Source organism: Trifolium pratense, linkage group LG3 (assembly GCF_020283565.1).
Source record: "Trifolium pratense cultivar HEN17-A07 linkage group LG3, ARS_RC_1.1, whole genome shotgun sequence".
NCBI classification, from domain to species: domain Eukaryota; kingdom Viridiplantae; phylum Streptophyta; class Magnoliopsida; order Fabales; family Fabaceae; genus Trifolium; species Trifolium pratense.
Window position 1 is genome coordinate 24,722,701 of NC_060061.1, and position 286,631 is coordinate 25,009,331.

The following is a 286,631-nucleotide window of genomic DNA, read 5'->3' on the forward strand; positions in this document are numbered from 1 at the left end:
ATCCTACCGCTTTGTGATTTACTTTGTTTAGTCATCTTTATGCTATTTGGTTTGTTAAATATGATAACCATTATGCATCAGATATTGGGATGATTGTTTAGCCAATTTACAATATATGAAGATTTCACACTTTTCCTAATCTTTAGCTCCAAAGAGAACTTAACACAGAGGGTTGCCAAAGAGAACTTAACACAGAGGGTTGCCAAAGAGAACTTAACACAGAGGGTTGCCAAAGAGAACTGAATGAAAAATGTGCATAGAAAATGAGGACTTCTCTTTATTATAACAACAATTGTGATAACAATTGTGCATCAGATATGAGGAATTCACTTTATTATATGAAAAATCTACTGTACTCTAAGAATATACATTGCTTCTTAATATTTTCAATATATCACTTCCCAGTAAGAAATGACATAGGAGAACAGTACAGTTAACAATTCTTAATTCTAAGATAGCTTCTTTTGTACGACCTGACATTGCCCATAAATAAACACGGAGATTGGAGAGATTAAAAACATATGATACAAGTTTCACAGAAGAATACCTGGGTAAAATTAACTTGATTCAAGGAGAAGGGGTGGAGGAGCAGAATGGATTAGGGATAGGTTTAAATCTGATAAAGATGTTAGAGTAAGACAAACACATGAAATAAGCCACCAATTAGGAACTTATCATTATTCTAAGGGTTGAGAAAATACATCAATCAAGCAAGAAATACCATCCTGATTCATTTCGGAGCCAAGCTTGCGTGCACACCAAAGCCTCTCGTTGTGTCTGGGTTTAGCGAACTGCGAGAAGATTTTGGAGTCAAACATTGGGGTCCCAAGAACATCCCGTGCAATCATAGACAAAATTGGGTATCTTGGCATGTGGACTTTCCATCAGTTCAATATGTTAAAATCAGAATTACGAGGAAAGATCGGTTCCTCTAAATACTTGTCCAAGTCTGATGTCATCGACTGACTCTGTGATGTCTCGTGAAGGAATCTGTCGAAGCCTTTTAGTCTATCCCTGCCACCACAACTAGTGCTTGGTAAGCTACTTCCAAGCAAGGCTGGCCCTTGATCAACCATTGTTGAACAGATAGAATATGCATTAAAAAGTTCTTTGATACCGTCAGAAACTTCCTTGATACGTTCCAGAGCAGTGCTTCCATATATCAGGGAGTAGTAGTACTCGATCAACTTCATTTTAAACCAAGGGTCTAGGACTGCAGCTAAAGCTAATGCTAAACTGCATTTGTTCCAGTATCAAATTTGGCTTTCATCTTCAAAGTCACGAGACAAATAAAATTGTCGGAACTTCTGCTCCAGTCAATTAATTGAATATGAGAAGTCACAGATCTCAGGGAAGAATATTGATTGTGGGAAATCTGTTGGCTGAGATTCATAATTTCAACTAGGAGTTTTAAATATCCAGTGACAGAATTAGCCCATTCCCTCATCGGATAGAGTTGATGAGTAGGAGGGATTATGTTCTTGGAAAAATGAAAAAAACACTCCTGTATTCTAGTGCAGTTTCAAGCATGATATATGTAGAATTCCAGTGAAGTGGATTATCAAGAAATAAGGCTTTCTGAGAGTTGATCCCAACACGTTGAGATCCATCGCAGCTTGCAATGCAACCATGGCATCTTGATTCTTGAACAATGGAAATTATGAGATGTGCTGCGGGGCGTACATCAAGTATTTGTCGAGTACTTAAGAGAGGCCTTTTCTCGGAAACTCGCTCTTTGATTCGTAGAGTGATGTCATCATCAACGGAACAATCATCAAGAGTCAATGCAAATAGCTTGCAGTCAATATCCCATTCATCAAGACATTTGATATTCACTTCTGGAAGCAAGTCTTCAGTGTAAGAAGAGTCAAGTGTAAGAAAGTTCAAAATTTTCTTTTGCAATGTCCATATTTCATCAATATAATGTGCAGATAGACACAAATACGAGGCATTTTCTGTCGAAGACCACATTTCGATAGAGATTAATCCTGCCACATAATTTGTTTATATATTCTTATTTCCTCTGACCTTCATCAAAACAAATGTTTGATAGGCTGACAGTATTATCTTTTTTCATTCCATTTACTGTAAGTAGTTGAGAAACATCAAAGTTCGATCTTTTCAGACATCGCATCAATTGATTTCTTAGAAGAGTAGTTCCACTATTACTTGATCCACTAAGTCTCTTGTTACAATGCACGCAAACAGCATAACATATGTCAGCCTTTCTAATCCTTTCAAAGTGATTCCAGACAACAGATGTCAACCTTTTTGGTTTCTTAGTGCCAGAGTCATTTGATATTTCCATCGCATAGGCTTGAGTAATCTACATGACATACAAAACAAAGTAACACATCAAAACCCAAAAGAATACACAAGAAATAACTCAAGTTAAAAAAAAAAATCAATATATAAGGATTGAACAAAAGGGTAGGTGGAATTTAGTCACAAAGCCAAGTAATTATATCAACCTCCTGTGAATAATGAAGAAGGAAGAAAAACAAAGACGTAAATGGATAAAATATACTTCAAGTTCATCCCATAAAAAATAAACTACTGTATTTAGACTGGTATTTAGAACCAAGGAAGATTGTATCGTCAGGGAAATCAAGTTAACTAAACACGTCCAAAATAAAAAGACAAATAATCCACACACCATGAAGGGGGATATAGACATCAAGCAAACATAAGAAAACCAGATATCAAGAACAAATGATACAACAGTAATATCCCTGTTGTCATGGCCGCGCAACTCTACATAGCCAAAATTATCGAGCAAATCGCGACTATAACCTCAATTTAAAACCATACTAATATTTCAACAGATAAAAAAACCTACAAGTAATAATTGAACAAAAGAAACACATAATATTCCTCAATTATGGCACACAAACATTAGAAATTGAACATCAAGCTAATTTAAGGAACAAATAAATAAATTTAAAAAAAAAAAAAAACTAGGGTATGCCTGCAATTTAAAACCAGGAATTTAATAGGTTCATTACAAATTTTCAATCTACAAAAAAAAAAGTTTCCCTAAATAAGATAACAGAATAACCAACTATTGCAATTTAAAAAAGTGTTTCAGTAGTTGTTGCAAATTTAACAATGAAATGATGCAATTGCAAAAGAGAAAGTTGAATTGAAGAGAGAGTCTTACTTAGAGAGAAGGAAAACGAGGGAGGGTGGTTGGCCGGAAGAAAACTTGGGTTTGGAGAGGTAGAGATAATGTGGATTTCATCATGCTACAACTATTGTAACCTCAATTGGAATTTGGAAGTTAAAGCAACGTGCTACACTCCATATGTTAGCTTGAAATGGCAGTCCTAAAAAACTATTGTATCATTGCACGAGTCAGCAACCATCCAATTACTACATAAATTCTCCAAAGTTGTCACAGGGCATGAGAATTACTAAAGCAACCAACTGGTTCAAAAGACAGATTGCAAGTTAACAACTTAGCATGAATTCTTCAAGCTAAGAACACAGTCATTTATGGTTAATTTAAAAGTTAATCATAATCTATGAATTCTTCAAGCTAAAAACACAATCATTTCGTTCAAATTCAATATGGGCAAAATCACATGGGAACTAGTAAGAAAGACATACCGATATATTCATGTCAACATATCCCAACATTTTCACGACTCCTGCGTCTGAGACACGGTACATAATCAATCAAGCTACAGCATACGAGGTTTATTTTAGAATGACAATAATTGTACAACATTAGGAATGATCACATCATTCAGACAAGTACAGTATGGCTTTCTTATTTATCTGTATTTTGGTGAGACCAGCCCCAATGGTTTGACCGACTCCAAGCAACTATAAGTTATTATTACTTCCATTCTTGTTGAGTTTATAAATAATTCCACATTTGGGGTAAATACTACATCTTGAAGTTAACTATTTACCAGTTTTCAAGTGCCACATATATCTACCTAAAATATTATAATGAATTCAACTGTCTACGAGGGTTTGAAACTTCACTCTTTTTTTAACACTCCGCATTCGTTCATACCCGATACCAATCTTGCTATGCATCAACTTGATAGCCAAATCAGCATTCCCAGCTTTCCTCAATGAATGAATCATCACAGTCCTAATCTTCCCAGGTATTTCTCTACCTCTATCCACAATTCCATCGGCCAACTTACAAGCCTCCTTCACGCGACCGGCTTTACACAGCGCTCCAATCATATCTTCATAAGCCGTTTCAAGAACAACCCCCATCGGTGCAAGCTCATCCAACACTTTACAAGCCCTTGCAACCTTCCCCGAAAGACACAGTCCAATCGAAAGAGCCCTGAAACAAGCAACATTCGGTGTTATCCCTTTATCAATCATCAAATCCCACATCTTCAACGCCTCTTCATTCTTATGCACCCTAAAAAGCTCACTGATAAGTATGGTAAACGTGTACACAGTCTGCTCACAACCATCGTGCTCCATCCTCTTAAACAACCCAAGAGCATCATCTATCCTCCCACACTTACACAGTCCATCGATAAGTGCATTGTAGCAATACGAATCCGGGGGACATCCCTGCTCAGCCATTTCATCAAACACCTTCTGAGCTTCATCAACCCTCCCTGCCTTTCCAAGTCCATCAATCAAACTCGAATAAAACACAGCATTGACAACAACAGCATTCTCAATACAAAAGTGAAAATAACCCAAAGCTTCCTCCACTCTCCCACTCTTACACAACCCATTAACAATAGCGCCATAAGTAACCTCATCAGGTTCAATCCCATCCATTTTCATCCTCTCAAACAACCTCAAAGCCCCATCAGAATTCCCAGTCTTCCCATAACAATCAATCAAAGCAGTGTAAACAGCCTTATTACCCTTACAACCATTTCTAATCATATTCTCAAACAAAGCATAACCTTCTAACACCTTCCCCATCTTACAAAGCCCGCATATCACCAAACTATAACAATGAGAAGGAACTTCCAATCCTTTATCCTCCATCTCATGGTAAAGACTCAAACAAAAATCAACATCACCTTCAGCATAACAAGCCTGCATTACTGTCATATAACTAACAACATCAGGTTCCAAGTTAATTACCTCCATTTCACGAACCATATCAATCGCCTTGCGCGTTTTCCCCACTTTGCAATAACCTTTGATCAAAGTATTATAAGTAACAACATCAGGCTTTGTTCTTCCTTCCTTCATTGCGTCGAAAACACGCTCTGCAGATTCAATGAGAGAAGAACCAACGAGTCCATTAAGAAGCGAATTGTAAGTGAAAAGACTTGGTTGAATGCTTTGCTCATTCATTCCACGCCACACCAACAGAAGCTCGTTGACCAAACCGGCATTACCGAAACTTTTAATTAGAGAATTGGCAGCTGGTGGTGTAAGAGGGAGGCGGTTACGTTGAAGTTCGGCGAAAACATTTAATGCAGCGGTTGTAGTGGTTGTGGTGGGGGAGAGTAAGAGGAGGTTGATTAGCGAAACGTAGCAATCAAGGGAATGAGAATAGTTATGTTGGTTGGAAGCCCAAGTGAAAAAACGAAGGGCGGTGTGGTGGTTGTTGATGGAACGGAGAGTGTGGGCGACGAAGGAAGGGGAGAGTGTGACGAGGAATTGACGGCAGAAGGAATCGAGATTTGATTCCATTGTAGGGGAATTGTCGAGAAGGTTGAGGATTTGTGTGAACCATGGGGAAGGCTGGAGGTTTTGTTTAGAGGAAACGACGTCGGAGAGGTCGCAGAAAGGTTGGACGAGTTCTGGGGGAGGGAGGGATTGGGATTTGAAGGAGCGAAAGAATGAATGATGAGTTTGGAGGGGAAGGAGAAAGGAGAGTTGGATGTGTGTGATGGTTGAAAAAGGTTGTTTCAGTAGCAGCAGGGAGGGGATTCTTCTTCTCATCACTATGAATGAAGTCCACTCCACAATAGCGATTTATTTTCCAACTACTTAATAATAAAATATGCAATCATCAACATATAGAACATATCAAATAATTTTTCCACATTTTATACACAGAAAATCATTGGTACACTAATATTCAGAGGAGGAGTTAGGATCAGAAGAAGGATAACGGCTAGCAGTGGCAGTGATTAGGGTTCGAGAATTCTTTTGGAGATGAGAGAAATAGGGTTTAATGGAGATTTGGGGTTTCTCGATAAAAAGATAGAAAATGCAATTGAAAATGAACAAAACCTGAGTGAATACAGAGGCGGCCGAGAAGAATAAAACCTGCGACATGAAGGAGAAGGGCGGAGGTGGCGGTTCTCTCAAAATTTTCTGTATAATATTATTTAAAATTAAATATATAAATGAGCAGTATATAAAATAACTAAAATCGATAATGATAAATAATTAACATTTAAATTACTCAAAATAAACAAACAAGTGACAATACATATTAAGTTAAGTATTATCTAGAAAGGGTGAGATGGGTAGCTCAATTGGTTAAGCTAGTTGAGCTAAGAGTTAAGAAGTTTGAGGTCCAGGGTTTATATCGGAGAAGTATCCGACTTATATTTATTTATAAAAAAGTAATATTAATTGCCGATACTTCTCCGATACGTGTATCGGAAAGTATCGGACGGATATCAATATCGAGTACGTATCGGACACGAGACTTCACCATTTTTGGAGTATTGGTGCTCCACGGCATTTAATTATACTAACTATCTTTTAGGATTAAATATTTTACTGTCTAACACTTTTGTGTGGACTTACTGGGTTAGGTCTATGTCCTCAGTTTTATATATATTTCTTTTCTTTCTTTTTTAATATAATAAAGAAATATAGACAAATGATGGGGCTGAAGCCCAGTGCAGCTTTGCTCCATTTCGCATAGCTCCATTTATTCCCAATTAATTGTGTATATCTATGACATGTGGCAAACATAAAACCAAAAGCCAAGATTAAAAGGTTGAAATTAAATTTTAGTTTAATGAAAAGAGAAAAAAAATACATACACTGTTTTTCGTTCTTTTGATACAACACAAGTTTCATCATCTTCTTCCTCTCGCCATCGGTGCCACCGCCACCATTCTTTGTTCCAGCGGCGTCCCTCTCCCCTCATTGCTGGTACAACATAAGTTTTGTCTCTCCTTTTTCCTTCTCGCCATCGTCGCCCTCTCTATTTTTTCAATCACCATCGCCGCCTGTACGCTTCATCAACGGTGCTTTATATTTTAAATCTCTTTTGTCACCCTATTAAACTCAATTTTTCTATTTACACCGCACTATTGTTTTCTGCTTTTGATCAACTTTAGTCATCTACTCTTCTTTATTGGGGAAGTGGGTTGTTCTCAAATTTGTTAAAGTTGTTCTTAACTGGGTTGAAAGACAAATTGGAGAGAAAGAGTGGTGGCGTCGGCGACAAGAGGGAGATGCGTTATGTTGTTGTACGATGAGAGGAAGATCGTTTCTCTGCTTTCTTTTATTTTTTATTAAAATTAATTAATTCTCAATTTTTTAATCTCAACCCTTGAAAACAAACTTTGTCACATGTCATAGATCTACGCAATGAATTGGGAATGAATGGAGCTATGCGAAATGGAGCAAAGCTGCACTCGCTGAAGCCTGTTTTGTCCCCTAATGTCTAGATGTTCTTCGCCTTGTTAAAAAAAAAAAACATAACCATTTCCAAAGGTTACCAAATATATATATATAAATCCAAATTAACCAAACTACAGCCATGTCCAAAAACAAACAAACAAAAATTATCCAAAATAAATAAAGAGTAAAGCGCCAAAATTATCCAAAATCTGTAACATCAAAAACTTTAGTTACAACGTCCTTAATTGTCATAAGGACGTCATGTTTATCAGGATATTCTGCCCAAGGCAATTTCCCATCATAAACTGATACATAAAGAACTTTAGCTCTTTCCACAATATCTATGGGAAGTTCTTCCCTCGTGGTAGTTTCCAAAGATAGATTTTAGCTGCATTTTTTGTCGATCAACTTCAAAGTCGAGACTGCTTTGCCATTTTTGCAGTTTGTGCCATTGATTTCGCCACAACAGTCTTCAACTTCAGTTGCAAGGTAAATACTTAGGGACGGATCCCGGGGGGGGGGGGGGGCAGACATTGGTCAAGGCCACCATCCCCTCATATATATAAACAATATATATTATTAAGTCTCAATTATTTGTCAACAATACATTAGTTTTGTAAATTAATATTATAATATGGTAAAAAAACATGCATAAAAAATAGTAGATATATACGGGAAGAGTAAACAATTATTTGTTTCTTAAACATATGAGATGTTATCAATACAATGTATTGAAATTACAAAAAAAAAAAAAATGTTTCTATTATTAGTAATTTTTTGGACAAATTGACTAACAAAAAACATATTTGAGGATCAAAAATTTATATATAAGAATGAAAATTTCCAGCATAATTATCTTCCGTTTAATTTTTTTGTTTGAAATAGCAAATTTTTAATTAAAGAGTGAATTAGGCACAACGAGTGCTAATTCACTACAAAAACAATTTTGATACAAGTACAACACGATACAATGTTATAGTCCACCCTTTTCGCAAAGATCTAACTCTATATTAATATTGAGCCGCCAAAACTATACTAGCAAGTTACATAAGTTCATTATGTGACAGAAACAAAGCAGTACATTTAAGTCATGCTAATACAAGATAACAATTCAAGATAAACACTGCTGCAGATTTAATACACAATGCAGCAGAAAATCAAGATATTGGTCCTCACGTAATGCCACTAGGTATCTCTCGAGCTTCAGAAGCAAAAACCGCTCCCAACCCAAGAAAATCGGGCAATGACAGTAAGAGATAAAACCAAAACATACTATTTTGACAATATGTTTGCTCACATCAGCTCCTTTGCTGCTTCTCTCGATACTTGTACTGTTAGAATTTCATGCGCCAACAATTTCATAGCTTCTGTTTTGCATGATTTTTTGTGGGTTTCGACCATAATACAATTTCTAATTATTTTAAACATAAAATAATCAAGTATAAAAATTCATGAAACCATTAAACAATGTTTTTTCTTTGATTTTTCCCTCTACAAAATTGTTGAAAAAACACGAAATTTATGGCATTAGATTCGTAAAATGAAGCTTTACTAAAGTCATTTAAGTGTTCACTTCAATTTGTTGAAAATTAAGATTCAAAAAACTGACAAATAAAACAACGAAAATGAAGAATATTTTAGTTTAGTTAAACAAAATGAAGAAGATCATTTGAAAACTTGAAGAAGAAGAAGAAGAAGAAGAAGAAGAAGAAGAAGAAGAAGAAGAAGAAGAAGAAGAAGAAGAAGAAGAAGAAGAAGAAGAAGAAGAAGAAGAAGAAGAAGAAGAAGAAGAAGAAGAAGAAGAAGAAGAAGAAGAAGAAGAAGAAGAAGAAGAAGAAGAAGAAGAAGAAGAAGAAGAAGAAGAAGAAGAAGAAGAAGAAGAAGAAGAAGAAGAAGAAGAAGAAGAAGAAGAAGAAGAAGAAGAAGAAGAAGAAGAAGAAGAAGAAGAAGAAGAAGAAGAAGAAGAAGAAGAAGAAGAAGAAGAAGAAGAAGAAGAAGTTGTCACATTTCATGCAATGGGTAGACAAGTTGTCACATTTTGGCTAATGGTGATGTTTATCGTTAATCTTGATTGATTTTAATAACATATCAAACAATTTTAGATGTTTGTAAATTTTAACATACACAATTTATATGATTTAAACTTTCAATCCAACAGTATATTTTGTAATAAAAAAATTGTTAAAGCGTTATTAAGCGGTGTAACATTACTCAAATGTTACCCCGATGTAATTTGATCTCCCCTCATGCTTTGGTGGACATGCACTGATGACAACGTAAAATTGATTTACACAACTATCCAATAAGAAACCATCAATTCTCCATGTAATACAAGTAAGTTTAAAATATTCATGTGATATAGCGGAATACAATATGCTGGTTAGATACCGTTGGTAAACACGTTCTTTTGCTCCCTAGCAACTTTGTTGCATTTATGGGAAATTGTTTGAATGGTCGAATAACCCACCAGAGTAACAACACTCAAGAAGTAAAACTAAACTTACTTCAGGAGAAATAAAACTTCACGACCGTAAAAAATCTTTGGGAGTGATCTATGGGATCGATCTATGGATCCTTGCCCTGAAAAATAAAACATCAACTCATCGCCACTTTTAGAATTGGTGATCATTCCTCAGAGACGTTGTAACACGGTGAAATGGTTGACGGTGGGTTCATAAAAATCTGATACCAAATCAATGTTTTTAATGTTGTACCCTAAATGATCTACCATAATCTGTCTAAAAGATAAAGCATCTTTAAACCCATTATTCAAGTGAAGTTTTGGTTTCAAGTGAAGGTAGGAAAGACCTACAATGAGGGCTTGGCGACGACCTACAAGGAGGGCTTAGTGGCACATTGAGAGATAAACAAGGTCAGTGGATAAGCGATAGATCGATAATAGCAAGGTTGTCAGAACTGGACCGGTCATCGAACCGGTGAGCTTACCGATTTAAGGTTCAAATGGTCGGATCGGGGTTCAACCGGGTCAGACCATTTTTAATTAATATATAAATAATTGCTCAATATTTCCTAATTTCACACACTAAAAAAATAAAATTTCACAAGTGAATATAAAATAAAAACTCTAGTACATTAAACATAAAATTTCTAATTCAAACAAAATCAAAAAATACATAAAAAACTAAGTTCAATTACGCAAAATAGTACCATAACATTACAACTTAAGAACATAACAACTTAAAAACTAAAAACATATTCTACTTAGGTTGTTTTTATATTTATAAAAGTTATAAAAGCATAAAAAAAAAACATTTTTTTTATATTTTTATTGAAAATAAAATAATTACTTTTATAGAGACCAGCATGCCTGTTTGTGTGATCCGCATTTTTTATTCCGCTAACTTATGTATGTTGCAGATTATTTTAAGTTTTTCATACATCTAATTTATTTTTTTGTAGGAATAGTTGACTTTTAAAAAACAACAAATTAATTCTCATAGAGAATACAGATAGACGGCTAACACATGTAAATTTGATTTTATTTAAATTAATTTTTGTGTACTTTTAGTTTCCATATATTTTTTTGTTTATAGTCCTCCTCATACTTCAACATATTATTAAGTTGTATTAAACAACATGAATTAATAGAACCAACATATAGAAGGACATCAACTAATTAATAGCATTAAAAAAGAGACCAATGATTTACACAAAAATGCAAGATAGAAAGTATGGATAAAAAAAAGAAAATACACCGAGGAACATCAGACAACAATTAGTGTTGGGTTCGTTTAATTTCCGTTTGATCGCAAGAGCAATATTAAATGTTTGATGATAAAAGTGTGGGAGAAGAAGCTAGAAGCAAATAGTGTCTTACAAATTCAAAAGCGAGATAGTGAATCGGTATTGTACAGATTCCAATTCCACCCTCATCATATAGACATCGAGGTCTCTTGGTTGCACCACATCGTCTTTATATGTGTCTCTAATTGGTTAGCCACCACGATCTCCTTCTCTATTTATTGTCGTCTCTTTTTCTCGTTATCGCCACTTCAACATTGTCGTTGTCGATGGCTCTCGTTTTTTCCTTTATACCATCTTGAAGGCAATCAAGACCAATTTTTCAACATTAGTTCAACACAATGTAACAACACATAATCCATCATCGTTAGATTAATTTTTGCATGTAACACAATAGGGAAAAATGTAAAACAACATATTCCTCTTTTACCATGAAGAAGAAAGGCACGATGAAAAGAAAAAAATTAAAAGAAAGAAAGACGCGGTAATGAATAAAAACAATTGTAATCCTCAAACATTGTTCAATCATTGTGGCGAGTCATACCCGTCATTTGAAACCACCCCATAGATCATGTAAAACCTGAAAGAAACACAACCATAAAAAATTAATAAAAATAGAAGTTAGCCGCCTTCCGCGCAACGACGTGCATGACGATAGCATCCTTCCCCCAATCGCTCCACCTGTGTAGTTTGCTTGTGCCAGGTTTTCAATTAGAGACATTGGGGGTTAACATAGTTTTAGAAACCATGTATGTGCAGTTACAACGAATGATGTATTTTGAGGGTTGTGTAACTTGTAATAACCACTATTTAGTAAGGGTAAAATAGGAATAATGAAAAAGTCAGCCCAAACTCATATATCCTTTTCATATATTGTTATAGATTATATGCAACAGACCGAGTCATTCTATCTGAAGTTGTTGTAAAAGCAACAACAGAGCTTGGCAAATGCGTTCTTTTGCTCCCTAGCAACTTTGTTGCATTTATGGGAAATGGGAAATTGTTTGAATGGTCGAATAAGCCACCAAAGTAACAACACTCAAGAAATAAAGCTAAACTTACTACAGGAGGAACAAGCTTCACAATTCGCAAGAGGAACAAGCTTCTCTCTAACATGCGAGTGAGTTTCGTATGCAAGTAAACAATGTTATCTTCAACCTCTCTAACACAAGTTTTAAAGAGAAATTCATGAAAACCATAAATAATGATTTTTCTTTGATTTCTCCCTCTACAATTGTTGAAGAAACACAAATTTTATGACACTAGATTCATAAAATGAAGATCTACTAAAGCCTTTTAAGTGCACACTTCAGTTTATTGAAAATTAAGATTCGAAAAAAAAAAAAAAAGATTGACAAATAAAAAAAAATCGAAAAATTGACAAATAAAAAAACAAAAATGAGGAATATTTCAGTTTAGTTAAAAAAATGAAGAAGTTCATTTGAAAACTTGAAGAAAAAGAAGAAGAAGGTCCTCTAATAGCTCATCAAACTGATCTTGTAGAGTGAAAATTGTTCTCAATATTGGTTTATTTTATTGTTCTTTCTCTTGGTATGCTTCACCACAAGCGTGAAATCTCTTTCAATTGAATGAAAAGAATTAGTGTAAAATTTGGTGGGTATTTTTGCAATTATACTATTTTAATATAGCTTTAATGCACTTTTGATCCCCCTGTTTTGAAAAACCTGAACTTTTGATCCCCTATTTTAAAAGCCAACTTTTTGATCCCCCTATTTTGAAAAATCTGAACTTTTGATCCCACTATTTTAAAAGCCAACATTTTTATCCTTTATTTTGAAAAACCTGAAGTTTTAATCCACTATTTTAGATTTTTCTGAATTTTAGTCTCCCAACTCAATTTGGTAAGACTTATGCTGATATGTCAAGCTCATTAATGACGTGACAGTTTTCATGTTGACAAAACATTTCCATGTCATTAATATTTTTTTTAAATCAAATATTTTAAAAGTATTAAAATAATAAAATAATTAATGATAATTATAAAACAATAAAATAAGCCTCTTTACATTATATAATAATAACTAAATTTATTGATAAAAAAAAAGTAAATTAAAACTCTTGACATTATTATATAACTAAAATTCAGGAAATTAATCAAAGAAGTCAGAAAAGCAAACGTTGGTTCCCAATTTTGACACCCAAAGAAATCAAAAACACAAATTATCACGCTCGTGTTAACATCCTTCGTCCTTGTTCGCTCCCTCTCAATCGTTCATTGACTTTGTTCTCAATCGTTAACTTTTTAATGGGTAATTTACTGATTTTTTTATTATATATATGTATAGAGGTTAATTTTACCGATTTTTTAAATTATTATTAATTAATTCATTGTTTAATACTTTTAAAATATTTGATGTAAAAAAATTAAAGACATGAAAACATTTTGTCATCATGACACTATCACGTCAATAATAAGTTTGACACATCAGCAAAAATTTGACCAAATTGAGTTTGAGGACTAAAATTCAAAAAATCTAAAATATGAGGATCAAAACTTTGAGTTTTTCAAATAGGGGGATAAAAAAGTTGGCTTTTAAAATAGGAGGATCAAAAGTTCAGATATTTCAAAATAGAGGATCAAAAAGTTGGCTTTTAAAATAGGGGATCAAAAGTTTAGATTTTTCAAAATAGGGGGATCAAAAGTGCATTAAAGCTTTTAACATACTAGTATCGTAAACTATGTAGTATTTATATAACATAAATGATGGATAAAAATAGATGGTTATGATTAATGTCAACTCAAATGAGTCACTCTACCCAATTTCATGCAATGGGTAGACAAGTTGTCGCATTTTGGCTAATGGTGATCTTTACCGTTAATCTTGATTAATTTCAATAAGATATCAAACGATTTTAGATTTTTGTAAATTTTAACATAAAAAATCATGATATAAATTTTCAATCCAACAGTAGATTTTGAAAGGAAAAAAAATTCGTCAACATGTTATTAAGCGGTGTAACATTACTAAAATGTTACACCAATGTAATTTGACAATGTAAAATTGATTTACACAACCATCCAATAAGAAACCATCAATTCTCTATGTCATACAAGTAAGTTTAAAATATTCATGTGATATAGCGGAATACAATATGCTCATTGGATGTTAATGTAAAACTATTTTATACTGTCGGTGCATTTTCTATTTTTTCAAGTTAAATAGATTCTATATAAAAAAAAAAAAATCAAATTAAAAGTTTAAATAGAAGGGTAAAGTTGGAATTTCAGATAACAAATACAATAAGATCCGGTGTGGTTACAGCGAAACCAGCAGCAGCATTGCATTTGAGTTTGAGAGTGAAATCGAGCTTCGATCGATCGAGAGAGATGGGTGGTGGACATGGACATGGGCATGGCGGAACAACCTACAAAGGTGTAACAATTCATCAACCTAAGCGATGGCACACCGTCACAGGAAAAGGCTTGTGCGCTGTCATGTGGTATGTTCATTTCTATGTTCCTCTTCTCTTACCCTAATTTTTTCAATTTCTTTCATCCAATTTTCGTTATTCAGATTTTAATTCAAATTAATTGTTTTTGTTAGGTTTTGGGTTATGTATAGGGCAAAACAAGATGCTCCTGTAGTATTGGTAACACTCTCAACAATTTTCATCAACATTTTATGATTATAAATAATTGCTTGTGAAATTATTTCATTTTTATGATTGCTTGATGTATTTATTTATTCTAATTTTATCTTAGGGTTGGAGGCATCCTTGGGATGGTCATGGTGATCACGGAAGCGAGCATTAATTTTCTTTAGGTACAATCTCGTTATAATCTTTGGTTATTGTTACATTGTTTACAATGCAATTGGTTTAATATTTTAGTGTAGCTCATGTCATGTGGAATAGGTTAATGTTGGTGACATGAACTCGGTAGAATGTGGTTTCTTTCTCATTTTTTGTTGGGTGATTGAAAGTATGTTTTTATGTAATACCATGGTTATCAAATAGAGATTAAATTTGTGAATTGGAATACCTTTTTCCGAATCGTGGATCAAATCTTATTGGGAATTTTCTGATGCATTGCTAATAAAAATGGCATTTTTAAGTGACCAAATAAAATTATAAGCTAAAATGTCGTATATGAACCTCAAATTAATTCAAGATTCAAGTCATATATCAAATGACATATGTTAGTTATACAAAGTTGACAAAGAAAGTTTCTGGCTACACTAAGTTTACGTAGTGATTCGTTCTATTCATGTCCTAATAGATACACACTAGAGATTTGTATTGATTGGATTCAATTTAGTATTGACTTGAGTTACAATACGACTCTCGTGTCTCGTTAAGATACTGATAACCATGACTTATACATCCAATGCATCTAGGACTAGGAAGGTTTGAAGATGGAGCCAGTGACATTTCAAAATTTGGGCCATTTTATATGACAGTTCTACATGAAAATACCACCGGGCCTTCTTCTGTTGGACCTGATTTGATTCTTTCTAAGCCTAGTCAGTACTTTGAAAATTAGGATTTGTTGACTTTGCCTTCTAAGAATGTCATGTAATTGTGTTGCAATTTATTACCAACAGGTTACACTAAACGTAAAAAGAAAGGTGTTTTTAATATCTGATAAGAGTTAAGATCGTTCACTTTCTTCAATTTTCACATGATGTACCTTTTAATGAAGCAAGTGCAATTTATGCCTCTTCATTTTCACATTTGCAAAAGAGCCGTTGTTAATTCATTCCTATTTCGTGAAGTACATATGCTATATGATATACAACTTAATCTTTGAACACATTTGTGGAAGAGGGATTGGGGCTGTAGACAGAAATGATAAGATTTGCATGAAGCAGAATTTGCATAATTATAATTATGATTAACATATGTATTGATTTCTTGGCAGGCTTCAGCTACAAAAACGGGAACATCAGAACTTGAAGGATCTGTGTTCGTGAATGTGTGTTAATCAAATGTTTACTTTATGTCATTCAATAAATTGGCTATACAAGTTTTTTTTACCCATGAAACAAAGCTATATTTGAGCACCTTGTTAACTTGGATGAATGTTTATGATCGTTGTTGCTTGAACTATTTATCCATGTTTTTTGTAAGAGAAATTTATTGTAATATACTTAACGTGTGAAATATGTGCCAAAGGTTTGTCTGTGAGTTAACAACACAAAATTAAAGTACATTTGTGTAGAACTGCCAAAGTAAGCCAATCCTACTCACTGAGTTTGGTCAGAAATTGAGCTAATCTATAACCTGACTCAATTTTTCTAGCGAGAACAGTAACAAAAAAAAAATGAAACAAGGAGTAGGAACTGTTTGCAGAGAGAAGGCAAGGAAGGGGACTTGAAAATGGCGGTGCACTTGTATGGCTGGTTGCAATTGGTGGAGGAAGATGATGTTTGATTTAGGGTTTTCATTTGGGGGTGATTTTGATGCAAATTTCAATCTTATTCCCTTTTTCGTCATTTTAGTTTCTCAATGTTCATCTTCCTTTTCTTTTCTTTTTTTAATACTTTACTTTCACTTTGGTCCCTTGCTACGTGACATAGATTTTTGAAAGAAAAATGACATGTCATAGTCAACTTACTCAACCAATAGTTCATGTCAGCAACAACAAACAATTTTGAGATGAAAGTTTACGTCAGGGACTACTATGACTAACATATGTTAAATTGATAGTTTAAAATGTTTTTTGATGATTCAGAAATTACTATAACGAGTGACACTTTCAAAGACTAAAATTGATGTCTACTCGATATTATCTAGCTAGGACAAAACGTGTATGAAATAGGCCTCCTCTGATTTTGTTTCATTGAAGTCATTATCATTCACAATTTCACATGGTGGGTGCTTGTGATTATATGTTATTTTGCAAAAAATGGAGAAACATAGTGAAAGTGCTATAGCTATATTTTTGGAATGAGTCATAGTCACAAATGCATTATTTTCCTTTCCACTTTTTTTCCTTCTATTATTTATTTTATTTGTAAATAAAAATGATGCAAATAGATAAAATGATGCCAAACCAATGAACTTGGTGAATGATCTTCATTTTTTATGATGGACAAACCAATGCTAATTCTCAGTATTGTTTTATCATTAAACTTTTAAAAAGATATATATAGTTGTAAATGTGTAATATATAGTTTTTTCCCTTTTCATTAAAGTGTTTTTTTATGACGGGCACACATATTGTCATTTTATTTGAGCACACTCACACATTTTTAATCTATCTTTTGTGTTTATGTCTTTCATAAACCGTTCCTAGTAGTAACGATTTTTGGATAATATGTTAGAGATCGTAGATTCCCTCACGGGTTATCTTGTAAAAAAAAAAAGGTTCCATTTCAGCCACATTTGCGCTATAAATATGTCAGAAGCTTTGTTTTTCTTCTCACACTCAACTAACTCATCACTTACATAACTTACTCTCTCACTTTCACTGTTTCCGTTTCAGTTCCTCTTTTTTGAGCGTTTGAGCGTTTCAGTCTTAGCAGAAACAAAACTACTAAGTACTAACCATGAATACTCTCCTCATCCGATCCATGCTCAGAACTAAGGCATGTTTTCCACTTCCATTATTCAATCTTATATAGCCTTTTTCGACATGGAAAATTCATTGCAACCAAAACTAATGAATGAGGGAACAAGAATTACAGCTTTATTAATATTCAACCTTATGGAAATGAAAATTCACAAATTGATGCTTTGAATTTTTAGAATTTCTTACTAAGCTGAATGAATTTTTTTTTTGAAGAAATAAGCTGAATGAATGTTAATCACTTTTTGCCAATTTTTTGGACTTAACTTACCTTTAAGAAACAGAAATGGAGAGATATGATCATTGAATGTTAACAGTGAATTTTTTGTTTAATTTCTGATTACAGACAGCTTCAGCTTTAGTATGTGCAGCGGTTCCCAAAAGTTTTCTGGAAAATATACTTCAGGCTCCCTTAAGGTCTAGGTCAAATAGTGCAGATAATTCAACTTCTGATGTCAAAACTGGCCAAGGGTATGTATATGGTTCTTCTTTACTAGTATGTATGCAGTTTTGAGAACTGAATATAACACCTATGAAACACAGACTCCGACACGGAACACCTGACACGATACAGACACGGACACGTCGACACCGCTCATGTAAAAAACATAGGATACGGATACCGCAACATATTTATAAAAGATCTAAACTGAGAGTCAAAATATATACACGTGCATCTAAGTTGAACAAGTTATTTCATTAAAAAAAAGTCTTAAAACAATATACGATTGTATACAATTGTATTTGGTCAAAATGTAATATCTTTAATCCTTCATTGCAGTGTTGTTTCGTCACATCTTTAACCCTTGTAGATTTGTTGATATGTGTCTAAGGAGAGTAGAAACAAAGAAAAATACAATTTTTTTCGACATTTGTCCAACACATGTCGTACAACTGTCTTACAGGTTCGGACACCGAACCAAGGAGGGTCGGAGTAAAGGAAAAAATGGTTTTTTTTAGACACCTATCTGAGTTGTCCAACACGTGTTGGACACTGCGACACACCTAATCATAGAGGTGTCCGTGCTTCATAGAACTTATATAATTTGGCACCTTTGAACTTGATAACAGAACATGTGTCTTCTATGATATGATTACCATGTGTAAATCTGCTGAAAGATTTTGATTATTTCAGGTTCAAGGGCCATGATATGCTTGCCCCTTTCACACCTGGGTGCCAGACTACTGATGTGAACCCTTTGATTATTGAGAAATCCGAGGTATACTTCCATGCTATGTTTCTTCGGTTTTTCTAGTATTACTGTAATGTAATATATGTTTGTAAATGAAGTTTCACTTTGTTTTTATTCAAAAGATAATTAGTGTTTTTGTGTGTAATTTCCCTGATTAATGAATCCAGGGAAGCTATGTTTATGACATTAATGGGAAGAAATATCTTTGATGCACTTGCTGGTCTATGGTGCACTGCTTTAGGTATATATATGATTTTAGGGTAAATGATCATTTACCCCCTGCAAAATAAGAAAATTTTCGTTTACCCCCCTATGCAGATTTTTTTTCTGTTTACCCCCTTGCAAAAAATAGATTCACTTATTTTGCCCCCTGTGTGTACAGCAGGACATGTGATTGTGCAAATCTGCTGACATGGCTTGTACTCGTGGAAAAAATAATTAATTTTTATTTTTTAAATTCCATGTCAGATAATATTTTTTTAAAAAAATAAATATATTTTTTTTCCTACAAAATAAAAAAACGGATTTTCTTTTTTTTTTCCACAAAAAATTCCTACAAATAAAATTTTTTTCCTACAAAATTTTTTAAAAAATTTCCTGCAAAAAAATTAATTTTTTTTTCCTACAAATAATTTAAAAAAGTTTCCAACAAAAAAAAATAAAAAAAATGAATTTTCTTATTTTGCTCCCAAATAAATATTTACTCCAAAATAAAGTTTATTTTCAAAATAAAAATTTTAAAGATTTATTTTCAAATCTTTTTGAATTAAAAAAAACATTATCTTTATTTTTTAAAAACAAAACATTATTTTTTTTAATCTATTTGAATTAAAAAAAAATAGAAAAAGAAGTTTTATTCGTGTTTTCCTCTTCTACCAAAACCATTTGCCCTAGAACTAAAAAAATAGAAGGAAGCAGAAGACAATAACGAAGTAGAAGACGATTCCGGTGATTGAAGAAGATGACGACGATTATGATCACGACGGTGGAAGCAAATCGGTGAAGATTCTGTTTTGTTTAAATAAAAAAAATTTGAAAATAAATCTTTAAAATCTTTATTTTGAAAATAAACTTTATTTGGGAGCAAAATATGAAAATTCGTTTTTTTATTTTAGGAAAAAATAATAATTTTGTACGAAAAAAAATTATTTGTAGGAATTTGTTTTAATTTTGTAGGGAAAAAAATTTTATTTGTAGGATTTTCTTTTAATTTTGGAAAAAAAATCGTTTTTTTTATTTTGTAGGAAAAAAAATAATTTCTTTTTTTTGAAAAAAATATTATCTGATGTGGAATTTAAAAATAAATATAAATGTTTTTTTCCATGTGAACAAGCCACGTCAGCAAATTTGCACAATCCAATATCCTGCTGTACACAAAAGGGGCAAAATGAGTGAATCTATTTTTTGCAAGGGGGTAAACAGAAAAAAAATATGCCTAGGGGGTAAATGAAAATTCGCTTATTTTGCAGGGGGTAAATGATCATTTACCCATGATTTTATTTCTGCTTTTTTTTATCTCTTCTTGAGCTTTGATATCTCAGATTTCCCTTTTTTATCATTTCTTAATGTCATATTTCTTTGGTTCATGTTCTCAATCCATCTTCCTGAGCTTTGGGGTCCATCTTCCTCCCCTCTAGGCTCTATTTATTATTAAAGTGTGGTTCTGATATTGTTTATATAAAAAAAGGTGTGGTTCTGATATAATAAAAGAAAGAAGCCACTAGGTTTGGTCTAGTGGTGAGGGGTTTGGGTTCTGGGTTCGATCCCCAGCTCATTGTAAACAAAAAAAAAAAAAAGGAATTGAATGAATTAAACTCAGGTGTTCTAGAGAGCGGAGACCTGAACTCTCCGGTCTCTACACTTGGGCATCCTTATGTAGACCTCCCAAGTTACAAAAGGATAACTACCAACTAACAGCCTAACTAAACCTAACTGCTACAAGGGCTACAAAAGACTAGTTCCTAAACTAACTCAAACAACTAAAACAGCAACTAACTAAACGAGGGAAACACATCGTTAATTGCCACTGTTGTTCCTTCTTCTGCTATAGAATTTAAAAGCTGGAACTGTGGGAGTGCTATTCCTAACACTAACACAGAGGTTTAATCCTTTATTTCTCCTTAAAAACACAATATTGCCGCCATCTTGTTAAAATTATAAATAAAAACAAAAAAACCATTGCTTTAATTCTTTACTTTGACAGCAAATGCATTTTATTTTGCAGGGGGAAGCGAGCAGACCCTTGTTGATGCTGCCACTGCACAGTTGAAGAAGTTGCCATTTTACCATTCCTTTTGGAATCGAACCACAAAACCTTCATTGGTATTCATATCAAACTCTTATAGCTTACGCAACATTGTTTTTTGCTTGCATATTTTTCTTATTTATAATTTGCTTCTACATTATTTCTTTCTTTCATTTGCTCTTCCCTTTTATACAAGAGATCCACCACACTGGGAGATCCTCAATGTTGCTTTTGTCTCTCCCATTTTATTCCACTCAGATGCTAAACAACATTGAGGATCTTTGAAATTTTGGTGGTGATTGGATTTTTGGATTGTTGAAGTGAAACTGTGAGAGAGATATTGATAGTGATGGCATGGTTTAGAGCCGGTGCTAGTATAGAAAAACATGCTATTAAGAGGAGACTTACTCAACGTGGTGGATCCTCATATCTTGTGTCTAGGTCTAGAATGCTTCCTTCAACACAAGGTAGAAAGTTTCATACCACTGTTTTAAGGAGCAAGCTGCACCTGTGCCTCGTGCTGTGCTGCTTTCCAGGTTGACTGATAGTTTCTTAGATGGGATAAGTAGTGTGGACATGAGCAAATGCTTCTTAGGAAAATCTCATTATGCAGAAAATAAATGAGTTAGCGATAAAGTAGATTTCATATCAAGATTTATCCTGGTTCATATAGTGCTTTTCAATTTTGATATTTTCTTAATATATATTTCGTCATTCAGGATCTAGCCACGGAGCTCCTACAATTTTTTACAGCCAGAAAAATGGCTAAAGCTTTTTTTGTTAATGGTGGGTCAGATGCCAACGACACTCAGGTGTGTTAAATTAATCATCCTCTTATTTGTTAGTGTATCGTGGCTAAAACTTTAGGATTGATGTTTCAAATCAAATGTGTTAGCTTTCTCTGCAAAATAGAAGTTTAGCATCAAAACTATAAACTCGAAAACATATACTGCATACAACAGGTACCATTTCAGGGCAAATCTAGGAGTACGAGCTATCAAGTTCAAGCACATAATATATTGAAAGACAAAATGAAATATATTCTCAACCAAATGTGGTTATTTAAAAATAAACATAACTTATGTATGTTGTACGGATTTGAGTAGATGTCGTGTCAACATAGTACACTGTTTATGCAGAATAAATTTTAGCTAAATTCATATATTTCCTCGCAGGTAAAAATTGTATGGTATTATTACAATGCCCTTGGAAGACCAAATAAGAAGAAATTCATAGCTCGTTCTAAATCGTACGCATGAAATCTCAATCAATTCTGTTGTCTCTAATATACCTGAAAAGTATGCATAATAGCTTATGTGTTTCCGCATTTTGTCAGTTATCATGGTTCAACACTGATAGCAGCCAGTCTTTCTGGGTACCTTGAACAACCCTTTTTTCCAGTAAACTTGTGCTTATGTAGAACATTTTAATGTTATTTATAAAAAAAATCTTTAATCGATTATCTGGACAATGTACATTTCAGTCTTCCGGCTTTGCATCAAATGTTTGATCTGCCAGCTCCTTTTGTTTTGCATACTGATTGTCCACACTACTGGCGGTTTCATCTTCCAGGTTATTATTTAGATGGACATGTTTTTCAATAATATGTTAGATATCTATCTTAAGGTATAAATATTATGCATGCTTATATGACATCTCAGGTGAGACGGAGGAAGAATTTTCAACCAGATTGGCCAACAACTTGGAGGAGCTAATTCTGAAAGAGGGACCAGAGACGGTAATAATATATTAATATGCAAAGTGTTTCCTTCAACTGGAATGTCAACGTTATCACTGATCTATATTTTTTTTTGGTTACAGATTGCTGCATTTATTGCAGAACCAGTGATGGGGGATGGAGGTGTCATACTTCCACCAGCAACTTATTTTGATAAGGTATTTTCTCATCATCAATGCTTCATACTTGATTTCCACATTTTCAAGCTTGATGCAAGTATTGTTTAGCATGAGAAAACGTTCTTTATTTCCATTTTATGCAGGTAATTCTAGTATATAAATAGGTGTGTTTTTGTGTAACATCTCAGATCTCACTACTACCTATCTAATATAATTCATTGTGGGCCGTAGTTTTCTTTTTATGATTTTTGTTGTCTAAACTCTGAAAAAACATATAACCGGTGGAATAAAGTAGGACAAATATATGGAATGGGATGGAACTGATGCCATTTTGAACTTATAAAAATTTCCTTGTAACATTTAATTCTTATGTAGATTCAAGCTGTTGCCAAGAAGTATGATATCCTTTTTATTGCGGATGAGGTACTTCATTAACTCTTCAAATACTATTATGTAAGATATCCTGTTCAGAGTCTTACATTCTGATTGCTGTCTTATATGTCTCTTTATGTCTTCTTTTGAAGGTGATCTGTGGCTTTGGGAGGCTCGGGGCAATGTTTGGTTCGGACAAATACAACATTAAGCCAGATCTTGTTTCCTTGGCAAAGGTACAATTAACAGCTCTAATTACAGATTTACCTTTTCATAATTTTAGAAGTTTGCACTATGTTCCTCATTTTCTGTTGGACTTCTAGGCACTGTCGTCTGCATACATGCCGATTGGAGCTGTCCTTGTGAGCCCTGAGATTTCAGAAGTAATACATTCACAATGCAGCAAACTTGGTATAATGGTTCATTTTTATTCATTCAACACGTCATCTTTAGGTTTAGTATTTTTGACACACGTTTCCTTATTTTAGGCTCATTTTCTCGCGGCTTCACTTATTCTGGATCACCTGTACCTTGTGCTGTTGCACTTGAAGCACTCAAAATCTACAGGTATGTTCCTTTATTTCTACCATTTTAAAACTAATATGAAGTTAATTCCTTCGATGTTTGGCTATGGAATGTGATAATTCCTTATCTTCACAGGGAGAGAAATATTGTTGACGTAGTAAATAAGATAGCTCCAAGGTTCCAAAATGGCATTAAAGCATTTTCTGACAGTCCCATCATTGGAGAGGTATATACTATTTGCAGGTTAATTTTATGTTTGTGGTTGATATAAATGCACGAAAAATGTGACACTTCTCTATTTGCAGATTCGGGGAACGGGCTTGATCTTAGGGACTGAATTCACGGACAACAAATCGCCCAATGATCCATTTCCTCCTGAATGGGGCAAGTTCAAGACTTATCTCTCATTCCTTTGCCCGATTAATTTATATAACATGGCATTTATTCTGTCTGGTGATATTATGAGTAGTTTAAGCAGCATACTATCTAATATATGATATGACTATCCTTTGATTAACAATTACAGTCTGAGTGAGACATAAACATTAAGTGGGGTGCCTCCTTTCAGGTTTAGAGTCTGATAGGGTTCAATTGATATAGAAAAGGAAAATTGAAACACAGAGTTCAACAAAAGGGAAATTATACTTATTTTATTGAATAAGGTTAGAGATCAAACGGGATCTAACCATGAATACAGTATAGTAAGAAAAGTAGAAATAAAAACAGGAAATTAGGGTAAAATAAGCATTTCGAGCTGCTTATGCACTCCTCTGCAAAGACTGTGACTGAATATTTTTCTGCGTACTCCTCCAATCAGCAAATCCTAATAAATAGGAAACAAAATCCCTATTCTCTCTCCAATCAGAATAATCAGGAACTAAATCCCTATTCTCTCTCCAATCAGAATAATTAGGAAACTAGAGCCATATTCTCTCTCCACCACGTGGCTATTCGCACCTCTCTCTTTATTTTTACTCTTCCTTGTATAAACAATATCATACCTATCAATACCCCCTCCTTCAAGACTCTCTTTGACCTCAAAGAGAAAATCAGGAAACTCTTGTCTCATCTTTTGAACCAATTCCCATGAGTTTTCAAATTCTGGTAATCCTTGCCATTTTACTAACACCTCCAACTCTCCTTTTTCATTGACCCTAGTGTCTCTTGCCTCCTCCGGGCCTGGTTCCAATTGCCAACTCTCATTCATGCAAGTAGGTAAAGGTTGAGTTTCTACATTAGTTGAAACTGCCTTCTTTAGCAAGGATGCATGAAAAACAGGATGCACTCTACTGTCTTCAGGTAGCTTAAGTTTGTAAGCCACAACTCCTACTCTTTCCAATATCTCATAGGGTCCATAATATCTAGGACTCAATTTTTGATTGAACCTTTTCGCCAACTTTTGCAACTTATAAGGTTGGATTTTCAAATAAACCATGTCTCCTACTTGATAATCCACCTCTCTTCTATGCTTATTGGCCTGTACCCTCATTTGATCTTGGGCTTTCAACAGTTGATCTTTCATTTCCCTAATCATTTCATTTCTTTCAGCAGTCAATTTATTGACTTCTTCTACTGCAGAAAGTTGCACATCTCCTCTAACTAAGATTGGCGGGCTTCTTCCATACAAAGCTTCAAAAGGAGTGGACTTAATAGAGGCATGGTAATTGGTGTTGTACCAGTATTCTGCCCATGCTAACCACTTAGGCCACATCTTAGGCTGTCTCCCTGTCAAGCATCTTAAGTACGTTTCCAAACATCTATTCACCACCTCAGTCTATCCATCAGATTGGGGATGATATGCACTACTGTACTTTAGCTTTGTACCAGCCTGTTTGAATAATTCTGTCCAAAAAGAACTCAGAAAAACTCTGTCCCTGTCAGAAACTATTGAGCTAGGAAAACCGTGTAATCTTACTATTTCTTTGATAAACAGTTCTGCTATATCTTTGGCTGTGTAGGGATGCTTTACTGGCAAGAAATGAGCATATTTTGTCAATCTATCAACTACTACCATAATAGTATCAACTCCTTGAACTTTAGGCAATCCACCTATAAAGTCCATAGAGATATCACTCCATAATTGAGTGGGAATGGGTAATGGTTGTAAAAGACCTCCAGGACTCAGAGTTTGGTATTTGTTCCTTTGACAAACTTCACAAGATTCAACATAGGCTTTGATGTTTTTTCTCATTCCCTCCCAAAACACCAAACCGGCAATCTTCTTGTAAGTTCGTAAATAACCAGAATGTCCTCCAGTGGCTGTGTCATGAAACTCATGTAGGATCCAAGCAATCCTGGGTGATTGTTTTGGAATCACTATCCTTCCTTCATGAAACAGTTTTCCTCCTTTTAATTGATAACCAGGGTGACTCAAGGAATTACTCATTAAATCTTGGATAATATTTTTCAACTTTTCATCGCACTGTATCTCTTCTTCTAACCCTTCCCAGGCTTCACATTGTACCATAGCAATAGCGGCATATTGCATCTGTCTGGAAAGGGCATCAGCAGCACTATTTTCTTTCCCTGGTTTGTACTTCACCTCAAAATCAAAACCAATCAGTTTTGCAATCCATTTTTGTTGCTCTTCGCCCATCAATTTCTGTTCAGTAATGTGTTTCAAACTTCTTTGATCAGTGTGAACTATAAATTTTTTTCCTAGCAGATATGGTCTCCATTTTTGTACAGCTATTACTATAGCCATAAGTTCCCTCTCATACACAGATTTACCTTGAGCTCTAGCAGATAAAGTTTGGCTCATGTATGCTATGGGCTTGCCTTCTTGCATTAACACTGCACCTATACCATGGCCAGAAGCATCAGTTTCTAACACGAAATCTTTCTTAAAATCTGGCATGGCTAGGACTGGTATAGTGGTCATAGCTTTCTTTAGGACTTCAAAAGCATGTTGTGGCTCTTCTCCCCATTTAAAATTATCTTTCTTCAATAACTGCGTTAAAGGCCAGGCTATTTTGCTATAGTTTTTAACAAATTTTCTATAATAACCTGTCAAGCCCAGAAATCCCCTAAGCCCTTTTAAATCCTTGGGAATCGGCCATTTTAACATATCTTCTATTTTCTTAGGGTCTGCAGATACTCCTCCACCAGAAATAATATGGCCCAAATATTCAATTTCTGCTTGGCCAAATGAACATTTTTTCTTATTTGCAAACAGTTTGTGACTTTGTAGAGTTTGCAAAATTTCTGTCAAATGTAAAATATGTTCATCTTTGTTGGTGCTGTAGATTAGAATGTCATCAAAAAATACCAACACAAATTTTCTCAGATAGGGTCTTAATACATCATTCATTAATGCTTGAAATGTAGATGGAGCATTGGTCAAACCAAATGGCATGACCATGTACTCATAGTGACCCTCATGGGTCCTAAAAGCAGTCTTAGCTATATCTGTTTCCTTCATTCTAATCTGGTGATAACCAGATTTTAAATCTAATTTAGAAAATATGATAGCCCCTCCCAATTCATCAAGTAACTCTTCAATAACAGGTATAGGAAATTTGTTAACTACAGTTACCTTATTCAAAGCCCTGTAATCAGTGCAGAACCTCCAGCCTCCATCTTTTTTCTTTACTAATAATATTGGACTAGAGAAAGGGCTTGTGCTGTGTCTGATAATCCCTGCTTGCATCATTTCTTTTACCATTTTCTCTATTTCATTCTTTTGGTAGAAAGGATATCTGTAAGGCCTTCGGTTAGGGATAGAAGCACCTGGTTGTAAAACTATAGCATGGTCATGTTCTCTGGGTGGTGGTAACCCAGTAGGCATATTGAACACTTCTTCAAATCTTGCAATTACTTCTTCCCAGTCAGAATTAATTCCATGATTACTTTGGTTCTCTGCCTGCACTTCATGCACATAAAACCCCATTCCTTCTTTAGAGATAGCTTTCAACAATGTTCTCCAATTAACTTGACTATTGCACATGGATGGATCACCTTGAATCATGTACTTGTTGCCCTGCACCTCCCATTTCAGACACAAGTTACCAAAGTTTGCTTCTATATTGCCCAAACTAGCTAACCAGTCCATTCCCAAAACCATCTCTGAACCACCAAGTTCCATGATAAAAAAATGCTGTTGAAATTTAACATCTTGGATGCTAAATCCCAACTCTTCACAAACCCTATGATTTTTCACCTTCTCTCCGATACCTACTTCAATGATATAAGCAGGTGTCTCAGTCACTGCTAAACTAAGCTCATTCACCAATTTAGAAGCTATGAAATTGCTTGTAGCTCCTGAATCTATTAATGTCAACACTCTCCTACCTCCTATATCAGCCCACACTTTAAAAGACTTGTTGGAGGTGAATCCCTCTTTACTCTGCAAGGACAATTGTAATGTCTTTAGTTCCTCCACTAATTCCACCTCCTCCTTCTGTTCTTCCACCCAATCCTCTCCTTCCTCCTCTTCACTACTTGCTTCACATAATTTCAATTGCATGTGCTTGAATTTGCACACATGTTCCCTATTCCACTTATCCCCACACTTGAAACATAGTCCCTTCTTACTTCTTTCTTCTAATTCTGCAGGGTTAAGACTTCTTCCCTTTCGGTTATCAGTATTCACTGAGCCACTCTTCCCATTCTCCTTCTTAAACCCACCATACTCCCCAGGGTCCTTGAACCTTGAGGTACCTCCTCTATCCCTCCAACCACTTCCTCTCTTCCACACAACTTCATTTTTCTCTTCAATGAGTAAAGCCTTGTCCATTAAATCAGCCAAGTCATGGCTTTCATACAATTTCAGTTCTGCTTGAATTTCTTCCTTCAACCCATTTAAAAAAATTGACTCCAACATCACCCTTTCCTCCCTACGTAATGGTGCTACCAGTTCTTCAAATTTGTCTCTGTACTCCAAAACAGTCCCTTTTTGCTTTAGACTGAGTAGTGGTCCCAATGGGTTCTGCAATAACCCAGGTTGGAATCTTTTAAGTACTGCTATTTTGAACTCTCCCCAAGTTCGCAATGGTGTTTGTGTTTCCCACCATTGAAACCAGTTCAAAGCCTTCTCCTCCAACGCCAACACCACAGTATCCACTTTGTCCTGCACACGTATTTCAGCCAACCTGAAATATCGTTCTACTCGTACTAACCACCCATACACATCCTCCCCTTTGAAGATCGGTATATCTAATCGCCTCCCACTTCTTCCCAATTGAAAACGGCAACCACCATTATTACGTGCTGGACGACGTCGTGATTCTGATGACACGTCGCTGTGATCGCTCCCATCGTCTTCCTCGTGGTTCCGATTTCGTCCATGACGCTAGCGGTTTTGTGTTTCAGCCATAATTTGACAAACCTGATCCGCCGAGATCTGAGGACGCGATTGCAATTCTACCAACATCTGACGCATTTGTTCCATCGTCGCCTCCATCGTGCTTGTTTTCTGTTCTACGAGATCGATTCTATTTTCCATCTTGTTACACTGTCAGAGATCTAACCAAGGCTCTAGATACCAATTGATGGCGGATGCTAGCGTGAGTTAGTAGAACATGTCTCCCACCAATGAGTCATGTGTTATGTGGATCGGATTGAATGTGTACGTGATATTATGGTGTACTGTTAGTATTATATTATTTTCTATTTTTGAAAAAAAGTTCCAGATTTTTTTGGAAAAAAGTTTTCGATCTTTTTTGTGGAAAAAATTTTCGATTTTTTTTCGGAAAAAAGTTTTCGATTTTCGGGAGAAAATTTTTGATTTTAGATAAAAACAATTTCGGAGGTTTTGTCTGAACAAAAAAGATTCCGTTCTTTTTTTCGGGAAAAAAGTTCCGATATTTTATTCGGAAAAAAGTTTCGGATATTTTCTGGAAAAAAAGTTTCCGATATTTTTCTGGAAAATTTCTAATATTTTATTTGAAAAAAAAGTTTTAAATATTTTCTGTTTTTTCACTCTTTTTTGTATCAGCAATACTTTTTAAGATGAACATTTCGAAACTATTTTCCCCAAAAAATCGGGAACTTTTTTCCGGAAAACATCGGAACTTTTTCCAGAAAAAATCGAAATCTTTTTTTCGGAAAAAATCCGAAACTTTTTTCCCGAAAAAAGAACGGAAACTTTTTTTTCCAGAAAAACTCCGGAATTGTTTTTATCTGAAATCGAAACTTTTCCCCTAAAAAATCGGGAACTTTTTTCGGGAAAAAAAATTGATAATTTTTTCCCGAAAAATATCAAAAACTTTTTTTTCAAAAAAAAAAAATTTAATACTGACAGTACATCATAATATCATGTACACATTCAATCCAGACCACATAACACATGACTCATCGGTGAGAGACCTATCATGGTCTCCCACCCTAGAATCCGCCCCAATTGATAGGGTTCAATTGATATAGAAAAGGAAAATTGAAACACAGAGTTCAACAAAAGGGAAATTATACTTATTTTATTGAATAAGGTTAGAGATCAAACGGGATCTAACCATGAATACAGTATAGTAAGAAAAGTAGAAATAAAAACAGGAATTAGGGTAAAATAAGCATTTCGAGCTGCTTATGCACTCCTCTGCAAAGATTGTGACTGAATATTTTTCTGCGTACTCCTCCAATCAGCAAATCCTAATAAATAGGAAACAAAATCCCTATTCTCTCTCCAATCAGAATAATCAGGAACTAAAGCACTATTCTCTCAAATCAGAATAATTAGGAAACTAGAGCCCTATTCTCTCTCCACCACGTGGCTATTCGCACCTCTCTCTTTATTTTTACTCTTCCTTGTATAAACAATATCATACCTATCAGAGTCTAAAAAAAACGATAGATAAATTTGTTTTTAGGTCTATAATGGCTCATCTTTTCTGCTTTACTCTTCTTTATTGTAGTAAATCAGTTCACAGATTTAAACTTTGAACAAGCACGCTATTTTTATGCGGATGTTGGCATATTTACCAGTTTGATCTGATACTTGATGTACATTACAGGAGTAGGTGCTTATTTTGGAGCACAATGCGAGAAGCACGGGATGCTCGTCCGAATAGCTGCTGGAGATAATATTATGATGTCTCCACCATTTATTATATCACCTGAAGAAGTTGACGAGGTAACTTCATGAACAAACTTCTGTTCTTGCCGCTTCATAAAGTTGAAGAAAGACGTATTTCCTCTTTAAATGAACAGAACGTATATTTTTATTGTGATTTAGTAGAGAAATATTGGAATTATGAATTATGCATCTCAGAGATTGCATTGAACTTATTAGTCAAAAGTTACAAATACAAGTGGTTGCAGACTCTTTAAATAGAGCTGCTAAAATATCTGAGCTGGCAGTGCCATCTCATTATTCCTAACAAACTTATTGCCACATCAGCTCTTAGGTGTAACTGACTGTAACAAACTTTGTGCCACATCATCATTGTTTACATTTTACTTATTGCCTAATACATTTGCTAACTATCAATTCTATTTTGATATTGTATTCTATTATTCCCCCCTCAAACACAAGGGGTTTCATGAGTAGGGAACACCTTGAGTTTGGATCGAATTGTTGCATAGTTAGCAGGAGACAGTGGCTTTGTAAGTGGGTCAGCCAGCTGGTCATTGGCTGGTAAGTGAAGAACTTGTAGTTGTTTTGAGAGTACCTTTTCCCTTACAAAGTGGATGTCAAGCTCAATGTGCTTTGTTCTTGCATGAAGAATTGGGTTATGAGCTAGTGATACAGCACTTAAATTGTCACATAGGAGAGTAGGAGTATGATATGGAACCTGAAGTTCATGTAAAAGAGACTGAATCCACAGCAGTTCAGCAGTTGTATTGGCCATACTTCTATATTCAGCTTCAGTACTTGACCTTGCTACTAGAGCTTGTTTCTTAGATCCCCAGGAGACTAGATTAGATCCAAAATATATGCATGACCCAGAGGTGGATCTTCTGTCATCTTGGTCAGTGGCCCAGTCAGCATCACTGTATGCTCTTAAAGAGAAGGTTGGACTAGATAAAGCAGGACTTAATAGAAGACCATGATTAGCAGTACCTTTGAGATAACGAAGTATCCTTTTGACAGCTTTCCAATGTGTTTCAAGAGGATGTGCCATGAATTGGCAGACTTTATTGACACTGAATGAGATGTCTGGCCTTGTTAAAGTTGCATATTGAAGGGCTCCTACTGTAGATCTGTATAAGGAAGGATCTGTTAGGGCATCTGTTCCAAATTTGCTGAGTCTGCAGCTGCTGACCATGGGTGAACCGATGGGTTTGCAGTTATCCATATTAGTTTTGCATAGCAAGTCTCTAATGTACTTACTTTGATTGAGTAACAGACCACCTGAGGCAGTTTTGTGCACTTCAATGCCTAAGAAATAGTCAACTTCTCCCAACTGTTTTAGAGCAAATTTGACATTTAGTTTCTGAATGATATCTTGAATGAGATGAGGGGCAGAGCCAGTGATGAGGATGTCATCTACATATATTAACACATAGGTAGTAGTTCCTTGTTGATGAAGAATCATTAGTGAAGGGTCACACTTACTTGCAATGAATCCCATTTGAAGTAAGGTTTGAGTGAGCCTTTCATACCATGCACGAGGGGCTTGTTTTAAGCCATATAAAGACTTGTGTAATTTGCAGACCAATGATTTATCAGAGGACTCAAAGCCTGAAGGTTGTTTCATGTAAACTTCTTCATGTAAGATGCCATTTAAGAAGGCATTGTTGATGTCAATTTGTTGCACAACCCATTTGTGTGTCACTGCTAGAGTTAGAATGATTCTGATGGTTACAGGTTTGATCACAGGTGAGAAGGTTTCTGTAAAATCAAAGCCAGGAGTCTGTAAGAAACCTTTGGCCACTAGGCGTGCTTTGTATTTATTGATGGTTCCATCAGGATTTTCTTTACATTTTACTTATTGCCTAATACATTTGCTAACTATCAATTCTATTTTGATATTGTATTCTATTAAGAAATAAATGAGATTTGTATTCCTTTTTTCCCCAGCTGATCAGCATCTATGGGAAAGCTTTAAGAGATACAGAAAAGAGAGTCCAAGAGCTCAAGTCTCCACCCAAATAGCTGAGGCCGATGATGACGATGATCAAAAACAATACAGAAGACTCATCAGCAGACCTCATCTACCTGACCCGATCGACCTCTCCTTCGCTGTCGACAAATTGGGTCAGTTTGTGTGTCCAATCCCAGAACAGAAAAGAACAGAGTGAAGAGTGAGAATTGTTTTGCTTTGGATCAAACCACACGCTATACCCACTTGCTCGCTTCCCTTTTACAGGTTTCGATTATGTCCACCAATTTTAGTTTCTTCTTAAGTGTATATCGGTTACTTTGTGTTGAAAATTGAAATGGTTAGTTCCACTATGATTTACAATTTTAATCACCCTTTTTTGATTGCAGGGAGCTGATTTGCAGATACCAAATTGGCTTTAGTGAGAGAGGAAAAGAAGGACTTTTGAAAATGCAGTTCATAAGTTCATTTGTGATCTCATTATTTATATCATTTGAATCAATGGTTCTTTTGCACTATGTAAAATGCAGAATTAAACCTGTGTATCCTAAAACATTTGTTTTTTTGGTGTTATTTTAGTAATAATAAAGTAATGAGTTGGTAAAATAAAAAAGGGGCTCAAACATAACAAAAGCTAGTTAGTTTATTATGAGAGTGAGGGAGAGAATTTTGGTCCTTAGGTCTTTCCTTCAGTTTGTTTTAGAGAATTTCATTTGTCCCCCATATAAGTACTCGCGCCATGTGAATTTCTCAAGATATCCCGAGATTAGTTACTGCTAAATGGCGGTGGAAATACTTCAATTTAGGAAAACAACAAAGTAGTCCCTAAACTATCATTAAAAACAACAAAATAATCCCTGCATATTTTAAAAAACAAACACATCCATACGTGATTACCTATCGCATACAACTATAGAAATTGCCAAGGAATTGCCAAGGAATCACTTGAAGATATAAATTGACTATTTGAAAAATCAGTTTTCGTTAAATCACTTGTAGTTTCTTTTTTTTCTTTCCTTTTTAGTAAAAAAAAAAAGTAAACATGAATTCTCACCGTAGTTTTTAACAAAAAAAAGGTAATAGTTTTTGCCAAAATTGTAGTGGCGAATTGTGACCATGTCATTCTCAGTCTCACCATCAATTTAAACATACACTTAATTGACCGTAGGGATGACAACGGGCGCCCATGGGTGCGGATTTGACACTTACCAAACCCAAACTCGAAATCATCACTCAAACTCAAAAACTGTTCGGGTGGCATAACAAAACTCACGCTCACACCCATTGGGTTTGGGTTTTTCCCACTCAAACCCGTAGCGTATTTGAAAATAATTTGCAAATTTAAGAAATTAAATTACAACATAGACTTTGAATTAAATTACAATTAAAATTAATGTCTTCCAAGAAAATTCAAACATAGACTTTCAAGAAATTAAATTACAACTAAAATTACAATATTTACTTTAACACTTATATATAAGAAAAAAAAATTACCCCTCTTCCGTTAGACTAAATCTTTTTGAATATTTTAAATGGACTTTTTACAAAAAATAATTATGATAGGTCTAAGATTTTGGTTTCAATTGTTTTACTTTTTACATCGACTTGATTTAGTTCTTTCCGATAGATCAAATTCATTTTGATATTTTAATTGAAACTTTTTTTACATAATAATTAAATTATCTTGATTGAGTTCTTCACCCATAAGAGATTACTCTATTCACTAGAACAAACCTCTGTTGATAGATTAATTGAATTTTTTTTACAAAAAAAAAAGGGGAAAGATATACATATATGTACATTAAAGTTTAAAATTATTATTTCTAACAAAAAAATTCCAAAATTATTATATTTTTGTTAATGAAAGTTAACTCATATATGACACAGATTTGAACCATTATTTTTTCATTTCTAAAATATTAATTAATTTCAAAATAGAATTTATATATATATATATATGACAACCATTTTTTTTACCTTCACTTTTACATTTTTTAATATTAAAAATATAAACAGAACGGTCTCTTCCTTCTTTCTTCTTTCTTCAAGTATGCGCCACCCCCTTATCTGTCTCACCTGCTTCTTCATTCCTCATCTTAAAATCAAATTGGACATAAGAAAAATTCAACAATTTTTAGTTTGATTTCTATGTTTCAGAACGGTAACATTATTGACCAAGTTTCTCTAAAATGGCAAAATATTTCAAACGGTAACATTATTGCTTAAAATGATAATAACTTTTTCTTTAAAACCAAGCAACCACAACACCTTACTATTCAAAAACTCATTCTTCAATTTCAGTGAACATACAAAATGGAGACTCTCCGATCACCACCGCCGCCGCAGCCATTGTGAACCCAAACCCAATCTCCTGGAGACTCTCCACATTCCTAAAGTTTTGGCTTGCATTGGTAGTTTTCCTCACTTTAACTCTGAGCCCATACCCAAACCTATTTGACACCCTATGTTCTGATCTGGCATGTGCCCACACCGATAAGATCGCGGCGGACGTGGTTTACTATCAGCTTTTGGCATTCACCTCCTTCAACCCACTTGGGTTGGTGCATTGGTATTGGCTTGGGACCTGGGAGTGTGCTCATCTTGAGGTCTGAGGTTCGATTCTCTCTGGCGCCAATTTGGGTGGGCTAATTTAGCTTCTTCAAAAAAAACCTCCTTCATTTTGTCCGCCATCTCAGCCTTAGCATTCAGAATTGCCTCTACTCTCCACTTTCACCGCCTTATTATGCTCGTATCAGATATTGGGTTTATTATCGGCTGTGGTTTCCTTGTGTTCGCTATGGCTAACCTTACTCAGTTAAGGAATGGAACACATTCTGGTGGCAGCTCTTTTGTCACTTTGGCTGCCCTTCACATCTTTGCTCCTTTGTCCATTTTGTTTGTCATCTGTTACAGATTTTACACTTATTATTACAAACTTATATAGCGGCATGAGTCAATATGTGGTGGTTTGGTCGTAAAAGGGGAATTATGTCGTTTTATCTTATTATTATTATTAGTAGTATTATAGGTGTCGATGTGTTTATGTCGTGTCTAGTATTTATATTTGTGTCCGTCCTTTTTCTATTGCCGCGTGCTTGTAATATCATTTCAAATTGAATTAAATGGATAGTTTTATTTAAACAAATGTGGTTTGGTTGATTAACATATTGGTTGTAGAATCTTAAATTTGACATCAATGGAACATATAGATTTAACACAAACTCATACACACATATGTATACGTAGCAGCAGGGGAGAGACAGGGGAGAACTAAAATATAAACTCTTTACAAGCGCCGATCCCAAATTGACAACTCATGCTTCAAGAATCAATAATCCATGCTTAAAGAAGTTCATCCCAAATATAACTTTTATTAATTGTTTCTTGATATCGATTAATACAATGTGTATTAAAATTACTAATGTTGCCTCTTACAACTCTTACGAATTACAACATAAAGCATAACAAGAAGCTATTGAAGAAAGATTTCGATAAAAATTGAAAACCAACTATAAAGCATAACAAGAAGCTATTGAAGAAAGATTTCGATAAAAATTGAAAACCAACTCTAGTATAGCATGTGACAGCTTGATCATTTTAATTTGATTAAGCTTTTACTGAAAAGGAACTGGAACACCTTGGTTCTTGTTCACTATTGCCATTGCTTTATAGCGAGTACCCATACCAATCGGAGCACTATCATCATCTCCTTCCCAAAACGGAGCTTCACCGTCACCTACTAGACGCCAGTATCCGGTCCTCAAAGAGTCAGCTTGCTCTTCTGTGCAGTTTTGAAGAAGGGATTCAACACGAAAGTTTATTCCAAGGGCGCCAAGAAATTGAGATTGAGTAATTGGCCCATGTACAGACACTTCTTCTGCAATAGAAACAAATCTTTAGTTTGAGCATGTGTGTATAATGTCTAATTCTAATCATAAAACTGTGTCACAACTATCAAGCATGTGGAAAAGCACCTGAAGCTTCCTCTGCAGAATGTCTAATAGAAGCGAAATCAACGTATGCACTGAGATCAGCAGATCCGGGGTCATCTAGAAGATTGACAAACTTGTGTTTCCGTATTGCCTGCTTAATTGAAAGACCATTAAAGAATAAGGAAGAAGGATAGTTTTAATATAATGTATCAACCACCACATCACATTAGAAGATATACTCAGAAATTGGAATTTACTTCGTACTGTAACAAGATAATTCCATAACCATATCAAATGAAAATAAATTGCAATTTTATATTTGGAATGACAATTATTTAAAGCAATTCATCTGATCTATTGGTTCCCCATGGCACGTACAATACATTTCTAGTTGAAGGATTCGGTACGTACCAACCCTCACAAATTCCAAAGTATATGCATTTATCTCAATGATAGGATGAACCGAAGATTACAAGTTAATAATATTATCATCTATTTTAATCAGAAACTTAATCAACATGTTATGTTTATGTTCATTTTTCTGTGGTAGTACAGTTTAAGACAATAGATACTAGATACCCAACTTGGGAGACAGAACAAAGTAAAAACTAGAAAACTATATGATTAAGAATAAAAATGGAAAGATGCTAGACCTGGAGACTATCTGAGACTACTCCATCCAAGCCATAGTCAATGATTAAAGCTCCACCCCCATCAGAACTTATCCTTTCAACGATCGTCTGAGTCAAATCCATAGCTTTGGGGCAGATTTCAATTTGATTGAGCTTTGCAATCTCCTCGGTTGCAGCCCACTTGGCTCTTTTCAACAGATACAATGTTGCAGGTGTAGGATGTGGAGATAGAACAAAATTTAACCTATCAGATATAAGTATCAGTACACTCAGTCCAGGTAAAATACAATCTCAAGTAGAATACATTACAATACTTACGATGAATCTTCTGCCACGTCAACCATTTTCTCACACCATCCACGAGATGCTTTCTGTAGACCCAACAAAACGAATTTATTACATTACCTATGATGCCAATAACAATACAAAAAAAGGTATGAATACACAGAGAAGTGAGGTTTTACAAAAATTCAACTGTTAGTTAGGCAAGGTATGAGTATGGCGCAATTTACTTTGATGGATCTCAAGGAACACAAAGATTGTTTGCCAGGTCCAAGCTCTTTAAAGCATGTAATTGGTGGAATCGTTTAAATATTAGAAACAACAATTTGGGCAAGAAGCATTGAACATATCTTACATTTTATTCATCGCCTTAAGGATCAAACAGTAAAATAACAAAGACATAGTTAAGATAGACCAGCATTGTGATGAGTTGGTCTAGCAGAACTTCCTAGATAGACTGACCCAAATGACGACAGAAATAAATATCGATTACCAGAAAAAATGGAAAAGAACAGGAGAGGATGAAAGCATGCAAAAAGAAAAACAGCTGATGCACCATGAAGACAGCGAAAGCAAATGATAATTTCAGATTTTATATCTTAATTTTGCTGCATTGTACATACCCATAGTTTTAATTGAGGTTAATTGCACAAACATTTAATCACCTGAAATTGATGGACTGGTAGGGCATCAAAGAACTCGTGTGCAATGATAATTGTTGGCGCTGGAGCACAAGAAAACGAATACCTTGGTCAGGGAATTAGTCAAATATAGTACAATAAGACATTTTATGTTGATGCATGACAGAAAACAAACTTATATTTTCATATAACAAGTCAAACTTTGTATTTTATGTTGAAAAGGCTATTTTCAATGGAAAAACAATACATACATCCTGAAGGAACCTGCTCCAATGTAGCATGCCATGACACAGGTGTGCCAACCAAAGTGCTTACAGTTCTTTTATCAGTATCTTCATCTGCGTTCTCTTCATCAACACATTTCAAATTCTTGTGCTGAAGGTTTTTCAGTGCAGGACTACACTCCACCAGGTGTACATGTAAGGCCTCAGTGAAGTTCTTAAATTTAGAAGCACCCTATAAGAAATTTAACAACTTTGTTTAACATAAAAACAAAATGTCAACATTGAAATTGAAGTACAGAATCATATTAATATTGTGGTTTCAATTTCATACACGAAGAAGATCAGCCATAAGCGTTCCTCGTCCAGGACCCAGCTCAACTAGATTTACTCGTTCCGGTCGGCCCAATTGCTCCCACAGACACATCACCCATACACCAACCATCTAAGTTCACACAAAACAACATATTAGAATCATCCGGTCATTGTCACGTAAGGTAGCTCAGTTGGTAGCTACTAGGAACATTATTGGAGGGGCGGGATTCAAACCTCAGATTTCCCACACTTATAGTATGTGAGTCAAGCCATTAGGCTACCGGACAAAAAAAAAATCCTTCGGTCATTGAAAAATTTGATGAAAGATTGCAAACACAGTCCAAAAACATCTAATTAATGTAGAATCTAGCTAACCTCACCAAACATCTGGCTAACTTCAGGAGATGTGATAAAATCACCTTGAGCTCCAAAAACATCTCGATTGATATAATATCCAGCTTTAGGATTTGTCAAAACTTCTGACATATACTCACCTAATGAAATAGGACCTCCACGAAACTGGAAAGAAAAAAAATTGTGACCCAATTGGGATAAAGGGGAAAAGACCCAATTTTGTTTATGATTATGATGGAAAGAAGTGATGGGTACCTTGATAATTCCTTTGAGGTGTTTGACGAGTTCAGAATCAGAAGTGGGGTTGTGAGAATGTTCAGGGGGGTTGTGAAGGGAAGAGCGGTCGATGGAGATTGTAGAAGAAGAGAAATGGCATGGTGCTGAGTAGGTGTTGGCGATGGAACGATGAAATGTGCGAGATTGTTGAATAACTCTTCTCAGCATTTTGCTGTTTTTTTCTCTTTTTCTTTCTTTCTATGTTGTAATTGTAAGAGCCTGCGGTTATGTTCTTGCTTTCATTCTGGAGTAAACAGTCAATTTAGTCCCTAAACTATCTTGAAAAACAACAAAATAGTCCCTAAACTATCATTAAAAACAACAAAATAATCCCTGCATATTTTTGAAAAACAAACACATCCATACGTGATTACCTATCGCATACAACTATAGAAATTGCCAAGGAATTGCAAAGAAGAACAACCTCTGCTACAGCAGATAACAGAAAATCCTTGGCCAAACAATTCAAAAGCAAAGCAAACAGGACAGAGCAAAAGCAAGCCCCTCACAACACTTAAAAAAAGAACAAAAGCAAAGCATTGGTCAAACAATTCAACATTGATGCACTTAAGCAACAGACAAATAGCATTGACCAAACTAGGCATAAAACCAGGAAATCAATAAACCAATAGAAAAGGCATAAAACCAGGAAAAAAAAATTCACTTAAACTAGTAAATTCAACTTAACCACAATTTAATGCATAATCCATTCATTCATTGTGTAAGTCAACTAAACCATAATCCATCAAAAGAACCAACCAAAACACAATTCATAGTTAATCACCTAAGCCAAAATTCATCCCAAAAAACTATATTCATCATAAACTTAAATCATCATCAATTTTAGCATGAGGAGAAGGTTCAATGTCACCCAACTCATCAGTTTCAACCATCTAATATAACATAATGTATAGTATTATCAAACAAACCCAATTTGAAAGATAACACATTGAACAAACAATTGGAATGCAGAACATAAAAAAGTCTCATAAAAAACACAATCCATCAAACTCAAAGTCTCTGGAATATAAAATATGAACAGAAAGAGTGAAAGCAACAAAATACGAATCAAAATGAAATGCATTGAAAATGGTGTAGTCGTGAAAGAGTAAAATTGTGATTTGAAACCTGTTTTTTAGCGGCGGCGAGCGGTTAGTTGCGAGCAAAACGGCCGTTGCCGGAGAACAGAGCGGTTGGCAGCGAGTAAGGTGTTTGGCGGCGAGGATTTGTGGTTGGCGATGAGCAAATGTGGAAGGAGAAAGGAATAGTTATTTACATATACCCACACCCAAAAAAATCTAGTTACACCCAAATTTCATCAAAATTTAATCATAATACCAATACTGTCCTTTATATAAACTTTTAAAAATAATTTCTAATCTTTTATTCTATATAGAATGTTAACTTGTGCCCTTAAGGTACATGTTAAGAAGATAAATGTGGAAAATATTTATTGAACTTGTGTTGTATTCAATTCTCTAAGCATTAAATTCTTTGTATCATTAAATGCTATATATTTCTATTTTTAGCTAGCTTAACATGTGCCCTTAAGGCACAAGTTAACATGACCCTTATTCTATTTATAATGCTTCTGATTCACTATTCTCTCTCATATAAACCTTTCTCTCTCACAAATCCCATTGATGTGTCATTAATTTCAAATAAAGATCGAATTTGAATGTATTTCATTAAGAGGTTAGTGAGTTTATACTCATTCAATTCTATGACATTCTCTATTTATTTTTTATGGAAAATTTCATCATGTTTTCCTTGCACGATTGTGTAGGTTGTGTAGGTTAGTGAATATAAATTGAGTTTACATAACCTACGTCTAAATTTCATGTTTTCTTGCACGATGAACTCTTAACATGGTAAATTTCATGTTTTATTGCTTAGGTTAGTGAATGTAAACTGAGTTTTCTTACACAATGATCTTGAACGATGAACCCTAAACCCGTGAGGGGTGAGTGCACTAAAAAGTGTGAATGTTCATTAGGATTCTTTCTCACATTACTAAAAATAAATGCAGTTTACGTCTGTACCTAAAATGAATTCACGTTAACCACTTCAAACCCAGAAAATCAAAACACAAATCAAAATTGAGAGATGAAACTCAAGATCAACCTAATTTCATAAGGAACTTGCAGCAGATTCACAATCGAACTCAAAGAAATCGCAGAATCATGAATGAATTGGTAACTCAAAAACTTACCTTTCAAATTGAGTTTCAAAAGCATAGTTGGAGATGAACGCGACGGAGTACGGCGACGGAGAACGGCGACGACAGCTTGAGGTTTTTGGTGTGAATTAAGGAGGAAGGAGATGGAGGCAAGAAGGCGTAAGTTTTTTTGGATTGTATTGAAAATTTAATTTATTATAAGGGTATTTTAGTCCATCCGGGATGTAACCAGATTTTTTTAGGGTGTATGTAGAAAAAATCTTACATTTATTACAAAAATGGATAATTTTTTAAATTGAAACCCAAATTTTTAACATGTTTTCTTATAATTTTTTTATGGCTTAATTAGTAAAATGGTCCCTTAAAGACATTTTAGATTTCACATTGGTCCCTTAAAGAAAAAAAGGTTCACTTTAGTCCCTTAAAAGCATATCCGTCAGTCAAAATGATCATTTCCGTCAATTTTTTCAAAAACCTGTTAAGTCCACTATTATTAACAGTGTACCACCAACATCCTTTTTTTTTTCTTCATTTGTTCTTCATATTCATCAACCCAGAAAATTAAAATCAAACACATAAATTCAGATTCGGAAAATTCAGATAAATCATCAAGTATGTTCCTGCAAAGCTTCAAGTGTGCTGAGACAGTGGACGTTCAAATTATGTGTATTTGTATGCAAGAACACAAGGGTACACCGTACATACATCCAACAGAAGCACCAAAACAACAAGCAAGTATAATTCTTGTAGAACTCACATTATCTTAAGTGATCCACAAAAACCCCAAGAGAATGGGAGCCAATGAAGGTTGCATTAACATTGAATGGGCAAGATGAAGGTTTAAAAAATTCAGAATTTCAGATCTGGAACCATAATTTTTTTGAGTGAAACCAGAAATTCATATCTGAAATGAGAAAGAGTTGTATTTTTTAATTTTGGATTTGTTTTACTTTTTTTTCTTTCTGGGTTTGTTATTTGAAAAAATGGGGGTTGTTTGATGAAATTGACGAAGAAGGAGGGTGAAGAAGTACTAAGTTTTGGTAGTTCACATGCAGATACAATGCACCTTAGATATTCAATGGTATTTTTTCATAAAAAAATCAAATGTTTTAAATTAAAAAAATTAATGAGGTCTATGGTGGACCATCGATAATATTGGTCCACCTAAGACATTTAAAGTTAAAAAGTAACGGAAAAGACCGTTATGACTAACAGATGTATCTTTAAGGGACTTAGACGAGATTTTTTTTCATTAAGGGGCCATTTTGAAACTTGAAATGTCTTTAAGAGACCATTATACTAATTAAGCCTTTTTTTATTTACTGCTACCCTCGTCAATGCCAAAATCTAAATTAGAATTGCTATATATTTGAAAAAACAAATGTTTTTTTTTTACATCACATATTAAATTATTATTTTGTAGTTAATAATATATTAAATTTATTGGAAAGAGAAAGTGCATGTAAAAATATAGAAATTTATTAGTGGATTAAAATTATGGATGACAATGGATTGGGTACTATAGTATTCATCTCCATATCCGCAATTTAAAAAATTACACGTACCCATCCCTATATCCGTGTAGGTAACAACATTTGTATCCGTGCCCATATCATATGGGTACTTAAGTACCTGTACTCATTACCCATACTTTTGCTATAAATAAAACGATCAATTATAAAATATTATATCACTTTAATAAAATTTAAAAAATTTCAAAGATTTCAACGTGGACTCGTGAAAACTATAAACAAATTTATTAATAACCCTAATATAAAAAAAGTATTAATAACCTTTTGTGTTAAATTTCATATATGTTGACATATTCATATTGCGTTTGCATTTTTTTTTTATTGTGTTTGCATTATGTTATAAATAAACATTTTTATTAAAAATATGTAATAGTTTAATAGTGTTTTATTTTTTAAAATTGATATACATATATTATTATATAATAATATAAATAAAATAAATAAATATATAGTATGTGGGTATGGGGCGGGGTGGGTACTAAGGTTTCTATAAACCGCAGTACCCCCAAGGGCAAAAACGGAAATTCAGGGGGTAGAAAAGAAATGAGGGGATCGGGAGAGAAAACTTCCACATTCAATAGGGCACAATTAGTGTTTTGGCAGTAACATTAAACAAAGTGATGATGATTGTTTTCTTTATGGGTCATACAACATCATGCAGAGGATGTTTGTTCAATTATTGACTCTTATTTTTTTTTGTAAATTTTCTCTCTATTTGTTTATTTTCTTGTAGCTTATTGATGAACTAAATCAATACAATAGTTTCCAACATTTATTGTTATGGATATAAATAAATCTATAGTTTTGAATCATTATTTGTCTTTTTGTTAGGAAAAAATGTCTAATTATTTATGAATTCTACTTTTTCCTCCATCTATTATTTTCAAATTATTTAAGTTTATTTAATCGAGCACGTACACTTCTTGAATTAAATGTTTCCCGGTGTCGGGTATGCGTCGATGTCCGACACCGATACCTAATATTACATTGAATTGAATTAATTTCTCAGATATGTTGATGGAACAAACTTGTTAGTTAACATGTATTAGCCAATAGCCTCACTACAAAAGCAGAGAACCTTTTGGTGGAAGTGGCAAAGGCACAATAGTTAGTATCATAGTTTTAAAAACTGGACCGGACCGGCCGGTCGGACCGGTCCGGCCGGGAACCGGAGGAGTTGACGGGCCAATCAACACGCAGAACCGGTTCTGCAAATAAACCGGAAAACCCGGAGTGACCCGGCCGGGTCTACGGTCAAACCGGTGAACCGTGTAACCCGAACAGAACCGGACCGGTTTAAATTTAAATTAAAATTTCATAAAAATGACCAAATGTTGGCCACAGGAATTGAACACGGAACCTATGCATAAAGTTGGCTTAATTTACCACCAGGCCAACTGAACTTGTATGATTAGGATGTGCAAGATAATATATATATATATTTAACGATTTTTTCTTTTTGAAAGAACACACACATATATATTTCTTCTTCCTTCAAAAAACACATACATTTATTCTTCCTTCAAAAACCACATATATCTATTATGTATTGGTAAAATACATTATTTTTTGTTTGTTATTAATTGTGTTTTTCTCTTCTCACAAAAAAAAATTGTGTTTTTCTTAAAATTTATGAATTGTGGTTAATATTTTTATGGAATAATTTTATAATTAATAAAATTTAAGACATAAATATATTTTATAGACCGGGTTAGTAGTTATGCGGTCCGACCAGTGACCCACTGGTCCGACCAGTAAACCAGTGAACCAGTACTTTGACCGGGTCGATCACCGGGCCGGGTTTTAAAACATTGGTTAGTATTACCTTAATTTCTCCATCTTTAGATTGAAAACTACTGTATTTGGTTTCACAAGATTTCCTCAATTTAATAACCTCTTTTTGCAGCCTATCATATAGAAAACATGAATCACTCATTTGGTTTCTTGCTTAGCAAGTCTTCATCCACATCAACAATGGTTTAAATTCATGTATGTGTTCACCTGCATCTCATTTTCCTTTTCACCACTATCAGTAACTTCCATATCCATTTCTTCATGTTTTATGCACAAGTGTATATATATAGTTTGTTGAAAAAAGATATATGCTAAATAAATAGAAAGCAAAAAAAAAAAAAATTCTACTTTTATTGACGATCAAGTAAAAAGTAACGACATTATTCTTCTTATGTCATCTTCTTATGTAAACTTTGAAGTTAAGTTTGTTAGGAGACAAACGAATTTGGTTGCTCATACTCTTGCTAGGGCGACCAATGTTTGGACTAGTTTCCATAGATTTGAAATTATTCCATTATGTATTGAACATTTATTAGTTAATGATATGAATTAAGTTTGTTTGGTTAAAAAAAGTAAATAAAGAAGTAAAGATAACTTTATCTAATTGGAAAGAAATGAGAAAACAACATAAAATAGATGAAAGACAGAAGAATCGCTTGATTCCAACATCCTTGTTACGTGCATAAATAAAATTGTGAATAATTATTTGTTTTTGTTAGGAAAAAGTGTAATTATTTATCATTTCTACATTTTTCATCTACCATTTTCAAATTATTTAATTTTATTTGATATCATCAATCAACTCCGTGACAAGCATTCCATAATTTTAAAGGTTTTGTCACAAGTAATAACTAATAAGTAAAAATATAATATTGCATCATACACAACAATAAATCTCATATCTCATTTAATTCAACCAAAAGATATATATTGATAATTGATCTGATGGTGAGTCATTGATCCAGTAATAAAAAATAACTTTTTTTTTAACGTAAAGTATCTACTCCATTTCATTCATAATAATATCACGAATACAAAGGGGAACATCAATAAAAATGTGGAAACTAGCTAAGGATGTGGCCTCTCTTGCTAATACATGAGCGACCTCATTGGCTTGTCTCCTAATAAACTCAACCCGAGAGTTTCTAAAATGTGTGCTAAACATGGTCCTACAATCCTTAATAATATCACCAAGCTCAGACTCATCTCTATTCTTACTATGAAATTTAGTTACAACAATTTGTGAGTCAAGCTCGAAATCCACATGCTCCAGTTGTAAATCTTGAATCCATTTCATGGCATGCAACAATCCCAACGCCTCACCAGTGTCCACATTCATAATTGGAGAGAACCATTCCGTCTTAGCAAGTACAAAACTTCCTTGATCATCTCTAATGCATACTCCTATACCCACTTTGTTGAGAATAGTGGAGAAGGATGCATCTATATTGCATTTGTACCTTCCAATAGATGGTTTGGACCACCTAGTACCCGCTATAGTTGGTTGAATTCTACTTTGCTTTTGTTTCATTTCTTGTGCTTGGTTCCAACTTGTTAAGAGATTAATGCCACGATCACACACAACATTGACCGATTCTACTTCATTTCTCCACAATTTATTGTTCATATGTTGCCAAATACTCCAAAGCAAAACTGAGAAGAGTGAAAAGTGGTCTGCTGCCATATGTTGTGCTAGTTCAAGCACACATCCTGATACACTTGTAGTAGTGTTTAAGGAATGTTGAACTTGATGCCACAACCCACACCTCTGCCAAATTTGAATGCTATTCCTGCAATAGAAAAAAAGATGTGTACTATCCTCAACTAATTCGTTACATATCACACACATATCAGAGCAATTAACACCCTTTTGTTTAAGGCGAGCTCTAGTTGGAACACAATTTCTACACAGACGCCAAATGAAATTTTTAATTTTAGGAGGGATTCTAGCTTTCCAAAGAAAACTCCAGTTGCCAGAAACTTGAAGATGAGTTGTATCAAGGATATTCTCAACGCATTGTCGATAAGCGCTCTTGACGGAATATGTTCCATCCTTTTCATGTCTCCAAATTATCTTATCATGATTAACTGAATTAAAAAGAGGGGTTCTCAACACCATATCTGCAACTGAGGCATCAAACAAAGAATTCACTAAATTAACATCCCAATGCTTACCATCATCACCAAACAGGTCTGAAACATTCAGCTGGTGAAGTTCCTCTGCCAAGTTCGGTGGCTTAGAAATCACAACACCATTAACAAGCCATTGTTGGTCCCATATAGAAATATTGTGACCTGACCCAATGCTCCACTTGTAACCATCACGAACAATGAACTTTGCACTCCAAATACTTCGCCAAACATAACTTGGGTTGTGACCAATGCTAGACTGAAGAAAATCACTTCTAGGAAAGTATCTAGCTTTGAAAAGACGAGTGATTAAACTACCTGAATTAGTCATGAATTTCCAGGCTTGTTTTCCGAGCATTGCATAATTAAAAGCACTAATACTTTTAAACCCCAAGCCACCCACATTCTTGGGCATTGACAAACGATCCCAAGATAGCCAATGAATACCTTTAGACTGCTCCTTGTTATGTCCCCACCAAAACGAGTTCATCATCTTCTCAATCTCATCACAAAGGGAGGATGGAATTAGAAATATGCTCATAACATAGGACGGGATTGATTGTAGGACCGATTTGATTAAAATCTCTCTGCCTGCTTGAGATAAACATTTACTGCTCCAAGAAGATATTTTTTTCCAAATCCTGTCTTTGATAAACTTGAAAGTGGATTTTCTACTCCTACCCACCATCGACGGGAGCCCAAGATATTTACCAGTTCCTAATACTTGTTGCACTCCTAAGATGGATGCAACAGAGTCTTTAACAGAAGCAGCAACATTACGGCTACAATAGAATTCAGATTTTTGCAAATTGATGGATTGACCAGAGGCCTCTTCATATATAGCAAGAATGTTCTTCATAGCCAACGCCTCCTGGTCAGATGCTTTAAAAAACATAAAACAGTCATCTGCGAAGAGAAGATGAGAGATAATAGGAGCATTTCTACAAATTTTAACTCCATGTATGTCCCCTCTAGTTTCTGCTTTTCTGATCAATGCTGATAAACCTTCAGCACAAATGATAAATAAGTAAGGTGAGAGAGGGTCTCCCTGGCGCAAACCTCGGCCTGGAACGATTGGCCCTACTACATTGCCGTTAATAATCACCGAATAATCAACAGTTTCCACACATAGCATAATCCAAGATATCCATTTATGAGAAAAACCCATAGCTGAGAGGACGTCCCTGAGGTAGTCCCAATCTATTCTGTCATATGCTTTGCTAATATCTAGCTTGAGAGCCACTTCACCAACTCGGCCACGCGTTTTAGATTTCATGTAGTGGACTAGCTCGATGGCAGCCATTGCATTGTCAAGAATAGAACGCCCTGGAACAAAAGCGGATTGATTCTCAGATATGCATTTATCCAGAATAAATTTCAATCTATTGGCGAGCACCTTAGCAACCACTTTGTATAACACATTACATAAAGCAATAGGTCTCCAATCCTTCATAGAAGTTTGAACATCACCTTTAGGAATAAGAGTAATATTTGTGGAGTTTAAATTTTCTGGAAACATGCCTGACTCTAGCCAGTGGCAGCCTGCATTGTATATTTCAGTCCCACACATATCCCAAAAGTGTTGATAAAAACCCGGATTAAAACCATCTGGACCAGGACATTTATCCACCTGCATAGAAAACATCGCCTCTCTGAATTCTTCAAGCATAAATGGAGCTGTTAGAGCAGCATTATCGTCACTTGTTACCGATCTAGAAATAACATTTAGGACTGCATCACGTGAGCTTGTCTGCTTCTGGAACAACTCGACAAAATATTCTTTAGCAATAACATTCAGTTCATCTGAATTACTACAAACAGCCCCATTGGTATTTTCTAGAGAAACAATTTTATTAACCTTTTTTCGAGCAGTTGCAAATGCATGAAAGTATTTAGTGTTCAAATCACCATCTTTGTACCAAAAAATTTTAGCTCTTTGTCTCCAAAAAAGATCATCTTTTACTAGAAGGGAAGATAATCTCTTCTTTAAAGCATTAAAGTAATTAACATTGGAAGAATCAACCTGACCTCGGGCTCTTTCTAATCTCTTATGACATTTATCAATTTCTCTGCGAAGGTTTTGGAAATTGTCTTTACTCCACTGAGACATGGTTGCAGCACACATATCAAGTTTTTGCACAACACCATCAACACCAGTATTTTGCCAGCAACTCCTCACGATACTGTCAAACTCCGAATCCACTAGCCACGCATTCTCAAACATAAATTTGCGATCCGATCTAGGATAAATTCGGACTGGATCACGAACAAGCCATAAGGGGTAATGGTCTGATGATGTAACAGTCAAGCATTCTAGTCTAGCATCACGAAATGATTGACACCATTCTTCGCTAGACATAGCTCTATCAAGTTTCTCTTCCACAGCGCGATCAGTACCAAGACTTTTGAACCATGTAAATTGATATCCCTCCATGTGTATATCGATCAGGCCGGAGTCAAGAACTGCATCACGAAAGCCGTTTATCAACCAATTTGGCCTATCAACTCTACCTTTTTTTTCATCCGAGGAGAGAATATCATTGAAATCACCAATAATGCACCACGGTATATTAGACACATGAGACAAATGTCTAAGGAAGTTCCATGAATCTCTTCTTCTACTACCACCTGGATAACCATAAAAACCTGTAAGACGCCAAGTTCCTCGTCTAGCATCAACAACCTCCATATCAATATGATTTTGAGAAAAATTAGAAATAGAACAATTGGACTGTTTGTGCCAAAATACTGCCAGTCCTCCTCCCCTCCCTTCACGATCCACGGTAAAACAGGAATCAAAACCCAATACATAACGCAACTCTTCTGTTTTATTTGAATGAACTAAGGTCTCATACAATATCAATATATCCGGTTTATATTTTCGGATAAGGAATTTCAAATTAAGAACTGCATTCGGGTTACCGAGGCCCCGACAGTTCCAGCTAATAATACTCATTTACCAAACTAGTGATTCTCTTTTTTGTTACAGACCTCCTGAACTTGAAAATAGGCATGGTAGAGATCCCAATAAACCATATCTGACCCTTGTATGCAAATTGATCAATTAAAATATCACCATGACAAAAAGGGGGACTCAATAGATCAAAATTCAAGACAAAAATCCAATATAACCAAATCACCGACTCAATAAATAGGAAGCATACCAGATTGAAGAAGTAGAATCTTTGCATAATTGATTCAGATCACCTACAGGGCAAGAGGAGCAAAACCCCAATTGGAAAGAAAACCAAAACACCCACAAGGAGGCTTGACGGAGCTTCCTAGGAGAGACAAACAAACACTCACAAGGAACCTTGATGGAGCTTCCTAGGAGAGAATACAAGCGGCGAGTGAAATCGCGGCTGAAATTAGATTAAGAGTGGTATATTTGGTGAAACGGTGACGGCAAGGCTCGTGATTGTAATATTTATTCTATTTATGTACCATAGAACTAACCTTGTATATATACAACAAAAATCCCACAAGTGTATCCAAGTTCCTTTCGAAACAATACAAACAAGAAACGTGCCATTCACTTATCACTTATTAGCAGCATCTAAAACCAATATTCCAAATTAGTGGGACGCATTAGCAATGGCCTACGCAAAAAGGAAATTTCATAGGACAGACAGCAAAGACAACAGTTTAGTTTTCTATTTTGATTTTTGTTTTGTTAGACCAGTTTAGTTAGGCACTAAATATGAACTATTTTATTTTAGGTGCAAACAAACACATTTGGCAAATAATCAAAATGATGAACATATTTTTCTCCGTCCATCCTATTTCATCATAGGTACACTGTACACATAACACTGCTTGGCTGTGCCTACCAGTATAATTTAAGAGCGACCGAGTTAACTCACAAAGTCTAAACAAGCAGCAAACAAACTACCACTTCCTCTGAATCATAACATCAATCTACACCAACAAACAATCCTTTTTCAATTTTCCATGTCATTTTATCAAATAGCAGAAAAAGAAAAGATAAAATTTTCAACAAAGAAAAGTACTAAGAAATGGATTGTGCTTAAGCTAGCCTCTTTTATAATCCTAGGAAGATCTAATTCACACACGTATTTTGGCCCTGCAGATGAAAAGCGCATCTATTTGTGCCATGCTGAACATCTCTATAATCCAGCAAACAAATGTAACCAAACTAACAATTCTACATTGAAGTTATATACCTATTTAACTCTAAAAATAACAACCAAATCCCCTCTTCTTGAACATGTCTTAACTTGATAAGCATGTATACCATGAACACTGAAGCAGCAAATCTGCATTCCAGTAGCCCAATGGCCAAATGCACGAAAAACCCACCACCACATTCATCTATATATCTTTTTTTTTTATACAGAAAAAAGATGGTTATGAAATTGAACAACCTGTTCAGTGAACATGTTTTGTATGAGAAAACAATTCTTAGTATTTCTTTTACCATACACATTTCACAATTCCTTGTGAACTTAAAATAAATAATTTCTAGACCACACACAGACAGTGAAGCGTACAGAAGGGTGCATTTGGATTGATCATTCTACCAAAATGCTGAATGTAAAACTCATACAACATAAAAAGCTCATGCAATATGAAAAAATCAAATTCAAATATCTGTGACCAAACTTGTTCAATTTTATGCAATCCAAACAAATACAAGAGCAGCAAAGTCCTAAGCTACCATTGGTAATCTAGTACTGTTGGTAAAAGACCAACTGAGCATCCTAATTTAACCAACAGCATTACTGTTCCTTCTCAAAGAGGCCCCAAAAATGTTTAAGTCTGTTCAATTATCAAAAGCCAGAAGCCAGTGAAAATAGATACTTTGTCAAACACAATACACAAAAACTAAGGCATACAATTCTTTGAAAATACTTTTAAAAGTAAATGCAGGGAAGTTTCTACCATGAAAATTGAAAACAAACAAAGTCTTGCCGTCTTGATAATTAGTTAGAATGAGTAATTTCCGACAGTCAAGGCATCAATCAAAGCAAACAGAATATATATATACCCATCATAATATATGTAACGACCCAACTCTAGTTAATAATAACATTATTATTTAGAGAACCCAATTATGAAGTTTTAGTGGAAAATTAAGTATTTACAACTAGTAAAGGGCACAAATTATAATATTGAAGCATGAGGGGCAATGTAGACTTTTGACCATTTAAAAATATGAGTAATAAAAGAGATAAGTTATAGTGAAGAAATCACAATCTCCTCCATTCTTTCTCTGTCAAACCGAACCACTCCCTCCACCACCATAAAACTCCATTATTCAATTCCTCTAAATCCTTCAACAATCAAGCCTTGCATATACCTTTTTCTCTCCACCCATTATCATTGCAACTTGGTAGATAGAGGTTTCAGCTCTGATTCTTTCTCCCCTCCCATATGTCACAGTCGAAACCACCATTTGGATAGACCAAGCTCAATTTATCTTTCATTTGGAGCATGCATGTACGAATTAAGGTTTCAATCCATCAATTTATACCAAAGGAAAGTTAAGGTATGAATGAAAATTGATTCTTTTGTTTCTCTTGTTCTTTCACCATTGAACCCTAAGATTCCCTTTTAATTAATGTCCTTATTTTGCCAAAATTCAGAATTCTTATTCAATCTTGAGGCTTGTATTCATTAATCTTGCTTTGGGTTGGAGTATTCCAAGTATTGGAGGTAAATTATGAAAAATTCGTATGGACCTACTGCTAGTATTTGAGTGATAACTGTCACCATGTAACCCAGATTTGAATGGTTGTTGAATTCTCAGAATCGGGACGAATTTCCCTACAGTTTGAGTACCCCTTTCATAGGTTTTACCTTGGTAACGAAGTCCAGAGATGTGTTTAAAGATGGGGTTCTGATGCTGTAAAGTTGCAGGATTTTTGGCTGCGGGTTTCTACATGTTCGAGTCACACGAACTGATGCATAAACGTAGAAAATATGTTGGAATCTCGGATTCACTCAAGGATTTTCATCAACGGAATGAGGTGAGTTCCATAGATAGATTCCCTACCAATTAGTTCCCCGTCTATTCTCATGGAGAATTGGGTTTTGGGTAGTTTAGAAATAGAATGAACTCATAATAATTGTTACTTGATGAGAATAGTACCCTAGTTTAATTCTCTCAAAATTTGTGTAAATGTTGATGCATGATTGTTATTAATGTATGTGACTCCTTTCCCCTTGTTGTGCTACTACCTGTTGGCCTAAATTGTCACTAAAATGCATCTAGAGTAAGGCTAGGACTGTGTGAGGATAATGGTACAAACTGAATATTTTGCAGGAAACTTGGCACCTAGGCATTCTGCCCTCTGCATCTGTGGCGCAGACCACTGTGCTGGGAACACGAATGACAGCGTTTCCCACACTGTTCCTGCGCCTGAAGCATATCCAGCAGCCCCGTTTGCACTGTTTTGCGTTTCCGGACGCTTTTGGAACACCGTAACGTCCCTAATGGAACAAGATCTTTTAGGAATGAAAAATATAGTTGTTAGCTTAAGAAATTGCATAGGTTGGGTAGGGAAAACAAACAAAATACTATGGACTAGATGTATTATAAGTTAATTCAGGACAGGTAAGAATATTGACAGTTGATCTTGAAATGTAGTGGACTTTGGGCCACAAGTGTTGGATTTCTAATGCTAAATGTTTATAATGAATAAAATGTTAAGTTGTGGTCTATAAGGCACCAGAAAGACTTCCTTATGTAGGGGTTGGAGCTGGATTGAGATTCTACATAGAATTTCACACAACGATAAGATGAGGTATGACCGTACGCTTTAGCCCTGATATGATAGGGAATTTAGCCGGGTATGTAAAGGAATGGTTCGAGACTACTCACCTCGAATTATTCCGTAAAATCAACTCAGACAATTAATTGTGTCACACTTTATTTGCATTATACTGAAAATAATTGTGGAATGGATATGTATATAAATATGTTTGATCAATTGTCAAGACAATAAGATATTAGTACCACCCTAAGATAGGTGGGACTCACTGAGGCTTTAAGTCTCATCCCACTCCTTTTATTTTTTTTTTTACAGACAAACAGATTATGCAAGACATGAGTAAGAAGAAGCTGAGGATTGAAGATGATAGATGATAGATGATATATGCTATTAGCTTCTGCCTTGTTAGTTAGATTAATCTGTTATGTGTATTTCACCGGATTATCTCCGTTGTGTAATGGAAATTCATTTCTTGTACCTAATGATGGATTTATGTATTTATGAATTTTCCGAACAATTTACTCTGTAATTTTATTGTATTCGGATTCCATTATGTTATCCCTGTCAATATTCTAGACAATTGACATGGAGTGTTACAATATATACCCAATGTTTGTTTTTAAACTACGAGGGACAAACCTATGATCCATAGCATGTATACCTTTAAAATTTTAAACAAAATTTTAACCAAAATCATATCATTAAATTTGTATAAGAACAACAGTGCAGCCTCGTGCCCGTAAAAATCTCTAAGTTATTCAAGGCACAAGGAGCTGCGAATTTATGCTATTGGACAGAAGCAGAAACAAATATCAATCTATACCAAACAGAACTAACAATGAACGGTTCCATAACTTCAGATACAAACCTAGCCATTGTATCCTCAGCTACCATAATGATGATTCCTTGCAGCCATATTAGCAACCTGAGCCTGCAACTGAGCAGCTCTAACTTTAGCAGCCATAGCTCGGTGAAAGAACTGCTCCCTCGACAACACCCTGACACTCCTCATGTACTGATCAAACGGTACAGCTCCAACCTGAACACCTTTATCCAACGCATAAAGTGTATCTTCAATAGCCAAATCAGCAGCAGTAGACTCAAGCATCTGTTTAGAAAGCACATCCACACACTCAAAAGCATCCTCAACATTCTCCAAACTCATCTTCTTCCCTTGATTATCCCTCAACCAACCCTCCAAAACATCAGTATTCATCAAAACCATCTGAAGCTGCTGTTCCAAACCCTCCATCTCCTCTTGCATTTCCTTCACACCCTTATTCAAAACCTCCTCACGCTGCTTCAAAACCCCTTGCAAACTAAACAAACCCTCCATTTCAGCTTCCCTCGTCTTCCTCAAATTCGTAACATCATTATGCACCATCTCCACAAGCTTATTAATAGCATTCCTTTTGAAAACCTCAGTTGGATCCTCAGTATGAGCAGGCCGCACAGGCGAAGGCGAATAAGGCGAAGGAGGGTAATTATTATTCCTAGCAGGATGAACATACCCAGATGAAGAAACAGCTGCAAAATTAGAACTTTGATTGATATTTGGATTAGGATGATGATTATGATGAGGATTAACAATAGGGTTTTGATTAGGATTAGGATTAGGATTAGGGTTATTATTACTAGGTCTACGTTGGGAATAAAGAGGAGGATCACGACCAAAAATAACACTCAAAGATAAAACAAGATCAACCAAAGTAGCACTAGGGTAAACCCAATTATGCAAATAAGGAACAGAAACTAAACCAGAAGGATTAACATGAGGATGAGGGCGTTTGATAATCATGTCTCTGGTAGGGTTAACATAAACACAAGGTGGATGACGAGGGTAAGATTCCATGAGCCAAATAACAACGGGGATATTGTATGTGACGGATTGGTATGTCATCGGAATAGTTCCGTCGGCTTGGAGGAGATTAACGGTGCGGCCGTCGTTGTGAGTGAAAGTGGCGGTTTTGGGTTCAAGAGAAGGGAAAGCTGTGATGAGAGTGAGAAGATGTTGACGGATAAGCCATTTAGTGTCTTCTGCGTATGGTACTGCTGATGGACCGCGTTGTGAGAGAACGGAGCTTAGGAATTGTTGGATTTCTTCTGGATTCGGCGATTGGATCGCCGGTGGTGGTGGTGGTGCCATGGTTGATTGTTAGGGTTTGGTGTGATTGAAAATTGAGAGAATTGAGAATCGGAAGAAGGAATGATTTTTGGGAAGAAGAAGATGAATTAGGTGAAGTGAAGGAGACGGTGCTTTTGCCTTAACTTAACCACCTGGGTTACGCCTACGCGTAAGTCATTCCACGGTACTTTTGCACTTTCACTTTCATGTAAGTGATGAGAAAAAAACCGATTAAAATGAATGAATATTCACACCAATTTAAATCAGGACAAAAAATATATTATAATTATTAACTAACCTTGTGTAAAAAAAAAAAATTACCGTATTAACTAACCTTCATATTATAAATAATATTCTTCACGAGAATATTTAAATGTTAATCTAACAGTGGCTATGCGTATCCACCCGTGCAATATTGTAGCTACCGCGTTAAGTATCCCGTCTGGTGAGTACGTTTGCAAGAATGAAACTCAAAGAAATTGATGGGGGCCGCATAAGCGGTGGAGCATGTGGTTTAATTCGATGCAAAGCGAAGAACCTTACCATGGCTTGACATGCCGTGAATCCTCTTGAAAGACAGGAGTGCCTTCGGGAACGCGGACACAGGTGGTGCATTGCTGTTGTCAACTCGTGCCGTGAGGTGTTGGGTTAAGTCCCACAAAGAGCGCAACCTGTTTTATATATCTAGAAAAACAAAATTCATTTATCCTTGTATCCCATGAAAAGTTATTTTAAAAATAAATCTAATCTAATAAACTTAAAACAACTCTTTACAATACTTGATGACGTATCGTCACACTCTAATAATCCATGCTTATTTGAGGAACATTAGACTTATTTTAGAGTTTTTAAGCAATAAATCAAGAGAAAATCGGCTCGGAAACAAGATTACTTGATACACAAGAAAGCAGGAAAATATGCAGGAAAAATCTCATTTGAACTACGCTGGGGGCGTACCCCATCACGCGCCACGTGATGAGGGTCTCAGAGAGCCCAAGTTTTCACTCTGATCACGCGCGACGTGATGCCTATCACGCGCGGCGTGAAGCTTTGATCAAGAAAGGATTGCTCTCTGACTAGTGCCACGCGCGGCGTAGCATTGATCACGCGCTGCGTGATGGAAGGAAAATGAACTACGCCGGGGGCGTGGGACGTTACACGCGCGGCGTAGGATGAAGATCAGCAACCACGCGCGGCGTGATGGATCTGACGCGCGGCGTGGTTGCAATTCCTATATAAGAAAACTTGATTTTCTGCACCTGGGTTCGAATTTTTCTGCACTGGTTCATATTTTCTGAGATTTTGAGCAAGAACGAAGGCCTGGTCCTGGAACGAAGGGTACAGATGCAACATCTTCAACACAATGGAGTCAAGAACCATGAAGTTGAAGATAGAGGCTGATCAGATCAAGATGAGGAGCTAGATTCTTCATCGAGGTAGGATCTAGGATAGCTTAGAATGTAGTGTGTTGTTGTGTAATCTAATGTATCCGTGAAATTACTCTTGTAATAGTATTCACTTAATGCAAATCTATGTTTAATGCTTTATGATTCTTGATCAGTTTTATAATGAATTTAGATTTAAATCACGTATGAGAATATTGATTTAATTTCCGAATTGATTGCATTAAGCACTTGAGTGTTTCCGGTCGAGAGATTGAAACATAGAGTGTAGCGAACGATCAACGCGTTTTCAAATACTTCGTAGTCGGTAGCTTACATCCGAGAGATCGGAGGAATATCGACAACGGATAGGGTGAATTTTGACAAGAGATTGCGATTCACCATATTGTTGATCTAGTTGTGAATACTTGAGTGATTTCATATGATATGTTAGATTGCATGCGATAAACTATAGTCTAGGTGATTCCGATGATTCTACCTCACTTTCATATCATTGAATTAAGCACATTTTCTTACCATCAAACTACTCAACTAAACTCCCAAATATGTTTGTTAATTTCAATTATGTTCATAGACACAATTCCCTTGTATAATCGCGCAATCCCTGTAGATCGATATTCTTTTATTACTTCGACTATATTTGTACACTTGCAAATTGGTAGTCAATACTCATACTTAAATATTCAACCACGACCTTACCACTCCTTGCTAGATGAAAGAATTGTGACATTTGCAATAATGGTTCGATTCTCAATCAAACCACACTCATGTTTCCCCTTCAAAAATTGTTCCAAAGAGTTTCCAATTGAGTGCATAGCCTAACCCATGTTCATAAGACAAATATTATTTATAGTAGGCAAATGCTGAATATTGAAACCACCTATATACTTTGAGAGAGTCATCACATCCCACTTAACACCATATCCAATTCCCTCGTATATCTTGTGTGTCCCTAGACAAAAATACATTCAAATGGTATGGTGTCACTTTAGTTAGTTTTTATTTTATTTTTTCTGTATACAATTACATAATAATCTAATTCGAAGATATTTATTTGTTTAAAGTCTCATCTTACTCAACAAAATTCTCCAAAAATACTGAATTTTCAAATATGTGAATTAAAACTCATAGAACACATTAAACTCTCAAAAAGAAAGGGAAAAATGTATGAAAGGTCTAAAGTAAATAAAAGAGACTATATTTTACGAGTCAAGTGAAATAAAAAAGGTCTCAAGCATGTTTCACCCAACAGTCAAGAACACATACTTCAGCTTAACAATTCACACATACTTGGAAGGAATATCAAATGAAACGCGACCACCCCTCACATCACTCGAAAAGCAACAAAATGTCACTACAAAATTACTCACCCATAAGCCATGTTGGGAGGATCGTCTCCGGTCAAAATTATCTCCAGTTAAATTTGGACCATTGATTCTTTTTTTTTTTTTTGCAAGCTGGTAAGAACAACAAAAACATTTGTATGGTGAGATTGGTACTGGAATCCCTCCGGTGAAATTCTCACGGGAGAGGATCCAGGCTCAAGCCATGTCTCTCTATAATGCATGAGAGCGGTTTCCAAAGACCACACATCGCCATTAAAAAAGGTACCCCAATGATTAAACTAATAATTAAATAATTTTTCAACATCGGTAAGAACTTTATTTAATACTCTCTCCATCCCAAAATATAAGACCCCATCGACCATTACACGTATGCCAAAACATAATTTTAATTACGAATATCTTTAATTGTGTATAAGTAAAAATTATAAAAATTTGATATTTTGAAAATACACATCGAAACAAATAAAACAAGATCTTATATGATAATATTTATATTTATATTCCATAGTGGATCCTTTTTATTCCATAGTGGAAGGCGAAACATTGACACTATTACATGCTATGAAAGAGGCTGTCCATCGTGGATTTGAGCGAATTCAATTTGAAAGTGACTCAAAGCTGTTGATTGATGTTATCCATTCGAGAAGACGGGGCAATTCGAAATTTAGTTTAATTGTTAACGACATTATTCTTCTTATGTCATCCTCTTATGTAAACTTTGAGGTTAAGTTTGTTAGGAGACAAGCAAATTTAGTTGCTCATACTCTTGCTAGGGCGGCCAATGTTTGGGCTAGTTTCCATAGATTTGAGATTATTCCTTTATGTATTGAACATTTATTAGTTAATGATATGAATTAAGTTTGCTTGGTTCAAAAAAAAAATTATTTATATTTATATACTTTTAAAAAAATACGGTCAAAACAAGAGATATAAATAGTGCATTTAGTCAAAGTGGTTAGTACATTTAGTCAAAGTGGTTCTTATAAAATGAAACGGAGGTACTAATTCTAAGGAAGATGATCAATTGTGAAAATCTGTATAAGAGTTTAAAAGTCTTTAAAACCAAATTTATAATCTAAGCTCCGCTTATAATCCATCAATATCTAAAGGAGTACAAAAATCATCATATCAACCCCGAATTGGCGATTGAGGACTGAGGAGCAACCGTTCCAGACTATGCCGAGACTCATTCAAAGCGGATCATTAATACAAAAGTATTACGGTGTCTGCGACACATACAAGGAAATCTTGTTTAATCACCGTGCTTTAATTATTATCAAACAGTTATATGCGAATCACGTTGAGATCTATACAATCTTCCAACTACCCACATTAAAACCAATGTTTTAAGAACCGGACCGGAGATTGAACCGGTGAGACTTTCGGTTCATGGTTCAACCGATTCAATCGGTTGGACCGTTATTGAACCGATTGAACCGGATAATTAATAAATAAATAAATATTTTTTTTAAGTATATAAGAGTATTTTTGAAAAAGAAAGCATATGAGTGAAAATTGTATCACAGCCCAATACATTGAGCCCAATATATTGAATACTCTTAGAGCCCAAACTTTTCAATATATATAATACTCATAAACATATTGTAAGCTTATTCTAACCCTAATTTCAAACAACACAGCCGCACAACTTTTCTCCTTAGTGAATATATGCCAAACTTTTTATTCTTGCTTACTTCCTTCTTTCTATTTCTTTTCACAATTTTCTTCTTCCTTCCTTAGATATTCCTTGTATTATTTTATTTTGTTTCTTCTCAATCTCATCCTTGCCTTTCCAATATTATCAATTATGTCACAAAATTTCTTCTTATTTAATTCATCATCGCCGCCTCAATATCAAGCACAACAACATAATCTGCACAGCAAAACAAAGCTCGTGCAAAAATAGCTTCATTGACGGTCGAATATGCAATCAAATATCAATTACTAGTAGACAATTGAATCTCATCTTCATCTTTACTATTACAAGATCTAGGATTACAAATGCAAATATCTGTATAATAAAAATAAAAAACAGTTTGTTTTTTTTAACTGATGTTAGAGAACTGGAAAATTAAAAATCAATGCTTTTTAAGTTTCACGTGTTTCAATGTTTTTTTAAAAAATAATTCAGTTTTTTTTTTAAAACAAAGAGAAAACCAGCCGGTTTTCCCGGTTTACCGGTTCACCGGTTTTCCCGGTTCTCACCGGTTTATACCGGTTCACACCGGTTTTTTCCCGATTCTACTGACTAGCGGTTCTGGCTAGTCGTCCGGACCGCTGAGGGCACCGGTTCACGGGCGAACCGGTCGGACCGGCCGGTCCGGTCCGGTTTTAAAAACATTGATTAAAACAAAAAATATATGAAATTTCTAATCACTAATGTGAATTTTCTCAAAGGTATATTGACAAAAATAAAAAATTAAAACAGAAATATGTCAGTTTGGTTTAATAAATAAATAAATAAATAAATAAATAAGATTTTGTTACATAAGATCCCAAAAACTAGAGCCGTCAAAATGGGCTAGCACGAATGAGCCGGCCCGCCAAGCCCGATTTTTTTCCCGGGCTCGGACCTTGAAAATCCTAGCCCGAATTATTTTCGGGCTTTTTAGCCCGGCCCGATAAAGTTCGATTAAAATATGGGCCCTAATGGGCACCGGACGGCTCGCAAGCCCGAATAAATTATAATAAAATAAAATTAAAAATAAATATAAATAATTTATTTTGCCGCCCTACGAGTTTCTCAAATATCATCCACTACTTAAGTAGCGGACGGTTTTTTTCCTCAAATTTTTCATTTTTACTATTTAAGTAGCGGATGAGTAAAAATAGGGCATCCGAGAAACTCGTAGGTATCGTAGGTAGCGGATGAGTAAAAATATGGCGCGTGAAAAACTCGTAAGTAGTGGATGAGTAACAATAGGGCGCACAAGCAAGTCGTAGGTAGCGGATGAGTAAAAATACGACGCGTGAGAAACTCGTAAGTAGCGGATGAGTAAAAATAGGGCGCGAGAAACTCGTAGGTAGTGGATGAGTAAAAATATGCCGCGTGAGAAACTCGTAAGTAGTGGATGAGTAACAATAGGGCGCACGAGCAAGTCGTAGGTAGCGGATGAGTAAAAATACGACGCGTGAGAAACTCGTAAGTAGCGGATGAGTAAAAATAGGGCGCGAGAAACTCGTAGGTAGCGGATGAGTAAAAATAGGCCGCGCGAGAAACTCGTAGGCAGCAGATGAGTAGAGCTGTCAAAAAGGGTCGGGCTATCGGGCCGGCCCATTAGCCCTATCCTTTTACACGGGCCGGGCTTCATAAAAAGGGGCCCGAGCCTTATCGTGCCGGACCTTATCTATAATTTTGGTCCTATTTTTATGCATAAATTCATATATATATTTTTTTTATTTTTGTTGTTTTATTGTTATTATTTGTGTTTTGTTCCTATCTATAATCTGTTTTATTCCTATTTTTAAGCATATCATAATTTTATATTTTTTTTTGTGTAATTACAACGAAAGATATAAAACTTGGAATATGGTTATTTTAAGTCTATCACCTTTTTATTGTATTTATTTTATATTCTTTCTATATTTTTGTTTTTTTTTTTACTTAAATTACAATGGATGAATGAAATATATAAAACTTGGAATTTTTTTTTTGTAGTAATATTAATAATATGACAAAAAATTTATTGGATTAGAATGAGATTATTTGTTAGAGATTTGTTTGTTTGTTTGATGAAGATAAAGAGGAAGATATTGTTGTTTGGGAGATTATGTGAGAAAATATAGCGATACACGAATTACCTTCTTGAAGATTTAGTTAAGAAATATAACATAAATTTAGTAGAATATGTTTTTTTTTTTCAAAAAAAAAATATTATGAAAATTAGTGGGCCGGCCCATCGGGCCATGTACGCTTTTGCTTATCTGGCCGGGCTAAGCAGGTCGGGCCATGAAGTTAACGGGCCGGGCTGGACCGACCCCTTTATTTGATCGGGCCCCTCAAGGTCGGGCCAGGCCGGACCGGGCCGGCCCCTTTGACAGCTCTACAGATGAGTAAAAATAGGGCGCGCGAGAAACATGTAAATAGCGGATTAGTACAAATTGGGCACGCGAGAATTATTGATCATATTAATAATGTTGAGTTCGATCACTAAAAGTAAAATAAAAAATTTAAAAATAAACTGTCCGAAAGCCCGATAACCCGTACCGGGACTGACTCATACAGTAATTTTGATAGCCCATTTTTTACCCGGACTTTTTAGCCCGACATGACGAAACCCGAAGCCCAACGGGTCGGCCCCGAAATGTGTCGGGACGCCCTTTGATGTTTTCTCTCCCCACCCCCCGTGTTTCTTTTATCCCCCTGAGTTTCCAATTTTGCCCTTGAAAAAACTTCGGTTCGCAGAAACCGAAGTTTTTTTTTGCCTTGAAAATAAATTTCGGTTTCTAAAAACCAAAATTTACTCTGAATTTGCACTAGAAAAAATTCGGTTTCTGCGAACCGAATTTTTCACAAGGGCAAAATTGAAATATTGGGGGTATAAAAGAAACACGGCCCCCCGAAGAGAAAACATCACGCCCTTTTTGACAACTCTACCCAAAACCAATATACCTGAGGTGTTGTTGGGGCAGTAGCGAATGAATTCCGATGAAGTTACACCAACTCCGCCGCGCACCCCTCTCCCTCTCACCCTCACAATCAAACCATTTTCTTCAAAGAAACTTTTGCACTTCCAAATTCAACGACAATGACGAAAACGACACTCGTTTCATCTCACTCATTTCCGACATTGTTCGAGGAAATCTAAGTTGGAAAATAGCATTCAACGACCCTTCAATTTCATCCACATTGAAACCCCATCATGTAGAACGCGTCTTAATCAAAACCTTACATGATTCCAAGTTAGCTTTAAGATTCTTCAACTTTCTCGGTTTACACAAAAACATGAACCATTCAACAACTTCATTTGCAATATTAGTTCATGCCCTTGTTGAAAATAATCTTTTTTGGCCTGCTAATTCGCTTTTGCATACTCTTATTCTTCGTGGGTCTGACCCAAGATTTGTTTTTGACAAGTTTTTAGAATCTCATAAGCAATGTAAGTTTTCTTCTACTTTGGGTTTTGATTTTTTGGTTCAGAGTTACTTGCAAAACACAAGAGTTTTTAATGCTGGGATTGTTGTAAAACTTATGCTTGCTAATTCCTTGTTGCCTGAGGTTAGAACATTGAGTACACTGTTGAATGGTTTGTTGAGAATTAGAAAATTTATATTGGTTTGGGAAATTTTTGATGAGTCTGTCAATGCTGGTTTTAAACCTGATCCTTATACTTGTTCTGCGGTGATTCGGAGTTTGTGTGAGTTGAAAGATTTTTTTAGAGCTAAGGAAAAGATTATGTGGATGGAATCTAATAGGTTTGATTTGAATATTGTGACTTACAATGTCTTGATTCACGGTCTTTGCAAGGGTGGTCGGGTTTCGGAAGCTGTTGAGGTTAGAAATTCGTTGAGGGAAAAGGGTTTGAAGGAAGATGTGGTTACATATTGTACACTAGTACTTGGATTTTGTAGGGTGCAACGGTTTGAGGATGGAATTTGCCTCATGAATGAAATGATTGAATTAGGGTTTGTTCCAACTGAGGCTGCTGTATCTGGGTTGGTAGATGGGTTAAGAAAGAAGAGTAAGATTGATAGTGCTTATGATTTGGTTGTTAAGTTAGGAAGGTTTGGTTTTCTGCCAAGTTTGTTTGTATATAATGCGTTAATAAACTCGTTGTGCAAAGGTGGAGGTTTGGATAAAGCAGAATTGCTTTATAGTAATATGCGTTCGATGAATTTTCCGCCGAATGATATTACTTACTCTATTCTGATTGATTCTTTTTGCAAAAAGGGGAGGTTGGATGTTGCAAAATCTTATTTTGATAGAATGATAGAAGACGGTATAAGAGAAACTGTGTATCCCTACAACTCTTTGATAAATGGCCAATGCAAGTTTGGGGATTTGAGTGCTGCTGAGTCTCTGTATACAGAGATGATCAATAAAGGGTTAGAGCCAACTGCTACTACCTTTACAACATTGATCAGTGGACATTGCAAACATCTACAAGTAGAAAAAGCATTTAAGCTATATAATGAGATGCATGTGAAAGAAATAGCTCCAAGTGTTTATACTTTCACTGCACTTATTTATGGGCTTTGCAACACGAATGAGATGGCTGAAGCGTCCAAACTTTTCGATGAAATGGTAGAAAGAAAAATCATGCCAACCGAGGTGACATATAATGTTATGATTGAGGGGTATTGTAGGGCTCATAACATTGACAAAGCCTTTGAATTGCTTGAAGACATGCTCCATAAGGGCTTTGTTCCGGACACATATACCTACAGACCTCTTATCAGTGGCCTTTGTTCTACTGGTAGGGTTTCTGAAGCTAAAGATTTTATCGATGACCTCCACAAGAAGAACCTCAAGTTAAATGAGATGTGCTACAGTGCACTTCTACATGGTTATTGTGGTGAAGGAAGACTGACAGAGGCATTGAGTGCTTCTTGTGAGATGATTCAACGAGGAATCAACATGGACCTCGTTTGCCATGCTGTTCTTATTGACGGTGCTCTGAAACAGCTTGACATGAAAGTGTTATTTGGTCTCTTAAAAAAGATGTATGATCAAGGATTGAGACCTGACTGTGTAATATATACGAGTATGATCGATGCATACAGCAAAGGAGGGTCTTTTAAGAAAGCTGTTGAATGTTGGGATTTAATGGTTACTGAGAAATGCTTTCCTAATGTTGTCACTTACACTGCTTTCATGAATGGTTTATGCAAAGCAGGTGAAATCGATAGAGCGGGTCTCCTTTTTGAGAAAATGATGGCTGCAAATATCGCTCCTAATTCAATTACATATGCTTGTTTTCTTGACCGTCTTACGGAGGAGGGAAATATGAAGGAAGCTATAGAGCTTCACCATGCAATGCTTAAAGGGCTTTTGGCAAACACTGCAACATATAACATTCTTATCCGTGGCTTCTGCAAATTGGGTAGATTAATTGAAGCCATCAAAGTTTTCTCTGAAATGGCTGAAAATGGGATTTTCCCTGACTGTATAACCTATTCAACATTAATTTATGAGTATTGCAGATGTGGCGATGTAGGAGAAGCAGTTAAATTGTGGGATACCATGTTAAAAAAAGGTGTTGAACCAGACTTGGTTGCATATAACTTGCTAATATATGGTTGTTGTGTTAATGGAGAGCTCAACAAGGCGTTTGAATTGCGTGATGACATGTTGAGGAGAGGGTTGAAGCCAAGAAAAATTTTACAAATGAAGATGGGGTAATATAGGAGCAGCAGTTGAATTTGGATGTGCGCGACTTTCTATTGCGTGGTTGTTGTGTTACTCGGGAGCTCAACAAGGCACTTCAGTTGTCACCATTGCATGTTAAGAAGAGCAATGAAGCCAATGTAGAATGCCTTTTGGATGAACTATCTGAAAACGAGGTTGATGCCAAGGTTTCGCAGCCTAGAAAAGTGGACATGTTTGTATTTACAATCCGTCGTACGATATGGTGTCATATCCAAATCAGAAAAGCTCAGTAAAAGGTTAGTATTTGCAGAGTGGAAAAAATGTTCTGTTAGTTTTATTAGCAAAATTGCCGAATATGTTTACTATTAGGGACTTGCCTCCTTTAAAGTGGGTGAAATGAGAAGTTATAATCATTGATTAGAAAATCAATAGTTACAACATACTAATAAGTTGTTTATATCCTCCACTCTCTGGATTTTTAGTCACTGGTTTTTACTCTTCATTTTTCCTTTTAAAATGTATCCCTCGCTTTAGAGCAGATGTGATACCAAAGTTCGCACACCGACACTTCATGAGTTCATAATTATGAAATGAAACAGTAAATTTTGACTAAAACTTGTTTCAAGGCTTAACTTGTATGTAGGCAATTCTTATGTTTAGTGTACTGTTATTTTCAATTCACTTGTAAGTTGTAACTTAAGTTGCTATAAAAATTCAATTGTAAACCAGTAATTCTTTTGTCAAGATCGGTGCTCGTAGAGTGCTGTGAAAGTAGGTTGTTGAGGCAGTTGATACAAATTTTGTTTAGCTGGTTGGACTTGTGACTGCAAAATTTGTATAGCTGTATGAACAGTAATTAAGACTCATTTTCATCTAATGTTAACTATTAATGAAGTTATAATTTATGTGGTCTTAACTTTCTTTATTTGGTATTGAAGTGGTTTTGCTTGTGCAGTGGTGCATGCGCATATTGACTAATTGCCGTGCTTGGAACTGTGGACTGTGTTGGATAGATAGCGAATGCATGCACGTCAAAATCGAAGCTCAAGTCGTAGCTTTGGCAATGAAGTGCGTTAGAACGATGTATCACCGTGGTGGCAAACACGAACTAACTCACTAATACATACTCTTGTCCAGTTAATGATGAACCATTTAATTAGGTACTAGAATTCCTTTATGACTTGTGCATTGACCGCAGAAAAAGTAAATGATTCATTCATTGATTTGTTCGTTTTTTTTTTGTCTCCAATAATTAGTAGTATTCCATGAATCAAATGGTTCTTTCATAGAATTGATAACCGTGAGATGATTATCAGTTTTGTTATTATGAAAGCCTAGCACTCCAGCCTAACATGATATCTCTTTTGTTATGAAATTTACTGTAATATGAAATTTCCATACCTCATCACATAATAAGGTTTGTGACTTCCTCTTCTATTTTATACTGTACCTTTTAAAAGGGAGTAATACCACAGTATAACTAATTTGGAAAACCAAAGTACAAACTGTCTCCAATAGATCTAAATGCAATCGCCGTTCAAAAAAATAAAAATCTAAACGCAATCATTTCAGATTAAATAGCAAATTAGATCCTAGATCCTCTCATTCTATTTTCTTGCATCTCTCTTGATTTGTTTTGCAATCCAAAGAGTACGAAGAGAGATGTAGAGATAATAGTTAGGAGAAAATCCAAGTCCATGATAACAGCCAACGTCACACTCACCCGCCCTTAGATTTTTTTCACAATGTGTATGTCTTCTAAGTTCTAAGGACACGTGTTAGCATGACTCGTCTTTAAAAAAAAAAAAAAATCACTCTTCCTCATTAATCTCAAATGCATGTAAACCCTGAAAAATAATGGAAACAAATTCAAGAAAACAAACTAAAAAATAAAAACAGCAACCATTGGGAATATTGACAACCTGAAAATTTCTTCTTTTTTTTTTTCCTTTCAATATTTTCTCATGCCAAACAACTGACATCCACTTTTTTTTATAGACGGCCAGAAAAAAGTCACATACATTCCAAAACCAATCATGGTACCTCTAGGATCATAAATTTTGGACACAAGAACATTTCATCTAAAATAAATAAATTGCACTCTTCTGTATTATCTATTATTCTCATGATTCCAGTTTTTGAGTGAGGATCTCCAACAGTAAGTTTTCATTGTCATCATCATCATCATCATTACTGTCTACTAAAGATTAACTAAAATTGTGTGGCCAAAGAACAAGGCAAATCTTCACAGGGGAACTAATTACGTTAAGTCCATATCCTTCGATGTGTTGTTCGTCATGAACACCCAACCTCATGGTAAATAATGAATCCACCTTGACAGGACACAAAACTATAGAAGTTTCAGTCCACCTGTTACCTCATCTACCACTTCAACAGGTCCTGCACATGGAAAACATGTTTAATCGAACTATTTTTAGCTGTAAAAAGTAAAGGAAAACCTAAACTGACGTGAAAAAGTATATATGGTCATTATAATAGAGGAGAGTATTACCGAGAATTGCCATCACTGTTCTGGAATCTAGAAGGAAAAAAAAAAAACTATGATAAGAATTAAATATAAACAAACCTTTATATCATACAGACACAAGAAGTAGAAGATGCAAGAAAAAACTAAAAAAAATGCAAAGTTATTCACTCTGATCAGTGTTTAACATGTAAATCCCCTTTAACCGCCTATCCTTTTTTCAAATCAGACACAGCTAGACGCATTCCAAAGGAACCTACTGCACATCACTCTTTTCTTCAGAGTGCAAATGTGGATCAGCACTTTCAAGCATGTATTAAACTTCAATATACAAAAAGAGGATGATGTATTAAACTTGGGTTTAGGGTATTGATTGAAAATTTTCTCTAGTTTCAGTTCTAGTTGTTGTACATCACTTCTGAAGACACAATTATCCAGCAAATAAACTTGACAAATTACATCAAGTGTGAGATATTGTTAAATTTTTGAAAATACTACTACACTGTAAGGCACTAAAATACGACACACACATAACAGTTTCAATTATGTGGCGGATCCATAACAAATCAATCAAATAGCGGAATAAGAGTAGTTCCAAATACTTACTCGGTGCAATCTGTGTTCTACCAGCATCTATTGTGATATGAGTTGGTAACTTCAGAGATTTAGCCCTAGCCTACACAATAAACAACAATTTTACTAAAACCAAACCTATCTTTAGATAGGATAGGAGTCACGCATTAGAATAAAATTTAGGATAATTTTTGAGAAATTGAAGCAAATGATGGAAGAAGAGGATACTGATAAATAGGACTAATTGATTTGAAGAAAAAGATAACACCAAATCAATATATAAAATATAGATTACATAAAATGAGTAAGAAAAACAAAATAGTCTAACCTATTTGAGATTCTGACAATATCTTGATAACATAATAAAACTTGTTTATAATATTCATTTTCTTAAAATAAAAAACCTTGTGATTTACGTACTCATACAGGATTAAAATTTCTAACCGAGCTTATTAAACCTTCCACAAGAGATCCTTTTACAATAATAAAAGATATACTAAGTTACAAGTTTATGAAATCAAATGTAATCCATGGGTTACTAGAATACAGTTCAGCTATTAGGGTGGCCAATTGTATGCTATCCACACCTCCTCAGTCCCTGACTTTTCATTGTATATACCACAAATTACAAAATCTTATTCAAAGCTGTCATATCCATAACTTCTTTTGCATTTTTCATACAATTAAATCCAGTCTAAACATGATTCAAATTATATAATTCAATTAATCTTTTCAGCCTAATAAATTGAAATGATATTTTCTTTCTAATTTGCCATGTTTTTTTTATCAAAATATTTATGTTGCATGAATTTCCCCACTTCCTCTCCCAGCCCAATCATCGCGTACAGCCCAAATTATCCACTCTGCTATTATAGAAAGCTACCACTTCATTTGTGTATTGACAATCTCAGACAACAAAGTTCGCCTTTTCAACATGATTATTTAAAAATCATCCACAACAATTTTTTGGAACAGATTTAAAAGCCATATATGATTGCAGTTGTCAGTAAGCAAAGAATAAAGATGCATTTTCTAAGTTTAATGTTTGCAGATGATATTTTCACAGTTAAGCCCAAGTTTAACGCCTTACATTGCTCAATGAAAGCGACCCTTTTCTAGTCCTATTTTACATGCATTGACTACACAGGCTTTAGGCAGTTTCTACAAGTAAAATGATTATCCCAAATCTACTACTTTTTGGCTAGTTCAAATGTCAAAAGGTGGTTTCTATTTTACATCTGGTTGCTGAACTTCTCTTGCATACTTTCCCACCAAAAGCAACCTTAATACTAATAGTAATCATTTGTTATAATCGCAACCAATAACTGACCAATGTGTAATAAGCAAGTATCCAATAAAAATCATAGAACAGATTCAAATAGAACTTAGCTAAAGTAGCACAAGATTTCCTTAAAAATCAAACAATACTTACTTGCAAAGCCAGCATATCTTCTTCACTTTCAATTTTGACAACAACCTTGGGCTGTGCAGACATCTCCCACCTGCACAGTGGCATTGAAAAACTTGAGAATGAAATTATACAATTCAAGATGACCAGCAAGCTCATCAAGTGACAGTAAGTCAGTACCTATTTAAAGCCTTTGGAGCTCGATAAAGAACCTTTTTGTAGAGACCCAACGTTGCATGACTACAAAAAGAAAGACAGATAGAAAACTCAGCTTGAACCATTTTAATCATGTTTTTTCTGGATGAAAAATAAATACTAAACGAAAAACAAAATAGGAGCAATAAATAAGTTCACCCTTCACAGGACAAGGGTCCTCTATGTTAGCCTAATGTGTCACACTCTAAGCAACAATAATCTATTTGGAAGGTATTCAAAGTTTCAAATAAACAAAGCACTTGATTGGATTGACGATTTTAGCTTATCTACGGGATAAGTACTTACAGACAATTTAAGAGAGCTTATGAAAACAACTTACACACATTATCTCACCTTGTTTTAATAAGATATTCAGGATAGCTTATGCAAACAACTTAGAGCTTATATGAATGAATTTATGAATTTATTTTATCTTTTATTATAGAAACAGCTTATACATAAGAACTTATACAATAACCCCTTAATAAGTTACTTATCCAAACATGATCAAAGTGACACAAACAAAGATAACATACCTGCATTGAGCAGCAATCTTTCCTTTACCCATTTTAAGATCATTTCTAACAACAAGTATCTGCATAAAAAGGAACAATTTTTTAAACAACCCAATAAATTATATAGTTAATGGGTAAGAAAAAAATTATGTCTTTTTATGAATTTACCATCTTAAAATCATCGAGAATATCAGCGAGTTGTTCAATCTCAAGTGGGTCTTTGACTTTGGACTTAGTGTTCTTCTTGTGCTTACCGTTGTTGTTATCATTATCATTGAGAAGTGAAGCATCTTCTTCTTTGTCTTTAGATAATGAAAATTTGCGAGATAAAGGGAAACGAGGATGATAGTGAGAACCAATGAAGAAACCCAAAGCAAGATAACCAGCACCGACCAAAATTGCACTTAACCATGACATTTCCATTTCAATGAAGAAGCTGAGAAACACAATCAGGATTTTAGGGTTCCGGCGGCACTGAGAAAAAAAAAACACACCTTACTTTTGGAGTATGTTCGTAAGTCGTAACTAATTGGCTTAACTCCTTCAAAGAATAATAATAATTACTTAGTTTAAGTTTGATAAGTACAAATCGTTTATAGTTTACTGTATTTTGTAGTGTTTGATTTTCTAATTAATTAAAGTATAGTTTGAATTAGAGAGGTTATGCAAATAGATTATGTAATTTTTATATATTATTATAAGTTTGTCAATATAGTTTATGATAAAAATATCTTATAAAAATTACAATTTTCACTGAACTTATAAAATAACATAAAACATAATTTATATTGCATAATCTGTTTGCATAAGTTTAAAAATAAGTTAATTCAAACAGGGCTGAGTACAAAGCCTAATTCGAATTTTAGTACTTATTTTTATTCATCATCTATTTTTAGTTGCTATCGTATTTAAATTAAATATTTTAAAAAGTTTTATTATATTTTTATGGATGTAATTAATCATTTCATGTCATCATATTAGGACACCTCATTTAAGTATTTTATATTGCCAATTTTTCGTCTAAAAAAATTGAGAGAAAGAACCAATTTTGTGTGTGGATGTAAATTGAAAAAAAAAAACTATAATTAAGACTATCTAAATTTGAAATTCCACCGTAACTCAGTTGGTAAGAATATTATATTATATATTAAGGTCCACTTATTCAGTTTAGGATGAAATTTCTAGCCACTAAATTGCTTGATAAAAAAATTGAAACACAACTTAGTGTTTAAAACTATTGAAAACCATAATTAACCAAGATGAGAGCAATAAGTGAGTTGTCTTGTCTTTCTGGTCTCACCTAAATCCTCTATATTTTTTTTTTTTTTTGGTACAGGTATAATTTTTCTAATTTAATGGTTGATTAGTTGTACGAAAGTCTTACCAATTTTATTTTTTTTATATTAAAAGAATGATATTAAATTAAATAAAAAATATACTTCCAAAAAATTAAATAAAAAATACAATACACCCTTAATTGAAAAATCAATTTCTTTATAGTTTATGAATTGAAAAACCAATTGGAAGTAAAATTTTCAACTAATTTTAGTATTACTATATGAAATCCTTTAAATTGACTATAGTATATATATTTATTGACTGTAGTATATTTAGAATAGTTGGAAAATATATGGTAATGCAATATATTTTTGGAAATGTCAAATATTGGATGAACCCCATAAATTAAGGCAATTTCAAAAATTAAGGGATTAGTAAAAGCTTGTGGTGGTAAACAATTTCTCTATCATAAATTCATATTACTTTTTTTCATCGATGGTTGAGATGTAGAAAACCCTGCATTTATACTTTTTTCTCTTTGCTCGGGGGCTTTATTTTAACACGTTTATACGGGATTTTATACTTTTACTCATATATTCATATATTGACCTATTTTTTTGTATTTTTTATGGGGCCTAGGTTCATTTTTTTTTTGTTATTTATATATGACTTTTTTTTTTTTTTGTTGATTTATATGAAGACTATATATTTATATTTCATATATTAAGACAAGAATTTATCTTTATTCTATAATTTATGTGAGACTTTTGTATTTATAATTTATATGGGCATATATTTTTGCGCATGTATTATTTTGGGGCTATACTTACGTGGCGGTCGAACTCTGAATTATCAGAGAATTCTTCCATGAGAATAAGAGGGTTAATACCAAAAAAATATATTACTAGGACTATATTTGTATTCATATATTAACACAAAGACAATTTTTTTTTTTAATTTATACGATGTTCTATATTTATTTTATTTGGAGGATATTGATGTGAAAATTAACTAATATAAGATATATTCAGATAACCTTTTTAGGGTATCTTTGTTTCATATTTATTTTCCTATGGATATTATGACATTAATTTAACTTTTTTTGTTTGTTTGGGGTTTTTTTTTTTTTAAGTTTACACACAAGTCTATATTTTTTTTTGTCTTAGATGAAGTGATAATCCATTAAAATTAAACTCACATATAATTGTGAGATCCCGGATTCGAACCTGAGTCACGACATCCGGCGTAACAATTTCGGCATTTTGTCAGTTGAGCTGGGACTTATGGGACAAACAGTCTATATTTTGACGTATAAGAGAAATGATTTATTTTTTTTGTAATTTATACGAGGCCTACTTTTTTTTTGGGTGATTTACACCGGAACTATATTTATATATTAATACAGGATCGTATTTTATTTAACTTTTGACAAATATGGGATCCTACTTTTTTTTTATGTTATAACTTTTCATTTTTCATTCTTTTTATCTGAGAATTATGAAAATTTTAATATTAAAATGTTAAATTTTTGTCTCATTTTACCCGTGCTTTGCACGGGTCCGGATACTAGTTTCCAAACAAGCAAGCTTTGAGGTGAAGGAGTGTAATATAGAAACAGTTTTGCAGGCTTGGTCGACATGCCGTCATGTCCATGGTGAAGTCTAATGTGAAATACCTTACGGTCTTCCACGGTGCAAGAGTACATTTTATCATTGTATTAATTGTTACTTATAAGCTATTTTGCATAGGTGCGGGTACGGTACTGGATATCCAGTACGGTACGTGGTACGACATTTTTAAAAAAATTAAGGGATGGGTACGCTCGTATAATTTTTTTTTAATATAGTTATATACTTAAAATAATAAAATTATATTCTTAAAACAAATAATTAAACATAAAAAATAGCAAACTTTAAAAGTAGTTATATTGTGATTTACACGTTTAAGAAATTATGAGTAGTAGTAAGACTATGCGGCTCTACTATTAAAAATAAATAAAAAGGGAAGGAGACTGAATTGATTCTAATTTTAAACTAAAATGAATTTTTATTAAAAAAAACAAATAAAAAATGAATGGGATTGGAAAGTGTTGAAAAAAAAAAGAGAATAGTTTTTTATGAAATATGTACCACGTGTGTACCATGAGAGTACCACGCGCGTACCCCGGAAGTACCACGCGTGTACCCGCATGAAAAAACAAAAAAAAAAACTCGGTACTTTGAGGGTACGTATCATGGGAGTATCATACGCGTACCGGTACTCTGTCTAAAATGGAGTACCCGTGCAACGTAGCTTATAAGAATACCATGGTCTACCACGAGAATGAGTCTGTCAATGGAAAAAAAAATAGAAACTAATGTGAAATCTAAACCATTCAAATTATAAAAAGAGGATAGGATCCTAAATTAAAAACAAAAAGTTGATTAAGAGTTGAAATATAAAAACTGATATTAAAAAAATGGAGAGGATCCATTCTCGCCTACCACACACCTCATTTCTCTAGCCAGCAACATTCCGACCCCATCTTCACACCAAGTTTTTCATACTAGCGGCGCATCACTCAGTGTGCAACAGTGCAACATCTTGATTGTCAACATCACTTCACCGTATATTAGGGTTGGGAATAGGCCAGACGGCCTACAGACGCATTTGCCCTGGTCTGACCTGTTTATTAAAAATGTTAGGCTCGTGCTTTGAAAAAAGCCTATTTATATAAATAGGCCAGACTCAAACTTTTAAAAAACATACAAAGCCTGATAGGCCGGTGTGTGTATATTTAATAATTATTATTTATGTAATATTATTATGTAATATTATTATTTATATAATAATTTTATTATGACATACTTAACTTTGCCGTAGTCGTATTTGTTATTTTATTAGCTTTTAATTCATGTGCTAATCATTTTATTAGCTTTTTCTTAATGTTGTAGAAATTATAAAAAATTTTAATGTGAAATAGGTTTTAAGGTCTGTTTAGCCTATTTAAAAAGACTATATATAGTGATTTAAAAAAAAAGACTATATAGATACATTTATGTAACACTAGCTTTTAAACAGGCTACAAGATCAAATCAGACTTTAAAAAGCTCAGGCCAGACAAAAAAAAAATTGCATTTGATAGGCCGTAGGCCATGCTTAGGCCTGAAGAAAAATCGTAGGCCAGACTCAGACTTGTCAAAGTCTGGCCTGCCCTGACCTATTCCCAACCCTACCATATATCCCTCTGCCAAATTTTATCTCTTCGAGCTTCATGGGAACGAACAGTCACACCAACCATCACATTGTCTTGCAAGTACCCAACCATCACCACCCATTACATCATTATAAGCTACATGGTCAACATCCCAATTTCGTCGTCCTCCTCCCAAACCACCCATTTCAATGTTCTTCCTATTTGAAGGCCTTATTTTAGCCAAAGACTTCCGTTGAAGAGCTTCTTTACTATTCAAACTCAATTTCTTAAAGCAATGTAATACGGATCTCTCGAAAGACATTCTCAAACTCCTCGGAAGCGAATCATTTCGAACATTCTTCCTAAAAGAATAGTTTATTTTTTTTAATAGTATCTTTTTTCTGTTCTTGTGTTTCTCCTTTTTTTTTCCTTGTTTTGATTAGTCTTGTAATAAAAAAATTATAATTCTCTGTTCTTGGTTAACAGTCCAAAATAGTTCAATTAAAATCCCCAAATTTCAAATTCAAACCCCCTAAATCTCATCATTCCTTTATTTAATTTCTCAATTGAACTCAAAATATTCTACCAATAACACCGCGGAGGACACATTCTCGAGTGGCAAGAGAAGGAAAAAGTTAGACAGAGAGAGAAGGAAAAATATTTCATGGGGAAGGTGTGCTATTAAATTAATGTTTTGAATATGGTAACTTAATGTTTTGCACCATACACAACCTACATGACTAGTGCATGTTAGAACAAGTCCCATGTTCCATAGATCCATTGAAGCACAGGTTTATTATTTTGATTTTTCTATTAAAGTAATAACACCCTTGAAATCATTTTTATAAATCCTTTGATAATTTTTTTTTTTGAAATATTGATAAAAAATATAATAAATCCAAGTATTTGAATTTGTTTTTATGAATGAGGTCTCAACATAGGCATAAACAATCAAATATGGTCGCTTTCAAAATCTTACAAAACAGTTGTGTTATTAGCTTTTTTTCAGTAACAACTTAGTGATCACTGGCACCTAAAAGCTGCACAAATACTAAAGGTGACGATATGTAACATGAAAAACATGCCCAAAATTATGACGACCGATCTTAAACTTGGAAATTGCGACATAAAAAAACTTAAAGATGGAAATCAAAAGAGCTATACATTAACATTACAATATATAATGCCAAAACTCAAGTAATATAAAATGATCGATGAGACAAAATTTGCATTTTTAGGTCGGTAGTTTCTTTGATTATATATAGTGGTGCCATCTGTTAAGATATTTTCATTTGTCCTAGCACCACTATCATCACAATATCTAGACACGACTACAAAACAAAGGGACCAGATTATGCAATCCATTCCAATTTCCAACAATATCGTGATTGACGTGCTAACATATTGCAAAAAAAGTACCAATAAAAAACAAACAATCAAACATGATTAAAACATTAAAACAATATTTACTTTAATAATACTATCAAATTTAACTAAACCTCAATTTCAATTAACATTTTCTAAATAAATAGCACAATAAAAAACAAACAATCAAACATGATTAAAATAATATTTACTTTAATAATACTATCAAATTTAACTAAACCTCAATTTCAATCAACATTTTCTAAATAAATAGCAAACCCAAAACGCAACAAAATCATAGCAAACAATCGATCATCGATCATAATCATTAAGAAACAAAACGAGAAACATAATGATAGAAATATAGATCAGAGATTAAATATGATAATCCTAATTTATTGAAGGTAGCTCATCATTTGTTTATATTTAGCATAACAAGACTCAGACTCACTCAACTCAACTACAATAAAAGGAAGGGGGTTCAACATGATCCAGAAATAGCACCACCACCACAATCCATAAAACACAGACAAAAACATCAAAACGACACCGAATAACAAAACACTAGAGTTTTTTTTTATCAAATTAAAATTCAGAGCCACCATAATAGAAAATGCCAAAAGAGTCAACATCATCATCATCTAAGAGAGTTGACCACAATCAGCAACCACCACAGGCTTAGAGGTTTTGCCAGATCCAGATCCAACCTTCTCGATCTCCTTCACGACATCCAATCCTTCAACAACTTGACCAAACACGACGTGTTTCCCATCGAGCCAGTCGGTTTTGGCGGTGCAGACGAAGAACTGAGATCCGTTAGTTCCGGGACCAGCGTTAGCCATGGATAGGATTCCAGGACCGGTATGCTTCTTGACGAAGTTCTCGTCAGCGAATTTGGAACCGTAGATCGATTCTCCTCCGGTACCGTTTCCGGCGGTGAAGTCACCTCCCTGACACATGAAGTTAGGGATCACACGGTGGAAGGAAGATCCCTTGTAGTGGAGTGGCTTTCCGCTACGTCCAACACCTTTCTCGCCGGTGCAGAGAGCACGGAAATTCTCAGCGGTTCTTGGAGTGACATCGGCGAAAAGCTCGAAGACGATGCGTCCAGCGGATTGGCCGCCGACGGACATGTCGAAGAAAACTCTAGGGTTAGGCATGGTTGCGGGAGAGAGAAGCGATTGATTGATTGAATCAGTGAACGATGGGAATAGGGTTAGGGTTTGGGGGTTTTGGAATGACGAAGGTTGGTATTTATAATGGAGTGTAGTTCTGAATATCTTTGGTGGTGACCGTTGGATTGAGACACGTGGCGAGTAATGAGAGAAGTGAAGTAACTGTGGTTGAGTTTGGAATTGACTAGGGTTAGTGAGCCGGATCCAAGGACACGGATATGCTCTCTTCACTTGGACTGGGAGAGTGTGGGCTTTTAAAAGTCACTAACAAACGACGCCGCTTCATGCCTAAGCAAAATTATTATTTTTTTTGGTAAGAAAAATAGATGCAAAATATTTAATTAATCAAGTCTAGTAAAATCTGCTTAAAAAAAAAAGTCATGTTAACTTGTGCCATAAGGACACATGTTAAGCTACCTAAAAATAAAAATATAGCATTTAATGATACAAAAAATTTAATTTTTAGATAATTTATTTTTGAACCAAACAAACTTAATTCATATCATTAACTAATAAATGTTCAATACATAAGGGAATAATCTCAAATCTCTGGAAACTAGCCCAAACATTGGCCGCCCTAGCAAGAGTATGAGCAATCAAATTCGTTTGTCTCCTAACAAACTTAACCTCAAAGTTTACAGAATATGCCATGAAGAATAATGTTGTTAACAATTAAACTAAATTCCGAATTGCCCCATCTTCTCGAATGAATGGCGTCAACCAACAACTTTGAGTCACTTTCAAATTAGACTCGCTCAAATCCACGATGGATAGCCTCTTTCATTGCATGTAATAGTGACAATGCTTCACCTTCCAATATGGAATAAAAAGGTTGCTGTCATTGAGTCAAGTCAGCCACAAAATGCCCATTGGCATCATGAAAGCAAAGACCCATAGAAGTAACACCGGACCCACCTACAAACGTAGCATCAACATTACACTTTATCCATCCTGCTTCTGGTTTCTCCCACCGAACCGGCCTAGGATCCTCAACAGGAACAATGTTATGACGCTGTAGTTGGTGGACAGTAAACCATTCATTCCAGACGACGAACGCCACGTTTCCAACTTGGCTCGGGGACTGAATATTGTCATTCCAAATCTTGTCATTTCGATTATGCCAAATGCACCAAAATAACGATGCAACCCGTCCTATCATTGCACTGTCCTCGTTTCTGCACATTCGAAATATCATGTCTGCGACAGTCCCATGCTAGTAAGTTGCATTATGCAGCAACTGTGACATGCCTGCGACCGACCAACATTCGCGAGTTGCTTCGCATCCAAAAAACACATGAATATCATCTTCGACCTCAACATTGCACACAAGACAACTTAGTTCACATTCTACATAACGCTGTCTCAAGCGAACTCGTGTCGGCAGACACCCCCTACACAACCTCCATAGTAAGTGACGCGTTTTGTGAGGAGATTGAGCTTTCCAAATATCATTCCAATTGCTCTCTACATGGTGCCTATCGCTTTGAATAATACATCTCATAGCTAGATTGTAACCAGATTTAACTGAATAACACTCATTCCTTTTCTCCTCCCAAACCACGTTATCCTCTTTAACCGAACTAATAAGAGGAGTTGCAATAATCTCGTCCACTACCCGGCCTGTAAACAAGTTATGAATCTTAGCTATATCCCACGCTTTATAATTCTCAAGTAACAAGTCTTTAACAACTAAATGGTAAACATCTTCCACTTGAGGTGAGGACACCGATCGATCAACCTTTCCACGCAGCCATGGATCATACATAACACGGATTCTGTCGCCACTACCAATTCGCCACCTACACCCACGTAAAAGAATTTGTCTAGCCTTCCAAATGCTACGCCACACAAAGCTAGGATTATAACCCAAAGATGCTTCGAGTAACGATGAGCGTGGGAAATACCTTGCTTTAACTAGTTTAGCCGCCAACGAGTCCGGATTTTGAATGATGTTCCATGCTTTTTTAGCCACCATAGCCATATTGAACGCTTCAAAATTACGAAAGTCTAAACCACCATTCGCCTTAGGGCATGCGAGTCTGTCCCAAGCTAACTAGTGGATCCCTTTATTGTTGTTACCTTCGCCTCCCCACCAAAAGACATTCAACATTTTCTCGATATCGTCAATGAGTGAGGAAGGAAGGATAAACATACTCATAACATATGATGGGATGACTTGAAGCACAAATTTTATCATAACCTCCTTACCGGCCTTAGACAATGTTATTCCCCTCCAAGAGTTCATTTTCTTCCAGATACGATCCTTGATGTAAGAGAATATTGCTTTCTTGCTCCTTCCTATCATTGACGGAAGACCAAGATATATACCTGTTCCTAAAACATGACGGACACCAAGTATACGGGATATGTCTTCTTTATCGGCAGGAGACATATTGCGACTAAAAAATACTTCGGATTTGGCCAAATTAATTTCCTGACCAGAGGCTAGTTCATAAGTATGAAGAATGCTCATTGTTAGATAATATATTATTAGATAATATATAAATAATATATTATTAAGGGTAGTTTAGTCTTTTATACTTTAGTATTTATACCTTTCTATTGTTTTGTACTCAAACACTTTTTTTGGTTGTTCCTTATGAAACCCTAGCCACTTTATGTTTTCTCTTTCTATGAATTGTTAACATGGTATCAAAGAGCTTGGTTGATTTGATCAGAACTGGAAAGATTGAAGACAACCTTCGATCAATCTCTACGACGATAAGGTTTGGTTTATTATCTCCTAGTTCTTTGGATTAGTGCCTTTCATACCTTAAATTGTTGGATTGTGAGTTTATTTATATATTATCTAACACTCATAAGATGATTTACCTCTGCTACACTTGCCCGGCAAAACAAGAAACAATCATCCGCAAACAGAAGGTGAGACACCTCTGGGGCGCCACGACAAATTCTCGCTCCATGAACATCCCCCCTCCCAACCGCCTGGTGAATAAGAGAAGTCAAGCCCTCCGCTACCAGAATAAACATATAAGGAGAAAGAGGGTCTCCTTGTCGCAACCCACGACCCGATATAATCGGTCCAACTCTGTCATAATTCACGAGTACCGAGTAGTTGACAGAGCTTACACACATCATTATCCAACGTATACAAACATCACCAAATCCCATTCTAGTCAGAATTCCACGAATAAAAACCCAGTCCACCTTATCATAAGCTTTGCTAATATCAATCTTTAGTGCTAACTCGCCTCTACGCCCTCTAGTTTTTCTCTTCAAAGCATGAAACACTTCGATCGCAATAAGAGCATTATCAAGAATCGATCTGTAGATAATTGAATACACCACAAGTTCAATAATTTTTTTTTCCACGTTTATCTTCTTAACATGTGCCCTTAAGGGCACAAGTTAACATTCTGAAAAAAAAAAAAGTATAGTAAAATCTACACTAATTTTGTAACAAAAGAAAAAAAACTGCAATAACATGTACTATTTTTTACAGGGTTAAACAATCTCAAACCTATGAAAACTAGTCCAAAAGTTGGCTATCATCATAACTAAGTATGAGTAACTCAATTCATTTGTCTTCTAATAAACTTGACCTTAAAGTTTGCACATATGATAACATAACAAGAATAATATCATTAACAATTGAAAAAACTCGGAATTGTCTTGTTGCTTTGTACGTATAGCTTCAACTAACACTTGAGAGTCACTTTCGATAATGTTCAAAACATCTATGCTTAGCTTAATTCATGGCTTGCAATAATGTTCATGCTTCACCATCCTAAGTTAATAGAGTCAGTTGCTGCCATTGTGTGAGTCCAGCAGTAAACTCCCCAAAATTATTACGAAAATAATCACTCATCGTTGTCCTTCCTTTCGCCGACAAAAAGCGCTGCATCTACATTGCATTTTAACCATCCTATACGAGGTTTTTTCCATCGATGTGCTTGAGAGCGGGACATCATGATCGTCATTGCTCCGCATTTTCTGAAAAGCAAACCACTCATTCAGATGATCAAACGCAACTGACTTGGTCTTCTAGCATTATCATTCCATATTTTATCATTTTAGTTGTGCCATATAGTCCAAAACATCGTAGCCACTCTATCCATAGTGGCATAATCCTCATTCCGACACAAAACAAACACTTTAGCTGCCACACTAAAATAAGTCCGGAGGGAATATCCATTTTTGCTAAGATAAATTAAAGTGTATATTTTGATACAAGAAGCAAGGAGGAGAGTGTAATTTTCTCGTCAATTTATTAAATTTAACTTATATATTTTTTAAATAAATGTAAATGAATTGAAGATTTACAAATGTCATAATGATAAAGCCAAGCTACTAAAATTGTTCAAGATGTTCATTCATTCTAATAATTGATAGAATACATCAGATGCAAATACAAATTCAACTTCGCTAAAAACGAAAAGGATGAATCTGCAAACAAACTCACAACATTCAAGTTAATAGCATACAACGACAAAATGCCTACAAGTAATATCATAAAGTTAAAGTCACTGGAATGTCCAAACTTCCGGATCTGCAACGTTGACGTCCAAATCATTGATTGAATCTGCAATTGATTGAAGTTGATATTTCAATATGAACTAAACAAACATCGTAACACGACGAATAATCCAAAACACCGCACCAATCAGAAGTCGACCAACACACTGCCGCACTTAGACGACTAAAATCACAACAAAAGAAAAAACTAAAAAACTTGGTTATGTGAAAATCACTTATTTAGATTAAACGGGAGGAAAATAAAATGCGAGGGGTGATTTTAAGCCAAAAAAGACCTAAAACCATCCCTCACCACTCAAGGAAGAAGAAGAAGAAGGAGACTTGAAGAAAAGAAAATTAGGGCCGGTTGAGAGAGCACTTCTAAGTAACAATAATATAAATAAAAGGAAAATGTTAAATAGTGCACCCGATGCACTAGTTAAACATATAAATAAGGAAACTTTGTCTTGAAACTCGTGCATTCAATACATTGAAAGTGTAAAAAGTTATTTTTATCAACATTAACTTTATATTTTATTTCTATTTTTAGTAAGCTTAAGAAATGAACCGAATGCACTATTTAACATGACCCTAAATTAAAAGATACATGTTGACATAGTAAAATAAGTTGTAAGTTCAAAATAAACTATAAATTATAATTTCGTGAAAGAAAAAAAAACCGAAGTGCTCATATTCTTTTTTAAGTAATTTTTTATAATGTATTTATTTATGTATAACTGTTGCGTGAGAATTACTTGACGTGAGAAAAAGCATGAAGTGCTCATATTCTTTTTTAAGAAAAAAGAAGTATGATATTCATGTAGGGCCAAATGAATGTGGACAAGGATTAGTCTCTAAAAGGGAGGGGACCATCTGGATTGGACAAGACCCAACGGTGTCGATTCTTCAGAAATTGGTCTGTCAGATCAGGAACCGGGTGAGGAGACTAGGACTATATTTTTTTTTAATAATAATAATAATTATTATAATAATATTTTCTTGTAAAATTGATATAATTTATTACTCTCAAGTGAATTGGTGTTTGGAGGAATTCACAATATCAAGTCACCTATCGAAAGGATATATAATCATATTTATCAAATAAAAAGCACTATATTAAAAAATGAGTTTAATTGTTATGCACCGTCGGTGTAAATTTTTTTTGCACATACATCCAATGACGCGTTGCCACATCATTTAATGAATATGACACATCATGTGTTTTTAATTACCATACATGATGTGTCAATATATTATTGGACGCATGTGCAAAATAACTTTAGACTGACGGCGCATATAAATTAAATTCTTAAAAAATAAATGAACAAAGAAAAGCAAAAGATTGCAAAAAAATAAGGAAAGCAAAAGATTATGGAAATGTGTGATATTTTTGGTTATCTGGGGCACTAAAAGGGAAAAGCAGAGGCGAGAAACAAGCATTTGATTCAATGATTGGCCAACAACGATTATTAAAATAAAAAGGGAGAGTGCACGCACCTAAAGAAGCACTAATTAGTATATAAAATATTCAAAATTTTCAAATGGATCTTTTTCATATTTCATATTGGCTGAGAAGAAAATAGTTGCAAAAAATGAACGCCGTAAGCCGAGTAATGCCAAATGAATGAGTGAAAGTGGTCATAATATATAATTGTCGGTTCAGTATTTGGAAGTACCTATATCATACAGTATTTTTATCTATTTTTGTTAAATAAAAATTGCAGAATTATAGTACTGTACTTCAGATCATTCATAAATCAGCTCTAGCAATATTTAAGGTCGATAATGCCTTTAGTGGAGGATAAACCTTCAGGCTGTGATTTGCAAATCTGGCAAGTAAACTACGACTGCATGAAAGCCCTTTACTGTCAAACTCAAAAGCTACTTTTATATATCAACATGAGGAAAATGTAACTATAAGAGTGGAAGAAGAACGCTGTTAAGTGAATGAAATGTAATTATGTACAATCAACAATCCTCTTTTATCCACAGCAAATCTCATATCAAACTCTGCTTACAACAATCCTGGATAGATACAAGTTATAATCTGTTTTAAAGAGTTGCTCGATGCTTTCAGAAAAGCATGACCCTCCAACGCTGCACAATGAATCAATAAATAATTAAAACTTCCTCAAAAAATAGAGTATTAAATTACAAAACACAAAAAGGGAATAAAATCAAACAGGAGCTACAGAAGGATGAAGAGTAATATTACCACTAAATAAAGATTTGGCTTCCTTTGAGAAGTCCTCAACACGCCCTAATACAGGTCTTATGGTACAAATATGTAGAACACAAAGTTCCAACTGCAATGCCATTTCAAGTATTTGCAACAATAAGTTGCAAACATTCTTTATTTCCAAGGATTGCGTCAGTTTGTTGGCTTGACAGAACTCCACAATAATGGCAATTGCTTGATCCTGCACCAATAAGAAATTATGCTCAGACGTATAGCTAATTACTTGCTTTCAAAATTCATCCGAGCCTTTACGATTAATTGTGCAAACCAAGGATTAATTGCACTTTTGCATAATCCAAACATTGCCAAAACATTGCATTTCTTTTTATCAGAACACATTACAAAAATGAAAACAACATGTATTTTGTGAAGCTCGCGTTACCTGCAGTCCATGCAGAATTTCTGGCATTGGAAGCTCGGGAAAATTTGCAAGATCAACAAAGCCAACCTCCTCAGCCCTTTTAGCAGCACCCTCAGCTTGCAAACACAAGAATTTTAATAGAAGAAATGTAATTTTATATACCTGTACAGCAACAGCGTCAGAGAAGCATGTTTTAGGAACAGGATCAGTAGTCTCAGTTGCTTGACCATAGATAGATAATGCATTTGAAACGGAAGACATCTTTGGTTTTGGTACACATCCAGGTGGGGAAAGAGCAAACCACCCATTTTTGCTGTTGATATATGAAGGCTTTGAGCAAATTTCAAAATCATCTTTAAGAGTAGGTGGACACAGAAGAGGAGGACTCCTAATTGACGATTCCCCAAGGCGTTGATTTCCCCTGCTAACGAAGGCTAAAAGATGAATGCACTTTTCTCTAAGTGGTTTATCTACATTTTTGATTGCTTTAATCCATGAATTCCAGTGTTTTGCTAACTCACACATGAGCATCAAAGTATGTTCTGTTTCTTTAAGATTAGCAAAAGAAATTGATGGCCTCTGTGCCCGAGGTCTTTTTTTGTCATGATCCTCAGAAGGGAAGTCTGGGGCATCAAGAGAATTGAAGATAAGATGAGCTTTCTCTGAAAAAAAGTAAGGCATCATGCTTTCCACTATAGCAGTGCCAGAAGCACTGTCTCCCAAGGATTGAACCATAGCAGTAACCACAGCTAATCCAAGTCCCCAAATATCTTGAGGTATTTCCACCTTTTCACATACGCTGCTCAGATTCGGTCCACCAATTATTGAGAAAGCCTCACCAGACTGAGCAAACAGCAGTCTCAAAGATGATAAGAAGCCAGAAGAATAAAGCATCTCAGCACCTCCTCTAGTCTGGGCAATGGTCAAAAAGAACTTCATTATAATCGGAATGGAAGAAGAATTTTTATCTTGGAGTTTAATCATAACAAACTGCATTTGGAGATGATTCTGCAGGACAGGTAACCACGTCCTCGGCATCAAGAAGCTTCCCAATATCAGGTCTATGGCTGACAGGGAGAGCATGCAATGCTCAGAAGTTGCAATGCAGTTGCAAAGAATAGGTAGTAAGCCAAGGGTTGCATTTGAAACCTTTGAGAAATCCTTACCAGAACCTTCGTCTGCTGCTACATTAGAATGCAAATTGAGGGAGTTGGAGTGAAGTACCAAAAGCAGCAATGTGAGTAATAGTTTCATGATCAAATTGGCTTTGGAAGGTAACAGCTTGAGTTCACTCAACAGTTTTAGACCTGAACTTGCGCATTTCATAACAAGTAGTGATATGTCTACGGATAAGCCTTTGCAAACAGTTCGAGTCAACAGGAGGAGTAATTCTACTTGACATGCAAGAATATTCAGCGAATCCTCAGAAGCATCCAGGACTGGTGATAATGTCTCAATGGTAGAAAGGAACGATTGACATATATTATCTATACAAGTTAATATGAGTTCATTTGGGATTCTCTCTCCAGAAGTAGCACTCCCTTTTGACTGCAAAATCATGTACAAAATAAATATTGAATAGATATAAGCTACCACCAAAGGATACCAAGAAGAAAGTTATTAAAAGTAATAAAACTAACAAGAAAATTCAGTTAATTAAGAAACCAAAGTACAATAAAACTGGAATATAAATGTTTAAACAGCTTTTCAGTCAATACTTTATGAAATAAATTATCAAAACAATTTTCTAATAATCCCTTGACACTTTTAATCGTAGTAAGAAAAGATAAAATAGTTTAGAATCTTCAAATACTGCTTCATGCATAAACCAACTGCGGGGCTCGTATTTATAATCATGTAGAATATTGGAGCAGTTGAGCTAGTACGCAGACAATTCAACATTTGTACCTTTCTAACTCTATTGTTTAGTTAGGAAAATGCAACGAAAGGAAATCAAGAGTTTAGATTCTCACATCATCATGATAGACGGCCAACACAGCTATCAACTCTTTCAATGCAGAAAGCTTTGAACTTGAAAGCAACATAACTGCATTTGCATCCTGCAGGAAATGCAACATGGTTTCGGCAATCTCCTTAGATGTTCTCCAATCAGAACAATCCCAAGCACCTAAGTTCAAATCTGCTCGCAACTGTTTAAGGTCAAACAAATACATGTTCTTTGCAAAGAAATCTTCATTGAACTGGTGTTGATAGGATCCCAAAAAATTTGATTGAACAATATACTGAGATAATTCTTTGAAGGGTCCGGTACCCATTTTTCTCCCTTCAAGCTCTCCTTGTAAATGATAATAAAGGTCATTAAGAATCAACTTCTTTAGTTCCTTCCCCTCACTGTACAAATTAAGAATAACAATCATATTATGATTGATATAGAAAATATAAACCTGTTTTAGTTAAATAACATAAAGTCAAGACATGAATCATTTGGAAGAAAAGACATGATTGTTTACTCAAAACCACCAAGAATTTATCAAAAATGAGGTTTCCTTGATTCTCAGTAGTCCAATTCATTTAGATACAGTGATAGCAAAATCTGAGCCAAGAATGTGCTAAAGTTTATTAAATATCCAAGAAAAAGGCATGCATGATTATATGCAGCAAGATAAATTGTTAATTGATGGTACGATAATCACAGATAACATGTAATGTAATTGATATAGAAAACTTTCATTTAAGATCTTAAAACTATAACCAAAAAGTCTAGTAACCTGTAACCACGTTGTGAATACTGAGATAGCAATTCAGAGAAAGCGGGGTGAATTGTCAGCTGCAAACAAGAAACATTGTGTTAGAAAATGTTGACAAAATAGTCGTAAGGATGAAATTTTAACTTTTTGAAGCCTAACATATTCATCAAGATGTTTATGATATTAAGATTATTACCATTTAAAATGTTAGCATAGTAAAGTAGAAGAAATTAAGTTCATAGATGAAAATAGAATATATGTTAAACCTTTGTAAAAATTCCATTAATCTTCTGAAGCAAGGACACGGATAAACTTCCAGGGTCATTAACTGCTAATTTTAACATTACATGAACACAGAATAAACTGGTGGCAACCTGCAAATTTCCATGCACTTAACATTAAAAATAAAAACAAGTTTATAATGCAAATCTATAATTGAGTCACATATAAAGTAAAAACACAAATAAAAAGAATTTTCATCTTTTGATCTGTATTATACATAAGATATGTTGCTAGAAATAGAACCACATTAATGTTCCACTTTCAAGTATTTTAGATTCTGTACAGCAAGTAGAATAGGTTCAATGTAACTTGGGAAATAGAGATACTTTAACAACTAATCTCGTATATTGTACTATTATTACTCTGTAACCTTTCTGTATAAATCAAACATTTTGCTGGGCGTTAATTCACTCAAGCATATTAGGAAAACCAATGTTATTTCTTAATTCTCACATATATATGAACTCAACAATAAGATGGAGTATAGAATGGAGCATATACTGAACTTTATAACAAAATTATGACACAGTACCATGTAAGAATTGTAATGCAATAGAATTGCTATAAAATGAACCCTGTGACTAACCTTTGCACCATCATATGCATCATTATTATTTCTAAAAGAAGTATATGTTTTTATTAGTTTCTCTAAAACAGAGTCTTTGAACCATGAAAACCAAATTCCCTGAAGATCATGAAAATCTGTGGCTTTAGATTTTTCAGTTTTTGTGGCATTTTGCTCCTTGTCCTTAGATTCAGCTGTATTCTTCACAATCGACTCTGCGTGTGACAATTTTTTCTGCAAGAATAATTCATATGCCATGATTCCCAGTATGGCAGCTTGACAACGGAAACTGTATGCCAGATTGGGTGCATCTTCTTTCAGAATCTTAAGTAGAGGAGTTTCACTGCTAGCTGTATTTGTGATTGCATTGGCCAAGTGCTTCCAGAAATTTACACGGCTTCTTAGAGACTCCAAGAGATTTGCATACTGGGGGGCCCCTTGCCATAAGGCAGTCAGGAAGTTAAGTACACAAAGCAGTATGCGGGGCTTACTGGAGATAAAGATAAAAATACAATATGAAGACCAATTCAAAAGAAATGTGTGTCAAGCAAGCTAATCTACAAAAAGAATAAGCATAAGGATGAATATCAAAGCAAAAAACAGAAAAACAACCCCCTTCGCCCAACTGCAAAACCCTCCAGACTGTACCTTTTGATCAGATCAGCTGCCCGTTCAATGTAGTTTATAAGTGCATCCACCAGACTCGAACCTTTAGAAACAAGTGGTACTACAGAAGTTTCATTTCTTTGCAGCTTTGCATCAACAATACTTGAACGGTCCCCATTGTCCTCCCCCAGAGCCAAGATGGCAACAATAAAAGAAGGCTGCAAAAACATATGTTAAATAAGAAACTGATAATTTAACACATCTGAGTACAGCGAAAAAAGTTTACTTGAGTACATTAATTCATTGTTGAGTAAAGCCCCTCAAATAAGTAATGTGGTGAACTACAATACACTAAAACCGGATTTCCTTCGGTTTGAAATTATTTTATTTGATATATTTATGTCTCGCCAAAATTCAATAACCGTATTTTGCCTTTCAAATTGGTGTGAAATTTTTTGGCAACCCTTCATGTGCTCGGTTCATCTTTATAAAGTGTTGTCTTTTTTACACGCTGTTTTCTCACCACATCCATTGTTGTTTTACAACAAGCTTCCAAAATGACAATACCACCATCACTTCATAAGCCTCTGATTTGTTTAGGAGTTTTATAAAATGTAGGAAAGGCATTGGGGATTTTTTAAAAACACTCCAAAACACTCCTTCACTTGTGTTTTTATTAGCCTCCCCTAAATTGGGAGGTTTCTGACTTTCAAATACAGTGGGAGTCTATCCTCCCTTCATTTCCTTCCCCTCCCCTCCATCTCCTTCCCTTTTCTTCCCAACTACTATGCAAATCCTAGGGTAATTAGCATTTACAAAAAAACAAAAGTATAACCAAAACCAGTCAACCAAAAATGGTGTCATTGCAAGTAAACTTGTACTATGCAAAAAAAAATCTGAAATCCCAATTATTAAATTCACTATATATATTATCCAAAAAAAAAAAGAAATTCACTATATATATATATATATATATATATATATATATAATTTCAACCTGGTAATGTGCTGCAGAAGTAAGCAGATTAACTGTTGCAACAAAGAGATCTTCATTTGATTCTAATTTCTCCTGCAGCATGTAGCTCATAGAGTGCCTCAAATTTATGATCTAAAACCAATTAGAAAAGCCACCGCTTAAATCAATCTTATAAACGAAAAGAACTATGAAATTGAAGAAATTGAAATAACACCCCAAACCTCCTGATTATCTGGAGCAAAATATGTGGTTTCACATGAAAATGATTGGAAACAATCTGTTGTGGCAAATAATGTTGAAATAAACCTGACAGCACCAAGTTGGATGACCTGCATAAACAACACATCTGTTGTCAAACAATGCAATAGGAAATCAGGTATTGTCAAGTATATACTTGCTGAAAGGGAGGTATTATCAAGTATCAACAAAGATATGTAGCCTATATATTATGACATCAAATGCACGAAATGGTGTATAGTTGATGAAGGAAAAGAAAGCATGAAAAAAAAAGGCAATACGACATGAAAAAGAGAAATGACAAGCTGACAATTCAAGTGTAACTATAATGCCATTAATACCAATACTGTACACAGATAATGCCATTACTACCAATTCTTATACACAGAAGTGTTCACATACCAAGAAATGATGGAAGAAAAGTAAGCGAACAAAAGGAAAATGTTCATTATTGTTGAATAAAAACTCATTTACCACCACTGCAAGTGTGTTGTTAAGAGCAAGTAGAGCTATATAAAAAGAATCAGAAAAATATAATGATACTCCAGTTTGAGAAAAGTTGGAGTTCATACAGGATCTCGGAAGTATGAAATCAGCGATATAGCAGAAGTGACAACAGGAACTGGTTTGGTTGTGCTTGAGAACACTGCCTGGAGAAAAACAGGAATGCTGGATGATGTATCCTGGACAACATATAATGATTATCAGTATTCCCAGAACGTAAAGATGTTATGAATATAAATAGTTTAAGAAACAGGAAGTTTATAATAATGATAAAAATAATAATAATAATAATAATAACGCTTAAATGCAGTTTTGCCCCCCAGTTTTGATTAAATCGGAATTTTACCCCCGTGTTTTAAAATGCGGACTTTTACCCCCCTTATTTTATAATTTTTTGGATTTTTCCCCACCAAAATTCTGCACAAAATCTGCTTTCGAGTCTCAACTTCAAAGTTTCGCACAGAATTCAATTTGGATCCATAATTCATCAAACTGGTACCGAAATGACCGCAATCGAGTTAGTTTTCCACAAAATCAAACTCCACTAAATTTGGAGTTACACAGAGAGATTAATTATCATTTTAGTGAAGGTCTATCCAAATTAATTATTGTATGGAACTACTACTGGTATTTTTGTCATGTCTCTCACCATGTAGCTCATTTTTTAATAGTATTTACATGTCTGGAAAGCTAACAAAATTACCCTTGTTTTCATTTCAATTTTGTCGAATTTGGAGTTACGATGTGTTTGGTAGACGATGTTGAATTTGAAGGTCAGAAGTAGATTTCTGCAAAATTAGTAATTGGACAGACCTTCACTAAAACGGTAATTAATCTCTCTTTGTAACTCCAAATTTAGTGGGGTTTGATTTTGTGGAAAGCTAACTCGATTACGGTCATTTCGGTATCCGTTTGGTGAATTATTGATCCAAATTGAGTTGTGTGCGAAGCTTTGAAGTTGAGACTCGAAAGCAGAATTTTAGGGGGGAAAAATCCAAAAAATTATAAAACGGGGGGGGGGGGGGGGGGGGGGGGGGTAAAAGTCCATATTTTAAAACAGGGGGGGTAAAACTGCATTTAAGCCTAATAATAATAAATAATAATAACAGACAACAAAATAAATTATTGACTTATAGGTAGCATTTTGTCAATTCATTGTCATCACATGAAATTCTGTAATTAAATGTGACTGAACTCTATTCAAATTAATAATGATCTTAAAGATTGACGGCTTTACTTTGTACCTTAGAAAGTTTGGTGGTCATCTCTGAAAGTATATCTAAAACAGAACCTATAGCAAGCTGCAACCCTTCAATTTCCATTGGATCAAAGAAGCGGCTAGCATGCAATTTCTGTTAAAAAGAAATGTCAATAAGATGAAGCAATAAGAAATACAATCACAAAATTAGAAATAACAAAAAAAAAGGCTTCAACTAATGTCACCTCCAAAGCATGTGCAGTAGTGCAAGCAATATGGAAAAGCGCGTTGTGGATGGAAGAATCAGAGAACAGCACATTGTGTATGATCTCACCCAATTTCCCATAAGGCATTGACATAATGCACTTTTTCATCAACTCAAGAACCTACAGAAGTATCCCAGAGCACAATGAAGTAGAATAATTGTTAAGTCTTAATTGTAAACAACCTACAATGAAGTAGAATCGACTGACTTAAATTTCAGAGCACCAAAAACTAATTCACATAATTTACTGTCATGGATATGTGTCTATAACAGTGAAAGATAAACAGCGATGATCAAACATACATAAACAGTCTTTTCCTGAACAATAAATATGCTAATAGGACTTCTACAAAGTAGAAACACACCAGCATAATTCAATAAAAATGAGGCATTCATAAAAAGTTCAACATGAAAGGTGCGTATAAAGCATCCTGAACAGAGCATTTAAATAGCTCCACAGTATTTGTCAAAAAATATTTGCTCCACAGCCAATGCTGATTGAAATGAAAAAACGAAACATGAAACCCCAAAACTGTCTGGGAGGAATGGAAAAATGTATTATTGATGGTTCAATTCAGTACACCGATGATATGAGAACTAACAGAAAAGTTGTCATCACCGCAGCCATTCATAGTCTTAGAAGTACTTCACAAAGAATTATTAAAACAATATAAAATTGAGCAACTTCAAAAGAGAAGCAGGACATACCTTTAATGTTATTTTCCATCTAATATGCTTTATTCTGTATTTCCAATACTCATGATTGACCAGGACATACTGACAAGAGAAAATGATTAATGCCAGGAGAACATCATTCTCTACTCCTGTTTCCACAAGTTGTATGGTGAAGTCCAGCACTGCAAGATTCAGACCAGAACATGAGACCAAGGAAAAAAATGATATAATATAACACAGAACTTCACAAAAGCATGCCGGAATCCATAGAATTAATCTTATATTGAAAACATAAATCAGCATAGACCTACATTCTACATCAATATATTGTCATAAAGTACAGAACAAGTTTAGGTTTAAGAGAATTTGAAAGGAATAAACTGACGAACGTTTTGATACATGATGGTGTTAGTGTACATGATATAGGCATACAGTGATGTACAATTGTACACTATAACTTTTCATTTTGTTATAGACAGTTACTGACAGTAGTAACTGAGTCTGCTAAGTTAGTTTCTGTTGCTCAGAGCAATAAGCTCTTTGTATAAATAAATTTACCCCTACCATTGTTCAATCAATGAAAAGTACCGTTGATAATTCAGTTTTATAGTTTTAAAGTATTGTCACCCTTTCTTTCTGAAACTTAAAAGATAAATGATTTTATGGGACTTGTGAAGTGTACAACAGGTATTTAATATTTATAATCTATGTAATCGCATACACTACCATCCACCAGGTATCTAAGTTTTAAAGTACCGGACCCGTACCTATGCATCATAGGTGCCAATGTGGATATTCCTGTTGGGGAACTTCCATTGACTTAAGACAAGTATACAAGGTAATTATTATCTAGAGCAAATATGCTAGAAGCAAAGGGTATTTATTTTCCTATGATCAGTAATTGTAAACTGATAAGATTTGGTACTGATTCAGTCTCTAATTCTTGGTTATATGGGTCCACTCTTGGCTCTTAAGTGGCCATGTTAACCAGACCAGTAATTGCTTATAGAGTCAACAAAGTAATCTAGTTTATGGCACGTCCTTTAGAAAATCACCAGAGGGTTGTCAAGCAAATTTTTTATCTCAGAGGATATGTGGACTGAGAAGGTGACCCTGATGACTGCAGATCTACATCTGTGTATCAGTCCTTTGGCTCTGATATAGTTTCTCGCTGCTTCAAGAAGAAAGCTCTGGTTGCAAGATCCAGCACTGAAACTGATTACAGAAGCATGACACATTCAACAACAGAATTGTTGTGGATTCCATCTCATCTCAAAGAACTGGAGATTTCCTTCACTGATCTGAAACTTTACTGTGACAATCTCGGTGTTGTTTCCTTATCACACATAACCCTGTGTTACATTCTTTGGCCTAAACATATGAAAATAGATGTACATTCTGTTTGAGAAAGGGTTGTTTCTAAAGCCCTAGTGGTTCAACATATACCCATTGCTGAGCAACTTGCTGACTCTCTCACAAAACCCCTGCCTTCCTCTCACTTATGTGCTCTTTCAGCCAAATTCAAGGTGCGGCCACTTTGAGTCTGGGGCTAATGAAGTATAGATAATGTTGCTGAAAACTTATACTAACTGTTACTGTTGTAGTTAAATATTATTCTGTAAGATGGTTAGTCTAACAAGAATTTGTATAAATAGCTTTAACTTGTGTTTACTCTGTAAGATACAATTTATAATCAGAGACACCACTTTTACATTCTCTCTCTTTGTTCTCAAGTTTCATCACTGATTCCACGAAGAAGTTTAGGTTTACGAGAATTTGAGAACGAAATGAAGAATGTTTTCTAATATGACAGAATGATTTTCTGATACTAGTAAAAGGTTTATAGAGATCTTACAGACCAAGCCTCTAGCAAAACAATTTAGAAGCTAAATCTAACTATTTGCAAGGTAGCAGAAGTTAACTAACTCAGCAGAGAGAAATATCGATTGCATACACTATCAAGCAACAGGAAAGGAAAAGGCGTAGCATCTTATCAGGATATATTGAGGGCCCCAAGTTGACAATCTCAATCTATCAAATAGAATACAGAAGAAGGGAAAATAATATAATAGAATAAAAGCGACACAATTTTTTATTTTGGGGGGGATTCTCAAAGATGAGCACAAGAATGCAAGAGACATGTTGTCACAGTAAAATGCATGAGAGGTCGTGTTAGCCATACCTGATATTGCCAAGGGGTAGTCATTACTGTTTTGCTCGCAGTCAATTAATAGCATTCTAGCCAGTTTACCAGAAAGCATCCATGACCCACTGGAAACAAACAGAATGACAGGGAGATGTAACTTTAGATTCTATTAATTACAATAGTAACTACAAACCACTGAGTACATGATCACAAGAAAAAATGCATAAGCAAATGTGACGTCATAAAATAGAGGACCAAAGGATTAAAATAACCTATGGTTAACAATATCTTATGATACATCATACATGAGTCATATCTTGATTCAAAGCAACACTGAACCCAATCAATACAAATTGATGTGGACGCATTTGCAGCATGAATTTTAATTCATCCTGACAGATCACAACTTTTCCCTCAACTTATGGTTTTTGCACAAGTCACTTGTATTTACTTAAAAAGTCATAATTTTATTGATTGTGTATCTTTTAATTCATAATAAGATCTGATTCATGATTTGAATCTAGATTCAATAAGCATCCTTTTCTTGTTGCATGGACAACAATTCAGAGTCAATTTCATGAAGATGATAAAATGCCCATTTGGTCTTGCTATTTTTAAAATAGGGTTTTACCTTGATAGGCCATTATTGCTTACACTGAACACAGCTGTCTGCAAAGTGATATCAAATAGATTTGCATTTAGAGTGACTGCCGTAACATTAGATGGAGAGCTGGATAGGAAAGGGGAAAATATTAGTAAACTTTTTCTTGACAACATAATCAATTCCAAAACAGATGAAGATCCAACAAGGCGATAGCCTAAAACAGTCCTCCAAATATGAGTATTTTACTCTTGAGAGATACAAATACAGATCAAATACTTGATTAGCACAAATTGTTAACTTCTTTAAAAGATTAAGTTCAATTACCAAATCAACATGATACCCAATATTTTAACGCCCATTGACATAAGCGCAGCACCATAAGAATTCTGAGGCAGGCTTTTGACCAGACTGCAGATCATCTCAACCACCCTATAAGACAAGTACAGTAAATCAGTAAAAAAATATATAACATATACTAAGCAAGTGAAGAGAAAAAAGTAAATAATTATAAAACTAACCAAGGACAATAATTCAAAATGAAAATTTACCAGACATTCTTTTCAGCCTGCTCATTCGTCGGGCTAATAGCATGAAATTGCATAGAGTTGCTAATGTCCATCATTGCAAAACAAACAGCCTGCACATAGTAAGAAAATCTGTGAGAAAAAAACAGGGGCAAAGTCATGATACAGAAAAATACAAGAATTTTATAAAGCTTGGACTACATTCCTTGAAAATACATTTTAGCATAAGCAACTTCAAGTTTCAACAATGTCCATACTTGATTTAGCCAAGTTGGTAATGACAAATAACCAAAACAGGCTCATAAGCCAGGCTTAATGAAACAGAATATCCAAAGAGGCAAAGAGTGAAGCACAATCATAGTCCCCACGCCAAAACAGAATAATAAAAGCAAACTCTTGATAAATGTCGAGAGCATGATGATACTGAAAAGAAAGACTTAACCGGAGACCAAAAATATCCACATCTCTAATAATATGTGGATTATTAACATTCTAATTTTTTCCAAATGTTTGAAAAGTTTACTACAAAGCTGAAGAGGCAATGAAACCATCAGCACTAAAAGACTAGAAGCAAGATGGTAACTAAATCTGATCCAACAAATAATAACAACAAAGGTACAGTCCAATTAAGTCAAAATAAACTATCAATGACCAAATTCATCAGGTAGACAAAAAGATTCCTCCAAGACAATTGTTTATCGTTATTCAACACATTTAATCTTGTTGGAAAATATTTAGTTTCCTAGTTTGTTATTTCTAGGAGATTCTAAGCTTATCTATTATTTCCTTTTATGTTTGTACTCTTTCTATTTAAACCAGCCTTGAGCTGAGGAATAACATATAACAGTATTCACTTATTATTTTCTACATGGTATCGAGAGCTCCCGATTTTGGGGGTCTCGCTTCCGCAAAACCCTAGCCGCCGTCGTGTTCACAATCTGACCACGACGACTGATTTTGTGTGTGACACTGTTCACCCGTGGCACTGTTCACGCACTACTGTTCATTCGAAAATACTGTTCATCGGAGGCACTGTTCATACGTACTGTTCACGTGATTACTGTTCACCAGCGTTGCTTTTCTTTGCTGCTTCCGGTACTCCTTGGCTAAGATTATTAATTATGACGTTTTTTTATTCTCGACGACGATCATCCACTTTCAAATACCGTCGTGAATGCAAATATTGTCATCGTTTGGGACATACTATTTTTCAATGTTGGAAATTACATGGTCTTCCGCGACCTTCAAATCAGAAGAACAAAGGTGGAGGTGAGGGTCATACATTCCAAGCCAGTAATTCTGATCAAGAGCATCAGTCTTCTTCAATTCAGCTTTCATTCACGATGGAACAACTAGACAAACTGTACAAAATTCTTGAATCTAACACTCTTTCTGGCTCTGTTGCCCCCAAAGGTACTTCTGCCCTTTTTAGTGTCAGTCACAGTCGTGCTTGGATAGTAGATTCGGGTGCAAGTGATCACATGACTGGTGATTCTACTCTGTTTTCTTCTTATAGTCCATGTGCGGGTAACCATAAAATAAAAATTGCGGATGGATCCTTTTCAGCCATTGCGGGTAAAGGTTCGGTTGTGTTGTCTCCAAGTCTAACCCTTAAAGATGTTCTTCATGTCCCAAATCTATCTTGTAGTCTCATGTCTGTCAGTAAATTAGCCCAAGATAGAAATTGTCAAACTAATTTTTTCCGTACTCATTGTGTTTTTCAGGATTTGAACTCGGGGAAGATGATTGGTAGTGCTAAGGAGAGTGGAGGACTCTACTACTTCGACATTGAACCTGAATCACAACTACCTTCCAAACCAATAAGTTCATGCTTTGAATCTTTTTTAGTTCTGAATAATAATAATGATGATGTTATGTTATGGCATTCACGATTAGGTCATCCTAGTTTTCCTTATTTAAAACACTTATTTCCTGAGTTATTTCGTAATAAGGATTTATCTTTGTTTAAATGTGAAGCATGTGAATTTGCAAAACATCATCGTTCTCATTTTCCATTACAGCCCTACAAACCATCAAAATCTTTTTCTGTTATTCACAGTGATGTTTGGGGCCCTAACCGAACGAGTACACTTTCTCATAAAAAATGGTTTATCACATTTATAGATGATCACTCAAGAGTTTGTTGGGTGTACTTGTTAAAGGGGAAATCTGACGTTTGTCAGGCGGTAAAAGATTTTGTTAAAATGGTGCAAAATCAATTTCAAACAAATATTCAAGTATTTAGAAGTGATAACGGCAAAGAATATTTTAACTCAATGTTGAGTGATTTTTTTCGTGAAAATGGAATTGTGCATCAAAGTTCATGTCCTAACACTCCCCAACAAAATGGAGTTGCAGAAAGAAAAAATAGGCACTTGTTGGAGGTGGCTAGAGCTTTACTTTTCGCAAGTAAAGTACCAAATTATTTGTGGGGTGAAGCAGTTTTAACTGCTGCATACTTAATTAACAGAGTGCCCTCCAAAGTTCTTAATTTTAAAACTCCAATTGATATTTTCAAAGAATGTTTTCCTAATGATCGTGTTTCAAACGATTTGACCTTAAAAATCTTTGGTTGCACTGCATTTGTTCATGAACATAAGAATATTAGCAAACTTGAACCGCGTGCTATAAAATGTGTTTTTGTTGGGTATTCTCCAACCCAGAAGGGATATAAATGTTTTGATCCAAAAAATCAGAAAATGTTTGTCACCATGGATGTTACATTCTTTGAAAACAAACCTTTTTTTGACACGCATCTTCAGGGGGGAAATTTAAATGAAGATTCGTCTAAAACTGAGGACATGAGTTTTTTTAACTCGTTTCAAACTGAGGACATGAGTTTTTTTAATAATTTATCTTTGCCGGTATCACAAAGTTCTAAGACTTATACTTCTGCACCAACGAAAAATGGCCATGATTCTTTATCTAATCCTACTCCTGTTATGAGTAGTGAGTTTGGTGAATCCGAGCCTACATTTTCTCATGAAGAAAACAATGAGAATCTTGAAAACAATGATAATGATGATCTAATTGAAATGCCACAAAATAATGAGTCATATAAAGATAATAAGTTTGAAGCAGGAAACAAGACTTGGAAAGGAAAGGTTTTTGTGAGAAAGAATCACAAAGAAAGTGATGAGTCCACATCTCAACACTGTCATGAATCTGAACCGGGGGATGATCAACTTCCTAAAAAAAGAAAAGGTAAGTCTATCTCTGTTTCTGAGAGTCGTATTTTGTATCCCGATATCGATGATCCTGTGGCTGTTAGAAAACCTGTTAGATCTTGCACTAAATACCCATTGTCCAATTTTATATCATATTCAAATTTGTCTTCGTCTTTTTCTGCCTTTACCTCAAAATTGTCTAGTGTAGAGATTCCAAAAAATGTACAGGTTGCTCTAGAAGTTCCAAAGTGGAGGGAAGCTATACTTGAGGAGATGAAAGCTCTTGAAAAGAACAAAACCTGGAGTGTTATGACACTACCGGATGGCAAGAAGACGGTTGGATGCAAATGGGTGTTTACTGTGAAGTATAATTCAGATGGGTCAATCGAAAGGTACAAGGCTCGATTGGTGGCTAAGGGTTTTACTCAAACTTATGGTATAGACTACTCAGAGACTTTTGCTCCTGTTGCAAAATTGAACACTGTCAGAATTCTCTTGTCTCTTGCTGCTAACTTAGATTGGCCCCTACATCAGTTGGATGTTAAGAATGCTTTTCTCAATGGTGATTTAGAAGAAGAAGTATATATGGACATTCCTCCTGGCTTTGAAGACAAGTTTGGATCAAATGTATGCAAACTAAATAAGTCTTTGTATGGATTAAAGCAGTCTCCTAGAGCTTGGTTTGAAAAGTTCACTTATTCCATGAAGAAACAAGGGTACATTCAAGGACAAGCTGACCACACCTTGTTCACAAAGTTCTCCCAAGATGGAAAAATTGCTGTCCTAATTGTTTATGTTGATGATATCGTCCTTACTGGAGATGATATAGTTGAAATGACAAGAGTTAAAGAGAAATTAGCATTAGACTTTGAAATCAAGGACTTGGGATCCATGAGATATTTTCTTGGTATGGAGGTTGCTCGATCAAAAGATGGTATTGTAGTTTCCCAGCAAAAATACATTCTAGATTTATTGAAAGAAACAGGAATGAGTGGATGTCGACCAGCAGATACTCCCATGGATCCTAATGCAAAACTTTGGGAAGAAGGTAGTGTTCCTGTTGATACTGGAAGGTACCAGAGATTGGTTGGGAAACTGATTTATTTGTCACACACTAGACCTGACATTGCTTTCTCGGTTAGTGTAGTAAGTCAGTTTATGCATTCTCCTTTTGAGGAACATCTTGAGGCAGTCTATAGGATACTGCGATATTTGAAAGCAAATCCTGGAAAGGGATTATTTTTTAAGAAGACTAATGAAAGAAATGTGTCTATCTTTACCGATGCTGATTGGGCAGGTTCAGTCACTGACAGAAGATCAACCTCCGGATATTGTACCTATGTTTGGGGTAATCTTGTGACATGGAGGAGCAAGAAACAAGGAGTTGTAGCAAGAAGTAGTGCAGAAGCTGAGTTTAGAGCTATTGGCTCAAGGAATTTGTGAAGGATTATGGATCCACAGAGTCCTAGAAGAGCTTAAGATGAAAATTGAGCTTCCATTGAAATTATACTCTGACAGTAAAGCCGCTATTAGCATAGCTCATAACCCAGTTCAACATGACAGAACCAAGCATATTGAGATCGATCGACATTTCATAAAAGAGAAGTTAGATGCCGGAATCATATGTCTACCTTTTGTAACTTCGAGTCAGCAAACTGCAGATATCTTGACCAAAAGTTTAGCAAGACCCACCTTTGAGCATTTGATCGGCAAGTTGGGCATGATAGATATCTATGCACCAACTTGAGGGGGGGTGTTGGAAAATATTTAGTTTCCTAGTTTGTTATTTCTAGGAGATTCTAAGCTTATCTATTATTTCCTTTTATGTTTGTACTCTTTCTATTTAAACCAGCCTTGAGCTGAGGAATAACATATAACAGTATTCACTTATTATTTTCTACAAATCTCATCACACGATACCATTAACGAGAAATATCATACTGGACTGTTTTTAAGTGTTTATGAGGCGTCCATAAATCAGTCATGAAAGAAGTTGCAACAATAAAGCAATGGTTGTATTCTTTTAAAGAATCAAAGTGGAAATAAATAGTCAATGAAACTAACCAACTTACAGTGTTAAAGGACACCAATCTACTGAGCAGGTCAAGAGTGTAAAAAACTTCCTCCTTGTTATTCAAATACATATCTTGAGCCAAATGTAGGAGTAACACATATACTCCAGATGGCGAATACTAGAAAATGAAAATTGTGTCAGCAGGGAATTGTGAAATTGAGATTATATTGATGAGATGTAAACAGTCTCTTAAGTTCATAATGAGTATAAAACATAAGCAACATGTCATCTACAATTGCCAGCTCAAAATAACTTGACAAATGAAAACGTTAAACACCAGCATTTATTTTATTATCACTAAAGAATAATATTTCAGATTGCAAAACTGTCACCAATGAGTTTACAGAGAATTTTTAAATATTTTGCTAGTTTGGGATTGGCAAGCAAGTAACTTAGTTGAAACCAAATTTAGATAAAAACAAATGCCTAAAATAAGCTTAAGTGAACACTGAACAGCTATAAATTGATATTTTTAGAAGTATACAATAATAAATAAAATTCCATCTCTTTCTATTAGGAACTTTCAGAACCAGCTTAACTAGATATGATAAGCAGGATTCTTGGGCTTTCTGGCTTTTCAAAATCTATGGCAAAAAGGAGACAGAGTAATACAAGAATAAGCAATAACATTTTAAGAACAAAAAATTTAAGTAATCTATTTCCAAACCGCCAAAAATTGGTTGTGAAGAAAATTTATGATTCTAGACCATCAATAAGGTTACAGTAGGCACTAAAAAATAAAGTAAAATATAATAACAATATATGGAAAATTCACCTCCCATCGTACAAGGGCAGTTTTCTCCCCAACAACTTTCAAGACACGCCCACGAGTTCCAGATGGAACAAACAAACCTTCAATTCCAGGAACCGGCACTGCCTGTTGTGCCTCAAAAATATGGTAGACATCATCTGCTAGCAAATCACTACTGATCTCGAACAAGGATGATATACCAACAGAACTATCTAGAAAGGTATACCTGTTGAAAACCTCCAACCATAAGAAAGTCTGCCAACAATTGAAGAAGAAAAAAAAATGCTCCTTCGAGGTTGAGAGATATATGAGATGACAGGAAGGAAAAAAAAACATGAAATTAATGTACTTACACACACTCTGCAGGCCAAGTTCCTTCACAAAGGGATGAAAGTAGTCTAACAAGTTCTACTGTTCTGAGAGGGAACTCACTCTCTAGGTTGCAAAGAAGAGACCGAATTGGACCATCAATAAGACTTCCCTTGTCCCAAAACTGAATACACAGAGATTCCTGAAAGTATACGAGCAGAGTCCTTTATTCAATAAATGATCACCAGCAGATATTGTGATACTGGAGCAATGAGTGAACTGAAGGGCTATGATTATACATCCAAACCTCTCCACGGTAAATCTTGCAGATAATATCCAGAATCAAAGTGGAGTTATTGTCCTCAGGCTGTACCATTGTTGAAACAGGCCAAATGAGAAAGAAGTAAAACATTTTCTTAAAGCTAACTACAGAGTTTACAACCATACCTGAAGGTTGACCTCATAAGATGCAATAAATGCAGATATGAATGTCCTCAAAACACTGCGATAACCAGACACTGGGCCCTGAATGGACATAGGAAAAGCATAAAGATGCAAGCACAATTTAGTATATTATAAAATGGAATGCTTCATAACAGAAAAGAAAGGCCCCAATCAAGGTTTAACAAAAAAAGCATCCATTATAACAATTTATGCTACCCAGGAAAGAATGACTCACATCATAATCCTTCAAAATATCGCACTGAAGAATTTCAAGACAGTAATGCAATGATCCGGCATCAAAGGCTTGTCGAACATAACCAATGTGATCAATATCCTGGATGCAGAGAATCATTTTTGTAATACGCACAGATGCTGGGGTTGTAAATAAAAATTTCAAATTAACTTAACCACATACTATGAGCTCGTTGTTCCCTTCTTTTCCGGGAAGTGTAGTTAGTAGATAAAGAAATACTGCCCATGCTAGAACTAAAGGACCAGCTTCATTCATTTCAAAAACACTGAAAGTAGAAACTAGTGCATCCATCTCTTGCACATCAGTAAAGGAGAAAGCAGATGCACCTTTCCTGGAAATCCAAACAGATTTTGCAACAAAAAAACAACATTAATTAACAACTTTACTTATAATTTCATGCCACCTATAGATTTACTATATTAAGAAGACCACGGAAGCATCACTGGGAATGAAGAATTAGGCTTAAAACCAACAGTTCCAGCCAACAAATATCAAAGGCTGGCAAATGAAATAATAAAATGAAATGTATTAAATTATAGGTAAATCAAAGAACTCTAGCAATGACTTAGGAGATATAATTTACATCCCAAAAAAGTAACAAAAGTACAAGCCACCAAGGAGAAGGTTTTATATATTTATTTTTTAAGCAAATGGGGAGCAAAAGGGAAACCCTCTGTAACACCCTAGCCCTAGATAGATTAAAATGAAAATAAAAAGAAAATACAAAATATTCCCTAGATAGAATAAAATGAAAATAAAAAGAAAATACAAAATACTAGGTTTGATATATTACAGCGAAGAACGGGACAAAGTATGCAATTTCTTCCCAAGTTCCCAATTGAAAATTCTACTTGGAAAATGAATGAAATGAAATAATTATGACAAGACTCAAAGGATGGAACATCTGCCCCGTGATTGCCTCCTAAACTAGAAGATACTCTAAGGGCACGTTTGACGGCTAGGATAAGAGAGGCATGATCGGATAAGCTATCGTATCTTGCCTCAATCCAGTGTTTAACAAGACAGTAGGATATAATAAGTTAATCCCGAACCTTATCCTATCATGTCTCTCTAGTTTAAAAATTTAGATATTATAAGAAAACAATTTATTCATTTACCTTTATAATATATAATTTAAATTAAAAAAATTGAAACCTAATAATATATAAATATTTTTTAAATATAATTAATATTAATAATCAACTTTAACAAATATGTATGATTTTATCACAAGGGTAACTTTGTCATATAATTTAAAAAATTCAAAATCTATTGAAATTATAATATTTAAAAATATAATTATTATTAAATTTATAAAATTATGAACATTAATTTATTAATTTTCAACAAATTAAATATACTTTTCTTACAAGGGTAGTTTTGTCTTTTACATATAAATATAATATATATCATATATTTATTTAGCTTATGTATTATATATGATAAAAATTAAAATTATTTAGTTACTTGTATGGTTTTTTAAAATATTTGTAATTGTCCATCAGAAATGAGGTTTTAGATTATGGTATTGGAACTCGTAGAATTTCATTGGTTTAACTAACTGTCAATTCCACAGCATGTTTACCTCATAAGTACTGTCTGATGTAAACAGAGACTAGTCTAACCTGTAAGGTGTTTCGTCATGAACCATTTGAAGAAGAGTCTCCAAGTTTAGGGTTTCTATTAAAATAAGCAGCAGCTGAACTTTGACATGGTAAGACAACTGCTGTGCTTCTGTAGTAGTTGCCAGCTTTCCCAAGTTATATCCACCCGCTAAGATCCCCTAAATCAAAAGATAATCTTGAGCAAGGATTTGACTTATGAAAATATCACAAAACAAATCAAGTATCAGCAGACGTATATTAGTATACCTTGTAAATAGAACCAAACTTTTTCCATATCTCACTACCACAAGTACAAAATGGGTCATAATAGGCCAGGAAAAGAATGTCTAAAACCAAATTGTCTTCAATTAGAGTCTCCTCAGCCCATAGGGTAAAAAGAGCAACATCCTGCAAGCATTCCACAGTTCAATAATTTGAGTCATCAAGCAATGAAGTTTACGGTTACAACTCATCACGAACATACGAAAACAAAGTAAATCCCCATAAAAAGATCCCAATTTTAAGTGTTTCACATGTTGCACAAAACTGGTACAACATCACATAACTCGGAGACACATAACACTCTAATCGAGATTCGAGAACATGTAAAGAGTGGTAAAACAATCCTATACAATAAGACTTGACTATTAATTTTTGTGCAGAAAACTGGTTAATAATATATTCGCTTTTCAAAAAAAAAAAAAAAAACTTGACTATTAATTTTACAACCCACACATAGATTGAAAAGGTTACATCTAAGCTATGTGACGATCACATGTTGAACACAAGTTAACTACCCGTCTTATTGGGCATGCAAAATAAAAGAAGGATTGTGCATGGAAACTGAACATACCATTTGCTCAGGGTAACTGCGAGATAAAAGACACTCCAAGAAAGATACTAATTTACTTTCCAGTCCATCATGAAATAGCTTTTTTGCCTCCTCCTTCACAGAATTGTTTTCAGACACAGGACCAATGTATACTGCATGAAATGTCCAGGTCTAAGTAATACCAGCAAGAAAATTCAACTAAGAGAAAGTAGACATGTAGGTATGTCTGTCATACAAAGAATTGACAGAGAAAGTACCAAGTAGACATAAAAACAACATGACACTTACTAGCATGCATGAGAATCCACCTGATGCACTTCAAAAAACACTGCCGCTCCTTGTAATATTGGACTAATATCTTCATAACAAGATAGAAAACAAATCAGAAATAGGATATCAAAAGTGCGTATCACACAGGTAAACCTGTCAGTAGTTCTGCCCCACTTTTTCAGCAAACAATTTTACACATGAATTTATCTCTCAAACAAGACTTTACATAGTAGTTCGGAAGCAGCTAAAATAGCAATATATTATAAATAAACTCTCTCATATATGCAATAAAGGCGAAATAGAGAAGCAAAACATAATTAATATTAATAACCTACATGCATTAAAGATAAATGTGTGTGTGCGCAGAGAGAGATCTTGTAGAGATATTAAAAGGAAAAGGAATGCATATGCATGGAAATTATGGAACACGCATGGCATTAGACCTTTTACCAAAGCCCAAATATTTAACATGAAATATATAGTGTGCAAAATTATAAGCCATTCCATATTATGTCAAATCTGTAAACTCCCAACCACTACTCTAAAGTCTCAAACAATAAACATGTCACAATCACAAAAAACCTACAAACCTTTTTTTGGGAATCGAATTAAAGTCAAACAACGACTTCACATAATTCACTTCAGTTATTTTATTTGAAATACATCGGTGAAAACGTATAGATCAACCAAATCCTTTGAAACGAAATAACACAACATATGACCATTGTATAAACTATAAAGTGTGATACAACTACAATGTTATATAAAGGAATGGCTAGAGGATTTGAGCTACTTACAAAGTGGATAAACTCTGGAGCCGTGGAATCAGCAGCTGCACTGTTATGTTCAATGGACCTTTCAACAAGTATGTACGACTGAACCTCGTCTAGTAGCTGAAATAAACATGAAGCAATAGAAAACCTCCATTAAGCCATCAGCAGAATTCCCTTGACAAACTGACATTAAAAGGTGATATTCCCCAACCCATAATAAAGAAGACTAAGGGTCTGTTTGGATAAACAGCTTATTTGCATGTATAAGCTTACATAAGATATTTTTATATCAAAAGATAAAACAAAAATAAATTGTTTTATATATGCTATGAGCCGTTTTCACAAGTTATATTGGAAAACTTATGAAAAGAAGCTAAAAAAAACTTATGAAAATTATCATAAGTTGTTCTCATAAGTTCTCTCAAACAGTCGAACAAAACTTATGCTAATAGGTAAGCTCAAATAAGTCCCTAAAAACAATAACTATTATTACATCCAATCATGAGATAATTTTTCAAATTTCAATATCATAACATAATTCGAATTTTTTCTCAGCACTTAAAATCTTTTGCTCCACCGTAAACTTCCAAACCCCAAACATGAAGATAACAACGAAATTGATAATACAATAACAATCATCAAGGGATACAATGTACGCAAACAGAAATGATGAAGCAACTAACCAAGCAGGAGCTAATTTCCAAAGCTTTATCTTTCAAGTGAGGTTGAATATTCAGCAGCTGAGATCCAATTTTCAGTTTCTTTGAATTCAAAGCATCTTTGGATTTCTGATTGGGCGGTTTGAAGCACGAAAGTATATCCACGAACCAAGCATGATTTTCCTTCAACTTCTCGGCCTAAAAACAGCAAAAGGATTAATGTAAATGCAGAAATTGAAACGCAAAGTGAAGAAAGTGAGAAATGAGTGAAAGTGTACCAAATTGAGTGGGAGATCTGAGGAGAGAGAGGAATTTTCAAGCTCGGTGAGGAGGATAGTGAATGAGTCCCACCAGAGAGAAGCGTCGACGGTGGTGGTATCGGCCATTGTTGGAGGAGAGAACGAAAACGATGACGAATGAGAAGTTAAACCCTAGCGATTGAAAAACCCAGAAAATGAAAGGGTTTAGTTTAATTGTTTTTATTTGATTGTACCCTTTTTCGCGCTTTCTCTGAGTGTGTGTCCCTACGAACTGCGTGGACTCTACGATTTCTGACTGAAGCAATGAGTCTTGCCAAAGCACTTTTTTTTTCAGACACTTTTTGATTTATGAAAAATTATTTTGTCTATTTTGTTGATCGTTTTGAATTTTAAATGTATTTTTCGTTGATCAATGTGTTTGCGATTTCATTTCAATACATTTAAAGATTATAGTGACTAACTAATCGTTAGTTGGTTCAGCGATGATTGAAGTTAAACTTGGTAAGGAGGACTACAGTTTGATCTTCCGCACTAGATGTTGGGAGATGACTGAAATCACTTGATATCAAAACTGACTTCCGAACTAGATGATTGTGAAAGCCATAAAATAAAATGGTTGTCTGCTAAATGTCAAAATGAGTCATTAAATTTTGAGTGAAATGCTAAATACCCCTTTTGAAATTTCAAAATTTGTCAAATACCCCATGAAATTTGAAAATAGACAAATACCTCATGAAATTGTAAAACGTCAATCAAATTGTCCCCTACTCCGTTTAGTTCGTCTAATTTCAATCTTAAAAAGCACATTGTTTGAGCCTTCAACCTCCTTGCAACCAGGTGAATAACAAGGAACCAAAACAGCAAAACTATGTATCATCACCAGAATCATCCTCATCATCATAATCATTGCTTTCAAAATCAGAACCAAGATTAACCACACAAAAAATCAATCTAAGTCATCAGATTCGGATTCAGAAGTAGACAAGAAACATCAATCACCAACATCATACTCTTTATCAATTTGATTGACGTTTTACAATTTCAGGGGGGAATTTGCCTATTTCCAAATTTCATGGAGGTATTTGACAAATTTAGAAATTTCGAAGGGGGTATTTGACATTTCACTATTTAAATTTCTATTGTCTTATTAACTAGTGTATGTGATTGTCTTGTGAGTTGGTAACTACAAAAGATATTATTGGAGGAATTCGAATTCCCAATTTTTAAGCACTTATAATAAGTCTAGAAAAAATAAAATAAAATAAAATAAAACTAGAGTAATTGAGTAAGTGAACAATATCAAGAATGCGATAATATTCATTCATAAAGTTGACTATTTTAGACTATGAAATTTATTCATGTTAACTATATTTCATTGCAAAAATATAATAAATGTATGGCTTAAATGCAGTTTTGCCCCCCCTATTTTGATTAAATCGGAATTTTACCCCCCCTATTTTAAAACGCGGACTTTTACCCCCCCGTTTTATAATTTGTTGGATTTTGCCCCCCCTAAAATTCTGCTTTCGAGTCACAACTTTAAAGCTTCGCACACAACTCAATTTTGATCAATAATTTACCAAAAGGATACCGAAATGACCGTAATCGAGTTATCTTTCCACATAATCAAACCCCACTGAATTTGGAGTTACAAAGAGAGATTAATTACCGTTTTAGTGAAGGTATGTCCTCCAAAATTCTGCAAAAAATCTGCTTTCGAGTCACAACTTCAAAGCTTCGCATACAACTCAATTTGGATCCATAATTCACAAAACGGCTACCGAAATGACCGTAATCGAGTTATCTTTCCACATAATCAAACCCCACTGAATTTGGAGTTACAAAGAGAGATTAATTACCGTTTTAGTGAAGGTATGTCCCCAAAATTCTGCAAAAAATCTGCTTTCGAGTCACAACTTCAAAGCTTCGCATACAACTCAATTTGGATCCATAATTCACCAAATGACTACCGAAATGACCGTAATCAAGTTAGCTTTCCACAGAATCAAACCCCGCTAAATTTGGAGTTACAGAGAGAGATTAATTACCGTTTTAGTGAAGGTCTGTCCAATTACTAATTCTGCAGAAATCTACTTGTGATCTTCAAATTCAACATCGTCTACCGAACACATCGTAACTCCAAATTCGACGAAATTGAAATGCCAACAAGGGTAATTTCGTTAGATTTCCATACTTGTAAATAGTATTAAAAAATGAGCTACAGGGTGAGAGGAATGACGAGAATACCAGTAGTAGTTTCATACGATAATTAATTTGAACAGACCTTCACTAAAACAGTAATTAATCTCTCTTTGTAACTCCAAATTTAGTGGAGTTTGATTCTGTGGAAAACTAACTCGACTGCGGTCGTTTCGGTACCAGTTTGGTGAATTATTGATCCAAATTGAGTTCTGTGCGTAGCTTTGAACTTGAGGCTCAGAAGCAGATTTTGTGCAAAATTTTGGTGGGGGGGCAAAATCCAACAAATTATAAAATAGGGTGGGTAAAATTCCGCATTTTAAAATAGGGGGGGTAAAATTCCGCATTTTTCAAAATAGGGGGGGTAAAACTGCATTTAAGCCTAAATGTATTTATTTGTTTGTTAAAATACCAAATGAATTGTTGAGATGAACGCTCACTCACATTTTCATTTAAGAGTGATACCTTCTTTTAAACCGGATATCTTATATCCGCAACTGTAGAGATTAATTCTTCGAGTCTTGTGAGATCTAAATTAATGACAAATTCTCCCTAAACTTTTTACGATATGGCATGCCGGAATCAATTCTTAATTGGATAGGAGGGTTGTTTGTTGGTCCTCCTAAAAAATTGCTTACTAAATGTCACTCCAATAAACGAACTCGAGTTTTCTTTTTCCTTGAAGGATAGCCTGGTTAGCACTTACCAAGTCTATCAACACCATCTTCGTAAAATCATTTATCAATCGTTATTTGGTTCAATGGTGATTGACATTATACTTGGTAAGGAGGACCACGGTTAGATTCCCGCAAGGCAACTGCGATCGGAAAGGGTACTAGAACCACTTGATGCCAGAACTGACCCCGAACCAGATTATGCCATCAAGTGGACAGCATACTGGCGTTGAAAACCAAAAAGAATATTACCTTTATAAGCTTCACTTTCTCTTGTTTATTTTCCGTTAAACTCTGCATTTTGTTGGTTACTACTAGTACTATTATGATTTCACGTTGTCCCCTTCATGCTTTAAAGGAAGTTAGGTACATTACTATGCCTATTTTTGTTTTTTGAAACATAAATGGGAATTAGGTTACCTCAACTAACAAATCCATGTTACGTACGTGAAAGTATCTATCAGTGACAATGTTTTTACTTCTTTTTTTTTTTTTACAACCAATAAGAAAGGCTTCAGCTTGAGGTATGCAAAAAATTTAAGCACTACTGGTACAACTCATCAATGGCAATGATTAACAATACAAATGGATTTATTAGTTGCAGATCAAGTACGAATTAATAACACAGACACATAAAGTGGGAAAAACCATCACAAATAACACATTTATATACACATGAAAGAAAGAAAAATGTTAAAAAAAATCTTGTGATCTTCACTCAAGAACAATAAATTATTACACTCAGCTTCATCAAACTTCTTCAAACAACATGATGCTATTTCTGTTTTCTCTATGATCCCTTGATGCTCTTCTGTTTAGTGTTCACATGCTCTATCCCTTGAAGGCTTAATTTATTTGCAAATTGATTGATGATGATAATTAAAGAAACAAAGAAGCTAAAAAACATGAATAGTTTGCAAACTCAAACATGGCTCCTAATGATGAGGACTTAATGGAGGCCATTTACCAAACTTGGGGTGATGGAAGAAGCTTTTTATTGGGGGTAATTTTCCAAACTTTGGGTGATGGAAGATGCTTTTTGGAGGCAATTTTCCATATTTTGGATGATGGAAGAAGCCTTTTATTGGAGGCCATTTTCCGTATTTGGGGTGGTGGAAAAAGCTCTTTGGAGGCAATGGAGGTAATTTTCCATACTTGGGGTGATGGAAAAAATCATGCTTTGGTGGGAGAGTAGGGAGAGGTGGACATGGTGGTTTCTTGTATGGAGGATACTTTGGGAATGGTGGAAGAGGCTTAATAACAACTGGTGGCTTGTAAATCGGAACTGGTGGCTTGTAAACTGGAACTGGTGGTTTGTAAACCGGAACTGGTGGCTTGTAAATTGGAACCACAGGTGGCTTTGGAACTACCACTGGCGGTTTATAGATTGGAACAGGTGGCAGAATTGGATGTTCAACCTTTGGTGGACATGGTTTCTTGACCGGAACCGGTGGTGGTTGTGGCTTTGGAACTGGAGGAGGTTTGTATACTGGAGCAGGTGGTAGAATTGGGTGTTCAACCTTTGGTGGACAACCTTTGACCGGAACCGGTGGTGGATGTGGTTTATGATATACAGGTGTAGGTGGAGGAAGAGGTTTCTCATAGACAGGCGTAGGCGGGGGAAGAGGTTTATGATATACAGGAGTTGGTGGAGGCTCATAGACAGGTGTAGGCGGGGGAAGAGGTTTCTCATAGACCGGTGTAGGCGGAGGAAGAGGTTTTTCATAGACAGGTGTAGGCGGAGGAACTGGTTTTTCATAGACCGGTGTAGGCGGAGGAAGAGGTTTTTCATAGATAGGCTCATGTGGAGGGAAAGGTTTTTTGAAGATAGGAATATGAGGAAAAGGAGGTTTGTAGATAGGAATATGAGGAAAGGGTTTCTTGTAGATAGGAACATGAGGAAAAAGAGGGTGCTTATGTTTATAGAAATGCCAAAAAAATTCTGAGGCACATGTTGCTGATGAAAATTTGAGTTTACCAGCAGCAGCAGTACTAAGGGTGTGTTTGCCATCAGATTTTGAGTTGATGACAATTTTTGAGTTTTGTAGGCCATCATGAGCAGGACAAGGTGTAGCTGTTGCACTATGTAGTTGAGCATAACATTCTTCTTTTAATTCACCTTCTTTTACTATGTCTTGAGGTAGTGATACTTTGAAGTTTCCATTTTTATCAAGCTCACCAAAACCTCTTGTTTTAAAATGTCCATTTGCTTCCTTGCAATCTATTGTTACATGTAGTCCTGCATAAAGTTATGCACAAGATTGTTTACAAACAAGTTACTTTGCAAAATAAAACCACTATTTAGAGACTATTGATAAAAGTGATTGTAGGCCCTCTGCAATACTCTATGCATTATTCACACTTCGAAGGACTAATGTAAGAATAACTTTGTTAATTGTACTTTTTTACTAAAACAATCTTTATTATTGGATTCAAAGTTACTATTGGTCCGAGTAGAACTTGACTAAGATCTTTTAAATAGAGTCTCAAGTTCGAACTTTATGGATAGAAAAAATGTGGTTGGAAGGAGAGACCTCACTAAAGATGGTCAAACAGATTCCTCGACAGAGATTATTTATCAACAAAGTTGGTGGATACTTCGCACCAATAACATAGTTACCAAAGAAAAAAGTGTCTTAGAATAATTACACTTTTTTTTTAGCTGCGACATACGTGTTAATTATCACTACAAAACATATGATTAGTTATTTATAGATATATATACGTAGAATAATTACACTTGAATGAAAGACAAACGGATAACAAACTGCGTTGCTAACCCTTTTTGAATGGCTAGTATTTGTTAGTAAATTCATAAAAACTATTATGTGCATGTACTGTGTATGAGCAGACAAAGTACCTGAGAAAGCCTGACTAGTTTTAATATTGTTCTTCTCACAGTCTGCACATTCTCCAAGCCCAACTACCTCAACTGTACTATGGTCTCCATAGCAAAATCCTAGGACCAAAAAACAAACAGACAACCAAAGGCACACAAGTGCTCTTTGGTTCATAGTGAAAATCTGCATACTAATTTGGAACTCAATAGAAGCTATTAAGCTTCTTTTGTTTGATCAGTGAGTATACTACTAATTTGAGATGCCAATATATAAACAATGTTAGATATTATCTCCAAACTACACCGACAGTGAAATTTAAGAACCTCACATGGTTCAAGGTGGCTATAATCATCAAAGAAAATGACATTAACATGTACACAACAGCTATACTATTAACAAAATCACACTGTCTTATTGAATGCATTATGCAACTCTCAACTACACAAAGCTAACTGTATAAACATCTGTCTCTACCTTCTTTACCTACTTTATATGGTATTAATAAATGTTTTTTACATTGATAGCAATGTTTCTTCTAGTTTTAAGTTTTTCACACATGAATGGATCATAAAGTTTTACTACTATTCAAGTTCAACAGCTAACAATTTTATCAAGATTGAGCTTTTTTTTCATCAGTTGACAATGAAACAGTCAACTTAACTGATTATTTATGATTATCAACTGTACAAGAGCAAATTTGAAATTTTACAAAGATGATGAAAATAGTAATATATGTTCTTGTTCCTAGTCACGAGAAAGACAATGCCACCACACATTGTCCTCAATCCTCATCTTCAATCTTCATAGTTCATTTTCAGATATACCACAATATTTATTGCAACTTTCGAATAGTAAATTTTTCCTTATGTTCACAAATAATAATTTAATAATAAAGATTAATGGCTCACATTGGCTTGTGATGGACCAAATGGATTACTTACAACACCGCAAAGACAGAAAAGATCTAGAACTAGGAATTGCTTGGTGAATGATGAGGAATAAGCTTCCTTAGAGATAAGGGTCATCACTTAGATTTTAGGTGTTTGTACAAATTATAAATTTAATGTGTTATTTTTTAGACATTTGATTTTTGGCACCCCCAACAAAATCACTCAAGATCCGACACTCTTTGGCAAACCGGAAGCTAGTGTTCTTTGCGAATTTTCTTTGTAGGGATATCTTGTACTACTTTTATTTTGGTTACTTTTGGGATAAGGTCTAACCCCATGTACATATTTTTTTTCTTCTATTTTTGTTTATATTAATGTGAGCTATATGTATATATAGAATGAAAGTGTTTATGCATGCCAACTTAGTTGAGATATGCTAAATGCTCTTAGCTTTATCTAAAACAAAATTGGTAATTATAAAATTATTTTAACTTACAAATTACAAGCACAAAATAAAATAGCATGGGCCTCTACCTTTGTCTTTTATGGTTAACCTTTACATCATAATTTTTTTTTAATCAACCCTTTTTGACAAATCATTATTTGTAAGAAAAAAAAAATTAACAAAAATCATTATTTGTATTCAATTGCCGCGATTTCTGTTTTGCATTTCAATTATTGTCATGTAATGAAACTTCAATCTCTATCTTTCATACAGGACATGATTGGATATATACCTAATAATGTTTCATATATACAATTAAATTTGAGTCAATGATGGAGAGTACTGTAGCATTTTTTTGGTCTAGGATTGCTAATAGCAACGTATTACTATTAAATCTAAGCCCAAACGGACATTTAATACAGACGTGAAATTAAGCATGAGGCTGCCAAAACCGTTGAACGTTGGTCATTAGGGTTGGCAATGTCATAAGATAGAAATATCACGAACATTTTATACTAATGAGTGCAATTATTATTTGCATATGAATATGATATGATGCATGTGAGGATTATGATAAATTTATTTGATATTTCAATTTCATCATTAAAACACCGAACTTTTTGAGGAAATAAGGACTTATATGGTCTGCTTATTAGAGGTCATATAATAAGATTAAGGCGTTAGGGAGATTCTACGGTATATTGGAATAATTCTAATGTACCGGTATATTAAGACGTTAAATTGATAAATTAGCGATTATTTTTATGAATTAAGCCGATTATTATATTTTAGAGATAATAATATCACAAGAAAAATCACAATTTCACTGTTTATAAGCAATTCACTAATTTTTTTAAAAAAATCATTAAAAAAAATTCAATATTGACTATTATAAGGAATAAAAAATCAAAAAATATCAAATTTTATATTTTTGACAATTTTGATAAATAATATTTGGTTATTATAATGTTTTTAATGATAGAAAAAATTATTTATTTTAAAAGAGATTCATTTACCTATCATTTTAATGACCTAATGTACCGGTACATTGAAAATTATCAAATGTACCGTTTAATATTTTACTCGTTCTATAAATCTGGATTTTTCTTTTCATATTTTACTCGTTCTATAAGAAATTCTTTAAAATATTTAGAAAGTTGAAAACTATATTTTTATTTTATTTTTCATACTTAAAAAAAATTATGCACTTTAATTGTTTTGCACTCATTGCGTAAAACTTTTGTTATAGATATATACTCGATCAAATCATTACCAATATGTTAGTTTTAAATTAAATTTTTTATAAAAAATATTCTACCAACTACCTGTTGAGAAATACAATCCAATGACTCGGTGAAAACAATCAACAACTTGTTAGTTACTTGCTTGACAAGTTAGTTATTAGTTTGATTGTTGTAACTACCTTAGTTGGTTAGATGGTTAGTAACTAACTAGAATTAGTTACTTTAATCATGGTTACTTGTTAACCAAGTATCACACTTACAATTTGTATCTCTATAAATTGTATTTCTAAGATCAATAATAATCAATCCTTTTGATGAAACTATTCCCTCTCTCACTCTCTTCTCCACTCTAACAAGTGGTATCAGTTAGCCTTTTAGGTTTGATCCAATTCCCTTTTCACATAGAATTCAACCATTCCTTCCTCCCTTGATTCATTGTTACTGCAAGATGAATAATAACAATAGTTTCCCTGCAAATCTTCCAATTCTTGATGGCAAGAATTGGGACCAATGGTGTGTGAAGATGAATGTAATCTTCAGCTATCAAGATGTTGAAGATCTCATCACCACTGGTTATGAGCCCCTTGCAGCCAATGCAACACAAGATCAGCAAACTGCCTTCAAAGAAGTCAAGAAGAAAGACAGTAAGGCCTTGTTCTTGATCCATCAATGCGTGGATTCATCAAATTTTGAGAAGATTGCTGGAGCAAGAACTGCAAAAGCTGCTTGGGATATACTCAGTAATGCTCATGGTGGAGGAGATAAAGTCAAGAAGGTAAAACTTCAATCTCTTCGAAGGCAATATGAATTGCTGGGCATGTTGGATAAAGAATCCATTGGTGAGTATTTTACAAGATTGCAAACTCTGGTCAATTCAATGAAAAACTATGGTGAAGTAATCTCTGATGTACAAATCATTGAAAAAGTGCTTAGAACCTTGAATCCTGAATATGATCACATAGTGGTAGCAATTGAGGAATCAAAAGATCTGTCTACAATGTCAGTAAATGAGTTACAAAGTTCACTTGAGGCACATGAACAGAGGTTGCAAGAAAGGAAAGAAAAGAAAGACAACAAAGCTACTCAAGATCAGGCTTTGTATGCAAAAAATGGAGGTCAATGGAATAAGAATGGAAAGGGAAAGAATAAATGGAATAAGCATAAGGGAAAGGCTGAGTTCAGTAATGATCACAATGGTGATCAAGATCAACCTGAATCTTCTAAGAAAGACAGTTTCATCAAGGGCAAGAATGGTGGAAAGAAGAGTGACAAAAGCAAGATTCAATGCTACAACTGTGAAAAGTGGGGTCACTATGCTTCTGAGTGCAGAGGCAAGGGAAAGAAGAAGCAAGAGAATGAGGCAAATCATGCAAGACACAATGATTCAGATTCAGATGGTGTTTTGATGATGGTGACTTCAAACTCAGAAAATGATACCTCAAAGCTATGGTACCTTGACACTGGCTACTCAAATCACATGACAGGTCATAGAGATTGGTTATTGGAATTTGATGAAAATTTCAAAAGCAAAGTGAAGTTTGCAGATGACAGCACTATATCAGTAGAAGGCAAAGGCAAAGTGATGGTTCAGAGGAAGAATGGTAATCACACTTTTGTCACTGATGTGCTGTATGTACCATCTATGAAGCACAACCTGTTGAGCCTTGGACAGTTACTTGAGAAAGGGTTCAATTATTCCACAAAAGCCTAAAACTTCTCACTTGATTGCAGCAAAAAGGATCCTAAGATACTTGAAGGGTACACAGGATTATGGTCTAGCTTTTCCAACAAGCAACAGTGAAACTCAAATTGAACTTGAAGGTTTCTCAGACTCTGACTGGTGTGGAGACAAAGATGATAGAAGGAGCACATCAGGTTACTAGTTCAGGTTCAGAAATTCACCTATCTCATGGTCTTCAAAGAAGCAGAACATAGTGGCATTATCTAGTTGTGAGGCTGAGTATGTAGCAGCAGCACAAGCAGCTTGTCAAGCAGTTTGGCTTGAATCCTTACTAGAAGAATTGAAGATCAACTATGTGAAGCCTATGAGATTGAATGTTGACAATAAATCTGCAATCAGCTTGGCAAAGAACCCCATTGCACATGGAAGGTCAAAGCACATTGAAACCAAGTATCACTTTCTAAGAGACCAAGTCAGCAAAGGCAAACTGAATGTGATGCATTGCAGGACAGAAATTCAAATTGCAGACATCATGACCAAGCCACTGAAGGCTGATAGATTCAAAGAATTAAGGAAAATGGTAGGCATTACCATGATTGCAGACAAGACATTGGATTGAGGAGGTGTGTTGAGAAATACAATCCAATGACTTGGTGAAAACAATCAACAACTTGTTAGTTACTTGCTTGGCAAGTTAGTTATTAGTTTGATTGTTGTAACTACCTTAGTTGGTTAGATGGTTAGTAACTAACTAGAATTAGTTACTTTAATCATGGTTACTTGTTAACCAAGTATCACACTTACAATTTGTATCTCTATAAATTGTATTTCTAAGATCAATAATAATCAATCCTTTTGATGAAACTATTCCCTCTCTCACTCTCTTCTCCACTCTAACACTACCAAGTGACTTCACGTTTTTAAGCAAATTTGAAAATACAAAACAAACTATCAAACAATTTTAAGTTTAGTTATAAAACGACGAATGACTAATCTTTGTCGGAGAATTTATGGGGTACATAAGGTGAGTTATCTTACTAGTCTCACACCTGTGCGATGCACAGGTGTTATGTGGTATTTTATATTATAATGTTGAGAAATTATTTGTATAAATTGTAACAATAAGTATTATAAAATGAAAATTATAATAATAATAATAATAATAATAATATAAAAGTGATGTACTTATCACTTCCTCCAACCAATATATATACCTATATGTATAGAGAATGAGTACGGACCATCAAAATTGAATGAAATATATTTATTTTTTTGGTGGGGTGTGCCAGCCAATGCAATAGTGCAACGCATAGGCGACACACTAAAATTGAATGAAATATGATAATGATAATGGTTATTATATATTTCAATCTCATAACCTAACTTTTTGCATAACCTTCACTCTTCTCTAAAATTATAATGTAATTAAGTCAATAATGTATATCTTTGTATTTTTTTTCTGTGACTAAATTATAAACTCTTTGTTGTTTCTATGAAAACGGTTGACATTTAAATGGGATAAATGTTGAAAGAGAATCCAACCATGTTCATCTTCATTGTCACTAAGAAATGTTATAATAATGTAGAAAAATGTAACATCACAACATCAATTTTTGGATAATTGGAGAGGTATAATTCAATAATAATGTAGAAAATTGTAACATCTTGTGACATCAATTTTTGGATAATTGGAGAAGCATAATTCTTTATTATTTATTATGAGACTGATATAATATAAAAAAAAATAGAGATGAGAATGATATAATATTGATTATATTGAAAAAAAATATAAGGAAGTGATGTGGAAACAAAAAAAATAGAGATGAAAATGATATAATATAAGGAAGTGATGTGGAAACAAAAAAAATAGAGATGAAAATGATATAATATAAGGAAGTGATGTGACATTATTGTGTGATTTAATTGGATGTAAATGAGTGATGTGGATTAGGGTTAAGATGGATAGTAGGAGAACTATCTAAGAATTATATATATAGATGCATGTGTCAGGAATCGAACTCCTAACCACATACTTAAGGGGACCAAAACCCTTATCACTTGGATCAATTTATCGTTAGTATAAAGTGATTATTTCTAACTCTAGGTAAAGTAGCTTTAGCTTTAGGACAAAGATAAGTCGCGGACCAAACGCAACAGTATTGTTGAAAAAGTTTCATTTAATTATTTATACTTGAAAAACCAACACACACTAATACATCATTAATCAAAAGATTTTGAGACAAACATTATTAAGAAAATTGCACTGCTCTTATACACACTTCACATAAAAGGATCGAGAGTAGCTAGATATGACATTGAATGAAGGAATTAAGAAATGATGTACTGATGTTACTTACCTTGCATGCTAGCTATCGTGTGATACACCAACCATCAACAAACTACATTGATATACATTCTATGTCTAATGCCGTAGATGATTCCTAAGAAATTTAAGTAGTGTAGTAATTCCTAAGAACTTTGGCACAAAAGTGAATATACTAAAAAATAACAGTTGAACTAATCAAGTCTCTGAGCTAATTCTTGCATTGAACTTATCCCCAGGATTTTGATCTTCTGTGCTGAGGGCTTAGGTGTTTATCTTCCTCAAAGGTCACCATACGCATATGTGATGGATCATCGAACATCTTCCTAGCAACTAAGTAACCAGCAACAGACCAAGTTTGGAGTTTCCGGGCTTGCTTCCCGATGAATCTACCATGTTTTCCATCATAATATTCAGGCCAATTGTCCTTCAGCAATCTGGTCTCAGCAATGTCAAGTGCACGTTTCGCAATATGAGGCCTTCCTGTCTTGATCAAAGCCGCAGTAAGAAGCCATAAAAGAACTGGCCAAGATCCTCCATTATGATAACTCCATCTAGTATTTTTGGGGTCACATCCTGTTATGATTCTCCACTCATGATTTTCAAGTGCTGGATAACATATTTTAGCAGGCATCTCGCCAATTAATACATCCCAACGCGATTCTATAAGGTCCATGATTGCATTTGATTGCTCAGTAGTAGCCAAACATGACAAAATTGCAATGCAATTACCAAGGCAAAACCAGCGAAAATCCATCCTAGCAGGACTTACATTGCCAATGAAGTAACCACCATGATGAGGCATGAAATCAAAAATCCAATCAGGTAGAGAATCAGGCATCACATTAAACTTGTTTACTGCAGTATGTGAATACTCTTCTGTTTTGTATCGATATACATCGTTAAGTTGCTTCAAATCCAACCAATAATAGTTTCTCATATGATAGCTTAAGGCCTTCAAGCGTAACTCGATTTTTTCCATTAACTCTTTCCCTTGCATATCATCATCCTTAAGCAAATGCTTGGCACACCTTAAAGCCATATAGAACAGTGCTTGAATTTCAATCGGATAACCGTATAGGCCCTGAAAATAGTCAGAAAAATGAATGTGAGAAACCTTAATAAAGTAATATGTTAAACTCTCCACAATATAAATCAACAAAGTTATTTTTTCAGACAATGTATCTCTTGCCATATTTTTAGTTCATTTTCTCATAGCCTATGACTATGAAGCACTACTAGACACGCCTTCAATCTGAAGTGACATTGTTACATAACTTATTGCTATCATAATTTTCAATAGAAGTAGTACTTACCATTCTACGATCGATCATGCAGCATCCATCAGTACATAGTAGAGTTGGAAACGTGTCAAATCCTTCTGAAAGGCATAAATCCAGAATCAAGCGCATACCCTCTTGAAATTCATCGGTTTCAGCCAAGGAATTGTCTCCTATAGACTTTGTGTATGCACGAAGTAATATAATCCACCAAAATCCAGAATCAACAGGAGCAACCCTGCCTATTGCAGTTCCACCAAAGTCAGGAACCATGGACTCATATTTCATTCCGGCTTCGTGTTTCACCTTAAAACTAGCTGGCATTACACCTGGTGATAGCTGAAACCTATCAATAACTTTCTTGCGTTTTTGAAGCCGAAGTGTCATTTTGAGAAACTTTTTAACGATGGCATGTTCCTTATTCATCAGAAAAGCCAGAGCACTTGGCACAAAGTCTCTTACAAACACCTACAAGCAAAAGGGGTGTGACAATGCAAGTAAGAATTAAAAAAGGAGAAATAAAGAGAAACTAGAATAAAGTCACTCATTTAAATATAGCAATCTAGCTCATGTATCATATTTAATAAATCACCAATTTATTACTTGAAAGTTTAGGATAGACAATTCACAATTTAGTCCTTGAAATTAACAAAATTCTAAAGTTATTCATAAAATAAAACATCTTCGATTACACTAATGCGTCTTAGACATTGTCATGAACTGAATTGACAATCTAAAAGGACTAATTTGATCGTAGATCTTCAATTTCACAAATCGTTTTGAAATATCGTTAATTTTAAGATCAAACTGTCTACAATATGATGGACTAAATTAGAAATTCATTCAAAGCAGCAGTAAATATAAATCCATCAAAACCATTCAAACCATCACAACATGAAACAATTTAGAGAAGGTAGAAAATAATAAATCTGACCAACCCATTTTCAGAATCTCACTATCATCACCTAGTATTATATTAACACAAAAATGACCAAATTTTGCTCAGAAAAACATGAAATAGATGCATTAATTTAGTTAGGAGATTATGAGAACAGTCTAGTACCTGATCATAATTAAGATTTTCATCAGAATTATCCAAAGCAGCAATTGTACCGACTGGAACACCACGAAAATGTACTATGGAGTTCCTCAGAGATTCCCAAGCTTGAGAAATCATTGGATGTGGATCCAATGGTAATGATACTGTGGTAAGCAAAGTTGTGTTATGCAGAAGAGGATCTGCCTGGTCAGAAGAATTCTCATCACTTCGGGATAAGTTACTACGCGAACGAACCACTGTCGAAAAATATACTGCATCCAATGATGATGTACTATCATCATTCGTATCCATATTTGCAGTAGGTATCGCAATTGAACTAGTAATGTAATGATCAAATTCTGCAATTAATAATTAGTCAGAATAATTAATATCAATGAGATTAAATAATTACCATGGAAATAATTAAACATGTTCTATTGTGATATGATGCTAAATTCCATATTTGGTAAAACCTAATAGACCATGAAAATTTTGCTTTGAGATTTCAAACATACATCGTTTCTTGAATTCCTAAAAGTAGATATACATTTAGAAGGTTCCGCACCATTATGAATTTATGATTAAAAAAAACAAGAAAATGAACAACTTAAGGTTAAAATTCAAGAATTCGTTCATTCATTCACGAATATTCATTCATGCATATACACACACATGCATTCATGTAATCAAAGATGAAAGAAACAGATATATCTCATGATGACAGCTTAAATTAGAAAAAATGTATATCAGCAATACAAAGAAATTCAGAAAGAAAAAGAAAGAAATTCAAAATGATGAACATAATAATTTTGTGGAAGTCAAATTAAGAAAAGAAACATACACATGCATTCTGAATATGAAGGAAGAACATAGTAGTAATAACCAATAATAATGGTGCATTCAGAAAACTAACCCAGAAATGGAAGAGAGAAAAGAGTGTGAGTAGCTGCAATTGCTTAGAGGACAAGAATGCAAGTGTGCCCTTCTTTCTTATATAACAGTCTATTGCTTTGGCGGTTGGTTTCTTGTATTTCAATTTTTTTAATTTATTTGTCAATAATCATCAAAATAAGATACTCTAATTCTCATTAAACAAAACCATGTGCATTTATCTTTAATGTTTCTTTCTCCCACTTTTTTTTTTTAATATTTTTTTTATTTTCTACAATTAACATATATTTTCTTTGATAGTCTTATTTACAGTTGTATATAATGGAACATATGACATATCAAAACAACAGTATATGATTAGGCTCATGTGTATAATAGAATTAGCAATTGCAATATCTGAGGCATAAGTTTAGGAGCTAATAGAAGCCTCCTCTTGTATATAAACTATGATATATTTGAGAAATAAACATACATGAATCAATCACTTTTACAAAACAAAAAAATAAAATGCACCTAAAACTCCGTGTGTTAGCTGTGTGAGAAGAATATAAAAATCCACTGAATTTATTTATTTTGACTCTGCCAGAACAACTCAGAGTCAAGATCAGTCAACTCAATGAAATCTAAGTGCCCAACATCACCCATAGCAGCCATTCCGTCTGTGCTAAACTCGGCATTCTGGCCAAAGAATCCCAACGCCGAACAGTCTAGGTCTCCCAAACCCTCAAAAATGTCACTTAAAAGTGCACCTTCAGCAATATTTTCCTCAGGAAATATGACGCTGTCATTGAAAATATCAAGCATTGATAAAATATCATCATTATTAACAGCTTGATTGTCTGGATATGAATGATTTGCAGGGTCAGCAGAAGGCATCAATCCTGTCTGACATGAATTTGCAGGGTCGGAAGAAGGCATCCATCCTGTTTGATATGAATTTGCAGGGTCGAGAGGCATTGATCCGATTTGGCATGAATTTACAGGGTCGGGAGAAGGCATCATCAATCCCATTTGACTCGAAGGCATTGATCCGATTTGACATGAATTTACAGGGTCGGGAGAAGGCAGCATCAATCTCATTTGACATGAATTTGCAGGATCGGGAAAAGGTATCAATCCTGTTTCACATGATCTCACAGCATCAGGAGAAGCGACCAATCCTGTTTGACATGAATAGACAGCATCGGGAGAAGAGATCAATCCTGTTTGACATGAATAGACAGCATCATTTAGAACAGAACTATTAGTTGTTGTCACAGCCAAACCGGGAACTGGCGCAGCCGATTCAGAAAAAGGTAATCCAACTTCATCGTCACTCCAATCTTCCTCATTAAATGGCCTCCCATATTGTGCACCATTCCTAGGGCCAAGACCTTCCTTTTGAAACACTTTACAGATTACATAAGAATCCTGAACAATTCCTCTATCAACCAGGTCCTTATCTTCAAGCCTATACTCATGCATAACCCAATCAGTTCGATCACCACGAGGAGCTTTTCCGGTGTGAAATACCAAGGTTTTAATCATACCAACCGTTTGATTATTATGTTGCACAACTCTATCCTTACCGGTAGCTTTCCAAAACCCAATTTCCGTAGCTCGATTCAACCTCCCTCCGCTTCCACTTCCATGCTTCTTCGAAATTGGGCAGAAGAAATACCATTCTAAATCGCCATTTTGTAAATAAGACTTAAATGGTAGATCCCAAGGAGCATGTTTATATATGTCAATTTCAGCGATCACATCATTATGAAACTTTTTTCCCATCACTTTCCTTTTCAAAAAGTACTTCAACAATTCAACTCCAGTAGGACGGAATCGAAATCCCGGAATCATGTTAGTTATAGCCATCAAATCGCTTCAGACGGGCTTATCAAAAAAAAAAAAAAAAAAAAAAAAAAAATCGCTTCAGACGGACTACTTGAGAACTGAGGTTGTTTGTTGTTATAGCGAACAACAATAATAAACTGAAACCCTAACAATCGAGAAAGCGAAAATTGACTACGGAGACAGCGAGAGAATGAAAACCCTAAAATCGGAAGAGAGAACAGGGACAATTGCGAATGAAATGCGCGGAAAAAGAGCGCCAATATAGGTGAAGTGAAGTTTAAGATGGTAAGTGATCTTTTTTTACAGCTAATAAATCTTTATCTTCTTATTATGACAGTAGTATAATAAGTTATAACTTATGGGCTTAACCTAATTTACCTTACCAGCCCATAAAAGATTAATCTTTATTTGGCCCATTAGTCCTAATTTAACCCTAACTTCTGTGTTTTTTTTTTCAAGTATTCTATCTTAAAAATGAATAAATAAAGTGTCCAGATTTGAACTTCGACTTTTGCATGTATAATAATATAATTTTTATAATAGAAATTCAATTTTAAATGTGCCCTTATATGCTTTGGCTTTGATGGATTTTAAATTGAGAACTAGAAAAACTTTTGTACACAATTTAATTTTAAAATTGGTCATAATATTTGACTTAACAAAACAATTTTTTTCTCAAGGAACCATGTGACAATTTTTTGTCCAGAACATTAAATGTACATTCTTAGAGTGTGTTGGTAGATATTGGTCATGATATTGGACAAAAAAGATAGTAAAAAACTGAACAAAAACAATTTTTTTCTCTGAACTATGTGACAACTTTTTGTCCAGAGTACTTATATCAAATGTACATATTTTTTTTTTTACAATGAGTTGGGGATTGAACCCAATACATCTAGCACACTACCCAAATCTCACACCACTACACCAAACCTAGTGACTTTATCAAATGTACATACTTAAAGTGTGTTGGTAGTAGCTATTCGAAACCATGAGATGGGTAAAAGGTCGAACTGAAATTCTCTATTTGTGCATATTTATAGTGGTCATTCAAGCCGCTAAAATATGAAAATTGTTATAAATTGTTTTGCAAAATTGTTTATATTAATGAAATTTAATTGTATAAAAATTAGAGAACTATAATTAATAAAATCAGTAAAACAAGTTAAGGTAATTTTTAAGAGTTTAATTGTTGTGCACTGTCAGTGTAAAGATTATTTACACATGCATCCAATGATGTGTTGTCACATTATTAATGAACGTGACACATCATGTATTTTTAAATACCATACATAATGTGTTGATATATTATTAGACGCGTGTAAAATAATTTTATACTGATGCATATAAATTAAATTCAATTTGTAATAATGGACACAATGATTTTAAACCATTTGATCTCACTAGTGCATAGATGTTATAATAGACTTGTCATACCGAATCACCATCTTTCTCCCTCCCTCCTTTAGCTATCGCCGCAAGTCCGCAACCTCACTTCGTATTCTCCCCGTTCGGTTTTCGCCGCCACCACCTCTCTGGCTCGTATTCTCCCCGTCTTCTTCATTTCTCACCACTTCAGGTTAGTTCGTTTCTGCTTCAACCGTTTTTTCTCTCAACTTTTTCTTTGCTAGATATCAACTTTTCATATCTCAGTACTTAGGTTTCACACTACACAAAGCTCAAAACATTGTGTTCTTCGTGATTTTTATGGATTATAATTCGTTAGGCAAAGTTTTGGTATAGCTGATTTTAGTGATAATAGTAAGAGCTTAAACCTTTAACGTTTTTTGTTGTGCTGTAGGGTTTATCATTGAAACATTCCGAATTCTAAGTAAAAATCAACAATGACCGATTTGGAAGCAAATGCAAAGATGAATAATCGTAAACGAAAGCAGAAAACCCATGACCAACCACAAAAATCTTCGAAATTGCATCGTTCAGAGCCTGCTCAGAAGCCTCAAGACCCTGGGATATCTTCCACTCACTGGAACAATCTTCAATTGATATTGTGCATCCAAGACAAACAACTTGATCTTCACAGGTTATTTTCAATCATCTTTCGTTTATATATCTTGTACATTGTTCATAAATATAAGACCCTATTGAGTAAATCACGTGAATTATGGGAATTAAGAAAGTTTATTGTAATATTAAATTAGTTGACTATTGTTATCCTTCAAGAGAGAGAGTTACTTAATGTTTACATTAGGGTATTTATTAGAGATTGAAGAAAAAATATGCCAGTTGATTAGGGGAATGTTAGTAAAGAATTTATTAATGCAGTTGAAATTTTTTGATGAAAGTTTTATTAAAAGGGACAAATAAAAACTCAAGATAGTCATGGTCTTATATCCAGGGACGGAGGTAGAAATATGCAACAAGTTTTCAGAGTAATAGAGTTCTTTCAAAAGTGTGTTAATTTATTGAAAAATGCTAAAGAGTGCCCTTAGGGTATTTGTTAAGGAAACAATTATAGAAACTGAGTGGAAAAGTGCTGTATTCAACTTTTTGAAAGTTTTAAAATTTGTCATCCCAATGCAAAATTTCTATTTTTCGCATTGTTAACTAGTGCGCTTAGAGCACTCATGACCCTAATTTATTTAGAAAAAAATTAACTTGTTCTTTCTTGCTTCCTGTGTTAGTGCAGTAAGGTCAGTCAAGCATTCAATTTTGTGCAGTCGAGAGTGGATGGTGGTGCTGATATTGATCAGCATTGTGAAACTGTAAAACTACCGAGACTACTAGGTTATCTTAATGATTGGATCCTGACAGTGTTGTTCCCTCCAAATGGGAAGGAAAACTGGGGGGTTGGAAAAACACCACAGCTTGATGGAATTGAGGCATATATGGATCTTAGTTGTTGGGAGATTTACAAGTTCTGCTTGCAGGAGTCTTTGAAGCTCCGTGTCTCTTTGAATATGTCACGGAATCTTCTACAGACAATCCAATTTATTGTCAGAAATACTATGTTGCTGCTAGAGGACTTCTCTACCAGTTCTGGAGAACATTTTAAATATGGTGAAAAGTTGAAACTTTATGATACTGCTCTTGATTGTGTTTCGTTGGTGTTCTCGTCCCATGGTGGGTTGTCAAACGAAAATTTGGACTTATGGGTTGAAACGACTGGGGCATTGCTTGAGCTTGTCCTAAAAGTATATGGCAAGAACCTTGATGGAAGCTGTGTGGGTGCTTGTGTATTGCGCTTTTTGTGGTTAGTGCTTCAGCCCTTCTCCAATTTTTTGAGGGTCCATCCAGCTAGGAAAGGATTTCAAAATTTTGTGGATAAACTTCTTGAGCCATTGTTGCATTTGTCGGGTGAGTTGCATCTTCGGGCTAATGGGAGTGATCCCATTTGGACAGGGAGATTGATGAAGGTGGTGGAAGAAGTTCTTTCTCATGGACTTTTTCATCCAGTTCATATCGATGAATTTTTAAGCTTACATGGTTCAGAAAAGTATGTTGCTTCATGTGATGATAAACCAAAAGATTCAAATGCAGCTATTAAGAGTTATCATAGACATTTGTTTGATGTTCTGAACAAAATTATATCCAGAAAGAATGCTATAGCAATGGGTAGCTTGGGTTTGATATTTCGCTTGTATGCTGATTCCGCAAGAAAGTTCAAGGGAACTTCAGTTTTGTATGAAGGGAGCAATACAATGGAGAAAATGGATGACTTAAGGCAACCTGTACCAGGAGAAACTTGTAGCTCCAATAATATTTCTGTCGATACTCAAAAATCACTTTTTAATTTCTTGGTACTGATTATGGAGCCACTTTTGCTCGAGGTTAATGCCTATCTCCATGCTAACCTAGATGCCAAACTCATTTTTTCTGATCTTTGTGGTATACTAAAGTCTATTTGTAATTTGCTTGCTAGTTTTATGCAAGAGAAAGTATATGTGAAAACTGAGGACACATCTGGAGGAGCTTGTCTTAATTTCTTGAAGAAAATATTCAATACATTGATAGCTAGTTCCACTAGTATACTCTGCCTGGCTAACTATGGTACAACTAACATGACAGGGATGGAAACATTTAGTTTATCAGCTAACGACATGTTAGTTGCAATGGGTTATCTTTTGGAAATTGAATATGAGGTTATTGGAGAAGATTTGGTGAATTTATGGCTTATTCTGTTAACATACTCTGCTGTCAATTGCAATATGGCAAATGCTTTTGATCGATGCTCATTATCTTCCACTATTCCTGCCTTGGGTTGCCAAATAGTTAATCTGTACAGTCAACTTCGACAGGTTTGTATTCAAACTCTGATTTCTATAGCAACTTTTGTTTTAGATATGGCATGGGTTTCTCCTTGTGGTTTCATTACTATAGTGTGTCTTAGACTGTCCTTAACTCATTAATTCTTGGTATGATCATTTGGCAGAGAGAAGGGAAATGGTGATCAGGGAAAGTCTTACAGAAAATTGTTATATTCACTGTTTTATTGAGCTTATGTCACATTTTGTCTGTTAAATGATGTAGGTACAAATTGCCATTTTAGCATTGTGCAAAGCACTAAGGCTTATGACTTGTGATGGTGATACTGAAGAAAGTTCTTCCAAGTTATTGACATTTCTGTCTAATGACATTTATTCCGAATCAGTTGAAAGGCTTTTATCTTCACATAAGTTCAATCACACCATTTTTAAAGCCATGGAGTCTATTCCAGAAGGGCAAGTGAGTGGGTTTATTAGACAGATAACAGATGATATATCTGAAACTCTTGGGTGGATGAAAAATTGTTCTCCATTGGTTGGTGGAAACAAATTGCGACTGATTAATCTGCAGGCAGAACTCTTGGGCAGAGGGCTCTCTAGACTGTATTCTTTAGTGCTTGATTCCGCCACTATAACTGAAGGCAATAGCAATCTTGTTGGAGTTGCTGTTAAAGAACTTATGTCATTACTGCGTCCCTACTTGAGCATTCTAGTTGTACAACAACCAGATACTATTTGCAAGTTTTTTTCATCTATAATAGGAGAAAATGTTGATCGGGCTGTTGGAAAGGGAAAGGTTTTGAAGAAATTTGGTGGGTCCAGTCAATGGGTCTTTGTGTTCTTTTTGCAGTTGTTTGTGTCCAGCCGAAGCTTACTTAGGCAAGCAATCAGCCTTATGCCTCCCAGTTTATCAAAAAAAATGTCTGCCGAGATGGGGGATTACTCAGCATATTCTGCCGTTGAGTTGATGGAGAGGGCTGATGAGACTGATATTGCTTTCTTCTCGTGGATTGCCCAACCTTCTGATTCCCTCATTGACATTATGAAATTAATATCAGTCTTCTATTTAAAGTATGGCAATGATTCTTCTCCTTTGGTTTATATATTTCAATCTATGGCTCTCCAGAGGCTTGTTGACTTGAATAAGCACGTTATATTGTTGAAGTATATGCAAAAGAAGCATTATAGACGACAAATCAAGGCCCTGAAGGAAGAGGCTTCTGGACTTACTACTTTTATTATGGAAAACTTGCTACTTTCTGATGATGTAAAATGTGAAGATTCAGTTTCTTTGGCTCCTCAAATCAACATATGGAATCAAGGAATTTATGTTGCTAACAAAAAATCATTGCCAATTGCCATTTGGTCAAATCTCTGCAAAAATGTTGATATTTGGGGAAACCATTGTTCCAAGAAGCAGTTGGAAAAATTCTTCTCACATTTACTTCGTACTTCCCTTCATTGTGTATCTAGCAGTTTTCAAAAGCTAGACATGCAAGATGAGTATAAGCTACTCAAGAGAGTCACTTTGCCACATATATCATCAGGCCTTCTAAGTGATTCAATTTTGTATGAACAAAAGGTAAGATGCTTTGGTTATGCAAAATTTATTATTATCAGACACAGACACACACTCATGAGTGTACATAATTACTTGTTAATCTTTGCTGGTGCTTGTTTCAGCCTATTTCTGATTTCTTTAAACTTTAGGTTGTTTCTGATTTGCTGCTTTAATGTGACATTATGAGTAAGAAAACAAATATATCTATTATCTATAGGCATTCATTTCATGTTGTTGTTTTAGTTTGCCCGCAGGAATGTAGCCACTATCTTTTGCAGTGCTTTAGAGGAATCTGCATTACCATTGTTTCATAATGTTGCATGTACTGCTGTCAAGCTTCAGTCAGAACCTAACTGGATTGAGTTTTTAAGTACCCTTGACAACCGAGCACTTGTCAACAATAAAGAGGATCCCGTTGGTTGTTCTGCAGTTAAAAAACTTAATGCAGATATCAGCAGCAGAGAAAATGCCTCCCCTCTTACCATCAAGAGTTTCACAGATTGCCACCATTTGCTTAATCTCTTATCTTTGATGTCAGATGTAAATGCAAGATCATTTTCACATATTATATCTTGTATTTTCAACCTTGAAAGGTACAGTCGTCTCTGTTGGATACTACCTTACTGTATTTTGTGTGTGTAAATAAAAGAACAAATTATATTATAGAGGAGAAAAAGTTTTATTTGTACTGAGGAGAAGATAGCTCCAAAAACATAGAAATCAATGTAAAGAGAGTGTGAATGAAAGAGATTTAAAAAAAGCGCAAAAATGCCACAAAATAGTTTGAGTTTTGCTGATATTGTGAATTGGAATTTTCATGCGATAAACACAATCCTATGCCATAATTTGATCAGTTGCTTCTGTTCAAATTAATTTGATGAAAATGAAAAGCCATCTCTTTTTTCAAATTTGTTTCTCATACACTCCTTGCTAATTAGAAGGATAAAGATGTCTTAGACACATTTAATTGTTTGTACCTATGATTTCTCTGGAGCATAATTTGTGAAACAGTTACAATTGATTAATCCTCAATTTCTGTCTGAATAATGTTTGCAGGCTTCTTGTAAATGCATTGGTATATTTTAAGAGCACAGTGTACGGGGACTATTATTGTGAGTTTTTGAGGTTATTTGTCTCTTGCCGGAAGGCCTTAAGGTATATATTAACAGGATTCTGTGAGAAGACAGGCACCATCCAATCCTTACCAAAATCGGTTATTTCTGAAAGTTCATCTTCTGTTTTGTGGCTGTCAAAATCATTATCTGTGATTGTTGGAATTCAAGAGGTATTCTCAGCAGAAAATATTCTATTTCGATCTCTGATGTTTTCTTTAATGGATCACACGTCATATGCCTTGTTGGGCATTGGAAAACATCAAATTATCCATGTTTTTTCTTTTGATAAAGAAGCTGAGATGCCTTGTGAAGAGATCTCTGATCACAAAATTAGCCATGCAGAGAATCATTTGCTTTCATCTTCTCAGTATGTAGATTCTTCCAAGCTTGAGGCATTGAAGTGTTTAACCTTTATGGCTGAGAATTTGAAAGAGCAGCTGCAAAACTTGCTTGTTTCTCAAAAGGGTATCCCCTGTCATGTCAATGTGGGACATGATCTTACCTATGAAAACATTAATAGACTGTCTTCTGCAGTTTCGTGCTTTAGTGGAGTTTTGTGTGGCCTAACATCTGCCCTGGGCCAAACAGATGCTAAAGATAGTGGTCATAAAGAAAAAGTGCTGATGTGGAAACGTGAACTTGGCTCTATGTGGAGTTGTATATTTTCTTTTGTGCAAGTTGTTGATTTTGTCATAAACAAATTGCTCAGTGAGAATAATCAACTCTCCGAAAGTTTACATGATACCCAGAATTTTGAGAAGCCAATCTTAAACTTAACTTTGTCTGGTACAAAGTGTTTGTCACCTGAATGCTCAGTTTCTAAGACTACTGGCTCAGCTGGAACACAGAAAGAATCTAAAACGGAAGCTAATTGTTCTACTTCATCAGCAATTGGTAATGTCTCCAAAAGTGGCAGTGATGTCGATAGAATGTCAAATCTAGAAAATGTAAACTTTGTTGCTAGTGTTTTGGCTAGGGATGATTCCCCTGAGCCACTGGGTTTGAATAAACCTTTGTTACAAAGCTTGGTAAAAGGTGATCATCCTGAAGTGGCTTTTTTACTAAGACAATTGTTAATAGCTTCGTCGTCTCTTTTGAGGCTAAATTTGCAGATGGATGATTCGCCGCCATTGCCTTGTTTTGTGCCTGCTTTTATTGAAATCTCACAAGTCTTGTTATTAGAATTTACAGAGATGATTGGGGTCCCACAACAATCTTCTTTTCTTTTGTTAGATGGTGCTCTCAGCTATCTGAGAGAATTAGCAAGTTATTTTCCTTTCACAGATCCTACCTCATCGAGTAAAGTTTATACAAAATTAGTACAGATTCACATGAGGGCAATAGGCAAGTCCATATTGTTGCAAGGGAAAAGCGCAACCCTAACCTTACACGAAAGACAGTCAAGTACAAAGACACTGCATAAAGGATCATTTGAAGCTTGCTCTTCTAATGAAATGTACGACATTTGCTTGGATGAATTGAAAACTAGGCTGCGGGTGTCATTCAAAGCATATATAGAGAGGCAATCAGAGTTGCATCTTTTGTCTACTATACAGGCCATTGAGAGAGCTCTAGTTGGAGTACAAGAAGGATGTGCTATAATATACGACATAAAAACAAGTAAAGATGGAGGTGAAATTTCGACACTTGTGGCAGCCGGCATTGATTGCTTGGACATGATTATCGAATTTGTTTCAGGTATTAAGAACTTCTGCTGAGGGCACATACCATGGCTATTTTGAAAATAAGTTTCCATTCAATGGTTTAACTAATGTTTGCAAACTACATCCCTTTAATTCTTAAAGTTAGTGTATTAGTATTCGTACTGAATTTTGATTCACTTCAGATAATTTGTCATGATTTTTAAATGAAAAAGATTTTTAGTTTTACTAAAATATTTCTTCAAAAATAATTCTGCACTGTGCACACTTTGGGTTATGAAAGTCATTTGCCGAATGTAGATAACATGTTGAATAGAAATGATTTGAACCACATGACGGAGATGTAGAATTAGGTGTAAAATGTAGCTTGCTGATGACAGAGTGTAGTGAATTTGTACAATTAACGATAATAACCTAAACCTTTTCCCCTAGATGTATGGCTTCACAAATCCCATCTCATCATAATGTCTTATCATAAATCAAACTTATATTATCTTCCAGCACATGTTATACAAATTACAAACACAGGAATATTGTTTATTACATTGTTTCTGTTCTCTAATATATAATTGTCAGGATTCAGTTCCTTAGCCTTCATATTATGATAACCACATTCCCTATCTATAATCCTGAAATACTTGGAATGGATTATCAGATTGACATTGATACATTTTATTGATTACTACTATTCTATCAGTATATTGCATGTTTGATCTGTACAAATTATGGACAGGGAAAGTGCATATCTAATTTTGTTATTCTATGACATTTTTTCCGTTTTCAAGGTCAGAAAAGCTTGAAGCTGATCAAAAGATACTGTCAGAGTTTAGTATCTTCTGTTTTCAGCATTATTGCGCATTTACAGAGCCCACGCATATTTTATGTTAGCTTAAGATGTAGAACAGTTGCCGGTGTTCCTGATCCTGGGTCAGCCATTCTCATGTGTGTTGAAGTGCTAGCTACAATCTCAAGGAAACATACTCTATTCTCGATGGATGTGTGGCATGTGGGTCATATGTTACATATCCCTGCAGCACTCTTTCAAACTTTTGATCAGCTTAGAATTTCTAAAGCTTCTCGTCCGTCAGATTCATTTATGGGCTCGGAAGAGCAAAATTTTCATCCAGCAGAGGGAGTGAATTGCTTTCATGTAGATCACCAGTTCACGATTAACCTATTTGTTGCATGTTGTCAACTATTGTGTACCATTATAAGGCATCGTCCAAGGTATGTTTGATTTTTGTACCTTTTGACTCACTGTGTCCAAATTATGAAAGTACAACTTCATATATTGAATGGATAGATATAGCATTTATGTGTTGTTATTATTATTTGATGTACTTAATAGCTTCTTTGTGCAATCTTCTGGCTTATTATTGTAAACCCATCATAGCTGATACTCTGCATGATAATTCTGCTTGTTTTATAATCTTTCCAGTGAGTGCAAGCGGTGCGTTGCCCATCTTGAAGCTTCTGTTACTGTTCTTCTTAATTGCTTGGAGACAGTTTTAGAGAACAAATCGATTGTGAACGAAGGTTTCTTTTCTTGGGAAGTAGAAGAAGGGGTGAAATGTGCTTGTTTTCTTCGAAGAATTTATGAAGAGGTATGTACATCCATATTAGTATGTACATCCATGTATATGTCTTCCAAACAGTGAAAACGAATGCATTGTTAACATCTTATGCAATGCATGTTAGTAATTTTCTTCATCCCAAATATACTCTGTCCTGCCTTTTCACAGCCAAAGTTTATTTTATGCATAAATTGCTTGTACACTCTTGCTTTCTGTTAATGTTGATTTTGACAAAGGACAGAGGTAAGTGGGATTTCAAGTGGGTCAAATTTCAAGTTGCTTTGCTGAAATTCCTGGCACGCAGTGGACAAGTGCTGTGACAGATGCTACAGCCGTTGTCTACTAGAAAGTACGTAACAGACAAACAGAATAATAAACTGCAGAATAGTAAAGAACACAGTAGGTTTGTTAACCCAGTTCAGTGTAAACACACCTACTCTGGGGGATACCAATCCAGGAAGGAAATCCACCATCAGCAGTATTAATTCAGAGCTAAACTTCCCCGTTTACAACTCCTCACTTAATCACTACCCGTGCTAACTTCTACCTAAGAACTCCTAGATATGAGAATGAGACCCCTCTCACTTCCTCTCAATCACACAACCTGTGATTTAAACTCAGTAACAGACCAATTGTGAAGATACTCTTCAAAGACAAACCCTAACTCTATACTTCAAAGCTTGAGAGTAGGTTCACATAAACTAATAGCAACCCGTACTTAAAAGCTTAAGGTTACGATCACACACTACCTAACCTCCTTGCTTAAAAGCTTTGGAGTTAGTACTCAAATTACAACTCAAACACAGTCCTAAGCTTGCATCAAAGTGAAGCAAGAAAGGCACACAATTAAAAGAAGAACTCTCTAAACCCTAAAAACACACGCTTTAGTAAACACGGCTTAGATCCTTGAATTCTTAATTTTAGGTTTAGGTCTTCACACATATATATAGCCTTGTGAAGTCTTGGTCCGCAAGTAAAAGTCTTCAAATATTTGGCTGGAATCTTCAATGGCCAGCTCACAAAATTTACTTGAAAATAATTCTTCAATAAAGTATTCACTCCCAAAAATATTTCTTCAAGAAAAGATTTACTCCAAAAAAATATTTCTTCAACAAAAAGGTTTGATGCAAAAATATTGAAACATATTTTTGTAACAAATAAAACAAACCGTCTTTTGATTAACTTGCAGTGGAAGGCGCGTTTAGCTTGCTGGATAAGCACGAACATATTTGTAAATCAAATCTTCAAAAGATATAAAAACAGAGTATTAACGCACGCAACTTCAGGAGACACATGTTGTACGGACATGCTATGGCATCTTGGTCCAACAGTTGGCTGTTGTTGTTTTTGTAAAATTGTAGCCAACATTCAAAACCCAACATTTGCATACATCAATATACCTTCACCTATATTTTTTTATAGATAGACTCAGACCAGCATAAAAGAACAAATGACAAAAACAGACATAATATTATTCTATTGCTTCCTATAAAGCACAAACTCCGACACAAACACCTGATACGAAACGGACACGCCGACACTGCTAATGTAAAAAACATAGGACACCGACACCGCTACATATTTATAAAATATCTAAATTGAGAATCAAAATATACACATGTGCATCTAAGTTGAGCAAGTTATTTCATTAAAAAAAGTATTAAAACAAGATATGATAGTATTTGACTTTTGTTTATCCATCTACTATCGAAAAAGCTAAAAATATTGTAATCAAAATGTAATGTCTTTAATCCCTTATTGATCAGCATTGTTTTTCGACACATCTTTAACTTTTGTAGGTATGTCTGATGTGTGTCTAAGGAACAACGAAAATAAAACAAAATTTGGGACACTTGTCCGACACGTGTCGGACACCGACCCAAAGAGTGTTGGAGTAAAGGAAAAAAAAAGATTTTTTTTAGACACATATCTAAGTTGTCCGACGCGTGTCATACGAGTGTCGGACACCGCGACACGCTTAATCATAGAGGTGCCTGCGTTTCATTTGCTTCTGCTTTGAATCAGAGTGATCCGAGAGAGACTAGGTAGATCTTGCCATTTTACTTGATATTCAAAAATAAAAATCCGAAATGCCCTAAGGCTGCATTTGAAATTCCCAGTTCTCAGTCAAAGCTGTATTCTTCTTAACGTAGATATGGCATATTACTTTACCAGCTCATGTTTGTTTTTTTCTTAGGGTTTTTTATTTCTCAAAATTTTGAGTTTCTTTCTTATTTAAATTAAATGGATGATGTGTTTACCTTCTTGATTTAGCTAGTCAAGAAAAAAGCACCAATTAAGATCAACCTCTATTTAACAAATCATTTGTTTGCTTCTTATATTTGATAGCTTATTCTTTTTATGTTCCTTTTGCTTACCCAGTGTGTTTCTATGATCATGGTGCAGATAAAACAGCAAAAAGATACATTTGGTCGCCAATGTTGTCTATTTTTATCCAACTATATATCGGTTTATTCAGGATATGGTCCCAAAAGAAGTGGTATTAGAAGGTTGTATATTAGTTTCTTTGTTTACTCGTTTCTTCTTTCTGCCAAAGTTTACTGGTTGCATGTTTACACCTTTCGATTACACAGATACCCTTTTTCTATTCCTGACTTCCATTAAACTTTTTCATCTCAGAGTTTCTCAAAATACCGATACTGATCCATGTATATAATATCTTTTGCCCATATTTTGAAATGGATTACAGTGAAAAATTATAAATATAGATGAAATTTGGTAGGCTGAGTGTGGCTGACTTCTTTAGAAAAGTGTAGCCAAGTAAACATTAGCAAATACTGACTATTTGTGCCATTCTTTGCAGAGAAATAGATGAAGCTTTACGACCAGGTGTCTATGCTTTGATAGATGCTTGCTCAGTTGATGATCTTCAATATCTTCATACTGTTTTTGGAGGTAAGCAATCTTGACTAGTTCAAATTCTAGAAAAGAAATTAGAGGAAGAATCTAATTTCAACTTTTTCCTTCATTTTGCAGAGGGACCTTGCAGGAATACCTTGACAACTCTTCAACATGATTACAAACTCAATTTTAAATATGAAGGAAAAGTGTGACCTTGAAATTCTTTTGATGGTAAATTTTTGTGCCCTCTCATTCATTCCCACACAGAACGCTTTCCACCGAGATTGATAAGTTAATGTTTCAGCTAATATTCATAGACAACTTTCTCGTGGGGAAATTTGTGTATGCCAATTTTGTATGTTGTGACGAAACTAGATTTTCAACACACTGGTGGCCATTTTACAAATCTGTGTCTATTAGTTTGGAAGACACACATTGTAGTCTGAGGAATTTACAAGCGCCATTGAAATCACTAGGTTCAGCTGTAATTAGTTAAAGTCTATCATCATAGATAATTATTTAACCGATTCTTGTATTTTATTCCAATCGTAGTTTAAAGATTTGCTTAAAATAGATTGCCTAAACTTTTTTGTTGACTAATTTGGAGTTTTGTGACAAAGTGGTACTTGTACTATCGTTACAGTGACAACATTAGCAATTCAAAAGTACAGAAATTTGGGTACTTTGGCTGGAGTTTGTGTTATTTGTTTGCGTGTTGAATAGTAGGCATTGAGGTGTATCAACACTCAACAGCTGATTTCTTGTAGGCCATTTAATATCCAAACTTATCTTAATCTGAACTGTTTTATGGACGGAGTAAACCCCTACAAGTTTCCGGAGAGGTCACTTGGTTGAAGATTATTATTCAACCTCAAGGTACTCGGTTCGAGACCCGACATCGTAAAAGGAGTAAACCCCTACAATTGAATTATTTTCTTGTTTTGTACCGTATATAAAATATAGTAGTACAAGACAATTGGATTTCTACACTCGGCAAAAGCCAATTCCACAAGTCACAGGATAAATAATGAGTTGGGAATGTGAATTGACCTTTTGGTTAATTAAGTAAATAAGCCTATGGTGTCTTTTGTCAAATCTTCTATAAATGCTACAATTGACCCCACAACTTTGTAATATGTGATGATAATATCTTCTTTCTCACGGAATGTGATGGCCTAACTAAAAAAGATAATATTAAATGACAACTACATGTTGTGTGGTGGGCAATAATTTTAGGAAAATGCTAATTAGTGCTCCGGGGTACTGTTTAAGGAACCAAATATAGTAATATCATATTGAAATGTGTGCAGTCAATGCCTCGAAAGTCTAAAAAGTGTTATTTTCAATTTTAAAATTTCCTTTTTTGGTTTCCTTAACCAGTGCCCCGGGGGCACCGGTTAGCATGACCCATAATTTTATGCATAATGTTGATTCTTGTTGAGATTCCCCCTTGTTTTTATAACATTCCGTGTAGATTTTATTAGAGCAATTCCATTGTTTTTGTTAACACAATGAAAGCAATTTCACTGCCATCAATGTTCTGGCTTTATCATTGTGAATCCCTTCTATAAACTATTTATCTTCCAATTTTCTCAGACCTTCTATTCTAATATCTTGATGGGTTACTACTATTGTAAACCCAGGGCTAATGATACTCATACTTCAAATGTTGTTCTGATCTTGGCTGTGGCATTGATTCTTCTGGTTGCACCAAAGCTCTTCTCAAGTGAACCAGAGGAAGAAGTTGAAGTAGAGAGTGGTCCTTCACCTTTGTTAGTACCAATACTCGTAATAATGATCGTTGTTTTGATTTCGTGGTTGGGAAGCTCTGGAAAACGGGTTTGTGCCAAGCCACGGTATTGTTACTGCACACATGCTTGCTACTGTTACCGGTAGATAGTGTTTGTTCAAGACCTTGGTGGTGGGTGATGATGAATGGTATTGTGTTCTTTGTCACCCCATTATCTCAGGCTAATTAATAAATAAGATATTGCATAGGATTATAAGATGAGCTTGTAATTTATGAGTTTGTTACCATTCTTCATATAAAAAGAGTGAGATTCAATGTTAGTGATGTATCAAAAGACTGCAATTATATAGTTTTCTTATTTATTAGGTATATTTTTTTGTATCACGCTACAATATAGTAATATAAATTAGCATATAATTTAAGCATGTTATGTTTTAATGGTTGTGTATTCTTGCTTTAGCATTTCTGAAATGGACAACTCACTCTGTGCAGTTTAAATGTAAATAAATCATGTAAATTGTGATGCTCCCAAGTAGGTTAGAGTTGGATGGAATGAAGATCTTTATGGCAGATATTTTTTATAGGGTACAAGTACAATTTTAAGCAAACTATTTGTTATACTAATTAATACTTGTTGAGCCTACGACTTTTGGTTTTGCAACACATAGGTTTTTCCCCGAGGAATGCATTGATTGTTATCATGCTATAATTCTAGAGAAATATATATCTCTTACTGCAATTGCACGGTGCAATACTTGTGAAGACCTTTAAATCTAGAGAGAAAACCTCTCGCTAAATTTAAAGATGTTCACATTTGTTGCACTATGCCGTTGTTGTACCAGATATTTTTTTTCTCTACATTTTTAGTAGGTAATGGCTCAATCAATAATCACCACCCAGCAACTTAAAGTGGGCAAAGCTCATTTGTCACACATCATCATTCATCACAATTATTTGTTTTCTATGATAGCTATTTGATTGAGTCTAATGCGGTGTCATAATTTAAGTGGATTATACAATACTACCAAAAGTTAAATTCTTGTAGCAGTGGTGGGAATGGATTTGGATGAGTCGGCTGAAAGAGACAGCCATGTTACGTTAGAAATGCAAATAGTGCTGTGTGTTGGAGGTAATCACTAAACGTACTGTAGTAGGTGCAATCTGCAATGCAATCAATTGAGTAGGAAATGAGCAAAAATGACATCAAAGAAAATCAAACTTTTGATATTGAGTTAAAATTTGTGGTTAATGAAGTTACATTCATGGTTAATAAATTTTGACACATGATATATCAATTAATCATATACTCCCTCTAGTTTTTATTATAAGAGAAATTTGATTTTTTAGATTCATTGTAAAACTAATGTATCTAGACTATAATATTGTCTACATACATTAGTTTTACAATAAATTTAAAAAGGAAAACTTCTCTTATAATAAGGATCGGAAGGAGTACTACTTAACGAAATTAATCACATATTTGAATTGTGTTAACCACAAAAAAAGTTGTGTAAATTTTGTTTACATGTAATTATTGGCAGTACCAACCAAACATGTTTACACAACTGCGGTTTATATGGAAAGCCATGTATCATGTACTAATTAAAGGTCATAATCAATAATTAATCATAACTTGAAAAGATAAATAACATTATCTTGCTATATTATGTCCTACACTTCTACAACACCATTCACCCCTTTTAAGGTAGAAAATCCTCTCACCTTTTTTCACATTTACACAAAATCTGATTCTTTGACTAACCAAGTATCAGTAACTTCTAGAGATCAAAAGGGTTTCTTTAAATCTTCTCACTTCTGAATTCTGATACTAAAAAAATGGCTTACAACAGAAACAGTTCTGTTTTGGATGGATTCACTTTGAGTCCCCTGCCATATCCTGTTCTGCTAATCTTAGCAGTGATCTTCATCTTCCTTGGTACTTCATGGTACCTTTCTTATGAAGAAGTTGTTGAAACAGCTCAAGAACAATTGGGTTGGCTTCTATTTGCTACACCAGTGTTGTTAATATTTATAGTTCGTTTGGTATCATCAATGGAAGATTCAGGTTGGTTTTCTGGTTCTTCTGTATGGGACAGTCGCGGGAGAACTCAACAAAGTCCATCAGAAGGTAGCTCTCCTTGGGGTGTGGCTGCTTTGATTGTTGTCTTGTTGATTTTGGTGCAGTTTCAATCCTCGTTTCTTGATGGCTGGTTTTATTGATTTGGAGTTCTTGTTTTAGCTGGTTTGTGTTTTTTATTTCTATAGGTTGTTTAATTTTAGCTGCTTTTGTTTTTAGTTTCTAGTTTCTACCTATGAAGCACAGACACTCCTCGTTGTTAGTGTTTGCCTTCGTGCTTCATAGGTTTCTCTACTAACTATGAAGTATGACTATGTGATACACTAAATATTTAGATCAAGAAAGGAAGGTGAGGTATATTTACTTCTAATTAGTTCTAAATGATGGTGAAGATGCAACTGGTATATTTACATAAGTTATTTCGTGTTTTTTTTTTTTGACAAAACATGTTTTTTTATTGATAACTATGTTATAAGTAAGAAGTATCTATGGCCATTTAACAATAATTAATTTTTAGAGAACTTATTAGATACTCGTACATAAGATGTATTCTCTCGTTCCAACCAAATTTTATACTTACACTTGAATCATAGTTGTTGGAATGATTAAGTGATTGTTAGGAACGTTGTGAGAAACCCAATTCTCACGTCCCTTGGCAATGCTCCCGTGAAAATAAGGAAGCTTATCAAATTGTACACGATGTTTGAATGTGAAAACAAACATGTACTTAATGGAAGGTGGTATCGTGACGAAACGAACCTACTATTTCTTCCTTGCTTTAAGAAACTCATTGACCGTTTAAAACATGACCTAATAATCTACTGGAAAAAGGGAAAAGAAACGCAATTGTCATGAAATCATGGAATTTCTTTAAGGCTTGGTTATTCTCACAAGTGTTTATATTTTTCTTATAAACTCTTAAATCAAATAACAAAAATTGTAAACTCTATTATATATATATATATATATATATATATATATATATATATATATATATATATATATATATATATATATATATGCGTCGGTCACTAAGAAGAAGAAAAATTTATGTATTATAATGTATTTTTTCAGTAAACTTTCAGATAGTGACATAACAAAAAATAATAATGATAGAGACATACTTTATATTTAAATACATTTGTATTTAACATTAGTGATTTTCATATAAGAAATTCAACTTGAGGGGTCACCACCAACAGGGTTTAAAACCACTTAGAATATGATATTGAGATTAATCAAAAAAAGCCATAGCAACATGCTTTGAAAGTGTGAACCGAAAGTTGAACCTTCCACAAATAGAATATGAAATAAAGAAGAGAATCAACAAAAGTAATAAGTGGAAGTAGAAGGTAGTGAAATGTTATTAAGCTTTGTAGCTAGTGTAATGAGAGAACCATAATAAGCTAATAACAATGCCAAATATCACAAACAAATGAAGAGTTGGAGAAGGAGAAACAGTTGCTATGTTCTGCTCATTGTATCCTTGTTTCCATTCTGTATTCCTCTTCTTGGAGAATAACCACCCCATATTACTCTTTCTTTTTCTCACTCAGTCAAACATGCAGTAACAAACTGTGTCACGAGCATACTAAGAATAGGTTGTTCTTTAAGGTTTATATAAGAGCTTATAAGATTCTTTTGCTTCTGATATAAGGATGGATTTGGACTTTGGTATATATTCTTTGAGTGTAACTAATGTAATATCAACATATTTTGTTCTGTACTAGAACACTTGCAATTGTCGGGCATCAGTGTTTCTTGATTGAGAAGAATGAGAACAAAGAATTTTCATTGGCCTTATTCAACACACTTCAAGGTGGAGAAAAAGAATAGAAAAATCATCCTCAGCAAAGACCATGCTTTTGATACAATCATTCAAATTCACATACTCACCAGCAACAAAAAATCATTCAAATTCACTTAACTTGGAAACAATTTTTAGATTTAATATTGGTGATGATAATGTATGGAATTGTACTATCAATTTTTTTTTTTAATTGTTTGAGAACTCTATATTTTAAATAGATCAAAATACCAAATTAAAATTGCGCCATATTATATTTTGCACAAAATATCATGCTTTTGTGTCTATAGGAGCACTTTTTCTTATTCTCTTCTTTTATCAATACTAATACCAATTTTTAAGGCCTGGCTATGTTCTTATTTATGGCCAACAAAGAGAACATAACAACATGTTAGATTCACCGACAAGATTTTCAACCAACCGATAAAAAGGCCAACCATATTCATATTTACCAAGAATCATAACCTGATAAATTGATTTAATGTTGCACAAAAACCCTCATACAAGACTTGAATTATATAACATTCTTAAAATATTACTCGCAAAGAGTGTTTCTGACATGCTGGCATTGGTTCTATTGTAAACACAAAAGCATCGTAATATATATGTTTTTTTGATAACTTGTCAAAGACACAATAAATTAATACTCTATAAATACTGAGTCTAGTCGCACGGACAAAACTTTCATTTATAATCCAAGCAATACATTAGATAAAATTAGCATGGTCATTTTAGGATAGTTTGCAATTAAGGGATTTACAAACCAACACATTACCTACACTGGTCTCAACTTGGATAGTTTCCATCTGTAATTTAAATTTTTCACAAGAAATAGGAATATAAACAATTGAACCTGTGAAGCTTTTCCCTCACAAGGAAAATTTATGATTAAATTACAACAGTACGCAGAATAAAAATTCCTAGTCAGGAAGAGATAACAGAAGCGAATTTCTTTTTTGGATAAGAAAGAATAGATGTTATACCTCTATTAGAATAGTTGCAGCAGCAGCACAACGAAAACCCTCACAGTAGCTTCGAAAGGCATAAGCACTTGTCTAAAATTATGTCCTTTCTCATTCAGTAGACTTTCTTCCCCCAACTACACTACTTGATGAGCTATCCTGAACACTGTGAGATGAAGAACACTTGCCTAATGAACTACCTTCTGTGAAACTGTTTTCCTTCCTTGACGACTTACTAGATTTTTTTTGTGCGGATGATAAATTCTGCAAAATCAGACGACAAACAGACTTTAATCCAATACCCCTTCTTCTACATATATAGGTTACAAGATTTTCGAAGAAAAAATTAGCGCTAACCTGTTCTGCAGAAGACCCGGGAGTCTTCAACTCAAGGTCCGTTGCTACATCATTGGAATCCTCATTTCTTTGAGCCTTGCTCTCCCTCGATGATTTGTTTTTGGAGTCTTGTTTTCCTGATACATGGGACCGGCTACCTGGATGAAGAGGCGGGGATATGTACTGAGTGGATTGTTGTTCCACAATTGTATTCGGGGCTAAAAAAGGAACATATGTTGAACACGGGTTAGGGATGACTGCAGGATGTTGATTAGCATAGTAGGGGTACGGCTGCATGGGAATTGAACCAGGAGGTACTGGCATTGGGACTGGATACGGATATGATGGTGGAGCCATCATAACGGAATGATCCATTGCAGGCCATGGATACATAGTCCTTAGTTGAAGCTGATACTGGTTATTCAAATTCTCGATATCTGATTTAAGAGAAGCTTTTTCTTCTCTGAGATCATTTTTCTCCTGAGACAACTGAAAATTAAATGAAATAAAATCATTTCCTCTGTAATTTTATGTACGGAAAGCATCAAGGTGATTCACCTAACCAAGAGAAAATATTACCTCACGAGACTCTTCATTTAGCATAGTATATTCATCTTTTAGTTTACTAACTTGAGAAGTAAGGTCCTTCAGCAATTGAACTGTATCGCCTAGAATGGTTGCTTTATCGTTTTTGGGCCTATCAGGGTCTGCATTTCAGAGTCACCACAAGCACAGAGTGATTTAAAAGGAATTATGTTTTATTCGTTCTAGGCATCGAATGCCTAACATTTGGATGAATTCTAGAGAAGTAACAACCAACAATTTGTTTGGTAAAATTTATCAACGTCTGTAACTTAATGTAACCTTTGCCACATGTAGCTGAAAATAATTAAAACTCTAAACAGGTACTTCAAAATTTGAAGTTGTTGACATTATACAAGTATGAAAATTGAAATAACACTCCTAACTCCTTTTGATTCAATGGACGAATGCAGCATTTAATGTACATTATGGATGAACCAGTACTCTGGGATAGGTAAACTAAAAAACAACTACATGCAAAATACTAGACAGTTCACACAAATCATTTGCCTCTAAGATATACACCAATATGATTTTGGTGTAATGTATAGTTCAAATAAATCAATAGAAATAATCAAAGTTTAAACAATTTATTCGCTCCAAATAGAGCAGAGTGCTGAAGGGGGGCGGGGAGCACAATGAAACAAAATGTTTAAAAACGAAGAAAAGGGGGAGATCAGAATAGTTGACAATGAAAAAACAAAAACGAAATGGATGCCAACATCTATATAGCGATGAAAAACAACAAGGGCAAATGAGAGTCTTGAAGTTGTATATCATTAAAAAGTACGGAATAACAGAATATATCAAGAACTAGTCACGTTTTTCCGCGGTCTATTCACTTTTTGCTATTCTCCTATGTTAGAAAGTGAAGTTTCATTTACCTAAAATGTTACCCAGTTCTACAAACTGTTCATTGAGTCGATCCCTCCTTAACTTTTCTCGGTCAGCCTTTTGTGTCTTTCTAGCAGGTGTACAATCCATTGGTTCAACTTCAGACTCTGGCCGCAGAAACATAAGTTCCAAAAAAGCAAAATAATTAAGCCAAAGGATAGATCATTTATTTTAGTCTTGAACATTAACAAAACCAAAATTGTCAAAATAAAGTAACTAATTTACTTCAACTCTTCGAGCAGTAATCTTTGTCACTTCCAAAAGCCACAATTTCAATATCTGTTCCTGCACATTTTTCAGATGAAGGTATTTAATTTCATAGAATAATAACTTAACTTCTCAGCAATCAAATCTAATGGAACTTCTTAAGTTAAAATCTCATAGAATTGTTCCTATTTAAAAGCTCTCCAAAGCTTATTTTTCTCCATTTAGTTCAGTGTATCCGTTGTTCCGTTACTGCTTAAGGAGGGAATCAATAAGGTCATATGAAAATGTCAATATAGTCAATTACAGCTTAAAATCATTAAAAACTTTGTAATGATAACATAACAAGCTCCCTTAAATTCTCCTTACTCATAAGTAAACATACACAAATCTTAACATAACTCAAATCATTGATTAGACTCAACTTTATCTTTAAAACACATTCATTCATATTCATATAGTACTTACAAACCTTCTAAATTTCTCACAATGCATGCACAATCAACAAACTACACAACACCAATTTGGGATTTAACACATTAACAATTTTATTACCAAAAAAAAATAAATAAAAAATATTCATACACTTATAGTGACAAGAAAGAAAAAAGTAATTTTGGGGCTTTAACTCTTGAGTTAAGAAAAAAGCTCAAATTTTAAAAAGAAAAGGGAAAGCGAAACTAACAAGGAGTTAAAATCAAACTAAGAGATAAGGTAACATAGAAGAATGAGCAAAACCCATGTCAAATAAACCATAAAGATTGAAAATTGAAAGGAAAAAACGCATTAAGATAACAAATTGTACCCAAAATTGAGTTGAAAACGAGGTGAAGGAAAGTGCAATTGTTGAAAGAAATTAAGAGAAATTGAAATGGAAGAAGAAAAGGGTTGATGAATTTTTTTACCTGGTTGTGTTATTCTTATCTATTGTTGATCCTTATCTTCAAATTTTTATCCAATTCCCAATCTTGTTCTTGTTCTTCTTCGGTTCTGAATTCAATGTTTGAGCAAAGAAAGGTAAAAGGTGAAACGATAGTTGGAGCGGTCGTTTTGGATCACAGCAAACGACGGAATTTTTATGCTGTCGTAGTGTGGTCTCTTGATTCCCAAATTTGAAGGTTATTATTGGTATTCTGAATATTTTATTCGATTTGGATAATGTCTTCTTCCTAGTGTCAATTAAATAATAAATTATTATGTTCCATAAGTGTAGCTCAAATGGTAGCTACTAGGGACATTATTGGAGTAGCCGGGGTTCGAACCCCGGATTCCACACTTCTCAACATTTAAATGTGTGAGAGTCTAGTCACTAGGCTACTTGACAAAAAATAAATAAATTATTATTAGTTTTTTTTTTATAAGTATAATTATTAGGAAAATGCTAAACAGTGCCCCCGGGGCACTAGTTAAGCATCTTAAAATAGAAATTCTGTCTCGAAATGCGTGCATTCAATGTATCAAAAGTACAAAAAGCTGTCTTTTCAATATAAATTTTATTTTTTATTTCCTTTTTAGGTATGCTTAACAAGTGCCCCGGGGGCACTGTTTAGCATGACCCTAATTATTATTAGTATAGTTTTTGAATATGGATGTCGATGGATATCCATGGACTCGGATAGTATGATATTCGTATTCACTCCGTTGGTTAAATTTGATATTCATGACTGCCCCATGTGCGGGTATCCGCTAAACGGGTAATCCATGAATATTTAACTATCCGCGGATATTGACAGTCAGATATCCATGGATGGCTTTTTTTTTTTACAAATAAAACTGATTATTTGAAGAAAAAAAAAATGTTAGCTTCTTTTGAAGACATAAAAAATATTAACACATAATATTCTTACGTTTTATGAGGCTAAAATATTTTGAATATATTGAAAAGAGGAAATAGAGTATATATGGAGTACAAAATCCCCTAAAAGAATACAAAAAATTTACTAATTTTAGTAATATATAAGCGGGTATGGATATTCGCGGGCATTGATGGTATTAAACCCGCATCCGAATCCATTAAATATGGATAATTGAAATATTCATTTATTTTATCTGTGAATATCCATTAAACTATCCGCTCTGTACCCGTGGCAGATTTTATCTGCATATATTCTCGGGTACGGATATTTTTGTCATCCCTATTTTTGAATAACTAAAGTTGTGTCGATTTAAACTAATCGTTAGTTGGTTCAGTGGTGATTGACATTGAATTTGATAGGGAGACCACAGTTCCATCCTCCGTAACTACGATCGGGAGGTTTTCATACCCCTCATTGTGAACCCGCAGTTGTTCATATTGTTTCTTCACCCTCTTTGCGTCAAACCAATTTCCCCATGCGCTAAAATGTTGTTTCCCCGATTAAACAACATTAATGTTGCAATCGTTTCACACCTTATCATTCCTATTTCGCGAAATACACCACACAAGCATCGCAACAAGTCCTGTTGAATTCCAGTCCTCCTTATTGCACACATCAAACAACACTGCACATGCATCATTTTTCGCATCCAGTCTACTCTAAAATCTTTAAGCACTTATTGACTTGTTTTAAGCAATTTAGAGTAAAAACCACAACTATATATAATTATTAATTTTTATTTGTAAATTACCCATTTTTTGCTACTTTCACCTAATTCCCATAATTTTCGTAGGTTTATGGGAATTAGGTTTAGGACCTACACACATTGTGGTTCCTTGACAAATATTTCTCAAGGTCCAGGTTATGGTGGGTAAGGTTTCTATTTTTCCCATCATGAGAAACTTACTTTTGACCGGCACTAGATTGTTGCATCCGGTCTTTAGTAAATTTAGAATTTTCTCCCTTATAAAATTTAGAATTTTTAACACACAAAAAAATAACCCTGATATAATCACCGTAAAAACATTTCTTCAAAGAACCATTATTTTATTTTTTTTGTATTCAGAACCATTACTTTTTTTATTCCGATTCTTATACCACTCCTCCTCATCTTATTTTTATTTTTTTTGAAGTCTTATCATTCATATTAATAAACTATTTAAATAAATGTGGAAATATTATATTAATAATTATTTAATCTACTAATAAACTACTATTGTTAAGTATTGACCAACAGACATCTGACACAACACGAATACGAACACATTAACATTTATCCGATATGTGTTGTACGAGTGATTTGCAGGTGTCTAGACATTAATCCAAAAAGTGTTAGAGTAAAGAAAAAATGATTATTTTCTAAACACGCGTGTGTCTTAACTCTACAGTATATGTTGTACGAGTGTCATATGAGTGTCGGAGAGACAGACACATACGCATATCACATTATGTGACATGCTTAATTGTAAAACTGTATATGCTTCATCTCATGGCTACTAACACATACTATTTTTATTTTTATTTTTTAAAAAAAACTACTAAAATAATACAAAATCCTGTTATCCACATCATACATATATTTGATGCAAATAAAACTACTAAAATAACACAATGTTTACTAAAATAAAACTTTTCGAAATTATTCCTCTTCTTTGGGATGAAAATGTCAACCACTTCACCTATTCTGTCAAACCTTTCCTAGATGAACCTCCTCTTGAAAGCTTGTAAAATAGAAAGATAGAACTTGTGCATTTTTGTCCGTCTTGTTGCTGCCCATTTTGTTTACTCTAGGGGTGTGTAAAATATCCGGTCATATGGATATGACTATATCCAAATCCAAAACCAAATCCAAATAACCAGTTATTTGGAAACAAATATTAACAAAATGGTTAGACATTCATTCTGTAAATTCGGTTTTTTATTTAAATTTCCATATCCATGTCCAAATCCATTGGATTAGACTTTTTGCGCATTTCTTCATTTTTTTATGCTAATTATCCTATAATTGATTTTTTTAAGCTTTTTGTTTTTTCATTTACGATAAATAATCTAAAATTGACGGTAATTGCTTCAAATTGAATCCTACAGTCACAAGTTGTTGTCTTTTTACTTTTTATGTATTTGACTATTATTCAAAAGAATCAAAACTTTTTCCCAATTGAAGGTGTGGTTCTTGTTTCCAGGGACGGACCCAGAAGTTGTGCGTAGTGGGGTCACTATAAAATTGAATCATTAAATAAATATAACATTTTCAAAGGCATAAAAATACATCATAATTGTTCTCTACGACCTTTCATATTTTAATAATATTGAATAATTTTCTCTTTTTCAACATCCAGAAAAATATCTTTCTCGATATAAGTAACTAAACAATTATTTAACCAGTCATCTCCCATGCGATTTCGCAACCGATTCTTGATAATATTCATTGCAGAGAATGTTCTTTCAGCTGTTGCAGTTGCCACCGATAACATCAGAGATAATTCCAAAAGTAAATATACCAACGGGTACACAACATGTTTTCTGGTCTCCACTAGCTTTATAGAGAGGTCGCTGATCCCCCTTAATTCTGAAAATTCATTATCAGAGCATACATCTAAGAAGTAATTCTCAAGCTGGCAATCTAGTGCTAATAGTTCGATCGGGAAAAATTCTGAAGGATAAAACTGCACTAAACAAACCAATTTTCCCTTATCAAATGCAGAAAATGAATGCCTCGGACTTAAACAAGCTACACAAAGAAGTAACTAAGTATTCGCTTCTGTAAAACGATTATTCAACTCTTGAATTTGTCGATCAATCACTTCATAGAACAATTAAACTTGAAAATGATATAAATTAGAAACTTTCTCCATTCTTCGCTTTGACTTTTTTTGTACTGGTTTAAATAAATCATTCATATTTGGAATGTCAACTTCATTATGCTCACAAAATAATGAAACATCATTGAGCAAAGAATCTCAACCATTATCCCTTATGGCCTGTAATCTCTCTTTGGTCACTTTGACTAATTTCATAGCATTTACAATATCTTGATCACTTCTTTGTAATGCTTAAGATAATTCATGAGTAAGTCCTAAAACATTTTTCATCAAGTGCAATATGAAAATAAACTCAAAAGATTGCATATAACTCATATATAACAATGCATCACCCTTTTGATTTGCATCTGTTCCATCTTCCTCAACCATTTCTAATTTAATCTCTATCACTTGGATGATAATCTGAAATTCTTTTGTCCTTAACCTAGAAGTCGATGATTGCTCTGATGATTTTCTTTTGAAAAATCTCTCCATTGTTGTTTATTGCTAGAACTAGAAGTAAAATAAAAATGACACAATTAAAACTATTTTCATTCATGGCAAATACTAAAAAACCCTAACAATGGAATTTCATCCGATAACACAAATTCAAGTTCAACAAGGTGATAATATATGTTCAGTTTTGATTACAATAATAAAACAAGTAATGAATGCATAAGAAAGAATTAAGCTTAAAGAATTATAGTTAAATTAAAAAAGTAAAATAAAGGGTTTACCTCTTAGAAGATCTAACAATGGAGAAAGAGAAGAAAAAATGGAGGAATGTTGAACAAGGGAGTGTACGATGCTGAACAGAGAAGTTTTGACGGTGGCAAAATGGCGTGTTGCCGTCGGCACTTGCCGTGTTGTCGCTGGTCAGTAGAAGAAGACATGAGAAAAAGGTAAATATGAGAGTTGAATTTATGGATGTTTTGGATCAAGTGAGTGTGGGCCTGAGTGTAAACTGCTATAAATTTATTTACTAATTTATTTCTTATATAATGGAATATCTGTATAGTAGCAGTATATAAAAAAAAATCCACATCAAAGTGGGGGCATAGGCCCACATAGCACCCTTCTTAAGTCCGTCCCTGCTTGTTTCCTAATCAAACCTTCAGAATTAACTTCAGTTTGTTACTCTGTTCAATTTGGCATTAGTGATAGTGCAGTTACTTATAGCTTTGCAGGTCTGATGCATCTTTTTATTTTGTATCTTGACAGTAACAAGTTTTGCAGGTTGATTCAATTTAATCTTAAATTAAAGGAATGAGTTCAATTTTTTATATTCCGTTCCATTAAAAAAATTATATATTAATGTTGCGATCGTTTCACACCTTATCATTCCTATTTCGCGAAATACACCACACAAGCATCGCAACAAGTCCTGTTGAATTCCGGTCCTCCTTATTGCACACATCAAACAACAATGCACATGCATCATTCTTCGCGTCCAGTCTACTCTAAAATCTTTAAGCACTTATTGACTTGTTTTAAGCAATTTAGAGTAAAAACTACAACTATATATAATTATTAATTTTTTTTTTAAATTACCCATTTTTTGCTACTTTCACCTAATTCCCATAATTTTCGTAGGTTTATGGAAATTAGGTTTAGGACCTACACACATCGTGGTTCTTGACAAATATTTCTCATGGTGCAGGTTATGGTGGGTAAGGTTTCTATTTTTCCCATCATGGGAAACTTACTTTTGACCGGCACTAGACTGTTGCATCCAGTCTTTTGTAAATTTAGAATTTCCTCCCTTATAAAATTTAGAATTTTTAACACAAAAAAACCCTCCCTGATATAATCACCGTAAAAACATTTCTTCAAAGAACCATTACTTTTTTTTTTTTGTATTCAGAACCATTACTTTTTTTATTCCGATTCTTATACCACTCCTCCTCATCTTAGTTTTTTTTTTTTGAAGTCTTATCATTCATATTAATAAACTATTTAAATAAATGTGAAAATATTATATTAATAATTATTTAATCTACTAATAAACTGCTATTGTTAAGTATTGATCAACAGACATCTGACACAACACGAATACGAACACATTAACATTTATCCGACATGTGTTGTATGAGTGATTTGCAAGTGTCTATACATTAATCCAAAAAGTTTTAAAGTAAAGAAAAAATGATTATTTTCTAAACACGCGCGTGTCTTGACTCTACAATATATGTTGTACGAGTGTCATATGAGCGTCGGAGAGACAGACACATACGCATATCACATTCCGTGACATGCTTAATAGTAAAATTGTATATGCTTCATCTCATGGCTACTAACACATACTATTTTTATTTTTATATTTTAAAAAAAACTACTAAAATAATACAAAATCCGTTATCCACATCATATATATATTTGATGCAAATAAAACTACTAAAATAACACAATGTTTACTAAAATAAAACTTTTCGAAATTATTCCTCTTCTTTGGGATGGAAATGTTAACCACTTCACCTATTATGTCAAACCTTTCCTAGATGAACCTCCTCTTGAAAGCTTGTAAAGTAGAAAGATAGAACTTGTGCATTTTTGTCCGTCTTGTTGCTACTCATTTTGTTTACTCTAGGGGTGTGTAAAATATCCGGTCATATGGATATGACTATATCCAAATCCAAAACCAACTCCAAATAACCAGTTATTTGGAAACAAATATTAACAAAATGGTTGGGCATCCATTCTGTAAATTCGGTTTTTTAATTAAATGTCCATATCCATGTTCAAATCCATTGGATTAGACTTTTTGCGCATTTCTTCATTTTTTTACGCTAATTATCCTATAATTGATTTTTTTAAGCTTTTTGTTTTTTCATGTACGATAAATAATAAATTGACGGTAATTGCTTCAAATTGAATCCTACAGTCACAAGTTGTTGTCTTTTTACTTTTTATGTATTTGACTATTATTCAAAAGAATCAAAACTTTTTCCCAATTGAAGGTGTGGTTCTTGTTTCCTAATCAAACCTTCATAATTAACTTCAGTTTGTTACTCTGTTCAATTTGGCATTAGTGACAGTGCAATTGCTTATAGCTTTGCAGGTCTGATGCATCTTTTTATTTTGTATCTTGACAGTAACAAATTTTGCAGGTTGATTCAATTTAATCTTGAATTAAAGGAATGAGTCCAATTTTTTATATTTCGTTTTTATATTCCGTTCCATTAAAAAAATTATATATTAAATTAGATTAAAACATTGCTTGTTTTTAGTTTTTATCAAGTTTAGTTCCTTTTCTTTAATACTAGGAATAAACCCGTGCGTTGCACGGATTCGATTAAAATATATAATTAAAATATTTTTATAAATAAAAAAAATAATGATTGTGATAACTATAATCACATATAGTTAAATAATATATATTATTTTAAAATATAATTATGTTTAATATTAGTATATGAGTAAAAAAAAAGTTGTTTAGAAATATTAGATTTTTTATTAATTTATATCGTAGTTTGTTTATATTTTAATGTAATAGATCTCTTATAATATTTCATAAGTTTGAAAGGATGTATCATTTTTTATTTTATTAGTGTAATCATATAAGATTTTAGTTTTCTTTATATGAGTTGCAATTTTATAGTCAAATGTCACTTTGTTTTTTATTTTTGATGTATTCCTTATTTTATTATTTTCAATAAGAGTTGGAGGCATACCTAATTATACTTGTAGACAATATTGCTCATGAGAAATGTTAAAATAAGTTTTGATTATAGAATATGATTCATATATGGTGGCTTTGCCTATTTGTTCCACGTGATCTCATTTTTTGAAAAAATTATGTATCAAATAGTGTATTTGCTTACTACGTTCTATGCAATTTAAGGTTCCAAATAGCTTATCTACTTACTCATCTCTCGTTCTCTTGGAGTTTATTCTCACTTATTCACTTGGTGAAATTTTATTCCAACTTTATTAGTCCCAATTTTTTAGTCTATTGTTTGGTTCACATTTATTTTTGCTTGGTCCTTTTGTTTTTGGTTTGTTTTTCTTTTTCTTGGCGAGGTTTGTGTCTCTTCAAAATTATTGTTAGTTTTTGTCCCTCTTATTTAATATTTTCTTGAACATTTATTTTATTTTTTCTTATTATATTATATAAACTCGAATATTTGTTGTTGTTAACATATAAGTTTGGACGAAGATTTTATATATTTGAATTTAGGTTTAGTTATTTGGTTAAGGTAAAGAAAGTCTTATAGATGAATTTAAGATTTAACATGTGTCATCTTCTTATTTGCTTAAAGAAATGTCATCTTATTCTTATAAATATTCCACTATTTTATTTTCAGCCGTAACGTAAATAATATTTTAGAATATGTACTTAATTTATCCAAAAACTTATATTATTATGTAAATTAAATTAATAATTTTTGAATTATTGATGAATTTTAGTTGTGTGTAAATATGTTTAAATATATGTGTGATTATATTTTCTAAATATATGTAAATATATTTTAACATCTACAGTTTTAATAAATTCTAAAATTTATTTTGACAAATGAGCATCAACAATTTTTATTTAATAATTTTTGTCTTTTTTTAATTTAATTTAGAAAGTTTTTAGTACAATTCTAAGTGGGAGGAAAAAGTATTTAGCACAATTCTTTTCATCGATTCATTTTATGGTTGTAAGAATAAGATGACATGCGTAGATTAAAATAGGACCGTCTATTAAAATTCATATATATTCATATTGAACCATCCAGAATTAGGCAAATGTTATACGATAAATGCATGAAGATTATATATTTGGACAACCTCTAAGTCAAGTTGAATCAATATACTTCTTGCATGTATTACAATTATAAGAACCGTATGACTTGAGTGTCAACTACAAAAAAAAAACTTATTTTAATTTTTACTTTGTTTTTGTTTCTATATTTCTCTTGATCGAGATCAAGTAGATCACCTACACATTGTAGACAATATAATATTTAAAAATGAGACACATATTTATATTTCTAAATTATTTGGATTGTCCTCTTTTAATTGAATGCCTCCAACATCAATATACCCTCGATCTATATAAATTTTAAGGCACTTCAAAATCAATAAATAGAAGTCTCTTTTATCCTCTTCAATTTATTCACATGAAAAAAATTAATTATATTCCTATTAATCAAAAAAAATTTATACAAATCTTCTACCTTATATAAAATAATAAATGAAAAAGAAAATAAGAAACAAATAAGCTAAAACATTAGACTAATAAAATAATAAATGAAAAAGAAAAGTTTTCTAATTACAAACATTATATCAATTAAAAAAAATGATGGTTTACAAACTCCCATTAGAGTTAAATACACATCCTTACATGATGTGTCATTTCATAGGCTTTATAAGGAGCAATGATGCAACGTAAGCAAAAATAGAAGTATGTTTTATCCTGTTCTCCTCCTTCACATGAAAAAATAGTCATATTCATATTAATCGATTCAACTCAAAGTTTAATTAATCATCGAACAAAACACCGGTTGATATTTTAAAAAATATCCAACCTAAAAAAGAAATATAAAAAATGATTAGAGATGTTCTAAACTCAGAGTAGTAGAAAAATTCCAATTTACAAACATATTAATAGGCAACTATCACATATATGTATATCAATTTCTTAATCAATCACATGTAGACATACCTGATATTCTAAGATGTTAGACACCATCACCTACCAAGGACAAAAACCAATATACTTATGATGTAACTATATATATGCACACGATAGCTTTTAAATCAATTCAAGACACTATAATGTGTAACTTAAACATATGGAAGGTGAAGATGCATAACTTTTTCTCATGGAGATGTTAGACAAAGAAACCATAGAGTTTTTGCCATGAGATAGATAAATTAAAATTTTGTTAAAACATAGAAGCTAGACTTCAATGTAAATTTACATATTCAATATGGTGGTGATATTTAGCTTTTGGGTTAACTTTATACAGAGCTTGTGTTTGATAATTAGCTAAATTTACATATTCAATATTAGTGTCTCCAAGAATTCTTTGTTTTCAATTGCATTAATAGGGAATTGTAGCATACAATATATATTTTAATAATATATTGCAATGCAATTAATAAAACAATAACATGATGCATCGTTCCACATTTCATTGCTTGCAATTCATTTTTGTCTCAATTAAACAACAATAAATTGTGTTAGTTTTTTTTTTAATATATTATTATTGTTTATTATTTATTATTAGAGTAACTCTATTATATGAAATATGAAAAGGTTTTAATAGAGATTGTAAATTTTTTTTATAGAGTGCCGCATCCAATTTCTTTTGAAAATCCATCCAATCTTTTATATTATAAGCTTGTATACATAAGCAAACTCTAAACCCTAATTTGTTTTTCCTATTTTCCCTCCATTTTATCTTGCAATTTTTATTAAAAAATAATATAATTTTGTCTTGACTAGGATTCAAACTCGCAACCCTTCAATGCAAGGCAATATTTCCAACCAATATGGAATGTATACCAATCGTGATTAAAATTATGTGCAATAATTGATAAGCACCATCAATTTTAAAAGTATATCATATCAAAATTATTGTTGACTATATTATTCATCACGAAATATTTTTATGTCTTTCCTGATCAATATTTTTTTTTCTACCGGATCATAAATTTAGAGAATAATTATCATGTGAGATTTGGAAAGTTATTATCACGTGTAATTTAGAAAGTTATTTTCAAACTCAATTCTGCTAAATCAATTTATTTTTTTTGCAATACACAACCATAGTCATGTCACTAATCACATTCATTATTTTGATTTTAACATTGCAGATTTAATATTAACAGATGATCAATTGATACAATATGCACTAACAGACCAATTGTGATTTAAATTATGTCCACAAAGTGTTAAGCTCCATCAACTTTCATAGGAAAGATTTCATACGACAATTAAGCACCATCAATTTTCATTGCACAATTTAAACAATTAAAAACCGATAATCTCTTATATTATAAGCTTGCTAACATAAGCTAACCCTAAACCAAATTTTTCCCCTCTCATTTTCTCTTTCTTTTTATTGCAGCTTTATATTAAAAAAATACAGATTTGTCATCGAACCTGCATCCCTTACTTACAATAAAACATTTCAACCGCTAAAACTTGTGCTTCAATTATGAAAGAATTTAGGAATCCTAATATGTTAACCCTATTTTCAATAAATTTGAACGGCGGAATTAATCACAATCTTTATTTATTTATGAATGTCTACTTAAGTTTATGTTCTTGATTATGTCTTTGATTTTTTTTAACCTTTAATTATCATCAATTTTTTAACCTTTAGTTATCAGAATTTTTTTTTAATAAGTAAACAAAACGATGGGGTTCCAAAATTATTTAAAAAATATATAAAATATAAAATAAGCACATAAACAAATATAGAATAATTAGTCCATGAAATTCCCTATACTAATTCTAATGGATATGTATAAATCGATATCGATAGTTGGTCCCTTTTAATTAAATTTTTCATTTGTCATTTAGGGACCAATTAACTATGAAATGAAGAGAATTCCAATAGTCTTAGACACTCTTTTTTTTTCTTTCTTAGTATTGAAAGAATATATTTTGTGGTTATATTGGTCCTTTTAATTAAATTTTTCATTTAGGAACCAATTAACTATGCAATGAAGAGAGACACACGTTTTTTTTTTATTAGTATTGAAAGAATTTCAATAGTCATGAATATTTTGTGGTTATATATATCTTATATATTAGTTGGTCCCTTTTAATTTAATTTTTCATTTTAGTTAGTTGGTCCCTTGTGTAAGAAGTTATATAGTGATAATTTGATATATTGATAATTAAAATTAAAATGATTTAATTTAATTAAAGGAGATGATGAAAAAGTTTTTTAATAGAGATTGTAAACTTTTCTTATAGTATAAAGGTGATAAAAAAAAATTTGGGGCCTAAATCCTTTACCAAAAAAAATTATTTTTGGGGGTCTAAATCTAGGGCTTGGGCCGCTTTACCCTTGGGCCGACCCGTGTCTACAAATAAATAAAAAAGTTGTTTAGAAATGATATTTTTCATTGATTTATATCGTAGTTTTTTTTTTTTTATTTTAATGTAATAGATTTCTTATAATATTTTATAAGTTTGAAAAGATGCATTATATTTTATTTTAATAGTGTAATCGTAGCTTTCTTTATATGAGTTGCAATTGTATAGTAAAATGTGACCTTGCTTTTTATTTTTGATGTAACCCTTATTTATTTCAATAGAGTTGGAGGCATGCATATATAAATACTTTTATTTACCGCGTGATCTCGTATTTTGAAAATTACATATCGAATAGCGTAACTGTTTATTTCCTTCTATGCAATTCAAGGTATCAAGTAGCTTTTCTACAAACTTTCCTCTCGTTCTTTTGAAGTTTCTTCTCACATATTGACTTGGTGGAATTTTATCCAGACTTTACTATTCCCAATTTTTTAAGTCTATTATTTTTTTACATTTTTTTTGGTTGGTCATTTTTTTAGTATAACAGTTTTTTCAACACCCTCCACCTGTTCGATAGTACAAAGATTAAGAAATACTATTCTTCTTTTTTTAGTTTGCATGATATTATAAGAATTTAACATTCAACATGTCATCTTATTCTTAAGACTATCTCACTATGTACTCACTCATAACTATAATATCTTATCTCCTAAATACTATTATGCTTAGAGAGTAATTTAAATAATAAAATAGATAAATATAATATAACATTTTATATTACTTATTAAGATTTCTTTGCCTTTTATTTGTCAGAATTATTTAGCTAGTGGTTTCGTTTATCATTTTCACCATATGCTTAATTCTTTTTCTTTTCTATTTTGGTTTAATTTTATTTTTCTTAGTGAGGTTTATGCCACTATCCTCTCTTTAATTTGTTTGCATCTTTAATTTTATGTGTCTTTTTAAGCAATGGAATATCAAAATTAGTAGTTAAAATGTTGGTGTAATAAAAAAGTATAAATTGTAAAGTAGTGACTAAATTGCTACGCCACTTTTTCTTCATCAATCAAACAAAATTTAAGGTAGATAGTGAGATACTTTTAATATTTGTCTTAGAAACTAAATGGAATCTTACAATTTTTCTTAGTGACTTAAATGAGTTTATTCTAAAAGTAATAAAGAAATTAAAATACAACTTAGCTCAATTGCAAACTTGAAAACCTTCGTACCAGCCCAATCCACTAATTTGAATCCTAACCAAGATGATTAAGCATATGAAAACACCTCTAACCAAGTAGAGATTAAATTCTTCCAAATTTGCTTCATACGACCAACTTATATTACATTTCCAAATCTTCTCTATTAAAACCAAGTACCACTAAAAAAAAGTTAAGAAATTGCAGTTATATATATTTTTCATTGTCGCAATGTTATTCTTGAATATACATTTCATTGCTATATTTGAAAGAAAAAAAAGAACCTATCCCAAAAACAATGAGGAAAATACATTTGAAAATAGAATTACATTTTTCCTTGAAACATTAAGATAATGTAGTTGATTTACTCAAGATTAGGACTAATAACGTGGGGGGCCAAAATCGCTCATTTGAAACTTGGGGGGCCAAAATCGCACAATTATAAAACGTGGGGGGCCAAAACTGCAATTTAGCCTTATATATATTATAACAAAAATACACTAAATATTCAAGCAAATATTATTAAATAAGAGACACAAAAACTAAAAATAAATTTGTAGGGTCACAAACTTTACCATAAAAAAGAAAAAACAAACCAAAACAAAAAAAGACTAAGAAAAAAAATGTAAACTAAACAATATACTAAAAAAATTGGGACTAATAAAGTCGGGATAAAATTTCACCAAATGAATATGTGAGGAGAAACTTCAAAAGACCGAAAGAGAAGTAAGTAGAAAAGCTATTTGGTGCCTTAAATTGCATATAAGGGAGTAAACGGCCGGTTACGTTATTTGATACGTAATTTTCAAAAAACGAGATCACGTGATAAAAAAAAGTATGTATGTACGCATGCCTCCAACTGTTATTGAAAATACAATAACGGAGACATAAAAAAATAAAAAGCAAAGTGACATATGACTGTAAAGTTGTCATTCATATAAAGAAAACCTAAGATCTTATAGGAGCACACAATTAAAATAAAATATGATGTATCCCTTCAAATTTATAAAATATTATAAGAGATCTATTACATTAAAATATAAACAAAACTATGATATAAATAAATAAAATCTAATATTTCTAAACAACTTTTTTTTTATATACATATACTATAATATTAAACATGATCATATTTTAAATTAATTATGTTTTAATTATGTGTGATTAAACTTATCACAATTATTATTTTTCATTTATAAAATTATTTTAGTTATATATTTTAATCGAACCCGTGCAACGCACGGGTTTACCGCTAGTAAAGGATTGTTAGACATGACTTGATGAAATTACTACAAAGAAGGTTAGAAAACACAAAAAAGAAATAAATAAGATTACAAAATATGAGACCATGGGCAAGTAGTGATGTGTGAGTATCAATATTTATAAAGACCATTGTGGTAAAACATACAGTTTTTTTTTTTTTATATATAATTATTGAAAGGAACTCCAACAATCATGATGGTTAATTGTATAATATAATAATAATAATTTTGCAGTTATAGTTGCATCATATGAATACCTAAGGGTCAATCATAATTGTTTTTATTCCTTGTAATTAATCGTTTGATTGTTTTTTTTTTTTTGATAAGCTAATCGTTTGATTGTTGATTTAACCTCTTGCAATGTGTAATAATATATTAATATGATTTATCTTGGTTTTTTAGAAAATTAGATTATATATATTTAATAACAATACTAAAAATTATATATACATATAATTTATGTGTACATATTTTAGTGACATATGGATATATTTTTTTGGTTTTTACGTATGAATGTTTTATTGATCCATATATACGAATTAAGTTTTTTATTTGGGCAAGTATATAACATTAGTATATATAGCACCATGTAGAAATAAACTCAAAGATTGAGTGAAATTGTCAAATGTTAAGATTTAGGAATGAGTAGAAAATGAATGTGAGGTGGTGGTTATAAAGAGTGTGAGAGAGAGTGAAAGTCACTAAACTTTTCTACTTTGTAAGTTATATTTGGAGGAATGTTAAAGGATGCATACAATTATGATGATGCTAAATAATGCATTAGTTTTTTTAAAAAAAATTTAATTTAATAAATTAAAAGAGACAATATTAAGATTTTAATAGAGATTAGGAACTATTTTTTAGAGTGCCACATCATCACAATGCTTGCTTATGAGCAACTCAACCTTCCTTTTACTAGTAAAAACACACATATCCAATAGAAAGACTCATCTAAAAAAAACACCACCATTGCGTATTGTTACTTATCGGATATAGAATAGATCTGCTTCTTTATTGTTCCTACGAATAGAATGTCCCATTGTTACTAAAAAACAAGAACAAATATTCATTCTTATATATTTAATAACAATACTAAAAATTATATATACATATAATTTATGTGTACATATTTTAGTGACATATGGATATATTTTTTTGGTTTTTACGTATGAATGTTTTATTGATCCATATATACGAATTAAGTTTTTTATTTGGGCAAGTATATGGATATTTAGGTTACTCTTAATTATTTAGTCATTTACGTTTTCTATTAATCCATATTTATCATTTTATATATGCCAAAATATAGTCTTTTGGAATTATGGGGGTTTCTTTTTCTATTCATGTATTAATCATTAGTCATGAAATTTAATTTGTGGAGGATCAATTTTATTTTAGATATTTTAATAATTAAGAGAAGTTGGTAAATTTTCAATAAAAATATGGAGTTTTTTTAGAGGTGCCACATCATCACAATGAAGGCCTATGAGCAATTCAACCTTCCTTTTACTAGTAAAAGATAAAAAACTGGATACGTTTTGCAAAATTGTGTTAAAAATGGTTCTAAAAGATAAATAACCACTTTTAAACATATTAGTAACCAGCTTTTAAACCTACAAATAACTAATTATTAATTTGGATTTTGAAATAACCAGTTTATAATTAGATATAAAAAAATAACCACTTTCAAACTAGTTTTAAATAAATAACAGATTATGTATCCATATCCATATTTATAACCGGTTTATCTAACCGATTTATAACAAAATATGGTTATGGTTATGTATCCAAATCCATATATGTGGTTTTGGTCCGGATATGGTTTGGTTTCTCAAAATATCCGACCATGCACATCCCTAGTTTACTCGCTATCTTTTGCTTCCCGAAGGAAAAAGATATTAAAATTATTAACTAATTCAAAAGTTATTAATTTTTGAGAAAAAAATATGCACCGACAATGTAAAATAATTGTATACTGTCAATGAATCAGAACAATATTTTCCACCATGTCACCCCCATTTAACTCTAATAAAGTCTCAAATAATTAACACAACATGACATGAAAGGTTGAATAATTCTTATTAGCTGCTAATATAAAATTAATTTACATTGACAGAGTGCGCGTCCTATATAAGAATTAAGAAACCTTTTTTACTCAATTATCCAAAAAAAATTAACTTTTTTGACTCAACTAGAACATCGACTCGTGCGGTGCACGGGTCTGATTATCTGTAGGATATATAATGATTAAATAAGATATGATAATTCCAATAATGTAAGGTATCTGAAAAAAGTTGAGTAACATTAAACGATAGTTCAACGATAATTTTGGAAAAATATTCATACAAAGAAAATTATGTTATATTACGGAAGACTTCCTTATAGACCACATGCGAAGTCTTAGTCGTGTCTTCACCGTCGTCATCGATTATTAATATTTTTAATCCTTTTCCAGAAGTAACTCTTGAAATTGCAACATACAACTGACCATGTAAAAACACTGGGGACGAAAGATATATCACAACATGCTTTAAAGATTGTCTCTGACTCTTATTAATAGTCATCGCAAAAGAAATCATTATAGGAAATTGTCTCCGTTGAAATTTAAAAGGAATTCTCAGGTCAGATGGTGTCAGAGAAAATCTAGGTATGAAAACCTGATCATCAATATTACTTCCTGAAATAATTTTTCCTTCCAGAGCACGTTTTCTCAATATCGTAATAATAAGTCTTGTTCCATTGCATAATCCTAATTTTTGATTCAAATTCCTTAATAGCATAACTGGAACTCCAACTTTAAGTCTCAACTTGTGATTTGGAAGTCCCGACGTAGAAATCGTGTTCAAAAATTCGGGAGTATGAACATCATCCACTGTTTGACCGTCTACATTTTGTGTGAGTGGAGTATCATAACTCAAATATGTTTTTTCTTCACCAGGAATTAAATCCAACATATAATCATTTATTGTGTCGACTATTGAATTTTCAGGAGCTAGTATAGCTCTATTTTGGAAATACGTTATATCGTTCATGTTTTGTAAAAGTTGGGGATAAGTGCTTTCAACAATAGAAGCAAGAGGATCACCTGAATTTGGAATCAATAAATCTGATGGAATGTCAAGTTCTAAATCATCGTCGTTGTCATCTCTAATTTCTCCATCGCCAACACCCAAAACTCATTCAGAAAACAATCTTCTTTGTTCAACGTCTGCACTCGAAGCACCACCAAGAAGCCTCGTGTTTTTACTCAATGTTAAAACTTCACAAAAATTCCAAAGAACCGAAGAATTAATAGTAGTATGAACAACTTCTGGCCTTGTACCTTTGGGTATTACTGGTAGAATTTGTCTAAAATCTACGACAAAAACAACAACTTTTCCACTGAAGGGAATGTGTTTATTTTTTTCATCAACAGACTTGAGAATATCTTCTAAAGTTCGATCAACAGCTTCGAAACAGTGTTTGTGCATCATTGGTGCTTCATCCCATATAATGAGCTTTGCTTTTTGTATTAATAGCGTCAAAGGGCTTTTAGGAACTATGGTACATGTTGAAAACTCGTCAACATTTAGAGGAATACAAAACCTTGAATGTGCTGTTCTACCGCTAGGTATAAGCAATGCAGCGATCCCACTTGAGGCAACTGTTAAAACTATCTCACCTTTTGAGTGTAATGCGGCTGACATGACCCTCCAGATAAATGTCTTCCCTGTACCACCATAACCATAAAGAAAAAACGCACAAGGTTTATTTTCGTTAACTCTTGTCATGATTGTGTCATATACTTTACGTTGCTTTGAAGTCATAGTTGACATCAATCTAACATGTTCCTCAGCTAATGATTGTCTGTTATAATTCAATTCGTCATGTATTAAATTATTTTGTATATCATGAACTAATGATGTGTCTACTTTAGGCATTGGAGGATAATCTTTTAAACTCTTCCCACAACTCCGTAACATCATCTCAATATCCGCTAGTGCATATTGTATCAATTGATCATCGGTTAATATTAAATCTGCAATGTTAAAATCAAAATAATGAATGTGATTAGTGACATGACTATGGTTGTGTTTGGTTGTATTGCAAAAAAAAAATTGATTTAGCAGAATTGAGTTTGATAGATTTGATTTTGGTTAAAAATGAGTTAAACAAAAATTAATTTATGTTTGGATACATTAACGTAAAAATAAAGGGTATTTATAAAAAATATCAATTCTTTTTCCTTTTTTTTTTTTTGACAAAATTCTTTTTCCAGTTTTAAAAAACAACAATTTAATAAACTGCATAATAAATAATTTAAAAAGTGATATAAGCAAGGTTACACAAGTAAAAAAATAAACAACTAATAAGTATGATTTTATAGAAATAGGTGAAAATATTTTATACCTGGAGCACCAAGCAAGCGTCTCTGTTTTTGCAAAATATCATCAATCAAAAGATGTGAAGTACTTGTCCAAACTATTTCTGGTCTGGTCAGCTGATCTGACACCAATAATGTTGCAAACTATCCTTCAAAAAGTCTCTAAACCCCCGTGGCCTGTCTCTTTTATTGGCTCTATATACTCCTTATTATCATCCAGCAAACCCCTTGCAAAACAGACTTCCTTGAAACTATCATATTTGAAATTATCCAGTGTTTTTAATTCATCAAAAGAAGTAGGACCTTTGACGTAGTTTAATAACGTCCTCAAATAAAACCCTTTCACCCGCACCAGGTGGTGCAAAGTGAACTCTTCCAATTGAAAAATCTCTTTGTCTTGGAGCCCACTGATGCAAATTTTCTTTCCACACAAACTTAGTTGGGAATTGACTATATGTTAAATTTTTTGCCTTCGGAAATTTCTTGTTTGCATCCATCCATGCCAAAAATTTTGATGTGCAACTCTTTGGTTTGTTTAGAACGTCTTCAATACGCTCGCTATCTTCAAATAAAACAGCGTGCTCATCTTCAAGATGATAATTAAGTCGCTCAACCATAGGCTCTCTATAGTATATATCAAAAGAAAATATCCTCCAAACAGCTTCACATGCCGACAAATATCTACAATTATAATACATCTTTATTTCATCAAAACATTGTGACTTGTCGCTTCCATTACCAGATGTATAGAAATTTGCTGTAACACGATCATTGTGACTTGTCACTAAATGCAAAATTGTGTCGTGTGTGAAAATCCTAATATCAATACTTGATATCATAATTTTAATAGAAATAACATATAAAATAAAATTAAATATAAATAATTGAGAATTTTGGTGTAAAAAACAATCTATTAAAATTTTTGGAACTATACTAACTTCGGTTACGCAAAACTCAACGCAGTAGGTCCGATATCTAATTTGCAATTCATTAACCAACTTCTCCCGATCAGATAAAGTTTTAAAATAATATCGATTTCAGGAATAAAGATAATAAATCACAAAACAGAATGAAAATTTATACACACCTCTAAGTAAATTAAGTCGAATTGTGGTGAAGTTGTTAACATAAGACATTGAAATGTGAAAGATGCTTTTTTTTTTAATAGATTTCAATATTGTTGAAGGTGTTATAGTATATATATATATATATAACTTTCCAAATTACACGTGATAATAACTTTCCAAATCTCACATGATAATTATTCTCTAAATTTATGATCCGGTAGAAAAAAAATTATTGATCAGGAAAGACATAAAAATATTTCGTGATGAATAATATAGTCAACAATAATTTTGATATGATATACTTTTAAAATTGATGGTGCTTATCAATTATTGCACATAATTTTAATCACAATTGGTATACTTGCCATAGTGGTTGGAAAGGCCTTGCACTGAAGGGTTGCGGGTTTGAATCCTAGTCAAGACAAAATTGTATTATTTTTTAATAAAAATTACAAGATAAAATGGAGGGAAAATATGGAAAACAAATTAGGGTTTAGGATTTGCTTGTGTATACAAGCTTATAATATAAAAGATTTAAAAATAAACCTAACATGCAATAATTTATAATTTATTTGATTGATTTTATGCGTAGGATTAATGAGTGACAAGGCACCACGTAAAAACGTCCAATGAAAAATTGACAAACCAGATTTTAAATACCACATTACACAATACTACGTACTAAAACGACATCGTTTCTATGAATTCCTTTTCTAACACGAGCAACAACAACAACCCCATTATTTCAGCGTTGAAAATTCATTTGGAAATTGTTGCACTTCACACACACACACACCCCACCATGGCCTCCTCCTTCAACACCTTCTTCATTTTCTCTCTCGCTTTTTTCCTCATCGCTTCACCTTTCATTCAAGGTTTGCTTCTCCACATTCTAGATCTAGATCCGTTTTCTCTATGATCCTTATGTTTCATTATTTGCATGTTACGATTACTTTTCTGGTCACCCGATTGTTTTAATTTCGCATGTATTTTTAGCTTTGATCTGATTAATCATTATATTTTATTAAAAATTGATTTTTTTATTTTATTTGGGGGTTTTTGATTTTTTGTTGAGACTATATAATGCTTTCATTACTAGTTTGAAGTCATATAGAGTGCATTTTTAATGTTGGGCATTGTTTAATCTAGTTTCATGGCACTTGAATTTATTTTATTTTTTTTTTTGAGGTGGGGTTTTATTATTGGGTACCATTTGTGAAAGGATTCATTGAATTTGAATAGATTGAATGATGAATTTTTTAATTTAGATTTCAAATGGAATTTACTACTTCACAGTGGTTGTAAATACTGAGATAGAGTTGTTTGAAGGGATTCATTGAATCTGGTTCTGTTTAATTTAATTTAATCTAAATTTCATGTTGAAGATACATACGTCCATGTTAAATCTGTATTTTTTGGATGGTGACTTGATTCAGCATTTGGTTTATGTATTATTTTATTTGCCCTATTGGATCTTGCAATTAACTTGGTATAAGCTTGTTTTTATGGTTATGTGCATGATGATTAGTTAACATGGTTCTTTCTATTTGCTAGTTGCTAGGTGCCAATCAGACTCAGATGAAGGTACTACTACTGAAGACGCAAGCGACATTGGCATTGTTGGTGATGATGTCCAAGACTTTGATGGGACTGGGACCTTTTCTTCTGCTCCGGGAATTGATACAATAAGTGTATTTCCAAAAAATATTGCAAAACGTAAGGATTGTGTTGTCTAGTTCACAAAATGTAGTTTTAATTTTGTTTTCTATATTTGATAATGATTTGATTTTGTTTGTTCATATGAATATGATGCAGTGGTAAAAGCTGGAGAAGAGACAGAACTGCTCGTTGGTGTAAAAAATGATGGTAAGTCAATCAGATTGGATAGTATCCAGCATTGTATTTTCAAGCTTTCAAGTTTCTTTAATTTTTTGTTGTCAATCTGTCATTGTCTAGTATTCATATTTCACGCCTTTCTTTGTGTTACGTTCTTTTTGTGATTCTATTAAATTATTTTTGTACTGGTGTTTGAGGTGTGTGGAAGCCAAGAGTAAAAAACAGAGGCTCTTTCATTTGTAGTCCAGCTGATTTTTTTTTTTAATTTTGTGGACTGAAAACAGGGGAATCCAGCTTGAACGTGGTTGCAATCAAGGCTAGTATTCACCTTCCTGTCGATCATCGGCTGCTTGTTCAAAATCTTACCGCTCAGGTATTAATTGGTTACTAAACACCCTAGTTACACTTGGTTATTTATTAGTGTAAAAAATGATTATTCTGCTCATGTTATTTTAAATGATTATATTTATGCTTGTTACCTTGTAATCAATCTTGTTTATTGTCAAAATTGATGAAAGCTATTTATACAAAACGGGAATTTCAAATCCTTCTGAAAAGAGTTTTGGTAGTAAAGTTTAGAATTTGAAGTATTTACTGTTTCCTTCAAAGACTAGGTTGTGTGATGTTGTGTCAGTACCACCTATCCTGATTCAGTAAATGACATTACACAAATAATATAACTGCAAGCTTTTTTCAATTGCAGGTTTTCAACAATGGTTCTGTACCAGCCTCAGCACAAGCTACTTTCCCATATATATTTGCAGTCAGCAAGTTCTTGCAGGTATGCCGTTACTTTGAAGGCAACTACTTTTAGTTTTTGAATGAATGAAAACATAAGAGAGCACTTCTATACTCATGATCTCATAACGTGTAATGATATTTATGAATGCAGCCTGGTAGTTTTGATCTTGTTGGTACTATTATATACGAAATAGACGAGCATCCATACCAAAGCACCTTCTTTAACGGCACTGTTGAAGTTGTTGAATCTGTTGGTTTTCTTAGCATCGAATCTGTTTTTCTTGTTACTCTTGGAATTGCCCTCCTTGTCCTCCTAGGGCTATGGATTCATGGTCAAGTTCAAAACCTATCTAAGGTACTAATGTCTATATTTTTCTAGATAATGCGCTATTATTGAACCATCTTCACATTTAGAGTTTGCTAATTTTACTCACAGGTCATAATGGTTTGTTTCATATTTTCAAATATTTGTATAGGAAACAATGAAAACAATAGTTGTACAGTAGTTTCTGTAAAAAAAAAATATAATAATAGTTTTCAATATTTTCAGTACAAACATTTGGAAACATGATGAAAATAGCAAACGTTTTCCGATACCAAAAGGCCCTAAACTTCTCACCTTTAATTTGGTCCTGGTTATTGATCCAGCTTTGTGCTTACTTCACATGTTTGAAGTAACTACTACGACATACAGTTACTGATGCTTACCAAAAAAAAAATAAAAAATACAGTTACTGATCCAATCTTACACATTTATAATATAATTGACCAGATTTTTAATTTTAAAGAAAACCTTTGGCTTTAATATTTCCTTCATCTTTTTTATATTCTCGTGTTTGCTCATGAATATTTGGTCAGAAAACAAAGAGGGCTCCAAAAGTTGAAGTTGGAACTAGGTCTACAGATGCTTCAACAGACGAATGGTTACAGGTCTGTTCTTATGCTGCTGTATACTACTTCTTTACTTGTTTGATACCATGTTGTCCATTTTTCAATATTTAAACCTGTAACATAAACTAGCATCTGAAATGAAATCTCTTTCTTTGCCTTGTATTTTGTCGCGCACAGGGAACTGCATACACTCAGTCTCTTTCCAGCAAATCAAAGAAGAAGAAGTAGATAAATAATAATTGTTCTCAAGTTCTTCAGCCATACATGACTAGAGATGTAACACTGTGTTTAATAGTTTGAGAGAGCGCAATGAATTCTGGCTGTATCATCGATGACCTGTCTTTTCTGTTGTAGCTTTAAAGAATTTTTACTTTTTCCCCCTTCCAATGAGGTTGAGCTTTTTCTAAGAAAAAACTAACAGGAATCTAAGTTAGGAAGGATAGAACTTCTGAGAAGTGGCACAATTTTTGTTAGCTAATGTTCATTTTACTATCTACATTGTTTTGTTTCTGTTTATCGTGAGTCAGTTTGGAATATCAGTTGCTAGCGGCGAAGAGTTTTGTCATTCTCTGGTTTTATATTTATTGCGACCGACCCTAATTAATGGAAGTTGTTGATTCGAGGCTGATAAACCAAAGGGGTCAAATTCCAAAAGGAAAGTAACTACAAGGACACCAGATGGAGAGTAGGAGCTCACATAATAATATCATAAAAAACAAAATCTAGTTTAATTGAACAAGAAGATTATCGTAGATAGCTAATCAGTCTGGAGTCTTGATATCTATATAATGAGGAGGGATCAATAACAGTAACTCTTTTGAGTTATTCCAAACCTAAACCCTTAATTTTAATATTAGTTAATGGTCATGATTAATACTAATAAGTCTTATGGTGTTAATCAATCGACATTGCAACTTTTACTCCTTCCATTGATAAAGGGGAAAGGATCCTCTTCAGTCCAGTGGATTTTTCCACTGGATTCTCTCAAGTGTTAATCCAAACCATCAAAAGTCATCTCTCTCTTCAACTTTTTTCTCTTTTTATTTTTATGGATGGTTGTGATTTTACTGGATGGTGATGTCACTGCAGACAATCCATTCCCGTCACATTAGCTTTAAAAAAAATTATCCAACAAAGAGCAACATTTATGCACTGTCTCTTCATTCTAAATCCTATGTCTCATTTCTTCAATTCTCCAATATTTGTTTATGACATCTCTTTCTTCACTATTTTGATGATAAAACCAAACCGCATAAAACAAGTTCATTTTTAATTCAAAAACAAGAGACATTTTTTACAAATGAATGTTCATCAAAGAAGAAAGATATTTTCTCTTTAGGCCCCCCACGTTTCTTTTATACCCCCCTTACTTACGTTTTTGCCCCTGCACGGTGTTTCGGGTTATATGAATCAAACTTTAAAAAAATTCGGTTAATAGAAATCGTTCGCTTTTTTCTCCGAGCTTTGTTAACCGAAGTTAACTGATATAGAAACAGAAGCTTAACTTCTGATTTCAGATACGTTTTTTCTCCTAAACACATCCAACACTACTCCTTCATCCTCTTGTGTGCGATTTTGTGGAAAACTTCAACATCCTACCTCAAACCATTCTTAATCAAGTAAGTTCCATACATTTACATGCACTCTTTTCTCATTCCATGTTTTTCTTATCACATGCACTCTTTTCTACGTTTTTTTTCCCTCCCTGAGTAATTTTCTATCTCAAAATTCTATGTTTGAATTGTTGAATTAATGGTTAGTTGTTAGTTTAGTTAGATGGTAACATGAATGCATGTGATATTAGGTTCAATTTGTGTATGTCATTAGTTGGTATTATGGTGTACACTAAGTGTTTGACAAAATGTGTAAGTAAAATTCAATATGCTTCCATATGAATAATGTTTCCCATAGGTGTTAGGATTAAATGTTGATTGAATGTTGATTGAATTATAGTTTGAATTTATCATAGTTTATAAGATTGTATTGATTGTGAAGATATTTTTCCATGTTAGGATAAATATGGAAGAAAATATTGGGAGAGGTAGACATGGAAAGACAAGCAATGCAAATGCTTCCGCTCGTAGAGAGCTTGCTGCAAATCGCCCTGCCAAACGAGGTCGTAGTAAGCAGCAAGGACCAACTCCGGCACGAGGAACACATGATGCTGAGGCGGGTGGTTCGCGTACGCGTACACGGTCACGTTTAAGCCAAGCACAAAATGCTGAGGATGATTTTGACGCGGATCAATTTCTAAATCAGGATGTCGAGTATGGCGAACCTGAAGAACCGCAACAGCCACCACGACAGACACCGCAACAGCCACCACGACAACCACGACGAGATGCAGCAAATGAGGGTTACAGAGGAGGACCAAGTGATATGTCCTTATTAACACAATACAGAAATCATAGGGCGGTTCCGATATTGGATGAAGCACCAGATGATCACGAGGTACCGTTAAGTGTATTAATTGTTTTATTAAATGTATTAATTGTTTTAAATACTGTGATTATGTTAATTAAGTTTTCAATGTTTTGTGTTGTTGGAATTTTTCAGGTTTTAAAGAGGACTTTGCGTTGCCAAGCTAGCGGGAAAAAAGTTATAAATATTGTCAAACCGCCTCGTAGCGAGAGGTGGTTTTGGGATCCAATTGAAGCATCGGGATTTGAGCCGCTTACCCGTGTCAATTTTAGCGTACTTGACTATGGGGTTATATGGGCATTTGTTGAAAGATGGCATCCGGAAACAAGTACTTTCCACCTTCCATTAGGTGAGCTCGGCATCACATTGGACGATGTCCAATGTCTGTTACATCTTCTAATCCAAGGAAAGTTTCTGAACCATACGAAGATGTCAAGGGGAGAAGGGGCTGACATGGTTAGTTCATATCTAGGAGTTGAACGAGAGGAGATTGATATAGCATTCGCCGAAACCAACGAGGTACATTTGAAGCATGGTTCCTGCAAACTATTTATACAACAAACCAGACTCTTGCCGAAAAAGCGATGGCTGAAAATAAGCCGGTGCATGTTGTTAGGCTCTACAGGGAGAGGAGCGTAAGGGCTTTTATGCTACATTTGGTCTGTTGTACCATATTCAGCAACAAGAGCAGTTACTATGCGGATGTTGTTTATTTGCAGTACTTTCAAGATTTATCATGCGTTCATGAATGGAATTAGGGTGCTGCTGCTCTTGTTCATCTGCAGCATTATTTGGATCACGGGTTTGCGGTTAGCACGACTTAGATGGCTGGTTACATGTCATTTCTTCAGGTAAAAATATATGAGCGTTATATAATATATTATTTGTTTTTGTCTAAGTTGTCACATAGACATATATTACATAAGTATGTTTGGCTATAATGAATCTTGTTCGTCATACTTTCAGGGATGGATAATTGCGCACTTTCTGAGACTTAATGTGTGGGTGGATGCTCCTAATTATACAGAGAACATGCCACTAAATGCAAAGGTTGTTCCTGGGCAGGGAGCTAAAGATTCATCTGGATATAGAAGCAGTTTGGACAATATTCAAACTTACAATTGCGTGTTCTGTCCGTATGATGCTCACCGACAAGTGCGAACTTTGATAAATGCATGTTGGTTTTCTGGATGGTTAAGGTGTGGTAAATTGAAAGGCAAGCAAGCATTTGTCGGAACGTGTGCTAAGACAATTTCAACATGTGCAAGGCATTCCAAGAAACCCGAGTATGTCTGCAACGCCGGGAATGAACTTGTGTGAGATAGATCGTGTGTTTACGAAAGAGTTGGAATTGAGGATGATTGATGAAGAGATGAGGGGTCGGCCTGTTACTAGCCCGTGGGACACTGAACCTGGATATATGTCATGGTTTTATAGAGTGTCGCATCCAGTTATGCGACCCGTACAAGCTCCTGAATCACACCAAGGCCACCTAATTTAGAGGTGTTAATAGAGGCGGCGGAAGCAAGAAATGACCCTAATATAATGCAAGTTTGCCGGAGTGTCAAGGTTGAGGTCGAAAGGGCAGTTCGCGATGGTGAGGCGGTGGAAGGAACTCCTATTCATGGTACTTTGCAGCGGATTCTCAATTTGCTTAATCCGATACTTGCTTATAGGCGAATTAAGCGGGGGAGGGGGACACACTACAACACTCGGGGGTAGACTTTGTTAATTTTGTAACTTTAATGTTGATGTGATTGTTTAGTAACTTTGACGTTTGTTTATAATTTTGATGTAATTTTGATTATGACAATATGATGTAGTACACTACGTATTTTAGTATCGTTTAATTCGTAATTTGTTACCGGTTGTTACGTTTTTATTATTCGCTAAAATATTTTTAGATTGGATGGTTAATGTTGATGTTCTGACATATATAACATACTAAAATGTTGATGTGGTATAAACAGGTTTGGACCTCAAATGTGTAGAGGTGGTGCTGCAAGTCAGTGACTACATTGACTGGTTTTTTGGCCTGAAATACTTCGGTTTTTAAGGATCGAAATAATATAAATTCCTAGTAATTTCGGGCTTTATCAATCAAAACATGTATTTCGGTTTCTGCGAATCGAAATAAGTTAAAATCGAAAGAAATACATGTATGTAGGGGGTATAAAAGACTTGATGGGGGGGGGGATTGAAGACCGGATGTATTTGACTTGAAATTTATTAAAATTGTTTCGATAAAACTCTAATATTGAAACGAAATTAGACAAATCAAACACAATAAACGGAAATTAAGTATTACATCGGAGTGAAATTGTTATAACGCATCAAATGGAAACATGATTTGGATCTTCCGGACGAACAAGGCTAGCAAGGATGGCTTCGACAGATCTTGTCAGTGTTGCATCTAATTCGATAGGCCCCCTGGTGCTATACTGCTCGAAAATTGAGAACATAGTTTGAATTTCATCGTTGTTTTCAAGCATCATATCAGTGAAGGTAATGCGTCCGTCGGAACCGATCGACGACTTACGATACCTGAGACTTGAAACTGTTCTGTTGTCGTTCTGGTTGTTGACGGTACGATTCAGTTGGTTCAGTTGTTGTTTCAGACCATCGAACGTTTCATCATCGTTAATGCGAAACAAAATTGTTTTTCCGTGGTTGTAGTAAACTGCTGCAAGGGTAGATCTCATGCGTTGTGTGAGTGAGACATCCATTTTGTTTTTGTGTGTTGAGTGTTGAAAAATGAAGTGGTAATGTACATTAATTTATAGATCATATTGTTGCACATTATTGTGGTAGGTGGTGGTTAATGTGGTAGGTGAAGTTAAATGTGGTAGATAGGGTTTAAATGGGTTAGGTGAGGTTAAATGTGGTAGATGGGGATTAAATGGGTTTGGTTAGTGTTTTTGCGCTTAAGGGAAACAAATTTTTTTTTACTTAAATTGATTAATTAAAAAACTTACAACTTACAATTTTAATTCAAACATTCATTAACTGAAAATCACGTAACATAATATAAAATTCAACAACAACATAAATGGAAAATCAACAACATAAACGAAAATTTAACAACAAAAATCATTTTGCAATTACTAAGGTAGCATACAAACGTGGATATTTCGGATCAATTTCTATCCAGTCGAACATTTTTTTCACATCTTCATCATCTTTCAACTCTTTCCACTCGTATTTCCGTGGTGCATCATCATATCCTCCAACATGGTCAGCTGCCAGATCGATGTATGACTCAGAATACGCTAGTTTATCTATTTTGATTTGTCTGGCGTATTTGAAGCGATACATGACTTCAATCGTATTTTTGATAGATTGAAGAGTTGTTAATGTGTTTTTCAAATCAACGCAGAACAACTCGTCGTTACCGTGAAACTTGATTGAAAATGCATAAGAAGTCGCTAAATTGTTTTTAACAAACCGGTTTGAAGTACTCATTTTGTAAAATACGATTTCAATTATTTTCTAACTATCCATATACGTATTTATAATACCTATAAATCAATAATAGCCATAAAAAAAAAGTCGGTGCAATATCGACCACAAAATATTGTCGGTGCAATATCGATCACAAAAATCTGTCGATGCATTTTTGCATTTGCATTAATGACCCCAATTTCATATAATGCCTACCTTTCTTCAATCCCCCCATCAAGTCTTTTATACCCCCTACCTACATGTATTTCTTTCGATAACTTATTTCGATTTGCAGAAACCGAAAAACATGCTTCGATTGATAAAGCCCGAAATTACTGGTATATTTCGGTTTATAAAGCTCGAAATAGCTGTAAACAAGGTCAGGTTATGCAGAATCACTTGCAGAACCACCTCAGAATCGTCGAGGTCAAAACCTGTTTTTTTCTTTCCATTCATTTCCAAAATTATATTAAGCTTATTACAATGTTATTACAATATGTTACAACATTTCATAACCAAAGTTTCATAACCATATTTCATAACAATAATACCAAAGTTCATTTACAATAATACCACATTTCATAACCAAAGTTCATGAGTAAATTACATAACCAATGTTAATATGTTACAACGCATAATCGGCATGGTATATATATCAAAAAGTAATGCGCTTAGCTACCTTTTCAAAAAATATTGCGCTTATCTACCCTTTCAAAAAATAATGCGCTTAACTAATTCAAAATGTAACTACTAAAATCAACTACAATTCGAGCGGATCGTCTTTGCTACCCTTTCCAATCGTGGCTAAGTCGTTGCCTGCTCTTTCAATGGTCAAGAGCTCACCAAACTTTTGCATTCTATCCAAAAACATGGGCTCTCATGTAGCAACTTCTTCAGAACAATAGTTTTTCCACTGATGAGCCGTTGGAGGTATCAGACATCCTTCTTTCAACCGCACTAACACAAAGTGGTCAGCGAGCGCGCCGATGCAAATAATCTTGGAATCCAAGTCTAATGTGTCTGATGGAGGTTTGCCACGCAATGGAAAACAAGTTCTAGATGCTCCACACCTTTCCATATTTGTCAGTTGAAGAACGACCCTTTGAAAATGAGTAGCCACAACGTAACCCGTATCCGGAAAATTAAACCATTTGTCCTTTAGTGCAAAAGCATGTTTACTCCTTCTCGGAGGTGGGAAAAGTGCATCCGTGACATACTTGTAACGCTCATCAGTATCGAATAACTCCATACATGATTCCTTATGCAATCTCAGCTCCCTCTCCATGTTCAGTCTGATCAACTCAAAATCTTGCTGAGTTCCTTTTTGGTGCAAAGCTACCACACGGTATCCACAATAACCGTCGCCATCAACATCAATAATATCTTTGATAAATGGGTGCATGAACTTCGACATATGGTTGATAAAAGGAATTTCAGGAGGAGTTAGAGTCAAAGTACCGATGACGAGTTCTTTAGTCACCTCAGACACTGTTTGTGAAGTCGACGGCTTTGACTTTGTTGGTTTCGACTGAGATGCCTGTGTAGCTGCAATATGATCATCAACATGCTCCCACCGAGAATTTTCCCTGCTCGTGGATCTCGTGGATCTAGTGGCAACCCGTAGGTCCTTCTCATAACACAACCACACTTTTTGCTATCCATACCACATTCGTCGACCCTTTTTGCTTCGGAATAAATGTGATCCATAGCCTTTCTAGAGATTTTATAAAACAAGTATGCGTAAAGAGGATCATCGTCGTATCTGTGTTCCGCAACAGACATACTCCGACCGAATTCACCTTGTACTTCGGTGAACTGACTTATCAACATCTTATTTATCGCTTCCCAACCTTTCACCAAGTCACCGTTACCATCCTTCAAGTAACCTTTCAACACACCATGAGATGATTCAGCTCTATTCGTGGTGTGATTCCCCATGTGCATATGTTGGTCTACCCAAGCATTGAACACCCTTTCTTTATCAGTGTCTAGGACAGTCTCTTCAACATACCGCAAAAACTTTGGCCACCTCGCACAAAGCTCCCTAAACTCCATAACATTGTTAGCATATTCTGTCTCCGTGGGCGACTCTAACACATTCTTAAAAGCATCGGTGATTCGATCCCACACATCAGTCTGCTTCTCATTCTCTCCATTCTTGATTTTCACAATTTCCTTCATCTTAGAGCTCACATTCTTTTTTACATGAAAACGACAAACCATTGCAGCCGATGTTGGAAATACCTCGGCAACTGCATTCATCAGAGCCAAATCCCTATCAGTGACAATCACCTTCGGTCTAACGTCCTCATTCCTTAAAAGACTGACACATTGCTCTAGAGCCCAAGTGAAGTTCTCTTCTTTTTCATTGGTAAGCCAAGCAAATCCTGTTGGTGTAAGCCCTAGAGGCCAATAATTTATGTTAAACTTATGCTATGTATCATGACATTTATTATTAAATAATGTATGTCATTCTTTATTATAATTGTTGTAAAGATTAATAAAGTCCCTAGAATAGATAGTTCATGTGATGAAACATTAAGTGAGACTTAATCGTGAGATTGCATTAACTTAAAGAACACTATTCTTAAAAGTATCCGTAGTCAAGCTTTAATATGAAGTGGGATAATAATAAAGCGTAGAGACTATTATGTATAGACTGATGACCACATCTCAAGGGTCATGAATATGAGATATTAAGTCTATACATAAGTATAAATATTAGGAGTAATATTTATATTGGATTGACCCACCATGAGAGTACTACATAGTATGTTATGAAAGTGTCATAAGATACTCTCATAGTGATAATAGTGTATATCACTCTTAGATCTGAAACCACTATGATCTCTAGATGTGGACTTAAATGTTTTATTGCCGTTCAAATATCTGTAACAGGATAATTATAACGTCAGTTAATGGGCATTTGACGAACCATGCTGAGGGACATGAGTGTCTTAGATGAGATTTGTCCCTCCTGCATAACGGGAGATATATCTTTAGGCCTCTTGATGAACATGACTGAAAAATTGCATGGCCATGCCGAATTAAGTCAATATGAGATATTGGACTTATTCGTTACTCAGTATGCTTCGGGATCAAGAAATACAAATATTGAACTATACAAGGATGACACTATCTATGTCTTGTGTCCAATAAAGATATGAGGACAAAGGAGTAATTGTACACATATATATTATCATGGAAATGTTTCGTAAGATCACCTGACATTCTTGTCACTTGGGTAGCAGTGATGTATTGCTAGATACCGCTCACTGTTTATAATATTAAAATAGGATTTAATATTATTGCCAACGTGACAAGATCCTATAGGGTCGCACACAAATGAACAGTCATAAGGATAAACATAAGTAAGACTTATGAATAGGGTGCAATTAGTAAAAATTGCTAATTAGTTGGCAAAAGGTTAATGGGCTTAAGGAAGTCCACTATCACTTGACTTGGAGAGCATACAAAGAGGTTATATAAATAGAACCCTTGTGCCATAGTCAGAAACACTTTTTGGTTTTTGAGAAAAACAAAAGAGCACTCTCTTCTCTCTAACCTCTGATTACTTGGCTAGTATCGGGTACCGGAGGAGAACCGTTCGGTGTGGACGAGTAGAGGCTTTGCTAGGTTGCTCAGCTTGTGATCGAAACTTCTCTTCCATTACTTGTAAGGTAACAACACTATCACTGATTCATTGCTCTTCGTAATGATCCAAGGAAAGGAAATCAGATTTTTTTTTTAAATTCCGCTGCTTCTGATATATCGATTTCCCTTCAAATCTAACATTGAATGTCTTCCCAGTTGAAGTGAACCCGACAATCTCAAGTAACAGCATTTTGTATTTGTTTGTTTTGTATGTCGAATCCATCAAAAGCACAGTAGAAAAAGAATTGAACAAGCTTATAGATCTAGGATGTGCAAAGAAAATGTCTTGAACATGTTCGGATCCGTCTGCAACAATCGTTCTATGTTTGAAATAATACCCGTTCTCGTCAAGTCTTTTGGAGAGGTGTTGCATTTCAGTCATTGATGCCCTCATTTTAAGTTTTAATCGATGACTTAAATTGTAGAGTTGCTTTGCCGTTGTCTTGTTGTTTGGATCCCTCTCTTTCAATGTGGACATTATATTCTTAAGCGGAACCAAATTCCTTGACATTTCCTCCATACACTGCCTTTCTTCCGGTTTGAGACGACCGACAATGAGATGACCTTCAACTACCTTGTCCAACTCGTGGTTATGTTTGCCGTTTACAATGGTCAAATGCCATGTTTTATCGGCATGATAATAAGCACGAAGTCGAAATGGACAGCCGCATTTCCTCGTGCCGGTTTGATCAAATTTTAGCTTCTTATTTGTTGACACGTATCGGCCTCCCCGCTCGCAATCCAACCTGAAATACTGCTTCCTCATATCGCTGCCGTTGTCGGATTTGCCAATTACAATTGCAAACTTTAACTTTAAGGCAATGGCCCGAGCCCATCTAATCAACTCATCTCGGTCGGTGGTTGCCATATTAGTGTAAAAATGAGCCGATGTATCAATCTTATATGCAACAGGTTTATCAGGCGGAACCTCAACAATTCCCGGGGCACAGATACCTAGCACAACCTCTCGTTTTCCCGCCATAACTACATAATATAAGAGGGATAAACACATAATTAGCCACATATAATACATATAGTACTAATGTAATATTACTTAATACATATATAATTTGTAGCACATTCTATAATCCATAACTAAGGCAATGCAAGCAAAACAGACAACACAAGTAAAGACAGTGCAGATATGATGGGAAAAATTAAACTTCCAGGAATTTCGGTTAGTATCAATCGAACGAATACTTCGGTTAGGCAAGGCAAGCAAACACAGTTAAACCAACACAAAATCAAAAGTTCCAGGAACTTCGATTCGTATTCACCGAAGGATTATTTCGATTTCTATCAACCGAACGATTATGTGTCAGAAAACCTACGAAACTAGCATATATGACAGTTAAAATAAACGAAATTAAACGGAAGATTACCTTAATATTGTGCTTCAAATCGCCTTCCAACCCTTAGCATACGTTCCAAACTTGATTTCAAGCCACGAATTGAGTGAAAAACTGATTGGATTTTCGGATCACTTTTGGTAGTATGGGGATGAAGTATTGAAAGTGATGAAGAATGTGAGAGGTTGTTGTCTATATAGACACACTTCGATTGATAGAGCCCAAAGAAATAAGCGAGTGGTTTTTAAAACTCGAATTTTTCATTAATTCGATTCGTAAAACCCGAATTTGCTAACCGAAAATTTTGACATTTTGGAAGGGCAAACTGAGATTTAAGGGGGTATAAAAGAAATGTGGGGGGCCTAAAGAGAAAATATCAAGAAGAAATAGAGGGTAGACTTCAACTTTCCAAGATTAGGGAACACATACAAAAGCCCAAGGCCTCTCTTTACTCTTAGATTTTTCATTTCATGTGTTGTTTTGGTTTCTTTGCAATTTCACTTCTCCATCATTGAAGATTAATTCAATCCATATCCATGTAGTAATGGTATAATGCACTAAAAAATTTATATTAGATTGTTGTTGGTTAAGTTTTCATTTTAAATTTGCACATTAAATTTGATTGACAGGTTATTTTTTTCCTTGATAAAATGATTGACAAATTCTTTGATCAAGCCTAATTTTTTTTTTTTACATCATAAAAGAAAGTGTGAGAAAACGTGTATGAGAGACATAGACAAAGAGGAAAGTAACAATTCATAGGAGATGTGGAGGGCGATACAAAGGATGGTAAACATAATGGAAACTGCGGATGGAAGCCGCAACTGCCAAGATAAAGCTACTTTCTTGCCTTCCCCCATTCTTGCAATTATCATATTTTATTTTATCGCTAATTAGACCCGTGCACCGCACAGGTCGATGTTCTAGTTTAGTTTGTAATTTTGGATTGGTTTAACATTTTCTCACGTTGGTTCTTATAGTCTCTCTTTTGTTAAGTGTTATTTCGTCGTTAAAGCAAAATTTATATTTGGTTCAACGTCATTATATGACTCTGTTTTGAATTACACAATTAAGTATTATATATTTCATTTGGTGCTTTATAAAACAAATTCGTTCTTTTGATTTTACTTTTATTGTCCAACTTACATGATTCATGTTGCTATCATTTATCTTTTTTTCAAGGTTTTACTTTACCTATGGTGTGGATCAATTAGGATACAATTTTTATTTTGAGGGAAACTAGAAATACACAAGAATTGAAGCAAGAATTGTGTGATTTTTGTTATTGATTTGATGGGAAAAAATGTCATTGCTGAACTTGACATATACAAATATGTTCCTTGGAGTTGGGATCTCCTAGATAAATCTTATTTACGAAATGAGATTTAGAATGGTACTTCTTCTACCCGACTTCAAAGAAGTATGAAAGTGGAGGCAGGTTGAATCGAGCTACGAAAATTGGGTTTTGGAAAGCTGCCGCCGGTATGGATAGAGTTGTGCAACATAATAATCAATTTGTTGGGCTACATTGCCTAGATATTGGTACGGTACCCAGTGGCCAGTATGGATAGGGTACGAAATACAACATTTTTTAAAAAACAAAAACTAAGCTACGTTTATGCCTGTGTAATTTTTTTTATTATATATAATTATATAGAGTTAGAATCCGTTGACACTAGGGTTAGGAATAGGCTAGGCCAGACCAGGCCTTGACAGATCTAAGTCTGGCCACAATTTTTTTTCAGGCCTAAGTCTGGCCTGCGGCCTATCAAATGTTATTTTTTTTTTTTTGCATGGCCTGAGCCTTTTAAAAGTCTGGCCTGGCCTTGTAGCATCTTTAAAAGTCTGTGTTACATTAAAGCTTCTCTATATAGTTTTTTTAAATAGGCTAAACAGGCCTTAAAAAGTTCATATTTAAATTTTTATAATTTCTACAACATTAAGAAAAAGCTAATAATATGATTAACACAATAATTAAAAACTAATAAAATAACAAATACGATTACGAAAAATAATAATTATTATAAATAATATTTTTTATAAGATATAAATAATAATATTATATAAATAATAATTATTATAAACAGGCCAGCCTATCAGGCTTCGTAGGCCTTTTTAGAAGCCTAAGCCTGGCCTATTTATGTAAACAAACCGTTTTCAAAGCCTAAGCCTAGCATTTTTAATAACCAGGTCAGGCCAGGCCAGACTTATACAGGCCGGGCCGAAGGCCCCTGTAGGCCGCCTGGCCTATTCCCAACCCTAGTTGACAACAGGTGTCAAACTTTAATTTGACACAAAATCTCAACCCTCTATTTTTTTTTAATCAAAGGCTAATAATAGTTTCCTATATTATCTCACGTGTATATCTTATTATGAGATTTTTTTTTTTGTGCATGAAAATTGATTTGTTGTTCTAAAAGAAATTTGATTTGTTTAGGAGATTTCTTCTAGGTTTTTATTTTATGGTTTGCTGTGAATGAGTTTCCAACAATTTTTAAATTTCAATCTCAACAAAACCTCTTAGGAATGAATCAAATGACAATGGTGTCTTTATCCTTTTTATATATCGATTTGCATTATAAGGGTGAATTACAAAAAGTGATATTTGGGTAAAACATATACAGAGGAAGCAGGAAGGTTCTCGCCATTGCTGCTTAGTATAATTTTGATGACATATGTAACCAAAAAAAAAAATAATAATTTTGATGACATTCATTCCCACATTTATTTTGACGATGGCACAAAAAATACACAAGGTTGAAGATGTCGTTAGCACGGATTTGAGCAAAAAATTATGACCTATTAGTTGGGAGAGATCGGTGAGCAGTTTTAGAAAAGAAAAAAAAAACTTCATCTTAATCAAATCATATCTTTTTATTTTAAGAAGTAATTGTGTGTTTTTATGGGAAAAATTGATTGTTATGTGAGAAATACAAACCGTTGGATTATACAAATCAACGGATAGGATTTGGTGTCAAACTTTAAGTTGACACCCGGTGTCAACGGATCCTAACTTAATTATATGAGTAAGCATAAAAAACAATACTTTAAAGATAATTTAAATAAAGGTGTTAAAATATCTCATTTGTTTTCACAATATTAGTAATAAATATCGATACAAAACAACCCACTTGAGTTGGTGCATTGGTATTGACTTGGGACCTGAGAGTGTGCTCCTCTTCGATTCTCTCTGGTGCCAATTTGGGTGGGCTCACATACTGCAGTAAACAAGTTTAATGTGATGCCTGGTTCTCTACCTGATTGGATTTTTGATTTCATGCCTCATCATAGTGGTTACTTCATTGGCAATGTAAGTCCTGCTAGGATGGATTTTCGCTGGTTTTGCCTTGGTAATTGCATTGCAATTTTGTCATGTTTGGCTACTACCGAGCAATCAAATGCAATCATGGACCTTATAGAATCGCGTTGGGATGTATTAATTGGCGAGATGCCTGCTAAAATATGTTATCCAGCACTTGAAAATCATGAGTGGAGAATCATAACAGGATGTGACCCCAAAAATACTAGATGGAGTTATCATAATGGAGGATCTTGGCCAGTTCTTTTATGGCTTCTTACTGCGGGTTCGAACAAGACAGGAAGGCCTCATATTGCGAAACGTGCACTTGACATTGCTGAGACCAGATTGCTGAAGGACAATTGGCCTGAATATTATGATGGAAAACATGGTAGATTCATCGGGAAGCAAGCCCGGAAACTCCAAACTTGGTCTGTTGCTGGTTACTTAGTTTCTAGGAAGATGTTCGATGATCCATCACATATGCGTATGGTGACCTTTGAGGAAGATAAACACCTAAGCCGTCAGCACAGAAGATCAAAATCCTGGGGATAAGTTCAATGCAAGAATTAGCTCAGAGACTTGATTAGTTCAACTGTTATTTTTTAGTATATTCTCTTTTGTGCCAAAGTTCTTAGGAATTACTACACTACTTAAATTTCTTAGGAATCATCTAAGGCATTAGACATAGAATGTATATCAATGTAGTTTGTTGATGGTTGGTGTATCACATCACAATATTTCTCGTCTGCAGCACTTTGTTTCGTTATCGAATTTGTTGCTCGATGTGTGTATTAAGGAGGAGGTGAATATAGCGGGCCGAATTGCAATGCATATATGGTCCCTTTGGCAAAATAGAAATGATAAGGTGTGGAATTCTAATAGTTCAAGTGCTATGCATATAGGACAACAATCGTTTAGTGCTTGGCAAGCCTGGTGCGAGGTTCAATCAAGTCGTAAACTCGAAATAACAGTCACAGTGACCCGATGATTCCATCCGGAATGGTATGGCGAAGGCCTATGTTGGAGTGGATTAAGTGTAACGTTGATGCTGGATTTTTTCAAGAGACAAATACCACTTCTGCATACCTCTTAAAAGAAATCAGTTCTGACAATAATTGAGGGGGTGAAACAGTGGCACTGTTTGCAAGCAATAAATTTGGCAATTCAAAAGGGGGATAGTCATGTGGTATTTGAGAGTGATTCTCAAATATTAGTGAATGCTATTTATGCCAATATTCATGGTTTGTCTGAATTTAGTTCAACCATTTTTAGAATTATATCTATGTTAGCTTTGTGTCTAACTTTGAGGTTAAGTGTGTTAGGAGACAAACGAATTTGATTCTTCATACACTTGTAAAGACAACCAATTTTTGGACTAGTCACCGTATCTTTGAGATTATTGAACTTTTGTTGATTAATAATATGAGTTAAGTGTGTTTTGTTAAAAATAAAATAAATTCAAGTGCATGTTTTTTAAAGTATGAAAAATAAATAAAAATATAGTTTTCAACTTTCTAAATATTTTAAAGAATTTCTTATAGAACTAGTAAAATATGAAGACAAAAAAAACTCAGATTTATAGAACGAGTAAAATATTTTAAATATCTTTTTATAGAACTTTATTAAGGCTTAATTAGTTTATTGGCCCCTTAAAGAAATTTTATGTTTTACAATGGTCCCTTAAAGAAAAAAAGGTTCAAATTGGTCCTTTATTAATATCATCGTTAGTCATAATGGTTATTTTCGTCCTTTTTTTTATAAAAAAAAAACGTTAGTTTTGACACAAGTCCACTGATACTAATGGTGTACCACCAACATCTGATTTTTTTCCTTCCTTCATCTTCCCCCTTCATTTATTTTTCAACTTCATCAACATTTTCATAAACTTCAACGACAAAATTTCAAATCTTCAACCAAACTCAAAATACACACTTTATAATATTAGTGTATTGCATCCTACAATATCAAAATATAACGATGCAACTTCAAAGGATAGGGAGGAGTAATATTCTCTTCAGATTTTTTTTTCTTCAGGTAAGTTTAAAAAAACTATTATCATAATTCAACTTGTCAAAAAAATCACACAAGTATTAAAAAAGTAAAGGTTTCTTTTATTTTATGTGAAAAAAATAAAAGGTATTATTTTATTTTTTTGGTATCAAAGAGGGCAAAAAGCCCAAAAGGTATTCTTTTATGACTATAAAAAACAACTTATCTATGTCATTAAATATTTATTAAAAAAGTAAAAGGTATTCTTGTGAAAAAATAAAAGGTATTATTTTACCAAACAATTCGAATTTTCAATCGAGAAGCAACTAGAACCATTTGATGCTAAAAATGACCTCCTAATCATGTTAGACAGTTCAGTAGACTGGATACTTAAAAAAAAAACAAATTCAATATTTAAACTTATTGTATTTTTTGTAACAGTATAATGACTAAAATTTTACTTCTCAAAGTGAATAAGAGAGAAATTGTGTAGGATATCGTAGAATAATTTAACATAATACACGGTTATTATTGAATAACAGTGTAAAATTAATTTACACTGTCGGTACATATACTATTTTCTATTTATTCATTATGTATTATTTCCTTTACATTTATTTGTATGTGACATGATTTATCATCAATAAATTAATTCGTATATATTATTATTGTAAGGGTCTTGTTAACATGTGCCCTAAGGGCATATGTTAAGATATCCAATTATAGAAACTCAATATTTAATGATGCTAGAAATTTAATGCTTCAAATGTTAAAAAGCACAAATTAACATTTAATAGTTTCTATTTTTGTTTCCTTAACATGTGCCTTAAAGGCACATGTTAACATTCTCCTTATTGTAATTTTTTTATCACAAGTATCTGACCCATTAGACCGACTAATCTGATTAGGGCGTTAGTTCTGACATAAAGTGATTTGATTCCAGACCCTCCCAATTGTATTTGCGAGAATCAAACCGTGATCTTCCCTATCAAGTCAAACGTCAATCATCACTACACCTTCTAACGATTGATTTTATTATTGGAAAATTTTTGTACCTTATCAATCAATCAATCATAATAATAATAATAATATCAATTTATGTACTAAATCACTTGTTTTTATTTTCCAAATAAAATCTAGGGTAAATAGGGTTTTACCCCCCTGCAAAATAAGTCAATTTTGCATTACCCCCTGCAAAAAAAAAACTTGGGATTATCCCCCTGCAATATGAAGATTCTCTCTTTTTACCCCCTGCTTGACAACTTGGCATAGAATCTTTATTTTTTATGAGGTGGCATGCATATGTGGCATTTATTTCATTTTTATTTTTTTAATTTGCACATGTCATTTTTATTATTAAATAAATTGGTGACAAATATTTAAAAATTCCACTTAATTAGTTTTTAAAAAAATAAAAAATATTGTGTCAAAAAAAAAATTATTAAAAATAAAATATGTTAATTCAAAAAGATATGTTAATCCATTGTTTCTAACGCAAAAAAAAAAAAAAAAAAACTCAGAATCTTTTCCTGTAACATAACACAAATCTTTCTCCTTCTCATTCTTCTTCTCAAAACCCAAAATTATTTTTTCTCTAACACAAACTCAGAATCCCAGAATCCTTTTTATCTAAAATAAAACCTAGAAATCCGCCGAATCACTCCGCCGAATTCGTCGAAACAAATGATTGATGAAGAACAAAGGCAGGAACTAGGAACCGGATTTCGTATAAAGGCAGAAACTGGGTTTTTGAATTTATGGGTTAGGGATTGAATTGATGGGATGAAGAATTGGGAAGAAGAATTATGTTTTTGGGTTAGGAAGAAATTGGGTTGTTGCAAAGGGATGAAGGATAGAAGAACAAAAGAAATTTATGATTATGTTTCTGGGTTTACCGAGATTGATTTTTGGAAGAAAAAAAATTGGGTTCTTTTTGGATTGTTGTTCTTGGTGGTGTTGATGATTTTGTTGATGTTGTTGTTGTTCTTGGTGGTGTTGATGTTGTTGTTCTTGTTGAATTATGAAAGTTATCGTAGTAGGGATGAAGGGGAAATTAGAAAAGAATTTATTATTATTTTTTTAATTTTTAGTTTATTTAATAATAAAAATGACATGTGCAAATTTAAAAAAATAAAAAATAAATAAATGCCACATATGCATGCCACCTCATAAAAAATAAAGATTCTATGCCAAGTTGTCAAGCAAGGGGTAAAAAGAGAGAATCTTCATATTGCAGGGGGTAATCCCAAGTTTTTTTTTTGCAGGGGGTAATACAAAATTGGCTTATTTTGCAGGGGTAAAACCCTATTTATCCTAAAATCTAATCTTTTGATAAAAAAGAAAATAAATCAAATAAAATTTAATGAATCAACCTTTAAAGAGATTACTATTTATTTTCTTTATTTAACCTAACACAGTTTCATATTATGTTTTATGTTTTATTATTATCATCCCTATCTATCTCTCCCTCTCTTCTCTCAACAAATCTATAGATCCTTCCAATATACCTTGTCTCACGCGGTTGCAGTTTTTGGAAGTGTCTTTGTCTTTCTGCTGTGTCGTCGTGTTTCTTCAAAATCTCCATAGAAACAAAAGAAAACCCTTTTTCGCACCATGAGACCTCAAAGAACATCGATCCACGCCATCTCCACATGGGTCAGGCGACAACCACCAAAGGTCAAGGCTTTTCTCGCCGTCGTTTCCGGTATGGCTGCTCTCGTTCTCCTCCGATTCATCGTTCACGATCACGATAATCTTTTTGTCGCTGCTGAAGCTGTTCATTCTCTCGGAATCACCGTTCTTATCTATAAACTCATGAAAGAAAAAACCTGTGCTGGTTAGTCATTCAATTTTCCCCCTTCAATTGCAAAAAATTAATTGGGTATTGTTTCTTTTATAATTTGTGTTCTTGGGTTTTGATTTTTTTGAATTGGGTAGGTTAAAAATTAAGAATTTCCCCTTTTTTGTGTTTTTATCAATGGTTGGAATTCACATGCAAAAGATCAATTTTTTGTAATTTATTTCTTCTGATTTTTATCCCTATCATAAAAAATTGAATTTTCAAACAGATTGGCATTGTTTATTTGGCTAATTTGATTTGGGTAATTTGACTTGTTATTAGGATCAATAAGAGATATGAATGAGACTTTTGATTTTGTTTTGATAAATGGTACTTTTGAATGATGTAACAGGATTATCACTCAAATCCCAGGAATTGACAGCTATATTTTTAGCTGTTAGGCTGTATTGTAGTTTTGTCATGGAATATGACATACATACCATACTTGATTTGGCTACTTTCGTTACTACGTTGTGGGTTATATACATGATTCGTTTTAAATTGAAGGCTAGTTACATGGAGGAGAAGGATAACTTTGCAATATACTATGTGGTAAGCTCCTATTGTTTCATCCTAAATTTAAAAGCATTGTCTCGTTTATATTTAAGGATAAAATTGATGATAAGTTTTAAAATATAGGGACTTATACCAATTTGACACTTTAATAAAGTCAGGGACCTTTTTGAATATTTGTAAAGTCAGGGACCTATTTGGTGGTTTACTCATTTTTCTGTCAAAGGCGAAACTTTTTCCCCTACACGGTTATTGTAAAGACAGTCAGTTTGACATTTTTAGTTTCAGTGTTCATTAAAGAGTATCTTTAGATAATAGGATGTATTATGAAACATCTCACAACTTCAATATGTCACCTGTGTGCGTGTGTGCGGAATGGTAGTGTACATGGAAATTTATTGTTCGTGATGCTGAAATATCATATTTTTCACCGAGTCTTTAACTATTTTTTTTACAACATTCAAATTGTCATATTATCTTTACAATACTGATGCAAATTTCCTTCTGCATGAATAATATGATTATGAAATCTGGATCTGTAGAATAACTCGGGTGAATGGTAATGTGTAACATGCTAACAAGATATCATGCAAAATGGACTTGTAATTACTAACCTGTAGTATTGGTTGTGATTCTTAGAACAAGGGACTTCAAACTCATCATATTCCTGCATATTAGAGTGGGGTGCGCATGATTTACTAGGATAAAACGAAGCGCTACATTATCAAATAAAAACTGATGCAGTTGTATATGAATACGGCTCTCCTTTAATCCCCCTCTTCTTTCATTTCTGCACTCTGCATATTTTTAAGAATTTAAATTATTCCTCTTTCTAAAAGCTTGATTTTGTCACTTTTTGCTTGTAACTTGTGCATTTACCTTCCACCAGCATCATCTTGACATACTTTACTTGTTGAAAATGGATGCAGGTGATACCATGTGCCGTGTTAGCCCTGCTCATTCATCCATCAACATCTCATCATATATTGAACAGGATTTTCTGGGCGTTCTGTGTATATCTGGAAGCTGTTTCTGTACTGCCCCAACTTCGGGTCATGCAGAACACTAAGGTATAAATGTTTAACTCCGGGTTCTATGTCCATCATCTAATGTATGGGATCTGATTCTATTACTTCCATTCTGAATTGTTTCGTTTTATTTTTTCAGATTGTTGAGCCATTCACCGCACATTATGTATTTGCACTCGGTGTAGCAAGATTCTTGAGCTGTGCTCATTGGGTTCTTCAGGTCTGTCCTTTAATTCATTTGCAAGTTTATAACTATACATTTTTCTGAATTGACTTGTTGATCAAGGAGTGAAATATGAACATTATTTCATACATTTTAGTTTCTCTCATTTTCGGTGGTATAAGTATAACAAAAGTACAAAACCAATTAAAGGGCATCTTGTGCTGTAAAGATCTTGCCATTTTGAGAGGGCCAAACCCATTGTGTGCGTTTGTTGTATGCTACAATAGACAAGGCAGTCATACATTGTATTTGCATAATTCCATCGGAGTTGCAATATTTGTGTGTTCTGTCTCTTTAAGTTTACATCTTATTGTTGTCATCTGGTTACAAAATTGCTGTTGCTCTTGCCTCGTTTCTTTTGTTTTAACCGCACGTCTCCTACTAACTTACTATTTCTTGCAACAGGTGTTAGATACCCGTGGACATTTATTGGTTGCCTTGGGCTATGGTTTATGGCCGTCAATGGTTCTTATCTCAGAAATTGTTCAGACATTCATCTTAGCAGATTTCTGTTACTATTATGTGAAAAGGTTAGTAACAGTTCATAATATAGTCCTTTATTTTTACTTGTATCTGCGGTGACTAAAGATATTTCCCACATGACTCTGCACTGTTCTAATGATATTTATTGAATTGCAGTGTTTTCGGCGGACAGCTTGTTCTACGCCTTCCCTCTGGAGTGGTGTGATTGAAGATCTACGCCCTCAGATTTTCTTTTAACTTAATCAGGCACCATGTTTGGTTACTCATGTTAGACTTAGAGTACATTTTGTGTTGACATGCTTATTCTGTAAAGTTGGGGATGAAAGATAGCTAAATATATTTTATGTTCTGAGGTACCATTATTTATCATGTCTGGAAATGCTTTATACTACATAAAAGTCTCTATTTGCTTAGAGTTTTTGTTACAACTATTCCACATGCTCAAGTTCTACCAAGTCTTAGGTCGTGGTCTACATCTTTTGTTTTTTGGTTGTTGCTGTGGGATCTAATGAATTTTTTCAGATCATAAACTTGCTTTGAGAGTGAATAAAGTCAATATACTATAGTATTCTTCATTAAATCATTACTTAAAGTTATGATAATAATTAATAGAAATAATAGTAATTAGTCTTGCATCACAACTGTACAAGACTTCATGCACACAGGTTCCTTGCTAGAATCCCCTCAAAAGTAATTCCAGTTCCAAAACCAAGTATCATCCCCATTTAGAATCTCCTCCACTTGCCTTTCTAATCTTCTTGCCCTCTTCTAGCATATACTCCAGCACATAAACAATAGTGTTGCTGCTAGCATTTCCATAATCCATTAGAGCTTTTCTACTAGCATTCAACTTCCCCGGTGACAACTCAAGCCGCTTCTCCACACGATTCAATATTGCAGGCTCGCCTAGATGCACGGCACAAAATAACTTATTGTACTTCTTATTCTACAACCCAAAAACATCAATTAGTTTATCACAGAATCCCTCAACATTGTCTTTGATTATCTGTGGAGGTTCCCTTGCTAGCATGAAACTTATGCCCTCATCTGTCAGCTTCCCATCAATTTTCTTCTGTGTCTGGTATAAACTCCTGAGCTGAAGTATGAAGCTTAAACAACATTGTTTCAGTTTCAAGTATCGGGTTTGAGCCAATTATCATAGTATCAGCACCATCTCCAAAGGTGCCACACCAACAAGATCATAAGGACTATCAACACTTGGTGGCTTGAATCCAATAATCGTAGTTTTAGAAGTAGCAAGCAAAACTCTATTTCCAGGGTTGTTCTCAGCTATGTCTTTTGCAACACGAAGGCCAGCTACACCTCCCGAGCATCCAGCGAAATAGAACATTGTTCTATGAATTTTTGGATTTAGTCCTGTCCTAGTCCTTTTGATAAGTATAGGTCGCTGCGGGGTAATCTAGCTTCACTAGATGAAACTTAAACCACATGATGAGTTATGTCTGATAAGGGTCTGCCCCAATTCTTTAGGCAAACTTGGGAAGCTTCAATAGCCATTTGTGATGTGTTACTGCCTTGCTACATATCTCTAAACGTTGTTTTACAGTTGAAGGCTCGAAGCGCCTTCAACGACAAGTTCTTAATACTTCCTTAGTATCTCCTCATTCATAACAACATACCTTGTTTTTACTGTGGTTGTCTTGCCTGTTTATACTACATGAAGCCAAATTAAAATGTGGTAATTTAATTTAATAGTGACATAAATGTAACCTATCAACAGTTAGTTTTATGATAGAGAATATCTGGTAAATGCAACTTTGTTTGAAGAGTAATTAAACTTAATTTAGTAGCTCTTTTATATTATCTTTATTTGGAAATAGAACTTCATAGTGAGAAGTTATAACAATTTGGTAATTGGTACCTCTTTAGTTTTTCTTATTCGAAAGGATACTATATTTTGCCAAAGTTATGTAAAAATAGCAATTTTTTGATCTAACGTGGTATCTTATTTTGTCAAAAGTTATGTCCAAATAGTCCTCTCTGTACCACAATTCAAATGAAAAGGACCACATTTGTATAATTTTCAAAACAATATACTATTTCCGACCAAAAATAAAAGATTAAAATGTAACAATGAAAGTGAAACTACACTGCAACTCCACGGATAAGTCTAGTTATGTACAAGGCATCATAGTATTTGGTCACCATATTTGGTCACACGTAAAAATAAATATCATTTAATTATTCAAAAAATGTATTATTTAATTAGTTTTTTTTTCTTCTACTTTTTATTAAACATACGCGTGTGACTAAATGGATTGATCAAATTATTGTGTCGATTCAAAATTTCCTCTTAAAAGTAGAATAAATAAAGTTTCGAAAAATGTCAAAGAAACAAAGTTGTTGATTTTTTAAACAAAATTATGATTTTTATTTGAGTGATAACTTTTAAAGTATTGATTGACTACACAACTTTTAATGTTATGCATTTTCCTTTTCATTTTTATAAAATATGAGAAGGGTAAAGTAAAGATTTATACAACAACGTGCAGTTAAGAAAACCAGTGAGGGGGGGTATGAAAATATTATTTTTACTGCATATACTGTACCATGTGACTAATATAGAACTGGGCCCAACCCAAATTAGGCCCATTCCAACAACAGATTTCATTTTCAATCCGAAAAAGAAAAATGATATTTTCTCTTTAGGCCCCCCACGTTTCTTTTATACCCCCCTTACTTACGTTTTTGCCCCTGCACGGTGTTTCGGGTTATACGAATCGAACTTTAAAACAATTCGGTTAATAGAAATCGATCGCGTTTAACTTCGAGTTTTGTCAACCGAAGTTAACTGATATAGAAACAGAAGCATTTCATAACCTCTCAGTTACGTATTTTCTTCTAAACACCAACAACACCACTCCTTCTTCTTCTTGAGAGCGATTTTGTGGAAAACTTCAACATCCTATCTCAAACCATTCTTAATCAAGTAAGTTCCATGCATTTACATTCACTCTTTTCTCATTCCATGTTTTTCTTATCACATTCACTCTTTTCTACGTTTTTTTTCCCTCCCTGAGTAATTTTCTATCTCAAAATTCTATGTTTGAATTGTTGAATTAATGATTAGTTGTTAGTTTAGTTAGATGTTAACATGAATGCATGTGATATTAGGTTCAATTTGTGTATGTCATTAGTTGGTATTATGGTCTACACTACGTGTTCGACAAAATGTCTAAGTCAAATTAAATGTGTTTCCATACGAATAATGTTTCCATAGGTGTTAGCATTAAACGTTGATTGAATTATAGTTTGAATTTATCATAGTTTATAAGATTGTATTGAGTTTGACGATATGTTTCCATGTTAGGATAAATATGGAAGAAAATGTTGGGAGAGGTAGGCATGGCAAGCCAAGCAATGCAAATGCTTCCGCTCGTAGAGAGCTTGCTGCAAATCGCCCTGCCAAACGAGGTCGTAGTAAGCAGCAAGGACCAATTCCCGCGCGAGGGACACATGATGCTGAGGCGGGTGGTTCGCGTACGCGTACACGGTCACGTTTAGGCCAAGCACAAAATGCTGCTGAGGATGATGATTTTGACGCGGATCAATTTCTAAATCAGGATGCCGAGTATGGCGAACCTGAAGAACCGCAACCTGATGAACTGCAACCTGATGAACCGCAAATTGAAGAACCGCAACAACCACCACGACGGAGACCGCAACAGCGACCACGGCAACCACGACGAGATGCAGCAAATGAGGGTTATGGAGGAGGACCAAGTGATATGTCATTATTAACACAATACGGAAATCATAGGGCGGTTCCGATATGGGATGCAGAACCAGATGATCACGAGGTACCGTTAAGTGTATTAATTGTTTTATTAAATGTATTAATTGTTTTAAATACTGTGATTATGTTAATTAAGTTTTCAATGTTTTGTGTTGTTGGAATTTTTCAGGTTTTAAAGAGGACTCTGCGTTGCCAAGCTAGCGGGAAAAAGGTTATGGACATCGTCAAACCGCCTCGTAGTGAGAGGTGGTTTTGGGATCCAATAGAAGCATCGGGATTGGAGCCGCTTACCCGTGTCAATTTTAGCGTACTTGACTATGGGGTTATATGGGCATTTGTTGAAAGATGGCATCCGGAAACAAGTACTTTCCACCTTCCGTTAGGTGAGCTCGGCATCACATTGGACGATGTACAATGTCTGTTACATCTTCCAATCCAAGGAAAGTTTTTGAACCATACGAAGATGTCAAGGGGAGAAGGGGCTGACATGGTTAGTTCATATCTAGGAGTTGAGCGAGAGGATATTGATAAAGCATTTGCCGAAACCAACGGGGTACATTTGAAGCATACTACCCTGCAAACTCTATACACAACAAACCAGACGTCTGCTGAAAGAGCGATTGCTGAAAATAAGCCGGCGCATGTTGTTAGGCTTTACAGGGAGAGGAGCGTAAGGGCTTTTATGCTACATTTGGTCTGTTGTACAATATTCAGCAACAAGAGCAGTTACTACGCGGATGTTGTGTATTTGCAGTACTTTCAAGATTTGTCATGCGTTCATGAATGGAATTGGGGTGCTGCTGCTCTTGTTCATCTGCAGCATTATTTGGATCACGGATCTGCGGTTAGCACGACTCAGATGGCTGGCTACATGTCATTTCTTCAGGTAAAAATATCTGAGCGTTATATAAGATATTATTTGTATTTGTCTAATTTGTCACATAGACTATGTTTGGCTATAATGAATCTTGTTCGTCATACTTTCAGGGATGGATTATTGCGCACTTTCCGAGACTTAGTGTGTGGGTGGAGGCTCCTAGATATACAGCGAACATGCCACTAAATTCAAAGGTTGTTCCTGGGCAAGGACATAAGGATGCAGCTGGATATAGAAGCAGTTTGGACAATATTCAAACTTACGATTGCGTGTTCAGCCCGTATGATGCCCACCGACAAGTGCGACCTTTGATAAATGCATGTTGGTTTTCTGGATGGTTAAGGTGTGGTAAATTGAAAGCCAAGCATTTGCCGGAACGTGTGCTAAGACAATTTCAACATGTGCAAGGCATTCCAAGAAACCCGAGTATGTCTGCAACGCCGGGGATGAACTTGTGTGAGATAGATCGTGTGTTTACGGAAGAATTGGAGCTGAGAATGATAGATGAAGAGATGAGGGGTCGGCCTGTTACAAGCCCGTGGGACACTGAACCCGGATATATGTCATGGTTTTATAGAGTGTCGCATCCAGTTATGCGACCCGTAGAAGCTCCTGAATCACCACCAAGGCCACCTAATTTAGAGGTGTTAATAGAGGCGGCGGAAGCAAGAAATGACCCTAATCTAATGCAAGTTTGCCGGAGTGTAAAGGTTGAGGTCGAAAGGGCAGTTCGCGATGGTGAGGCGGTTGAAGGAACTCCAATTCATGGTACTTTGCAGCGGATTCTGAATTTGCTTAATCCGATACTTGCTTATAGGCGAATTAAGCGGGGGAAGGGGACACGCTACCACACTCGGGGGTAGACTTTGTTTGTTTTTGTAACTTTAATGTTGACGTGGTTGTTTATAAACTCTGATGTTTGTTTTTATTTTTGATGTAACTTTGATTATGACAATCGGATGTAGTACACTACGTATTTTAGTATCGTTTAATTCGTAATTTGTTACCGGTTGTTACGTTTTTTATTAATCGCTAAAATATTTTTAGATTGGATGGTTAATATGTTGATGCTCTGTCATATATAACATACTAAAATGTGTTATAAACAGGTTTGGACCTCAAATGTGTAGAGGTTGTGCAAGGCAAAGACTCACATTGACTGGTTTTTTGGCCTGATATACTTCGGTTTATACGGCCCGAAATTGTTTAAATTCCCAGTAATTTCGGTTTGTATCAATCGAAACTTATGTTTCGGTTTCTGCGGGTCGAAATAAGTTATATTTTGCGAAATTCATGTGTATAGGGGGTATAAAAGACATGATGGGGGGGATTGAAGAATGGTATGATTGAAGAAAGGTAGGATTTAACTCGATATTAAAGTTGTTTCGATTGAACTCTAATATTGAAACGAACTTTAATACTAAAACGAAATTAGACAAATCAAACACAATAAACGGAAATTAGGAATTACATCGGAATGAAATTGTTACAACGCATCAAATGGAAACATGATTTCGATCTTCCGGACGAACAAGGCTAGCAAGGATGGCTTCGACAGATCTTGTCAGCGTTGCATCTAATTCGATAGGCCCCCTGTTGCTATACTGCTCGAAAATTGAGAACATAGTTTCAATATCATCATTGTTTTCAAGCATCATATCGGTGAAGGAAATGCGTCCGTCGGGACCGATCGACGGTTTACGGTACTTGAGACTCGAAACTGTTCTGTTATCGTTCTGGTTGTTGGTGGTACGATTCAGCTCGTTCAGTTGTTGTTTCAGACCATCGAACGTTTCACCATCGTTAATGCGAAACAAAATTGGTTTTTCGTGGTTGAAGTAAACTGCTGCAAGGGTAGATCTCATGCGTTGTGTGAGTGAGACATCCATTTTTTTGTGAGTTGAGTGTTGAAAAAAGATGTGGTAATGTACATTAATTTATAGATCATATTGTTGCACATTATTGTGGTAGGTGATGGTTAATGTGGTAGGTGATGGTTAATGTGGTAGGTGAAGTTTAAATGGTAGGTGATGGTTATTGTTGCACATATTGATTAATTAAAAAACTTACAACTTACATTGTTAATTCAAACATTCATTAACTGAAAATTACGTAACATAATATAAAATTCAACAACAACATAAACGGAAAATCAAAACATAAACGGAAAATCAACAACATAAGGTAGCATACAAACGTGGATATTTCGGATCAATTTCAATCCAGTCGAACATTTTTCTCACATCTTCATCATCTTTCAACTCTTTCCATTCGTATTTCCGTGGTGCATCATCATATCCTCCAACATGGTCAGCTGCCAGATCGATATATGACTCATAATACTCTAGTTTGTCTATTTTGATTTGTCTAGCGTATTTGAAGCGATACATGGCTTCAATCGTATTTTTGATAGTTTGAAGAGTTGTTAAAGTGTTTTTCAAATCAACGCAGAACAACTCGTCGTTACCGCGAAACTTGATTGAAAATGGATAAGAAGTCGCTAAATTGTTTTTAACAAAACGTTTTGAAGTACTCATTTTGTAGAAAACGATTTCAATTATTTTCTAACTCTCCCTATACGTATTTATAGTACATAGAAATCAATAATATCCACATATATTGTCGGTGCAATATTGACCACGAATATCGACCACAAATATCGACCACGAAAATATTGTCGGTGCAATATCGACCACAAAATATTGTCGGTACAATATCGACCACAAAAACTTGTCGGTGCAATTTCGATCATTTTTCACATAATACCTACCTTTCTTCAATCCCCCCCATCAAGTCTCTTATACCCCCTTCGCAAAATTTAAATTTCTTTCGACTCGCAGAAACCGAAACATAGTTTTCGATTAATATAAACCGAAATTACTGGAACATTTCGGTTTATAAAGATCGAATTATGCAGAAACAAGGCCAGGTTATGCAGAATCACTTGCAGAACCACCTCAAAATCGTCGAGGTCAAAACCTGTTTTTTCTTTCAATTCATTTCCAAAATTCTATCAGGCTAAATACAATTTGTTACAACATTTCATAACCAAAGTTTCATAATCATATTTCATAACAATAATACCAAAGTTCAATATACAATAATACCACATTTCATAACCAAGGTTCATGTGTAAATTGCGCATACAAAGTTAATATGTTACAAAGCATAATCGGCATGGTATACATCACAAAATAATGCGCTTAGCTACCCTTTCAAAAAATAGTGCGCTTAGCTACCATTTCAAAAAATAATGCGCTTAGCTAATTCAAAATGAAACTACTAAAATCTACTACAATTCCAACGGATCGTCTTTGCTACCCTTTCCAATCGTGACTAAGTCATCGCCTGCTCTTTCAATGGTCAACAGCTCACCAAACTTTTGCATTCTATCCAAAAACATGGGCTCCCAATCTGCAGCTTCTTCGGAACAAGAGTTTTTCCACTGATGAGCCGTTGGAGGTATCGGACATCCTACTTTCAATCGCACTAACACAAAGTGGTCAGCGAGCGCGCCGATGCAAATAATCTTGGAATCCAAGTCTGACGTGTCTGATGGAGGTTTGCCACGCAATGGGAAACAAGTTCTAGATGCTCCACACTTTTCCATATTTGATAGTTGAACAACAACCCTCTGAAAATGAGTAGCCACAACGTAACCCATATCCGGAAAAGTAAACCATTTGTCCTTGGTTGCAATAGCATGTTTACTCCTTCTCGGTGGTGGGAAAAGTGCATCCGTGACATACTTGTAACGCTCAGTATCGAACAACTCCACATATGATTCCTTATGCAATCTCAGCTCCCTCTCCATGTTCAGTCTGATCAACTCATAATCTTGTTGATTTTCTTTTTGGTGCAAAGCTACCACACGGTATCCACAATAACCGTCACCTTGAACGTCAATAATATCTTCAATAAATGGGTGCATGAACTTCGGCATATGGTTGATAAAAGGAATTTCAGGAGGTGCTGGAGGTGCTGGAGTCAAAGTACGGATGACGAGTTCTTTAGGCACCTCAGGCACTGTTTGTGAAGTCGACGGCTTTGACTTTGTTGCTTGCGACTGAGATGCCTGTGTAGCTGCAATATGATCATCAACATGCTCCCACCGAGACTTATCCCTGCTCGTGGATCTTGTGACACGAACTGATTTTTTCTTTCTAGCACCTTTTGTTTTGGCCTTTTGAAGCGGAGGTTTCACAGAGGTGGTTTCTGGATATGCAATGAGACGAAGTTGATTCCTAATATCATTCTTCACGCTAACATCGGCTGTTTTTAATCGTTCCTACAAAGAAATAAAAAAAATCAAACTCATTAAAATTAATTGTATACAAAGTGTAACATTATACACATAATGTAAAATTAAAATCATAATAAAAAGGTATACGAAATGTAACCATTATATTTATGAATGTGTAATAACCTGAATTGCTTTCCACTCAGCCAAGCAATCATAATCGTCAGCCACGTCGCCCGGTGCCGGCTCATCTTCGAAACACAGTTTCTTCCATTGAGGATGAATCTCATCCAGTCGGATAGGTTTGTTATTTTTTATCTTCTTCGCAATCAAGCATGCACATGGCAACCCGTATGTCCTTCTCATAACACAGCCACACTTTTTGCTATCCATACCACATTCTTCGACCCTGTTTGCTTCGTCATAAATGTGATCCATAGCCTTTCTTGAGATTTTATAAAACAAGAATGCGTAAAGAGGATCATCATCGTATCTGTGTTCCGCAACAGACATACTCCGACCGAATTCACCTTGTACTTCAGTGAACTGACTTATCAACATCTTATTTATCGCTTCCCATCCTTTCACCAAGTCACCGTTACCGTCCTTCAAGTAACCTTTCAACACACCATGACATGATTCAGCTCTATTCGTGGTGTGATTCCCCATGTGCATATGTTGGTCTACCCAAGCATTGACAACCCTTTCTTTATCAGTGTCTAGGACAGTCTCTTCAACATAACGCAAAAACTTTGGCCATCTCGCACAGAGCTCCCTAAACACCATAACATTGTCAGCATATTCTTTTTCCGTTGGCGACTCTAACACATCATTAAAAGCATCGGTGATTTGATCCCACACATCAGTCTGCTTCTCATTCTCTCCATTCTTGATTTTCACAATTTCCTTCATCTTAGAGCTCACGTTCTTTTTTACATGGAAACGACAAACCATTGCAGCCGATGTTGGAAATACCTCGGAAACTGCATTCATCAGAGCCAAATCCCTATCGGTGACAATCACCTTCGGTCTAACATCCTCATTCCTTAAGAGACTGACACACTGCTCTAGAGCCCAAGTGAAGTTGTCTTCTCTTTCATTGGTAAGCCAAGCAAATCCAACATTGAAAGATCTCCCAGTTGATGTGAATCCGACAATCTCAAATAACGGCATTTTGTATTTGTTTGTTTTGTATGTCGAATCCATCAAAAGCACAGTAGGAAAAGAATTGAACAAACTTATAGATTTAGGATGTGCAAAGAAAATGTCTTGAACGTGTTCGGATCCGTCTGCAACAACCGTCCTATGTTTGAAAAAATACCCGGTCTCGACAAGTCTTTTGGAGAGGTGTTGCATTTCAGTCATTGATGCCCTCATTTTAAGTTTTAATCGATGACTTAAATTGTAGAGTTGCTTTGCCGTTGTCTTGTTGTTTGGATCCCTATCTTTCAATGTGGACATTATATTCTTAGGCGGAACCAAATTCCTTGACATTTCCTCCATACATTGCCTTTCTTCCGGTTTGAGACGACCGACAATGAGATGACCTTCAACTGCCTTGTCCAACTCGTGGTTATGTTTGCCATTTACAACGGTCAAATGCCATGTTTTATCGGCATGACAATAACCACGGAGTCGAAATGGACAGCCGCATTTCCTCGTGCCGGTTTGATCAGATTTTAGCTTCTTATTTGTTGACACGTACCGGCCTCCCCGCTCGCAATCCAACCTGAAATATTGCTTCCTCTTATCGCTGCCGTTGTCGGATTTGCCAATTACAATTGCAAACTTTAGCTTTAAGGCAATCTCCCGAGCCCATCTAATCAACTCATCTCGGTCAGGGGTTGCCATTTCAGTGTAAAAATGATCTGATGTATCAATCTCATATGCAACAGGTCTAGATGGAGGTTTATCAGGCGGAACCTCAACAATTCCCGGGGCACAGATACCTAGCACAAGCTCTCGTTTGCCCGCCATAACTACATAATATAAGAGGGATAAACGCATAATTAGCCACATATAATACTTAATACATATAAAATTGGTAGCACATTCTATAATCCATAACAGCTAAGGCAATGCAAGCAAAACAGACAGTCAAGGCAAATAATTTTACATTGCAAAAATTAAAGTTCCAGTTATTTCGGTTAGTATCAACCGAAAGAATCCTTCGGTTAGGCTTGGCAAGCAAACACGTTTAAACCAACACAAAACCAAAAGTTCCAGTCCCTTCGATTCGTATTAACCGAAGGATTCCTTCGATTTCTATAAATCGAACGATTTTGTGTCAGAAACCTACCAACCTAACATGTATGACAGTTGAAAATAAAAGAAATTAAACGGAAGATTACCTTAATATTGTGCTTCAAATCGCCTTCCAACCCTTAGCAAACGTTCCAAACTTGATTTTAAGCAGCGATTTGAGTGAAAAACGGATTGGATTTTGGGATCTCTTTTGGTAGTGTGGGGATGAAGTATTGAAAGTGATGAAGAATGTGAGAGGTTGCTTTCTATATAAACATACTTCGATTCGTAAAACTCGAAGTACAAAGCGAGTGGTTTTTAAAAACCGAAGTTTTTATTTTTTCGATTCGTAAAACCCGAATTTGCTAACCAAAAAAGTGGTCATTTTCGAAGGGCAAACTGGGATTTAAGGGGGGTATAAAAGAAACGTGGGGGGTGGGGAGAGAAAATATCAAGAAAAATCCGCATAGATAACTGAATTTCCCGGCAACGACGAAGATGCTCCGATCCCGGCGACGTTCCCGTTACGACGGTCTTATATGCGCCGTCGTCTCTGCACTTCTTCTCTTAATAACCTTCTACCTTCTCCGCAGCAACACTCACCGTCGCTTTCCATCTCACTCGGTAAATTACGACTCTCTCCTCTCCGATTCATCGAACGAAGACACAACCGGCGGCGAGGACACAATCGACGCACTAGACATAGTCGAAGAACAGACACAAGAATCACCAACAGATGCAGAAGAAGACGACGATCCAATTGAAGAAAGTAACAAAGCTTCAGGCTATTTCTTCTACCACGTAGAAGGAGTAATACGAAGATCATTCAGCAAACGATCGATGATGACGATGATTGAGGAATCAAACGAAGGATTCAGGATTTTCGGAACGACGATTGAGGATCGCGGGAAGACGTCATTTGGTTCTGATGATGTGGCGGTGGATGAGAATGTGAGGATGAAGATGATGGAAGTGAAGGGAATTGAGGACGCGCTTTTGTTGAAGATTGGTAAGACGGTTTCGCCTTTGAGAGAAGGTTGGGGTGTTTGGTTTGATAAAAAATTTGATTATTTGAAGAAGGATAAGATGTTGAGGTCTAATTTGGAAGCATTGAATCCTTTGCATAATCCTATTTTGCAAGATCCTGATAATGTTGGTTTAACTGGATTAACCAAGGTTGATAAATTGTTGCATAAGTCATTTCTAAATGAGTTGAAGAAAATTCCTTTTCCTTCTAGGAAAATCACTAGGGAACCCATTTTAGCAGCATAACTTAGTGATATGTTGTATTTAATTGTTTGTTTATAGGTATCTATGAAGCACAAGCACTCCTCGGATTAGGCGGGCTTATTCATGTCTGTGTCCGTGCTTCATAGATAGGTGTATTAGTAATGTTATTTCATTTTTATTGTTTCCTAGCCAGATATTTTTTGATTCAATGTGATATATGATTGTTGTAGAATGTTGATATTGATTAGCTTAAACCATAGGCACAATTTTCTGACCTTGTGCAAATGTGAGAAACTAGAATTACACTTTCCTTTTTGGGGTTATGAAAAAGAGTTACATTTTACTCAAGAGATAATGTTCTTATATGCTTTTCTGCATCCACATATAGGCTTTTAAAAATGTCCACAGTTCCCAGCTCAACCGGCAATAATTCCGAAATTGTTAGGCTGGACATCATGACCGGGGTTCAAACCCCGACTCCCTCACTTGTGTGTGTGAGTTTATAATGACTTTGCCATTTCGTCTGTCTAGTCTACCATAAAAAAGTGTCAATGCAACGATATAGTAGTTTGTGTTTCGTTTTGATGCAATTGTACTTGTTCTGCCTTTTTTTTTTTGGTGTTTGTTTTCCGGAATTTGTTATTGATTAGAGATGAAGTGACAACAAAAGAAAACTATTTCTTGTTTGTTTCCTGATCGTAATAACATGAACTGAGAAGAACAAGTTGCAGCGTGCTGCGTGAGTCCTAGTTAACTTACTGATAGCGGGAACTTGTCCCGCCTCCCCTCCCCCCCGAAACCAAAGGACGCTTGATGGAATCCAGAAGCGAGCTGCAACCTGCGAGTATACTGTCTGTGTTCCCCTCACCAAGGTGATCGAAGTAAGTTTGTCAGGTAGTAGTTGCCAAATTTGACATTAGCTATCTATGTATCTATAATAAAAACAGAGTTATTTACTGCTCTCTATTCTCTGTCCATTTGGCCATCTATTTTGTATCTGTTATTTTTATTCCTAGGTTTTATGAATTGAGTATGTTGATAAATGATAATTTATTCTTTTCAGTTATTTTGAATGGTTAACTTGCTTAACAAAAAAATGGGTAAGGGAAAATATCTTTTTTAGGGATTAGTTTCTTTAGATTTTAATCCTTCGTTTTGTCTAGATTTCCTTAACAAAAGTTTGAATTTCAATATGTTTGTTAATTTTGTTCTTTAATAATTCCAAATTCTGTCCCCATTGTTCCCTGACAATTTTTTTTGGAAACTGACCTGGGCTTCAAATAGATTACCATTGTTTGGCTGATTTCATTTGGGTTTATGTTTGGCTTAATCCGTGTCATTTGTTATTGTATTAAGAAGAGACATTTGTAAACCAGTTTCCATTTTTGCTCTTATTTTGCTAATAGCTTTGAATGATGTACAAGGTTATCGCTCAAATCCGAGGAATTAAAAGCTATATTTTTAACTGTTACTGCAGCTTTGTCATGCATTATGATCATAAACACCAAACACGATTTGGCTATTTGCAACTACAGTGTCGGTTATATACATGATTTGTTTCGACGCTTCTGGCTTACTAGTATTACATGGAGGACAAGGATAAACTTACAATATACTATGTGCTTATCTCCAATTTGTTCATCCTAAAATGAAATGCCCAGCCTCATCTATATTGTGGTGTCAACGGTGAAGCATTCTTTCCTACTCTCTTTTGTGGTGAAAATAGTAGTTTGACCTTGTTAGTTTGAGCGGTTAATACAGTATGTCACCTGTGTGAAATGGTAGTATACATTGAAGTTTATTGGTGCCGATGCTGAAATATCATATTTTCACTTAACTTAATTTTCTGTAACATTTCACACAGGTCTGTTATTGATTTTTTTTTTTAATTTTCATTTGTCAGTCCTTTGATTCATTTGTAAAATGCAAATGCAGAGGTCACTTGGTTTTTGGTACATGTATTGGATACCAGCAGACATTTCTAATTTCTTGGTTTGCTTGCGGTATGGTTTATGGCGTCAATGGTTCTTATCTCAGAAAATGTCCACACCAGCAGATTTCTGTTGCTATTATGTCAAAAGGTTAGTATGGCTGATAATTATTTGTTTCTGTAATCTTTTTTTAGGAGGGACAGATGAACCGGGTAACCTAGCTGCACTAGATGAAACATAAACTACGTCAGTTATGTCTGATAAAGATCTGCCCCAATTCTTGATGAAAACTTGGGAAGCTTCAATAGCCATTTTTGTCACTGCCTTGTTACATATCTCTAGCAGCTGCTTTGCAGTTGGGGATGACTTCAACAAGTTCCGGGTACTTCTTTGGTATTTCCTTAGACATAACCACATACCTTGTTTTCATTATGTCTTGAACGTTATGCAACACTGAATCCAAATTAACATTAGATCATTTACTAGTAATACAAAAAATGAAGCCTATCAAGTGTATTTGGTTTTATGATATGCATATCAGAAATGGAAATTGGAAGCTATCAGTGTGTTTGGATTGAAAATTTTACATCAAATTGCTTTTGAGAGCATCAAATGTAATACTTTAGCTTAAACTCAGATGTAAGTCTTAGGTCTGATCTAGATCTTTTGTTTTTTGGTTGTTGCTGTGGGATCTAGTGAATTTTCGGATCATAGACTTGCTTTGAAAGTGAATAAAGTCAATATACTATAAGTATTCTTCATTAAATCATTACTTAGAATTTGCTTAATACATCCTATGTATGATAATAATTAATAGAAATAATAGTAATAGGTCTTGCATCACAATTGTATAAGAGTTCATGCACATAGGTTCCTTGCTAGAATCCCCTCAAAAGTAATTCCAGGTCCAAAAGCAAGTATCAATCCCCATTCAGAATCTCCTCCACCCGCCTTTCTAATCTTCTTGTCCTCTTCTAACATATACTCCAGCACATAAACAATAGTATTGCTGCTAGCATTTCCATAATCCATTAGAGCTTTTCTACTAGCATTCAGCTTCTCCGGCGACAACTCAAGCCGCTTCTCCACGCGGTTCAATATTGCAGGCCCACCTGGATGCACAGCCCAAAACAACTTGTTGTACTCCTTATTCTCCAACCCAACAACATCAATTAGTTTATCACAGAATCCCTCAACATTGTCTTCGATTATCTGAGGAAGTTCCCTTGCTAGCGTGAAACTTATGCCCTCCTCAGTCAGCTTCCCATCAATTTTCTTCTCTGTGTCTGGTATAAACTCTTGGGCTGAAGTATGAAGCTCAAACAACGGTGTCTCAGTTTCAAACACTGGGTCTGAGCCAATTATCATAGCACCGGCTCCATCTCCAAAGAGTGCCACACCAACAAGATCGTAAGGCCTATCAACACTTGGTGGCTTGAATCCAATAATTGTAGTTTCAGAAGTAGCAAGCAAAACTCTACATCCAGGGTTGTTCTCAGCTATGTCTTTTGCAACGCGAAGGCCAGCTACGCCTCCCGAGCATCCAGCGAAATAGAGCATAGTTCTTTGAATTTTAGGGTTTAGTCCTAGTCCTTTTGACAAATATAGGTCACCGCCGGGTAATCTAGCTTCACTAGATGAAACATAAACTACATGAGTTATGTCTGATAAGGGTCTACCCCAATTCTTTAGGCAAACTTGGGAAGCTTCGATTGCCATTTGTGTAACTGCGTTGTTACATATCTCTAAACGTTGTGTTACAGTCGAGGCGCCTTCGACAGCAAGTTCTGGATACTTCTTTAGTATATCCCCATTCATAACAACATACCTTGTTTTTACTGTGGTTGTCTTGCCTGTTTATACCACATGAAGCCAAATTAAAATGTGGGTCATTTAGTTGCAACATAAATGGAACCTATCAAACAGTGTTAGTTTTATAATAGAGAATATCAAAATTGATTTTGCCTTTTTATGTGTGCAGTTTAAGTAAAAGACATATATTTGGTTACAGTTTGTCAAACTTGATTTGATTAGTAGTGCAACATACTTTGAAGGCTAAGTTAAAACTTAATTTGGTAGCTTTTCTATATATTATCTTTATTTGGAAATAAAACCTCATATTGAAAATTAATACTTTGGTACTTCTTTAATTTTTTAGTCCAAATGATACTTTATTTTACAAAAGTTATTTAAAAATAGTAATTGTTTGCTTTAACGTGCTATCTTATCTTATTTTGTCAAAGTTATATCAAAATAGTCCTTTCTGTACCACAATTCAAATGGTTTTAAAAACAAAATACTATTTGGTCACATTTACATAAAAATGCATATCATTTAATTATTAAAAAAAAATATATTATTTCATTATTTTCTTTTCCTACATTCTATCAACCATATATGGTTGTGGCTAAATGGAGTGACCAAATCTATATTCATCCAAAATTTCTTAGTAAAAGGTAGGATAAACAAAGTGTCCAAAAATCACATGTCATTGTCCATGAAACAAAGTTCTTTGTCCCCTATATATGTATGCATAAAAAAGAGAATTAAGGTGTGTATTTTACTATATTGTACTTACAAAGTCTAGCAAGCTTTTGTTTAAGCTCAGGATTGTCACAATTAGTGTCCCTAAAATATCCATCAACTAAATACTCTTGCATCACAAGCTGGTGAGGGAAAGCTTTGCCAAGAGCTAATATAGTAGCCTTCCCAGGGGTTGCCTGCTTTGTGACACCTCTCACTATACCTTCGTCTCCCATATTTCTTCTTTGCTAGATCAAATGTGTATAATTTTCTATGCAATGAATGTTATTCAAAACACATTGAATGAATAAATTAAGTAGGACTATATATAGTCTTGTAGGGATGTTGGGATACGTTTAGAATAGGCAAAACATGCAATGTGCATTTGGTAAATGTGTGTTAGTTAGTTGGAAGGTAAGTGGTTCATAGTAATCACATTATATTTTAGTCGCTGGGAAGAGGTTGTGGATTGGGATTCTATTTTTTTTTTTGTTGATATAATGGGATTCCATTTTTAGTTGACTAGCTAGTTGGCTAGTTGTATTATAGTTGCATCAATTTTGTATTAACTACTTAATCTCGTATTTGATAATATTTTTTTTTATGTTCAGACATCATTTCTCTAACTATTATGAGGAAGTACCATTTAGCTAGATATAAAGTTTAGTTTGGACCAATGGAAAGATTTGTCCATTTTAGACCAATCTAATAATAACCTTTGATATATTATAAATGTATTGGAATGGTTTAGATTAAAAGGTTTATACCTACTAGTATAGTTGTAGTATTATACAATCTTAGGTCAGGTTGGCCATAGTTTTTTATTTTTTTTATGATTCAAGAATAAGTTTGTAGTATTATACAAACTTATTTTTTATTTTTTTTATGTTGTTATGAATGAGGAGATACTAAAGAAGTATCCAGAACTTGTTGTCCAAGGCGCCCCGACTGTAAAACAGTGTCTAGAAAAGTTATGTAACAAGGTAGTAACACAAATGGCAATTGAAGTTTCCCAAGTTTGTCTAAAGAATTGGGGTAGACCCTTATCAGACATAACTCATGTGATTTATGTTTCATCTAGTGAAGCTAGATTATATATCCGGGGGTGACCTATACTTATCAAAAGGACTAGGACTAAACCCTGAAATTCAAAGAACCATACTTTATTTTGTTGGATGCTCGGGAGTTGTAGCTGGCCTTCGCATTGCGAAAGACAGCCATTTTTTGTCACTGCCTTGTTTGATATTTCTAGCAGATGCTTTGCAGTGGAGTGGGGATGCCTTCAACATGTTCCGGGTACTTCTTTGGTATTTCCTTAGACATAATCACATACCTTGTTTTCATTGTGTCTAGACAGTTTTTGCAACACTGAATCCAGATTAACATTAGATCATTTACTAGTAACAAAAAAATGGAACCTATCAAGTGTGTTTGGTTTTATGATATGATATGTATGTAAGACATGGAAATTGGAAGCTAACAGTAATTTTACATCAAATTGCTTTTAGAGCATCAATCAAATGTAACAGTTTAGCTTAAACTCAGTTGTAACGAATCAATTTTACAAGAAAAATTCATTTAAAATATAATTTATCAAATGCTCAAGCAAATGTACACTAACAAGTAGCTCTTGTCTAAACTCAAATTATATGCAGATTGATAAAAATTTTAAAAGCTGTGACAATGTAATTGTGGTTGTTAACATAGTGGAGAGATGTGGTTGCATTGGGTTTTACCTCAACCATTGGGTGGGTCATAGGTAAGCTAAAGGTGAAAGTGTCTTTCAATTGTTTAAGGTTTTGTTGGGAAGATATTAGTGTAGAAGCCATTTGCATTACTTGCTTTTCACAACAACCATTTTGGTACCCTTCTTCTAGATCAATCATCACATCCGACCTAACAACTTTGTCTTTTTTTTTTCATCAGTTGAGCCAAGACTAGTGATTAGTATTCTATAACATCAAAATAATAAAATTCAAACAAACATTGATAATTTCACAAAAATAATTTATAGTATGAGAACAACATTTTAAAATTCACTTTAAAGTTAAACCTTAATATGTGTTGGGCTGTCTTGAATGGTAACTTTCCATAGAACTGGTTTTTCACGGAGAGAGACATGAGTGGCTCTTTCACCCTAGTCCTAGTCGTTCCCAATGTTTTGGTTTGTTGCACTTTTTTTAACCGGTGTTGTATTTTTTTTAACCAGTGTCCAACAAGTAGTCATCGCTAATGGCGGTAATTAAAGACTTCGTACCAATATCAATGTAACCAAAAAATTAACGATTGATTATAGTATTTTCATTTGATTAGCAATAAGTTAATTTTTTTTTTTTGTTCAAGAATAATTAATTATTATTGTTAAGGAAAATTGTTCAAATATTTTATTTTATTAATATAGTGATTTTAGATAGAATTAATTGTTGTTAACCAGATACTTTATCATGAGATTCTGAGTATCCTATTTGGCACAAAAAATATGCTCTTTTCCTTGTTAGCTGATAGTTCAGCTACTGTTTTGTTTGATTCGATGGTTTGTTGTTTTTGACCCTCACCTGATTTTTTTTTTTGTCAATAGCTTAGTGGCTAAAAATTCCATTTTAAGGTGGATCAGTGGGATGACCGGGATTCGAACCCCAACTCCCTGCATATATAAGACAATATCCCTGTCAACTGAGTTAAGCTTATGAGACACCCTCACCCTTGGTTTATAAAAGCAAAAGCTACTTAAAAAATATCAATCATACAAAAAAGTATAAGGTTTAATTAGAGTTTTCATTTTTTATTTTATTTTATAGATATACTTCACTTGAGGTAATTATATTTGTTGGTGCGTGAATATAAATGGTGGATAATCTAATTGATAGATTGACACTGTATTAGATTTTTATATTGACTTAATTCACTCATTCTTATGACATGACTTGTAAAGTGAAAAATGTCACTAAAAATCAAATATTTCATATATTAAGGACTAGAGAGTAAAATCTAATCAATTGAAATGGTCAAGAAATAGAATAATTTGATGAAAGCTAAACAATTTCTCCTTGTTTTGTTGGAAAGTGATTATTGAATGAGCGCAAAACCTATACAATTTTAGTAATTCACGCAGTTACATAATTCCATCATTCTATTAGTTAATAATACACACACACATAACAATTAACGTCATTGCACTATAAATAACTTCTTGTATTGACCACTTAGTTAGTCACTTAACCCTCAAGAGTCAAAGATTGTTATCAATCATCAATCACAACAATACCAAATAATTATCTTTATCCTTTTTCTAGATCATTAAGGAAAAAAAAGGTGCTTATACATTCTTAAATATACAGGACCATGAGTTCAACTAACTCAAGGATAGCTAATGAAAAACTTTCGATGTCTGTTCAGAGTAACGATAAAAATGGTTTGGGGCCTAAAAAACCTTTAAAAGGGAAGTTTCAGGCTTCTATTGGAGCGGATGAGTTTTTCAGTGCTGAGGTATTAATTAAATACAAATTTCAGTCATTATAGTATTCTACCTTGTTTTTTCTTTTAAAGAGTCGGAAACTCATATGTGATCGTAAATTTGAACCCTCTACATAATATATCAAATGTTATTGTAGTATTTTATTATCTAAAATGTATTTGCAGGATTATACATTTTATTTTTAATTTTAAAAGGTGAGACTCGTATCATGCGTCACGTACAAAAAAAGGTCATTTAAAACTTTTCAGTAAACATATAAAATTAAATAAAATTGTGCATATAAAAATTGTCAAGGTTTTTGTAAAAAAGAAGTTAGAAAAACATTGAATAAAAAGCATGTTCAAAATAAACTATTTTAATATCATTGGTCTCTGAATTAATAGCTAAATTAGTTATTATTTCATAATTTTTTTATATTATTTAAAAATTGTAATTGCTAAATACTATCATAAATTTCAGCAAAATATTGTATAAAAATTTCATAATATATATATTTTTTTTCTTAAAGTAAAAAGTTTACAAATACCTCGTTTCAAAAAATATAATTAAATAGACCTTAAAATGATGTTTTTCAATAAAATGACGCAACCAAAAGTTTTTGTCCATTCTTGTTCAAAAAAAAAAGTTTTTGTCCATTAACCAGCACTTTCTATTTTTTCCGGTCTCTTAGAACTATAAAAATATAAAAAATGGTTCTTAAAGATCAACTTATTTAATCTCAGTCATCATATTTGATCGGATGGTGAAAAACAGTTACTATGTAGTAACTTTGTGTAATCCAAACCCCTATAGTTCAAAGACTAAATTGGACACGTACGTATATCATTTATTTGAATAATATTAATAACACCTCTTTTAATTATTATTTTCTTAGACATGGAAAGCAGCTTTGACAGAATTAGTGGCAACTGCCTCTCTAATGGTGACCTTGTCTACTTCCATTATTGCATGCTTGGACTCACATGAAGTTGATCCTAAGCTTATAATTCCCTTTGCAGTTTTCATCAATGCATTCTTGTTCTTAATGGCCACAGTTCCTCTATCTGGTGGCCACATGAGCCCTGTTTTCACATGCATAGCTGCACTTAAAGGTGTTGTAACACTTTACCGTGCCCTCCTTTATGTGATAGCACAATGCATTGGCTCAATAATTGGTTTCTATATACTAAAGTGTGTGATGGAACCAAGATTAGTAAACACATATTCATTAGGAGGTTGTGCTATTGGTGGCAAAGGACTTACTTCTAGTATTAATCAGTATGAAGCCTTGTTATTGGAAATCTCTTGCACATTTTTGGTACTTTTTTTAGGTGTCACATTGGCTTTTGACAAAAAAAGGTCAAAGAATATGGGCTTACCAATGGTATGTTTGGTGATAGCTGGGGCCATGGCGTTGGCAGTATTTGTGTCGATAACGATAACGGGTCGGCCCGGTTATGCCGGTGTTGGGCTTAATCCGGCGAGATGCTTAGGCGCGGCGTTGCTACATGGGGGTTCGTTATGGTATGGACATTGGGTTTTTTGGGTTGGGTCTATCATAGCTTGTTTAATCTATTACAGTGTCTCTATCAACCTGCCAAACGAGGGTTCAATTTCGGATGATGGAGAATATGTTGTCTTAAAGTTGGCTCGTGGTTCTCTTGATACTATTCGTCATGGTGATATTTCAAATGATGTCACAATAGAACGAAGTGACTTTCAAGAATATTTATCGTGTACTACATAAATATGAAGGTTTTTTCTCCTCTCTATCACCGCACCTCCTCTCTCCATCTCTATCAAGACCCGCCACCGCCAATCTCTCTATCAAGACAATTGCATAGCCATGAAACTTGGTTCTTCTTTTTGGTGACATTTTCCTGAGCAATCAATCAATTTGGAGGAGGGTAACTTCATTCTTCTTTTTTATATCACAATAGAAGGAAGTGAAGTTGGCTTTCAAGAATACTTTATCATTGTTTGTTTATTTAATGTTTGTGAACTCGCAACTTTGCATAACACATATCTAGAATCATAGTGATACACCGTGATTTTTCAAAAGCTACATAGTGTAGCTTCTGTGAAAATACGGTAGATCACCATAATTCTGACGTCCACCGTGATATAAATATAGGCTAAATTTAAAAAGTAATTAACATAAGCCGCACCTTACCTTTGCCTCTCAAAATCCAAAATTGACCCATTACACTAACTAGAACCGTTTCTTGGAAAACAATTTAAAGGAAAAGGACAAAACAAAAATCATCGACATAAAACCACACTTCATGCAATGTAACCGATATATCTTGGTAATCAGTAATTCCTCAAGAATCCTTAACTAGTTTCAGCCTTTTCCAGAGCTGCAAGAAAATGTATGATCAATACAATCCCTATGATATTAGAAAAATGACACACACACACGCACACACGATGAGTTAGGAACACGAACTTACGATTATAGTTCAATAGCTTATCAATAAGCTCAACATGGGTCATAAGCATGCGCCTACAACAATATCGAACCAGCCCCAAAGAATCCGGTTCATCTCTGCAATCTTCCACCAATATGTGATACTACGAAATTTAACTAATATTTGCCTGGAGATAAATTTAAAATGCTGTCAAGAGACCTACATAGTATATTCCATACATGTTTCATGTTTGTAGTCACGCAGTGAGTTTGACAAAATAAATGTCACCGTAATTTTGTTGAATATTCAAATAGTAGCTTTTGCATAATCATGTCTTGCCGTGATATAGTCCAATTCAACATCAATTCAAACATTAAGATTAACAAAAAAAAAGTAAATTTTATGGACGGAAAAGTTATTTAACCCTGATAATTAATTAAATTAAGAAGAAAATGAAAAAGCCTACATGCAGAAACAGGAAAAGAGAAGAGTAGAGTACTGACCCTTTACTGTAATGTGATTGCAGAAGGTCCAGATAGGGATCCCATTTGTCTCCAATGACCTAATTTGAAGAAAACGAAACGAATTAAGCATAATTTTAATCAATAATCATAACCCTAAATTTGAAAACGGTTAAATTATAAGCAGAATTTAGAAACCTTTCCACATGTCATTTTCTCATAAAATACTGTTTATTCTTCATCTAAGGTGGAATCTTTTGTTCTTGTTTACTTTTTTTGGGTCAAATTCAAACTCTCTTGAAGCCTCTTCTCAGAAGCTACATGGCCTCTTTCCGCTACAATATACAACCATTGAAGGTAATCGCTACGCTTGGTGGTCCAAGGTTTCACTTTGACATCACATATTGCATATATCTTCAACTATTATTTTTCCTTGAAACCCCATAATAAGTTAAACATTCATTAAAATCCATGTACAAGTAGTAATTAATTCTTGGAAAATGCTGATTTGTACGATGGTATCTAGCGAAGAAAGACAATAATGATTTCTGGCCTTTGATATACATAATAACCTCCCCATGTTTTCCATTAGATATGCTGTAACCGTTTTAGCATTTTTTTATTACAAGGAACCATGTGAAATTCTTGCCTTTCGTGTGCACTTTCTTCGTACTATTTAGCAATACTCTTAACTCTTATGTCTTAAAATTGAGAGTCGGGCTAACTCATTCATCGAGGATTGCGAGATGATCTGAATATGTGTTTATAAAGTGAAATCAATCCTCACTTTACAAGTCGGTTTTGTAAGAATGAGTTAGGCCTAATACTCAATTGTAAGATGGTATCAGAGTCTCTTCATGATTGGCTGGGCCGCCTGCTATCAAGTTCTGATCGGGCCATCCACCTTTCATATCTGCGCCTCAAGCCCATAGCGCTTGGCGCGAGGGGGTGTGCTAAGAAGTCTCACATCGGTTGCGAGATGACCTGAATATGTGTTTATAAAGTGAGGTCAATCCTCACCTTACAAGCCGATTTTGTAAGGATGAGTTAGACCAAATTCTAAGATTATGATATGAACATATATACTTGTTCTCTCTAAGTCTCTATTAAGAAAATGTACTTAATCAATGTTGTTAGGCTGAACACATCATCAGGGTTCAAATTCGAGACTTGGCAGTTGTGTGAGTTTTAGTGGTGTTTGTCATTTCTTGACTTGTCATGATTCTCTTGTAATTTTGTCTTTTGCATATATATAGACAGTGACTGTAAAGTTTGAACCAACCATAATATTAATTCAATATTCAAGTTTATAATTTTTCAGCCACTCAGATTCTGTTGCAAATTCTTTAGAGAATCTTTGTGTTTACTATTCCAAGTTCCAACCAAATGGGAACATAACACATTAGTCTTTGCCTTATACATCATGAGTAAATTTCCTTTGTTCAATCTTATGATGTTTGTTCCACAGTTGACTCCATATCTCATGCATGACTTGTAAATAATATATAAAGAGATATTAGTTTTCCTTTTCTTCAACTTGAATGCTTTAATCTCTAACTCTATTATTCATTTTGTAATGAATTTCATTCCTAGTATTCTATTTATTCTCTCTCTTATAGTTTCCAATTCCATAGCATCATCCATTATTACTCAATCTCAATCCTTCAGTGATGGAGAGATCATTGTTTCATCAAAAGGATTGTTTGAGTTTGGTTTCTTCAGTATTAAAGATCCTAATAAACGCTACGTCTGTATTCGATTCAAGAATATTTCAACTCAAAATGTTGTTTGGGTTGCAAATGATGGCAAGCCAATCAATGACTATTCTGCAGTTTTGAAACTAAATAGTTCTGGCAGTTTGGTCCTTACACACAACAACAATGTTGTTTGGTTCACAAATTCTTCCACAAAAGCACAGAAACCGGTGGCACAACTCTTGGATAATGGTAATCTAGTCATAAAAGAAGATAGTGTTAGTAAAACCTATCTGTGGCAAAGCTTTGACTACCCATCTAATACATTGTTGGCAGGTATTGTAAAATTCTAGATTATTCTATAATGCCTGTAATAATTTAGCTAGAGTAATAAAAGGATGAGCCTATAAATATCTTTTGTATTGTAATGTTGAAATTCTTTGTTTAAAAAAGGCATATAGATTATTTTAGAACTTTCTGAAAATCAATCATCAATACTTAATGTTAAGGAGTCTCACATCAGTTGTAAGATGACCTGACTGTGTGTTTATAAGTGACGGCAATCCTCACCTTAAAGGTTTTGTAGGGTTGAGTTAGGCCCAACACCCAATTCTAAGATGCTATCATAGCCTCTCCAAGATCCGTTGGGCCACCTGTTATTAGGGTTCCGCTATCGGGCCACCCACAGTTTATATCCACGTACCAAGCCCAATAGTGCTGGGAGTGAGGGAGCGTGTTAAAATAGGCCGGTTTTGTAAAGATGAGTTAGGCCTAACTCTGATACTTAAATTAAAATCAGGCATGTTATTCACAATGTGCGTGGTAGAGTTAACTTTAAATAAAGGTCCGTTACCGCGAAAAAGGCCGGACAAAAAGTATACCATTACCATTTTTCACGTTTTTATATGGTGAAAAAAAATCACGCCGAAACGCCGATATGGCCGTGACGAAACAGTGATACAGCCCCAACGAAACACATTATGGCCACGACAAAATGCTAATAGATAGAGACATCTATTTTTTCTAATAGAAATGAATAAAAAACACATTTTTAGTACAAATATGAACATAAATTATAAAGTGTTATCTTTTTTAACTCTTTCCTAGTTCAAAACTTAACATTTATCTCATTTAAGTTGTTATACATATATTATAGTACAAATAATTTTAATAACATTTGTGCGATATTGTGATTAATTCACATCGCGACGACCGTATTTCGTAATGCAACGGCCGTAACAACCGAAATCGCGAAATCTTTGATGCGACCGCGACCATAACCACTATTTAAAACCCTCTAAGCCGCTGCCGACTGGTGTATTATGGTCTAGTTCTTCAATCATGACATTGTGTTGTGTCTACCAAATAATAAAAATGTTATCATTCTAAATTCCAACAGATATGAAGTTGGGATGGGACCTTAAAAGAAATTTGAGTAAGTGTCTTAAAGCATGGAAGAGTGATGATGATCCAACACCAGGAAACTTTACTTGGTGTGTGGTATTGAATCCGTATCCTGATATCTATATGATGAAGGGAGAAAAAAAGTACCACAGACTTGGACCATGGAACGGCTTGCGTTTTAGCGGTATGCCAGAGATGAAGCCTAATCCTGTTTTCAGCTACAAGTTTGTCTACAACAAAGAAGAGGTTTATTACTCATGGAGCTTCAATGATAGTTCTCTAATATCAACAGTGGTACTTAACCAAACAAGTTACCAACGTCCACGCTATGTATGGTCAAAAGCCGAGGAATCATGGATGCTTTATTCAAGAATGCCAGGAGATTATTGTGACCTTTATAGTCTATGTGGAGTCAATGGATATTGCAGCAGTACTAATTCACCAATATGTGAATGTTTAAATGGGTTCAAGCCTAATTTTCCTGAAAAATGGAACTCAATGGACTGGTCTGATGGATGTGTCAGAAATCACCAATTGAACTGCATCAATGAAGGGTTTGTCTCAGTACCAAACTTGAAAATTCCAGATACTAAAAATACTTCGGTGGATCATGACGAGAGTATTGGTCTAGAGCAATGTAGAGCCAAATGCTTGAAAATTTGTTCATGCATGGCTTATACAAATACAAATATAAGTGGAGCAGGAAGTGGTTGTGTTATGTGGTTTGGTGATTTAATTGATATCAAATTTATTCCACTTGGTGGCCAAGTTCTATATATCAGGATGCCTGCTTCAGAATTAGGTTAATACTTCATTAATTTCACCAATTTTTTTAAGCCTTGTATTTGAATATGGAATTTAACTATATATAATTGTTTTATTTAGACGATGAGCACAGGAGGAACTTGAGAAAAAAAGTTCTAATTGTTGTTTTTGCGGCTTTGGGAATGCTTTTACTTGCGATATATTTTTTCTACAGATTCCGGAGGAGGAGCGTTGTTGGTAAAACTATTATTCCATTCTCTAACATTTGACTGAAAAATTGGCATTGGCTACATAGTTCTGAAACAAATTCCTTCCATTTTACAGGGACGTCAAAGAGTGAAGGTGACTATGAAAGACACGAGAACGATATGGATCTCCCCTTACTAAATTTGTCAACAATTATTATTGCCACCGATAACTTCTCAGAGAAGAACAAGATTGGAGAAGGTGGTTTTGGAGCTGTCTATTTGGTAATTCAATATTACTAAGTAAGAATAGCTAGAAAAGTAGTAAGTATAAAGAACATCATCTAAGTAATCTAACTTATGATTGTCCAGGGAAAATTAGGAAGTGGGCTAGAAATTGCTGTCAAGAGACTTTCACAGAGCTCAAAACAAGGGATGAGAGAATTCATAAATGAAGTAAAACTTATTGCAAATGTTCAGCACCGAAATCTTGTAAAGCTTATTGGCTGTTGCATTCAGAGACATGAAAAATTGCTAGTTTATGAATACATGTCTAATGGCAGCCTAGATTACTTCATTTTTGGTATGTAATGTAATCTCAATTCAATTTTATATTAAAACTCACTCACTGGTGTTTTATGATACAGTGACTGAGTTGTTATGAAATATGAACTATATATGCAGATCATACCAGAAGTCAATTGCTAGATTGGCCAAAGCGCTTCCACATAATTTGTGGAATCGCCAGAGGGCTTATGTATCTTCATCAAGATTCTCGATTGAGGATTATTCATAGAGATCTCAAAACAAGTAATGTTTTACTAGATGATACTATGAATCCCAAAATATCAGATTTTGGAATGGCTAGAACTTTTGGAGGAAACCAAATTGAAGGAAACACAAATATAATTGTTGGGACATAGTGAGTTTTTGTTTAACTGTCTAGAACCATACATAGTTTATTTTACTTTTACACACATGACATGACATGTGTGTTTTATATTTTTCTCTCAATGGTTTATTGCAGTGGGTACATGGCACCAGAGTATGCTATTGACGGACAATTTTCCGTGAAATCTGATGTTTTCAGCTTTGGTGTTTTGATATTAGAGATTATATGTGGGAAGAAAAACCGAGTGCGTTATCGTGCAAAGCAAACTCTTAACCTTGTTGCTTATGTAAGTACTACGTACTAGTATAAATGTTAATTTTCCATGTTAAAAGTTTACCTGCTAATAATAACTTTATCTTTTTTTATGATTTAGGCATGGACATTCTGGAAACATGAAAGAGCTTTACAAATAATTGACTCAAACATAGAGGATTCAAGCATTGTATCGGAAGTATCACGTTGCATACACGTTGCACTTTTATGTGTGCAACAATACCCAGAGGATAGGCCTACCATGGCTGATGTGATTCTAATGTTAGGGAGTGAGATGTCATTGGAGCCAGGTTTTATTAAGAGGAGGGAATCTATTGAAGCAAATTCAAGCTCAAGTAGGAAGGATATAAGTTCAAACTATGAATTGACCATAACCTCTTTAAGTGTTCGATGAAAATCAATAAGATGAATGCAAATATTGCAGTGAACTATAATAATTCCATACAGGAGTAGAGTAGTGTTCAAATACTTGTGTACATGTATGTCCAAAGTCTACCATTTGGATACTTGGACATGACATTAAAGACTGGAAATTTGCAAGGACTGTATTTGACCTTTTAATTTTATATTTATTTTCTTCAAATAAGTCATCTATATCTATGAATATTGAATACTTTTTCTTTATCAAATGAAATAAAAAAAAATGTTTTCACAAAGTAAACGGGGCCTTAAATACAATAATCAATTTTAAATTCACAAAGTAAATGGGGACTTAATATATAATTTACACAAATAAATGTTTTATTATAATAATTATGGTTCTTAATTTTATCCATCATCATTCATATACATACTTAGATTTTTTACACAGCTATGACTTATGCTGTTTCAGCAGGGGATGGCTGCAGAAGTGTAGAAGATGAGCCTAGAGGCTCATGCACTACAGAATTTGAAGAAACTGATATGGGATTTCCTTCCAACTGCAACATGATACTCCCCAATATTTCAGTTAGTATTTTCTTGAACTCATCTTCTTTCACCAACTTTGCATCATCTGCACTCACCATCTTAAACACTTCACCAATAACCTTATCCATCTGTAATATAAATATGAATTTTCAATTCAATTTCAGTCTCAGTGACATATGAAGCAACAAAATGATGAGAGAAGGAACCAAGACATTAAGCTCAAATGGTTAATGAGCCCACCCTAGGACAAATCGTTTAGGAGAATCCGAGTTTGATTCCTTACGGGAACAATTCTTAGCCAAACTTTACTTACCTCGCGGCTGAACTCTGGATTATCAGGTCCCTTCCCCTGATGGAGAACCGGAGGATTAAAAACAAAAAACAAAAACTGATGAGAGAAGAGACAACACACCTCTTCAATTGCTCCAAATGGAGGTAAAGCAGCAGATGGAGCCACCACGTCAAGCGCCACTCTTAGGTAATCCTTTGACATTTTTCCATTTCGATCTTTAGGTAAAGTCTCTATAGCCGAGTTCAATATCTGCATCCCATCATAGATCAATTAATCGGTGAACTATATATCGATAAGCTAATAACAATAAACATATTTCGAGAAATATCCATATCCCGAAAGAAAATAGACCGACCTTGTCTAATTCAAACTTGTTGGATAATAGTCTCTTAACACCGCTTCCATCAAAGGTACTTTCGCTATGAGCGACTATAACAGGTTGCTCCTTAAGACGATTAGCGACACTCAATGCCACTTTCTTGAATTCCTCCAAAAAGATCTCTTGCGAAACAGGTTTATCCAAATCATACCCATGTTCAGAAACCAGTGCTGGTTCCACAATGTTGCTAACAACCTACACAGATAATGATCAAGCCACGGTGTTCAGAAAGTTATGTTAATAACATTCATAAATTAGAAAAAATTGAATTAGTGACGGAAAAATTAGAAACGGGATAAAATGAAATTTGAAATTGATCTCTAAACGAGCATCGGCTTAGGACACACTGAATTATTGGAGACCACTTTCATTTGATTTATTTCTAATTTTCGTCGATAATTGGAAACTTTTATGTTGGTATGAATTAGCTACCCAAGAATCAGATGTAGGTGGAATCCCTTGGTCAACATTGAGTTTGCTGAGAGCTTGAATTATATAGTCGTGAAATGATTTATGAGGTGATTCAATTTGAGAGAATATAGATACGATTTCTGGTTCATAAGTTGAACCATTAAGAAACTCGAAAAGATCTTCGCCATCAATGCGAAGTATGACAATCGGGTCTCGTTTGAGTCCAGCAGCCATGCCCAATAGAATGTCTGAGAGAACCTCTTTGAACTCAGTCTTGCTCACTTTTTCTTGCTTTCCATGTGTGAATTCATTCAACACCTGTGAAGTTAACAAATCAGTTATCATTTTGGTTCTAATATAATGGATAATCAAAGACAGACAAATTCTTTTCAGCAGTAAAGAATAAACAAAATATTATAAAAAAATACAACATATAAGTGTGTATGTCTTTCATTTTGTTTGACTTAATGTGTGTGCTTTGCTTTCACATATATATATATATATATTGATAGATTCATGTATTGACATTGTTTATTGAATACTCCATTTGTTCTGTACCATAAGTCATTTACAACTTTGTTTATATGAAAATAAAATATTTCATTTTTGCTAAGGCGATTGACTTATATAATATAAAGAAAAGTGATAGATTGACACTGAGCTTAGTAGAGAGTATCACAGTTCGATCTTCCCCAATTGTGATTGGAAGGTGGCTGAAACCACTTAATGTCAGAATTGACCGCCAAACCAGATTAGACGGTCTAGTGGACGGGATACTGACGGTGAAAACAAAAAAAAATAAAATATAGAAAGAATCTTATTGATCTAAAGAGTACATCAAGTTGTTTTAGAATACCAATTAGAGTTAGCACGGACGATTGGACCTTCCGCTCACATCTCTTGTGATTTTGGTGTGTATGAGATATGTCCCCTAATCTAAATTTTTTCCAAAACAAATTTAGCATCCACTGCTATATTTTTATCAGGTGAATAAGGTACCTTATTGCTCATTTATATTTGGTACATAGGTAGGTAAGCATTTAGATTTTCACAAGAATACCACATACAAAAAAACTCCTTTAATTTGATTGTCCCCGCAAGAAACACATCCTTAGGAATGCAGCCAGCGACAAGGACCATATAAATTATGGTTGAATAATAATAGCAGGTTGACTTTATTATGTACTCTAAAGTCTAACTTAAAACTTTCTACTCGCATAACATTGTCTGAGTACTGAGTACCTAATTATTATTATTTATTTTTTTAAAAACTTGGTATCTGGTTAGGACTGACTAATTTAAAGGATCAATCTCACCGTCCACTTACAGAGGCTTGTATGAACTAACCTACTAAAATTGACACCATAAAAAATCAAACACGTGATCTATAGAGGAGCACATTACAGAGTCTCAACTCAACACTAGACCGATCTAAGTGAGTCGGTGCTTAATAATTATTAGTTTTGTAATATACAGATTATTAAACAGAAAAAATAATCACTATTATAATATTAGAACTTGGTAAGAAGTCAAAATACCAATAAGAAAAAAAAGTTTCTTTGAGATTCTTCCTTGTATATGGAGATAAGGAAATACCAACAAAAAGTTAAGTAGCGGAAACCAAATCAAATGCAACTTTGCCTCTAAAAAGTGGAGTCCAAACAGCACCGACCAATTTATTTATAATAAAATATGCACAAATAGGACCTAATCGTTAATTATAATTATCATACATAGAAGATAAGTCAGGATACTTCTAGGACCGGGTTGCCACAGAGTTATGATCATTTTATTGTTACCTGAAGTTCACATCACTGTGTTTTTAAGGTATTCGTTTTAGGTCTTGTGTAAACTTTTACGGTTTTATCATTTATGAAAGACACATGGTTGAGTTTTTTTTTCTTTTTTTAACGGAAAGACACATGGTTGAATTGAGAAGCGCGAATATTGTTTATAAATTACTCTTAGTTTTATTCCCTCCGGTCCTTAATATAAGAAACAAACAACTTTTTAAATTCATTAGAAAACTAATGTATCTAGTCTACATTGTAGAGTAAATACATTAGTTTTAGAATAAATCTAAAAAATAGTTCTAGCCGAGACTAAAGGGCTAAAGGTTTGATAACCCTCAAGCGTGACATAGGTTCGACCGCTATTGTCTGCTCTAAGCCTTATACGAGAGCTTTAAGTTTCTTCTTTGTAAAGGATATCTCCTAAGGGTGAGAAATGTGGATATTGTTTAAAAACTACTATTAGTCTCGATTTTCAATAGCCTTGTATTAGCTATCAAGGTCGATATTTTGTGCCATAACATAGTAACTTCTCCAAAGAGATTTTGCTACTTGCTAGTTGCTACTAGTTCTTTCCCACGCCAAAACAAATCTAAACCACAAAGAGACATTTTTCTAAATAAATAAGAGTAACAAAAACAAGAGACATTGGAACCGGAACAAATATGATGAAGGTAATGACATCGATCACAACGAAGAATATTTATCTACTGTACTAGTATTTTATTTCACCCTACACAATCACATGATAGGAGTATTATACTATTAATTGGAATACTACCATAATTAAAGCAAAGTTAGAAAAGTCAAAAGATAATTCACAACCTTATCTTCTTAGTAAGTCGGTCGGTTTGACACTAAACAGAGATAACCATGGTAAATGAGTTTAGGTTTCTTTAATTTATTATTCCTTGTTGGTCCAAATAGTAAAGTATCTTTAGTCGAGGGTTAATATTTATCTCTTACATCGGTTGGTGCGCTATTAAACGATAGTGAAAACTTCCGTATCATAATAACCCAAAAAAAAATTTAAAAATAGAATATCTTCTTTCATAGAAAGATAAAAAATTATATTTCATAATAAAAACATGAAGATTATAAGTTTATTGCAAACACAAATATTATTTATGCTAATTATTCTTAATTAATATTATATAACCTTGATCAAGAAATCAAATTCAAGGCCACACCACATTGTTATAAGATTTTAAGCAAGCAGTTAATTATAGATGCACCATTATTAATTAAGCACGAAATTAGAAGAGTAGATAGATACATATACCTGAGAATAGATGTGATCAGAATCAGGATTAGTGCCTTTAGAAGGTAAACCAAGAGCAGCACCAATATCAGAAACAGCAGGTTGAAGTTCTTTTACAGATAGTTTACCATCTTTATCTTTATCTAACTCTTGAAACTTATGGTTCACATAATTGTTGAATACATCTTTGTTTCCAACTAACTCCATAATATTAGAACCATCTAGAACTTCAACTGTCTTCGAAGAACATGAACCACTCTTCTCCATTCCTTTCACTCTTGTGTTTTTGTGTATGTGTGTGTGACTCTTGTGAACTTACTTTCCCTTTTTCTTCTTCGTGCTTGCTTCTCGTGACTCTCACACCGACCTGTTAAACAAACAAAGTGTGTGATCTTTGATGATATTTCTATCTCTACCTGTCTTTGTCTCTGTCGCAAACTCTCAACTACTCTACTACTTACTTATTTAGAGTATTCACTTCACTTTCAATTTACTACTTCGTTTCGAGAATGTTAATTAATTTATTCATGTCTACACGAATATTCAATAAAAATGTATTTTTACATTCTTTAAAAACAAAGGATTTTGATTTATCTGTCTGAAATTAATAATTTTATTTTAAATTTAAAAATTTAAGTGTTTTAATAATAATTAAAGAAAATATACGGCGAGGGTGGGTGTGGGGTAGGCTCGGAAATGCAAAAAAAAAAAAATTAAAGAAAATATAACAAAATTAATATATTATTAATTTTAAATATTAAATAATTCACACTTTATTTGTTTTCTCACATTTTCATTAGGAATTTGTACGCTTCATTGTTCTATGTTTATTTTCTTGATAGACATAACATTGATACATCTTGAACATAAAAATATCACCAGTAACATTAAATCAACATAAATTGATCATTAACAACAGAGAGAGTTAGAGAAGAGAGAAAGAGAAGAGAGAATGACAAACTCTCTTGATTGGTTTGAGGAGAACTTGAGAAGAGAGAAAGAATAATGATGGATCCCGCAACTTTTCTTTTCTCTACTATAATGAGGAGAAATGGGAGAGATGCTCAGGGTAGAATTTATTCTTTATTCCAAAAATAGTCTTTCAAAGTATTTAATTTTTAATTTGTATAAACAAAATATTGTACTACATATATGAAATAAATCGCAATGCACAAATAGAAAACAATTATGATGTGAAATGAGTGACACGGTTTTCTTTTTTAACGTTAGTTTACTAGTATTACTTATAATTCGTTAAAATATTAAGATATAGTTTAAATAAAATTAAATATTTTATTATTATTATTATTATTATAACAACTTATTTAAATCAGCATCAATAATTTAATTTAAATAATCTATTTATTTTAATTAAGTCATCAACTAAATTTGCAGTAACTAGACTAAAATAAAAAATTTAAGTTAATTTTAATAAGAAATTATATTTAATTTACATGATATTAGTGTGTGTACATATAAGGATACTTTGTCATTTTACAAATTAAACCCATCTCTTTATCTTTTGTTTCTCTTATACCAATCAACACATCAAATCTACTCTATTTCTCTCTTCTCACACTCTTTCTTATTTCTTTCTCTCTTTTCACTTTCTCTTTACAACCAAACACACCATAAGAATAAAAAATGAATAAAAATATTTTATTTTTAGAAACTAAATTTAAAATTCGCCACATTTTTAACACAGAAAATTTATATTAGCTCAAAAAATGGGTAGAGATTTTACAAAATAAAATAAAATAACATATTACGTGTAGTTTTTTTTCTTTGGACACAAAAATAACAAAATCCATTCATTCAAATTTATAGGAGATATATCGATCAAATTTATGACAAATTCAATTTTCCTAAAAATAATAAGGATGAACCTACTAATAGACTTACAACATCCGAGTTAATAGAATAAAATGGTCTAAAGTATATGACAAAGACTACAATTAATATGTATTGAATGAGTTAAATGGTGGAGATTATACTTGACTATAGAGAATTTCTGATTTTGTGAATCCATATCCTTCCATAATACTGCCCATGATGATTAAATATGGCTTTTGAAAAGCAGTCGGGTGTTGTTGAACGTGAACGTTATAAAATTAGTCGTGCATAAACCATATGAAAAAGGAAATAGTTAACATTGCTTTCATACTGTACTAGGAATAAACTCGTGCGTTGCACGGGTTCGATTAAAATATATAATTAAAATATTTTTATAAATAAAAAAATAATCATTGTGATAACTATAATCACATATAGTTAAATAATATATATTATTTTAAAATATGATTATGTTTAATATTAGTATATGAGTAAAAAAAAAGTTGTTTAGAAATATTAGATTTTTTATTAATTTATATCGTAGTTTGTTTATATTTTAATGTGATAGATCTCTTATAATATTTCATAAGTTTGAAAGGATGTATCATTTTTTATTTTATTAGTGTAATCATATAAGATTTTAGTTTTCTTTATATGAGTTGCAATTTTATATCACTTTGTTTTTTATTTTTGATGTATTCCTTATTTTATTATTTTCAATAAGAGTTGGAGGCATACCTAATTATACTTGTAGACAATATTACTCATGAGAAATGTTAAAATAAGTTTTGATTATAGAATATGATTCATATATGGTGGCTTTGCCTATTTGTTTCACGTGATCTCATTTTTTGAAAATTATGTATCAAATAGTGTATTTGCTTACTACGTTCTATGCAATTTAAGGTTCCAAATAGCTTATCTACTTACTCATCTCTCGTTCTCTTGGAGTTTATTCTCACTTATTCACTTGGTGAAATTTTATTCCAACTTTATTAGTCCCAATTTTTTAGTCTATTGTTTGGTTCACATTTTTTTTTGCTTGGTCCTTTTGTTTTTAGTTTGTTTTTCTTTTACATGGCGAGGTTTGTGTCTCTTCAAAATTATTGTTAGTTTTTGTCCCTCTTATTTAATATTTTCTTGAACATTTATTTTATTTTTTCTTATTTTATTATATAAACTCGAATATTTGTTGTTGTTAATATATAAGTTTGGACGAAGATTTTATATATTTGAATTTAGGTTTAGTTATTTGGTTAAGGTAAAGAAAGTCTTATAGATGAATTTAAGATTTAACATGTGTCATCTTCTTATTTGCTTAAAGAAATGTCATCTTATTCTTATAAATATTCCACTATTTTATTTTCAGCCGTAACGTAAATAATATTTTAGAATATATACTTAATTTATCCAAAAAATTATATTATTATGTAAATTAAATTAATAATTTTTGAATTATTGATGAATTTTAGTTGTGTGTAAATATGTTTAAATATATGTGTGATTATATTTTCTAAATATATGTAAATATATTTTAACATCTACGGTTTTAATAATTTCTAAAATTTATTTTGACAAATGAGCATCAACAATTTTTATTTAATAATTTTTGTCTTTTTTTAATTTAATTTAGAAAGTTTTTAGTACAATTCTAAGTGGGAGGAAAAAGTATTTAGCACAATTCTTTTCATCGATTCATTTTATGGTTGTAAGAATAAGATGACATGCGTAGATTAAAATAGGACCGTCTATTAAAATTCATATATATTCATATTGAACCATCCAGAATTAGGCAAATGTTATACGATAAATGCATGAAGATTATATATTTGGACAACCTCTAAGTCAAGTTGAATCAATATACTTCTTGCATGTATTACAATTATAAGAACCGCATGACTTGAGTGTCAACTACAAAAAAAAAAAACTTATTTTAATTTCTACTTTGTTTTTGTTTCTATATTTCTCTTGATCGAGATCAAGTAGATCACCTACACATTGTAGACAATATAATATTTAAAAATGAGACACATATTTATATTTCTAAATTATTTGGATTGTCCTCTTTTAATTGAATGCCTCCAACATCAATATACCCTCGATCTATATAAATTTTAAGGCACTTCAAAATCAATAAATAGAAGTCTCTTTTATCCTCTTCAACTTATTCACATGAAAAAAAAATTAATTATATTCCTATTAATCAACAATTTTTTATACAAATCTTCTACCTTATATAAAATAATAAATGAAAAAGAAAATAAGAAACAAATAAGCTAAAACATTAGACTAATAAAATAATAAATGAAAAAGAAAAGTTGTCTAATTACAAACATTATATCAATTAAAAAAAATGATGGTTTACAAACTCCCATTAGAGTTAAATACACATCCTTACATGATGTGTCATTTCATAGGCTTTATAAGGAGCAAGGATGCAACGTAAGCAAAAATAGAAGTATGTTTTATTCTGTTCTCCTCCTTCACATGAAAAAATAGTCATATTCATATTAATTGATTCAACTCAAAGTTTAATTAATCATCGAACAAAACACCGGTTGATATTTAAAAAAATATCCAACCTAAAAAAGAAATATAAAAAATGATTATAGATGTTCTAAACTCAGAGTAGTAGAAAAATTCAAATTTACAAACATATTAATAGGCAACTATCACATATATGTATATCAATTTCTTAATCAATCACATGTAGACATACCTGATATTCTAAGAGGTTATACACTATCACCTACCAAGGACAAAAACCAATATACTTATGATGTAACTATATATATGCACACGATAGCTTTTAAATCAATTCAAGACACTATAATGTGTAACTTTAACATATGGAAGGTGAAGATGCATAACTTTTTCTCATGGAGATGTTAGACAAAGAAACCATAGAGTTTTTGCCATGAGATAGATAAATTAAAATTTTGTTAAAACATAGAAGCTAGACTTCAATGTAAATTTACATATTCAATATGGTGGTGATAATTAGCTTTTGGGTTAACTTTATATAGAGCTTGTGTTTGATAATTAGCTAAATTTACATATTCAATATTAGTGTCTCCAAGAATTCTTTGTTTTCAATTGCATTAATAGGGAATTGTAACATACAATATATATTTTAATAATATATTGCAATGCAATTAATAAAACAATAACATGATGCATCGTTCCACCTTTCATTGCTTGCAATTCATTTTTGTCTCAATTAAACAACAATAAATTGTGTTAGTTTTTTTTTAATATATTATTATTGCTTATTATTTATTATTAGAGTAACTCTATTATATGAAATATGAAAAGGTTTTAATAGAGATCGAAACTTTTTTTTATAGAGTGCCACATCCAATTTCTTTTGAAAATCCATCCAATTTTTTATAATTCTAATGGATATGTATAAATCGATATCGATAGTTGGTCCCTTTTAATTAAATTTTTCATTTGTCATTTAGGGACCAATTAACTATGAAATGAAGAGAATTCCAATAGTCTTAGACACTTTTTTTTTTCTTTCTTAGTATTGAAAGAATATATTTTGTGGTTATATTGGTCCTTTTAATTAAATTTTTCATTTAGGAACCAATTAACTATGCAATGAAGAGAGACACACGTTTTTTTTTATTAGTATTGAAAGAATTTCAATAGTCATGAATATTTTGTGGTTATATAAATCTTATATATTAGTTGGTCCCTTTTAATTTAATTTTTCATTTTAGTTAGTTGGTCCCTTGTGTAAGAAGTTATATAGTGATAATTTGATATATTGATAATTAAAATTAAAATGATTTAATTTAATTAAAGGAGATGATGAAAAAGTTTTTTAATAGAGATTGTAAACTTTTCTTATAGTATAAAGGTGATAAAAAAAATTTGGGGCCTAAATCCTTTACCAAAAAAATTATTTTTGGGGGTCTAAATCTAGGGCTTGGGCCGCTTTACCCTTGGGCCGGCCCGTGTCTACAAATAAATAAAAAAGTTGTTTAGAAATGATATTTTTCATTGATTTATATCGTAGTTTTTTTTATATTTTAATGTAATAGATCTCTTATAATATTTTATAAGTTTGAAAAGATGCATTATATTTTATTTTAATAGTGTAATTGTAGCTTTCTTTATATGAGTTGCAATTGTATAGTAAAATGTGGCCTTGCTTTTTATTTTTGATGTAACCCTTATTTATTTCAATAGAGTTGGAGGCATGCATATATAAATACTTTTATTTACCGCGTGATCTCGTTTTTTGAAAATTACATATCGAATAGCGTAACTGTTTATTTCCTTCTATGCAATTCAAGGTATCAAGTAGCTTTTCTACAAACTTTCCTCTCGTTCTTTTGAAGTTTCTTTTCACATATTGACTTGGTGGAATTTTATCCAGACTTTACTATTCCCAATTTTTTAAGTCTATTGTTTTTTTACATTTTTTTTGGTTGGTCATTTTTTTAGTATAACAGTTTTTTCAACACCCTCCACCTGTTCGATAGTACAAAGATTAAGAAATACTATTCTTCTTTTTTTAGTTTGCATGATATTATAAGAATTTAACATTCAACATGTCATCTTATTCTTAAGACTATCTCACTATGTACTCACTCATAACTATAATATCTTATCTCCTAAATACTATTATGCTTAGAGAGTAATTTAAATAATAAAATAGATAAATATAATATAACATTTTATATTACTTATTAAGATTTCTTTGCCTTTTATTTGTCAGAATTATTTAGCTAGTGGTTTCGTTTATCATTTTCACCATATGCTTAATTCTTTTTCTTTTCTATTTTGGTTTAATTTTATTTTTCTTAGTGAGGTTTATGCCACTATCCTCTCTTTAATTTGTTTGCATCTTTAATTTTATGTGTCTTTTTAAGCAATGGAATATCAAAATTAGTAGTTAAAATGTTGGTGTAATAAAAAAGTATAAATTGTAAAGTAGTGACTAAATTGCTACGCCACTTTTCATTCATCAATCAAACAAAATTTAAGGTAGATAGTGAGATACTTTTAATATTTGTCTTAGAAACTAAATGGAATCTTACGATTTTTCTTAGTGACTTAAATGAGTTTATTCTAAAAGTAATAAAGAAATTAAAATACAACTTAGCTCAATTGCAAACTTGAAAACCTTCGTACCAGCCCAATCCACTAATTTGAATCCTAACCAAGATAATATTAAGCATATGAAAACACCTCTAACCAAGTAGAGATTAAATTCTTCCAAATTTGCTTCATACGACCAACTTGTATTACATTTCCAAATCTTCTCTATTAAAACCAAGTACCACTAAAAAAAAGTTAAGAAATTGCAGTTATATATATTTTTCATTGTCGCAATGTTATTCTTGAATATACATTTCATTGCTATATTTGAAAGAAAAAAAAGAACTTATCCCAAAAACAATGAGGAAAATACATTTGAAAATAGAATTACATTTTTCCTTGAAACAATAAGATAGTGTAGTTGATTTACTCAAGAGTAGACATGACTTGATGAAATTACTACAAAGAAGGTTAGAAAACACAAAAAAGAAAAAAATAAGATTACAAAATATGAGACCATGGGCATGCATGTAGTGATGTGTGAGTATCAATATTTATAAAGACCATTGTGGTAAAACATACAGTTTTTTTTTATATATAATTATTGAAAGGAACTCCAACAATCATGAGGGTTAATTGTATAATATAATAATAATAATTTTGCAGTTATAGTTGCATCATATGAATACCTAAGGATCAATCATAATTGTTTTTATTCCTTGTAATTAATCGTTTGATTGTTTTTTTTTTTTTGATAAGCTAATCGTTTGATTGTTGATTTAACCTCTTGCAATGTGTAATAATATATTAATATGATTTATCTTGGTTTTTTTAGAAAATTAGATTATATATATTTAATAACAATACTAAAAATTATATATACATATAATTTATATGTACATATTTTAGTGACATATGGATATATTTTTTTGGTTTTTACGTATGAATGTTTTATTGATCCATATATACGAATTAAGTTTTTTATTTGGGCAAGTATATGGATATTTAGGTTACTCTTAATTATTTAGTCATTTACGTTTTCTATTAATCCATATTTATCATTTTATATATGCCAAAATATAGTCTTTTAGAATTATGGGAGTTTCTTTTTCTATTCATGTATTAATCATTAGACATGAAATTTAATTTGTGGAGGATAAATTTTATTTTAGACATTTTTAATAATTAAGAGAAGTTGGTAAATTTTCAATAAAAATATGGAGTTTTTTTAGAGGTGCCACATCATCACAATGAAGGCCTATGAGCAATTCAACCTTCCTTTTACTAGTAAAAGATATAACACCCAGATTTTCCCAATTATTTTAATTGAAAAAAAAACTAATTTAAATAATTTTTGAGTGTTACATTTGCTTGAAAATGATACAATTTTCTAATAAATTTGCACCCGAAAATTAAATTAAAAAGTCAACATTTTTAAGTTCTAAACTTCAAATTAAAATAATTAATAAAGGTAACAACATGGTCTCAAAATGTAATTAGCAAGGTTTATATGTTTCTCTCACACACTTAGATATCATTTGACCTTTTTTTTTTCTTTTTAATTAGAAGTAAGAAGTTAGGCCAAACAATAATTTTTAAAAGCTCTACTAAAAAAAATAGGTCAAACAACAATTTTTAAAAGTTATAATAAAAAAAACAATTTCTATATTTTAAAAAAAATTATAATATATCTTTAAACGCTATTATAATAAAAAATAACTTTTAATTTTTTTTTTAAAAAAAATTGACCAAACAACTTTAATTTTAATTTTAAAACTATTATTTTTTATGTTTAAAATACATTGTAAAAATCTCATAATCCTTTCTTTGGTCATTCAGATTAATTAATTTCCATTTTCCCCAGAAAAGAACCACAACAAAGCCAAACACACCCACACTAAACATTTGAATTGCGTCTGTCTTTAACGAAGAGAAAAATGTTATTGGTTTTTGTTTGGGTATAAGAAACAAAGAGGTTTTGTTAGTTCATTGCAGTGAGTAATGGAGCCTCTGTTCGACCAATTCAAAGCTTTTGCTAAATCCAGCCATGATTTTTTCGACAGCATTTTTAGTCGCCGCCGCAAACCGGTATTATTTCTGACTTCTCTCTCTCTCTCTCTCTCTCTCTCTCTCTCCCTTTTTTATGCTGTTCTAGGTTTTCATAGAGAATTGATTTTGAGGGAAAAAATGATTTTATATGAATTGGCATTGAGAGAATTTTTGAAACGTAGAATGATGATATTGTTTATATTATTGGTAGAAACCATATCATGATTAAAGTATTTTAATTTTTAAATATAATTAGTTGATGGTGGGTTAGAGGGAATTGAAGTATATAAAAAAGTATGTGCATCTGTTAAGAGTCCCACATCGAGTATATCAAAGTGCTCAATGTGGTACTTAAGCCACGAGTCTCTCTCCACCTATTGGACTAGTCTTTTGGGTTGTGCTCTCCTCATGTGCTTAAGTCCTTAACAATTGGTGTTTTCATTGAGAGTTGGGATTAAGGTGCTCCATCGAATACTGATAGGTGAGTGAAGACGCCGAAAAGGAAAGGGCTACCATCGGCTCAATGCCGATAGAGTGAATGCCGCCGTGAATGTCGTCTCTTAAAGGGCGTGGCAATGTCAGGAGTCCCACATCGAGTATATCAAAATGCTCAATGTGGCACTTAAGCCATGCGGCTTTCCCATCTATTGTTCTAGTCTTTTGGGTTGAGCTCTCCTCATGTGCTTAAGTCCTAACAGTATCTTAAAATCGTAATTGAATGGTGAGTTTTGAAGAATTGGTCTTGTTTAAATGTAACATTATCCATATGTACCTGTGAGCGTCAAAGGATACATGGTTCTTTAGCGTTTCTCTGTGGTGTGGTGTTTTTGACAATTGTGTCTGCAATCATAATTTCAGATTGAAATCCTTAAACGTTTACAAAGAGAATCATTCTCTGATCTTACGAAACTCAGAGACAGACAAGAAAAGGTTGAGAAGATGCTTTCCTTTTATCAATCATCGAAAGGAGGTCCTTTTCAGGAAACCAGCACCCATGTAAGAGGACAGATGGATTTCATGGGATCTTTATTGATCATGGGCGACATTAATCAGCAGAACTTAGATATCATAAGCAGGGCTGGAATAAAAACCGTCATTGATTCAAGGTTTGTTTTTGAAACCGCAATTGGTAATGAGAATGCTCTTGTTGCAGAGTTTGTTGCTACTCAGAAAGGAAAGGAAAATCGTGGTGATGACCTTGAGATGCCGCTTTCTCTAGCGAAACTAAGCTACACAACAAATGTCAATGATTGGTTATCTCTTATGGCTGTCCCAGTGGGAGCCCAATGCAGAGATGTTGCAGTTGGGTCAAATTCTTTTGATCAGGTACTACTTAGTTGTGTATGCTTCTTTGATGAATTTAACAATGTCTTTTGTTACAATTTGTTGCAACTAGCATTTAGTTTGGTATTCAGTATTCCTTTGAAAATGGAAATGTAAAATCCAGGCATAACTTTAGAAGATTCGACAGTACAAAATCACAGGGCACCAAACTGACCTCAGAATGAAAAACTTTAGAAGAGTCAAGAGTACAAAATCACGTGTCTTGTATTCCGTTATTATATATCCTTATTAGGTAAATGGTATTGGAAAACATTGAAACAGCGCGCCAGTTGTTAATATCACAAGAACCTAGCCTTCAAAATTTTGCTAAAGATGTGTTCTTGGATGGGGATTTGGGATGTTGTTTTACCCAAGAGTATGGAGCTTATTACCATAGTCGAGGCACATGTAGATCGAGTATCTAGTTGCAATGGTTTAGTTTACTCAATTTTCCTGTTGTATTTATGAATTTCTTAACTAAATGGAACATTAAGTTGATCACTTAAAAAATTGGTCTATTAATATCAGTCTAGATATATTCTTCTATGGCCATTTAAGAAGTTGCAAAGGCTATATCTGTTGTCATGTTGAGACATCGGCTTAGCTTAGAGTAAAAACAAATTTAGTCTGAGATGTCATTTATATGCTACTGTGTTGTTTATTTATATTTTTTGTTCCCTCAAACTTTTGCTAAGTAGGCCTTTGAAATATTGATTTTGTGTTGTGTCCATTTTAGCCAGGAAAAGGCCTCACGGATTTCTCATCTTTTGGGCCACCCCTTCTGAAATTACACAACGGTAGTGCCTTTGGCATAGCCATGAGAAAGTATTGTTTTATTGCTTCATTGGCTCAATTTGTAGCTGGATTTGGAATGCCTTCTGGTTCTAATACGGAAAATAGATACAGCACATTCCTACAACTCGTGTGTCAATTACCTAGAGGAACAAAGTTGTCTGTTCTTGGTAATCACCACTTGCCTTTGTTATCCAAGCAGTTTAGAAAAATTGGATCTTTTACAATTCCATTAGTCTTGTCCGACCAACACGAAGCGTCCGAGACAGAACCTGAAGCATCACCCTCCACAAGGACACAGGTCTCAGGTGGTTCTACTGCTATAATACTGGAGTCTGAACTTGATGGCTTTACAAAACTTGGAGGTTGGGTTGAGATGAACACACTAAATCCCAAATCTGTACAATGGGCCGTAACATTGTCTGATGTTACTGAAGATTCATTTGGCTGGGGAATGGGTCTTGGCGGAATAGGTGCAGATCATTTTCAGGCTGAAGCCTATCTAAAATTTAACACGAGTGATAAATTTTGCTTGAAGCCAGGATTCGCATACGCAACAGATGGAAATTCTGGAATAGGTGCTTTAATGCTTCGGTCTACTTGGTCCTTGTGATGATTTTCTTCTGACTATTACTATTTTTAGGCTGTTTGATTTTTCCTTTGGAAAGCTTCAAACCATGATTTTGTGATTCTGAGCAGGTGTAGGCTGTTGGTCAGGGGTTCGATCCTTGGCAGCAACAATTGTAGTATTTTCTTTGTAAATAAGTTGGTGGTACTTATAAACCATCAACTTTTTAAAAAAAAAAAAAAAAAAAAAAAAATGATTTTGTGATTCTGAAGAGGAATCCAAACATGTACTATGTGCTTTTCGGTTTGTTCAGATTCTTATTATTTTCCTCAATGTATATACAACAGCGCTAATCATTTTTTGTCATTCGAATTGCTTGATTCGATACATATTTGTTTTTTCATTTTTTGTTCTGATTTTTTATTTTGATGATTTTCTGTTGTTTTATGTTCAACTCAATGCATGGGTTATTTACAGGCCAATGTTTATAGGTTAGTTGTCATTGTTGGCATTTTTTTCTCCTTTACTAGAACTTCCGAGTCCTTTTAACTTTAATCTTTAGCTTAAATTAGTTTAGCCATGCATCGTGACTCAAAGCATGTTTGGTTCTCATTAGGTTGAAATATGGTTTTATTCATCGCCATTATAGCAAATTTTACTTTTAGTCATTCTAATTTATCAGATTATCAAATGCATTCTGCATGCTATGATGGATTTTGAGATTAATTTTGGTGCTAACTTGATGTTCACCAGTTGTTCAAAGTCCATCGTAGGCTAAAGTTTAATTTATGCACCTAACAAACATTAGTCCAAGTTATGTAATCAATCATTATGGGTGTGTTTGATCTGCTAAAAAAAAAAGACCGGACAAGACAACTTTAGTTGTAGTGTGTTTGATTTTAAAATTGTTCCTGGTACTGGACAAACTGGGAGCAAGGGACAGAACAAAAACTAAAATTATTGTCCCCCACTGAACCACAAAACAACTTTTTATCCTCTGCACAAGTTGTCTAAACATTTTGTAGATCAAACGGAACCGTTTACAAAATATTGAACGATTTTGCTTTAAAAGAAAAGGGTAGAAAAACATGGAAAGAAAGTAAAGAACTGTTGAGTTGATTTTGAATATCATAAATACTTTTGTCCTGTTTTGAATTTATGTACGTCCTACTAGTTCTATAGTCTCTAGCTTGTGCTTGTTTATTTATTGATGTGGACTTTCAACAACATAGATGGAAGGGGTCGAATCATTGAATCATTTTACTACATCATAGATGACATATAGTAGTAGTAGTTAACACTTAACAGGCCTGCTGCTAGTACTATAATTTTGACACCATTATTTATCAATGAGTGCATGTGCTACTGTTCTAGGCCGTAGCCCATAGACAATTCACAATTACACAATCTAGATAGATACCTAGATAGATAGAACCAGGGGAGGACAATTATTGTTTTATTATGTTTCAATTTCAATGGTTCATGTTGGAAAACTTATCACAAATAAAAATTTCTCAAGGTTCTAAAGCTTAATAACATTTTCTTAAAGAGTATTACCACATGAGTATCAGTATGTCTTACAATCTAACATAAACTTCCCAAAATTGGTGGACATGGTATCAGAGAGCTACTTTAAGAAATATTGTTGTAGAATTTCCTTTCACTGTAACCAAAACATACTAGAATTCATGTCCAAGATTGGTATTTCCTTTCATCCAAGCAAAACAAAAACAAGTGTTGTGATTACACTTGAGATGCAATTATTTAAGTTGAATTATTCATGCTGTCTTTTTTATCCAAATATTGGTCAAACCAAGTTTTTCATACCCATGTGAAGTTATTTACATATACAAGTAATGTAGTTGAAGAAACTTTTTTAGCCATCATTGCAAATCGTTTTCTTTGACATGTTCATAGTTGTTATTATTGGAGACTTCTTGAGTACCACCATAAGTTTTTCTTATGAAACAAAATATATAGTAAATTTTGAGACCTACGATCGGAAGGCATAGCTGTTTAGGCATCATTGAATATGGAAGTAAGGAAAGACAATGGCACATGGCTAATGCAATCTTGTGGGCAAGGATTCTACCTAGAGTTTGGTTTTATAGAAAAACCAACTTGTGGGTAGCCTCCAGAAATTTATACTTGAGAGGAGACATTTTTAATTGATGATCCAAGGGCATAATTTTTCTTCATAAACCTACTCATACAATACTGCCTACGAATATACAAAAATTATACCCTCATATACAGAGAATTGTACCAAAGGCTTTAGCCTGATCTGTGCTTTTAGAAGACAATCGAAAGATGACTAATGACCCACTATGGATCTAAGTTAATAGATCATTCGAACTAGAATTCAGTTTCTTTCCGGAGCCTCGCCAGAAACTCTTCTTACATTGAGGTTTCCCGTGTATGACCATACTTTCTCAAAATCAGCTGGGGAAAACTTTCCCGTCTTTGAATCTTTTCCCTTGGAATTCCTCTTGACAGCATGTGTTCTACTTGGACTGCAAGAGCTCCCGCTAGCAGGAGAGGAGGATGCGGTTCCAAAAGGAGAGGCATATGGGGTGTGTTGAATTGAGAAGGGACTGGGAGACATTCGCTTCTGAATAGGCCGACCACCAAAGCCTCCCCTACCAAACAAGATAGAATCTGCAGCTGCACATCGTTTAATAGCATCGTCTACATAAAGGACGTCATCGATCCTGGCCATTATGTTAAAAGCCAAGCTCTCCATCACCCTGGAATAACTTTCAAGAATAGACTGCCCTACATCCTGCAAGGAAAACAATGTTCCGATGAAGTTTATTCATTTGATTCAAGCTGCCTTATCCAAATGGTAACCTCAGTAATCGTAAATCACTTATAAGGCCATAGTAGTAAAATCTAGACAAGAAGCCACACACAAAAATTTATCACATAGACATGCAATGATCAATCATCATTATGGATCATAAACTGAAAATTTTTGCTATTATGTACTATGTTAGGAAATCATACTGCACGCACTTAACCTCAGCAAATCCTTTTTACGATCTCACAAAATACTGGCAAAAGGTAACTCTAGAGTCTAGACCTAGTAGTTCTTTTTACCACTGCTAAGATTTTATCTTTTGCTGAAACTTTTGAAAGCTAATTGAAACTAACCAAAGAAAATCCAAATCAGAAGTATTTAAGATATTGCATATTGCATATCGCATCGCCTCAACACAAACTAACAATTAGAAGTGAAATGTATGTTGTAGATCAACAACCTATGAGATCAACAACCTATGAGCTTAATCCAAAACAAAAGATTAAGAAGAAAACAAGTACCTTATTATATTGTATCTTGGCCATATCTAGTGCTGTTTGAGGGAGCCCAGGAAATCGATGTTTCAAGTTTTGCAGTAGTGTCTCTGCCCGTTGGGCAAGAAAATGGTTCTTATCACCGTCAGCAACAAGGTTTTTTACTTTTCCACCCCAAGACCTTCGGGCTTTCACCGAATTTTTAACTTTCTTATTGTCTTTCAATCTCCATACATGTATAGCAGCTTCAATTCTATTAGCTATATCCTGTGTGTGGTGCTCAGATGATAGATCCAGGCAATCTAGGAGACATTCAGACGAGAACTGGGTAGCAGTTATGTACCGATATATTATATCTCCTAGACAAGCCTTACCATTCTGCATTCATAAAACAAAAAGGGCATTTTGAGTCTTCAGCAACCTTTAGAAAAATTTCAAAACATTCACTCTACCAAATACTAAACCATTATCGAATTCCAGTTCAGGTTACATTTTTGACAGCACTTTACTCTATTATTATTAAAGTTCATGATAAAACTGATTTCAGCACTTTACTTCACATATTTCACAAAAATTAGAGTTCTTGCAACTCAAGGATGCATCTAGGGTAATGTGGACCATTTGTAGCATGATATACTCATATTTTGCAAAATATAAACTAAAGTACAAAGCCAAAATTAACCATGAACAAATTTCATTTCCTATATGCAAAAAAAGCATTACCCTGGGCAAGGATTCAACATAGGCAGCAGGAATTTCCATTTCAGCAAGAACAGAACTATTAATTGCCATGGCAGCCTTTAGTATCTGGTTAGTGCAATCCCTACACTGCTGCAACCTTTTCCTATCATCCTCACACAACCCATTTGGCGGAAGCTTGGGAGAAGGAAGCCACCATTTCTCTTCTTGCCTAACAGAAGGTCTATCACACTCATCACAATCCTTAGAATCACCCAACACAATTCCTCTATCAACATACCAAAACTGTGTATCACAAAATCCATCCAGCATACTTAGCAGCATTCCATCAAGCTTCTTCAAAGCAGGAAGGTTGATGTGCAAATCAGAACGAGGCCGTGTTGCCATCACTTCATAGGTCCCACCACCTGGAAACTGCTGCACAGAAGGAACCAACTCGACAATCGAATCACTCACACATAGTAGCCAGTCCATTTCTCTTCGCCACATTGCTTTTTTCTGTGGCGCTAGTGGCTCTAACCTCCATAACTCGCCAAACACTGTCGCTGCAATTACAATTAAAATTAAAATTTCAATTAAAAAATCACAGACAATCATATTCACACCACATCACACATCATTCATACAAAGATTCATTTCTTTCTTTATTTATTTCGTTGAGGACTTGGTATCCGGCCCAATGACACTAGTCTGAAAGACAGCAATCCCACCGTCCACGAAGAGGACCCAACACAAAAAGTGGCACCAGAGCGATTTTGAGACCTTGAGACGAGGAGCACACTCAAAAGTCCCACAATACAACCCATTTCTTTATTAAAAGGCGAATCGCGAAAAAGAAACTAACCGGAGAGATTCGTGATTGCGTTAGAAATTGCAAGCGCAGTGCAAACCCCCTTTCCACCGCCAGACATGTCTTCCCCTAAAAGCAGCTTAGCGAACCGTTCCTTCATCATTTCAACTTCTGCAAAATGCAACACACTCTCAATTTCATTCTGACTCATTTTCATGAATTGAAAAGTAAAAAAAAACAAAATAAAGCGATTTGTAACAACAATTATACGGAAAGAGAGAAAAAGAATGAGAAGAAAAAGTACCGGACAAATCCAGATCACGTTTATGATCCCAAACGGCAACATCTTTACCACCGATAACCGGAAGCATGACCTGCGCCGCCGTCGGTAGGTTAAAATGAGCGGCGAGCTGACGTGGCGAGAGATTAGCGGAACTTGAAGCTCCTTCGGCATCAAAACGACGACCGCAAAAACTACTACAACTCTCCGATTCGCTGATGTCAGCACTCAGACTATAACTTCCACAACGCTCCGAAACTTCTTCTTCCGACGAAACACTTCCCATTGTTTCTTTCACAAACACAAATATTTCACACAGATCTTAATTTGGTAACACGCATTTTTAGTAAAAATATGAATAATAATAATAATAATTGGTAACCGAAAATATAAAAATAAAATTAAAGAGAGAGAAAAATGAAAGGGTAAGTAAAGTGAGTGAACAAAGACAAAGCACACTGTGTGTGAAGAATGAAGATAGATAGCTACTTCTTCTTCTTATTATTATTATTACACTCTCACATATTCTTTTTCTTTGTTTGTTATTATTTGTGTGTGTTAGTGTGTGTTGTTGCTGTTGTGGGGTTGTGGTGTTATGGTGTATAGTGGTAGTGATGATTTGATGGAGGCAAAGTAAATAAAAGAGACGCCGTTTGCAGGGACTGTCTTTCCGTAACCGAAGGCTGAGCACCCGACGCGCTCTTTTTCAGTGGGGTCCACTAATCGGCGATGACGTGGAATGGGGTTATTGGATTGTTGTGGCTTTGTGGGCCATGTTTGAGCGCGAAACCGTTGATCTGATGTTAAGATGGAGGGAAATTGATCGGAAGAACTAACAGAACTAAACGGCGGTTAACTGTTCATTGGTATCCGTGTAATAATAAGAGAATGTTAAGGAGGGGAGCCCAATCTCATCGAAATTACATTATTATTTTGTTTTTAATTTTATTATTATTATCACTGTTATTTTTATGATGATGATGATAAACAGAAAAAGGCTAAGAAACAATAGGATAGATAGATGTACTACTTTTGTCAACAAAATAAAATTGAAATAGGAGAGGTACTAGACCCTAATAAATTATTGTTTGGTTTTATGGTTTCATGCAAATTATTGTTATTATGACTTCATTCCATGAATTGTGATATCAAACATACACTAATATATTACTGAGTAAAATACTATAAGACAAAAAACTATGCAAATCGATGAAAGTTACCTGAACTAAGAAGTGCTCGGAGGTAGGAGAAGAGTCAATAAAATAGAATTCATAATAGGTTAAGTTTGTTTTTTCATGTTAATGTATCAAATAAGGAATTTAAATAAAATACAATAAATTTATCATATCTTTATATTCTGTGCACAAACAGATTCTAAAGAGATAAAAGTATATAACATAATAATCAACTTCCCATAAAATATATATGTTCTCATAATAATACAACAAAAACTTTAATGTGACATTGAATACTATGCTAATGTATGTTCTAAATATTTGTGGTTTCTATATTTATCTCCTTAATCTATGTTCTAATTAGACACATAATTTTTTTTTGACAGCACATAGTAATAAAAAAATAAAAAACATGATCCTTTGGTATTAGTGGTCACACTAAGAACAAATTAAGAATGTAGGAGTGGGGACTTTGATGGTAGAAAGGTTTAATGAGAACATGGATGGGATCATGGACGGATCGATGGATGAAAAAAAAGGAAAAAAACTTGGCATGGCGTAGACAAATCTGACATTGTGTGAAGCAAAAGCATTCCACTTCGATCACGTTATGGATATGAGGTTGCAATGTTGCGTTGCATTGCATTGAGAACAGAACAACAACTACTATTGTCCTTTGTTTTATTGCATTTTCATTGCTTAGTCTTTTTTATGGTACACTGTCCCAACGTGTTTGGTACCAAACTGGAAAATTTGAACACGTGTCGTATCATTCCAAGAGATTTTTTTTGCGTCATCGAAGATATCCTTTAGGTATTCATAAGCTGTAAGCTGGTTTGTGAATGAGTGATTATTAGCTTTTTCATTTGCTTTCTTCACGCACTCCATCACGGATGCACTTTAATACTCCAATTACTATTAATTACTAGTGCTACTATTAATTAGTAATTAATTAATTGCCGTTGATTAACGAATATATCAGCCTTTCTCTCCATGAGTACGCCTGTAACTTACTCCAAAAGTAGAATGATTATGACATTAATGTATTTACTTATATGCAACAGATGAACAAAGTTCAAATCTTTATAATACAAATTTAGTTCAAATAAACAAGTTCAAGTCATCAAAAAACAAGTTACTTATATTTACTTTTTTAAAAAAATTATTATACTTTATTCGGGTTAGACCATATTTTAATCGGACTTTAACGAGTTGGGCTAAAAAGCTCGAAAATAATTCGGACTAGAACTTTTATGGCACAAACAGGAAAAAATCGGACTTGGCAGGTCGGTTCATTCGGGCTAGCCCATTTTGACAGCTCTACTTCCAATGCTTTAACTCTGTCAGACATTTTTGTTTTGATGGCATTCGGTTATGTTAGCTCCACTCTCGAATTCGATAGGTCAAACCAATGTTAGAACTCACTCCAAATTTTCAATAAATGAAACTTTATACTATCTCCAGTTCTTTTTCTTTTTTTGGTACAATATCTCCAATTCTTTTTACGAGAAACAATTAACTTTTTAGATTCATTGAATAATTGATATATGTGATTTATACGTAGACTAAATATAGGCAAAATTACACCAGAAGTCCTTTATCTTATTTATTTGTAACATTTTGGTCCTTTATCTTTTATTTGTAACATATAAGTCCTTTATCTTTTAAAACATGCACAATCATGTCATTTTTTTCTATTTTTTATTTAAAATACTGAGATGGCATGGCCATGTAGGATTATAAATAATAATTTATTTTTGAAATTGGATTATATTACATTTTAAAATGTTTTTCTTTTATTAAATTTATTAAAAAACTCAAACAATTAATGTGTTCATCATCATCTTCATATGTTCATCATCTTCATCCTTAACTCAAAATTAATTTCTTCTCAAATACACCTACAAACAATATCAATGTTATGTTCTCCTCAATTTCCATCTAAAATAAATAAAAAAAAAAAACTCCAAAGCTACACCACCAAGCATCCATTTTTCTTAGTTTGTTGTCAAATCCACATATTAAAGTTGTATCTCCAAAGCTCCATCACCTCAAGCAGATCTACTGCAAATTGTATGAGCTTTAGCCGCCCGTAATCTTATTGCCTTGTGTGGTGTTACTTGTTGGGAAGAGATAGTGAGAACAAATTCATGAGTTTTTTTTTTAACAAATTTATGAGGTTGTGTATTTTTGGGACTTGCTTGATTTATGTTTTCTTAATGTTTGCTTGATTTTGTTATGTGACTTATGACTTTAATTTCTCAGATCTGGTTAAACTTTTTGGTTTTTTGGGTTGTGGGTATTAGGTTTTTTGATTGAAGATGAAGAATATAGAATATGAACATTCTTAGGTTTTTATTTTTAAAAATTAAAATTTTATTTAAAATGTTTATGTAGAAAAAAATAAAAAAAAATAGTGACATTACTGCCAAGTCATCGACACATCAACATTTTTAAATAAACAATAGAAAAAAGGACATGATCGTGCATGTTTTAAAAGATAAAGGACTTATATGTTACAAATAAAAGATAAAGGATCAAAGTGTTACAAATAAATAAGATAAAGGACTTCTGGTGTAATTTTGCCCTAAATATATAGTTATTTAATGAATCTAAAAAGTGAGCATAAAAGATTAAACCAAAGTTGCAGAGAACTCTTACCTGAGAATTAGTGCTCCTAAACCAAAGATATAGCTCTCCTAAAATGCCCTCGCTCACCCTTTTCTTCTCTCTTTTATAACTGATATCTTCCCCACTAATTTCCATAAAAAGCCACTAATTCTTCATCTCCCCAGTTCTAATTAATTCTAGAAAGAGTGCTCATGTAAATTGGGCCAGCTAACATACTACATCTTGGTGTTCTATCATTCTCCATTTGAGTGATACTCTCATTTAGTGTATATTCAGATCGAACTAATTTACTTCATTTCATTCTTGTAAAACAGCAACATGCTTGCTGATACATCAGGAAAAATTATTTAATGTAGAAAAAATAAAACAATAGGGTGAACTAACTTATTATCACATTGTGATGATGAATATGTAGTACTAGCAAAACAATAAAATTACAGATGAATTTGCAAAGAATGGGACCAAGTTATAGTCCCTACAATATATCGCTAAGTTGTTGGGTTGACATTATGTGATGGTGTACGTTGTTGTAGATTTCAAACATCATTTTTATAATGGTCTTGTTTCTCTGCCCACAGCTTTGCCACAAAGAAGAGCATTCTTAGGAATTGGATATTCATCTCTAATGGATCCAGCATCTGAATATACTCTTAGATAGAATTGTTGTCCAAGATATTGTCGTGACCAAAATTCACTCCTAATATTCCACATACCCACATTGTCTAGTGCCATATAAATTGCAGTCCATGACTTAGGATATACCTGATACACAAAAAATTAAAATATTTCAATAACTTAGTCTTACATTTAGCCAGCATAATATTTTCAATGATTAAAAGAATAAATACTAATTACTGACCATTAACAAACATTGTCTGTTTTAAAAAAAAAAAACGAAAAGAATAAAAACAACTAACCTGTGTTGTGCTCCTAGACACAGCATCTCTGAGGTTGTATTGGTTACGACTATTAGGTGTCCACGTACCACCATCCATCCTGCATTAGAAATACCATGATCGAAATTAAATTAATCGAAATTGAAAATAGTAAGTGTTTCATGAGTTTGTTAAGGAAATTTACGTGTGCATTCAATCATATCTTACTAGGACTGATTAGATGTGTGCGTAAAACTTTTCTACGTTGTGTTGCATAGCAATTAAAATTAATGGTAATAGATAACGCGGTTTTGAATTCTTACCCGACAACCCAAAATGAGTAACCGTCAATGTGCCAACTTTGGACGATACTTTCACGGTTTTGAAACACGATCTCAACGAAGGCTCGAAAATCAGCACCCATGACTGAAGTATCAAGATACATCGGTTTACCAGAAGGGCTATCTGGGATGCTTCCGACTTGAAAAACACCGTCAATCTTAAAGTGATCAGCTAGCTTCAGAGGAGTGTCAGCTGGTATGAAAGATACACTGTTGACTGCATATCTTTGCTTTCCATTCACTTGTGCTGCAAAACTCCGTAGATTGATTGTTCTACTAATGTTTATCATGCCATAGTGGTATGAACCTTGTGGATTTGGCCTTGGTCCACTTGCTGTAAGATTTGTCCTGTGAATTGCAACAAACAACAACTGTTAATTGTTGAACAATGTGATAGTAATCAATGTATCTAATCAATGTGAATTGCAACAAGTTATTTCTAGTTTAGTTATTAGTCTTTATAAGATATTAAAGAAGAGTATTCATAAAAAATGTGATGTACATGTTAATTTCTATTTGTATCAAAATGTCTGTGTTTGATCTGGATTGGACCCGACAACTTTAACTATACCGTGTTTGATTTTAAAATTGTTCTTGGAATTGGACAAACTTGGCGACAAAGGACGGGATAAAAACTGAAATTCTCGTCCCCCACTAAATCATAAGACAATTTTTTGTGTTGCACAAGTTGTCTAGTATACCAAAATAACATTTTGTCCACCAAAAATCGTACAAGACAAAAGTTGTTCAATACATTTCATGTATTGTTCTGCCCATTATTTTCATTTTGCAGATCAAACGGACCTAGTGTTTCCTTTTGTACAAGTATATATATAGTAGTCTTTAATACATAATGATTTATATTGACAGTGATATAAATTAAACTTAATTACCTGATTGATCGAGCTTGGTTGAATGACCAATCAATCTCAGTGGTTGGTCCACCAGGAATAGGGCCAGAAAGAGGTTGCTGTGAGTTACTATAGTGAAGTGATGCAGTGCTTGTGAGGGTCCTATTAGTAAAACGAGTAGAAGCAACAATGTAATAGTCCTTAGGTGCTTGATCAGCTGTGATAAGTACAGAATAAGATTGTCCAACATGAACATCTATTGATGAATAAGATGTTTGTACAGTGTGAGTTCCTTCAACTTCAACCAATTTCATTATATGGTCTTGAATCCTAAAGTTGAGTGTGTTTTGTAGTCCAACATTTGATATTCTAAGTCTATATGTTTTCCCTGTTGAAAATAAATGTTCATTAGCATCTAAAGTTTATTTACTAAGAAAAATAAATACTAACATATATTTAAAGTGAGTTATCAATATAACTAACCTTGTTCAACTGTGAATGCTGAACCTTGTGCACGACCATTGATAAGAACTGCTTGAGGGAATGGAAGTTTGTGTCCAAAATCTAGAATTTTACTCAGCCTCTGAAAATTTATATAAATCACATGTTAATAAAAATTAGAAACGAAAAAAAAGGTGAAGATTATATTGTCTCTAAGAAAAAAATGCCTAACCCAATATAGTCCTTAAATAAAATAAAAACAATGTTTGAATTATGCTAACTCCCTGAAATGCTAGTTAAGAAAAAAAAGTTTTATATAGTATTAAAAATATTTTTAAAAAATTGACTACACAAATTTTAATATAATTTTCTTAATATATGATTTCTTAACTAGTGTCCCAAGAATCACTAGTTAGCATTCTCCAAAAATAAATCATAACAACTTAATCTTTTCTTAAACAAAATTATAGATGTGACAATCTTTAGGTTAAAACTTAGTTGTTTTGATTTATTTTTCTAAAACATAAATCAATGTTTAGTATCACATTGAATATGTCAGAATCACAGTGACTTGTTTTAATTTTGCAAAAACTAAAAAATGTAAGTTTTGTTTTTTTTTTTTTTGACGAAAAAAATGTAATTTTTAAAAAGTTATGATCAATCACCGTGATTATGACATAATCACCGTAATATCAAATAGACACTAAATTGGATGGAACACTTTGAGATCATGAAGGACAACTAGGTTATTACCGTGTGCTCAATATTGTACCAATCACCAATGAGAAATGTGTAATCATCAGCAGGGTCAGGGAAAGGAACAGGAATCAATGGTCTACTAAGGATTTTGATGGATCCAAAACCACCAGCTGCTTTGTGGAAAGCAAGAGATGGAAAATAGAAGAAGCTTCCAATTTGATCTTTAACTTGAAGTGTGTATGTGAAATTCTTGCCAGGAGGAATAGGACATGTGGTTCCATAAACTCCATCTTGATAAGAATTTCTCCTCTGTTGAACACCATTCCTGTTAATTTCAATATCAAAATTATTAGAGCTTCATAATTTTATTTTTTTTCGAGGTAAAGACTAATCCCTCGAGCTTTATAGGACTCAAATAAGCGGCAAGTTTTTTCTAAGAGTTTTAACAATACTGCATGTTCAGGTTAAGGATAGAACCCAGAATCCTTGTTAAGGTAGAAGAAACTCACACCATCTCATCTGACTCTGCCTTAGTAATATTATTTTTTTTAATTTACTCATCATGCAAGTTTATGTTTAAGTAAAGATTGGGCGGGCCTCTCACTCGTGATGATTTTTACTAATTACTAATGAAGAGAGAATAATGAATCGAAACACGTTTCTATTAGTTGGGCTTTGTGTTGTTTGGGTTTGACCCGTGACATGACATTATGGGCCGAAGTGATGGTTGAGACTTGGAGGTACATTTATTAAACCCATGTTTTTTCTTAGAAATAAAGGATGGTTCTTAGTGAGTGAATTGAATAAAAAGTTTAATATGACAGCTAAAAAGAGAATACGAGGTTGCTTTCTTTGTCCCTTAATCAAACGTCGTTGTAACTTGTAACTTGAAATGATAATTTGGATTCTACGTGGTTGCTAAAATTTTGCATTCACACTATCACTATATCAGATAATATTAGATCTAGATTAAATGTCGAGATTAAAATATGGATATAGGTCATGATTTTAGTTTAAAAAATAATATGTAAAATTTATACCATCTGATTTCGATTCAATGATCACGAATATGACAGTGGCATGAGTTTCTGATTTTAGCAACTAGAGGACATTTGATTTCCTTTTTATGTAGTACGAATTCTTATGTAAAAATTCACCAAGACAACTATCCGACAATAAAAAAGGTTTAATCAAGTAGAATAAAGAATTTTGCTTTAATTAATTCTACTCATAGACCAATTTTACTACTCCACTCTGTTGTAAACTTGTACTCTTATTTTTGTATTTTTGCATCTATTTTTTTTTTTTTTTGGTTTACAATTTTGCATCTATTAATTAACAAGTAAATTTAATTATTTTTGGTCAAGGACAAACAAAATTTATTATAGTCAATTCAATTGTAGAAACATTTCATAAAGTAATGTATTAATTACAAATATATATATATTCAATAATTAAAAATAAAATTCATATTTAGGGGGGAAAAAAGAGCTTTTTTCTATGTTACCATATCATATAAAGAATGTGCCCTATATGCTGTTAATTTAATTACTGTTTGACTAGCATATCAAGAAGTGACCGCGCTATTGTAGGGGTACATTGTAAAATTGCTAATTGACAACTATGGTTTAATTCATGTATTCAGGTACATCAATATCATATCATACGTGACAGATAAATTTGACTCCATGCAACAATTACGTAGTATAAGCTAGTTTTAATGAATTTTATTCTTATCAATTGGTGCAGGACAAATATATTATGATTCATAAATGTCATGTTTTATTTTGGTTTACAATGTTGTCAATCAGGATCCAATTTAGGACTTAATGCATACTATTTAAATTCCTCATTATTGGACTAAACCTAGTGGTTTTAAATCTGATGTCTTGTATGGTGATAAGTATGTTAGAATTACGGTGATCCACCGTGCAAAAACTACACGTACTCATCAGGATACCAAATAAAGACTAAAATATCCATGATAAAAAAAATTAGAGACAAAGTTGTTACCATGATAGAAGAAATGGGTCAGGCAAGTTATTGTGTACATTGATGATCAAATTATCATTGGTTACAGAATAAATTTCAGGTCCTGGAAATTGACCATTGATAAGAATCCCCTGCAAAAATGCAAGCATTGAGCATGATTAATCATAATATTATATAACAAAATAAGAAGAATAGTTAAGCTAAATAATGATAAAAATTTACCTGTTGTTTAACTCCAAGTGGATAAATGTCACCATAAGTAATGTTCCAATCAAAGAATCTATAAGGGTCTTCCGAAACAACAAGGGAAAAAATTGAGCAAAAACTCAACAAAGCAAGTAATTGTGATGGTTGATTCATCATGAGCTTCATGTTGAGGAGAGAAAAAAACAAAGCAACAAAAAAATGGTTTGGACGTAGGTGTTTGAGAAAGAATGAAATAAATAGAGGAAGAGAAAAAGCAATAAGCAAAGTGTAAAGAGAGAGGATTATAGTTAGAGCAAGATGACACACATTTATTATGAATATATATATATGAAAGGCTTGTAGGTAAGGTAACTCAATATATTAGTATTATTTATAGTATAAAGACAAATGGAAGAGGTAGTTGAATATTTTATTTATAAATTATAAATATACTACAGTTTCATAAAACTACAAAAGGAATATATCAAAAAAGAAAGAAAGAAAGAAAGAAACTATAAAAGGAAAAATTAGAAAATAAAAATAAGGAAAAACGAGTGAATGAATTTTGAGGTTGTTATGTGAATAAAAAGCGGTGGGAAATTAAAATGGAAAATGGAGGCGGTGATTGCGTGTAACGTGTGGTTAAATTAATTAATATTTGTATAGTATGATCCAATTTGATATGTGAACATAATAACAAGACATTGAGTTCAAAAAAAAAAAAAAAGACATTGAGCTTGTAAAAAAAAACACAACATTAAGCTTTGGCCAAAAATAAAAGACATTAAGTTAGTTCGCAAGTTTTAGCTCAACGGATGAAAAATGTTAAAATTGTTAAGTCGGATGTTATGATTGAAGTTTGATCCCGACTCCTCTACTTATGTGAGTTTATAATGACTTTGTCATTTCGTCTATCTATATAAAAAATTAGAATTCAAGTTATTATTAATAAACTCTTTTTAATAGGAATAACTTTTTATTAGATTTTATTTACTTCATGGCCGAATTTTAATTTTTTGGTTTTTTTTTCTTCTAATTGAAACCTCTTTTTTAAATCAGAGATTTTTTTAAAAAAAAATACGCGAAGATAACAGTCAAGTTTTGTATAGTATGATCCAGCACATAATAGTGAAAGTTATATTATATGACAGTGCATTGAGCCGGGATTTATGACACAACACACGGTATCTTAATCTGTCTAAATTTTTCGTCAAAGGATTATAATTGTACGCGGAAACAATGATCATGGATTTGTTTTTTTTTTAACACATTCTATGTGTGTGTTGTTTGGCTGTTGGTCGTTGCTTTTTGTGATTGGAAGCTTCGTGGGACTTTGTAAATCATAATACTTCACTTTGAATGAAGTATTTGATTTGTGTGTGGGTTACAACTTTCTAATTAACATAATGCAGTTAGATGTATTAGAATTAGGGAGATCAATTTAAGCAACACTTTATATGGACCTATTGACAAATATTGCCAACACTTAGAGAGTTAGATAAGATTATTTGAATAATTAAATTCCATATTTAATTCTTTTTAAGAAAAAATCAAAATTATTTTACCATTTTTGAATTCCCCAATTAAGATCAAAGGATTGAGATGTGTCTCACAGCATTTGATTAAGTAACTTCATAGCCCAATCATATACTTATCACCTAAGTATTAATGATTAGATACAACCAATTAAATAATTACAACTCATTAATATATTATATAATTACGAATAATTAGTAGAGTAGTAATTAAAACCAAATCTCAATAAATAAGAATAAATAAGGAAAGAAAGAAAAAAAGTTGTCAAGAGATATGTGTTGTGCACTTTATTAATTTTTTTTCCTTCTAATTCCTTATATATATTTTTTTTGTTCCAACCGAGCTCTCTTTTTGTTTTTTATTTCTTTGTCTCAATTATTTTTATGTGAACAATTTGAACTTTGATACTTAATATATATATATATATATATTTAACGTTAATATATATATATATTTAACGTAAAGTATCTATTCCATTTCATTCATAATAATATCACGAATACATAGGGGAACATAGATGAAAATGTGGAAACTAACTAAGGATGTGACCTCTCTTGCTAATACATAAGCGACCTCATTGGTTTGTAATGACATGTAATTTTTTTTCGGTTAGTTGTAAAGATTTGTAAAAATTACACACACAAATAATTTGTAAAGCTATTGAAAACTTACACACACAAAGTGAAGTGATCGGGATTCGAACTCAGAGCCTGACGTCCGACACTAGCAATTTCGACATTTCTGTCAGTTGAGCTAAGATTTATGGACTTACTACACTATTATTTGCTTGTAATTTTTTAATATATTAATCAAGTGTAATTATATGATTGATTGTGCCTAATCATTAATGTTTAATGTTTAGGTGTGGACTCACCTAAAAATTTCTCGAAATCCATGAATGTGTCAAACAATAACAAAACAAATTCATGAATGAATGGGGGTTTATTATATTGGAACTTTTTGGTCGTTGTTGAATATGTTAGAGCCAACCTGGTGAATTTGACATTTCCTTCAATTTATTCACAAGTTTTGTGGTTGAAACCGGTCACATGCGGGCATGGCATTGCCCGTTTCATATGGAGCAACATTATTGACAATGACAATTAGTATTTTTCTTTTCTTTTTAATTGACGTCTTGATAATCATATAATCAAGGCTTAAATATATTTTTTATTCTTATAATTTTTCAGAATTTTCGTTTTAGTTCCTGAATATTTTTTTCATACTTTTTAGTCCTTGAAATTTCTCCTGAGAAGGTTTTTAGTCCTTAGTTTTAATCAAACTATTGTGTACTTTCACATTTTTAAATGATTTTTTATATTCATGTTTATAATATTATAAGGACATCTCCGATAAAAAAAATTAGATTTTTTAGCATAAGATGAATTATTTATGAATTTTTATGTGCAAAAAACTAAAAAATTCACATTTAATTAATATTTTGTTAAAAAAAAATTTAAACTTTTGTAAGAGAGATTCATTGTACTAAACATGAGCGAATTAAAAAATTTAAAATTTCGAATGATATGCACGAGTTGAATGAAAAGTAGAGACTAAAAGCCTTGACAGAAAAACTTCAAGAACTAAAAAGTGTGAAAAAAACCTTCAGAAACTAAAACGAGAATTCTGAGAAACTATAGGGATCAAAAACATATTTAACCCTATAATCAATCAATTAATCATATTAAAAGAAGATACTAGAGAAAATACTAAATTGCCCATTGTTAAAAATTGACACATTTTAATGGACAATTCAATTCATTGTTTAAAATTGTCCAATACTAAATTGCCAATTGTTAAAAATTGCATACTAATATATTAATATGCCTGTCTATTTCTTATAATTTTTACGTTGACTTATATTTCTACTCATATATTAATATGCTTACCTACTTTTCATAATCTCTACGCGAGCTTATATCTACCCTTGGTTGTCCTTTGAAAGCGGTCTTATAAAAAGGGACCGAAAAAAATCTCAAGAGAGTCTTAGATATAGGGATGGAGATGGTAATTTATATGAAGACCTATATTTTAACTCATATATTAATTAATACAAATTTCTATTTTCTATAATTTCAACGGGAACCTATATTTATAGACTTATATTAATATGCGTGTCTATTTTTTTTTATAATTTCAACGGGGATCTATATTTCTAATCATACGATAATACGCGTGCCTATTTTTTTATAATCTCTGCGTGGACCAACATTTCTATACATACCTATATTTATACTCATATATTATTACAGTTGCTTTTTTTTATAAACGTGCAATAAAAAAATACAAGATATGTATTTATCAACGATGTCCGAAATAACTGCAAGTTAGTAGAAACTCATATTACTACTCCATCTGTTTCAAAATGATAGAAAAATAGGTTTTGATCATATTATTACAAATAATCTTATCTTATTATATAACTATCATACACCGAACAACAATTCCACAATGATGAATAATTCTATAACGGGACTGATTTCATACTATACAATATTTACTCTACAATAAAAAATATCGCGACAACACCGCGACCCGTGCGTACGCGAAGATATTATGCTAGTTTAGGAGTAACATGTATATAACTTGTTTTTATTAGTTGTTGGATAAATACTCCTAAATTGTCAAGAGGAAGAATATGCTTCACTTTTTTTTTTTAATATTTAAATTTTAGAATTGATCTTTACTTGACGTTTAACCGACAACATGTAGAGCTGTCAAAATGAGCTAACAATATAGGTCGGTTCGTCAAACCCAAATAAATGTAGGATTTATGCCTTAAAATATTAGCCCAATTTTTTTAGGGCTTTTTAACCCGATCTCGAAAAACCCGTTTAAAATATAGGCTAGCCCACATGGGCAATAGGTAGCCCGTATAAAGCAAAATAACTCCCCAAAAAGTTAAAATAAAAACTAAACTTATAGTATCCTACAATGGCTTAATATAACTGCTTCATTGGTTAACACTATAATCCTTACACTAAATTATATATATGAATTTATTTGATTACTAAAATATCACTTGTAATTGTTTCATAATTCTTCATGGAACTTCACAATTTCTTTCATTTCATATTCAAAATATATAGTATTCTAAAGTCACATATGATATCATCTATTTGAATTTTCACAATTTCTTTTAATCACGTACCCTTCCTCAAGTGTTTCTTCCTTCATAGTTTTGTACTCTTGTAAATCAATTTTAAATTTTATTTTGGTAAACTATTTTACATTATTCTTTAAAAAAAAGTGAAAAAAAATTTAAACAATCAATATAGGCAGCCTATCGACTTATCAAGCCCACGACCCATTTAGGGTCGGGCTCAGGTGGTGTTTTTAGAGTCCGTATTTAAATAAGGATTTTTGGCTTGACCTGATAAAACCCGAAGCCCCGTCTGGGGCGGCTTGTTTAGGACCGAGTAGCCCATTTTGACAGCTCTAGTGGCATGAGAGTTGATTGAGTACTTGAAGATGATGGTTGATTAGCAGTCCTACACTATGATGATAAAGTAAACGCCGTGAGTGCGAGATTTTTAGAGTTATGAATAATGTATCTGGATCTGAACCATAAGTTAGCTTATATAGGAGATTATTAGGGTTTTATGACCTCAAAATCTTAAATGGACAGTTTCTCATGGGACAATTTGTAGGTGAAAAAAACACAAGAAGGGAGAGTTGAATTGTATTGGCTTTTTCAAACTTTTCTAATCTAAGTGTTTAAGGTCATGTCAGATTCTGAAACATGAAATAGAATCTGACCAGTTTATCAAAGAGTTTGCAGCGGATAAAACAACACAAAGATGAGAGAGAGAGAGAGAGAGAGAGGAGAGACACAAAACAATTTTATAATGGTTCCTCTCACAGCTTAGGAGTAGTCGATTTGCACTTCCAAAGGAGTTTTACTATAAATAAAAAAATTTTTTAGAGGGACTAAAATCCAAATTCGCCTACATTACAGGAACAGAAAACACATTTTACCCTTAACTATAATTTAAGGAATGATGGTGACAGTATTTATCATTGATGAAATGGATAGGGAAGGATGACAATGAAGTGAAGGGTGAATTGTGAAGGATGATAACCGTATGTTTTTTAATAAAATAAATTAAATATAAATCAAATAATATTTATCTAATTGATTTTTTTTAAATTGTTTTTAAGTGTGCCATGTGGCATGACATGATTGGGCCACATGGCACTATGTTACTTTTTATCCTTTTGTAATGTTTTGACTAAATGTAGGGAACTAAAACAAATTTGGCTTAAATGCAATTTTACCCCCCTGTTTTTAAAAATACGGAATTTTACCCCCCCTATTTTAAAATGCGGAAATTTATCCCCCCTATTTTATAATTTGTTGGATTTTGCCCCCACCAAAATTCTGCACAAAATCTGCTTTTGAGCCTCAAGTTCAAAGCTTCACACATAACTCAATTTGGATCAATAATTCACAAAACTGATACCGAAACGACCGTAATCGAGTTAGATTTCCACAGAATCAAACCCTACTAAATTTGGAGTTATAGAGAGAGATTAATTACCGTTTTAGTGAAGGTCTGTCCAATTACTAATTTTGCAGAAATCTACTTGTGATCTTCAAATTCAACATTGTCTATCGAACGCATCGTAACTCCAAATTCGACGAAATTGAAATGCCAACAAGGGTAATTTCGTTAGCTTTCCATACATGTAAATAGTATTAAAAAATGAGCTACGGGGTGAGCGGCATGACGAAAATACCAGTAATAGTTTCATACGATAATTAATTTGAACAAGCCTTCACTAAAACGGTAATTAATCTCTCTCTGTAACTCCAAATTTAGTGGAGTTTGATTATGTGGAAAACTAACTCGATTGCGGTCGTTTTGGTACCAGTTTGGTGAATTATTGATCCAAATTGAGTTCTGTGCGAAGCTTTGAACTTGAAGCTCAGAAGCAGATTTTGTGCAAAATTTTGGTGGGGAGCAAAATCCAACAAATTATAAAATAGGGGGGTTAAAATTCCGCATTTTAAAATAGGAGGGATAAAATTTCGCATTTTTCAAAACAGGGGGGTAAAATTGCATTTAAGCCAACAAACTTCTATAAAGACCGAAAACCAAAATAAACCATACAGAGACGATAACTAAAAAGTGCTACAATTGCAAGGACTTGTAACATATTTAAGCTAATATAAAGTATGCCAAATGTCTCTTTTTGGAGGTAATTAACGAGAATAGCTCATATAAACATATAAAATATATATGTCACAACAAACACATGATACTTGAACATATCATATAGGTTATGACATACATCAAGTTAATCTCAAGGTCCTTCAAACATATGATATGTTCAATAGGATTAGTTTGTTTTTTATGTTTGTTTTATTTGTAGCTCTAACCCACTCACCTTTAAATTAGAAGGTGTGTTTTAGCAAGCAACACCTTTTACTAGTTGACAAAAATATCCACTTTTCATTTTGAGAGCAGTTCAAAATTATAGGGTTAATTGTAATTTATTGTGTTTTATTTTATTATTAAAAATTAAATTCAAATTTCTGAAACCTTTATCTATCCACTCCACCATCTTTTAGCATACCTTCTCCATAAGGAATGAAAATTGAATGATGAAGGAAAAGAAAAACACTTTTGTTCCGATAAAAAAATGTTTTTGGAGCTAACAATTTTTTAGATCTTTTCCATTCCTTAAACTAATATTTTAAGTTACATTGAGCTGGAAATCGAACCCAAACCTATAATATACTACTCAAACCCCTCACCACTAGATCAAACCTAATGGCTTAACTAATATTTTAAGTTAAAAATCACTTTAGGAAATTTTAACCACCTCAAAAATTTGATCTTTCAATTCTACTAGCTATTTAACAGCTTGTGCAAGTAGGCAAAGAAGAGGATACCTGGGCAAAATTGGTTCAAGGAAGGGGGAAAGAGAAAATTGAGATTTTTATTTTTCATAATAATATATTAATTAATTACGGTAATACCCCTTCGTTTTGGTTGCTTAAGAAAAAGAAAGGTGGGTATTTTTGTCAACTAATAAAAGGTGTTGGCAAAGGTTATTTGGGAAAGGGTCCTTAGATGGCTGCAGATAGATCATATCCCCGTGGAATGATGAATTGAGGTGGATCACAAGACTTAGTATAGGGAAAGGGTGGAGGGCTCAACTTCTAAAAAGTCACTACAAGAATACTTCAATTTACCGGCAAATTTTAATAACACTTACTAAGGGCTTAAACCCCCAATAAGTTACTGGCGGCTTAAACCCTCAGTAAGTGAGAAAAAACCCTCACAACATTAAAAAATAATTTATTTTAAACGGACATATAATTTAGTGGCGGTCTAAGCCGCCAGTAATTTAGTGACAGCCCAAACCGCCAATAAATTGATCTAGCAGTTTCATTAGTGACGGCCTAAACCGTCAGTAGATTTCTCAAAATTTAGTGGGGGCTTTGACCGCCACAAAGTTATACGAATTTCAAAAAAAAAAAAATTGTTGCAGAACCCAACATGTTGAGAAATTAAAGGAAAAAGAAAAAACAATCGCCATTAGCATTGAGTTTCCAATTCCAACTATCAAACACTTCTTTCTATCAAACAATTTTTTCAATTCCCTCTGCCACCATCCAATTTCTTCTCCTTTCATCAAATAATATTTTTTAACAAACAAACTTATCACAACATCCTGCACAAATCAATTTCTTCTCCTTCATCAAGCTTGAGTTTCCAACTTTCTTCAATTGCAAAATCAATTTTCTCCGCAAATCTGAACCTGAATCTGAAGAACAAGAGTTCGAATTTGAATATATGTTACTCGAATTTTATAGATCTTGTATGCTTCACTTTCCTCTTGTTTGTCTTTGTTTTTTTTGTACAGATCAATTTTCTCTTGTTTGTCTTTGTTCTTTACAGATTTTTATGAATAGTAGCCTCAAGCTTTACCTCTTGTTTCTCTTATAGCTTTTTGTTTCTCATCTCTTCTTCTTTCTATTCAAATTTTATAGATCTTGTAGCTTCTTTGTTGATTTTTTGGTTGAGGAAGAAATCTGAAGAAGAGGCTTCTTGGTTGAAGAAAGAATAGTTCTTTAGATGCAAATTTAGATTTTTAAATTTAATTTTAATTCTGTTTGATCAATTAATAAATAAGTAATTTTAATTTTTTTTTTTAAATAATATATTAGTTAGTGGGGGCTTAGGCCGCCAGTAAATTGGAAATGATAGTTGCAATTTTGTGGCGGCTCAGGCCGCCAGTAAGTTTCGATCTTTTTATTTTTGGCGGTTTAGGCCGCCACAAAATTTACCGTCGAGCGATTTACTGGTGTTTTTGGCCGCCAGTTGGCCGCCAATAAATACCTACTTTTTGACGGTTTTGACCACTTATTGAGGGTTTTTGGCCCTCAATAAATCATGTTTTTCTTGTAGTGAGTGCAGCTGCCGAAACAGTTTACACCTTATGGAATTATAGGAATGATGTTTGCTTTGGCAATAGAGTACATAATACAAATATAGAGGAAGAGATTATCAATACTATAGTGTATAGAGGTTGGAGAAGTCCTAAGCTTAGGGAGCACATTGCTCAGCTGCTTATCTAGTTTAATTTTCTCTCTTGATTTTGGTTGTCCTGTTTAGATGGTTGGATCAGGTGATCACCTTGTAAAGATTTGTTTTTTGAATTAATAAAAAGTTTCCTTGATTCAAAAAAAAAAAAAAGGTGTTGCTTGCTAAAACATACCTTCTAATTTGAAGGTGGGTGTGTTATAGCATAACCCTATATATATAGAGCTATAAATCATGATGAATAAAATAAGAACTTGAGTATTCTTCATATAACCATATTTGAGGAGAGTTTTTTCCCAAAAAAATATATATCATAAAATTATGCAAATACAAAAACACAAAAAACCATATCAATTAGAAGTGCTTAAATTCTAGAACTCAAAACCTAGAATAACATGTTCTAAAGAATGCTAATGCTACGGTGGACCACCTTCACAAGTGGTCCACCGTGGACAAGTGATCTACCGAATATGAATTTTACGAAATTCACTGTTGGATTGAAAGTTTATATCGTATAGATCATCCATAAATTTTTTAAAATTTTTAAAAAATCATTTGATATGTTATTGAGACCCATCAAGATTTACGTTATTTATTAAACCATTAATCTTGATGTGTCTCAATAACATATCAAATGATTTTCAATTTTTCTAAATTTTTCTATGGATGATCTATATGATGTAAACTTTCAATCCAACGGCGAATTTTGTAAAATTCGTATTCGTTATAATGTTATTCATGACTGGTCCACCATAGACCACTTGATGAAGTGATCCATATTAGAATTTAACTCTAAAGAATTCCAACTCTCATGTTGACAATGTTTCCCCCCATTCTTCCTTTCGGCCCATGCTACAATTAAGCATAATATATTTGTGGAGGCTAGTATAATGTTGACACGTAATAATATTCGCTTAACACAGTTCGATTACCCATGGTTCAAATTATGTGAACCGAATCCGACCATTCATAACCATTTGAAACCGCAAAATTGAACCCACGAACCCATTCACCGTACAAAACCGATTTCGGGTTTTTTTTCCCGGGTGTAGCGGGCTGGGCTGGATGTGCGGGTCTTGTCCGGCCCTACATTGTCTGATTTAAAAAAGTTTGCATGTTACTCCTTTTAGTATTAAAATAAAAAGGTTTTTTCTTCTCTACCCTCACATAAATTGAGGGCATATGCCCTATGCTGATGTGGCATGATGTGGCACCAATGAAATTCATCCACATGCATTTAAGTCAAACACAATTAATTTTTTTACCACAAAGTAATTTTGACTATTTTTATTTTTAAATTAATTATATTTTAGGTATTATATTCTATGAATTTACATTTTGATCCTAATTGCTTTCTAATTTGTTTGCTTCTTCTTCCGATCGTTTTACTGTATCTAACACAACTTTCTTCTGCGCATAAAAAACTTTCAATTCATCCAATCGTTTGCTTCTTCTTCTTCCAATCATTTATACTCGTTTTAAAACTTTCTAATTTGTTTGCTTCTTCTTCTTCCAATCGTTTATACTCGTTTTTTACCACTCTGATTTCACTTTCAAGCTTTAGATTCGTTCTTTGTATGGAACCTTCAAGCTTTAGATTCGTTCTCTGATTTCACCTTCATTCAACCTTCTCCTCAGTTTCGTTCAATCTTCAGCTTCGATCTTCAAAATCCAGGTCCAGTTTCTCATTTGTTTATTGTTAAATTATTTAGGGTTTTTGAAATTTTAGTATGATTTTGAAATTTAGTAATTAGATTTTTGAAATTTCAATCTTCGTTCAACCTTTAATCAAGCTTCAACCAAGCTTTCAATGTTTGAAATTTGTATATCAAAGTGAATATGAAGTGAATGTTTGAAATTAAGTTTTCACGTTTTTTAAGAGTGTAAACATGAATTTGAGTTGTGTTTGTTATTGGTCCCCTGTGTGGAATTGTTTCCTAATATACTTATATGTAATATTGGAATTTGTTAATCATATATGAAATTATGGCATCCAATTAGACATATCCATCACAAAACTTGGAAGAATTGTTTTAAGATGATAACACACATAGCCCTTTGACAAGAGTTATATAGATGATGATCCTAAAAGTTCAACCATCAATCCTAACATTGATGATGATAATATGATATGATTTTCTGAATAATGTTTAGATTAAAACTAGGTGAGAGGCTATCTAGTTACAATTTGTTATTTTGAATTTGAAAATGACCATCTAATCTTTATTTCTTTTCACAGGAATCAAAGGAACTTAGGAGAATTCCGCATCAACATGTAAGGATTATTTAGATGCCATATACACTACAAGAAAATACGTGATTTGCTACCAAACGTTTGCTACGAAACGTTTTACTAGTTAATTTCAAGTATATTAGCCACCATTCGACTTAAATTAATTTTATATTACTTTTTAACAAATTATTACTATTCTTATTTATTTATTTATGTTTTAAGGCTTTATCTCATTGTTATCTCAGAACACGACACCGCTTTTACTCTCTACGGTGAAACCGCTCCCGATCTCGCTCCGATCTCCTTCACACTGCGACCTCGCTCCGATCTCATTCTCGCTGCAATCTCGCTCCGGTCTTGCTCCGTTCACGATCTCGCTCCGATATGGACTCGATTCTCTTCGTTGTATTTCTCCTTCTCTCTATAAATTGTTGTTCGTTTTCTATCCCTCTCATGGTTGTTATTCTTCGTTGAAATTTGATGTTCTCCACTGTTTCTTCTCCGATTGTAGTGTATGTTAAATTTCGACACTCTAATTTAGTTCCTTTTCACTAATTGTGATTTGGATTTGAACCCTATGAATTTCATGTTTAGGTTTTGCATAAATTGAATTCATTAGGTTTTGCAAAAATTGAATTTAGGTTACTGAATTTGTTCACCAAATTGACAATTAGGTTTTGCAAAATTTGAATTCAGGTTACTGAATTCACTTTACTTTATGCGATAGAATTAGATGATACTTATTGGATTGATTCTATAATTCACATTTCCGGTGGCTGGTATTTAGATGATACATAATTCTTATTCTTACAAAAAAAATTTGTGTTGAGATAATAATCCCTCTGTATATTGATTGTCACTTTCTTTATATATGTTCATAATGATTGCCTTTTTTCTAGTGTAGGTGATTTGTGATATGGTTTAGTAAGTTAACAAATGCAGCTTTTTTTCATAGTTTATTCATATAAACCTTAGCAGCTATGTCTTTTGATAAAAAATGAATTGAAAGTTAGACGAAAGTCTTACATAGCTTAGAGGTATGCATGCCTTAGTATGAATATACTTATGTAGTTATAACTTATGACAGTATATAGATAGCTATCCAATGTATAATTTTCAGCGTTCAAAATAACACTTCTACAGTCAAGTCTTCATTGCAAACTACTTTATAGCTATACTTATTGTGAAGGGGTTATTTATATTTGATGGATTGTAATGAGTAGTGTACGGTGCCTGTAGTCTTTGATACTTTCAATTTAAAATTTGAGTTTCTTTTGTTTTTGTATGCTTAATTACTGTTTGGCAAATAAGCATGTGAAAATGCATTGCGGTGCATTGGTGATAATGATGTTCAAAAGCTTGGAAGAAGTGTTTTTCCTGAAAATTTGAAGGCTACTACTATCAGCGAGATTACTAGGCTCAGGAACGTTGCAATGACATCAATTACTTCACGCTTTGGTATATCTTCATCCGCTCCATTAAACATTCTTGCTAGTATTTTAGGTATTAATTCTACTAAATTAATTTCTCTAAAATCAAAAGGAATGCCTCTAATCACCATTCCTCTGACCAAACTTGACCTCAGTGGTTGATGAACGGACTATCCAGATGCCGGTAAGTCTACAACAAGAGACAGATACTTTACTTCAGTGGTCAGATACCAAAGTAGAGAAAGCTGGTAAGTTCATTTACTGGTGTTTCTTGATTGTGGATGCCACATTTATCTTCTGCTAATTTGCTTCCTTAATATGTTTAATCATTTTAAGATGTTTGTTGAAAGTTAACTGCTTCTAACTTCTAAATTTAGATTTAGGTGATGAAAGTTACTTTTGTTTTACTTGTTTGACCAGATTATTCCAAAATAATGTAGATTTTGTTGTTAGCATGACATATGCAATGTTATCCTTGTTAGAGAAACTAAATGTGGTCCATGGAGAAACTAGATTTTGTTGTTTTTGTGTGTGTCTGTATTCAGCAATGGAGTTCATTTATGACTTGGGTCAATTCATGGAAAGGGGGAAATATTGGTACTTCCTTTAACACTTAAAATCTTTGAAAATTTCCAAGTATAACATGCATATTTGCTTCATTTAATTTAGCTTTTTTCAAATTTGTAACGGATGATAATTAATTTATAATTAGCTCTGTTTTGGGCATGGCTTCATAATTAGCATTTTATAATTATAATTTTTTTTTTCTAAAAAGCTTGAATTTAGCTTCGAAATAGCTAGGAAACATAAATTTTTTAACAATATTTAACTATGTATTTATTGGGAATTAGCTAGGATTCACAATATATTAGTTGCAAATTAGCTAGGAAATATTTTTATAGATGATTTGCCGCCCAATCCATGCTACGCCCATATGACAGCTAATTCACAACAAATCTGTAGCTAACTCTGTTTTACTAGAGATTAGCTACGCATTAGCTAAAAACGCCGTCGTAGCTAATCCCGTTTTTTCTTGTAGTGATATTGTACTACCCTTTGGTTTCCTCTCATGTTTGGATTCCATGACTAAATCCTAACTGTGTGTTATTGACGTGGCTTAAAAATTATTGACTAATAAGGAAGATTAAAATCATAAAAAACCTTGTTATTGACTAATAAGGAATATAATTCAATAATTATTACCATATTATTGATGATTCAAATGAATTCAATAATTATTAATAAATAACAAAGATTTGTTTTCCCTTTCCAGAAAAGGAAATAGAGACTAAGTACCATTTGAAACTTTTGAAGACAAAAAAAAGATTCTATAAAAAAAAAAAATTAGTATATTGTTACTCACTTACTCTTAAATATGAATTTTTTTTTTGTTACATGTAAACGAGATATACAACAAATTATTGAATCTTTACCCAAAAAAAAATTATTCAGTCTTAAATATGATTGTTGATTGACAATGTTTTAAAATATTTTTTAATTTAATTTATTTAGTTTTAAATTTATTGGTTGAAAATTTTAGAGATTAAAAATTTATTTAACCATCTATAAAAATATATTTATTTAACTCTTGAACTTGTTTAGGGTTTAGGTGATCACAAGTAAAACGTATAAATAGTTCATTTGAACTAAAAGAAAGGTCGGACCATTGTTGGAAAACAAATACACGGAAGCTCGACCGATCACAAGTGCGGTCTACCTGAAATTTATCCGATCAAAATGAAAAGGTTCGACTATTTTAGGAAGACTAACTAACTCTTGAACTTGTCTAAGGTTTAGCTAATCACAAGTAATAATATAAATAGTTCATTTTAACTAAAAGAAAGGTCAGACCATTGTCGAAAAACAAACACACGGGAGCTCGACCGATCACAAGTGCAGTCTACCTGAAATTTATCCGATAAAAATGAAAAGGTTCAACTGTTTTAGAAAGACGGACTAACTCTTGCATTTGTTTAGGGTTTGGGGTTTAACTATTGATCAGAAGTAAAAATATAAATAGTTCATCTGAACTAAAAGAAAGGTCGGACCATTGTCGGAAAACAATCACACGGGAGCTCGACCGATCACAAGTGCGGTCTATCTGAAATTTATCCGATCAAAATGAAAAGGTTCGACTATTTTAGGAAGACTAACTAACTCTCGAACTTGTTTAGGGTTTAGCTGATCACAAGTAATAATATAAATAGTTCATTTGAACTAAAAGAAAGGTCGGACCATTATCGGAAAACAATCAGACAGGATCTCGACCGATCACAAATGTGGTCTACCCAAAATTTATCCGATCAAAATGAAAGGTTTGACTATTTTAGGAAGACGAACTAACTTTTGAACTTGCTTAGGGTTTATGGTTTAACTATTGATCGTATTAATCTGTTTTGTTTCTATTTTTTTTAGTATAGATTGCTCTGTTTTGTTTCTATTTTTAAGGATATCATCTTTTTTTTTTGTATTTATGTTATATTTTTTTTGTATTTATCTTATATTCTTTCTATATAATTGTTTTTTTAGAAACAAAATAGGAACAAATCTATCCATAATTTTTTTGTTGTATTTATCTTATATTCTTTTTTAGATGCTATGCTTAAAAATATGAACAAAACAAATTATAGATAAAAATAAAATAGAACAATCTATCCATAAAAATAGGAAAAAAGAAATTATAGAAAGTTTAGTCAATAAAAAAAAATTATAGAATAAAAAAAATACTCTATAAAAAAAACGTAAACAATATTTTTCATAAAAAAAAAAAAAAAAACATAAACAATTTTTTATAAACAAAAAAAATCACTACAAAGTTTACTCCTAACCATTAATAATAATATAATAAAGTTAAGTAGTATCAAACTTACTAAATTACCCTAAATATTCCTAATAAAATTTCTAATTTTTTATTAATAATATACACGGGACCATTATTTGTTACTGAAATATAAAAAACTGAATAAATAAGTTTAGAAGAAATAATTAACACAATAATTCCACTTATATTTTAACAATATTATATAACAAAATTTTTAATTTTTAATTTTAAACAAATTTTCTACATTAATATTAGTGACAAACTCAAATATTGTTTCCTACAAAAAAAAAACTCAAATATCGCATAAAAGTCAATAGACCCGTGTGAAAACACGGGTCTTTAAACTAGTTTTTTAATAAAAAAAATTAGAAATTTAATTATGAATATTTAGGATAATTTAATAAATTTGATACATATTCATGTTATTTTTTCTATAATTTTTTTATTGACTATTTTATTCTCTTTTTTCTTTTGATGGATTATTGAGTTGATCGTATTAATCTATTTTGTTACTATTTTTATGAGTATAGATTATTCTGTTTTGTTCCAATCTATAATCTTGTTTCTATTTTTAAGCATATCATTTTTTTTGTATTTATCTTATATTGTTCCTATATATAATTTTTTAGTAAAATTACAACGAATGATATAAAACTTGCAACATGGTTAAAAATAATAAGGATAAATTAGTAAATTTGGTGATAATCGATTTTAATATATTTTTTTTGAAAAAGCTAAAATGAGATATATTACCACATCAGCCTTCCCAGCACAAGACGTGCCAAGATAGACTACAAAAGTTTACAAAGAGTCATAGAAACAAAATTAAAAACAAATCATACAAAGCCCAAACAAATCATAGGACTAGACCACCAGCTATGGTAGTTATAAGATAACGTGACACTCGTCGTCTTCAACCACCTAAAAGAGAAAAGTTTGATCTTGTCCAACAAAATATGGGATGTATCTGCTGATCCTGTGAACAATCGATGGTTTCGCTCCGTCCATACAACCCAAACGCAAGCAAGCCAAATGAGCTGTAAAAAAGAGCGACGCGCGCGAGAGCCACCTACTGAAGATACAAACTGAACAAAATGGTCACGCAGAGTAGTGAAACCCGCCAAAGGAATACCAATCCACGAACGCACTAAATCCCAAAGAGAACCAACAGTACTGCAAGAGATGAATAAGTGGTGGGCTGACTCGGCCTCTCCACATCCAAAAATGCATGAGTGAGCTGTAGAAGATAAAACACCTCGAGTAACCAGGTTTACTCTCGTGGGCAACCTGTCACGCAATAAACGCCAAGCGAAGATGGAAACCTTCAAAGGAACCTGAGGGTGCCAAATGAGGTTATCCGCATCATCCATAGTAACCGAAAGATGAGAGGTGATAAGCTGATATGCTCCTCTAACAGAGTAACCCGTGGCCGGATCAGGGCGCCACTGCCACCTATCAATATAATGAGCCTGCAATAATATGTTAAGAAATAAAGACTGACACTCCCTCAGCATCTCCTCCTCCCATGCCCTCAGCTGCCGCCGCCACACCCACGCCTCTCCTCCCTCACCCCACCCTGAAGCAAACATCTCTGCCACCGTACGCGATTTGGTCTCAGCCAACTCAAACAGGCGCCCAAACCGCTGACACAAAGGAATCTCATCCACCTAGGGATCGGTCCAGAAAAAAGTATCTGACCCGTCCCCCACCCTCTTCACAATCTGCTCCTGAAACCACCTGCCCCCTAACTCACTCCCTCCATCCCTAATATGCGATATCTCCCTCCACCACAACGACCCTCTCCTGCCACCATCTCGAAGTCTACCTCCCTCAATCCCATAACGAGCTGCCAGCACTCTAAACCACAACCCCTCTCGATCCACTAACATCCTCCAACACCACTTACCTAACAGAGCCTGGTTAAACTCCCTCAACCGCCTAACCCCCAAACCTCCACTCTCCTTACTTAAGCAAATAGAGTTCCAACTAACCCAAGAAATTTTCCTAGAATCCTCACAACCCCCCCAAAAGAATTTAATGAAAATAGATTCAATAGAGGAAATAGTACCTGAGGGAGCTTTGAAGAAGGAAAGAGTGTAGACAGGTAGAGAGGTCAAGACAGACTTTAGCAGAACCAGACGACCACCAAAAGACAAGAAACGACTCTTCCATCCAGCTAATCTATTCTTTATACGAAGCAACATCGGTTCCCAAAAACTCAAACGTCTCGGATCACCCCCAATCTGAAGACCCAGATAAAGGAAAGGAATCTTTCCCACTCTACAACACAGAGCAGACGCAGCTTCGCCTAACCAGGAATCAGGAATATTAACCCCAACCAACATGCTTTTATTAAAGTTAACTTTCAAGCCCGACATAGTCTCAAAAAGCACAAGGACAGCTCGCAAAGCCCGGACATTAGCCCAACTTTTAACTCCCAACAAAAGAGTGTCATCTGCAAACTGAAGGTGTGACACCGTCATCGATCCCTCCTCACCAATACTATATCCCTTAAACAAATTATTGGCTATCATCGCCTCCATAAGCACATTCAGTTCCTCAGCAGCCAGTAAAAAAAGAAAAGGGGATAACGGGTCGCCTTGCCGAAGCCCACGCTGAAGAGGGAATTCATCAGTCGGACTGCCGTTGACTAACACAGACGCCGACGCCGTACAAACACACTCTCGAATCCACTTCCTCCACAGGACTGGAAAAGACATTCTCCCCATAACATCATCCAGATAGCCCAAGTCCACGGAATCATAAGCCTTCTCAAAATCTACCTTAAACAGCATTAGATCCTTCTTAAACTTCCGCGCCTCAACCACCACCTCATTTGCAATGAGTATGCCGTCGAGGATTTGTCTATCCTTCACGAACGCCGACTGAGATTCAGAAATGACACTACCTATCACTATACGTAACCTATTCGCTAAAACCTTCGCCAGAATTTTATACAAGCTTCCCACAAGCGAAATAGGTCGAAAATCGTTTAACTCTTGGGGGCTATCAATTTTAGGGATCAAAGCAATGAAAGTAGAATTCAAACCCTTAGTCAACTTGCCATTACGATGAAAATCAGCAAGAAATCGCATAATGTCACCCCGAAGCTCAGCCCAGAAATCTTTAATAAATCCAAAATTAATCCCGTCTGGGCCAGGACTTTTATAACTGTCGCAATCCCACACAGCTGATTTCACCTCAGCCTCAGTGAATGGTTTGGTTAAACCAGCACTCTCCGTCTGGGTCAACCTTTTAAACTGAAGGTCATCAACCCTAGGCCTCTCCACAATAGGTGCCTTGAAGTGCGACTCAAAATGTGAAAACACGGCCTGTCTGATAGGGATCACACCCTCTATATTAACCCCATTCACCTTAATAACGGACATAACATTCCTACGACGACGCCCCGCTAGAACCGAATGGAAAAACTTCGAGTTGGCATCACCTTCCTTAAGCCACAGCGAACGAGATTGTTGCCAACTGATGCTGGCATGTAACCTCGACAACGAGTGAATATTAGACGAAACCCCGTGAAATTCCACCAACTCCTCCTCAGACAGATCTTCTTCCTCCCCCTTCTCGTCAAGAACCGAAAGCCTACCTTTCAGGGTCTCGATGCGGCCAGGAAGATTTTGAGTATGAGTCTTATGCCACTCTTTTAGACCTGCCTTAATCATCTTAAGTTTTTCCTTGAGTACATATCCTCCCCAACCATCAACCTCGAATGAAATCCACTTATCTCTTACGAACTGGTTATAGCCGGGAATATCCTTCCAACACTTAAGCATTTTCGACGGGCGAGGGCCCCAATCTTCCTCATTCGCCAACAAAACCAGGGGACAATGATCAGATAACCCTCTCAGCCTAGCCTCCTGCCTACAATTAGGCCAGGCCAAACACCACTCCTCAGAAAGAAGGAACCTATCAAGACGACTCATCGAAGAACCATCCCCTTTAAACCAAGTAAACTTACGACCTATTAATGGAAGATCAATAAGGGTATTATCATCAATGAAACGAGCAAAAGGAACATGATCCAAAGAACGATGACCACCTCTAGACGAACGCCTTTCATCAACAAGTTTAACCGCGTTAAAATCTCCACAAACACACACCCTCTTACCCGCCAGCGATAGAAGCCTCACCGAGAGGGAATCCCACAAACCTTGCTTGGCCCCATCATCACAAGGCGCGTAAACATTTGCCACAGAAAACTCTTCTCCAGTCTTAGAAAACCGACCATGACACCACAAAACTGACTCATGGCTCTCTGTCGACCACACCTCCACCTCAGAAGTGTCCCATAAAGTTAAAAGCCCCCCTGACGCCCCAATCGATGGTCGATAAGAGAACCCGTGAGATGAGTTTCCCCAAAGATTCGTACCAAGAAAAACATCACAGATTTGCAGCTTCGTCTCCTGAATGCAGAATACAAAAGGTTTCAAATCCTCCACCAACTTTCGAACTTCCTTCCTCTTTTCTAAACCACCCAGCCCTCTAACATTCCAAGAAACTATCTTCATCAGAACACACTCCCCCCTACAAACAGAAGAAACACACAAACTAGCAATCATTCCCTTGTCGGGTTCCCCCCCCCCGACCTCTGGCCTGAGATCTCCTTCTTACCCTTGCCCGCCCGAGAGAGAATATTGAACATGTTCACATTATCTCCTTTAAACTTGACCCCAATAGCTTTCCCTATCCCCCACACATCCTCCATCATCATCATTTGTTCATTACCTTGAACAGCCACCCAGTTTTTCCAATCATTGTTAATAGAACCCGAGGAATTAGAATCTCCACCTGAATCTTGGCGGCTCACAGAACAAGACCTGTTAAAAGCATCCCCGCCCCTGCGACGACGAACACTCTTCTTTAAGACTTTTAACACCTCACGACGATCTTTACTAGGCATCCTAGCAACTTTTTTAAGGCTATGAATCGGGTGACGAAGCAACCCCCCAACTTTCCTCCTCCGAGGATCCTGTTGCTCAATCTTATTAAGTCTCATCCCCTGATGGTTCCCCTTCATACCCTTCTTACGAGCTGAAAAAATCACCCCTGCCTCCCCGTGGTTCTGGTCATGTAACCATTCCAAACTCCAAGGCCCTAATAGATGTACAAATGGAATTGTATATTTAAATTAGATATTAGTTTTTTTTTTCCATTTGTTTTTTTGTTCTCTTATTATTTTTATTTAAACTAACATTGATATACTTTCTTGAAAAAAATAAACTAACATTGATATATATTTATTTTTTCGAGCCTATAATATTGATATTTCTTTTTTTTTTTGAAGCAATATTTTTTTTTTTTACTCAATAACATTGATATTTTTTTTTTTACTCAATAACATTGATATTTTTTTGTTTTTGGTATTCAATAACATTGATATTTTAGAATCAATATATAACGTCTAAAAACAAGCATTCAATGATCAAATTAATTCTAAATAACAAGCATTCAATCAGTAAATTAATTGTAATTATTATTTAATAAATTTGGTATTTGAAATTTGAATGTCAAAATAGGAGCCACAATAACATTGACAGAGTAAAAAAACAGCTTGAAATGCATGTAACAATATGATTTCACTTTTTATAACTTGCAATGTTTTGCCGAACGCTCCACCTCCTCCAACGCAGACATAAACTGTTTTAAATAGAGGAAAGTAATTAGAAAGAAAAATCAACAAATTAAATACAAATAATAAGTTGAACGTAACAATTATAATATCCACCAAGGTATATCTAGGTGCACTTTGTATTCCCGCATGCCAAACGGTGTTAGAATGTGACGGGTGGATGCCTCCCGGAGAGAATTGTACAAAAAAGTGCTGTTTTAAATAGAAGAAAATAATCATAATAAAAATCAACAAATTCAACACAAACAATAAGTTGAACAATTATAATACCCACCGGTGCATAACTAGGTACTCTATTCAGATCAAAACCAAGTGCTACAAGTTTGTTTGCTTGTGTGAATGAAAAATATAATGGAAAACTTGTATTCATTATTCAGTCTTCACGCTAGATCAGGGAGAGGTCTTCACACAAGCAGTAACATTTATTCAGGGATTTACAAGAAAACTTATAGTCTTCACAAGTTTGCTTATAGTCTTCACAAGAAAACTTGTATCGTTCACAAAGCAGTAACATTTATTCAATCATTCAAGCTAGCACAAAAAATATATTCTTTTAACAATTCATATTGCTCAATCATTCAATCATTCAACAATTATTCAATCACACAAACCGAACGGCAGGAAAAAGAAACACTCTAAATCCCTACATCAAACACATTAACACAATTTTAACAATTCAAATAGCAATTACAAATCAGCCAGTTAAATTAAATCAATCGACAAAGAGTGATTAAAACATACAAGAGAATAAAAAATAAAATCAATGTTACCTAGACGAATCCAATTCTGGAACAAACGTAGCTGATGATGGACAAGTGATTCCGGAAGAGGTGAATGAGCGTTTGAAGGTTGAAGGAAGGGCAAGAAGAAGAGGCAATTGCATAAGAGGAGAAACGGCGACGGCGACGACAATTGCAGAAGAGAAGAAGCGGCGACGGCGAAGAAGAAGTGACGACGGTAAAGGAAGGATTTGGTTGCCGATGATAAGAATGGAAAGAAGCAGATCGTGTAAAATTTGGTTGCTGAAGCTTGTTGTGATGAAATTTGATGGTAAATTGATGTGTTTACCCAAATAGCCTAAAATATAATTAAAGAAAATTAGTAACCTAAAATATAATTAATTAAAAATAAAAGTATGTCAAAATTACTTTGTGGTAAAATAGTATGGGTCTTGTTAACATGTGCATATAAGGCACATGATAAAATATCTTAATATAGAAATTTAACATTTAATGATACAAGACATTTAATGCTTGAAAAGTTAAAATGCACAAATTCTAAAGCATAATTTCTATTTTTACTATCTTAACATGTGTCATATATGCACATGTTAATATTCTCCAAATAATATTTATGTTTGACTTAGATACATGTGGATGGATTTTATTGGTGCCACATCATGCCACATCAGCATAGGGCATATGCCCTCAATTTATGTGAGGGTAGAGAAGTAGTCACTATTGGATAGCGAGGATAATGCACTATGTTAAGCAAAAAAAATCGAGTTTAAGAGTTTATCCTTTTGTCCTATCCAATCCAATCCAATTGAAACTAAGAATTGGATATGGTTCCTTATCTAGTGAATACTCCATATCCCATTTCACTCTTTCACTGCCACATGTTCAACAACACACAATTATGGAAGCTCTTTTCCTTACCAAACCAATTTCTCACTTCAAACCCAAACACCACTCTCTAACTCCAAAACATCATCCATTACTCTCCCATCAATCTCTTCCCATCATCCGCCACAAACCCACCATCACCACCGCACTTCAAAACCAACAACAACAACAAACATCGCCCAAAGACATCATCGAAGATGAATCCTACGGCGAAGTCAAAAAAATCATCGGAAGCAAAGCTCTCGAAGATTCCACCGGAATGGAATATCTCATCGAATGGAAAGACGGCCATGAACCCTCCTGGGTACCGGCGGACTTCATAGCCAAAGACGTCGTTTCCGAATACGAAACTCCATGGTGGACCGCCGCAAGAAAATCCGACGAAAACGCCCTCAAAACAATCCTCGAAGCCGACGATAACCGCGACGTGAACGCCGTGGACTCCGACGGAAGAACCGCATTACTCTTCGTAGCAGGACTCGGCTCAGAGCCGTGTGTTAAACTTTTAGCAGAAGCCGGCGCGAATCTTGATCATCAAGATAACAGTGGCGGCTTATCAGCACTACACATGGCAGCCGGGTACATAAGACCCGGCGTGGCGAAGTTGCTTCTAGAACTCGGCGCGGATCCAGAAATCACAGATGACCGTGGAAAAACAGCGTTGGATTTAGCTAGAGAGTTATTAAAAGCTACGCCGAAAGGGAATCCAATGCAATTTGGGAGAAGAATTGGTTTAGAAGGGGTTGTTAGGGTTTTGGAAGAGGCGGTTTTCGAGTATGTTGAGGTGGAAGAGATTATGGAAAAGAGAGGGAAAGGTGAGAATTTGGAGTATTTGGTGAAATGGAAAGATGAAAGTGCTAATGAGTGGGTGAAGGCAAGGTATGTGGCGGAGGATTTGGTGAAGGATTATGAAGCTGGTCTTGAATACGCGGTGGCGGTGGTTGGTCGGAGAACTGGGGATGATGGGAAATACGAATGTTTAGTTAAATGGGTTGATTTGGAAGAGCCTACTTGGGAGCCTGAGGAGAATGTTGATTCTGAGCTTGTTAAGGTGTTTGAATTGAGTAATAATAATCAAGCCCAGCCCAAGCCCAGTGTTGATAGTGGGCTTTCTACTGTTGCTTTTAGTCAGGATGGCCCAACTAGTGTTAGCACATGATGATGATGATGATGATAATGATAATTGTTTTGTTTCAAAAATTGAATCCATTATAATTTTTTCTTCATCTTTTGCATGTTACTTGTGAGTAAAGTAATTGGTCATATTATGTATATTGTTAGATTGAAATTTTTTAAAGGTATGTGTGAGTTTGATGTGGTGTATAAGAAGAATTAAGAAAAAGTAGTTAGCAATACTGCAACAACTTAATAAGAAGTTTTTAAACAAAGTACAGCAATAATAGTCCGTAATGCAATACTACCTGATATCATTAGACCTTATTAGACCGAATATCTTTATTGGATCTGAAACATTAACTTTAAAGGTATGTATGACTTTTATGTGGCATATATAAGAATCACGAACAATATTATAACACACAAATTTGTAAGGCATGTCTACCGACGACAAGAACATGCTTCAGAAGTCGTTATGTTTAATGTCCGGTGGGAAGTCCTTTGTGTCAAACCCAAAGTGAAGAACATTGGTACTTATTATTTGATTGTGAGGCTAATATGGAAGCATGGAATACTATGGGAATGTACCAAAAAATACATTCACGAAAGCAACAATTTTCTAATGCTGGAGAATTGATTTTTTATATTTGCAAGAAAGAAAGTAGAGAAACCGCAAGCATGGTGGCTGTTTTGATATGGTCTATATGGCAAAATAAGAACAACTTTGTGTGGAATGAAAGCAAACTAAGTGCGTAACAAGTCGGAATGCAAGCGGCACAATTGTGGCAAGAATGGGCGACATGCTAAGGCTTTCTTGATGTAGAACAGGCGCGGCAACATCAGCAAACAGCAGCACATACAGTGCACCAATGGAAGCAACCACCTCCCGGGTTCTTGAAATGTAATGTTGACACAAGCTTTTACGACATAGATGAAGCAACCGGATGGGGATGGTGTTTACATGACCACCAAGGCCGATTTATACTTGCCGGCACCAATCTCATACATAACAAGCTCAATACTTTGGAGGGTGAAGCCATGACTATGAAAGAAGCAATAGAAGAAATGATGCAAAGAGGCTTATCACATTTCATCTTTGAAAGTGACTTAAAAGTAGTAGTTGATGCTAATAAATTTAGGCAAGATGGTTTATCCCAGTTTAGTATTTTGATTTCCTATATTAGAATTTATTAATGTTGATTAACAACTTTGAGGTCAAGTTTGTAAAACGACAAGCGAATATGGTTGCTCATTCTTTAGCAAGGATGGCCTATTCCATGTTCGGTCGCCAAATTTTTGAGTCAATTCATCGCTGATTGATAACTATTTGAGTAATGAAATTCATTGTGTTTGTTTTTGTAAAAAAAAAAAAAAAAAAAAACACAAATTCATACACATATTATCCAAGGGTAGTTTTGACATTTCAAAGCTTAAAATAAATGATATTTTGGTAAAAGTCCCACCTTTCTTCTTCACACACTTTTTTTTTTTTTTTGGTTTACAACGCTGTTAATAAAAATCGAACCTAAGATCTCATAGATATTAACCAAACCTAATGGTTTTCTTCTTCACTCACCTTCTCTAGCTCTCCTTTGCAACTCTCCATCTCTCTCCTCACCCAAATTCATTGACCATCCCTCCTATCAGGGTTGTTTATGATATTTTGGTAGCCTAAAAACTAACCTACAATTTGGGCCCTAACTAAATAAGTGATATAAAAAAAATTAATTTCCTAAAAACATTGAATTTTTTATTTAATATCAAAATATTCATACAAAACAATTCATACGAGTATTTGTAGATGGTAAGTCACTAATAATTGTGTTTATATCAATATGTTCTATCATATTTTTCTTGGTACATAAAATGGCTAGACCAATCAATCTTTCTTGTGATATTAATGATTTTATAATAATTTTTAACTTTGAAAAACTTTTTTAGAGATGCAATAGTGAATAGTCACCAACATAGTAAAGAGAATTCAATAAGTAATCAAAATTAAAAATGTAGATAACAATATGCATCTTTGACAAACTCAATAATTTCAAATGCTGACATCAATACATTTGACAAAGACAATTACAACCATTTCAATTAATAAAAACCGCACACCTTTAAGGACAAGGAAAAAGATTGAAAATCGCATAAAAAGAGAAAATAAGATAAAATTAGGGATGAGTGATGAGTTGTGGACTTGCATAGACAAAACTAGTAGAAGATGAAGAAGATGATGTATATGTGTTGATACACAACTAAATTGCGAGAAGAAGAGAAGTGCATGCGTGAAATGATTATAGAGTAGTACAAAAAGAGTCTGAATGAGAGAAAAAAATGATCTTTGATACTTACCTATCATTGTATCAACTCATCAATTATAAATCATATCATTGGACCAAAATTCATATGTGATACAATAATATGTAGATCATTTCTCTCCCGACCCCACACATTTCTTTTATACCCCAAAAAATCTCATTTTGTTCCTTGCGATTTGAATTTTTTTTGCAAAAAAACTTCGGTTTATATTCACTGAAGCCAAATATTAGACCATTTCGGTAACTGCGAACCGAACATTAGCATTTTCGGTACTCAGAAACCGAACATCAGCTTGTTCGGTACCTGCGAACCAAAATGTCATAGATTTCGGTACGTTGTTATCGAAAATTTCATTGGGTCGCTGGAATTAGGCCATTTTCGGCAGAAGTTTATCAAAATAATTGTTTCGGTACCTGCGAACCGAAATATCTCAGATTTCGGTAAGTGGTTACCGAAGTTTATCAGCATGTCAAATTCCTTCGGTTCGTATAAACCGCAATATCCCCAAGGGTAAAAACGGAAATTCAGAGGGTAGAAAAGAAATGAGGGGGTTGGGAGAGAAATGCTCTAATATGTATGCTGAGTGAGAATAAGAAGTGACATGGGCTTAATAGACCCCTAAAAATTTATTTTGGAGTCCAAAATTTTAAACTTATTTGTTAGGAACTAAGATAATTGCATTTTCGTGCTACCTTAGATACGACCCTGCCTCCTCACCTACGTTTCAAGTTTTCATCGTAGCTTTGCTTGCGCCAAATCGTAAACCACAACGTAAGCTTCCATTCCCGTGTAACAAAAATGAAAGAAACGCAAGCTTCCATGGGATGGGTTGGTGAAGGATGGTGACCCGCAATATAAGTGGAGTAGTGGACTACTGGTAGTAGTAATACATTAGAAAGTAGAAACTTTCTCTTTGAGGAAAAATGCATTCAATTTCAAAACACAATACTATTTGAAACTAGGTGACAGCAGGTGTGTGAACTATGGCCTGAACCCGTTCCATTTCATCCGTGCCAATGGGTGGGGTTTGTGCATGGGTGCACAAATTTGTTTGTTTCAATGTGAGCCACTGGATATAATATATAATATTGTAGTGGTTGAGATTAATTTTGATTGTTGACTTGTTAACTTTTTATGACTTATTGATCATACATAAAAAATAAAACCGTGACCCCACCAAATGAATATTTTAAATTATATAAATCTATGTTATTTATTTGTGTGTTTTGGGCCGGAAGTTTGGGCCCAAATAAAATATTGAAGGGAAGATATTATTTTGTGCACCATGCACAAATTATCTAAATTATCTAAATAGAATGCACAAATCATAAATTTGTGCACCATGCACAAATTTGTGCACCATATAGGTCAATTTGTTTTTGACCATTAGATTAACTAAAGAGCATATTTTTAACATGGTCTGTCAGTATCAAATTTAACACCCACATCACCTTCACTTTTCTTCATTTTGTCCTCTCTTCTTCTTCTTCTTCTTCTTCATGTTCATCACCATCAATTTTCTTCATCTTCTTCTTGTAGAGCTTTATCATCTTCATAGAAAAATTTCAGAAAATCAAAAATCTAAATCTAAAAATTTTCATTCCTTAAACAAAACCCAAAAAACTAAAAAAAATCTAAACATAGAAAACAAAAAATGAATGAAATTTTGGATAATTTTGGATCTTTATGAAGCAAATTCTTGAAAATTAAACCCAGAAACACAATTTATAAATATTGAAATGTGGAAAACCTCATAAGGTTATTACTTTGCCTTTTATTTTATAACACCACAAGTCATGGTTTTCTTTGTTCTTCAATTCCAACAAGAACAACAAAGTCTCAAAATGAATCCCCAAACTCGTGAAACTGTCTTTGATTTTTCATTCACAAATTTCGTTTTTCTTTTTTCAGAAATTTAGTTTGATAAAAAATCTTATAGATCTAAGAAAGCTTATGAAAAAAAAAACTGGGTTTAATTTCCAGAAATTTCCTTCATAAAACTCCCAAAATTCCTTCATTTATTTATTTTCTTTGTTTTGATTTTGATTTTTTTGGGTTATCTTAAAGAATGAATTTGATTTTCTGAATTTTTATTTTAAGATTATGAAGGTCATTGAACATGGTTATGAACATCAAGAAGGAAAAAAGAAATTGACAGAAGTGTGAAGTGATTGGTTAGATCTAGTGTGAGAGACACATGATAAATTGTAGTGTAACTACAAGATCCGACGGTTATTTAAAGTTGTGCATGGTGCACAAGTTTAGGATTTGTGCATGCTAAATGCCACCCTAAAACAATACACTTTACTTTCTCAAAAAAAAAAAACACACACTTTAATTACCCCACTTTTCTTCACTTGAATGCGACCTTTGTACCTCTTTGGATGATAAAAGTTGCAATCTTTGTACTAGAAAAATGTTGCATATTTTATTTTTGATAAAGTATTATTTATGTTGCATAATGTAACAAAACCTCTATTATTAAAATAGACAATAACCTACTAAATATTTGACTTAATTGCATAATTAGTCCATTGCATTTAATTTAGATTTTAAGTTGGTCTTCTATATTTAAAAAATTTCAAGTTGATTTTTTACGTTAATTTAAATTCGTCATTTATGTCAAATTTTAAGCTAATTTCATCAAAAACTTCAACGTGACACTCATCAAAGTTGATCACATATGCAACTTTGTTAGCCATGTGGACAATTTAAACATAAGTTTGACTAAATAGACTAAATTATTATAACATTAATAATATAATGAACGAATCTAATACTTTTTAAACCTAAGAGTCCAAATTAAAAACTAAAATAAACATGAGATTAACTTAACACTTCTTGTTTCAAAAAAAAAAAAAAAAACTTAACACTTCTTAAATATAAAAGTGAAATGCTAACGACTGCCCTGAGACCCTATTTAAGTATCTTATTTTTCTTTGGTGAACCTCTTTTTAAATAGACTTAATTAGTAAAATGGTCCCTTAAAGATATTTTTAGTTTCACATTGGTCCCTTAAAGGAAAAAAAAGGTCCGGATAGGTCCTTAAAGACATACTCCCTCCGGTCCTTTTTATAAGGAACACTTTGAAAAAATCACACAGACCAATGAAACACATTTAACATAGTTATTTTCATTTAATACTCTTATAAATTTAAATTTATTTCATGTTTACCCTTATTTAATTACTTTTTATTCAACTAACTTACTTATTTTTAAATTCTCTTTCATAATAAATAAGGGCATAAGTGAAATTGAACATTTAGAACATTTGAAAATTGGTCAAAGTTTCTTATAAAAAGGACCAAATTTTTTTCCCAAAGTGTTCCTTATAATAAGGATCGGAGGGAGTATTTGTTAATCAGTCTGGTCATATTCAGACCTTTTTTTAGGGATCAAACTGATTAACAGAGATGTCTTTAAGGGACCTATTCGGACCTTTTTTTCTTTAAGGGACCTATTCAGGCATTTTTTTCTTTAAGATACCAATCTTAAACCAAAAATGTCTTTAAGGAATTATTTTACTAATTAAGCCTTTTAAATATCATAAATAGTACTAAGCGTTTATAATTTTTTTTTGAGATGTGTGAAGTCAATATATTAAAAATTAAAATATTTCATTTTTTAATTAATTTTCTCCTTAAATAAAATGCTTAAAAAGTAGTGCAGAACACTAGTTAACAAAACCCAATATAAAATACCAAATTAAAACATGAAATAAACAAAAAGAATTAAACATACAATTAAGCCTAAATTCTCCCGAAACATTTGATTTTTTAGATTAATTATAAAATTATCTAAAAAATAATATAGTCTAAATAAATAAATTTTATCATAAATCTAAAAAGTTAAATATTACTTATATATAGGACTAAAGAGAATATCAAGTATCAACTAAAGGTTAAAAAAAAGGTGAAAATTCCATTCACATTAGAATTTAAAAACAACCAATAAAGCATTACTAGTTCAGTCCATGCCTTTATGTCAATGTATAAAAAGTTCATTATTTCGAAAAAGGAAAATGTACCTTTTGTTTTTTTCAGAAAAAAGAAAAATGTACCTTAACAATTCACACACAGTTTTGAAAAAAAAATCCCATATAATCAATGCCAAGAGAAGAAAAAGGTAACACCATTACTAATTTTTATACTATTAATTTATTAGTACGAGTACTTTGAAATTTTTATAATAAAAAACATAGCTAGTTGTATAGTGTATAATAACTGGGTACAGTTGTTAGTATTTGTTCAAGAAACAGATTCACAACAAAAACAGAGGAAAAATGAAAGGAGGAAGAGAAAAAATGCATAGAAAAACAGATTCACAAGAAACAACAAACAGCATGGAACAATCTTCTTCAACACCAAACCGTTCACCTTCTCGTAGACCATTATACTATGTTCAAAGTCCTTCAAACCATGATGTTGAAAAAATGTCTTATGGTTCTAGTCCTATTGGTTCACCACCTCATCAAAATTTTCATTACTATCTTTCTTCTCCTATTCATCATTCTCGTGAATCTTCTACTTCTCGTACTTATTCTGCTTCTTTGAAAAATCCGAGGAATATTTCTTCTACTTCTTGGAAGAAACTGAATCAGATGAATATTCATGGTGATCTTGATGAAGAGGATGAAGATGATGTTGGTGTTCATGATTCTGGTCGTGTAAGGATGTACTTTTGTTTCTTCTTGCTTTTCGTGTTGCTTTTTACTTTGTTTTCGTTGATTCTTTGGGGTGCTAGTAAAAGCTACAAGCCTCGTGTTATTCTTAAGGTAAACATTTTCTTTACTTTCGTGCTTTCTTGTTTCTTACATTGTTCGTTGGTCTTTCGTGCTTTTCTCTTACTCCTTAATTAATTTTAATTTTTATGATGTTTTTTTAGTATTTTATTGGATTCTTTGAGGCTTTCTTTTTAACTTTTCAGTATCAAAAGTCTCAACTTTCAAAAGTTTCAATTCAATCAACTGGTCAGAGTCAGTGGTCATTGTGTGAGGAAATGTCAAAATTGCCTTGTTCATTTCTCTACACAATTATTAATTTTTATTACTTAAATGTGATTAATAAATGGAGGATCAAATCAAATTTTCAGACATTGGATGGATAATAAATATTGTGGGGGCATTATTTATGTTGTACTGATACTTTCTTCTAATATTTGTATTTACGTTGAGAAGAATAATAATTGTTAAATAAATTTGACAGAGTATAATGTTCGAGACTTTGAATGTACAATCTGGTAACGATGCATCGGGGGTACCAACAGATATGTTGTCATTGAATTCAACGGTTAGGATCTTATACAGAAATCCTGCAACTTTCTTTGGTGTTCATGTCACGTCTACACCTCTGAAGCTTAGCTATTACCAGCTCACACTTGCTTCTGGTCAGGTACCACATACCTCTATCATCTCATGAGTAGTCTAGTCCTATTTAATTTCACTATTTACTACTTGCTTCTACTCCCTCAGTCGGTCCCATAATAAATGACCTAATTAACCACTGTATAACCGCCAATACATAATTTTGATACCTAATATAACTAATAAAAATTAAAAAAATTTGACATTTTCAAAGTACTCATCAGAAACAAATTAAACAAGATTTTTTTTACTTATATTTACTAAATTTTAGAAACAAAGGAAAAGTGTAGGTTTGAGGCTTAGAAAGGGCACATGTGATGTGAATGAGTGGAATATTTATGTGAGGGTTTCGGAGCTTCCAAGTTCCAACGGTTGCTTGCTTAGAATCTGTGGGTGGGGACAAATTTATGCATCGTTTGAGACCAATAAGAGAAAAAAGAGTTTGTGGGAACATAGACATATATGCTGAATAAAGTTCAATTTAATTGGTCCACTTTATGGGGCAATGCTTAAAAGCTGGGTCTCGTGCCTCTTCTACATCACCCTACTTATGGGTAGGGGGACCCCAACAAAGTTTAATAGTACGAGTACTATTGGAGCTGTTTTCTAGTTTTTTTTTTTATTAAAATATGAAAAATATAAACATTTGTTAAAAATTTATTTTGTAAAATTACACTCAATTTCTTAAAAGCTTACTCCCTCCATCCTTAAAATATTCTTAAAAGCTTACCCACATTATTAAATTGTGACCGTCTGATCTTGGTCGGATGACTATAAATGACCGACTGCACAGAAAATGCGACTTCATGGAATCCGGGTCCGACTGTTTAGCATGGTGACCCTTTAAATAAAATGTGCACCGGTGTATTCATATTCATGTTACATATATTAATTTTACATTTAATAGGAGTATATATTTTTGACCAAAGTGAAAATGTGTATCGGATTCACATTTATCGCCAATTTTTTTGCATGGCAAAATTAATCATTCGAAAAATTACATCCAATAACTTAAGGGACGCCATATTATTATGTACCCTATCATCTTTTGAACTCTTTTCAACATTTGCATTACACTTGTTAATAAATGTAACTATATGGTTGATTTACCTTGTTTCTTAAAATATTTGATTAGTTATTCTTTTCATGTCCCATTTCCCATATTGCAATGGTTGTGGTAATGGTGCCGTACATCTCACAGAGGTTTTTTTTCTTTTATTTTTTGATATAAACATCTCATTAGATTCATATTCATATTCATGTTACCATAGAATTTTCCTTCAATAAAATGTGCACTGGTGTATTCATATTCATGTTACGTATATTAATTTTACATTTAATAGGAGTACATATTTTTGACCAAAGTGAAAATGTGTCTCGAAGTATTCACATGTATCGCCAAACTTGTTTGCATGGCAAAATTAATCCTTCGAAAAACTACATCCAATAACTTAAGGGACACCACATTATATGACCGTTTGAACTATTTTCAACATTTGCATTACAACTTGTTAATAAATGTAACTATTTGGTTGATTTCTCTGTAATAGATACATGAGTTCTATCAATCAAGGAAGAGTCAGAGGAATCTAGCAGTAACGGTGCTTGGACACCAAGTTCCTCTCTACGGCGGTGTATCAGTTCTTGGAAACACTAACGCAGAACACATGAAAACTGTTGCATTGCCAATGAACCTAACATTTGTTGTGAGATCAAGGGCTTACATTTTGGGAAGATTGGTTAAGTCTACATTCTATCGGAGAATCAGATGTTCAATCACTTTTCATGGCAACAAACTTGGAAAACATCTTAATTTCACAAACTCATGTGTCTACAACTGATATTTTATTCATGTTCATTGATTCTATGTCTCAAACTTGTAAAAATAGCACGTATCTCTTCGAGCTAGTACGTTCCATTTTAGTTTTTGCTTATCTTTTGGTTGTTGAGGCTTAAAATGTTTGTATAATTTTTACTAGAACAAGGTTGAATTGAAACTGTCAATCTCACTCAGCTATATGCATATCACAGCTTATGAAATCAGGAATGTTTGGGATGACAATGTGATTTTGTAAAATCAGGAAGTTACATATAGCGTAGCTTTTGCGAAATCACTTTGAGCGCCCACCAAAGAGACAGTAGCTATTGAATTGAGATTAGGCAACTGAGCAATGAGTATGGCTGCACAAGTAAACACCAAGAACCACTCCACACCGCTTAGCGAGTGAGCGCTACATGTCTGAACTCCGTTATCATTTTCACAAAGAATCTTGAATAATTGTTTCATTGTCCCACCACCAGTGAATATGTTCAATAATGTTATCATGCCCAAAATGAAGATGTTTTCTCTCCCCACCCCCCATGAATCTTTTATCCCCTGAATTTCCAATTTTGCTCTTGAAAAAACTTCGGTTCGTAGAAACCGAAGTTTTTTTTTGCCTTGAAAACAAATTTCGGTTTCTAAAAACCGAAATTTACTCTGAATTTGCACTAGAAAAAATTCGGTTTCTGCGAACCGAATTTTTTTGCAAGGGCAAAATTGGAATATTGGGGGGTATAAAAGATTCATGGGAGGGGGGAAGAGAAAACATCCAAAATGAATATGTTCAATAATGCAGCAGAGTAGATATTTAATATTTGCAGCCCAAGAGGACAACAATGTTACAGGCCGAGTAGCAACAGTGCTCTGGAACATCTGGCAGAACAGGAATGAGGGAGGAAGTGTGGAATAACCTTATTGATCAATGAAATGCAGTAAGTTTATTTGTTTCGAAGAAGAAAAAAAAAAGAAGATATATCCGAGGCCACAACGCAGTGTACAATCTCATCTGGACTACATGCAATATTTTTTTTTGTAATGGAGAGTAATTAAAAGGGTATTATAAACTAAAGGCTTAAATGCACTTTTAGTCCCCCAAGTTTCCAAATTGTGCAATTTTGGTCCCCCTAATTTCAATTGTGCAATTTTAATCCCTCACTTTTACTCCCTTTTGCACTTTGTAGTCCCTCATTCTTATTTTGACCTATTTTGACCAAAAAAAAGTTGATGTGGCAATATTTTTACACATGGATGTTTGTAATTGGCTAAGATAGAGATCAATAAATTGATTTTAAAAAATAAAAAAAGGGCTCACGTGTGATTCTTTAATGGGAAAAAGAAAATTAAAATAAGTTTTATAGAACTTCTGATAACCCAGGAATTCATAAATTCAACACAATTCAAAACACTTGCTAATCTCTCCGGCTCCTTCTCTTTCAATTTCACGTTCCTCATCCACTTTATCTTCTAACTCCTCTTTCTTCCCACACAACACATTCTGTTTGCTCACTTTTTTGTGATTGGTGTGGGGCAAAGGAAGGTGAAATTGAAAGAGAATCGAAGAGGGATGGGGTTTTTTGTTGACATTGGAGAATGAA

At 33.8% G+C, this 286,631-nt stretch overlaps 33 protein-coding genes, 1 long non-coding RNA gene and 3 pseudogenes across 44 annotated transcripts in view; 17 read left to right on the top strand and 20 right to left on the bottom strand.

Annotated features, from left to right (window-relative positions):
- LOC123913676 (pentatricopeptide repeat-containing protein At1g03560, mitochondrial) overlaps positions 1-6,276 on the bottom strand; it is a 6,827-nt gene extending 551 nt beyond the window's left edge. Inside the window, exons 1-3 of the mRNA XM_045964492.1 lie at positions 3,610-6,276; positions 3,161-3,426; positions 1-2,326 (exon numbers count right to left, since the gene is read on the bottom strand). The exon at positions 1-2,326 is cut by the window's left edge and continues 551 nt beyond it. Coding sequence (XP_045820448.1) covers positions 3,964-5,889 — 1,926 coding nt within the window. The 5' untranslated portion in view covers positions 5,890-6,276 and the 3' untranslated portion in view covers positions 1-2,326; positions 3,161-3,426; positions 3,610-3,963. The remainder of the gene's footprint in view (positions 2,327-3,160; positions 3,427-3,609) is intronic.
- Positions 6,277-14,569: 8,293 nt separating this feature from the next.
- On the top strand, positions 14,570-16,446 carry LOC123913677 (NADH dehydrogenase [ubiquinone] 1 beta subcomplex subunit 2). The gene is made up of 4 exons (XM_045964493.1): positions 14,570-14,760; positions 14,865-14,910; positions 15,023-15,083; positions 16,181-16,446. The coding sequence occupies exons 1-3, from the start codon at positions 14,648-14,650 to the stop codon at positions 15,071-15,073; spliced, it is 210 nt and encodes a 69-aa protein (XP_045820449.1). The 5' UTR covers positions 14,570-14,647; the 3' UTR covers positions 15,074-15,083; positions 16,181-16,446.
- A 1,262-nt stretch (positions 16,447-17,708) lies between these two features.
- Positions 17,709-33,633, top strand: LOC123913678 (annotated as a pseudogene).
- Positions 33,634-36,351: 2,718 nt separating this feature from the next.
- On the bottom strand, positions 36,352-41,016 carry LOC123913679 (protein arginine methyltransferase NDUFAF7 homolog, mitochondrial). 3 transcript variants are annotated; one of them, XR_006811689.1, is made up of 11 exons: positions 40,782-41,015; positions 39,633-39,897; positions 39,399-39,542; positions 39,043-39,153; positions 38,739-38,943; positions 38,512-38,570; positions 37,883-37,935; positions 37,586-37,808; positions 36,975-37,083; positions 36,564-36,877; positions 36,352-36,506 (listed from the first exon to the last, which is right to left on the bottom strand). XR_006811689.1 is itself a non-coding variant. In XM_045964496.1 (10 exons), exons 2-10 carry the CDS (start codon positions 39,819-39,821, stop codon positions 36,615-36,617), a joined length of 1,356 nt encoding a protein of 451 aa, XP_045820452.1. In that variant the 5' UTR covers positions 39,822-39,897; positions 40,782-41,015; the 3' UTR covers positions 36,352-36,614. The 3 variants fall into 3 exon arrangements, 2 of the variants coding, with proteins under 2 accessions (XP_045820452.1, XP_045820451.1); XM_045964496.1 differs by having other exon boundaries at positions 36,352-36,877; XM_045964495.1 differs by having other exon boundaries at positions 36,352-36,877; positions 39,399-39,897; positions 40,782-41,016.
- Positions 41,017-49,240: 8,224 nt separating this feature from the next.
- On the bottom strand, positions 49,241-50,244 carry LOC123914831. The gene is made up of 2 exons (XM_045966000.1): positions 49,317-50,244; positions 49,241-49,269 (listed from the first exon to the last, which is right to left on the bottom strand). The coding sequence occupies exons 1-2, from the start codon at positions 50,242-50,244 to the stop codon at positions 49,241-49,243; spliced, it is 957 nt and encodes a 318-aa protein (XP_045821956.1).
- A 2,241-nt stretch (positions 50,245-52,485) lies between these two features.
- Positions 52,486-54,615, top strand: LOC123913682. Its single transcript, XR_006811690.1, has 3 exons — positions 52,486-52,797; positions 52,895-53,278; positions 54,338-54,615. It is a non-coding gene; the product is annotated as an uncharacterized LOC123913682 (long non-coding RNA).
- An 88-nt stretch (positions 54,616-54,703) lies between these two features.
- Positions 54,704-56,391, bottom strand: LOC123913680 (protein ELC-like). Its single transcript, XM_045964497.1, has one exon. The coding sequence runs from the start codon at positions 56,166-56,168 to the stop codon at positions 54,906-54,908; it is 1,263 nt and encodes a 420-aa protein (XP_045820453.1). The 5' UTR covers positions 56,169-56,391; the 3' UTR covers positions 54,704-54,905.
- Positions 56,392-63,468: 7,077 nt separating this feature from the next.
- LOC123913683 (putative pentatricopeptide repeat-containing protein At5g59900) lies at positions 63,469-68,096 on the top strand. The gene is made up of 2 exons (XM_045964498.1): positions 63,469-66,501; positions 67,161-68,096. The coding sequence occupies exon 1, from the start codon at positions 63,545-63,547 to the stop codon at positions 66,236-66,238; it is 2,694 nt and encodes an 897-aa protein (XP_045820454.1). The 5' UTR covers positions 63,469-63,544; the 3' UTR covers positions 66,239-66,501; positions 67,161-68,096.
- Positions 68,097-68,119: 23 nt separating this feature from the next.
- On the bottom strand, positions 68,120-71,959 carry LOC123913684 (peptidyl-tRNA hydrolase 2, mitochondrial). Its single transcript, XM_045964499.1, has 7 exons — positions 71,550-71,959; positions 71,403-71,461; positions 70,852-70,911; positions 70,696-70,765; positions 69,297-69,366; positions 68,718-68,744; positions 68,120-68,605 (listed from the first exon to the last, which is right to left on the bottom strand). The coding sequence occupies exons 1-7, from the start codon at positions 71,802-71,804 to the stop codon at positions 68,556-68,558; spliced, it is 591 nt and encodes a 196-aa protein (XP_045820455.1). The 5' UTR covers positions 71,805-71,959; the 3' UTR covers positions 68,120-68,555.
- A 5,615-nt stretch (positions 71,960-77,574) lies between these two features.
- On the bottom strand, positions 77,575-78,441 carry LOC123913685 (peptidyl-prolyl cis-trans isomerase 1). Its single transcript, XM_045964501.1, has one exon. The coding sequence runs from the start codon at positions 78,357-78,359 to the stop codon at positions 77,841-77,843; it is 519 nt and encodes a 172-aa protein (XP_045820457.1). The 5' UTR covers positions 78,360-78,441; the 3' UTR covers positions 77,575-77,840.
- A 6,270-nt stretch (positions 78,442-84,711) lies between these two features.
- Positions 84,712-108,550, bottom strand: LOC123913686 (nucleoporin NUP188). The gene is made up of 32 exons (XM_045964502.1): positions 108,155-108,550; positions 107,901-108,074; positions 107,242-107,337; positions 106,463-106,532; positions 106,196-106,326; positions 105,610-105,750; positions 105,364-105,521; positions 103,901-104,069; positions 103,721-103,819; positions 103,489-103,566; positions 103,349-103,408; positions 103,086-103,243; positions 102,757-102,958; positions 101,980-102,099; positions 96,765-96,853; positions 96,541-96,645; positions 96,244-96,342; positions 95,649-95,737; positions 93,500-93,648; positions 92,772-92,912; positions 92,573-92,680; positions 91,397-91,507; positions 90,809-90,916; positions 90,609-90,719; positions 89,654-89,829; positions 89,027-89,495; positions 88,425-88,532; positions 88,180-88,238; positions 87,424-87,802; positions 85,472-86,998; positions 85,066-85,270; positions 84,712-84,947 (listed from the first exon to the last, which is right to left on the bottom strand). The coding sequence occupies exons 1-32, from the start codon at positions 108,260-108,262 to the stop codon at positions 84,865-84,867; spliced, it is 5,880 nt and encodes a 1,959-aa protein (XP_045820458.1). The 5' UTR covers positions 108,263-108,550; the 3' UTR covers positions 84,712-84,864.
- A 3,023-nt stretch (positions 108,551-111,573) lies between these two features.
- On the bottom strand, positions 111,574-114,321 carry LOC123913687 (proline-rich protein 4). Its single transcript, XM_045964503.1, has 2 exons — positions 113,870-114,321; positions 111,574-113,248 (listed from the first exon to the last, which is right to left on the bottom strand). The coding sequence occupies exons 1-2, from the start codon at positions 114,036-114,038 to the stop codon at positions 111,945-111,947; spliced, it is 1,473 nt and encodes a 490-aa protein (XP_045820459.1). The 5' UTR covers positions 114,039-114,321; the 3' UTR covers positions 111,574-111,944.
- A 6,246-nt stretch (positions 114,322-120,567) lies between these two features.
- Positions 120,568-122,914, bottom strand: LOC123913688 (probable alkaline/neutral invertase B). Its single transcript, XM_045964504.1, has 3 exons — positions 122,776-122,914; positions 121,749-122,180; positions 120,568-121,516 (listed from the first exon to the last, which is right to left on the bottom strand). Exons 1-3 carry the CDS (start codon positions 122,887-122,889, stop codon positions 120,662-120,664), a joined length of 1,401 nt encoding a protein of 466 aa, XP_045820460.1. The 5' UTR covers positions 122,890-122,914; the 3' UTR covers positions 120,568-120,661.
- A 1,166-nt stretch (positions 122,915-124,080) lies between these two features.
- Positions 124,081-125,501, bottom strand: LOC123913689 (NAC domain-containing protein 82-like). Its single transcript, XM_045964505.1, has one exon. The coding sequence runs from the start codon at positions 125,491-125,493 to the stop codon at positions 124,207-124,209; it is 1,287 nt and encodes a 428-aa protein (XP_045820461.1). The 5' UTR covers positions 125,494-125,501; the 3' UTR covers positions 124,081-124,206.
- Positions 125,502-126,893: 1,392 nt separating this feature from the next.
- Positions 126,894-139,694, top strand: LOC123913690. Its single transcript, XM_045964506.1, has 11 exons — positions 126,894-127,051; positions 127,274-127,513; positions 128,120-129,728; positions 129,961-131,277; positions 131,500-131,849; positions 132,313-134,069; positions 134,818-135,259; positions 135,471-135,636; positions 138,013-138,116; positions 138,431-138,522; positions 138,604-139,694. Exons 2-11 carry the CDS (start codon positions 127,317-127,319, stop codon positions 138,678-138,680), a joined length of 6,111 nt encoding a protein of 2,036 aa, XP_045820462.1. The 5' UTR covers positions 126,894-127,051; positions 127,274-127,316; the 3' UTR covers positions 138,681-139,694.
- Positions 139,695-141,852: 2,158 nt separating this feature from the next.
- On the top strand, positions 141,853-142,665 carry LOC123913691. The gene has a single exon (XM_045964507.1). The coding sequence runs from the start codon at positions 142,055-142,057 to the stop codon at positions 142,436-142,438; it is 384 nt and encodes a 127-aa protein (XP_045820463.1). The 5' UTR covers positions 141,853-142,054; the 3' UTR covers positions 142,439-142,665.
- A 2,101-nt stretch (positions 142,666-144,766) lies between these two features.
- Positions 144,767-148,196, bottom strand: LOC123913692 (transcription factor bHLH121). Of its 2 annotated transcripts, XM_045964509.1 has the most exons (6): positions 147,986-148,196; positions 147,102-147,161; positions 146,867-146,983; positions 145,980-146,107; positions 145,422-145,889; positions 144,767-145,328 (listed from the first exon to the last, which is right to left on the bottom strand). In XM_045964509.1, exons 3-6 carry the CDS (start codon positions 146,964-146,966, stop codon positions 145,176-145,178), a joined length of 849 nt encoding a protein of 282 aa, XP_045820465.1. In that variant the 5' UTR covers positions 146,967-146,983; positions 147,102-147,161; positions 147,986-148,196; the 3' UTR covers positions 144,767-145,175. The 2 variants fall into 2 exon arrangements, with proteins under 2 accessions (XP_045820465.1, XP_045820466.1); XM_045964510.1 differs by having other exon boundaries at positions 146,867-147,161; positions 147,986-148,194.
- Positions 148,197-164,542: 16,346 nt separating this feature from the next.
- LOC123914832 lies at positions 164,543-167,378 on the bottom strand (annotated as a pseudogene).
- A 938-nt stretch (positions 167,379-168,316) lies between these two features.
- Positions 168,317-171,588, top strand: LOC123913693 (translocon-associated protein subunit alpha-like). The gene is made up of 8 exons (XM_045964511.1): positions 168,317-168,481; positions 169,161-169,322; positions 169,422-169,472; positions 169,727-169,815; positions 170,146-170,223; positions 170,335-170,538; positions 171,042-171,113; positions 171,252-171,588. The coding sequence occupies exons 1-8, from the start codon at positions 168,409-168,411 to the stop codon at positions 171,300-171,302; spliced, it is 780 nt and encodes a 259-aa protein (XP_045820467.1). The 5' UTR covers positions 168,317-168,408; the 3' UTR covers positions 171,303-171,588.
- A 4,240-nt stretch (positions 171,589-175,828) lies between these two features.
- Positions 175,829-176,221, bottom strand: LOC123914833. The gene has a single exon (XM_045966001.1). The coding sequence runs from the start codon at positions 176,219-176,221 to the stop codon at positions 175,829-175,831; it is 393 nt and encodes a 130-aa protein (XP_045821957.1).
- An 8,259-nt stretch (positions 176,222-184,480) lies between these two features.
- Positions 184,481-185,792, top strand: LOC123914834 (probable alkaline/neutral invertase F). The gene is made up of 3 exons (XM_045966002.1): positions 184,481-184,548; positions 185,043-185,072; positions 185,150-185,792. Exons 1-3 carry the CDS (start codon positions 184,481-184,483, stop codon positions 185,790-185,792), a joined length of 741 nt encoding a protein of 246 aa, XP_045821958.1.
- A 3,842-nt stretch (positions 185,793-189,634) lies between these two features.
- On the top strand, positions 189,635-192,728 carry LOC123913695 (ER lumen protein-retaining receptor erd-2.2-like). The gene is made up of 6 exons (XM_045964513.1): positions 189,635-190,065; positions 190,421-190,620; positions 191,511-191,651; positions 191,749-191,829; positions 192,238-192,362; positions 192,472-192,728. Exons 1-6 carry the CDS (start codon positions 189,843-189,845, stop codon positions 192,518-192,520), a joined length of 819 nt encoding a protein of 272 aa, XP_045820469.1. The 5' UTR covers positions 189,635-189,842; the 3' UTR covers positions 192,521-192,728.
- A 240-nt stretch (positions 192,729-192,968) lies between these two features.
- Positions 192,969-193,972, bottom strand: LOC123914835 (annotated as a pseudogene).
- Positions 193,973-195,166: 1,194 nt separating this feature from the next.
- LOC123913694 (protein MAIN-LIKE 1-like) lies at positions 195,167-197,948 on the top strand. Its single transcript, XM_045964512.1, has 4 exons — positions 195,167-195,265; positions 195,647-196,136; positions 196,242-196,958; positions 197,060-197,948. Exons 2-4 carry the CDS (start codon positions 195,654-195,656, stop codon positions 197,810-197,812), a joined length of 1,953 nt encoding a protein of 650 aa, XP_045820468.1. The 5' UTR covers positions 195,167-195,265; positions 195,647-195,653; the 3' UTR covers positions 197,813-197,948.
- Positions 197,949-198,445: 497 nt separating this feature from the next.
- On the bottom strand, positions 198,446-198,838 carry LOC123914836. Its single transcript, XM_045966003.1, has one exon. It carries the CDS (start codon positions 198,836-198,838, stop codon positions 198,446-198,448), a length of 393 nt encoding a protein of 130 aa, XP_045821959.1.
- Positions 198,839-199,968: 1,130 nt separating this feature from the next.
- LOC123913696 (PKS-NRPS hybrid synthetase cheA-like) lies at positions 199,969-203,890 on the bottom strand. Its single transcript, XM_045964514.1, has 3 exons — positions 203,541-203,890; positions 201,376-203,168; positions 199,969-201,237 (listed from the first exon to the last, which is right to left on the bottom strand). Exons 2-3 carry the CDS (start codon positions 203,164-203,166, stop codon positions 200,242-200,244), a joined length of 2,787 nt encoding a protein of 928 aa, XP_045820470.1. The 5' UTR covers positions 203,167-203,168; positions 203,541-203,890; the 3' UTR covers positions 199,969-200,241.
- Positions 203,891-203,892: 2 nt separating this feature from the next.
- On the top strand, positions 203,893-207,355 carry LOC123913698 (uncharacterized protein At4g19900-like). 6 transcript variants are annotated; one of them, XR_006811693.1, is made up of 4 exons: positions 203,928-205,557; positions 206,141-206,349; positions 206,599-206,666; positions 206,789-207,157. XR_006811693.1 is itself a non-coding variant. In XM_045964517.1 (3 exons), exons 1-2 carry the CDS (start codon positions 203,932-203,934, stop codon positions 204,772-204,774), a joined length of 711 nt encoding a protein of 236 aa, XP_045820473.1. In that variant the 5' UTR covers positions 203,893-203,931; the 3' UTR covers positions 204,775-204,813; positions 205,052-207,157. The 6 variants fall into 6 exon arrangements, 3 of the variants coding, with proteins under 3 accessions (XP_045820473.1, XP_045820474.1, XP_045820472.1); XR_006811694.1 differs by having other exon boundaries at positions 203,931-205,544; positions 206,789-207,355; XM_045964517.1 differs by having other exon boundaries at positions 203,893-204,609; positions 204,742-204,813; positions 205,052-207,157.
- Positions 207,356-207,432: 77 nt separating this feature from the next.
- Positions 207,433-209,426, bottom strand: LOC123913697 (type III polyketide synthase B-like). The gene is made up of 2 exons (XM_045964515.1): positions 209,173-209,426; positions 207,433-208,447 (listed from the first exon to the last, which is right to left on the bottom strand). Exons 1-2 carry the CDS (start codon positions 209,351-209,353, stop codon positions 207,453-207,455), a joined length of 1,176 nt encoding a protein of 391 aa, XP_045820471.1. The 5' UTR covers positions 209,354-209,426; the 3' UTR covers positions 207,433-207,452.
- Positions 209,427-212,459: 3,033 nt separating this feature from the next.
- Positions 212,460-214,318, top strand: LOC123914837 (aquaporin TIP1-1-like). Its single transcript, XM_045966004.1, has 2 exons — positions 212,460-212,603; positions 213,467-214,318. Exons 1-2 carry the CDS (start codon positions 212,460-212,462, stop codon positions 214,316-214,318), a joined length of 996 nt encoding a protein of 331 aa, XP_045821960.1.
- Positions 214,319-216,738: 2,420 nt separating this feature from the next.
- LOC123913700 (G-type lectin S-receptor-like serine/threonine-protein kinase At4g27290) lies at positions 216,739-221,307 on the top strand. The gene is made up of 8 exons (XM_045964519.1): positions 216,739-217,473; positions 218,537-219,343; positions 219,427-219,543; positions 219,631-219,776; positions 219,864-220,074; positions 220,176-220,413; positions 220,519-220,669; positions 220,757-221,307. The coding sequence occupies exons 1-8, from the start codon at positions 217,020-217,022 to the stop codon at positions 221,048-221,050; spliced, it is 2,418 nt and encodes an 805-aa protein (XP_045820475.1). The 5' UTR covers positions 216,739-217,019; the 3' UTR covers positions 221,051-221,307.
- A 72-nt stretch (positions 221,308-221,379) lies between these two features.
- Positions 221,380-226,227, bottom strand: LOC123913701. 2 transcript variants are annotated; one of them, XM_045964520.1, is made up of 5 exons: positions 225,720-226,227; positions 222,669-222,965; positions 222,213-222,431; positions 221,978-222,106; positions 221,380-221,693 (listed from the first exon to the last, which is right to left on the bottom strand). In XM_045964520.1, the coding sequence occupies exons 1-5, from the start codon at positions 225,963-225,965 to the stop codon at positions 221,475-221,477; spliced, it is 1,110 nt and encodes a 369-aa protein (XP_045820476.1). In that variant the 5' UTR covers positions 225,966-226,227; the 3' UTR covers positions 221,380-221,474. The 2 variants fall into 2 exon arrangements, with proteins under 2 accessions (XP_045820476.1, XP_045820477.1); XM_045964521.1 differs by lacking the exon at positions 225,720-226,227 and adding an exon at positions 223,504-223,836.
- Positions 226,228-234,426: 8,199 nt separating this feature from the next.
- On the top strand, positions 234,427-237,707 carry LOC123913702. The gene is made up of 4 exons (XM_045964523.1): positions 234,427-234,674; positions 235,494-235,961; positions 236,695-237,427; positions 237,571-237,707. The coding sequence occupies exons 1-3, from the start codon at positions 234,588-234,590 to the stop codon at positions 237,361-237,363; spliced, it is 1,224 nt and encodes a 407-aa protein (XP_045820479.1). The 5' UTR covers positions 234,427-234,587; the 3' UTR covers positions 237,364-237,427; positions 237,571-237,707.
- A 1,684-nt stretch (positions 237,708-239,391) lies between these two features.
- On the bottom strand, positions 239,392-243,970 carry LOC123913703 (rop guanine nucleotide exchange factor 1). The gene is made up of 5 exons (XM_045964524.1): positions 242,406-243,970; positions 242,156-242,272; positions 241,336-241,856; positions 240,640-240,990; positions 239,392-240,100 (listed from the first exon to the last, which is right to left on the bottom strand). The coding sequence occupies exons 1-5, from the start codon at positions 242,665-242,667 to the stop codon at positions 239,681-239,683; spliced, it is 1,671 nt and encodes a 556-aa protein (XP_045820480.1). The 5' UTR covers positions 242,668-243,970; the 3' UTR covers positions 239,392-239,680.
- A 2,488-nt stretch (positions 243,971-246,458) lies between these two features.
- Positions 246,459-252,128, bottom strand: LOC123913704 (L-ascorbate oxidase homolog). The gene is made up of 8 exons (XM_045964525.1): positions 251,609-252,128; positions 251,408-251,517; positions 249,449-249,719; positions 248,738-248,837; positions 248,297-248,642; positions 247,386-247,751; positions 247,105-247,183; positions 246,459-246,949 (listed from the first exon to the last, which is right to left on the bottom strand). Exons 1-8 carry the CDS (start codon positions 251,756-251,758, stop codon positions 246,737-246,739), a joined length of 1,635 nt encoding a protein of 544 aa, XP_045820481.1. The 5' UTR covers positions 251,759-252,128; the 3' UTR covers positions 246,459-246,736.
- Positions 252,129-262,810: 10,682 nt separating this feature from the next.
- On the top strand, positions 262,811-264,698 carry LOC123914838. Its single transcript, XM_045966005.1, has 4 exons — positions 262,811-262,829; positions 263,120-263,302; positions 264,209-264,400; positions 264,483-264,698. Exons 1-4 carry the CDS (start codon positions 262,811-262,813, stop codon positions 264,629-264,631), a joined length of 543 nt encoding a protein of 180 aa, XP_045821961.1. The 3' UTR covers positions 264,632-264,698.
- A 9,277-nt stretch (positions 264,699-273,975) lies between these two features.
- LOC123913705 (signal recognition particle 43 kDa protein, chloroplastic) lies at positions 273,976-275,646 on the top strand. Its single transcript, XM_045964526.1, has one exon. It carries the CDS (start codon positions 274,272-274,274, stop codon positions 275,577-275,579), a length of 1,308 nt encoding a protein of 435 aa, XP_045820482.1. The 5' UTR covers positions 273,976-274,271; the 3' UTR covers positions 275,580-275,646.
- Positions 275,647-281,884: 6,238 nt separating this feature from the next.
- Positions 281,885-285,148, top strand: LOC123913707. Of its 2 annotated transcripts, none has more exons than XM_045964528.1 (4): positions 281,885-281,977; positions 282,086-282,626; positions 283,057-283,242; positions 284,765-285,148. In XM_045964528.1, the coding sequence occupies exons 2-4, from the start codon at positions 282,135-282,137 to the stop codon at positions 285,053-285,055; spliced, it is 969 nt and encodes a 322-aa protein (XP_045820484.1). In that variant the 5' UTR covers positions 281,885-281,977; positions 282,086-282,134; the 3' UTR covers positions 285,056-285,148. The 2 variants fall into 2 exon arrangements, with proteins under 2 accessions (XP_045820484.1, XP_045820485.1); XM_045964529.1 differs by having other exon boundaries at positions 281,960-281,977; positions 282,093-282,626.
- The last annotated feature ends 1,483 nt before the right edge of the window (positions 285,149-286,631 follow it).

Coding starts and splice junctions, on each gene's coding strand:
- LOC123913694 (XM_045964512.1), top strand. CDS start 195,654: ATGGAAGAAAATGTTGGGAGAGGTAGGCATGGCAAGCCAAGCAATGCA. Junction 196,137..196,241: donor CAGAACCAGATGATCACGAG/GTACCGTTAAGT, acceptor GGAATTTTTCAG/GTTTTAAAGAGGACTCTGCG. Junction 196,959..197,059: donor GCTACATGTCATTTCTTCAG/GTAAAAATATCT, acceptor TCATACTTTCAG/GGATGGATTATTGCGCACTT.
- LOC123913701 (XM_045964520.1), bottom strand. CDS start 225,965: ATGGAGAAGAGTGGTTCATGTTCTTCGAAGACAGTTGAAGTTCTAGAT. Junction 222,966..225,719: donor CTGATCACATCTATTCTCAG/GTATATGTATCT, acceptor TTAACTTCACAG/GTGTTGAATGAATTCACACA. Junction 222,432..222,668: donor CACCTACATCTGATTCTTGG/GTAGCTAATTCA, acceptor TTATCTGTGTAG/GTTGTTAGCAACATTGTGGA.
- LOC123914833 (XM_045966001.1), bottom strand. CDS start 176,221: ATGGATGTCTCACTCACACAACGCATGAGATCTACCCTTGCAGCAGTT.
- LOC123913680 (XM_045964497.1), bottom strand. CDS start 56,168: ATGGCACCACCACCACCACCGGCGATCCAATCGCCGAATCCAGAAGAA.
- LOC123913686 (XM_045964502.1), bottom strand. CDS start 108,262: ATGGCCGATACCACCACCGTCGACGCTTCTCTCTGGTGGGACTCATTC. Junction 96,343..96,540: donor TTGGGTATCATGTTGATTTG/GTAATTGAACTT, acceptor TTTCCTATCCAG/CTCTCCATCTAATGTTACGG. Junction 88,533..89,026: donor ATGCATATGATGGTGCAAAG/GTTAGTCACAGG, acceptor GGAAATTTGCAG/GTTGCCACCAGTTTATTCTG.
- LOC123914836 (XM_045966003.1), bottom strand. CDS start 198,838: ATGGATGTCTCACTCACACAACGCATGAGATCTACCCTTGCAGCAGTT.
- LOC123913704 (XM_045964525.1), bottom strand. CDS start 251,758: ATGAAGCTCATGATGAATCAACCATCACAATTACTTGCTTTGTTGAGT. Junction 249,720..251,407: donor GACCCATTTCTTCTATCATG/GTAACAACTTTG, acceptor TGAAATTAACAG/GAATGGTGTTCAACAGAGGA. Junction 247,752..248,296: donor AACCAAGCTCGATCAATCAG/GTAATTAAGTTT, acceptor TGCAATTCACAG/GACAAATCTTACAGCAAGTG.
- LOC123914831 (XM_045966000.1), bottom strand. CDS start 50,244: ATGAGTATTATTAGCTGGAACTGTCGGGGCCTCGGTAACCCGAATGCA. Junction 49,270..49,316: donor GAGATTAGAAAGAGCCCGAG/GTCAGGTTGATT, acceptor GCTTTAAAGAAG/AGATTATCTTCCCTTCTAGT.
- LOC123913696 (XM_045964514.1), bottom strand. CDS start 203,166: ATGGCGGGCAAACGAGAGCTTGTGCTAGGTATCTGTGCCCCGGGAATT. Junction 201,238..201,375: donor CTGAGTGGAAAGCAATTCAG/GTTATTACACAT, acceptor ATTTCTTTGTAG/GAACGATTAAAAACAGCCGA.
- LOC123913684 (XM_045964499.1), bottom strand. CDS start 71,804: ATGGAAATGTCATGGTTAAGTGCAATTTTGGTCGGTGCTGGTTATCTT. Junction 70,766..70,851: donor GCTCCAAAGGCTTTAAATAG/GTACTGACTTAC, acceptor GCCACTGTGCAG/GTGGGAGATGTCTGCACAGC. Junction 69,367..70,695: donor AAGATATGCTGGCTTTGCAA/GTAAGTATTGTT, acceptor TTTATTGTGTAG/GCTAGGGCTAAATCTCTGAA.
- LOC123913689 (XM_045964505.1), bottom strand. CDS start 125,493: ATGGCTATAACTAACATGATTCCGGGATTTCGATTCCGTCCTACTGGA.
- LOC123913695 (XM_045964513.1), top strand. CDS start 189,843: ATGAGACCTCAAAGAACATCGATCCACGCCATCTCCACATGGGTCAGG. Junction 190,066..190,420: donor GAAAGAAAAAACCTGTGCTG/GTTAGTCATTCA, acceptor ATGATGTAACAG/GATTATCACTCAAATCCCAG. Junction 192,363..192,471: donor TGTTACTATTATGTGAAAAG/GTTAGTAACAGT, acceptor ATTGAATTGCAG/TGTTTTCGGCGGACAGCTTG.
- LOC123913697 (XM_045964515.1), bottom strand. CDS start 209,353: ATGGGAGACGAAGGTATAGTGAGAGGTGTCACAAAGCAGGCAACCCCT. Junction 208,448..209,172: donor ACAAAAGCTTGCTAGACTTT/GTAAGTACAATA, acceptor TGGTATAAACAG/GCAAGACAACCACAGTAAAA.
- LOC123913687 (XM_045964503.1), bottom strand. CDS start 114,038: ATGCAGATTTTCACTATGAACCAAAGAGCACTTGTGTGCCTTTGGTTG. Junction 113,249..113,869: donor AACTAGTCAGGCTTTCTCAG/GTACTTTGTCTG, acceptor AACTTTATGCAG/GACTACATGTAACAATAGAT.
- LOC123913705 (XM_045964526.1), top strand. CDS start 274,272: ATGCACTATGTTAAGCAAAAAAAATCGAGTTTAAGAGTTTATCCTTTT.
- LOC123913691 (XM_045964507.1), top strand. CDS start 142,055: ATGGCTTACAACAGAAACAGTTCTGTTTTGGATGGATTCACTTTGAGT.
- LOC123913683 (XM_045964498.1), top strand. CDS start 63,545: ATGAAGTTACACCAACTCCGCCGCGCACCCCTCTCCCTCTCACCCTCA.
- LOC123913690 (XM_045964506.1), top strand. CDS start 127,317: ATGACCGATTTGGAAGCAAATGCAAAGATGAATAATCGTAAACGAAAG. Junction 127,514..128,119: donor AAACAACTTGATCTTCACAG/GTTATTTTCAAT, acceptor GTGTTAGTGCAG/TAAGGTCAGTCAAGCATTCA. Junction 131,278..131,499: donor CAATTTTGTATGAACAAAAG/GTAAGATGCTTT, acceptor TTGTTGTTTTAG/TTTGCCCGCAGGAATGTAGC.
- LOC123913700 (XM_045964519.1), top strand. CDS start 217,020: ATGAATTTCATTCCTAGTATTCTATTTATTCTCTCTCTTATAGTTTCC. Junction 220,414..220,518: donor AATATAATTGTTGGGACATA/GTGAGTTTTTGT, acceptor GGTTTATTGCAG/TGGGTACATGGCACCAGAGT. Junction 220,670..220,756: donor CTCTTAACCTTGTTGCTTAT/GTAAGTACTACG, acceptor TTTATGATTTAG/GCATGGACATTCTGGAAACA.
- LOC123914834 (XM_045966002.1), top strand. CDS start 184,481: ATGGTGTCTTTATCCTTTTTATATATCGATTTGCATTATAAGGGTGAA. Junction 184,549..185,042: donor TTACAAAAAGTGATATTTGG/GTAAAACATATA, acceptor TCACAATATTAG/TAATAAATATCGATACAAAA. Junction 185,073..185,149: donor CGATACAAAACAACCCACTT/GAGTTGGTGCAT, acceptor AATTTGGGTGGG/CTCACATACTGCAGTAAACA.
- LOC123913702 (XM_045964523.1), top strand. CDS start 234,588: ATGGAGCCTCTGTTCGACCAATTCAAAGCTTTTGCTAAATCCAGCCAT. Junction 234,675..235,493: donor TTAGTCGCCGCCGCAAACCG/GTATTATTTCTG, acceptor TCATAATTTCAG/ATTGAAATCCTTAAACGTTT. Junction 235,962..236,694: donor GGTCAAATTCTTTTGATCAG/GTACTACTTAGT, acceptor TGTCCATTTTAG/CCAGGAAAAGGCCTCACGGA.
- LOC123913679 (XM_045964495.1), bottom strand. CDS start 39,821: ATGCTGAGAAGAGTTATTCAACAATCTCGCACATTTCATCGTTCCATC. Junction 38,944..39,042: donor TTATGGCTGATCTTCTTCGT/GTATGAAATTGA, acceptor AATTTCTTATAG/GGTGCTTCTAAATTTAAGAA. Junction 37,084..37,585: donor TAGTCTCAGATAGTCTCCAG/GTCTAGCATCTT, acceptor TCAATTAAGCAG/GCAATACGGAAACACAAGTT.
- LOC123913677 (XM_045964493.1), top strand. CDS start 14,648: ATGGGTGGTGGACATGGACATGGGCATGGCGGAACAACCTACAAAGGT. Junction 14,761..14,864: donor GGCTTGTGCGCTGTCATGTG/GTATGTTCATTT, acceptor TGTTTTTGTTAG/GTTTTGGGTTATGTATAGGG. Junction 14,911..15,022: donor AAGATGCTCCTGTAGTATTG/GTAACACTCTCA, acceptor ATTTTATCTTAG/GGTTGGAGGCATCCTTGGGA.
- LOC123913703 (XM_045964524.1), bottom strand. CDS start 242,667: ATGGGAAGTGTTTCGTCGGAAGAAGAAGTTTCGGAGCGTTGTGGAAGT. Junction 242,273..242,405: donor ACGTGATCTGGATTTGTCCG/GTACTTTTTCTT, acceptor TGCATTTTGCAG/AAGTTGAAATGATGAAGGAA. Junction 240,991..241,335: donor ATGTTGAATCCTTGCCCAGG/GTAATGCTTTTT, acceptor TTATGAATGCAG/AATGGTAAGGCTTGTCTAGG.
- LOC123913692 (XM_045964510.1), bottom strand. CDS start 146,999: ATGTTTCTGCGGCCAGAGTCTGAAGTTGAACCAATGGATTGTACACCT. Junction 146,108..146,866: donor AGAACTGGGTAACATTTTAG/GTAAATGAAACT, acceptor TCTGAAATGCAG/ACCCTGATAGGCCCAAAAAC. Junction 145,329..145,421: donor CCGGGTCTTCTGCAGAACAG/GTTAGCGCTAAT, acceptor CTGATTTTGCAG/AATTTATCATCCGCACAAAA.
- LOC123913707 (XM_045964528.1), top strand. CDS start 282,135: ATGAAAGGAGGAAGAGAAAAAATGCATAGAAAAACAGATTCACAAGAA. Junction 282,627..283,056: donor AGCCTCGTGTTATTCTTAAG/GTAAACATTTTC, acceptor TAAATTTGACAG/AGTATAATGTTCGAGACTTT. Junction 283,243..284,764: donor TCACACTTGCTTCTGGTCAG/GTACCACATACC, acceptor TCTCTGTAATAG/ATACATGAGTTCTATCAATC.
- LOC123913698 (XM_045964517.1), top strand. CDS start 203,932: ATGCTCCGATCCCGGCGACGTTCCCGTTACGACGGTCTTATATGCGCC. Junction 204,610..204,741: donor GTTTAACTGGATTAACCAAG/GTTGATAAATTG, acceptor GTTTGTTTATAG/GTATCTATGAAGCACAAGCA.
- LOC123913685 (XM_045964501.1), bottom strand. CDS start 78,359: ATGCCTAACCCTAGAGTTTTCTTCGACATGTCCGTCGGCGGCCAATCC.
- LOC123914838 (XM_045966005.1), top strand. Junction 263,303..264,208: donor TGGACTCGATTCTCTTCGTT/GTATTTCTCCTT, acceptor TTGGCAAATAAG/CATGTGAAAATGCATTGCGG. Junction 264,401..264,482: donor CATTCTTGCTAGTATTTTAG/GTATTAATTCTA, acceptor ACTTGACCTCAG/TGGTTGATGAACGGACTATC.
- LOC123913693 (XM_045964511.1), top strand. CDS start 168,409: ATGGCCTCCTCCTTCAACACCTTCTTCATTTTCTCTCTCGCTTTTTTC. Junction 169,816..170,145: donor TTCAAAATCTTACCGCTCAG/GTATTAATTGGT, acceptor TTTCAATTGCAG/GTTTTCAACAATGGTTCTGT. Junction 170,224..170,334: donor CAGTCAGCAAGTTCTTGCAG/GTATGCCGTTAC, acceptor TTATGAATGCAG/CCTGGTAGTTTTGATCTTGT.
- LOC123914837 (XM_045966004.1), top strand. CDS start 212,460: ATGAGTTCAACTAACTCAAGGATAGCTAATGAAAAACTTTCGATGTCT. Junction 212,604..213,466: donor ATGAGTTTTTCAGTGCTGAG/GTATTAATTAAA, acceptor TTATTTTCTTAG/ACATGGAAAGCAGCTTTGAC.
- LOC123913688 (XM_045964504.1), bottom strand. CDS start 122,889: ATGATTTCTCAAGCTTGGGAATCTCTGAGGAACTCCATAGTACATTTT. Junction 122,181..122,775: donor AAAATCTTAATTATGATCAG/GTACTAGACTGT, acceptor TTTTGCTTGTAG/GTGTTTGTAAGAGACTTTGT. Junction 121,517..121,748: donor GCATGATCGATCGTAGAATG/GTAAGTACTACT, acceptor GACTATTTTCAG/GGCCTATACGGTTATCCGAT.